Consider the following 248,782-nt stretch of genomic DNA (forward strand, 5'->3'; position numbering starts at 1 on the left):
TTATTGCAAAGACACTGTATCCTTGGTCAACTTAGATGATTGATTGCCAAATCTGATAAATTTCCTTAGAAAAAGCTAAAATGATTTGCTATGCATTTGTCCAAGCCAAATATTTCCATGTGTTTGCTCAAATGAACAATACGGGTGTCACTGTTATTCGTTTGGCCAAAGCTTAGATATTTGCACAAGTGATGTGTGATTCTACACCATCTGCTCATGGTTTCACCTGTTTCGCTTTGAAAGCTTAGTTAAAACTCTAATAAAAATGAGTGCACTTCAGATTCCACCTACTCCTGCGTTGTAACCTTAGAGATTATAACATTTCGGAGCGAATGCCACAACCTCACGGAGGGCCAGCTGATGGCATATCTACTTCATTGGAAGATATGAAACATAACTGTAATCGTATTACACCAAGTTTTTCATAAGGGCAAACTTTCAGCCATAAATTGTCGTGACACCTCAGTAGTACACGGAGCTGAAGCAAATGGCTGAGGATCCCTTATCGTCCAGTTGCACCAGGGAAGGTGCTGCCCTTTACCTCTTTCATTTCTACCAGCATTACTCTAGTCAGGGCGAAACTTCATCTCCTTCTATATGCAGTCTTGCTAGATAGTTATGTTGCCTCCAACAGCAGTGTGCTAACCCCTCTGGTCTGGATAGTTATTGAACATGCGCACACAAGTCTTCCCAGTGCAAGTCCTGGGGAATCAAACCCAGCAGCTTCAGGGGAATTGCTGCCGATTTCCTCTTGCGCAAAAGTGTGTGCAAATCTGGACTAACCCCTTGGATTACTGAGCTTACACGGTCTTTTGTTTTCATGCCAGGAATTCTGCCTTTGGGGAAATGTGATAAAAAGAGCCTGAGGTAGCCGCAAAGCCACACAACGGTGTGGGCGCTCTGAGAGCTCCTGCAGGAACAGAAAGATCTGAGATTTTTCAGCTCCTTCTGGTTCTCTGAGGACTTGCAGTTGGTTCAACTTGTGGCAGCTCAACTGCTAAGCAGCTGCATGAGTACACCACCAAGGCGACCCAAACATACCTGCTACGAGCCAGACAGAGACCCGGTCTTTTTCTTCCAAGGCATCAGCGACTCAACCACGAGTTATCTCAAGGTTTGCTCCTTCCGATGGTTACGACAGTCACTCTTGAGCTTTGATTTTATAAAGCTTACATAAAGCACTTGTCCACAGTCCTCTATGCAAAGCAGATTGGGATGATTTACATTTCCAGCGCAGTCAGAAGTCCCAAACTGCTCCTAATGCCCCTGTTAGCAGTTCAGTAGCTAAGAAAGAATGGAAGAATGATAGGTCATTAGCTCCATTTCTTGACCTGGCAGTGGCTTCTTTAGTAACCTAGGGCAATTTATAGGACAAATATTTATAAGGGAGCCAAGATTTATGTGGTTCTGAAGACCAAATGCTCTAGATTAACACCTTAAAATCAGACCTGAGAACCATAAGGCAGCATGCATAGCCACCGTCCACGCTGAAGGTGGCTGAAAGAGCCAGAGGCACTGCAAGTCCTTGAATTCTCATCTCTGGAAGGCAGGGAGAGATCAGTACTTTTGATGTGGTTTCCAATACCCCTGCTTGCCCTCTGCTGTAGAAGGGAAGGATGCTGACTGTGGGCAATGTCTCTCTCACAGGGGTTGAACACACTGTGTAGGAGTGGTCTTGGCTTGCTTGAATGAACAAGCTGGTTAAGAAACACTTTTATTTGCATGCATTCTCCTACCCGTTTAGGTGCTTGGAGGTGAGAGGGCTTGATAGAAAATATGGAAGGCTGAAGTATTCAGATGATGCACTGATTATATTACATCCTAAAGCACATGAGAACCCCCCGAGGAAGTTTAAGACAACTCTTGCCAGTGGGGTAGCAATGGCTTCGCTGCAGGATGCTCCCCTGGAAATAGCAGTGGGCTCAGCAATGAAGCAGAGTGAAGGACTTAGAAAGAACTGCATGGACATTTGACATCACTTTGACAAACTTACTCACAGATATGAGTGTTTCTGTCTTCTCTGGAGTCTTCTCAGTGCAGATACAATCCAACTTTGCAACTGAAGAGGGGCTCGGTGCTAGAACTGAATGTGGCAGGCCCTGGTGCCAAGGCAGTGCTTAAGTTACATTTTGACTGGTGCTTGAAATCCAGATGTAAACCCAAAATCGCCTCCTCTTCATACTGACAAGGCAGAAGAAAGATTTTTGAGGTAGACTTGGAGCTTTTTAATTGTAGCCGTACCACTGCTGACCCAGTGCTGTCCCAGTGTGGGTGAGATGCTCACCACCAAGTTGCCTGTTTCACGTTTCAATGTTGCATGAACTCGCCTTGTTGCCGCCGCTCTCTGTCTGGGGTGGCTGTGGTCTGTAGAGGGACTGAATTCAATGTACCATACATGAGGGCAGCAGCAGTCTGGGCCTTGCGGGTCCCACTCTTAAGCCCTGCAAGATGCCCACAGCCACATCAGGGCAGATGAGCTTGCTCTCTGGCCCATCATGCTGATGAAGTTCCTGCTGGAGGAGTTTGGATAAGCAGAGTAGAAATGGAAGTTAAAACCTGCAAAAAATAAAAATATCTGTGAAAACCAGCAATTTCTTTAGAAATCATTCAGTATGGTTAAAGAGGCTTGTTATCTTCTTGGCACGCGTTTCAGCAGTGATCATTAACAAGGGTTACTGGAGCACAGGCCATAGCTGCCGGAGGAAATGGAAAGACTCAGTTCAAGGTATGAAGTGTAGGTCTCTGAAGAACAGTTAGGAATAAAACTAAAAGCTGCAAGATAAACTAAATGCAGTTCTGGGACTGGTGAGTCCGGTCGGCTCTCACTGCAGGACCCCGAGCGCTGCTGGTTTCTCAGTTTGTTTCAAAGCATTTTAGTGTCCTTATCACATTTTCCTTGAAGACTGCAAAAGCCCAAATTTGTTGTTTATGCCGAAATCCCAAGAAGGTCTCAGGCAAAACAGGAAATGTTTATTCACACATCTGGCAAGGAGAGCTACAGGCTGAACTGGACCCTGCCTAACCCCCCACTCCCTGCTCAGCGCTGGTCCATGGTGCACTGGAGCTCAGCCTGGGACCCGCACATCTGGGAAGCTGTGGGCAAAACAGAGACCCCAGAGGAGGACAAGGAGAATGACAGTAAGTCCAGAAAGTGTGACATACAATGAAAGAACTGGGGTTGCTCTAGTGTATGCCAGGGATTTCCTGATCATATTTTTCAAATACGCCAAGAGCTGCTGCAAAGAGGGAGCAAAGTGCTCTTTGTGCCCATATAGGACAAGAAATAACATACTTGGGTGCAGTGCAGAGGTTCCAGTAAGACACTAGAAACACTTGGTAACGGTATGGACGGTGAAGGAGTGGAGCTGTGCTAGAGAGGTGTGTGCTGTCCATCACGCGAAATCTTTCAGAACAGCTTGGAGAAACCTCTGTCTGACAGGTAAGGGGGATAGTGTCTTGTGGCAATGGTCTGGACTAAAAGACCGCTCAAAAACCCCTCCAGCTTTATTCCATACTTTGCTTTTTTGTAACCTTTCAGAGTGAATCTACTTTGCTGACTCCTGCTCTCTGGATACTTTTGGGTTGATTATGTAGAGTCACCTTATACCCATGTGTAAGGATGTCTGGACTGATTCATCCCTCTAAAAAGCAAAATCGTGTCAAATGCAGGGCCACAGTATGTGGATACAACTCAGCTAAATATAATAGATTTTCAAATTCTTATCCTAAGTCTGAATTCAGTCTCTGTGAACCTGATAGAAGAAGTGTCAATTAGTAGATTAAGGGAAATAATTCCCAAAAGCTAAATGATTTTAACAGAAGAAAAATCATGCTACAGAACTCTGTAGTTTAGCTTAAAATTCAACAGAAAGTTAATTCATTAGTAAAGTCACTCAAGCCTGACTAATAACAGCCTGAGCCAGAAAATCTAGCAATTTAAAGTAAACCCTTAGTTGCAAGCATATCTTGATGCATATGATGCCAGCTGCAGAAATTGCCATTTCAAACCTCGCTCTGGTTGGCACAATGGGAACAAATAGCTCTCAGCTGCAGGTGAAGCCTACCAGACCTTTCTCCTCAATCTTTGTATAGTGTCAGTTCTTCTTAAAAAACAGCCATTAAATTATCGCCATTGTCTTGGGGGAATGGTGATTGATGCCTCTTCTTTTATGCTAACTCAGCTTGTCTCTCTGCTCTAAATGGCCTTGTCTTTGGCGTGGATGTTGGTAGTACATCATTAGGTTTTGGTACGCTTCGTGCCGCTCGCTCGCTCGCAGCTTGGCAAACAAGGCTGTCAGGCGACGTGGCCGTTCAGCGGTTAATACGACTCTCCTGAACTCCTTAATACAAAAAGCCACGGGCTCCCACCTGTTGGGGCTTTGCAAGGAGCGCCTTCCCCTTGTGAATGCTAAGGTGACATGGTAAAATAACTGGGCTTTGTGCTTCTGCGGCGTCTGTTGGGTTTCATCCCGCAGGCGGCCTGGGAGGATGCGCACGGGGGAGTGGGAGCTGCGGGAACTCCCACGATGGCAGCACAGCCCGAAACGACCATTTCAGGTGCTTATGTTGGCATTCAAGCGCTGTTGCTTTGCTGTTGGGCTGAAAATGTGAGCTACTCCCTCATGTGTTGGTACACCGCAGAGGACGGCCGGTTTTGTACACAGCTGATCGCTGTTTGTAAAAGTGCAACCGTATACCTTTGGAGAGGGACCAAAAAGAGAAGAGAAACCAAGGCGAAAGAGAAAGCTCTAAGGGTCTGTAAAGAGCTACAAGCCTGTTCTGCTAACACCAGTACAAGCCCCCAGCAACCCCAGAGACGCTGCTGGTGCAGTTATCCCTGTGACCATGGCCACTACAGTCCCGTGTGCTGTTTGCCGTGCCAGGTTTCAAAGGTAGTGGTTGAGTGGTTTCAAAGGTTGCGTGGTTTCAAAGGCGACCCTCGCCTTCACGCCTTCACTTCCCTGCCGCACCAGCTTCCATGCTGGCCTGCACTGGGACCACGACTGAGCCCGGGGAGCTGGGATCCAGACCTGGCAGTGCTGTGGTTTTGGATGAAGGGGGTTAGCAGTCCGAGCTACAGTTCTATCCCGAGTAAGTCATTTTGCTGGGTGTTTCTACAAGGCAGGAATAACTGTGGGATACTCTTCAGGTGACTTCAGAGAGCGCATGAGCATTTCTAAAGAGCTATGACATTATTTGACAAGGAGATTAGGGGGGCAGGGAGGGAAAAAGTAGGAATATTTGAAGATACTTTCCTTGGGTGTCAAATCTTTCTTCTCAAGACTACAGACCTGGAAAGAAAAGAGACAGGTTTTACATCTCTCTGGTCCCCCACGTGGCATCACCCTTCATCTCCCTGGTCCTGTTCCCCCTCTTCCTCCCTTGCCCATTTTGGTTGCAAGTTCTTCGAGCAGGGAAAGTTTGCTGCCATGTGTTTGAATCACCATAACATGCCCCTAGCGCTGACTGTGGTTTGTCAGAGTAAAATGAGCCTTAAATGCCTCATTTTTTCCTTTCTACCCTCGAACAGCCACAGTTTGAATTAGCTATAATCTTCACAGCATGTAGACTTCAAACTTCCAAGACAGCAAGTACTAAAATAAACAAGCACATCAAAATTGTTATCTTAAATGGAAAAAAAAGCTTAGCCTATCAGCTATACCTCCTACCTGGGGAGTGTGTGAAGCTTACCCGGGCATCTGTACTTGAGAGATGGGTGACCTAAGCTCAGGGGCTGTTAATCAGGCTCGTATTTTTAAGCAGCCTCTGCCTCGGGAGGCTGTTTATGTGTGCTGCAGCCACCAAAGTAGACTTCACATGGACAAAGTCTCTCCCACTTGGATCCTTGTTTGAACCAAGGCTACTCACAGGACACTACTAGTGAGACTACTGTGGTATAGTTCATGGTATAACATAACCCTCTTTACTTAGTGCATAATGTGGTTTGCATTTAACTCATTTTATATTCTTGTTCATTTTCTTTTTAGAATGAAGAGAGGCTGAAAACCTTATTTCTCCCATACATTGAGTGTTGGGTGCAGTTCAGGTCTTTGCATCTCAAGAAGGATGTAGTGGAGTCAGAAGATATAGAAAAAGGCAATGACAATGACTGCGGGGTGAAGCGGCCACTTTACGTGGAGAGATTAAAAAGAATCCTCAGTTTAGAGGAGAGAAGGCTGGGGGGATATGTACAAAGTTCACAGAACCATGAAGGTGATGGGTAAGGTCAACATGGAACTGCTGTTCACCAAAGCCCTTAAAGCAAGCACCAGAGAGCACTCAGGGATACTCGGGAAGATCAGTTTAAAACAGGCCAGTGCATGGCTGGTAGCAAACATCTGGAAATCACGTCCATGGGAGGCCGCAAAGGTGAATGGTACCAACCGGTTCACAAGGGGATTAGACACATCCATGGACAGCAGGTACTCAGGAGCCTGTGCAGGTCCCTCCCAGTAACATCCCATCACCTCTGGGGGGGCTCCCAGCAGTGCACATGGACCACAGCAAGTGGTAAAACCCCTGTGCTCTCCCTCAAAGCAGCTCCTACTGCAACGGAGACAGAGTATGGGTGCAGGGGACCACTGCTCCGACCCAGCGGGGTGTTTCTCAAGCTCACCTTCTGCAGTTTCTCCCCCCAACAGCTTCTTGCTCTCCCCAGAGCCCAGAGAAAGCTCTCACTGCAAAGGGACCACCATGGGCTGGCAGGAAGGGGGAACGTGCCATGGACTAGATGGTTCCCACATCTCTGAATGTGGTCCTGGAGTTACTTTTATTCTGCTTTGGTGGCCGGGAACAATACCCCTTTAATAGAGACACTGTTTTAGAGTGACTCTGTTTACAGCCAACTCCAAACAGATTTTTGCAAATGTTTTCCCAAATACAAAATAATCAGTCTGCTTTGGTGGCATTCAACTCCTTCGTCATCTCATTCCTTTCCAGAGATGTGAGGGCAACATGGTTTGCTAGGATGTTCATGGACACAGAGCCTCTGGCAAACATGCTCCTCCACGAAGAGTCACAGTAGGAAAGGATCATCTGGTAAATCTTCAAAGCTCCAGGAATTGCCCAATCGGACATCAGAAAAAAAGTGTCTCTAAGTTACCAATTATGGCCCAGTCACAAAACATAAAAAAAAAGCATCTTAGGAATGCACAAAACAATAGACAAGGAGTCTGCAGACAATCCAGAGACTGCCCAACTGCTGAGCAAGTCACTACAGGTGAATAATAAATAAGACAAACACAATCCTCTTACATATAATTTTGCAAACAAGAAAATGTCAAATATACTAGCCTTGGTTAGGAGTCCTGTTCTAGCTTTTAGAATCTTGATTTTGTGCAAAATTGGAATCATAGAAAATAATGGCTCAGGGGGCTATTTTAGATCTGCATTGGGTTTTTTTTGTTAAGTTTGCAATTGCTTCTTTTGAATGAACACTACACCCTTGGAAGATGTCAGGCTGACCTTTCTGGGAAGTACAGAATTCATCCAAAAGCCAAAGAAACCTTTATTTCTCTGTTTTTCCAGCCAGCCTTTCTGTAAGGTGACATCCTGCCACTACCCAACACCAATGGCTTTCCGTGTGTTGTTCCTGCTGCTTCCTTTCCTCTACATCTTTCAGGTGGTGAGATCTGTAGAATCATAATTATGTGAACTTAGAAATAGAAGTAGAACCTACTCTTTTAGAGATCTACTGCTAGATGAGGATTTTACCTGTTCCTGGACTTTCTTTTGAACATTTAAATTCATCAGTGATCCCTGTATGAGCTGCTGTGTTTACTGAGTTCATTTGTTTTATGGATTAAAGCACCCGCTTTGCCCTGGTTCTGCATCAGCTCAGAGCCGGATGCCGTCTGCTGGAAGCACCCGAGAAAGCATTTTAACCACTTCAAAGCTTCTGAGAACATTGCTGCTCCAAGGGGACCAAAAGCAGGTAGCTGTGTTCAGGGAGGAAGAGGAGGAAGGGTGAGATGGCCAAACTTTTGCTGAGCAGGAATCCAAACACGCCACTGGCCCACCCCTCTCCCGTCCGCTGATTCCTTCTGCTGTCTTCCCACCACCGTGTCTCTAGACTCCACACTGCCTTAACATCTCTCAACTTCATAGTCGCTCGTGCCCGACAAACAGCTCTCAAGATTCACGGGGGTGAGATGTGGAAAACGAACGGTCAGGTCTCTGAAAAAGAAAATCAGCTTCTCCAGATCCTGTGAAGATATACCCCAAGAGCCACCCTCTTCAGGCGCCAGCTGATTTCTTCAGCGGTAAGGATGGCCCACATTTTGGAACTGCATTCATCCCGTTGCCCGTCCCGCAAGTCTGCAAGTCGCTCCGTGCGCAGGGCGATGTGCAGGCTGGATGTTCGAACCACCCCAGGTCCCGGCGGTGGAAATGTCGGCGAGGCACCCGACCGGCTGCAGGGAGGAGATTTGCACCCAGCCTTGGGCACAACACTCGGATAGCTACAAGGCTTTATCCAGGTGCCCGACTGAGGTGTCCGGGACTATCGGAGATGCTGCTGCAGTTGGTGGCAGATGGGCCTGCGAGGCTCGCGGCTCTGCCCTGGTCGCTGGTGGTCAGACCTCCACGCACGCCCAGGCACACAGAGCCCCCGTGGCCAGGAAAGTAGCTAGAAATGGAGTTTGATGAGAAGATAGGACAGGCTGCGGTGGTCGGGCACACGGACAGACCAGTAGCTTCGTTACACACGACCAGCCCTTTTTATTCTCTTTCCCCGTTTTCCCACGCCCGTTTCCCCAAAGCACCTCCATCCCTCTCTGTCCTCACCTTTAATCCTTTCCTTACGGGTCCCGCAGCAAGTTTTGTACAATCCTGAAGTGTTCTTCCCCCTCTTCCCATATGGAGTCCCACACCCCCATCGGCACTAACTCCCCCAGTCTGTAAGGTGAGCAGGGAGCCTCTCGGTCGGGGGCTGTTACCCCCAGACCATGTTTGTGACAGCCCTGGGAAGGGCGGGTTTTCTCAATTAGGTTATCTTGGTTTTCTCCAATTAGGTTATGGGGGTTGCTGCCCTGTCATCACTCTTCCTCCGTGCTTCTTTGTGTGCACAGAGATGAGCCTTCAGTCACATAACCTAACGCCTCTAGGCAGCTGAATCCCACTCCTAACACCAGTCATGAAAATAATTGTTTCTGGAAAGCTGCGCCAAATGCTTGGATCATGCACGGTCATTTTTATTGGAATTATAAACTTGCAGATCTTCTCAAGGCAAATTGTTGTTTTGGAAGATCTGTGTGGCCTGTCATTTGGCTAAAGTTTGCTTTCATATTTGTAATTTATTTTTCTTTCACTCCGCTCTTCCTGTTGTAAATAAGCCATGAACCTCAGCTAGGCAAGACAAGGTGACCAGCCCACTCCAGCCTTGCACAAGGGCATCCCAAAGGCAAGCCAGGGCCCTTGGCATCTGCTCTTCTCCACATCCCCACAGGGCAGGACCTGCCTCCCCGGTGAGCCTGGACTGCCCCTGGCAGTTTACAAGCCGTCTCTTCCTTCTCTGACCCGCAACATCAGCTGGGTCACCCACATGCAGAAACACCTCTTGGTCCGAGGCCGTACTCTTTACTAAGGATGAATGAAACCCCCAGGTTTCAAGCTTTTTGATGTCTGTGACCTAGCTGAAAACTAAATTAAGACTTAAACCTATGTTTTTTCTCTAAAGGCTTTGGGTTTGATGCTGTATTCCCAGGAAGAGTAAACGCTAGTTCTGAAATTTGGTCTCCAAACACGGAAGAGGGTTTATTTCTTGACACGTAAAAGCTGATCGCTTCTTTTTCCCCGATAGCGCGGTTGACCATGAGCACATCAAGAATCTAATGTAAAGCAATAAACTTCATCCTTGCCTGTCCATATGCTGAAGAGATTTAAATAATATTTATCTACCCCTGAACTTTGCTATGCCCTGTTGAACAGATGACTCGGAGCAAGAAAAAAACGGTCAGTGGGACTGTCTGCAAGCTTCAACTTTTTTGTCCTCATTTAAGAGAGGGAAAGCTCTGATGAATCCCTTCAATGCTCTTGAAAAAACTGGACAAAACTGCCACTCCAGCTATAGCCCACACTTCAAATGGCCGTGAGATGGCCTTTTCTGAACGTTACATAGTTCAAGGAGGCAGTGAAGTGCTCGGTGGAAGATTTTGTATGGGAACTTTAACTTCCCATTCCATTTGACTTTTGGTCTTTAAAATACAGGTCAAATCAATGAATTTAATGAAGGCCGTGGAACACAAAAGCTTTGCCTTGCATTTTGACCTAGATAAAGGAGAGTCAGTCCAGGTCAAAAGGCTTTAGCAGCACTTTAAGTGGTTAGTACACAAATGTGACAGAGTGTTTAGACTCTCGGGGACTTGCAAGACCCAGTGACAAGCCGTTAAAAGTATTTGAAATAGCTGCTTGAATGAACTTTGATAAGGTACCGCTATTGTCTTCTATTGTCTCTTTCTTTTCATACCAAAACACCCCCAAAAGAACAAGAGTCAATGAATGTATAATGCAGTCCCACTTTTACTGGATTTGGGGCTTCTTTCGGCCCTTTGGACTTTTTTTGTGAACTGTTTATGCCATTTTCATTCATTTCCCCCCATTAAGCCTTTCTCAGACGCTAGTGATTAATGTGACTTGTCAGTAAGAGCTTTTAAAGTGCAATGATACTTTCAGAAGCTATAACGTGTCAATCGAACCTAAGATTAAGAACAAATTAAGAGTAAATTTACTCTTACTGAACCTTCTTGCAAGATGGAGCTACCCTACATGGAGATGGTGGTGGCACTTCCCAGCTCCCACACCACAAATCTGAGACAAAACTAGCCCAGAGCAGCAGACCTGTATATTAAATTCTAGATTCATACCTTTCCTCTCACCGGGATTAAATAGCCCAGTAAGACTGTCAGGCGCTTAACACACATTCACATACTCTACACAAGCATATAAATTAGGTGGTTGAAATCGGCTTGTTGGTAAAGGTAAGTTTCTATTATTAACAATAAATATATTTTAATGGTGGAAAGCGTACTGTCAGAAAGCGCACGATCGTCAGATTGCCAGAAAGCAAATCTCCATTTAAATACGTAATTATTCTCCATTACTAGAAAGCATTTGTCCAAGGAAAACTGGTAAAATGTGTAACAGTTGATTATGCAGGACCAAATTTGTCTAGAAAGACCAAAATCCTAGTTAATTTGTGCAAGGCAGAAAGGTTCGGTTTTGTTGTGCTTTTCAATTTTGTTGTAAAAAGTCTGCTTCTTGAAAGCTTTCCAGGCCAGAGATCAGGTTCCCCCTTTATAATGGGAGCTATTAATGCCTGAAATGGGCCGCTCTAAAGAACCACATGTCTGTTTCACATGGTTTGATAGCTCCAAGATTTTGCTCACTGTGCTTTTGGGACTTTTCTCAGTATTCTCTATAGTGAGATTTTTATTGTATTTTACTCTTTTGTCTGGTTTTTGTGTTCGAAATTTTTCCCTTATTCATTGACCAGCAACTTTCTGTCACCCATCTTTGACTTTTCTTCTTACATCTGCATTAAAGCTGTCATTTACTTCTGCTTTTTCCCCTCTCTCCATATTTGACAGCAAAAGCCTTCATCAGCTTTTATCCCTTTTTGTTCACATTATGACATAACCTGCGCAAAGTGGCACAGCTCCCCAATTCTTGTATATAAAATTTGCAACATTTTTTGAGACGGGTCAATGCCCATTTTTGGGATCCTTTTCTTTATCTGAGTACCGTGTTAAAACTTTTTGCAGATGTGAGCTATTCAGGAGCAGCCTGCGGCTGCATGCAGAGATGGGGAAAAGAAGAAAAGGCCTTCCTATTTTGCGATTGCCATAGTAACTCAAACATTGCCAGGGTGTTTGTCGGTTTGGTAGGGCACAGCCAGGGAATTTTATTTCCTGTGCAATCAAGCCCTCTACTGGAGATCATGGCTTGTATGACACAGGGTTACAGAGAGGACAGTGGGCTTGTTAGGCCTGGGATTAAGCATTTCGCTTTAAAATAATACCCATTTGTAGCCATTTTGTTTGACATAACAACAGCTGCTGGCCTTGGGATGACAGGCTTGCCTTTTTAACCGAAGTCTCGTATGACATTTATGAATGAGGCAGACTCTGGTCATTTTTGCTTTGAATTCACACTGGTTATTTTTGGTTGTTTGATTCTTTTTTTTAAAGCATGTGGTGATTGTCAACATTGTTCCTGCGATTATATTCACCATTTATGATGAGGAAATCCAACTTTATTTGGGGTGTCAAATTATCAATTTCATTTGGGGGCAAACAGGTTAAAAAAGAAAGGAGAAAGAAGCAGAGAAGCATCTTATGTCAGTATAGTGGAAGCTTTTTATTGGACCAATAGATAGAGATGGAGACAGAAACTTTCAGGCGCAGGAGCTTTTCTTCAGACCTGAAACAGGAGCTGCGGACTTCGGGTTGAGAAGGTTCCTGTCTCCTTTCTGGGTCAGAAGAAGGACTTGCCCTTCCAAGATCTTCCCGTATTTCCAGGCTGTGGCAGACACCACCGCTCCCTGCACACTGTGCTTTGCGTGCACCCATCCAGGGCCACCCTTTAACCACGGCTGCTGCTACTCCAAAGCACCCCGGCTTTCACCCGACCGTGCCTTAACGGAGCAGCAGGGGCTCCTTCCCCATCACCAGGGCTGCCCTGAAGTCTCCAAGGAACTCGGGACACAGGCGCAAGTCCCACGTTTCCACCAGATCTTCTCTGGACTTTCTTTCTTTTGCAGCAAGGGTTTTGAAAGACTCCCAGACCTATCTTGATGCAGCTCTCCGACCTAGGATGCTGCATTCACTGAAGACTTCCAGCTCCATTTAAATACCAGCCAAAATACTTAAAATCTTGTACGTTGGGAAGGCTGTAAGGGAAGCCTCCCTTCTCTAAAGCCAGAGGGTGAACTTTGGCTTTTCTTTTCCCTGAAATATTTCCTAGACAGTCACCCTGATCTTTCTCCCCCACTGAAGCTCATATTTATGAGCTGCCCCCACCCAGGACAGCAGCATGAAGCAGTTTGGTGCAGGTGATCTTCTGTAGAGCCTCGCGGCTGCCTGGAGAAGAAGTAAGATGAGGAGGGAGAGTGCTCCTGGTGACACTGGCACACAGCAAAGACCTGGAGCTTGGTATCAGATCCTGCCTGAAGGAGAGAAGCTGCCTCACACAATATAAGGTCGTTAAAAAAGCTGCCTCCTTCCCTCCCCGTGAGGTCCAAACTTTTCATTCCTAAATCATAAGAGAGGTTTCAAGTTAGATAGGACCTGAAATCTTCCTTCAGTGCTAGTGACTGAGGGAACAAAGAGGAGAACCACTTTGATGATACTGGGGGGCTACAATCTGACTTAGACACATGTACTATTCGGAAACATTTAATTCATTGTGCACTCCACCTTGCGAACCTGCCATTTGTGTAAACCAGACCTTCCTCAACCCTGTGTCCTAATACCTCCAGGGTCTAAATCCCGGCTTGCCAGTGAGATGTGGGAGAAGACGATGAAGACTGCAGGTATCTTCCTACCAACTTTGGAAATGAAATAAAATTATTTGCTTTCACATAGAGACTGAAGCAATGGTATAATACTCAAAACCATCATTAACCAAAACTGGTGGTTCAAAGAGGTATTTTTCTTGCAAGGGGTATGTCGTTAATCAATTTGGAACCTGGTTCGATTTGTTTTTCCATACCAGAGTGGATTCACAGCTGTGAGATTGGTGGGCACATCCCATCTTGCCACATGGATTCAGCCTCAACCAGGCTGGAGTGCGACCATAGCCATGACCCATTTGACCTGTTTGACCACAGAGCTGCCTGGACTGAGCTGGTTTTGCCCACCAGCTGCCAGCCCCTCCAGTTACTTACCCAGCCAACCCCCCAAAAAAGCAGCACCCTATGCCGGGGGAGCTCGCCAGGTCACCCCGCATCCCTACCCTTCTCCTCGCAGGCACTTACAAGTCACACCGTTAAGAACCAGAATGGGGATTAGGATCTCTGGCCACACAGACTTCATAGATAAGACACTGGAAAAATCTCTTTGGTCACATTTACTGCAGGATCAGCCTTTTTTTCCCCTCTCAGAAATAAAGGAATTAAGCTGATGTGGAATGAAGAGAAAAGAAAATCATGTACATTAGGATGATGGAGTGGCTGATCTTCTTAAGTATCTATTTTTCATGAAGAACCTGCTTTCAGATTGTAAAGGTTAAGATTAATATTCAGCTATCTCCCTGAAGCAAACAGGATTGCAGCCCATGACTACTTTAAATATGCTCAAGCACCTGGATCCAGACCACTCAGGCCACGATATCTTAGGAGGAGCCCAAACACGCACCTGACTCCTCAACCCACGGAAGATCTTCCTCAAGGCCAGCTCTCCTCTGCACTGCCCCCTCGCTTTTGTGCCCAGAAGTGGCAAAGCTAATGTGGGCACTTCTGAAGGGGTTGTCCAACACGGGCACCTCTTCTACACATGCTACCCACCTGGTGGGTGGCACTGCACGAGGCTGCGTTTCCACTGGATTCCAGCAGCCCTGTATCCCTTGTCCATTGCATGGACTTGCTTGCTCGAGACTCAGATCCGGCAAATGAATGTAGAAACTAAATGCAACACAGAATATGCTTCAGGTGTGAATCACATCCTTCTGCTCCACGTGAGAGGACTTCTGTCATGCACAGGCAGCTGGTTTGGAGTGGGCATGGCTGGTCACTCTGCTCTGGGACTGGATGGAGCTCCTGTCCATGACCTGCCTTCTTAGTGCCCACGGCTGCACAAACCAATACTGTAACCACTTGTACCTAAGAGCATCACAAACCATAAGGCGGGAGCATCTGGAAATACCCCCACGTTCACCACTCTGACTGAGGGCAGGATCTAGCGATCCTAAAATCCCAATTCTGCCCTAAGATAAACCCAGTGATCTCAGAAAGTCTCCTATGCAGCCCATATGAAAGACTTTCCTCAACACAAAGCTGTCTACATCTAGCATTCTTGTGACCTCTCTACTTTGCCAATAAACCCATTTTCCCTTTTCATCTCTCCCTTCCCTTGCCCCAAACACACAACCACCATTTAGAAAATAAACTTCATCACGCTATCATAGTTGACATTACTGTATTCTTTAAATATTTCCCTGTTCCCACTACCAGGAATTCTTCCTCTCCCCTTACAGGAGGTGAAAAACTTTAGGGGCTTGGCATGCTTTTATGATGTCCATTGCCTACGCACAGTGAAATCAGTCCTATTGTTATCAAAAGAAGCTGCACCTATAACAAATCATCACAATATGATAATGTAACGCTAGGATGCTTGGAGATACTCACAACTCCTTGGAGATCTTGAGAAGCCATCTGGACATGGTCCTGGGCAACCAGCTCTAGGTGGCCCTGCTTGAGCAGTGGGGTCGGACTAGGTCACCTCCAGAGATGCTTGCCAACTTCAAACCCTCTGTGATGCTAAGTTGAATGCTGGCTGTTATAATATTGCTAAAAACTCATTATGACACTGGGACACTACTGTAAATAGTCTTCAGAAAGTAAAGATAGCAAGAATTGACAGAGGATGTTGAACTTTAAGGATAACAGAGATTACACAACAGCTTCACTTCTAATTTTCACCAGCATGAATTCACAGTAACTCTTCTGATGTCTCTGGATTTGCACAGATGTAAGAAGGAAATCCTGCCCAAGTCCCATAGCTCTGAAATAAGAAGATGTTTTAAAGGTCAGTCAAGTACAGTGATGCATGAAAAACCATTGTTGTAGAAGACTTCACTTGCAAGCCATATAATATCTTGCCTACTTATATTATTTGCAGAAGAATTTAACTTTTTTTTTTCCAATGGCACTTAATTTATAAGTTTTACAAGCCCAAGCAATTCAAAATGTTGTAGCTGAGTGCAGCTGTTTCCATCACGGTCAGACCTATGAACACAGCTCAGGTTTGGTGGGATCATCGCCTTTTCTGCGAGTGAGTTGTGATTCACTGGGCAGCAATGGATGCTCAGCCCCAGCCTCACCCTTCTTACGGTGTAGGAATTAGCATGGTAGGGTTATAAGTTTGCCCCTAGGTTAGAAATACTAAAATCCAGAGAGCAGTGACCTTTGGAACAGGAAGGTAATATGTCTTTTATATAAATTCCCAAATTTACTCTCCCAGATAAACTCTCAAATTTACTTATACAAAATACCTACTCAGTTCCCAGAACCAAACAAAAGGAAAAACTTATTAGAACAGTGCATCACATGCTGTAATCTCCTTCCAGGGAGAGCACCGATGTGTCCCAGAGCTTGCCTTCAAGGTGTGCACGTCTAAAACGCCGGGGGAACCGCGGTCTTCTCTACAGTTGTCATGTGAAGGTTATGATGTGACACCTGAAATACGCAGCTGCACAGGGAATATCAGTAGACTGCTGTTTTGCCTCACAAATTTTGAGCTTAACAGAGTTTAGAAGCTACTTCCATCATTTTGTCCTTTGCAGAGAGAAGGCTGCAGTGGGACTTAACTAAACCTCAGTACGATTCTTCACTGTGTTATTGTCTCGCCAGATACTTTAACGTGATATAAGCACAAGGAAAGCCAAATAAAACCGGCAGCCAATTCCTCCTCGGTAAGATACATAGTGTACAGCTTCCTTGCCGCCGATGATGAAGAAAGATGCTCAGACCAGATGCCTGACGGCACAGGAGAGAGGAGAAAAGAGCCTGCGCCGGCCATGGCACGTCTGTAGCTGGCTCTGGCCGGGGAAGGGTTAAACGCTTTGTGGTGAGGTGGGACAAACTTCACTTAAACTCAATTCTGTGGCCAGCCTGATTGTTTTGACACCTGCACTATGTGAGGGATGGCATGGTCTCCTTTGTGGCGTATAATGGCACATCTTCATTATTGTTCTAATACTCTGCGAAAAAAAAAAAATCCCTAATCTTTCTGTGGTGCCAGTGACTGTAACAATGCCGGGACGTTTTATTTTCCTCCTTGCTCTCTCTTTCCCTTAACCCGCTATTGTTGCCATAGCCACGATGGTGCAGTACTGCTGGTTCGGGGAAGTTTCTGTACTGTACCGCCCTGAGCTTATTGTTTAAATCTTTATTATTCAACTGTTCTGAAGATTTACATTTTTAATGGCTCATTTATGTAATCCCATAAATAAAGTAGCAGAAAAGCATCCCACACAAATGAGTGAATTGGGGTTTGAAAAAAGCTGCTGAAGCAGGTCACTCAGGGTCTCAGCTGCGGGGCCTTGATTGGTATCAGCGATATAGCCACTGTGGCAATGGACTTAAGACCACCCAGTCAGCCCCAAAATGGTGCATTACCAGGGAATAGTGGAATGGTGCTATAGTTCAATCTCCCCTATTTAGCAGGGAGCAGAGTTCTGCTGCAAAAACCATTTCAGCCTCAGACTCATTTACCTTATTGCTTTGACAGCTGCACCTCTCCCGCAGTAAAGTTTAGATGATTAGCTTTTCCCTTCTAGCAGCTGATGGCAATAGTTTTTTTTTTTTTTTTTTCTTAACCAGCATATTCCTGGGGCTGATAAATTCCCTCTAAAGAGGCTGTGAATTCAAGCACCTGCCTGAAGAATTTGTTTTATAAACTGAGCACCGAGATGGAGATATATTCCAACAATTCACTTTTAAGCTTCTCCCCAGCGCTCGCCTCGCCGGCTCCCTCCCCACACACAAACCCTTCGCGAACTGTAAATCCTTTGAGCAGGGCGAGCGCGTTCGTAGCCATGGCCGTGCTAAAGAAAGACGAGCGAGATATTTGGTTTCCGGTCAGTTCTCACCCTTCAAAGTCAAGTTTTAGCTGTTAACTCAAAAAAGCAACCGTGCAGCCGCTGCACATCCCAGGGACTCTTGTCCTGGGGCAACCACCGCGTCTCCCGAAGCATCCAGCTCTCCAGGACGGGTCGCCGCGGCCAGCCGGGTGCCCCACTCCTCGCACCCGTACCCTGCGGTGGGAGAAACCCACCTAACCCCGACCCTGCCTTTTTGGCACTGCCTTGGGTCGGTGCCACCCCGGCACGGCTTTGGTTCCACCAACTGGTGTCACCCCAGTTGGGTGCCCAGGCTCAGGGTGGGCAGCTTGCTTAAGGGATTGCGGCCAGACAGATGTGAGCCCAAAGCCCCTGGGGATGGAGGTCTGCACAGATGTTAAGTGCGGAAAGCCGGTCCTCGGCACGAGCCCTCGTCGCCTGGACAGTTTGGGGCTCCGCGGGCGCTCGGGTCACGGCAAGACGGGGTAACCGGGGGCAGAGGGACGAGCTGGTGCTGCCTGAGAAAGGGACGTAGGACTGGCCACTCCTCCTTCTCACCCCCAGGAGCTCTTCTGGGGACCCCAGTTGGTGCAGCATGTTTGGGGAACAGTTTGTCCTCCTCTAAAATGGGAGGTGGATGTCCCTGCAGCTGCAGAGGAGGAGCTCGGCGGCGGCACGAGCCGAGACCCCGCCGTGGTGAGCACCTACCCTGGGGGTCAGCAGTGGCTCATCCTTGCCAGTTCCCACCTCCCAGTTTGTTCTGACTGGTAACAACGGGTGCCAGTCTCTCCCCACCACAGGATAGCCGGGCCAGGTGCTGACAGCGCTGCTCCCGTGCATATTCCCTTGTCCCGGAGAGCTGCGGGAGCGTCATCCATCCTCCCCGGCTCTTCCCAAGGCTGCCGGGACAAACGCCAACCAAGGCACTGGCTGCCAGACAGACAACCACCACGGGGTCAGAGCCGAAACGATGCGACCCGGACCCAACACCCAAGCTGCGAGACACGGTCTGCTGTTACCGAGACACATCGATGCCGCCTTCCCCACGCCCAAGTATTTTAAGCGCGAAGGAACAACAGGTTTTTTCCCTAATTAAAAAGCAAAGCAGCTCTTTACAGAGGTATGCCTGCGTGAAGCTCTGCCAGCAGATAAACCGCAGCGGTCCGCAGGCGAGGGGTAGCCGGACAATAACCCTTCCTCAGTTTACCTGCTGGATCTCGTTCTGCCCGGCTGCGTGGAGCAGAGTCAAAGGAAGCTGCTCGGAGGCAGGGAGCAGGCAAGAAAACAAAAGCAGGGAGAATACCAGCCGGCCCAAAGGAACAGTGGGGAAGCTGGTAATTGGGCCGTGTGTGTTTGGCTTTCGCCAGGCTAGCAGGTTTGTTTTTCCCAGGCTGGAGCCTAGGCTGAAAGAGACACAAAATTATTAAAGACCTCAACCTAGAAAAGAGAAAAAAAGGGAAAAAAAAAAAAAATTGGCAGCGGCGGCTGGAGGTGAATCTCGAGTAATGAGAGTGCGGTGGGGGCTCTCTGCTCCCTCCCAACGGCGGAGGTGCCTGGGAAATTATTTTCAATGCGCAAAGAAAAATGAAGTTTAGGTAAAATTCATTCCTGTGGACTTTTATTGCTAGTTTAACTCATTTCTCAGACAGCAGGGAGCCAACTGGGCAGGATGCAATAGGTCCTGCTACGGAAAGGTAGCACCCGTGCCTTCCTGGTCCCTTCCTTGTTGCAAGAAGATTCCCGCAGGGATCCAAGTCCAAATGGGACCCATGGGTGAGGCGGACCCAGAGCCACCCTCGGGAAGGAATTCCCCCATGCGGGGCTGATCTTCGGTCCTTTTGCCAGGCAGACGTCGCAAGGAGCTGCACGTCTACCTGCAGATCTAGAGTGGTTTTTTTGCAGGCAGGGTGCGCGCAGGAGCTGAGGGCAGACCAAAAGCTGAGCTCAGCATCGCTCAGGCTCAGCTGCTCCGTCCTCTCTGGCCTAACGCCCTGCTAATGCCAGGCTTTAGCACGGAGGACTGCGATTCCTTGTATGTATTTGCAAAGCACGCTATAGAAACAAAGTTTTCAAGAAGGTAACCAACCACCCTAAATCTAAGCCTGGTGATAGGGAGGGAAAATACATTTGCAGCCCCTTTTCCTTTTAGTTTAGGGAGAACCTGCCTCGAGCCTCGCGGTTTTCATCCGCAAGAAAAAGGGGACGTGAAATCCTGCTGCTGGACAGGCAGTTGTGAGGGCTGGGGGAAGCAGTGCCCAAATTGTGAGCCTCAGGGAAAAACCGGGGCCGGTCGGAGCTCCTGGTGATCCCACACTGCTCTGCTGGCTTCTCTCCCACCTCAACCTACCTGTCATTGCCTCGATGGAGACGGAGCGAGGCGTTTAGCTCAGCAAACCAGCTCAGCTCTGCTGACGGCAGCACGACTTCACCGATTCGTACCAGGTGAGGATTCACTCATCGACACGGTACCATCCGCTTTCCTAGGAGCCTACGCTTTCTCCCAGAGATTTATTTAACCAGAACGGTCTCAGGTGTTTGACGTGAAGGGGGTTTTTGTGGTAGCCATGCCCCACATGGCGTCTTGCTGGGGACCTTGGGGAGGGAGGTGCAGGGCCAGACCATGGGGAACTTCACCTGCCTCTCCTTGAGCTTAGTAAGTCGAGACCAGGAGAGAAAGGAGGAGATAATACTCAAACTCTTCTAGAAAAAATATATTCCATCCTCCAAGGACTTTGCAAGTGCCGCCTTTGCATGGAGGGGTTCAGAGAGGCATTAACTACCCAGCGCTGGCTGGAGGAGCATTAGAAACTGAACCAGCAATGCCATGAAATCCCAGGAACACCGTCTCTCCGCTGCTTTAGCAACACAGTGGATTTAGGGGTCTGCTTTAGGCAGGGCCATCCAAGTTTAGACATCCAGATTGACAACACCAACTACTTCGCTTACCTTACTTTTGGCTTTTGCTATTACTCTGGTGTCTGCTAACATGGTAGGGAAGAAAACTGTGTTTGAATATAATATACAGAATTAAGACAAAGCAATAGCTCATGTAGAGCCTTGCTTTCCTTCATGTGTTATACTCCTTTCTTAATATTCTTATGACTGAACTTAAACAATGGCTCATTACCAGGAACTGTCTGTCGTCGGTGTTCCTGATGGATTAGATGCTTGCTGGCATTTTTCTCTCTCTGAGACATTTTGGATGACTAGCGGGCAAACTTTCATCCCTCATGGGATGTTTTAAAAGACACAGGCAGCTCCTCTCCAGGAAAAGCTGGAGAATTCAGAAGACACAGAGTCTCAAGCAGAATGCCCACCCACGTTTCCCAAAAGCAGACTTTGGTTGTATTTACACAATTAATATTAAGCTGCATGTAATATTGCTCCTGTAGTACTTTCTGCAGTCTTTCCCCATTCCCGTCCGCGTGCCCCAGGAAAGCACAGACGGCCTGGCTGGGCCATGGGCTTCATGGCGAGCAGAGGACCAGGGAGATGCCTGGCTGGAGGTGAACGTGTGTGCTCCTGCTTGGCAGGAGGGAGAAGTGAGACCGTGCTAAGACTACTCTGGCTGCCGATTGCCCAAGCAAACACCAAGCCACGTCCCTGCATTCTCCGTTTCATACCATGGCCCTACGTTCATGCTCCTCTTTCAGGTCCTCCATGACAAAATTCAGCTCCCCCAAGCTGAACCCGCTGGAGCTGCGACCACGCAGGCACAAACCAAGGAAGGATCTCCACAAAGTGAACTTTACTGAAACTGCTAAACATAGAATTTTAAAGGATCAATGATTAAGTAGCTACAGTATACCTTCATTTTTTTGTTATTATTCTAACTACCGTAGGTTTGTGACAAGCATCAGAATTACTCTAATCGCCGTACTTTTGTGACAAGTATCAGAGTCAACTCTACCAAGTTCCAGGGCTTGCGCCTTCAGCCTTAAAGCTGACAAACGTTAAGGATCTTTGCCATCTCACTGTGCTGCGTCTGTCTCCCAAGGGAACATGAACTGGGTGCAATGGGGTTGCCACGGTTCCTCCCGCACAAAGCCGAACTGGTGCAGGTGGGAGAGTGGCAGAGAGCAGGAGGATTTCCTTTCCACTCGCTAGCAAGTGTTTTTGTCGGCTCTCTGGTAAAGTCCAACTCAATCCTCAGTTACACTGGTTTTCTACTGTGAGACAGCCTCTTCTCCTCCACACCATTAAAGATGCCATCGCCTTCACTTTCTGACAAAGTTTTAATTTCTGCCTTTGTGACTGTAGTGTCACAACCCTGCAACGCTCTTTCTGTGACCATGTCCCAGCCTGCGATGACACGGAGACGGCAGAACACGAGTGTGGGTGTCATGCCATACTCCAGACCGTAACGGTGCTTCACGGGCGATACAGAGCGCCTGAGCTTACTGACATGAGGCTGTGACGCCTTTTTCTCAAACCGTCCCTACGTACCTATGCTGGGTATTCCCACGCCTCGGCGAAGAAACTAAGCCCCAGTTCTGCCTTGCTCACTGCCAAAGCTGCAGTGGCCATGGCTTGTCCACGCCTACGGTCAAGGCTCGTGGCAGTGGTGCCCACCAGGTCTGGAGGCCACAGGGCTGCACAAGCCCATGGGACCTTATCAAACCTTATCAAACACGGCCATGCTGGGAAGCTGATGGCCATCCGCAGAGCAGCCAAGAGGACAGAAGGTGGGCGAGGAACAGAGCCTACTGCGCTTACGGCCACGCAAAACCTAGTCTTTATGGTACAGACATACCCAGAGCAACGAGAAAACCTGCCTAAGATCCTACATGGAAGTTGTACATGGGGAACTTAACTCTCTTCTCCAGAGACCTATACCAACAACACAGGGGGCTATATCCCCTCCCCAGGGCACCACTTCCCACACAACATTTGTGCAGTTAGCCCTATGCGATCACAATATAAAAGACACAGGACGCTCCTGGGAGAACTACGCAAAACTTGCACCATTCCTTAGCCTAAGCTATTTGGCTCAACATTCCAGTCCTAATGCAAGGCTCATCATTTTGGGTAGCGGTGAATATTGTATGAACAGCAATTTTGTGTAAAATAGCATATTCTTCTCGCTTTCCCTTACAATTGTTTATTTTTGTTGCATACAGATGGCAATTCAATGTTTTGAGATTCAGTATAGATGCACTTTGAGAAGCATTTTGTAAGGCGGGGGGTAATGCCCTGAGAGTTACTAAAACCATATTTGGTAAATTTAGAGTCTAAGCAATACCAAACCAATGTAAAATAAATAAGGAGCATGGATACACAGTGTTCATTTGAGACTTTGAGAGGCTGCTAAATATTTGGCATAAAAGTATTTGAGTTTTTTTCTGTCTTAAGATTATCGTATCTGGAAATGAGGGTGTGAATATATATAGATTGCAAAATTTTTAAGGCTTTTTTTTTTTTTTTTTAATTGGAGCTATGCCCTCTATAACATTTACTCTTGATTATTTCCTATTGATAAACACTAAAACAAAGAGTGTGTATTAATGCAGATCAGAGTTTCATTCATAGATGTGAGCTACAACAGGATTATTTGCAAGTGCAAAGATCACTCACATGAATAAAGATTTGGTGGATCAGTGACTCCACTGACAAAATGAATAAAATCCTTCTCCAAACACAATCCAAATATGTTTTCTTGCTACTTACCCAAGCAAGTCTACTTTTGTGTTGTTCCAGTTTAATTAACTGAAAACACATAATTATTAATGAGCACTCCGATAGGGCAGGAGAGGAAACATGCTCCTCGGTGATCAACTTGCAGCCACAACACAAAAACCAGTTCTGTTTGTGCAGAAAAAGCAACCCCCTCCTGCTACATTATTCTATTGATCTACAAACATTTACATCTCCTTTGTTAACTAGTTTTCTGTAGAAATTTCATAATCACTAAGGAACGCTCTTACAACTGCACCTTAAGAAACTTCTGTTTTAGACTGGATCAGTCTGAAAAACAGGGTCTATTTTTGCCTTTAAGTCGTGCTATATGGGAAATCTGTTGGGCTTTTCTTGGACGTCCATGATTCATTGTAAATAATTCAAATTGGATTTACAAAAGAGGCGAGGCTGTACAATGAACCTAAGAACTGCACGTTACTATATCCCTGACAGTCAAAACTTAATAAATGTATTTCATAAAGCCCAATCACAAAATGTTTTCTCCTCCTCTTTCCCATTGTTTTGGGAAACAATCAGCATCAGGTTGATGAAAATGAACATTCTGGAGGATTTCTGTCCAACATAATAATAAAGTCTAATTAACAAGTTCTTGTGGCTATGGCAAGAGAATAGCCTCACCTGAATAAACTCTGTTATCTGTACAATGTGCACTGAAACTAAACAAAAACAACATTAGTGGCTCACAGATAAACAAGAAACACCTTTGAAGTATCAGTGCAGCAACATTAACATAATGTGCATTCCCCTCCCAGGTAAGCAGCCAGGCTGCAACACACTGCTACGGGAAGCTGAGACCAAGAACTTAATATTTATTTATTTATGTATGCATTTATTTATTTTGAGGACTAGGCACTTTTATGAGTAACAAGTGTTCTGAGTTACAGCAGTTAATAACACATTTTGAAAAGTCACGTTCAAGCTTTAAGTTTCAGGCTTTAAATCCTATCTTTAAGATACCTTACAAACGTGATGCTGGTGCTTCACAGTATGAGCAACTGCAGACACAACACAAACCTGGCTTTATGCACCCAATTTTTTATTAAAAAAAGTGATCAGCAGGTAAAGATTTGCCTTAAGAACAGTTAATGAGAAGCAGAGTTTTTTTGGTTTTATTATGTACACTTATGAAAGCACTAAAATATTGAATCGACCAACAAAAGATTAATAATTCATATATGTTCCGTAAGTCAGAAAAGAGTGGAATTAGATCTGAACCTACCACCGCTGATGAAGACAGGCTTTCTTCAGCTATCTAGTTTAGGTCATGTCAGATCCTCTAGTTGAGCATTTCTAGTACAGAAGCGCTCTCTATCAACAATCCAGACTATTTTGAAAGCATACTCTAACCACTTTCCCTACCTGAAAGCCTGGCTTAAATTAATATAGCATCAACAGCAGCACTTATCCTAAAGTGGTGTTTGAAGGCCTGAGCGTGGAAAGCTCTCAGGACACCGTATTATCCCCAGAAGCCAGACCAGCAAGAATACACACGGATTTGTTCTGTGGAACATCTCCAGCCCCAATCCTGACCAACTGCGAGATGAATGCTCTGCTGCAAAGCCACATCCATCCAGCACTGTCACTGCAGCAGAGCCCAGCCAATATTATAGGTGCTGTCCTTTCAAAAAGGATTGTTGAGGAGAACACAACCAGCGTCCAGCAAAATAAGGACTGCCAACAACATCTGTTTATTTAAACCAAAGATAGTCCTACATTCTCCAAAGATACTATTTTTTTGTTCATCCCACTTAAATTGTTGGAAAGTTTCTGAAAGGCTGAGACTTCCATTCCAGTGCTATGGTTTCTGCGGGGAAACAGAGAAGCTATCCTCAGTGGAAATGTAACAGTATCCTACTTTGTTGGATACACTGACCCTGGCAGCCACCCGTGGGCTTAAGGCCTGCTTAACTACCTTCCCATTACTCAGAAGAGTAATTCCCAGCTCATGTATCAAAATTCAGCCACAGCGGATCTCCACTTTGGTCTCCCCATCTGCTAGCTAACATGAAATTTCCAAGAGACAGGTAAGTATACCAAGATGAGGTATAGATAAGCCTATAGGTGGCACTCTTACCCTGACACAACACTGAAGGACCACGAAGCGCTGGTCCTCCCCTTCCCTTACAGGAGAGAGTCCCATGTCAGCGAAGAAACCCATTAGAAGCATTAATTCCACAAAGCACTTTTAATGAACATTTTCGATTTTATTGTCAACACACTTAAAAACGGAAACCTATGTTCAAAACAACTCTTTTTGAGAGTACTGAAATACAAAGTATTTCACACGGAAGTTTGTTATTGTAACGCAAACAGAAGTGACATGTAGAATATGCCGATGCGCATTTTATGTGCTCCAAGTCACAAGTTTAAGAACCGTACTGCTACAGAACTGTCACACGGGCTTGGAAAGTGAGTATTTGACTGTTTTTAAGTATCACCTCTGCATTTCTAGTATTACACATTTACTTGGAAACTTCCTAGCAGTGGACAGAGAACATGATAATTTTCTCTTCAAGGCTTGTTTTGAAAGCACCATGACAACAGACTGTTCAAACTACTTCCTTACAGAGGGAAGTCTAAACAGAGACAATTATTGCAGTTATGGCTTTTTAGGGGTAATGTTTATTATTATCTATGACAGGTTTGTGAATATACAATAACAAGCAAAAATCAGTATTTCCTGGTAGTTCCTCCTGGAAAGCAAAACCAGCACTGCCCATTTTAATTTTTTTCTTTTTATACTAAAGAAAGCAAACTCTTATATTCTATACAAAATGCATGTGCTTGGCCAGGCACTGACCAGCTTTCCCTTCTAGATTCTGTAAAACTAAACTAACGCAAACACACAAAACTTCTTTATTGGTTAGCAGCAAAGAAGTTCTGCAAACTTTACACAATAAATAGATTTCTGCTTAATTTAAATTTATTTCCGAAAGAGTGACATGACTAAATGAGTTGTATTGGACAGTGACACACGTATCACGCTCCATCACCAAGACCCTAAGCTTAGTCAGAAAGGGAGAGGAACGGAGCAAAGGGAAAGGAATGTCTGTTCTAAAACGACGGGAAGATTTATGCTGCACTTTGCTTTTCTCTTAAAGGTCCCAAAGAAAAGTTTTCTAAAGCTACCTCAAGGTTACTTCTCACACAAGCAAGTTGGTTCAAAATTCAATTTTGAACAGCATCTTTTCCTGAAAAACTGAGACATCCCTGCAGTCTGACACTTAATGACATTCCTGGCTTGTAACAACACGTATTCGTCACTCTCTTCTCCTCATCGTTTGCTTGACCGCTTTTCATGCTTATCCTTTGTGTGCTGGTTCCTGTTTCGGTGCCTTGGAGGAGAGCAGCTGACTCTCCTTCTGGACTGAAAGCTGGGTGTATATGGGTGAATTCTGCATTTCTTTGGTTTTTCTTCTTTCCTGCTTTTGTTTGGCTCGGGCTCCTTACTGTCTTCCTTTTGCTCACGTTCTTGGTCTTGTTCTTTTTGAGATGGTAACGTGTTTTTGATGGTATTAATAAGAAATCTTTTATTTGTACCAGCAAGAGGACATTTCAACCTGTAAAGACATTTGAAAGTGATCAAAAGACAAGATAAAAACATCCTGAAACAACTCTGAGATTTTAACTTAAATAATTTTAAGACAGGTTTGTGCTTTTGGCTTTCCTTGCATGCCACCTAGTGTAAACTCTCAGTACAGAAAGATATGCTTAAGGTTATCTCCATTCTGCTTTTATCTTACTCTTTATCGGATGAAAATTATTCTACTCCAACACAGTGAAAATCCACATGATTTTCACAAGGTAGTGCATGCAGGGGGAAGCAGAGGATGACAATATATTTTAAGGTTGACAGTGCTTAACGTGGGTATTCAGGAATCAAATATTTAGTAACATATTCCAAGTCAAATCGGAATGGTTTACAAGATCATAATCTACTCAAGTCAGCATTATCTAACGAACTGAGATATTCAGAAAGTGAAAGATACACTTGCATGAAAAATCAAACAGCTGTAGCGATAAAACATAAACATGAGGCATACCAATTTTAACTTCTATCTGGCAACCACCAAACAAAATGTTTTATTTCTTTTTCTTAAAAAGAAAGGATACTTATCCAACTCTTATCCATTGTTTCTGACTTTCTCCTCTTGCAGCTTAACAATTTTGCACATAATTTATCAGCTAGTTCTAGTGAACAAGTACTGTACATTTCATTTATCTTGTAGATATCAGCTGTACTCTACTTATTCCCAATTTCATCTCTTAAAGAATGGAATGAGAAAAACAAGTTTGAATATATTCCTGCAGTAAGCAGAAATCACTCTGAAGACTTTGTTTATACTGGGAGCCACTGCGGTGTTTGTCTTCACAACATTTTTGAGTCTGCATACTAATAGTTATGGGATTACTCTAAAAAAGCAGAGCTGTTGGAGATCACAGTGCCCCTTACTGAATCAACTATGGAGTGAATGAATCCTAACACCGCAATGTTAAGATCATCTATTCTACTTGAGTATTTTGTGTAGAAACCATACCCTGACCATTTAAAAACCTTTGACAACTCTGAAAATCGGAGGTATCAGAACAACAAGAAAATTGTAGTGAAGATCATGTCTGATTATTTAGCATACTCCATGACTTGTAACTGGACATGGCATATACCATTATGTTTTGCTTCAGATCTGCCTACTAAGCTTTACTGATAATTTTTCTTGTCCTAAATCCTCAAAGAACTTACGAGAGTAATTTTAGAAGTACACATTAAACAGTCACACTGTTTTATTTCCACTAGGTATTTCTTGACACATTTCTACAGCATAGTTATTTTAGAGTTTTCTAAACTTTCTGCATACAAATCTACACTGTTTTGCTCAAATCCTGGTTAAAAAAAAACAACACCAAACTTAAAAAACCCCCAAACCTCTAGAGCTGTTATCTAGTATAGCTGTTTTGTAAATTAGAGAGACAGTATTTATCCACTAACTGTATTATGAAGTAAAAATACAAGGCTAATGTATGTCAGTAGAATAGGGTTTCTACTTCAAGCTGTATCAGCTATGAACATGGTGCTGAACATGGCATAGGTTACGCTCAAGACATAACACAAACCAGCTAACATTTAAGCCCTCTGTATGTCTTATGCCAGCATTAAACTGTTGTACCTCCACATTTCCTACCAAGAAGGGCAGCTTCCTCCAGGCCACATCCAGGCAAAAACTATTTCACATTTGTCTCCTTCCTCTTCCTTTTTCTTAAGAGCTAATGCATTGATTAATATATATTGACTAATATATATAGCACCAGAACGAGACAATCTGCCCTAAATAAGTTCACCTTGCTGGAGTATTTATTTCTTTTGGCACTGAGTGCTGCCTGAGCTATACTAAGAACGCAAACTGATGAGAAATGCAGGGCTTCAGAGTCAGCTAAGAGATGCCATTAGCTCAGCATCATACAGTGATAAAAGAGAGCCACCGGCCTTTCACAGGGCAACCGTAAGTTATGGCACTGAAGAGAAACATTAGTCTTTAGTTTTATTGACCTCAGACTTCAACAAAGCAAATTCTACCTTTAAGTCTTAAAGGAAATGAGATGTATGGCACGTGCTATATTACACATGCACACACACAAGCCCATAATGTTTACATATATCCATTGTATATATGGAACTGTGAAGATTAAAAGTGAACTGTATTAATCCATTGATATCTTTGAGAGCATTTCTAATGGTGAGAAAATTGACCTTCCCAAAAACAAGCCTCTGGCTTGCTGTAGGTCTGATCCTGCAATGCTCAATTCAATGACAGCTTTGCCCTCAATATAAGTTCTGAAGGGCTGGGAGGCAAGCTCAGCATGTGCAAGGTGGAGCACAGTACTGCTGACTAGTAAACAGTGCCACAGAACAGATTTTAAAAGCTTTTCTTAAGAAAAAAAAAAAAAAAAAAAAAAAAAAAGAAGTTAAAAGAACATTAAAGTTCCGAACTGGACGTGCCTGAGGCAGGGCTGCAGGCATGACCAAAGCAAGCACACAACCTGCAATTCTAGAGCAGTCTTGTCTACAAAATGGACTCCAGTTCTGTAACAACATAGTCAGTCAGTGCAAGGGTTCACTTTTTGCTTTGCATGTTCCAGTAAGCTAAATCAAGCTATTCTTACCCACATAACCTTGTTCCCCTCCACAGGTAAGTCCCCCACGCCCCAAAAATCTCTCCACTATGCAATGACAAAGAGTCAAGATTGCATTTTGAGCAAGAAAAAAAATATAAATCTGTCATTGAGAACATAGGTCAAATCTTAACTCTACTTTTGGCATTTTAAGCCAAATTCTGTGCAATGACACAGAATTTCCAGGCAATACCTGTTATCAAGTGTAGCAGTGCAGTTCAACACATAAGTGTACCATGCAAGTTCTTAACAGTAAAACATGCTGACACCATTTAGGACACAAGAGTACAGTCCTATGCACCACAGTCTTTTCTCTGCTGGGTAACTGGACAAATCAAACAGGTTTGGCACCGTCAGCCTCAGCATATAGAGTAAACCACATCTTTCCAGGAAACAAAGTTCATTATGGATGAACTTACAAGTACATTTCTAACACTTCCAAACTGCCATGGAAAATACAGTGCGCTTAGCAGAAGAGTGACTGAAGGCAAAAAAAAAAAAAAAAAAAAAAAAAAAAGGCAGCTAGAGGTTGTTTTGCCAGACTAACTAATCTAGGCTGTTACCCTTTCACAGGGGATCACACAAAACAGGATGCCTGGGAGGACATGGCAAGCTTTTTTGTATGGACTTGGCAGCTAGATACAGCTGGCAGGACTTTGGATGGGAACCGGTGCTCTGATCACAAGATTTCAACATATTTACTTTGCAATCTCTGTCTGTACCCTGTTTCTCCTCCTCTTCACATTCAAATGAAAGAGATGTAGGGGAATCACATTGCAGTGTTTCTGCACAGTCATGCAACACCCATTCAAAGACAAGATGCAATACAGCATTTCACAGTTCCAGTGCCCTCAAATGCCTCGGCCTCATCTTCATTATTTTGTATTCTACAGTACTTCTAACAGATTTGGTATTGAACAGAAAGCTATCTGTAGGAATGAAAGCAATTTTAGGATTGCTTTACAAGAAATCAGGTTAAAAATAATTTAATGCTTCCAAAATTTATCTTCTTTTTGCAATTTCATCTGCTCTTACAATGTAGAGCTGAACAAACCATCCCAAAATATCCTGTTTTCCGTATCTTATTTTAGGTAAGCTTTTCAAGTAAGCAAAGAAGATTACATTCAGTTCAGCCTTAGCACTTGCTACCAGCATCTTTGAAGACCAGACCGATACCTTGGAGAGGGAAAAAAAAAAAAAAAAAAAAAAGCAAGCCTCTAGAACACAGTAGCTTTTGTGGCATTTTAATTGCCTTTCTCAATTAAAGCAGAACCACTTAAAATGGGACCTAACTCTACTGCTATAAAGAAGCTTATGAATTATGTACATAGGACCAACAAAAACACTTAAGAAAAGCTGAGCTTTTAGTTTGATTTTACCTAGACACATGATGGAAAATCCCAAATATCCTATAGCTTTATTTCATCTATGTCCAATACTCTCTGATGAATTAAGGATAAATTTATCTAACCATTTCAAGTGTTCGTACACTATTTGTCCAAAACTGCCCATCCTGGATCCAGCTGGCCCTTCAAACGTTAACTTCCAGACAGCTGCTCTGATGTCTTTTCTCACCTCAGAAGTTCCAGCATCACAGCAGCATCACTGAGATTCAGCCACAGATTCTGCTCTCTTTTGCTCAACATTTCCAGGATTAAGACACCTTCAGAAGAGGATCCTCCTTTTCTTTTCTCTCACAGGTGTTCTTACTTGTGACTAGCTCTACTAATGCTTGAACCAGATACATCATCAGCAGGTATCATAAGGATGTAGGAGACCCCCAACAAGAATCACTATGGCCATAGGGTACATACAAAAGGAACATTGCAGGAACTAGAAACACTGCAGTGCTGAGATCAAAAATCTTGAGGACATCCAAGGAATAAGTCAATACTCAAGAGCCAACAACGTGGTATCTACAGATAAGAATATCCAGTATTTCTTGCATTCATTTGCCATGGACCTAGATACTGCCAACCTGAGCAGTCCTGAGAGCATGGAGGCCAGTGAGCTAAGACTCCTAACCAATTAAGAGCTCATGTAGCCCATCGGCGATACTGACAGTTGCTCTGTGCCCAGGGAGCCTCAGATAATTTCCCTTCACACATAAGCTCCTGCCTGATATCACCACCCAACCTCCCTGTTTGGGACAAGCCTTTCTTCTACTAGCATCTAACCCCTACAGGTTGCAGCACCTACCCACATCATCCACAGCAAACTTGTAAGACAATGTAACACTGGCAAAACATTCCCAAACTGGAAGAAATACTGTCCCATATTTCAAGGCTGAGTCTTTGTACTAGAGACTTGGGTTAAAGGATGACTGCTTGGTACATTTTTTCAGTACCTGTCAGCTATGCTAGCTTGGATGCTTGTAATTTAGGCTCAAACAGCAGCTGACTATCCATCTCGCATGAGAAGGCAGCAAAAAGTTAGGTAGGGGTGCTTGGGAAGCTTCTTCAAACAGCACACTTGAGCTACAGAGAACTAATCACTCTGGACACTAATGGAACAGTGGCTTGAACCTGAAAGCAGTCCCAAAACAGTGTGCAGAGACTGGCTAAGATTTTGCTGCCATCAACACCCACCAGGAGACACTACTCCTTTGTAATGGTATGCACAATATAGTTCCCCGGGAATGCCACCTCCCCACGCACCTCCCTTTAACCAACTCCTGTCAAATGCCACTGACTCCAGAAATGTATTTCCCAGTATTCAACAGCTGCTGGAGAGCAACATAAACTGGAATCAGCAAAGTATGAGCAGTAGCAGCCTCTGCTTCTCCTTACCCAAAGACAGATGGCAGAACAAATCTTTTCTTCATAGGCCGAGTTGCTTCAACTATCCAGTGCCAATGCAGGACTGATGGCCTTACACTAGATGTCTCCAGGGTTTGTGCATCTCTTCTCCAGGACTCCTCTGACAAAGGGCTGAGGAAATCCCAGAAGTCCTCATGAAACACACCTGTAAGCATTTTGAGTTTGGCAAGGAAGGAAGGTTTTGCGTTTCATCTGTTAAGACTGTGCTTTTAGACAAGTTGGTGATGACCTTGTCTCTTCGCTTCTACCAGTTATGCTTTCCTGGATTTGGTCTACTAATATACATTTTCATGATCTAACTTTTCTGCTCATTTCATTTGCTATCCACAGAGCTCAGAGCAGCAGTTACCTTCTCCTCAGTAGTTTACAATTGCAAGGTTACATGTCAGTCTTGGATCTAATCTCTGAAGCCCTTCAGGATTTACTGTAGCATCAGTTACATCTGATCGCATTTTGCTGGAGTGTGATACTCAGCTGAGCATAGTTAAGTTTCCTTCCAAGTATCTTACTAGTTATCTCATCTCCCAGGTAAATATGCAATACCTAGCTGTTGGGCCAGTTCAGAAGGACCAGAACAGCACAATGGAGCACGAAAAATATTAAAGGGAAGAGAGCAGTGGCAGCTTCCAGCTGCTGTTCTCTTCCACTTGCAGAACTAGACACCAAAGGTTATTGGGAGTCTGCCTATGGGGGGCTTTATACCTTCCTTACAGCCACGTACACCACTAGCCTATGCCAAACTCTATGGCAGCAGGTTTGTGACAAATGGGATTACTACCAGTCTCTCTTAAGGATAAATTCAGAGAGGGAAAAATCCCTGGAAAAGCATCATATACAAAAAAAAAATATCATCTGAGTGCAGGATATCCTGAGCTGCAGGCTGCCCGAAGCTGGGATAGTACCTTGAGGAAGTACTGCTACTTTCTTGTACTTTTCTTCCTCCATTTCCTAGGTGCTGGGTATTGGCCACTGATGGAGGCAGGGCACTGCAGAAATGGATCCATTGTTTGGCCCAGTATAGCTATTCTCACGTTCCTCTGCAGCTGAAAGGATCCTTACTTCAACAGTGTCAGTTCAGGATATCACCACGCCAATCCCTACGTCAACAGTCTTCCTCTGCCTGAAGCCTTCTTGACAATCCTCTCCTCCTACACCTTTAACACAACCCTGGCCTAGCCACACACTATTTCACTCTAGTGGAATCTGCAGTTGTTCTGAAGAACAGGTCACCCTTGGCTATCCCCTCCTCTGGCAGGTCTTGGGCACAAGGCTTCAGCAAACTGCATGTTACCCCGAGCTGACCATCACAGCCAGCTGCGCAGGACCACTACTCTTTTACAGAGAAGGAATAAGAAGTAGCCGGAGCCAGGAGCAGAAGCCCATACGCACTCCTGGCAGGTATTGCAGACTGCACAAGCAGCAGCGAAGTTGCACAGGGATACTTGGTTATCTCCTAACAGAAATCTCCATACCTGGAATTAACTTGCAAATTCACAGTAACTGGATGCAACACTTCACAGAGCTAACTAATTAGCTGCACTGGTTTACTGGCCATTTGGCAAGGCTGACAGGGTAAAAGCATGCTGCATCAGTATAGCTATAACCACTCCAGGGGATTAAACCAATCTAACTATGTTAACACAAAGAGTGTAAACTGCATCCCTAGCAGAAATACTGGGTAAAATATACAAAAACCCCAAAACTTGTTTAGAAAACATAAGGATTAAATGTTTTCAGCAAGATGCTATTTTAATCTCTTCAGAGCTACTAAAACAAACACAGCCAAGAAATCAGCTGAGAACTTCATTAACAGCACAGGCTTATCTTCTACTACTGTTGGTGGAGGAAGCCAAACCTTATCTACAAATGAGTTTAATGCAGTCAACTGGTGTACTACTTGTGTGAACATCCCTAGATCCAATAGCTTCTTATCAAAGTCACACACATTATTTTAAGATGAATGACTCTTCTCGGCACGTTATTACTTCTTTAATTACAATTACATGCATTACATTCCATAATAATCTAGCTGTAAACACTGAAATACTGCATTGAGGAATTAATACTGTATTTCTATTAAGATTTAAATACTGTGATTCTTCTCCCACTTGCTACACAAATTAGCCCCTGGGTTTTAGGGGTTTTTTTTAAGTATTAAAAAATACCTCCTTCCAAAATTGGATTATACTTCGAGTTCATTTTTTGGCTGCAATTTACACATGGATTCTCTACTAGAGGATCATTTATTATTTTTATTGTTTTAAGGGTTTAGGTTTCTTTGTCAGGTTATGAATTCTGTTAACTTAAACAGAATCTAAGCCAGTAACATGTGGCCAGTATGTAAGTAAATGCACACTGAAACCACCCAGTATTTTAAAGACTCACGAGGTTCCAATTCAAACTTTGCAATTCCATCTATTATAAGGAAACAGTTTTCCAATTGCTTTGACTTCAACACATTCAGTCACACAATTTCATGCAGGCAGAATTTACTTGAACTTCTTTCTTATCTGGACTCAAATTTTTGCCCAGACAAATTAATACATGGATGAAGACAAATTATTTAAACATGAAGCAAATTAAAAGGTAGAGACTTCTGTCACGCATTAAATGTAGGATTTATTTTGGCATTGGTCACAGAATTAATTTCCTCTTGGCACAACTTACCAACCCATAGCTCCCATTGTTTCAGCTCTGGTTCTCCCACGTTTTGCCTCTTTGAGTAACTCTTCCACAGCCTTCCTAAATATAAGGAAAAGAAAAAAGTTACCACTTGTGGAACACAAGAACTTGCCACTTTATGCACTTATGTAAATAAAGTGGAGAGCTTCTTCACTATAATGAATTCAGCAATAAAGAAGCTACCAAAATCACCTTGACTTTCTTATTAAGAGAATTCAGATTCCTATCCATCAAGATTAAAAGAAACATTTTGACATATTAAAAGCAATTAAAGCTGTTGCAAATACAACAATTGCAATACTAATTGAATATTAGAAATAAAGTGTACAGAATTGGTGTACTACACTGAAAAGCACAGTCCCTATCACTTTGCCTTGGGAATGCTCTTCCCTGCTGTCACTTCACTTCGGTTCTTCCCAAAGTCTTTCAGCCACAGCAGACCTATTTTGAGCACAGCTGAACACCAGCAGTAAAATAGCAAGCAGTCAGACGACAGTAAAATCCCTGCAACTACCAGTCGTCAAACTGCACTAGCTTTGTGTAACAGTGGAAGAAAAGAGCTCATCTTTGTGACTATGATCCACCACCATCCAAAACAACCAACTTTTACATTATCAGCATATTCTAGAACAAACTGGCGAGACTACCACTGAAGCGATTAAATAACTATGCTCACATAAAAAGGTCATCGGAGAGCATAAATTATGCAAATTATAGATAAATCCTGCAATGTCAGTCTTTCAGTTCTCTTTATGAATTAATTTCAATCTCAAATAAAACTGAAGTAACTGCTCTACAGTACATGGTTGAAGTTAATGGGAAAACCAACGAAGGGATAACGTGAGCCGTTTATTATATAAATTGAACACATAAACTAACAATTTAGTTAGTTAACTGTAAGCAACTCCATATGTCAACCAAAAAATAACTGCAAGACAGAAAAGGAAAGCTATGCACCTGGCTGTAATACCCAGTATATGAAGCTAAGCATTAACACCACTGACCCGGGTAAGACTGAAGGCAGGAGGTAACAAAGAGGGTATTTATTGTTTAGGTCTCCCAGCTATGATAGTCCAAATGCCAGCAGCCATTCTGGCACATGTACTATCAAGATGCTTGTGTTGCTCACAAGTGTGCATGTAGACTGTGCAAAACAGGTAACTGCCAACAGACTTCAACTCAAACTTCAAGGAAGCCATGTCCTATCACATTGTTATGGTATTATTAGCATAGCAGAATTTTGCTGCTTTGCAACAGATTGAAAAAAGCCTAAGTATCCATTTTGTTGTCAAGCCAAAACTGAGACTAGAGAAGTCAAGAATCATCATCTAATAGCAGAAGCAGGTCTGAGAAGAAAAGCAAGCAATTTACATGGCAGGTCCATGTCAAGATCTAACAAGTTATTGCTGGGCTCTGAACATCTAACAGAGTGGTTTATTACCATTTAGGTTCTTAAAGTCTACACAGAAAACACAAGAGGTCTTAGCTTTAAATGCATACAGTGCATGTGCATAACACGGAATGAAAATAAGCAGCACAGAATTTCCTTCAGTAGCTAATGAGAAAATGTCATGCAGTTACAGGGCAGCCTACATCTGTCATTCTAGATCTAACCTTCTTCAGTTTGTTATGGTTTTAACATAAGCCTTTACTGGCTCCCTTCACATTTGTGATCGTGGATTTGTTCATTCATTAGGACAGGATGGTGACATTTTATAAACACACACACACTTTTTCTTCTGTCAGTATTGCTTTTGGGCATGCTTTGGTTTTCCCTGGTACCAGAAACAAATTGGTGCTAAATGAGTACAAGTGTAACGTACATCAAGTTGTAGCTACTCTTTCTACAGTTACTCTGCAGCTCTGTTTGGATGTAGTTTTCATATTTTATACTTACAACTAGCTATCACAGAACTACTTCCTCACTTTATAGTAGTTTCCAGCAAGCAGTACTTTAGCTAAAGATTCCTAAACAAGCCTCCAGAGTCTGTCACTAGCTGTTGAAGAACATATAAATAATCCTTGATCAACTTTTTTATATATATATATATATATATAAAAATTCCCCCTTTGTTCCAAGGGGAAACCATTCCATCCAGCAAAAGCCGAGATCTGTGCCAGACAGATGTGCAAATACTCACAGGCTATAACTTTTTCCTTTGGGAGTTTGCATTTGAAGGGCTTTGCAAAGGAAAGTGTCCAAGACTTCCATAGAAACAATAGTAGAGAAACGCACCAAAAATTGTAGTATTGCTTCTCTGTGCATTAGTTTATTAATGGCACATTGGTTTAAGGTTCCTTACAGAAGTGTCTCTCTCATATAAGGTTATTACTCTCAGTAGCAGTTGGGCTTGGGGTACTTTGAATCCTTTTTGAAGCATACATTCAATTGCAAGGAGGTGTTGCATATGCAGTCATAGCATGAGCATTTGTGGGAACGGAGCATCTGCCCAGGTTTTGAGTCGGTAACCTGTCTGAGTTACCTGCACCTAGATGCAAAGTACAGCATCAGCAACCTTATCAGCTACTGCTGCCTTCCCAGGTAGAAGCAGTGGCATATGTGGGACAGCTACTGCCAAGAACAAAAAAAAAAGGGTAAGAAACACAGGCTCTACCACTGGAACGTGGGAGACGTTGCATACAGAGGTCTCCATGAAGTTATGGCAAAAATTATTTTTTCTCCAGACCGAGAATATTCTGCCTGAGCTAGTTTATAGTAATGACAGCAGAAACACATGGCCTTTATAAAATCCTGTCCTGAGCCTTCAAACAGCAATGTCAGACAAAGGGGAGGAAAGAGGAAAAAAAAAGTATCTGACTTTCACTTACCGCAGTTACCAAACTTAGTGATTCTGTTTTGAGAAACCTGACTAGGAGGCAGATGAAAAGCCTGTCACTATTATTATAAAACCTGCCATTATTTTATAATTAAAATCATAAACCAAAGTATCTGAGCTACAAAGCACTAATAAAAGCCACAGACACACACACATTTTTTAAACAGCTATGATTCAGTTTTAGGGGAAACATCACAATAATTTAACATGGTGACACCAATTCTATTAACTTAGGTAGGAATTATAAGCCATTAAGTATTTGAGACTGTTTTTTTTTTCCTCTGGTTGTATCAAAGATCAGACTGACTTGGCATCCATCTTAGTAGCCTTATAAGTCAACACCTTCCTTTCTTATCAAACACTGTTTCCTAATATTGGTCCTTCAACATCAATCTTATTCACTGCACCTACACAAAGCCCTTTCGACTTGCACAGACAAACGAAAAAAATCCTCAAATCCTCTTTGAAATAATGTGTTTCCACTCACTGAACTTACATCCTCTACACAAGTAAGCCAAAAGCTTAAAAGCTATGCAAACAAGGTTTTTACATTTGCTTTTAGAGGCCTCTTGGGACTTCGCATTCCTTGTTCTCTTCATTTTTACAGCTTGGTTACAATACAAGCAGTCCTGTGGCTGCCAGCTTCAACTCCAAGACCAGCAGCATGAGCAAAGGGAACAACACAGCATGCAGCTTTCACAGGAGAACCACCCAAACACTGGGGGACTGACAGGAAGGAAAATTAGGGACAGGGGCACATTTAAGAACACTGTCATCATTCTGGCACCTTTTACAGCAAGCACCACTTAAAACTTCCTGTAGCAATCCTTTTTGAGCAATCAAGCTTAGCTGCAGAATTGCAGTAACATGAAGGTATAAGCAGTGATGTTTTTATCTTCAAGAGTATCACCCAAGACCTATTTACATTTCTGAGGGATTAGACCTTTTCCTCTATATTCCAAGGTTACAGGCAAAGCTCCCGTTGCATAAATCCTAACTTGCATCACAAATGCATGTGCCCAAAGAATGGGAGAACGTTAAAGTTTCCGAAGTCAGGCAAAACCAGAGATATTTTCTATTCCTCACTCAGGGAAAGAGCTTAATCATTTTTCCGAAAGATCATACAGACTGAAAAATGAATAATTGGTAATAAAGAGGTATGTCTGATACAGTTACAGGCAATGAAAACACTGTGTCATTACAGAGACCACCCAATGTTTGTAATTATAGACCACTCTGTTAGGAGAAGACGTATCACGCTGGAGCCGACAGCCGTGAGGCCACACAGCCACAGCTCCATGCCCAAGTCCAACCAGTAGCAATGCTGAAAATCTACTCCCAGCAGGCAGATGCACACACCACACATATACACCACTGGCCACACCGATCACAGACACACAGAGCACCCACACCAACGGCTTCATCCTGCTCTTCTCTCTGGCCGGAGCGCACGAGGCTTCAGCGCAACTCCACTGCTGGTACACACCATCACACAGAGCTGGCTGGGACTCCCTGGTCCCCCAGTACCCGAGCCCACTGAAGTTTTGCCCATAGGGACACACAGGCACACACATGTCTCACCCCCTGGAGACCCTCTGACCTGACAGTCTCTCCAGCAGCTGGCCAGGTCTCCCTGGTGCCTCCAACAGCTAGCTTCTCCCGTGGTCTTGCTCTTAGAGATACACGCTCACCTCCCAGCTCCCACCTTATTCACCCACTCACCCGCTGATCCAGCTTGATCTTTGCTAGCAGCCACATGCTCCCTCACACACCCACACTTGCTCCAGTACTGCAGCACAGATAAATAATAGGTCCCCAATCCCACTCCAGTGGCTGACACTTGGTTTTATTCACTCCATGAAGTGTTCCCGGTTGCTGGCATGCAGCCCTCCAGCCCAGGGTCCCAACCCAACTGCTGGCATCCAGACCTGTACTGGTTCCAGTTGCTGGCACCATGGACACACAGTCCCTCCGACCCATGGTTTGACTCTAGCTGCTAGCAATGAGATGTACACCCACTCCCCTCAAATAGAGTCCCTCACCCAAGAAAGAGTTAGAAAGGAATTTAACAGGAAGACAGGACAGACTGCGCTGATCAGGTGCAGGGCACAGCCAGACAAGGGTACCGACCAGCAGCCTATTCACACACGACCCGACATTTTTACCCCTTATTCCTCTATTTTCCCACTCTTGCTTCTCCCCAAATCACCTGAACCTATCCCTTTCCCCGCCTTTGGTTCCTCCCCTACACACCCCATAATAAGCCTCATGCAATCTCAAAATGCTCTTCTCCTGCATCCCATAATACATCCCACACCCCTAGGCAGCAACACCCTTAAGTCCCAAAGGCGCTCCAGCATTGACTCATCTTCATGGATGTCACACCTGGAGGACGAGGCTGACTCCTGGGACCAGCCCTGGGAGGGGCCCAGAGAAGATGTTTTCATCTATTTCATCTACTATTTGCGCTCTTCCATCCACTACGGTCTCTCTTCAGTCCTCCCGTGGGTGTGCCCAGGAGCTTTTGGCACATAACCTAACAAACTCTGCCATCTCCACCCACGCCATCATCTTATTAAAAGATCCCGATGAGAACTCTAATGAAAATACATCTACTGGAATTGCTTCACAGCACGCAATCGGCTACGTAAGTGCACAGACCTGGAGTAGGAGGGCAGCATTCATATTCAACATCTCCCAGAGTCAGAGAAGGGACATTTTTATCGAACACATTTTCGTGAAAGACATTGACCGCATTAATAACTGCTTGCAGTCTATACCATTACTATTTGAGCTCAAAGGCCAGGCTGCTCGGCTACTGTGATCCCCCAAATCACGCTTAAACGTACCTCCTGAGGTACTCTATGTCCTGACAGCAAGCTGCAAGCCCAGGAAAAAAAATTTAGCAGTTTTACTAAGCAATTTTCTCAAAGTAGTTTTATGCTGACTACACAACTTATTTCTAACCATGTACGGGACTGGAAATAGAAGTGAATGTTGGTATTCTGATTACATCTGAATAATATCAAGACCTTCAGTCAAGTAAAGGACTGAAGATACTGCCTTCAATAAAGGAACGGTCATGAAGGCCAGTGTTATTTATAATTAACTCCTCTGAGCTGGTTTGTCCTATCTGCTCACACTTACTAAGAAAACTGAAGAAAGGAATGTCAAGAATAAAGCCTAAGCCACAACATTAAAAGCAAGAATGAAAAATGCCACAGACTTCCTAGCGTTTGTTCAAAGGCAAAGACGTGCTCTCATTCTTTGTCGATGAGGCTTTGTACTTATTTAAATATTCTATTTGTCAGTCCCATGAGGGCTATTTGCAGCACATTTCTGTGCTGATATTCTCACCGGCTTGAGTAGCAAAAACACCACTCCGTTTCAAACACCAATTTTAGCTTGCAGACTACTTTTTGTGCCATGAACATGGGAAAGAACGGCATGCTGAATCCTGATACTTCGATTTTAACTGTTAAAAATAACAGTAAGAACTAGCAACTAATTTCTGCAAGGCACAAAGCTTACTTGTTAAAAAGTGTAATTGGGATGCCTGTGCAGCAAAAATATGAATTCTCAACTCAACTACAGGCCTCTTGTTACAGAATTATAGCATTCCTTGTGATTCAGAGCAGCAGCTCCTTAGGAAACACTTAATTCCAAGTAAATGATGCTCCAAAGAAGCTTGGTAGGCACTTCTAATAAGGTACGGTATCCAAGGTTGTGAAATATTCATAGCTGTTGAAAGACAGAATGGATTATGGAAGGATTTGGACACACAGCATAACAAAGCCACTTCCTTTATATTCACAGAGAAATGACATATTTTCTGTGCTTCAATCACAAAGAACCACCATGATGACAATTTAGGAAGGAGAAGGGGAAGAAAGATTTTTTTAGATAGGGATGAAAATGGTGACCTCTGTAATATCCCAAAGGATATTTATTTGAAATAAACTAAGAAAATCACATACATGTGCTTGCAAGGGAATCAAACTAAGCTCTTCCTAGTAGCTGATTTGTAACCTTTTTTTTTTTTCCTACTCATTCTTGGGGCATACCTTCACAATACCATTAAATATATATGAACAGAATTAACCTAGAATTTTCTTAGGATCGCACTATATCTCAAGACTCGGTCTTCACTGATGTACCAGCAAGTTTCACAGGATAAAATATCAGTTCACACTTCCAACAAACGTTACCGGGTGAGGTGGAGCAGAGGAAATAATTCAGTAGAATGTAGCAAATACTACTATTTTACACACCTGTGGTATTTACAGCTTTTAGAGTTTTAAAATCCAGAGTATGCAACAGTCATATGGTAACTTGCAAGTTAGTATTCAGCTTTGATAGCGACTATCACTTCCTATTAAAGTGAGGAAAACAGAAAATGCAAGGTCAGGAGAGAGTCAGACACGGTAAAACTGAAAAATAATAGCAGGGAAATGTGGCAGTAAGGATGAAACAGAACAAGCAAGATGAAGAGAGCTCTCCTTAGATAATAACCCCCAAAAATAGGACAACTGACTTGTCTTAACAGATCACTGTTCAGAATGCTGGAACACAAAATTCACTTCAGCCCTGAAAAAACACGCACGAAAGTAGTTATGCTTCTTTTTCTGCCATGGTAAATTAACTAAAAACCACACATACAAAAGCCTTAAGCTGTTATTTAAGATTTATGAATTGCGAGACAAGCCAGAGTTCAGACAGACTACTGAAAATACTCCAAATAAACCCATTTTTAAACATTAAAAATCTACCCAAAATAGTTAACACTGTGGCTACAGAACAGAAAAGCCACTATTTGTATGCTAAAGCCCTGTTATAAGGAGCTGAAAAAGTATAAACCCTAACTACCATTGCTGTGCTCTTTACAGGAGAGTATGCTCAACAGGTCATCGAATATGAAACTAAGGAGTAATATCTGTTAACCAAAGGATAAAGAAAGGTCTGTATTAGACTCTTGAGGACGGTACAGGGAAGCATATTTAGAGTAAGAAATACCCAAGTATGACATCTAAATGCATACAGCATGAACTGAATTCAGGGTGCTACTACCAAAGCGAGCTGTTATGAAAGCTGAGGGCATAAAAAAGTAACTAATGATAGGTGGATCCAGGACAGAAAGTGATAATCATCAAGTATATTGTACTTAAGTTCAGAGACGATTAAGCACACATGCAGGTGAACGGTAGCATGGACTGAAAACACCGCACAGCTAAACCCTACCACGTACCACCTGATAAGTAATACTGAGCTTCATCCTCTTTATCTGCCATGCTGCCACAGAAAAGGAATAGCAAAGCCCAACTCGGATTGAAGCTGTGAGGCAGGATAAAACTTTGAATCTGGTTCCTGGGAAGGAGAGCATCAGAAGGAGACTGTGGAGCCATCAGCTATAGCCGGTAGCGAGCAGCTATGCCCTGAAATGCCTGGAGGTCCCCCAGTCCCCAGCACAGCAATAGCAGCCAGGGCACAGGCAGCATGGAAGAACAGTGACACGGTTTCAACTTGCTATGAATGAAAGAGGTTTAAGTTTGGAATGGCACTAGTAAAAATAACATTCACGCATATATAGAAAGAAGCTGCAATTATTAAACTTATGATCTGGCCCTTCGACCACCCCACTGGTTATCACTTTTATCCCATTTAAAATACTTGCCAGATATAAGCACAAACAAGGTGTTTTCTAAAAGCGCTCTCAGACACAGTTTCTTAAAAGTTAAGTGAGAGATTCACGTGGAGAACAGTTCAGAAAGCTTCTGGTCACCACTTCACTACAACATTTTTTTTAAGCAGCTGTAAGAAAAAGTGCAGTTATACAAGCTTGCAAACCCCCCCCCCCCCAAACCCTAATAACTACAAATAGGATTATTACTATGTGATATAAACATATAAAAATTACTATGTGATATATCACATATAAAAACTTGTGGTATAAACACCTAAAGTCTATTCCTAAAGCAAAAGCAAGAGAGGCCTACTGTGACTGAGTATCCAAATAGAGAAATCTGCATTTTAATTCTCAGCGTTTGCTTGGGAACACTGTAACTCAGTACGGACAGCAAGATGAGTCCTCTCGTCCCAACGAAATGCGAAATAGAAAGCAATTTTATTTTTTGACAAAAGAACGGCCACGCATTTTGTATTACTCCACACAAGGAACAGGGCAATTTTAACAATTAGTCAGCTGGCTCATCTCCAACGCTGAAAATTAAAATTTGTAAGAATAGAAGTTTAATGGGGTTTTTTTTGTTAGCTTTACCAAGAACACCTATTCACCAAATTATAGCTGATGAGAGGTGAGCCACCGAACGCTTGTCAATCTTGTTTCTAGACGGTACCAGCACGCATGACAAGAACGGTTGATCATTATTATTTTTTTTTAAAGTCACGGCTCTTCCCATTACGCAGGAAGACCCCATTTATTTTTCTCCCGCACCTCCCTCACCGAAAGCTCCAAAGTTTTGCCCCCAGGACACGCCGCAACCCAGCTCCAGGCTGCGCAACCCCCCCACCCCCGCAGCCGGCGGGGCTGAGGCGGAGAGCGGGGCCGGGCCGAGCCAGGCCGGGCCCAGGCCCCACGGCCACGGAGGGACCGACTCCCGGCCGCTCAAGGCCTGGCGGTTCGTCCCCCCCCGCCCCAGCTCCTCAGACCCCCGAGGTCCGTCGCAGGCGGCCCCAGACCCAACGCTGCGCCGGTCTATGAGGGGCAGGAAGGCGACGCCGGGCCCCGATCCGGCGGGGAGGAGGCCCCGCCGAGGCCGTGAGCACCCCGGGCCGTTCAGCCGCTGCCGCCCGCCCCTCACCTCTCCAGCTCCGGGTCCTCCTCCATGGCGGCGGCGGCCGCTCTCCCCCGCTGCGGCCCGGCTCCTCAGGCGAAGGCCGGCGCCATGTCCCGCTCGAGGCCCGGCTCAGGGCGGAGCGGAGCGGCGGGGGCAGGCGCAGCCGAGCGGCGAGGACCCCGGCGGGGAGGAGCCGGGGCGGTACGAACCCGGCAGCGGCCGCCGCCGCCACACCCCCGCCGGGCACCTGCGGCCACCGGCGGCCGCGCCCGGGACCCCCCTACCTTCTCCCCCAGGGGAGAACGGGGGCGATAGCCGGCCCGGTGTGGATCCTCCCCGACCCGCTCGCATGCCGGCGGGACCCATCGTAAACCCCCGCCCCGGGCGGCGGGAGCGCTGCGGGGGTTCCACGCCGGGGGGTGGGGGGGGGGGGGGAAAGGAGACGTTGGGGCGGGAACCACTCGCTCGTTCGCCCGCCCGCCGCTCAGCGGGAGCGGGCTCGGCGGCAGCGCCAGGGAGGCGGGACCGTGGCTGCCGCCTTCCATCAGCGGCCGAGCTCCCTCCCTCCCTCCCTCCCTCCCTCCTCCCCCGGGGTTTGCCCCGTAGCAAGGCCACAGGGCTCGGGCGGGCGGGGACGGGTCTACCCGGGCCGGACCGGGCGCCGCACGGAGCATCTCCCCGGCCGGTCCCCTCCTCCGCCCCGTCTCCGCCCGCCCCCACCGCCCCCGGCCCCGCGCGGTGAAGCTGCGATCAGGCGAGTGACGGGGACACCCCGGCCCGGGGCTCCGCCGCGGCCCGCCCCGGCCCCTCTCCCATAGGCTGCATCGCGCCCCCGCCGCCCGGCCCCGCGCCCCGGGGCTGCCGCCGGAGTGGCGGAACGCGGCTGTCACTTTGGGCAGCCGCCTCTGCCCCGGGGCGGGGAGGCGGGTAGTACCGGCCCGGCGGAGCCGCTCTCCGTCAAGTACCGCCCGGAGTTTGCCTCCCGCCAGGCGGGAGCGGGCGCGGCTCGGCTTGAGGAGAGCGCGGCGCGGAGCTCGGCGGTGAGTAACTTCCCTTGCCCCGCCGCGGCGCCGGGCGGCTCAGCCTCCCCCTCAGCCGGCGGGCAGGGCGGCGGCCGCCGCACACACCTCCCCGTCTCCCTCCTCATCCTCCCGGCCGCTGCGGCGGTGGGCAGCGGCGCCCCGGGCTGGGCTGGGCTGGGCTGGGGTGTGTGGGGGGGGTCCCGGTTGGGCCGGGCCTGCTGCCGGGTTGGGGCAACAAGTCCGGGAGAGGCTTCGGGCGCCTGTGAGGCGGACTCCCCCCGCCCCGGAGCCCCGGCGGGAGCGGGCCTGCCCTGGGCCGGGAGGAGCAGGGGGGTTTCCTGCCGGCCTCGGCGGGAGAACGGGCGCCGGCGGTGGGTCAGCCCGCGGCGGGTCTCTGCGAAGCCGGGCTGTGGTGCTGGGGAAAACCCACTCCGAAGGCGGCCGGTTTTGGGGTTTTTTTTTGGGGGGGGGGGGGGGGTGTCCCCCACGTCCACCTGTGCTGCTCTGGCGTGTGTGCTGTTCTGTCGGAGAAAGCTGGCTGGCCGCAGAGGAGTCGGGTTACGGCGTGCGGGGGAGGCAGAAGAACAGCTGCGAGCAAACCCCTGCTGCAGGAGCTGGTTTCAGGTTATGTGTTTTACAGCTGCGCCAGAGGAACGGGGAGCTGTGCCTGAAACGCCTCCGAAGCCCGTGTAGTTCACAGAAAGCTAACGTATTTCCAGTCCTCGGTGCTCTGACCCAGGCTCTCCGATTTCCCCCCCCCCCCCCCCGTTTGTTGGCTCTTGCCACTGAAAATGTGCTTTAAAAACTTAGAACCTTGTGTCTTTTAAGCTTCAACAAGGCATACTTGAAAATTACCGTTGCTCTTGACAGAATGTTAGTAGTCCGTCAGCTAATTGAGGAAACAATTGCTGGAGCTGTGGTAGTGACAAATCTGACAGTCCCTTGTGACTTTTCTTGCCGTGTTCCTGATGCAAACCACTGGTTGTTTACTTCTGTGGAAATCCACTATTAAGTAGTTCTGAGCTTCGTTTAATTCCTTTTTTAATTACATGATATTGTGGGCTTGGTTTTGCCTCTGTGTGCAAAGTAAAAAATGTCTGGTAGGGATTAGCTTTGGGGTACGTTTGATAGGCTCTGGAAATAGATTTCGCATCATAAATGCTTTTGAGCTCCTGTTCAAAAGAGAAACTGTTCTGAGCTAGGCTCTCATTAAATAAACGCTCTGAATTACTGATTTTATTTTTTTTTTTTTTTATTCCTCTACCCAATTCCTTTTGGCTTCGCGATGCTTTATTCTAAGCTGCAATCCAGCAGCAGATCAAGGAGGCTTAGGAGGAAACATCAGATGGTTTCGGTTAGTGTCCCTACCACTTGGAAAATAAACATGTTAGTACCATATGCTGCCCTGACTTTATTAAAACAAATTTCCTCAAAATGGAAGCAAGGTATATCAGTGTACTTGCTAGAACAATAAGACTTAATAGGGTCCTTTATCCTTTATTCTTTTTGGGTTTTTTTTAAACAATCAGCTCACTTAGGGAGGAATCCTCTTTCCTGAACATAATGCAATATAAAATGATTCACTCCAAATTCAGCAGGCTGCAAAGAGCACCATTGTGCCCAATTAGATTTTTTTTTTAATAAAAAAGGTATGCAATGTTATGTGTTGAAGTCCTTGTATTATTACAATCCTAAAATTTCTGGATATTGAAAAAAAAAAAAAAAGCATAATTTCACAATGAGAGTTTTCAGTACTGAATTTCTAACTGTACTGAGCCTTAACTTTGCCTAGTGACTTCAGCAAGAGAGAGCCCAGGGCCTTGGACTCAGGGCTGAGATTTGCAAACACAGTGTGGTTTCCTAACACAGGACTCGAATCTTCTATTTAAAAAAAATAAATAAAAAATTAAGCTACCATTTAGGGATGAAACTTTGCAAGGGGAATGTAAGCTGGTGATTGGGTAGAAAAGTACTGTTGTCTTGAAACAGGTTAGGTTAAAAAATAAGCTTACTTAAAACCTGTTGTGTAATTACAAAAATGTTGGCTTTGACATTGCAAGCTTTGGCATTTGTTTGGAGTCTGCTCTTGTGGAAGCACTGATGACCTTGGTGAAACTTTGTTTTTTGGTAAGGCTCTGCCTGCACTGAACAGCCTGTCAGTCTTGATCTTGGTGTATATATTTATGGGCCTGTATCACTAAAAACCAGACGTTTGTTAGCTACTAGTTAAAACTGTCCACTTGAAAATACTTCAAAATATCCCCCTCTTTTTTTTAATTCCATTTTTCTGTACTCTTAAAAAATGTCTTAAAATAGTTGAAAACGGCCATGAAGAAGTGATACCAACAATATCAAAGTGAAATGTGTAAAGATAACAATGTGTACTAGACGTTGGATTAATATAAATTATTGTCTCAGATCAGCAAGGTGCTGCTTGTTTAGAGAGCTGTTAGACATTAAGAGCTGTAATTAATAAGAAAACAGCATTCATTCAGTGTTAAAATGCTCCCTGGTATAAAAGGCACCAGAGGAGACCAGTTGTCTATTTGATACAGCAGTGGCTTGTGTCTGATATTTGAAAATTCTTTGCTGATCTGGTTGCAGAAGCAATTTTAATGTGACACCATTGAATTGCATGCTGCTTAATTGCTTTATTAGGTCAGTGGAGTTTGTCGTTTAGTGCCTTTCAAACATGAAAATTCTTTTAAATATCAGTATTAAATTATGTAATTGTTGGGTCATGATGTCTATGGAGCAATAAAAAATAATAATATTGTGGAGTGTGCTTTTTGGTTTTTTGGTCCCAATTCTGCAGATGTTTGTGCTTACATATGTTTAATTTTAAACACCCAAGTATTTCTTTTGGAATTAGTGCGTCTTTTCTTAGGCTTAATGTTAAGCCTGCATGTAAATGTTTTCAGGGTCAGGATTTATGTTCGCAAAGTTCATGGGATAAACCTGTCATATGTTTTCATACCGACTGTTCTGCATGAGATAATGTAGGTAGCTGACTTCTGCTTTGGAACTGGGGACTGGTTTATCTACTGACACGTACGGAGATGCTCCCAGCCCTGCTGCTGCCTTACAGGGGGTAGCAGTGCTGTACCTGAGCTGACTTCACCCTTGCAACGTGCTTTGCGATACTGCAGGCGTCTCTTTGATTTCTGAAGTATTTTTGGTGATATGAATTTGCATGATGTCAATCCTGTACACTCTCGTAGATGCTTATTTCAATTGATGTTAGTTTTACAAGTAATTTGGGTGCTGGAAGAGGAAGAGAATCTCTTGCTGAGTCTCTCACACTGAGCTGGGCATTAGATAGTGAAAACAAAAGCTTAACTTATGCAGTTGTTTGATATAAAATCAGGTAACTTGTGAACATGCAAGATTTTAAATTGTTTTGCACTTCTGCAATTTTTCCACCCAATTAGTGGGAACTATTTTTATTTTGAAAATGGAAACATGGGGTAATGTAGCTCAATATTTGCAGCCTCTTTTTTTTTTTTTTTTTTTTTAAGTAAGCAAGTTATGATGTTGCTCTTGGGTTGTGGTATGTTGTTAAGAATGTCTAGAATTTTCTTGCTGTCATCACAGCAAAACAGAGCAAATCAGGTAAAAAAGTAATTGTAAGATTCTAAATGTGTCAGATCAATATTATATTGAGTTAATTTTTGCCTAGGCAGAGTTGGTTTACTTTGGCATGGAGTGATAGATGTTGCATTTTGCCTGGCTGTTTTTCCTTCATTCCACAGAGAAGAATCATAGAATCATAGAGTGGTTTGGAAGGGACCATCTAGTTCCAACCCCCCTGCCGTGGGCAGGGACACCTTCCACTAGACCAGGTTGCTCAAAGCCCCATCCAACCTGGCCTTGAACACTTCCAGGGACGGGGCATCCACAAATTCTCTGGGCAACCTGTTCCAGTGTCTCACTACCCTCACAGTGAAGAACTTCATCCTTTCATCTAATCTAAATCTACCTTCTTTCAGTTTCAAGCCATTACCCATTGTCCTATCACTACATGCCCTTGTAAAAAGTCCCTTTCCAGCTTTTTTGTAGGCCCCCATTAGGTACTAGAAGGCTGCTGTAAGGTCTCCCTGGAGCCTTCTCTTCTCCAGGCTGAACAACCCCAACTCTGTCAGCCTGTCCTCATAGGAGAGGTGCTCCAGACCCCCGATGATCTTCGTCGCCCTCCTCTGGACCTGCTCCAACCAGTCCATGTCCTTCTTGTTGGGGACCCAAGAGCTGAACACAGTACTTAAGGTGGGGTGTCACAAGAGCAGAGTAGAGGGGCAGAATCCTCTCCCTTGACCTGCTGGTCATGCTTCTTTTGATGCAGCTCAGGATAGAGTTGACTTTCTGGGCTGCAAATGCACATTGCCAGGTCATGCTGAGCTTCTCGTCAACCAACACCCCCAAGTCCTTCTCCTCAGGGCTGCTCCTCGATCCATTCTCTGCCCAGCCTGTATTTGTGCTTGGGATTGCCCTGACCCATGTGCAGGACCTTGTGCTTGTCCTTGCTGAACTTCATGAGGTTTGCACAGGCCTGCCTGCTAAGGTCCCTCAGGATGGCATCCCTTCCCTCCAGTGTGTCAACCACAGTACACAGCTTGGTGTCATCGGCAAACTTGCTGAGGGTGCGCTCAATCCCCCTGTCCATGTTGCCAACAAAGATGTTAAACAGTGCCTGTCCCAATACTGACCGCTGAGGAATGCCACTTGTCACTGCTCTCCACTCAGACATCGAGCCATTGACTGCAACTCTTTGAGTGTGACCATCCAACCAATTCCTTATCCACCGAGCGGTCCATCCATCAAATCCATGTCTCTCCAATTTAGAGACAAGGATGTCATGAACAATGGTATCCAATGCTTTGCACAAGTCCCAGTAGATGACATTCGTTGCTCTTCCCTTATCCACCAATGCTGCAACCCCATCATAGAAGGCCACCAAATTAGTCAGGCACAATTTGCCCTTGGTGAAGCCATGTTAGCTGTCACCAATCACCTCCTTATTTTCCATGTGCCTTAGCATAGTTTTTGGGAGGATCTGCTCCATGATCTTGCCAGGCACAGAGGTGAGACTGACTGGCCTGTAGTTCCTCGGGTCTTCCTTTTTTTCCGTTTTTAAAAATGGGGGTTATGTTTCCCCTCTTCCAGTCAATGGGAACTTCCCCAGATTTTGACGACTTCTCAAAAATGATGGATAGGGCTTAGCCACTTCATCCTCCAGTTCCCTCAGGACCCACGGATACATCTCATCAGGTCCCATGGACTTGTGCACCTTCAGGTTACTTAGATGGTCTCAAACCTGACCTTCTCCTACTTTGGGTGGTTCTTCATTCTGCCAGTCCCTGCCTTTGCCTTCTGCGTCTTGGGCGGTGTGGCTGGAGCACTGGCTGGTGAAGACTGAGGCAAAAAAGTCATTGAGTACCTCAGCCTTCTCCATATCCCAGGTAACCAGGTGTCCTGTTTCCTTCTGGAGAGGGCTTACATTTTCCCTAGTCTTCCTTTTATCACCAACATACCTATAGAAGCTTTTCTTGTTGCCCTTGACATCCCTGGCCAGATTCAATTCTATCAGGGCTTTAGCTTTCCTAACCTGACCCCTGGCTGCTCGGACAATTTCTCTGTGTTCCTCCCAAGCTACCTGTCCCTGCTTCCACCCTCTGCAGGCTTCCTTTCTGTGTTTGGGTTTGTCCGGGAGCTCCTTGTTCATCCATGCAGGCCTCCTGGTGTTTTTGCCTGACTTCCTCTCTGTTGGGATGCATCGCTCCTGAGCTTGGAGGAGGTGGTCCTTGAATATTAACCAGCTTTCTTGGGCCCCTCTTCCCTCCAGGGCTTTATCTCATGGTACTCTCCCAAGCAGATCCCTAAAGAGGCCAAAGTCTCCTCTCCTGAAGTCCAGGGCAGTGAGCTTGCTGTGCGCCCTCCTTGCTGCCCTAAAGATTTTGAACTCCACCATTTCATGGTCACTGCAGCCAAGGCTGCCCTTGAGCTTCACATGCCCCACCAGCCCCTCTTTGTTGGTGAGAACAAGGTCCAGCATAGCACCTCTCCTCGTTGGCTCTTCTGTCACTTGGAGAAGGAAGTTTTTTTATATTTCACTGCAGAGATTGTCGTGCTTAACCACTGTTTGATGGGGTGTACAGAATTTTTCTGAAGAACCCTTGTAGCAAAATACAATTTGATCAAGGAGTATATTCAATATATGAACTGATCCAGTTTTAAAATGTTGTAAATGGTAGTAATAAGTAGTTCTAGAAAACTAAAAAGGAGCTATGACTTATTATCCTTTTTCTAGCAATAGAGCACAACAAAGTGGTGTGCGTTAAAGGAGAACCTGTATGTGTCTGGGCAAAGGGAGGAACCCAGTAGTTGCAGAAAGGCAAAGCAGGGCTTTTGGATCAGGTTGCCTGGAGTGGTGTAGTGCTGTCAGATATTATTCAGCACAGTGGGGAAAAATGAGCAACAAGCTACCTACTTGGGGAGACAGTCCTGAAGGGCAAAGGGGTCCAGGAGGGATGGACTTTCTTTAAGAAGGAAATCTTAACGGCTGAGGACCAGGCTATTCCCATGTACCGCATAGATGAACCGCTGAGGAAGACGACCGGCCTGGCTGAACAGGGATCATTTGCCAGGACTCAAGAAAAAAAAAGGAGAGTTTATCATCTCTGGAAGAAAGGGCAGGCAACTCTGGAGGAGTACAGGGATCTTGTTAGGTCATGCAGAGAGGAAATTAGAAAGGCAAAAGCTCAGCTAGAACTCAATCTGGCCACTATTGTAAGAGATGACAAAAAATGTTTTTACAAATATGTTAACAATAAAAAGAGAGCCAAGGAAAATATCTGTCCCTTATTGGAGACAGAGGGGAACATTGCCACCAGAGGTGAGGAAAAGGCTGAGGTACTTAATGCCTTCTTTGCCTCAGTCTGTAATAGTGACACCAGTTATCCTCAGGGTACTCTGCCCCCTGAGCTGGAAGGCAAGGACGGAGAGCAGAATGAACCCCCCATAATCCAGGAGGAAATAGTTAGTGACCTACTACGCCGTCTGGACACTCACAAGTCTTTGGGACCAGATGGGATCCATCCAAGAGTACTGAGGGAGCTGGCGGAGGAGCTTGCCAAGCCACTCTCCATCATTTATCAGCAATCCTGGTCAACAGGGGAGGTCCCAGATGACTGGAGGCTTGCCGATGTGACGCCCATTTACAAGAAGGATCGGAGGGAGGATCTGGGGAACTACGGGCCTGTCAGCCTGACCGCGGTACCGGGGAAGATTATGGAACAGTTTGTCTTGAGAGCACTCACATGGCAAGTCCGGGACAAGCAGAGGATCAGGCCCAGCCAGCATGGGTGTACAAAAGGCAGGTCCTGCTTGACCAACCTGATCTCCTTCTATGACCAGGCGACCCGCCTAGTGGATGAGGGGAAGGCTGTGGATGTTGTGTAGCTGGACTTCAGCAAGGCCTTTGACACTGTCTCTCATGGCATGCTCCTTGAGAAGCTGGCAGCTCATGGCTGGGACAAGTGTACTCTTCGCTGCGTGAAAAACTGGCTGGATGGACAAGCCCAGAGGGTTGTGGTGAATGGGGTGAAATCCAGTTGGTGGCTGGTCACAAGCGGTGTTCCCCAGGGCTCAGTACTGGGGCCAGTTCTGTTTAATATCTTTATCAATGATCTGGACAAGGGGATCGAGTGCTCCCTCAGTAAGTTTGCAGGCAGTGCCAAGTTGGGCAGGAGTGTTCATCTCCTTGAGGGTAGGAATGCTCTACAGAGGGATCTGGACAGGCTGGATCAATGGGCCGAGACCAACTGTGTGAGGTTCAACAAGGCCAAGTGCTGGGTCCTGCACTTGGGTCACAACAACCCCATGCAGCGCTACAGGCTTGGGGAAGGGTGGCTGGAAAGCTGCCCGGTGGAGAAGGACCTGGGGGTGCTGGTTGACAGCCAGCTGGATATGAGCCGGCAGTGTGCCCAGGTGGCCAAGAAGGCCAACGGCATCCTGGCCTGTATCAGAGATAGTGTGGCCAGCAGGAGCAGGGAGGTGATCGTTCCCCAGTACTTGGCACTGGTGAGGCCGCACCTCGAGTCCTGTGTTCAGTTTTGGGCCCCTCACTACAGGAAAGACATGGAGGTGCTGGAGCGTGTCCAGAGAAGGGCAACCGAGTTGGTGAGGGGCCTGGAGCACAAGTCTTATGAGGAGCGGCTGAGGGAGCTGGGGTTGTTTAGTCTGGAGAAAAGGAGGCTGAGGGGAGACCTTATCGCTCTCTTACAACCACCTGAAAGGGGGTTGTAGCAAGGTGGGGGGTCAGTCTCTTCTCCCAAGTACCAAGCGATAGGACGAGAGGAAATGGCCTGAAGTTGCGCCAGGGGAGGTTTAGATTGGATATTAGGAAAAATTTCTTCGCTGAAAGGGTTGCCAGGCATTGGAACAGGCTGCCCAGGGAAGTGGTTGAATCACCGTCCCTGGAGGTGTTCAAAAAGTGTGTAGACAAGGCACTTAAGAACATGGTTTAGTGGGCACGGTTGATGGTTGGACTTGATGATCTTGAAGTTCTTTTCCAACCTAAATGATTCTATGATTCTATGATACTTCTGCATTGGTACATTCTTTGCAGTGGGAGTCATTTTGAAGTGTGCTATAGGCTGTGCTCCTCACCTCAACCCCCGAAATAGCACTGCCACTGTGTATCCCCATGACCTTCTCCAAAGAGGTTGCACAAGCCCAGTGGAAGGTGTCAGGATGCTGGCATCGTCCATTCCTGGGAGGTGGCTCGTTAGAAAACAATTGGTAATAAGCACAGTTTATTATTGGGTTCAAGTCAGTGTTCCCATATGTTGACGCTTTTATCGACTTCTGCAGTTGTACTCATCAGATTTTTTTTTCTTTGCATGCAATTTTTGCTTGAATCCGAGCTACCTTCCACAGACAGCCCTCTTTTAATGCAGTGTCATCTTCAAAATTGTGACCCTGAAACACCAAAGAATACTAGTGATGGAGGATTTTAAGCTCTTACCTTCCTGTGGCTTTGTTCTTCAGATTGGTGCTAATCCTCGTTTCTGAGTTCATGCATAGGAAAAAGAAAGCTGGTCCAGCAGAGGTTTTTGGCACAACAGAAGCAAATGAAATTCAAGCAAAGCTAACGGAGGTAAAATGTCGCTGAATTGTGTACTGAAACCAGTTTGTGGAAAGTGGTTTTCAGTGGTTGCTATATTGTGCTCGAATAAGCTGTCATGTTCTGCCACTGGAATGTTGTGTTTGCTTTGAAAGGACCAACCCATGGGGTTTTTTTCTGACACAAAGCAACATTTCTGAATCTAGGCGTGTCATGATTTTTCCGGCTATCAAGTTTTAGTTGGCATTCCTGAACAAAATCTTCATTTAAAAAAAAAGCTTGGCTGGTATAAGTGAGCCTTCTTTGTTCATGCATTTTACTCTGTCATAACGTGAATGTGCTTTTGTCTGCGTACCTTGTATTAGTCCCCAGATGAAACGAGCTGTATCAGCAACGTACTCTTACGGCAGGCGGTAGAATAGAGCCTATACTGGGGTTTTCTGTGGGTGTGGCGATGCCGTTCAAATCATTCCCCTAATTGACATTGCTGCCTGCTATGCCAGCAAAAACAAAACAACAAGAAAACCCACAAGCCTCACAAGGCTCTGAAGCTAACCACATTTTGACTTCAATACAGTTGGTTCTTCCACTGCCTTCGGTGACAGTTTGTGCAGAACAGTACATTCAAAGTCCATCTTATGGCTGGATAGACTACATGTAGAGCAAGTTGCATTTCAAGGAGGGCACTGGAGGGGTTAATATCTTTGTGTGCCTTGTGGATAGTGCACTGAGATATCTGCAACAGATTAAATACTTAAATATGGACCATATTAAGTTGCTTCTACACATTTGGCAGTTAAAAGTTATAGAAGAAAAAATTGGTAATAGCTATTGCCACTTCATGCGGAGGAGGATGCCTTATTGTTACTTCCAAGTTCATGCATTTATTTACCAATAGCCCACCCTTCCTTGTGTTCTTGCCTCTTTTTATTGCATCTGCTCCCCTGCCACATATTATCATTTTCTCCTTTTTTTTTTTTTTTTTTTAATCAAGTTGTTTAAAATTGGTATGTAACCAGACTGAAATAACTAAGTGAAAGTTGATTGACACATCACAAGACCACATAGATCCTAATGTGTTGTATAAACTTTCTGGTTATGTTCAAAGAGTTTGCTATCGACCCCATTCTGATTGTACAGCTGTAACCTGTACCCTTGGTACAGTATGTATGCACTACAGCTGTCATCCAAACCCCCTCCACTCCCTGTGGCTTCCCTGACTGTTAATTGAAGTAACTTGGTTTTTAAACTTTTAAAAAACCTTTTTCAGTCGAGCTTCTTCCGGAGCAGGTTGATTAGGATTTCCTTCTGTCCGGCCTCTTTTTCCTGTCTTTATGTCTTGTTTGCTCTAGAGGAGTTTTCTCAGGCACTTACTGTTACTGACAGAAGCTAGTGAAGTCTCACCCAGTGAATTAGTAAAATAGTTCTGTGTCTGTGCTGGATCTTGCAATTATGTTAATTAAGAATTAGTGCAAGCCAGTTCCGGGACTGTTTTTACAAGTAGTCCGTTACTAAGCTGTCATTGCTGCTTCTAATGAAGATTGAAGCTTTAAAAATCACAGGGTTTCCTGACTTACACTGAACCAGTATAAAATGCTATTCGCTCAGGATTGAATGCCTTCAGAATTTAGGTTCGCTTCTTAATTACTTTAATTCCTTTTAAACGCTAAAGGTAAAGCTAATCTCATCCAGTTTATATTAGGCTAAAAATACAGATATTTTTATGTACTTGTAGATCTATCATGCATTTCATCCAAATGTCTTAAAAAGGTATGTAAGTTAGATCTTCACATACACATTACAAAGCTTCATAAGAATTCAGTGACAACCACCAAATGTGTTTCTTTTTCAAATCACCAGTAAAAAAAAGTATCTTTCTACTTCGCCTGGCAAAATAACCACTCTTCATTCCTGTTATCTGGGGGATGGCTCAGTGTGTCTGTTCAGCACTGATACTTTTATATTCTATAGCTTCTGATACGTGTCTATAGCTGGAAGTGACACAAGCTGAATTAAGCTTCACCACATGTACAGCAGCAAATATATCTGTCGTGGTGTATTTATACAGCATGGGCATGATCCTGCATAAGTAATACTTGCGGTTTTAGTTTGGGGAGGGTTTTTTTCCCACTTTGAAATCCATTTTGACTGATAGCTGCTGACTTACCTATTGACTGTGGCTCTCCTGCTTTCTGCAGGGAAAATAACTTTCCGGTGAAGCAAAAGTGAAGGTGATTCAGTGGTGGTAAAAAGGAGAATCAGCAGCACAGCTTGTCTGTGCACTTGACCTGAGCTGTCTTGCCATGTAAGCAGAAAAAGAGAATCTATGGGAAAATTAACACCAAAGTGAGCGGTAATACAGAATTTTGGGTTACTGGAGTGTGAAATGAAACTGTTAGTAAGGGATGTGTGCCATCGACTAGAGAAATGCTGTAGAAGTGTAATGCTTTCCTAAGTTGTATTTTGAAAAGTTTGAAAAGCTGTGAAGCCACGAAATGTTCGTTAACTACGTGTCATGCCATTATGAAGTGGAAGATAGTTGAAGAAGAACTTTGGGTACAGCTTGACATGTTACCTGCTACAAATGATCAGAACCATATGGATTTCACAACAGGTATGGTTTGTCTTTAAGTAAGTCTCAAGTTTTGTGAAGGCAATTTATTTCACACAGTAATGTCAGCATTGTACTGTGACTTTTTTGTGTGTCTCAAAGGGTCAAAAAGGAAAGATTTCTCTTTTAGCTGCAATACTGACTTTGAGGATAAAGAAGATGGTTTGTTCTAAAGCGTTGATATAGGTGAGGCCATGTATACCTGAAAACCTGCTAAGCAGTTAAGCTGAAATGCAGGAGAGAAGGGACTTCACTACAATGCATCTACACGTTAGGAGCAGTTGCTGTTCCGTATGTGCTATTTTTCGGATGATGTATCACATGCCGAGTCCTGTTTAGCCATCCCTACAGCTTGACTGTACAATTGAATCTGCAGCGGTGTGGGGTCCTTTGTGGGAATGAGGGTCCTTCTGCCTGATTCTGCTCCTGAGAAAGTCACTGAGTTCGCCACAGCTGTGATGAAGTGGTTATAGCAAAGCATCCCTTATGGGATTTCTTTGCGAGGACTCAATTGCTGCTGGTACAAATCTGGTTAGCATTCTACTTGTCATTGAGCTTACTTTACATGTATGTGTGTATATATATATAAAATTAATTTCTATAAATAAATAAATAAAACAGTATAAAAAGGAAAAAAAGCAAGCCCTGTGCTTACTCTTTTTCTTTCAACAATTTTTTGCTCTCTTTTCTTTCTTTTCAGATCTTATCTTAGAAATCCTTCCAAATTTAGCTTTAAGTATTTTTTTAATGCAAGAATGAAGTTGAGATATAATAGGTAAAGTCATTATAGAAATCTGATCCAATATGTTTTTACCAACTTAATTATTGTTCAATTCTGTAGTTTTTACTTCTTAGTTGTGGAGTAATTTTATTCTTCTGGTGCTGTCAGCAGTTATAGCAGTGAGGAGCTTTGATAATGTGTTGCTTGACTAGAAGATCTGTATAAATATTATCAATTATGAACATTGATTATAGAAAACGCTATGAACCATTTATGGGTTTTATTGGGGGATTTTCACATAAATCCCCACAACAAAAATTTGGAAAACAGTAAATGAGTGATGGAAAAATAATAACATTTGTAAGATGGAAGGAGTTATTTTCTTAATTTTCCAGCTGATGAGTAGGTGCATATAAAAAGCCATCAGATTGCTTTTGCTATCATGATATATTTTTCTGTAGTCCAGAGGTTAAGTTCTATCCTTATTTAATATTAAGCTTACTCAGTTTTCTGACTTTGAAATAAAATGGAAGCAATCAAAAAAAAGGTGGAATAACTGATCATTTAATCAGATATTAAGACTGTATTTAAATATATTTAAATATGTATTTATAAAATTGCATTTAAATAGATTGATAAAACTCTTTATTGGAAAAAATGCTCTGCCTTAACATGAATTGAAGAGGATTAGGATTTCATAAAGTGAATTACTGTTTTCTGTTTGAGGGGGAAAGATATTTTCCCCCGAGGATTTGCTTTTAAAACTACCATCTTTCTTCCCAGATGTTCTCGAATACATTCTGCATTGTTTTAAAACAACTCTAATCTTTAATATGATTATCTGTAAACTTCCTTGTTAACTGAGGATTTTTTCAGATTATCAAATCATTTTATATATACAAATCCTCCTTTTCTTGGTGCATACCGTAAGTCTCCATTGCATGCCCGAGGCAGTGCCCCAAATGAAGCCGACGGACATCAATTATTGATGATTATTCTCTGCACACTGGGAAGTGAAATCGAGTCTCTGGTCTCAATTCGTGGTTTGTTTCAAACACGGATAATGACAGCAGGTGTAGGCGGACATCGGAGCGTGTACGTTGATTTGCAGCATAAGGATGGACAAGTTACTTAAGAGTATATGGGATTCAGAAGAGAAAATGACTGGAGCTGATGTTGTCGTGTGCTTTTAAAGAACTTAGTATGTTTTCCTGGTACCCATACACCAAAATGAGAGGAGCTATTTTCTCTCATCGTGGTGGTGATACACTGGGGCATGGGATAGCGCTTAGCAGGAGGGAAGGGCCCCTCCGTCCCAGTTCTCCATCCCACCTAAGGGTGGCCTGATCTGACTTACTCTGACTACAAGCTAAAATTGTACTCCGTATTTCTCATGCACCAATAACTTTCTTTCAGTGGGGTTTTTAAAGTGTGAAATCAAGCAACCTAACGCTGGTAACGTGCTTGTGCATCCCTCATGCTACTCCCTTTTGTGTCTGTCCTTTGCACAGGACCGGGCTGCGGAGGAAAAAAGCTTTTGAACAGAAACCAGCAGCTGGGTTACAACACAGGTTCAGGAGGGGTGGGGAAAACTGAACGTGGGTAAGCTAAAAAGTGGCATTTCTTAATTTCGTAAGTTAGCCTGCAACCTGAAGCGTCATGTTTTAACATTACTACATCTAATTTTTGACATTGTCTTTTTAAATGACTGCAATGGTTGCAGCAGCTACATCATTAGTAAAATCCTTTCTGCTTATGAGGTTTAGAAGGAGCTGGCAATACTGCCTGAGCTACAGTACAGCTTAGAGACAGGAGAAAACTTTGTTATCCTACAGACAAAAAGTAGTCTTCCTGGGTTTTTTGGTTGGGTTTTGTTTTGTTTTTTTTCTGGAGGACAAAATGATTAGTGAGGATTTGGGTCCAGCCAGGTTTCCCCCGCTGCAAGGTCTTTCCAATGCTGGCAGCCTCTCGTGGGTCCAGCTGCCTGGGTTTCCCTGCAAAGCGTTCACTCTTGGGTATTGTTTTGGCAAGCTGTCTTCAGGCTTTCTAAAGAACAGAGAAAAGAAGGGAAATATAAATTTTTTCAAAACCCAGTGTGGAATTTCTTGGGACAGAGCAAGCTGTGCAGTCACATGAGGATTTTTCACATTTGAAGTCAGAATCTGTTGGAGGGGAGAAAGGTCAGATGTGAATACAGGAGCCTGATGTCTCCCCATCAGGACTGCCCCTCCATCCTCTGGATGCAGGAGTTCAAACGCCAGGTGTAGGAGGGCAAAGTGAGAAGTAAGCAAAAGAGGATCGCCTTCGAAGGACAAATCAGTGCGGTGAGAGCTTCCCTTGCTGGCAAAAGCCTGAGTAAGCAGGTGGGGCTGGCATCGTGCCCTGAAGGTTAATTTAGTCGGTCGCCAAGCTGGAGGGGGAGGCGAAGCCCTCCCTTCTGCCAGGGTTCTCAAGAAAGATGCTCTGAGAAGAGTTCTGGCTGCTGCCTCTCATTTCACCTTGGGTGCTGGGAAAAAGAAAGGGTAGCTAGGACAGAGACAATGCAAAGCTTAAAAAAAAAAATTAAAAAAAAAATCAATGTATATAGTATCGGTGGCATTTAGAATCGTGTTGGGTTCTTTGGTGGGCTATGAGCAGCGGCAGGGCCAGTGTTTCATTTCTTTGGCAGCTCAGCTGCCCCGGCAGGCTCGGAGGCTGCCAAACACCCTCCCAACCACCCGAGCTGCCTGCCGCACTAGCTGAGGTTTTATGGTGCCTCTGAGGCTATTCCTGGATGTCAAGTCTATATTGGAGAAATACTGCCAAATTTTTTTTAGCGCTAATGCAGGAGAGGTCTAGCTGAGCACAGAGACAGTGATATTGTTAATTTTCCAGGCTGTTGCTATCTTACTCTTAGCTGTCCCTAGACATCCTCACCATTTTATGTTTCCTCTCTAATGGCATGAGCCAGGATGTCATAATATCCAAAATCAAATGTACCAGAAAATACAATAAATTAGAGTCGGGCTAGCAGAGTAATTGAAGAATAAACTGAATTTTAAACAACACAAGATTGCGTTATGAACTGATTGCTATGCACAAAATGCACCAGAGGAGTGCGACTTCATGTAGATTTACTATTGATGGCAGCATTTCCTAGATTGCTACTGGTAATAAAGAAATGAAAACGGTTTGAACTTTTGAGTTAGTAGCACGACATAATATTGCAGTGAAGGAGAAGTACCATTCTAGTTACACTGCAAAGTAATTCTGGAAGAAAAATGTTCTCGGGGCTTTATTTATTTATTTAAGAGGTTTACATGTATTTAGCAATTCTGGAGTTTATAAAGGCACAAAGTGAATGCAGGCTTTGGCGTGGAAAGAACTAAATTTGTCCTCAACTCCTAATGTAATTCTTCTATAAGAAATTACTTAGGAAATGTAGCAGTAGAATGGATTCCTCTCAATTCAGAAAATTGACTTTAAGGTCATTTGTTGTCTCTAAGAAACGCTAAGGTTCTCTGCCAGGTCAGTTTTATGGCAGATAGTCTCATATTTTGTTTGAATAATTTTCTTGTATTCTTTATTTCATTGAAAACAGATAATGCACATACAGAAGACATTTTGAAAATAACCCTCTGGCTGTGACACTAGTAGACATATAGGGAGATGGTGTAAGAAGTTCTGGTTTTGTGAGCTACAGGCTCCCTCAGCTGAGCCCTGGAAGCTGAGCATCCGTGTTCTCCTGGAGTGTTGAAATATGGAATGAGAGAGGGCTAGTGAAAGCCACCCTGAAGGTTGCTCTTACAACCAGAAGCTGTGGGAAAGGCTGTGAAATGCAAATAGTCAGTAGCAGGTATTTTGCTAAAAGATAACAAATGTTTGAGCTGCTGGGTTGAAGAATCTGAGTGGGCTGTATGAAAGCGGGTCCTGTGCAGAGGTGTCAGTGTTGAGGTGGTTGAACCGCTGATGTGCAGAGAAAAACACTTTTGACTGTGCTTTTCTGTTCATCCTGATTTTGTAAGGATGAGATTTTTGGTGGCAATAATTCAAGCTCAAGGCAAGGCTCTGCCACTTCCAAAATTACATTCTGTGGTGAAATACCAGCAAATGGAAGGGCTGTTCGGTGGTGGTAGAAATGAAACATAAGCCTTCTTTGGTGGCAGGGAGGGCAGGAAAGCAAAAAAGCAATATTACTGTACTGGAAGAATCTAATTTTGTAGTGATAAGCAGTATGATTTGTTTAAGTGAATACCTTTAAGCTTAAAGGTTTAAGTTGTATTTAAACATGAAATGGTATTGTTTATTTTCATTATTCTTGTAAAATTTAAATAAGATTCTCTACCAGGAATGGTAATGAAAAACATTTGATTCTTAAACTAATTGGTTTTTTGATTTTTAACTAATTTCACTAATAAAACAGTGAAACAAGGTAGCTCTTGTGAGTTAAATACTTGGATATATAAACTAAGCTTTAGCATTATTAAACTAATTCAAAGTGCTGTTAAATCCCTTGATTTAAATTACTTCACTGTGCCGTGACCTAATGGAAGCAGAAATTAATCTAGAAGATGCAATTAATAAACTACTTAAATCCCTCGTGTAATATTTAAAATGAATTATTTTTCTGTGTGTATTTTGATCACTTAATAACTTATCTCCTCCCATCCATGCCGCATACCCGTAGGCTCAGGGATCGTCCGGAGGCAGGAGGGAGGATGCCCGGGGGCTGCCTGCCCCTCTGGGCTGCCTGGGGAGATGGTAAGGGCCAGTTTCATAAACAAGCCGCAGACCACCGTGGCTCTGGCTCTTCAAACTCGCGTAGCAGAAAACTTGGGAGAATGGTGTTGCAAAGGAAAAAATAATCCGCCTATTAATTAGGGAAAATAGGCAGCATTTAACCCATTTAAAAAGAAACAAACTTGAGCAGTACAGGGATTCTTACGGGCAGGTTTTGAGGAAGGTCATCTTCGAGATCTGATATTTCTGCTCTATTCAATGGCAAGTTCTGATATTTTGTGAAAAATTCAGAGCTCTCCTGTGCTACTGAGGACTCCTTGTTCCTTTTCCCATCCTGCATCCCAGGCAACTTTTGGTGAGTTACACAAACACCATTTATCTTTGAGAGCTTTCCCCAGTGGGAGGTGACACTTGCAACAAATAACTGTGTGATGAAGCCTTTCTCTGGCTGCAGTCAGTCTCTTTTCTAATGCTTGTTACCAAGTTAACCTAGCACATGAAATCTGTGTACTATGGATGTGCTCTTACTGCAGGTAAGACCACTCAAGAAAACTCGAGTGCAGTTGTTAGGGAGGAATATGATGGCTAAATGGGAGTTCTTTCAAAGAGTCGTGAAGCATCATTTTCTTTTAAAATATATTAGTGGCATGGAAGAAGGCGAGCATTTCTGATAAAGTTTATTGCAATAGTAAATGTTAGAAACAAGTCAGCAATATTGAGCAGTCCAATTCAGTTTGGAAGCTGCAGGCAGTCAAATGATATATTACAATTTAAGGAATAAATTTTCTATAACATTTAGAAGCAGAAAATCTAAACCATTTTCACAAGGTGAATGCATCCTGGAAACATGCAGCAGTCATCACGATTAACCACTGGAAAGCAGCTCTGTTCAGTCCCGGGGTAAGACGCCTAAGAGTACTTTGAGTAAGGATACGTAAGGGAGTGTTAACAAGGAACCCAAAGGTGCTGTTCCTGGGGTATGGGGCACAGGCGGTACCTGGGACCTGCTGGTTTCTGATGTGAATGCTCTTAAAAAGAGTTAACACGTGAAAGCTGGAAAGGCTTTAAAAAAAATAAAGAGTTACAAAAATTATTAGAGACTGCTTTATGGTATTTATTCAAGAACCTCTCTTGCCTCATCTAACTGGTAAATAAACCATAATGCCTAAAGTAATGGGGGGTTTCATCATTTTAAAGAGATGTTTACATATCTGGAGCATCACTGACAGGCAGCTAATACAGCTGGGTAGGCTTGGTAATGCTTTGCTACAGACTGAGTAAATATCATAAACATTTAAGGATCGGAAACCCTCAGGAACAGTAAACATGACTAGCTAATACCAATAAGTAAAGATTTCACCGTTGGATGCAAAATTGCAGAAATGTGTATTTAATGGGTACACGCAAACTAATCGCTTCAGCTAGATGTATCGTACAGTGACGCTGTTGGGATCAGCGCTTAATGGTACCATTTCTATTAGGGAGTGCTTTTCCTGTAGGAGGTGGGCAGGGAGCCAACGCTACGTAAAGTCACTGATGTCATCCCAGGGCTGCCGCTGGCGGGGACAGGCGGGACCAGGCATCCCGGGACCGACGTACGAGGCAGCCGCATCCGTCCTCGCGTGCCACTGCTGCTGCGGAGCTGGACCGCTGAGGTTCGTTTCGTGGTCCTGTAAGGAAAATCTTTTAGTCTGGCGATCAGCTTGCCAGTGGAGACCGCTGCGCTTGAAGAATCTCTTCAGTCTGTTATGTTAAATTATGTATGCCTCAAAGCAGGTATAAATGAATGCTCCTAGCGCGTCCATTAGATAAGGAGATGGACAGCTCATAAATTCAGATCTTGCTCTGTTTCATGTTCAGGCAGATAGACTTTGATGGTTGTAATGTAGCAGCACAAAGGCATTTTGAGCTTTGTGAATGCAGGAAGGAATATTAATGTAGTTCAGCTTTATCCATGAAAAGACCAATGAAAAAGATGAGGAAGAGCCTTCACGTATTTTGTTACATTGTTTTCCTACCTTGGTAAAAGCTGCTTCTCTTCAGCTTTGGTAAAGGATGTAGTAGCTGAAAGGAAGCTTTTCCCACGTGAAGGAAAAGGGTGAGAAATTGTAAAATAAATTTACAGGATTGTCAACAGAAGTATTTCATGGGGCTTACAGAGGATCCCTCTGTATGAAAGTGGGAAAACTACAGATATAAACTAAGTCCTGCCATGAGGCGGTAGTTTGTTTGAAGTGGCATACCAATAAAATTGTGTTTTTTCCTCCCAGCTTTTCTGCGTTTTTGAAAAGGGCATGGAAAAGGCCCATCAAAAGACTTCAGAAAGGTCAAGACCTTTATGGTTGTCAGTGACTTTGAGGTTCTTGGGTAAAGGCATTAAGTAAGTGGAGTATACAGTGACTATATCATGGGCAGTACGTTGTTCTGTTACACCTTACACGACAGTTAAAAATGTCACGAGTTCAAAACGTGTTTTCTCATATTTATGCACAACATAGAACAGCACAATTGCTCAGCTAAATAAACAGGACATTTTCAATTATAAGGTGCCATTACCTTTGTGTGTTCTTGTCATTTATGAAATCAGCGGGTAGTTAATTAAATTGCTCCTTTGGACTCTTCTGAAGGCTGTGTATTAATTATATTTCAGTGGTGGTGTGCACATTTCTCAACTTTTTACTGAGGGTGGAAGTTGTTTACTTCTTCCTTTGGAAATACTTTTTTTTTTTTTTTTCTTGAGGTTAGTATAGTGTGGGGTTTTGTGGTGGGTTTTTCTTTCTTTCCAATAAAATCTCATTATTCAGGTGCTCATTGCAATCACGTGGCATGCTTAGTTGAAATAAAATCCTAATATCTTAATTTTCCTGCTGCAAAGCACCGCTAAAACTGCGGAGTCCGTGCGTTAAACCCCATATTGATGCAGGGAATAGGCTCATCATTCAGGAGAACATGCTTCCTTCAGCCATGTCTTTTGAAGACACGGCTCCTGAAGGAGATTCTGGGGCTCAAACCCAGAATTTTGCTTCAGCCCGTTGGCTGAGCCAGCAGATCCGGGCCGTCCTCCTCCGCCTTCGTGGGCAGTGAGAGCAGTGCTGGCGTTTGGGGGTTCGGAGGGAACCCTGCGGCGGCTGGGCTGGGGAACAACTTTTTTTTGAGCCTACTTTTGCGCGGCAGCGTGAAGGCTCTGCTTTTACCCCCTTCCTTTGCTGCGTTTCACAGTACAGCTAAGATCCCCCCGTTAAAAATCTTCGTATCTTGGCAAATGCCATTTCTAGCTATGGCTTCCTTTTTATTTTAGTTCATGACACTTGCGTGCTAAAGGAAGCCCACGTAGGTGTAGTATTGGTGTGTTGACAGAGGAACGCTGGAATGGTTTATATTGGTTCTCCAGATGAAATGGTCTATTACAGGCAAATGCTGAAACCGAAGGAAAACGACCCTAGCCTAGCGTAAATATCATTGACATCGTCATTTTAGTGCTGTTGGAAACGTCTCTAGCAGAGGTCAAAAGTTTCATAGCGCTCTCTAGGTCTTTGAAATACCATCGCAGGTTTTATCTCGCAGGAAGGAGCAGAACCGGCCTGGCTTCTGATCAGACAATTTATTTAACGGGTCTGGTGGCCTCGGTGGGGTGCTCTAGGCCACGCAGCTCTCCTGTGAACCAGAAGGACATCAGTCCTCTTCGTTACGCTGTTCATCCAAGCCTGTTTGTTTAAGACCGTGCCAAGCCAAGAAGAGTCAAGGAAAACAGTTTTGGTACTTTTTCAGAGGGGTAATTTACTTTGCAGTCGTGTTTTCTCAAGTGGAGGGTGGTATAAAGACCACCCTGAAGTCTTCTGAAGCATCCACTGAGACCTCAAACTGAACCCTTTGCCACTGGAGCATACCTGTCTACTGGTGATTTATGGTGGTGTTTGTAGGTTTAGGGGTTTTTTTTCATTCACGTCGTGGAACTAAGTAAGGGAAGGGAGAGGACTGTGTCTTGAGGGATATGGCGGTTATCGTATTTAGCTGGCTGTAGCCTCTCGTGCGTGTTATTTGTATTATGTCCAGTATAATGGAAAAGTAGTACTTAAGTATTCAGTTTGAAAGTGGAGTTATTGAAGTCCAATACACTGGACTTTACAAAAGCTGCCATGGAAGACAGTAGTTTGTAGCTTGTAAGTCTGCAAATATGCAGTGTATCTAGTATTCAAAAAGCCAGGAAGTTAGTTAATTTGAAAAAAACCTAGAATACTCTTCCCCTCTCCCTCCCCCCAGCCCCTTCTTTGTTTAATTGACAAAAGCAGGGTAATTTGGGGATGTAAAACTGACTTTTTGCTCTGAATACCCCTCTAGTATTGAGATACTGAATTAAAAAACTATACAGAAATTGAAACTTTTCCAGAAAGTACGCACAGTTTTGAGACAGTTCCAACATTTCATTTTAATTTTCTTTTTTAAAAAGCAGAATTTGCTTAAATAGAGGAGGGGAGGAAAGAAAAATAATGTTATGTAATCAAACTTGTTGTTTTTCTTGCAAACACTGTGTTGCTTTTCATAATATTCATAGCACATAGCGAGCATGACAGAGACTTGAAATGTCCTGTATGTGTCGTCAAGCCACTATATACTTGGAGTTATTGTAAGCATTCCTGCGTGTGAGATACCTGCACACGCTCACCGGGTGTGCTTACAAAACGGTGGTTTTGCTACTAGATGTAGTAGCACCATTTCATTATGCATTCGTAAGAAATTGCTGGCGACATGTTAGCCTGCGGTTAATTTTAATGTTGGGTTTAGTGTTTGAAAAGGACACAGCGTAAGAGAGCGCCTGCCCGTCTTTTAGGCTGGCTTCTGCTCCGGTTAGTATTTGCTGAGCCACAGCTATTAGGGCTTCACTCGTATTCGTGTGAGGTTAGGTGAGGAGGTGAATTTACTGCTTCAAGTAAATCAAACCCCGAGAGCTGCTTCGTGGTTATAGGAGGGGCTGGTCCTCTTTTAATTACCCACCAGTGAATTAATTTGTGTATACCGGCATGCTGACAACCTTTTTCCTTGAAGTTCCCTGTTGTCATGTGATATCCCCTCCTCCAGGAGAACAACAGTATATTCTTCTTTTCCTTTATGTTGGGCAGGTACGCTGTGCTCCCTGCTCGCCTCTGCTGGGATGGAAGGGTAAGAAATGTAGGCTAAAAAGGTGACAAGGGGAAGGGGCTGTCGTGCTCTCCGTTGCGGGTTTTGTAACAGATCCTCGGTGCCGGCTGCCGAGGAATTGTACCTGGGTGTTTCCGGGGCTCCACTCAGCATTTCAAAGATGCTCTCCTTCAGAGGCTGGGCACCGAGGGCTTAATTGCAGGTTAGACCTTGTGATGAGAATGACAAACAAGAAACGAAGGGAGTCCTTTCAATTTGGCTTTTTTCAAATGCATAGGCTATTCTACCCCGAAGTGTAAAGTGAGTCTCTCTTGAATTAGCTGGTTTGTGCTTTTCGTTTTGTGGGGGTTTTTTTCTTTTTTTTTTTTTTCATTTCTCTTTCTGTGGGTTTTTCCTAAATCATATGGTTCTCTGATATGTTGTATTTAACAGGTTGATGCTTTGGAAAATGTTGCGGTCAGAAATCTACATTTCACTTGCATGAATACAAAGGCTCTTTGGTGATTTGCATGTATGGATATGAATTTTTAAAGATTGAAAAATTTTAGCTTTGCTCATTTGTAAAATTCAAGTTTAGAAACACATTTCATGAATTACTTGAGATTTCTGACATCTTAGTAGTCAGAAGGTGAGAATGAAGAAGTGAAATAAAATGAAACATTTTTGCTGATATAAGCAGAGGTTAATGTACATTCTGGCTGAAATTAAGCCAATGTCCTCCTTTCTCATGGCTATTGGTATTATTTATAAATGCATGAGATGTGTATCGAGATGGTGACTGGGAAATAAGCTCTTAAATATGAAAGCTCTTTGGTCTCCTAGGATACGTATGTAGTAATACTTGTACAGTTATCCATAAGGTTTTCCGATAGGCATCCTAGAAACACTGGTAAACTTCCAGGTAGCCTTTATAACCACCTTGTAAAAAAAGGCTTCTCATTTCGTCAGGCGTTGTGCAGTGCATGCAAACTTTAAGTAACACAAGTTCTCTGGTTAAGATTTTTTCAAGACAGAAAGGGATGATACACTGCTGAAAAACAGAACGAGAAACAGAAGATCATTCATGTATTTGTTCCTTCTTTTTATTAAATCTGTTTGCTTTCAGGACTTCTTGGTAGAAGAAAATAAAAGTTAAGAGCTCTAGTGTGTAGGTATTTTGAAATAACTCTACTTAATGTTTTCAAATGGAAATGTTTGTCCCAGAAGAATGATTCTTGTTTCACTGTTTATCCAGGATTTGGGGAGTGGAAGGAGGGAAAGAGAAAAACTGGAAAGCAAGTGAGGTGTCAGGTCTGGCTGTTAGGAGGTTTTTTTTAATAGAAGATTTGAAATTGTTGGTGAGGTTCAGCGGTTTTGTTTGTGTATTTTCTTACCCTAAGCATGCTGTATACCAATGTTTACAATAATTATTTGGGACAAGGTTTTATAGCTAGTTCGTTGCATGCTTTGACCCCCAGTTTGCAGCTAAATAGGAATCTATGAGCCAAAGCATCCCATCAGTTACATTCACAAGTCTGAAGGGAGTCAAGAGGGCTGTGGAGAACGTGGGTCTCCAGCCAGCCGGAGCCCCAACAGATGTGCTGTTCTCCAAATCCAGCATCCCCCCCAAAAAAAACCCAAATCCATCTTCTATTGCATATGGGAAAGGTGCAGTGATTTATTTGCATTTACTTAGTGAAAAAACCCAAGACTCTTTGTAAACACTTTTAGCTTTGTATTTACTTCCATTTAGTAGTAGGGATTGGCTGAAGCTAAAGCAACACAACATGCTTTAACAACAAAATAAGTATCAGTTCAGAATTTGACCTTATTGAAACTTCATGGTCAGTTAAACCGGTTTGTATGGACAAGCAGTGAATCTGAGTTAGTATGTTTCCAGTTCTGAAGTTTATAAAGGGAAATGTAATGCAGATTACTCCTTTTAGCCAAAGTATTCTATATTATTACAGTAGCTTTCTAGTGTAACTTCTTGGTTCTGTGAAAGGTTTTACCTTTTCCGTCTTAAAATTGTTAAGCTAGGATGGCCTTTTCAGGACTCTTTCCTTTTCGCTATGTGTTTTCTTTATCTTCACTCAATATATGGAGGCAGACCAGCTGCCTGGGATTTTATTTTTTGTTTCTGTGTTCTCATCCCATATGACTGATAATAAGACACAGTGTTGCTTGTAGTTGAGTCTGCTGCTTTTAAAGAAAGATGTCTCCTTTGAAGGAAAATCGCATCATGTTCTTGACTGCACTTCGGTTTTCAGATCACACACAGAAAGGACAGGATGTAGGCTTTCAATTACCCTGTTTGCCCATCTCTTGATTCATTAAATTGGAATTATTAGCTTTTTGACTCTCAAACCCGGTGAAAATCAAGGCTGGCTTTTATTGCAGTATTAAACAGTTCTTTACAGAAATGTGAAAAGTTGGTTTTCTGACCCAAATGTCTGTGTCTAGCTGGAAACTAATAACTATAGAGCAGACTATTTTTTTTTTTTTGTGCGGGTTCCCTCATACTTTGCTATATTACAAACTTGATGCAGAAGGGATCCTTCTCGGGATAAAGTGTGCACTCATTTTCTAGGTTTTCCTTAGCTTTTTAGCGACTGCCAGGTGAAGATGACTTGTGGCGTAGTCTCTTTGACCCGCTAGACCCTGTTCCTGTGAGCATCTGGACTGTTCTGAAATTGGTAGTAAGTTTGAGTCATTTACAATTTTATGAACTGGCAGTTTGCGGGTGAACTTCTGACTAATTCCTTGAATCCCTGTTGTTGGTGATAAGAACAGAGAAGCTTGGAAGTACGTTATTTCCCAATACTCCATCGCATGCTAGTGCCATTGCGTTAAGCTAGCCTGGCCTTACCAGCAGAGCTGCCACTGCTGCTGCTGCTGTACGAAGGGTAGCGGGTGTCTACAGCAGCGCTGGACCTTGTGTAGCATTTCTGGGGTCTCATCGTCTTGGTGCGCAGCACTGCTCCCTTTTTATGAAAAAGTGTCGTGGTTTAACCCCAGCCGGCAACTAAGCCCCACGCAGCCGCTCGCTCGCTCGCTCGCTCCCCCACAGTGGGATGGGGGAGAGAATCAGGAGGGTAAAAGTGAGAAAACTCGTGAGTTGAGATAAAGACAGTTTAATAGGGAAAGCAAAAGCCGTGCATGCAAGAAAAGCAAAACAAGGACTCCGTTCCCCACTTCCCATGGGCAGGAGTTCAGCCATCTCCAGGACAGCAGGGCTCCATCACGCCTAACGGGGACTGGGGAAGACAAACGCCATCACTCCCAACATCCCCCCCTTCCTCCTTCTTCCCCCAGTTTCATATACTGTGCATGACATCCTATGGTCTGGAATATCCCTTGGGTCAGTTGGGGTCAGCTGTCCCGGCTGTGTCCCCTCCCAATTTCTTGTGCCCCCCCCAGCCTGCTCGCTGGCGGGGTGAGAAGCAGCAAAGCCCTTGGCTCTGTGTGAGCCCTGCTCAGCAGGAACCACAACACCCTCTGTCACCAACACTGTTTCCAGCACAAATCCAAAACACAGCCCCGGACTAGCTACTGTGAAGAAATGTAACTCTGTCCCAGCTGAAAACAGCACAAAAAGAGATGTATCCCATGGGAATGTGAGTCTTTATCTCAGAGACAGCATCATCTTTTGGGTTCATTTGCACGGCTCCCAGTGCAGTAGGAGCATGTCTGTGATGGTTTCTGGCTCTTGGACAATATGGCAATTAAAAAAAAAAAAAGGCTTATAAAGTTTAAAAAATGTTTCATCTAAGTATCTGGCATAAAACATGTGAAAGTGTTTAGCATGAGTTAGCAGTAAAAAAAAAAGTATGGAAATAAATGAGAGTTTGCATTTTTGATGTCTGTGAACCTAACCTAACTTGTTGAGAAGTGCTTGGTTTGGGAAAATGAGCCTTGTGGTTAGCGAGTGCAAAGAAGATGGGTACTCTGGAAGCTGAATCGTCTGCCTCTTAAAGACCTTTTTCTAAAAGCAATGCTAATGAAGTAATATCCTTCAAAGCAAGACTGGTATTTTAAGAGCTAGCTCTTAAGGGTTGAATACATAGAATAAATGAGGAAGTGAAAATTGTATCATCCCCCACAGAATCTCAAATGCAAAATTTCAGCACGCTGAGAAGAGATTGGACAGGGAGGAGGAGGAGGAGAAGGTTGGCTCCTTCCCACTGTAGCATGTTTCTGTCAGCCTCTATTGCTGGAACCATTTTGACCACGGATACAGAAAAGTGGTGCCTGAAGTTAGGAATGTGAATGTCCTACTTGGTGGGGCTCTTTAGCGCATCGCTTCTTTCCAGCTCTCTTCCCAAAATGTGGTGAACCAGAATTCCCTATTGACGTGAGTAAAAGTCTTCTATGTGTTTTGCAAATTCATGATTGAGTATCTGAGAACTGAAAGGCATTTTTCTTTCATCATTCTAGGCCTTTGGTTTTTTAACAACTCAGCTTTTCTTTGCTAGAGGAGCGTAGCAGTTGGAGCCCTGGTGATTCTCCAACCCAGCAAACTTCTCCTGACCATTCTCGCTGTTCGCTTGTAGGACAAGTAGCCTTCTCTGAGCATTTAACTGTCTTGTACTTTTATTGGACAATTTTATTCTAGTTTATTTCTTTATTTATAGTTATCATAATATATCTGTTATATATAATTTCTGCATACGACTACCAGTTTGGTGTTTTACATAGGTGGTACCATTTACGTGTCCTTAGTGTCATTTTTTTTCTTTGATTTTATTTTAATTTGTACTACTCACTTAGAAGGTAATGATTTTCATTTGTCTGCCTTTGTTTAGGAATCTCATTTTTTTTTTAAACAAAGAGAACGAGACTACTGAGGAAAGCAGCCAGAAATGCTGTAACAGCAGCTCAGCGCTCACTCCTCCACATTATTCATTCTGCAAGGGGGAGGTAGAAGATGGCCACTTAATGTTTAGCCCATCAGTCATTTGAGAATACATACCAGGACCTGTTGGCCTACTGCGTGTTACTATGTGTCTTTGCTAACATTTTCACTTGAATCTTAAAGGCCTGTTTTTCAACAGGGCTCCTGCTGAAGTAGTTTCTTTCTGAGAGCACTAACAGGATTCAGGGGACACACTGCAGCAGCCAAACTTTGCACTTCGGGCAGATAAACTGTGCTCTAAAAGCCTCCCTATCTAATAGGTGCTGAACTTCTATTTTTTTTTTAATATACATATATATATGTATGTGTATATATATATTTAATGTGCAGTCAGCCAAGCTAATAGCAAAAGTAATTGAAATAAACAGCTCACAAACGTGGTTAGGGGAGAGAGAAATGTTTTAGGAAAATTTTTTTTTGGGGGGGGGGGTGGTTGTTGGGGTTTTTTTTTTCATTCAACAAATGTTGTGTCCACTCTTTCTTGGTGGCGGTGGAATTACAAGGGCTGAAGCGGAGAATATATGATTCCTACAGTTAGATTAAAAATAAATGCAGTGCTGCCTTTGCTTCCATATTCTTTGTCTCTGTCAAATCTGTATAACCAGACTTGACTTTACATACTCAACTCAACGTCCACTTCCCTCTCTGAATCCAGTCTGGAGGCCCTGGATCAAGTACTTGTCTGCTGGGTATGTAAAGACCTGCTTAGATCCAAAATATTTACATGTTTTTTATTTAAGGTACTACTTGTATATTTAAGATGACAGCTTCTAGATCTAACAGGTTCTTGTTATATAAATTCTGATGATGTGTGGCTGCATTTATTTTCAGTATCTGTGTATAGAGTACATCTATCTGAAGCGTGGTACGTGTCCATATAGAGAGTGTAATCAGAAGATCTCAATGTAAAGTTTTTATTTTCTGACAAGCGTCCTACAAAATAACATGGGGTTATTTTGTATAACTGTAAGAGAGCGTGAGGACAGGTCACGCTCTGCCTTTCCTGTGTGCTCAAAGCTGGGTCGGGCAGCTGGCTCTGAAAATAACCTTTTTACGCGGGTCAGACTGAAAGCTCTCCCTGGAAATTAGGTGGAAGTTGAGTAATGTACAGCAGCAAAGCGAAATGTCTTCAGCAGAGTTAGCAGGGAGAGGCACAGCGTTAAGAATCAAAGAACTCGCCTTTATTGTGGATTTAATTCCAGTGACAGCTAGCGGGTGGCATCCTAACGTCCTTCGCAGGCACAGGTAGGGACTGCTCAGCCGTGGCGGTGATTTCGGGAGTCACCTGAAACTTGGCAAGTCCTGCTTGCCAAGGGCTGGCCGGAGCCAGCCCAGCTTTCCCTGCTCCCTGGTCACACTGGGCTGCAGACCAAATTGGGGTGGTTTCGCAGGTGAACTCGTCGCTCCGCATGCCGTACCCCTGCTCCCGAGCAAGTCATGTCTCCTGGTTAATTTGGCCCGGGTGTAGGTAGCCCGAGTTAAAACGCTCCATTTTGACTGTAGGCTTAAGGCGGAGGTTTTTTTCTTCTTTTTTTTTTTGGAGAGTCCTGATGTGGTGAGATTTGCTTTCTTTCATTAGGGAGAAAATAAGCAGTCCTTAGGCAGGGCAGACCGGTTTAGGAGATTGCCTTAGCTCTTCAAGTGATGCTCCTGAGCTGCCGGGGTGCTGTTTGGCAGGTCGAGGCCGGAGGCTGAAGCCGCAAACTTTCCGTCTGGACCATCCTCTGCACCCTTTCTCCCATACCTGCAGGTTTCTTCCTCTGGCCACAGGCTGTCGCGGGTTCCTCGCAGCCGATGGGCGCTCGCTCCTGCGGAGGACCCTGCCTGCTTTCCTGCCGAGGAAGGACGGCGTGTGGCTTATTCATCTGAGCCATCTCTAGAGCGTGTCCTCTTGGCTCTGGCTCACACAGATCTCAGAAATCCTTGTTTTGAGAGAGACTGGGGTTTTTTTTTGTTAGCTTAGTAGGGGGTAGCTTCAATTTTTCATGATGTGGCTGAGCTGAAGAACTGCTTGGTAACAGCATAGTTTACCTGTTAAAATAGCTTTCCACCATCACTCGGGTTGTGGTTGGTGGGGGAAACCAGCTGTAACATGTTAGGCAAGGTGGCATACGCCCAAAGGAAGAGATGGGGCTGGTGTTTCTCCCTGAAAATAGTTAGTCCTGCAGTTTAACTACGCAGAAAGTTCTTTTATCCTTCTTTCCACCCTTCCACCCCCAGCTTCTCTCTGTCATCAAAGCCGGTTTGTGATTAATCCAAGTGTTGTCTCCCTGAATTTTCTCCACGCACACCCATAGGGATGGGCCTGGTTATACAGAAGAGCAGAAGAAGGGAACACAGCTCGCCGCTTTCTTCTTTATTTTCTTTGAATCTCTTCAGCTCCTTAAAATTTGAATTAATCAAATCAAATTGTCTCTGTGCATATCCAGGAACCAGCTACGTTTAATCTAGTTAAGTGTTTTCTGTTCATCCACGAAAGTCCCCGTTTCAGGGCAAAGTGTGCAGGGGAGGGCTTTCCAGAAGGTTTAGCATCTTGATGGACAGCTTTCTGCTGCCTTCATCTCTCCAAACAGAAAGGGTGGCACATATGGCAAGGGCTGGTGGACAGATTGCACTGCAGAAAATAACCATGGCGGCTAAGCAAATGTTTTACTCTTTCTTGCCTTTCTCCTCTGCTCCATCAGTGAGAAGAAAGCGTCGCTAATTGTCTCCTTGTCGTGGATTTTGGACTGCTGGGGTACTTTTTTTTTTGCTCCCACTGGATAAAAAAGCCCACCTGTTACAACAGCAATAATGAGATACTGCTTTCGTTATCTTCTTTGCGCTAGGAAGGAAATTTGTCTTTGGCTCGACCGGCAGGTAAGTGGTTATTTTCACTTTCATTTCATTTTGCTGCTTTTTATCTATTTTTTTGACTGCTGCAAAAATCCGAAAAGGGATTTAGAAGCTTGAAGGAGGTTTCGTGCAAATTTTTTTTGGTGTACGCTCAGGTCTAAAAGTATCGCCAACCTGCTCAGTTGTTGAGAGACCTGGAAGCATCTTGAGCCCCCGGGCGCTTGTCCCGTGTTTGGGGGTTCCTGCGGTGGGGTGGCTTCTGACGCCAAGCAGGGTCACCCCCCAGAAACGGGCCCTTCTCTTTCCACTTAGCAGAAAATTGAATGCACCCACAGAAAATGGTTCTTCTTGCAAATTCTAAAGGTGGCCACCACCTGGGCTGGCGAAGAAGGGCAAATACTCGTGAGCGAGACTTCGAGTAGGGTGGGCAGCAGCGGCTGCCGTGCCTGCAGAAGAGGGGGTGCAAATTCAAGTCCTTTTTCCTCCGGGGTGGGGGGGGGGGGGTCAGGCTTGCTGCAGGCCAGGAGAGCAGTCCGGCCATCCGAAATGGGCGACTCTCGTCTAGCTCGACTTGTGCACTTTAACTCTTCCTTTTTCAGTGCTCCTCTTGTTCGGTAGGAATATGTGAAGTTTGATCTGTAGATGCATCTTCATTAAAGATTCATACTCTTGTCTCCTTTTCTTCTATTCTTAGATGATTTATTGGATGTAGCTCTGTGTTTGCTATAAAGAATGGATATTTTGTTGCAGAGACCTCCGTAGGGTCACAATCCTCATCTTCCCTGTCTCGTTCGAGACCGATTTGACTAAAGTAAAGCTATTTTAATCTCCTGGTCCCAAAATAGAAGCCGTTCCATTTGTGCCGTAGAAAACGGCTGCAGGATGATCTTGGCGTGTTTGAGCAAAACCTTCTGGCCGCTTGTTTTCTCTCTGGGTACCGCGTCCTTCTCTTTCCTCTCGTCATCCCCTGGTGTCGAGCATCCCTGGGTTTGAGGTGTTAGTTTTGGGAGGCGGGGGTCATCCATCTCCTGAGGTTGGATGGCTTAACACTTCCCCTTGGTTTCCCTTTTCTTTACATCTCTTCATGTGTCTCACACGTGTACGGTGGGGGCCCTTAACGTCACGGCGATTAATTAAAGCCCGTAGCCCCCCCGTTGCCAGGGAAACGCAGCACTCCACAAATACCGAACACAACTTACGGTCCTGTTCGTTTTCCCAAACGCTCCTTGTTCGCCAGATTGAAGCAGGGTTTCATTTCGCAGCCTGGAAAAACGCTGTACTTAAGAAATACCCAGCAAGGGGAGCACGCGTGCGCATCTTTCTGAGGCTATTGCTCGTAAAAACCCACACGCCCGAGGCGGGGAAGGAAAACCATCGCCTGCGACCCGTTGCCTTTGCAGCAGTGATGCCACATCAACATCTGGCACAGGGCTGACACCTTGGCTGTGTGGGCATTGCTTTGATGGAGCAAAAAGATGAGCACAGAGGCAAAAAAATAATCTGCGGAGAGACGGTTTTACTGCAAGCTCAGCCTTGCCTGGTTGTTGTTTAGTGGCACCGTTCAGGCACAATTTTATTTAGTTTGAATATAAAAATTCCAGTCATTCTGCTGAATGACTTAAAAAAAAAAACGTGGAAGAGGGTTGCTCGTTGGTACAAAAAATAGGTGTATTGGATAATTGGCATGCGGTGACAGTGTGGCTGCAGCATTAGCAGAAATCTGTCCCAGTCTAATTGCTGTGCTCTGCCCATCTCTCATAGGTTTTTTCCTGACTTTGAGCTGCCAGATGCTGCCTTTTGACAACACTTTCAGCTGTTTGCGTTTTTAAAGGAGGAAGTCTAACAGGATTACTTTCTCATAAACCTGGACTAAAATCGAATCGGGGTTTGGTATTTGAAGACAGTGCAGCCCTCGGATATCAGTATAATTAACAGGGATATTGTAAAGTCAATACAAGTTGCTAGTTCTGCTTCATTTGTTTGCTGTGTGGCTTTAATATTAAAGCAGAGATTGTATCTAATGAGCTAGGTCATGCTTATTGGAAGATGTGGAATAACACTTTTCCCCTCTAGTGCTGTGCGCTAGCTATTTATTCTCATCATGTTTTTTATTACAGTTTCTGCTATATTTTATTCTTCCACTCAGGCTAGGGTCTGCTTTGAAAACAAGTTATGAATCATCAGCCTGATGCTGTAATTCCTGTGAAGGATACTGGACTGGGAATTAAGAACTGATTTTTAATCGGTTATGATGTGTTCTTTTAAGCGATGGATGTAACCACTCTCTCGTTTCCCTCTCCTGGGGCTTGTGTTGATCCACTCCTGGCTGCTAAGAGATCCAGATCACAGCCCTGGCGTTTGGACAAGGCAGGGGAATTTGGGTACCCTGACATTCTTCCTAGCTAGCTCGGGTGCTCGGGTGCCATGGCCATGGAGAACAGACTTCAGAAATCCTGTGATATTTTGAAATTAAGCCAACCTTTCTCGAAATCCAGGGTGATGACCGTACTGTTGCTCAGAGTTACTGATCGATGTATGTTACGTGTTGCCTTGCAAGTACAAATCTGACCGACCGGGAAAGGTCTGCCTGAGTTTAGGGTCACACGAAACCTTTCACCGTAGCTGTTACAAGTTTTTTCCATCTCCCCTCCCTTTCCCCACTGCGAAGGGGTAAGGCAGCCTTGAATTGAGAGGAAATACAGGTAGACATTTTCTCACCTGCAGTCACTTTAAGCTACACAGTATAAATTAAACAATAGTTCAGTGGTTAGATAAGTCTCAGTGAGAAGATGTCCGTTCTGGCGTAGTAATTACTATTACATCGTTAGCCACAGAACTGAGAGATCTGCATCCCGGCTGTTTTGGGATACAGGGGCACCGGTGTCCAGCAAAGAAACAGGGGTGTCATTCATCAAAGGGTGTTCTTTTGACCTTTGCTTTTGCTTGAGGAAATCGCATAGGGTACTAAACAAAAGAGGAAATTATGGTATATTAAAGATAATTTTTAGAGAGATTAGTTGGTAAGATGGCTGTTTTCCTTAGCTGTTTGCTTCTGGGTTATATCAGATTTTTTCTGTAAAATTTTGAACAGTCAGTTAATGGGCTCTAAATCTCCAGGATTTTAATAAGACAATTTAGAAATAGGTTACTCAAATCTCTGAGAGCATTCATTGCAAAATACATATTTCCATTAACTTCAAACTGAAACTGGTATTAATTATTTCTGACTTATGTAAAAAAAGACAACCATAGTAAAAAGGCTAAGCTATTGCTCCAATTCCAGTTTGCTTGTGGTTTGTTTGGGTTTTGTTTGTAATGCCCATTCAGACAGAAGGAATAAACATCGTGAAATCTGATGTAGGTATAAAGCCTGACATCTTATGCTTTTGTAAAAATGTGTCAAGCTTCTCCAAAGAATGTTAGTTGACTCGGTAAGTCAGAACTAGAGGAGGCCTAAGGATAAGGCTGTCTTTTTCAGTCTAAAATCACTCTCACGCACACTCCACTTAAAAAAATAAAATAAAAATTTGCACAGTTGGATGTCCAGTCTCACCCAGTTCCCAAGTGGATTGTGATTTAAAACTGAAAGCAGGGCACCACATGCACTGTTTGGCATGAATGTCGTGTTTGTAATGAAGTCCCAGGAGAATTATTTCCTAGGGAATTATACGACTTGAATAACAGGCCTGGCTGGCTCTTTTACCCTCTTTATATTTTTTTATAATTCTGACTGTTTTTCCTGTTTGCAGCTTTCCTGAGCTCATACGATCCTGTGGAGCTGGTGATCTGCAGTGATAAGAGATACAGCAAATAATATAAGGCATGCATAATGAGGGTTGAAGTAGGGTATTATAAATGGCAGTGCTCCTGTATTGTGGATTTCAGGGGTATAGTGCTTTACATCGGTGAAATTTAGACTCTGCCTGCCATCCCAGTTGCTGGTCAGACCACAAGTACTGTGTCTGTGGACTTTGTAAATTAGTTGATATCTTTTGCACTGGGAATAGCCTGTAAAAAGTCTTGGAATTGATAATTAGGCAGCTGTGGTATATAATCAATACAAATCCTGGTGACTGATTCCTCGGTCATGGAATAGGCTTGCCCCCAAATGCAGCACGGCAGTGAAGGAAGCAGACAGCAGCGTGAAAGGGAAGAAATCTCAATGTTTTGGGGTTTTTTTGGGAGGGGAGGGGGGTTGCATGGTGGTAGCGGGGTGTGGTGGGTTTTGTTTGGGTTTGTGTTTTTTTTTTAGTCTTCATGTTGCAATCCACTATCTAGTCCTCCTGCAGCTCTGCCGGCAGAGAGGCGGTGGAAGGGTGGTCACGTCAGCTGTTAGAAAAGGTGGCGGGGTTAGCTTATATGCCATTTATCGATGGTTTAAGCGACCAGGGCACTGGCAGCGCTGGGAAGTGGCTAGAGGCAATGTCAGACGGCAGCAGAAACAGCCTGCCCGTGGCCTGAAACGGCAGCTCGGCTGCAAAGCGCAGCCCAGGGCACTTGGTCCTGCACCAGCAGCATTAAACCCCTGGGATGGGGCGCTCTGTCAGCTCGCCCCCTTTAGTGGTGGGCGATCGAGAGTGACTGCCTGCGTTCCACTGAGGACAACCTTGTGATTTCAGTAAATAGAGCTTGTCTCTGGAGAAAGCTTTCCGAAGAAAGAAGGCTTGTCTTGATCATTTAAAACGTGGCAGTGAAAGCCCGATCGCTCAATAACTTTTCTTTGTTCAAAACTTATAGTAAGCTATTTCAAAAAGTTTTTAACACGCAAAAGGATTTAAGCGCAGCCTTCTAAAAGAGGGGCGCAGGTATCTTTGGCCATAGCCAGTATATGGTCAGAGTATCTCCTGGGTATATTTACTGTATGACGCTGCCTGGTGCTCTGTAGCAGACTGCCATGGGAGTCACGTAGACTCCAAAGGATAAAAATGCTGGAAGCCTTCAGGAAGGTGAATTCAGGATGCTCGCTGTCAGGGGTCCGTAGCCAGAGCTCCGTAACTGCAGTGCACGGGATAGTCCCTGGGTTTTTCCATAGCCTTGCTGATGTAGGACTTGCTCTTTCTCGGGACCTTGCTTACTTGGAGAAGGAGGAAGAGTCCTGGTCGTAGTCAATAGTGGGTCTAGTATTTGGGCAACGCGCTCATAAAATGGCTTTTTCTGCCCCTTCTCCGTGTCCCTTTCCTCTGCCCCGCCTGTTGGTGTTGCAGGTACCCTCCAGTACGACACGACACGCACCACGTGTTCCTCTCCTCGTGCCCTAAGCGGCAAAATCATTTGGTAAAGTCGCAAATCAATGCAATGTTTTTTCTGGAACATCTATCTGGTTTATTTTGCATTACATAAAGAACAGCCATGAGATGGGTCTCATCCCTTCTGCGTTAATCCAGTAGCATGAACACAGAGCGCGAGAGCTGTGGTTGGAGCACGAGGACCCTGCGCGCTGCTCTCCTTATCTGCTCTCCAATCTTTAAACTCTTACGTAATACGTTTAAGACTGGTTTTGAGTAATCTCTTTTGGGGTCTCATTTTGCATTCTTAGCCTCCAGTAACAAAGAACCGCTATGCTCTTCCCTCGTGAAATCCTTTCCAGAAGGTGCACATTATCTACTACGAGGCAGGGCAATGATGAGCATCAATTTCCACGGCAGAATAGAAGCCTGGATTACAAATTACTATTTAATCCTTTTTGCGTCAAAGGACATAATAATCCTTGTAAAATGTGCTCTAAGTCTTGTGCTTGGCTATGTGAGGTTAAGGAGCAAAAACCAAAACAGGGGTTCTCTTAAAAAGTAAGACATGGTGAAGTGCACGTGTTCCACATGAATTTCAGAATATATTTAAGATCACATTTCAGCAGCTAAAAATAAAGATGATGGGCTGGTACGTAGACTAGCAGTTTTCACTTCTCCGTATGCTTGCTACTACTCTGCTAGAATACAGTGTCTGTCACTCTGTCATGAGAGTTGCTTGCTGAATTGCAATAAAGAATTTGGGCACAAGGTAAGCACTGCTCAAATTTGATTCCCCCCCACCCGATGAGAACACTTACCAAAACTAACGAATGAGGAGGTCTCTTAAGAATGTGAGAAAATTTGTTTTATTTTCTAAATCATCCTGTTATGAGCGTCAAGCCATGTGATTTTGTAAGGGAGAGAAGGGTAAATAAGGTTGGGAGGGGTAAGGATTTAGTGTTTGAAATTACAGACCGATGGCTGCACGGTTTCCTGACCAGGCAGGAAAGAGGGGCAAAGTTTAATAACTTATAAAGTTTAGAAAACAAATTCCGGAGTGACAGACCTACAGACCTTTGACTGACATGATTATCGTCACATTGAGTATGCTGTCATTTTGTTAGATAAAAAGCAAAACAGGTTAGTTGTTTGGAGCCAATAGCTTCATACGATTAGCTTATTCCATATTTTTATTACTGGCCTCTGAACTGAATTAAATGTGGCCTATTGGATCGAATCAGTCCCTCTTACTGTGTAGCAACCCCCAGAGAAAACCTGAAGGTAAGTGGTGACATATATGCAATATTACTAATGGAAAGAACAGGGTAAGCAGTTTGTTGCTGTTGTTTTTAATGCAATGTATTTAGATGTTTAATGTGTAACATTCTGCATTAATAGTCAAAATCCAAAAATGAGAGTAGGACCAGATTGAAATCGTAATCTCATATTAAAGAACACATTTAATTACTCAGTCATATAACCATTATTCCACAATAGGGTATTTTTGTGCTAGATGCTAATTGCACGCTTCTAGTGTGACATTGCGTAATGCGGTGTCCTTGCTGTCACAAACTGGTCATCTTGCAGGTGAAAGCTGTGCAGTGCAGCAGCTGTTATGAAGCCGTGAAACGTTTATGTTGTAAAAGGAATTGTACTAGCAGATTTTGTTGCTCTCTTCTGTGATAACTTTACAGAAGACAGGAATATTCTCTTTATCTAGCCGTTGTGTTTTGGTAAACACAGAAGTAGTCAGAAGTTCTGACGAGAGTTTTCATAACGCGTGCAAAATGAATGATTTTCATGTCTTTATTTCTTGCAGAAAATGACGCTTGACTGAAGCGCCTAAGTCACCCCGGAGTGAGCTGCTTCCCTCTGAGCTTTATGTGAGCAACCCCATCCCACGAGGAGGAGGATCCGTCGGCCGCCTTCGCTCTACGATGGGGACTACAGGTGACGACATGGCTTCGGTGGAGCAGAATGCCTCCTTGAACCCTCTGTGCTTCGAGTGCGGCCAGCAGCACTGGACGAGGGAGAACCACCTCTACAACTACCAGAACGAGGTGGACGATGACTTGGTCTGCCACATTTGCCTTCAGCCCTTGTTGCAGCCATTGGACACTCCCTGCGGACACACTTTCTGCTACAAGTGCCTAAGGAACTTTCTGCAGGAGAAGGATTTCTGCCCACTGGATCGAAAAAGACTCCACTTTAAACTCTGCAAAAAATCCAGCATTCTCGTTCATAAACTGTTAGACAAGCTACTCGTTTTGTGCCCCTTCTCTTCCGTGTGTCAGGAGGTCATGCAGCGATGCGACCTGGCGGCACATCTCAAAAACAGGTGAGCGGTGCAGATGTTTGCATTGCACGTGCCTTAACACGCTTGGTAGGTAGCCGTCGAAATTGGGGGCAAGAGCGGGGAGAGGGTTGGTGATGGGTTTTAAATTCACAGTACAAAGCGGTAGGAAATGGTCAGTCTGTAACTGCGCAGAGCTAGAGCACTGGATCCCGTTCTGGGCGTTGCACCAGAAATAGTGAAGAAGACTCGGAGAGAGTCATGCGGAGAACGACATGATTCATGAGAGGTCTCAAAAACATGATTTAGCAGAAAAAGTTAAAGAAAATGGGGGTTGTTTCTGGTAGGGGAAAAAAGGCTGAGGGAGGGGGAAAATGAGAGAGGTGAAAACTGCCTGCAAAGAGGAAGGAAAGACTGGAAGAGGAACAAAGGAGATTTAGTTCAGATTTTAGGGAAAAAAGCTGTATAATGGTCTAGCACTGGCATAGGTTGCTTGGGTGGTGGTTGTGTAATCCCCACTTTCAGAATTGTTTATGAACATGTTAAACCAACCTTTACCAGGAACAGTAATGGCAGAATTCATTCTGCTTTGACTAGGCAGATGGACAGGGTATCTCTCGAGACTCCTGTAAGACCTATTTTTCTGTTTTAAAAAAAATAATATCTTTTTACTGAACAGGTTGATGGTATGTCACGTGAACATAATGTAGTTTCTAGGATTTGTTTGTTTGTTTTGATTGCTTATAGAACACTGGCAACAGCCTGTTGATTTGGTAGAAACTCATCACTTCACATCAGTGGGTGAAGCTTTAGTGAGTGCAGCTTTAGTGAGTGATTTTGTGCGAGAGGGATACATTCCAATATTACCTGCACCTAAATGTTTAGGACCTTATTTTGAACTGTTCATTAATTTTATAGTTCTTCTGCTTTATGCCATCCTAACCTAAATATTTAAATATTGAAAGGAGGCCATGATAGAAAGAGGGAAATAACATTATTATAAGGTTGGACCAGATGATCCTTGCAGTCTCTTCCAACCTGGTATTCTGTGATTATCAAATTCAGGTGGAATGATACTTCATATTGTGCAGACTAGTGCACTTTGTTCTTCTAGCAAAGGAATTGCTTCCGTACCATGTGTGTGGTACTCTGCTACGTGAACATGTTTCATTCTTCTCTGTAAGGCAGTGCCATTTTTCTAATGGAAAAATGTTAAACTTGTTTTGAGGGGTACATTTGACTTCTTTCGTTTCAGTAAATTAACAGATAGGGTTTTTTAATCATTAGCTATTTCATTACATGAGTCATGAACAAAAACTTGGACATACCATTTATGTTAAAGCTAAAAGATGGTGGAACTAATGAGTCGGGGCTAAAAAAATATTATGCATAGCTATACCAACTAACTTTAAACTGTTTAGAGATTTACGAAATTATAAGAGGAGTACAGTGAAGAATTTGTGTAGAGAAGGAAATTACATATTCAAAAGAAGTGCATCTGACTTCAAAGGACCCAGCTCAGGTGAATTGCATCTGCTGCCAGAAAATATTCCCTGTGTACAACTCCATGCTATTTGAAAACCTGTGTTCATTTTGCAGAGAGAGGTTTCAGAAAAGTATGTAACTGTCCCTGCAAAAAAGCATCAACCCCAGAAAAATAAGCATTGCGCATATCCATTGTACCTAGACACAAGGCACTAGGGAAATACAGTTCAACACGCGAGCGTTTCTGTCAGCAGCATTCGTAAAAACAAGCATATTGCATGGTGACTCTTAACGAAAATGGGTGGTACGAGTCCTAACTCTTCTGTCACCAGTCGAGATGAGATCTTTTCATTTCCATGACTTCATCATGGGCTTTTTTCTTACCTGCTTTGCTTTCTTTCAATTTGATACTCTTCCCCCCCCCCCCCCCCCCCTGCCCCTTATTTTTTAAACCAACCTGCGTAAACTTCAGCAGTTGCCCATTTCATGAGGGTTGTTTCATGGTTTGGTGCTCTTATCTGTGCCGGCTCTTTGGGCAAAAAGCCCTCCACGTGGGGATTGAAAACCCAACGGGCAGCATTAGCCATGTGCCTCCTCCGCCTGCCTCCAGGTTTCGTTGAGAGGCGCGTGGATCTACCCCGTGAACGTCTTTCCACGCGTCGGTCTTTGGCCATTTGGAGAGTCTTGGAGACCACCTTCGGGTGAAGGGTGACGTTGCGGAGGAGATCGTCGGGGAGTTACGGGCACGGTGCTCTGCAGAGAAGGGCAAGAGAGCAGCCACCGCCTGGCCTTGGAAACCGTTTGTTCACGTGTGTGTTTCCATTTTGCCCTCTTCCTTCATCCCCACGTCCTGAAGGCTTCCTGGGGATTCAGAGCCTGGGGGGACCTTGGGCATCCAGGACATGCAGCAACCTTGTGGTTTCCATGTTAGCTTAGGCTCTTGCTTGTTTCTTCCAGGCAACTATTTTCTGATCTATATGATGACTTGGGAGTGGTGAGGAAGCCTGCTTGATTTATAAGCCTAATATTAAACTGATTTGATTTTAATAAAAGGCAAAATGCTAGCAAGACTCCTGCTACGTACTTGGTTTATCTTCTGGTTTCCCACTGCCATGCCCCTCACCTCTTCAGTCCATTTTCCTTGGTTGACATCTCTTTGAATTGTATTAGGGCTGTTTACAACAGGGCCACATAATTTATTTGTACGTGGAACACTATGTATGCTCTCTTTAGGTATATATGAAATATTCATTTACTTAATGCACAAGGTTATTACAAAATCTGAGTGAGCTGAGTCACTAGCTTTTCCTGTCTGTCGGCTGGAGAAAAGCTTTCAGTTGCAGAAGGCTGCTCATTTTCAATTCCTTCTGTTGTCTTGGGATGCTGATACGCATTTTGAGTATATGGTGATTTACAGTTTTCGATTAAGTTTATTTGCAAACATCTGAACACCTGTAAATTATCATTGCTGACATAAACGATGGCAGCAATTGGGTAGTTATTTGATTTTATATGGATTAGTGAATCCAGTAAAATTCTACTACTGATCATTAAATGTAGGAAAGAAATATAAAATTCATTATTATTATAATTTTCAGCATAGATTAATATAAACAAGTCTCAACAAGCCCTTACATGAGCTAGTTTGTATTTCTAAGAAATGCGATATGATTGGTTAGTTTTCACTGTCTAAAAACATTCACACTCAGGTTTTCCAGTGTTGTTTTAATCAGCTCAATTTGAGCATAAAAGCTGGAAGAAACTGTCATCGTATCTACCCGGCATCTCGGAGTGTAAGGTTACTGCAAGCTGCTCCAGCAAGGAGATGAGAGGCACGAGACATAAACTTGATTACTGCATGGTCACTAATTGCACTCCATGATACCTCCTTGCATCAAGAAAATATTCTTGATTTGTCAGTCTTTCAGTTTCATCACATTCACTTGGGAACTGTGGTTTTAAAAGTTAAACACAATGCACATAATCTGATTTAAAGGAAAAAAATACGTGAGTAATGCTGAGTTGTACTGTTTTCCCCAGTCACTTGGTATAGAAAATTTGTTGATGTTTAGTAAAGTAGGTGCCAATTCCACTTCTAAATATCAAAGGTAAATCTATCAGAAGGAAATCTGACAAGAAAATGATTGAGCTTTTCTGTGAATGATTTTAGTTCGGTTAGTTCTTATGGATTATTCAGACCTGAAGAAGCTCCATTGTACAAAAACATACTCTGAAATTCATCCGACTTGTTAATGAGAGGGTTAGGTATTGTGTTTATGTAGTGCTTTTGAGTTGGGCTTCAGTTTTCCCCTCTTATATTCTGCTATGGTAGTTTAAGTTATTGTTTTGGATGGAGCCATTTTTCCAAATCTTTTAATGTTGAGGCCAACATTCAAGCCAATTTTATGTCAAGTTAAGTTTGAACTTTATATAGGATCGCATTTTCTGGAATTGGAGAAATTATTGAGCTCTTCACTGTGTGTCAGTCGGCACGCTTAATATATGGATTTAGATTAACAGGATCCATGGGAAAATGAGTTGTATAGATACAGAATTTTATCATTCAAAATCTTGGCAATCCCAGTTATTTTGGTGTTTATGATCGTGCTGCTGAGTCCTGTTCTTCTCACCCGGTCCCATGTTAGCTGTAAGCACTGTCCCTACCCTGCTCTTCGTAGCACCAGGAGAAATGAAGAGGATCTGTAGGATTTAACCCTCTTTTGGCAGGTCTTTTCTTACACCTGAGTAAGTGGATAGGCAACAGATTCGGAGTTTCTCCATGCCCTATGGACTCTTTCCATTGCTAGAAAAGTGAAGGATCTTTCTGTGGCTGTTCTCTGTTCTGAAGCCACCTGGCTCCTTTTAGGTTCCTCAAATCGTGGGGTGTGAGAGAGAAATGCGCAACAAAACCATTCTTTTTTTCTTTTTCTGAGTCCTCTCTGATTCCCAAACCTAGATAACTCCTAGTGCTTGCCTTTTTTTTTTCCTTTTTTTTTCCTGGCAAAATTAAAACCAAGACCCAAACACTTAGCTTTCCAAAGCAGCACCGTGTTTACTCTGAATTGCAGCTGTAAATCTTGCCAGAATTACTGCTTAAGGTCACTTTGCTGGCAAAGTTTTATGAGCAATAGCAAAGGCATTTGGGCTGCTTCTCTGCAGTCTTTGCTTAAATTCAGCTCCTGCTTGGAAAACGATTTAGTGCAACTGGTTTGAGGCTATTTGGTGTGTTTGCTTTTATCGAACCTCTAGACTGGGCAGAAGCTGATGGTATAAGTTACAATGAAATCTTTCTTTTCAGCAGCCAGTGAGCAAATGTGTTTTTCGAGTCCCTACTGTTATTCCATGGAATACCCTGTAAACTATATCTTAATTTTATATGAAAGCTCTTTTTATCTGCAGAGAGAGATTGCTAGTAGTGTTCCAAGAAGTTGGCTTTTAAATAAGAAATCCAGGAGACTTGGCTGTAAAAAAAACCAAAACAAAAAAACAAAAAAACCCAACCAGAAAAACCTTTTCTTCTCTGATATCCATTTTCTGGATTAAGAGAAGTTGAAGGTAAAAGCCACGCTTTGTCACCGTCCAGAATTGAGCAAAAGCTGGTGCTGAAGGGAGGAGAGGAGGGAGTCGATGAATATAAGCAGAAGCTCATTTTACATCCCAAGAACAACTGCCCTTCCGAGTTCCTGATAAATGACATCGCTCAGTTGCTTTAGCGGGTTGTTTCTGTATCTCTACTCTTGAGCATCTTGATTCATGAAAGAAATTACATAATTACTGGAAATTCTAAAACACATACCTGCCTTTCTTCTTGCTCCGAGCCAAGATATTCTGGCTTTGTAGGTAGATATGAAATGCTGTTCCTGTAAGACACATTTCAGTCTCATTTCAGCCCTTATTTATGCAATTTGTTGTGTGAGAATGGATTCCTGTACCCATAAAAACCATCTTCAATGCTCGTTTTGATCCCAAGATGCCCATCTGTGTACATAGCTTGTTACAAGATTTAGTCCAAAATGCTCTTTATCTCAGATATTTGGCAAAAACAGTATTAGTGAAGGTGTGCACCTCTAGAGATTTATTGGCGCTTGTTAACTGTTAAAACTGTTGTATGGTTTTGCTGTTTGTGAATAATACATTCCTACTGCCAATAAAAATCTTTTTATGTTGCGAGTGGAAATGAAAAATCTCCTTTTATAGATGTGCTTGAATACCAATACTGGTCTTTGCTGCTTGGTAGGTGGCATATCGTGTTTAAAGACCTAGGAATTGGCATCCCATGAATTAATGTCTCCACCAGACAACTGCTTTCCTGGCAATGCAGTTGCACTATAAAAGGCTGAAGTTGTAGTCTGTTACAATTAACTGGTTAATTTGGGGAAGAGTCTGGGTTTTTTTCTTTTTCGCCTTGTAGAGTGCTGCACAAAAGGGATTCCTCTGAGCTGAGTAGGTATGCTCAGGGGTTGTTTACATTTCTTGATATTAGCCTTTAAAATGATAATTAAATATCATTGGCAAAAATAAACCTCAAATCTATTTATATTTCGCGCGACAACTTTCATCAGCTGCCAGGTAACGATGGGGGAATCTGCCTTGTGGAGGAGGGTGGAGGAGGACCTGGCTGTGGTTTGGAAGGCTTTGACAGAAATAGGACACTTCCACAGGTGATTTTTGTTCTGTTCTGCTTTGATACAGTTTAAAAGAAAAATAAAATAATAATTCCAAGGCATGCTTTGCCATCTACACCAGGTCCTTTGAGCTGGCTGAATGAGAGTCGACAGCACCATGTTTTGGTAGAAGATACCTAAGGAAGTATCAAAGTAGTCCAGTAAGGCTGGACTCTGCCGTTCAAGCTCAGTGGGGTTGAAGTTTTCTCCTCTGACAGCATCAGTTTTGAGCTATTCTTTCACCTCTTTGCTGAAAAATCGCCACTCCTATAGCAGAGCTGTTCAGGGACAGCAAGGACTGGCGAGATTTCTTAGCTGATCAGTCCCACTATGCCAATGATTTTATGTAGTAAATACTACCTGGGCAAAACCAAGAAGCAGGGTTGCGTTCCATCATTAAAATTAGAGAAAGTTTTTCACAAAGCAAAACCTTTCAAGTCACTTTCCTCTTTTGTGCTTGCACTTTCTTAACTTTGAAGAACAAGGTGACCAGCAGTCACCTTGGGGAAAGCCCTGAGAAGTTATTTCTTAAATGTGTCATTTCATAATGTGAACTGTCTCCAATTTATGTATTTATGCATATTTCACAGCACGTTCGGGTTACCTTACGCTATTCTTCTAAACATGTAGATCATGACTTACATATATAATGGTTGAGATGTATCACTTTATGTATGTATAACACTGCTGAGGGTCACAAAATCTATACAGGTGTCTTTATCAACATTCTTCAGAGCTGAATGACTTTGTTAACATTTCTTCAAAATCCCTCACGCCGGAACAGTCTAACCATGGAATTACCAAATCCCCTTCACAGAATTTCTCAAGGCATTCTGGTTTAACAAGTTAGGACGTCGTTAGACTTCTGTCTTTTATTCTGTTAACACATTTCTTCTCCTGTTGCAAAAAGAAATCATTTCTTCTTTTGTTATAACAATCTGTCAAGTTCCCAAACAGGGAGTCCTTTCAAGAACACTGTTCCTTTTTTCTGACACTGCTACAGTACGAGCAGCTTTAGGTGGTCAGCAGCTCCAGAAGCAGGAACTTTTAAGAAGGACATCAAATTCTGCAAGAAGTGACATGTCAGACACTGGCAAAACTGTCACACAGGCAGATGTAAGATTGATGTCCACATCCAATTACCTACACGTAAATGTAAGACCATTCGATAAATGAAGGCTTTCCGTGAATTTGCAAAATTGCAGCCCTTCTTTGCAATAAACTGTTGTAGGACTTTAAACATAAGCAAAAAAAATTACTGCATTAAGAATAATGGGAACTCACAAAAATAAGTTTATAGTAAAAAGCGCCAAATGCTGATGGAGCGTTGTTACATGAAGGAAAGCAAAAAATTTCACTTCCTTTGTGAAGTCAGGAAGAAAAAAGGGGAGATGGGAAGAGGATGAAACACCTTCTACTGATTCAAGAGGAGATGATGAGCAGAGCTGTTACTTTTGCTAAACTTTTTATACAACCTCCTAGACAAGCATATTTTTTTTGGTATTTTAACACTTAGACTGCAATATAGGTAAAATATTCATCTCTTTCTTCCCCCAAATGACCCCAGGAAAATATGGTGCTTCCTTCTCTTGGCTTACTAAGGAGAGATTGCTTCAGTGGGTCTTCAAACGTGTCTTTGAACGGGGCTTCTTCTCTGTGGAATTTTTTACCAGACCTGTTTAATCTTTTCAGCAAGGTTATCTTCCAGAAACTGGAATGTATGTAACAGAGTAAGTCCACATTCAGAAGCTGTTACAGCACATTTAGTTCGTGGCCAAAAACTACGTAGTAGAAGTTTTGTGAAGAAGGCAGTATTCTCTTGGGGTTCTGTCCTCTAAAACGTATTTTGCCCTTAAAATCCAATGTGTTTAATAATTTTTATTATTAGTTTAAAGCTGTGGTTTTGAAGAAGGCTGATTTCATTTGATGGAGCACTTGGGCATTTTCTGCTACAGACATGGCTGCAGGCTTGAAGCATGGTATAAATGTTGTCTTCACAGGTGTCCTGGGGCTTCTCACCGAAGGGTGGCTCTGGAGAGAAGGAAAACGAGCAAGCTGCAAGCAGAAGCGGAGGGCGAGAGCGGTCCCGGTGGGACGGAGCATCCCAGCAGTTTATCCACGGACGCAGATCAGGGAATAGTGCCAGCCGAGCAGAGCTTCACGTCGCCCGCCCTACCTGCGTGGACGGATGAGCCCGGCATCGACAATCCGCCTTTTGAGGAGAGCACAGTAGCAGACAGTATGTCATCGCTTATCTTCTCAAGTGTCTTTTATCAGATGTGGAAACATTTGTGGTGTCAGTTCTTGTCTCTTGCCAACCGTGAATGCACGTCTTCGTTTTCTGCTCTTTTCTCTTGTGATTCCTGGAGAAATATTAGTGGGTTTGGGTTACATGCAGGTATACAACGGGGATAAAGGTCACAGGTAAGAAGGAAAGAAATATCTCGGAGTGTGTGCTAGGTGTCGTGGTGCTGTACCATCACGTATCGTATCGTGGTGCAGTAGTTCATGTTAACCTACTGGTAGCGCTGGCCTGGCAGCGAGACGGAAGGAGTGCGTCTTCTGTAAAATTACAAAAGTTGTTTTCTAAGATGAGATTTCTTTTCCCCTCTTCCCCCTTCCTCCCTACCCCGATCAGCAGCCTTCTCACACACGGAGTGCTGTCCTGCTCGAGCGAAAAGGCAGCTGAGTAACTCCTGCATCCATCTGCACCGAACGAGCAGTAATGTCTCTAGCATCTGGGATTTTAGAGAGGAAGCGCTGAGCCTTACCACAGAGGAAGGTGGTCCTGTCCGCTTCCTTCTCCTCTGTATTTGCCATCCTTTAGCATCCCCCTTTTGCCTCTTTAGTTGTCTCCGTGCTTGCTTCAGAAATGGGTTCGTTTTCTTGACCCGGTCGCTCAATGGCAGCTCCTAGTGCAGTTGTGAGACCAGCCGACGAAGAGCCGTGTCCAAGTCGTGCGCTGTGGGGTAACCCCTAAAACACATTTTTGTCGTCATCACCAAATCTGAATACACAGGTGACCCAACTGGAACTGAATTGTATGAAATTTATTACAAAGGACAGGATAAAGGGTTCAGAGTATCCTTTTCCTACCCAAATGACCCCATTTCAGGAAGCATGGATGCTACTAAGTCATTAGAGAGCTGTTTCTAATGAGCTAGACTTGTTCCAACAAGTAGTGGAACTAATCCAATTGCACTTGGTTAGTTTGCTGTTAAACCGTTGTCGTGTGGCCTGTCTACATTGTCCTTTGGTGATTTGCTTTACTGAAAGTGAACGAGGTATAAAGGATATTAATCATCTTTCTTTTTAAAAATAATTGGCAGCAAATCAACAGCCACCTACCTTGCCTGAAGGAGAGATCACTACTATTGAAATTCATCGATCCAATCCTTATATCGAATTAGGAATTAGCATAGTGGGTGGCAATGAAACGCCTTTGATCAACATTGTCATTCAAGAGGTTTATCGAGATGGGATCATTGCCAGAGATGGAAGACTTCTTGCTGGAGACCAAATACTGCAAGTATGGAACCTAATCACGTATTCTGGCTGCTTGCTTTCCATTCACTCCTTGCAGAACTGCCTGTTAAATGAGATGGGAAATTTGCCTTGTCGGACTATGTTGTGTAAATGTTAGCTTTGCAATTATCAGTTGGAAGGCAAATTAATATTCAGAGCAGAGCCTATTGTTCTAGCGCTTTTGGCTATGATGCTTTCTGTTGTTTATCGGACCAGTCCCTGGAATTATTTCTCCTCCTTAGCATCTCTTATCAATGTTTAAAATAAACCCATATTTTTCTGTTTTTAAATGTTGAGGGACTTGGTCTTTATTTCAAATTTATGCATACTTTCCAAAGAAACACGAGGTTATTTCTGGCTAACAAGTTGGCATAATTTGTCCTTTGTAAACAGCAATTTGTGGATTGTAAGGCTGACTTCATCTAAACTGTTATTTTAATCTGGCTTCGCTGCTACCTTCCAATAGCCTAGGCAGTTAACCTGCATTTTTCAGTATGTGTAAAAGAGTCAGTGATATTCTTCACTGGCATGATTTGAAGCAAGGTGCTCTAAATATTTTTCAAAAAAAGTAAAGAAGCAATTAAAATTTAAGTTGTTTATGATCAAGTGTGTATTTTTGTTACGGTTTTAAGTAATTAGCCACAGACAGTGTAAAAAAGATCAAATTCTATTAATTTTGGACTTTTAATTTTATATTAAGGGAAGGCGTTGTTTATAGGACTCTTAAGAATGGCACTGAGTTCTACATAAACAAGACAGTCCTCCCAGCTTTTTTCTATTTTTAATCATTCCACCTGAAACAAATATATTACCATCATTTCAGAATTACTTCAGTAACAGTGTTTGCTTTTGATCTGATAGCCTGAGATCAGTGAGCCTTTTTCATTTCACTTTTTTGAAATCAAGCCAATAGAAGTAGCTTAAATACTGCAGTTACTCTTGGAATGAAAGAAGTTTGCACTTCAGAAAATAAAGTCCCTTTTGAGAAACATGCCTTTTTCCTCTCTTGGAGTCTTAGCATAGCGGCTGGCCAATAAAGCAACCCAAGAGGTTTCTAAAATGTTGCCTTTTTAACAAGCAGTTGCAGACACTGATTGAATGCTGCCTAATTTGTTTCGATACTCAAAGGCTTTCCTTGGTTGCCAGAATAGGGAGCTTGAGCAGATGTTATAGGGGTGTCCATCGGAGTCCTGTCACACCAAGGGAGAGGGACAGGAGGTAAAAGCCAAAGTTTTTGGAAGATACGATATCTTTATTGCTTTGAATTTACCTGTGCGAGTGGAGAGCTGTTGTATTAAAATGACCAGGCTCAGTCTCTGCCGGCTGTGATTAAGCGCAGAGTTAGATGCAGTTCAGCGTGCACGCTTCAGTTGGATATTTCTGAAAATGTCTTCAAAGGCTTTTATGAGCAGTAAAGGACTAAAAGAAAGCCAGAAAGGACTGCAAGGTGAAACTCAGCATTTTCTTGCCCAGTCAAACAAGAAGTATTACCCTTTTAAGATTTGAGGGAACAGCATTTAGTAACAGCTACATAAAAGCGTATGTTGTCTTCAAGGCATAGATAGGTGCCTAACATTTCCAAAGTGCTCTACAAACTGTCCCTTTTTTGTGCTGGACTGTGACTGTAATTCACGTAAAACATGTCCTAATGAGAATCTCTTTCCCCGAGAAATGTTAAGGCTGTTTTATTCTGAAATTGTGAACTGCCTTGTAGAAAGAAGAATTACATTTTATTGCATATATTCCTCTGTGCCCTTTGAATGCTTCCATATTTTATGTATTTACTTCAGCTAGCGACAGCTAAAAATAAAACTAGATTTAATTTAGGGGGTCTGATGGATGAGCCCTAGCGGGTTTTGCTGGTGGCAGGTCTAAATGTTATTTCTCCTAGCTATGCCTCCTTTCTCTCTGCCGAGGTTGCAGCCCGTGTCAGGGCAGCAGCAGACTGGGACATGGCCGTGATTTGGCGTCTGAGCTCATGGTGCTGCTGGGAGCAGTGGCTTTGTACTGGGTGTCAGTCTGGAGGTGGAGGTGGCCGAAACCACCATGGCCAAATCGTTTGGTGTTGACCTCTCGGAGCCCTTCAGCTCAGATGTGTGATGTAAATGTGGCAGCCGTCATACGTAGAATTCTGGGTCCTTTCTCTTCCTATTTTTTTAAGTGATAATATTGCTATTAGATGGTGGGAAGGTGCAAGTTTATATTTTTACTTACTTAGGTTGCAATGGGGAGCATTAAAAGGCTTAGCTAAGGCAGGTCAGTATAGTCCATTTGGTGTTAGTTTCTATCTGCTGGAATCATGGGGCAGGGGTTCCTCCATCAAGGCACAATAGTACACGCTAAGGATGAAGTTTTAGTGTCAACTTTGAACCCCTTCTTACAGAACAAGGTAAATAGAGCTTTTGTGCTGGGTTTTGTGGTGCTCCTGTTACCTGCCGGATCTCACTGCACTGTCAATTTTTATCTTAACTTTATAGTGCAAGAAATGACTGAAGGTGACTGATCTTTGTATCAGTGGGCCACATATTATAGGGAGGGAAAGTTTAATCTGTTTTTCATTTACAACCGAATTTTGAGTGTTACAAGTTATAAGTCTGAAACTCTGATCTAGGTCTTTTCCAGCCTAAAAATAGGCTTGTAGATTGAGCAGGCAAAGTGGGTTTGCAGGAGAGGGTGGAAGGACAAAAGAGGAAGCCTGGTAGGTCCAGATACGTAGGTTGGTCCAAGGCTGGTTTTGCAGTGAGCCCTGAATTTAGTTTGGGAAGGACTTTATTTCCATAACCAACTAAACGCGTGAAAATATAATTCCCTTTTTTTTGGTGATTTGTTGTTTTGCAGGTCAACAGCTTCGACATAAGCAACGTGTCCCACAACCACGCTCGAGCTGTGCTTTCCCAGCCGTGCTCGGTGCTGCACCTCACCGTGCTGAGAGAGAGGAGGTTCGGCAGCCGCACGCACAACCACGCCGACGGCACCGGCTCCCTGCGGGAAGACAGCTTCCAAGTGACGCTCCATAAACGCGACTCCAGCGAGCAGCTTGGCATTAAACTTGTACGCAGAACGGATGAGCCAGGAGTTTTTATTCTTGACCTTTTGGAAGGGGGGTTGGCTGCTCAAGACGGCAGGCTCTGCAGCAACGACCGTGTACTTGCAATTAATGGACATGACTTGAAGCATGGGACACCTGAGCTTGCTGCTCAGGTTATACAGGTAATTTCCATTCCCTACCTGAGTCCTTAGCTCAGCTTTGTTTCTTGGGCAAAGTCTTGGGTAGAGTCTGTCCCGGACAGAACAGCTTGTGTAACACCTAAAAGCCTGCAGCGATGCAATTTGCTGTGATTTATGTTCTGGAAATCATAGTGCAAAACAGGGTCTGCTTTGGCACCTAGCAGATGAGCTTCACCTCTCTCAGAAGTGAAAAGTGCGTTAGTCTTCCCTGGCATACAGCCTGAAGGTTAGAAAACTGCTCATGTGAGCAAGGAGAGTACCGCGTAGCTATCACTTAGCAGCAAAAAAAAAGAGGATTATTATTATTATTATATTTATGCACGTACTGTAGTTTTAATCTCTCAGTAAGCTCTATAAAAGTGGGCTTTGTTTTGTGTTGATTTGCTTATGCATGGAATTGGGGTTAAAACAGGAAAGTGACTTTTTTCAGACTTCGTAGAGGCAACAGGTAGCTGCTGGGAAGGGAAAAAATAGGTCTTCCATGAGTCCCATGCAGTAAAACTCATTTTCCGAGCGTTCAAGAAAGAGCTATTCGCAATGCCTGGCTCTGCTCTGGACACAAATATTACCCAAAGCTTGATGCAGTGTGACATACGACCCTTCCCTGTTCCTACAGGAAAACCTTTACTCTGTGCCTTTCTCCCGGTCTGTAAGGAAACAGCTGCAGCACATTGCTGCTTCCTGCTGATGGGATGTTGATGAAAATTGCTTTGGTTTTAGGAAAGTTGGAATAGACCAGTAGTAGGTTCTTGCAGTCTAGTGCAGTCATCTTTGCTTAACCCAGCACCACGCAGAGAACTCCGATAAAAAGGAGTAGTAAATATTTGTTTCAGGAATCATTTCAAGAGCTTCCCTTGCAGTTAAAGGAAAATAACAACGAGCATGGGAATTGTAATTCCAGTTTCCCAGGTTTTGGATACAGTGAAGTGGTCAGAATTTTACAATTTTACCTCTATCTATTGAGGTGTGGTTTTGCAGCAGTTGATGTTTTATTTAACATCTGGTAACGGAGTCTCCTGATACTCCCCAAACTCCAGAATTTGATGGTCTGCTCATATGTAACATCTTTCTTGGAAGTCTCTTTGGGAAGCACCAGCAGTGTTCAGATCTGCAGACCCTAGAGCCATCACATGGGCATTTCTTCTTTTTTATTGCTACACGTTGCAGAAGTTCACAGAGGCTGCAAATGGAATTGGGTGATTTTTAGTGTTTGAAGCTTCATAACACAAAGTGAGAAACGGTCCTTTCGGCAAAGGATTTCCACCAGATGTAAATGTAATATCAGAAGCAAAGGAGGAGTGTTAATAACCCCTCCGTTCTGGGGGGAATTACAGCAAGAAGCAAGTAAGGGACAGTGCAGTCCAGACAGTTTGTGGCACCCCCAGGAACTGGAAAACAAGTTCTGCTCTTGTCTTGCTTCATATTTCATCATACATTTTTTCCTCCCTCTCTGCTAATAATATCCTAACAACTTTGTTCCTGTGTTTTATATATTCAACAGGCTAGTGGGGAGAGAGTGAATTTGATCATCTCTAGACCCCTGAAGTCACAGACAGTCAGTATTATCCGAGACACCGGGACTCACAACAGCAACCCCCACCAACACCAGTCCCAGCAGCTGTTTCACAGCAGACCTAACTCACATAAGGTTGGTGTTTCTCCTTCCAAGAGGTATAAATACCATTTTACTCATGTGATGGTCTAAGTGTGGGGGAGGGCAAGACTGGAAGAAAGGGTTATACCTTCTTTTTTACCTACTTAAAAAAAAAAATAATGGTGCCGACTTCCAAGACTTCCAAGTACTCAAGTCCTGCATCATGTCTGGAGTGGGAACAAAAGATATGCAACAGCTTTTCAGTATTTTCCTGGATTTGCTGACTGCAATAAAAGAGGCAAGTTCTCTGATCTCATACAGCTGTAGTTGTTAGACCTTGTCTAAGACACATGTGACTCATGTGTTACTGCTGCGTAGGAGAGCTGTCTTTCAAGCACGTTATTTTTTTGTTGCCGCTGTGCTGGCTGCAACCAGCAAGGACAGGAGATGTGGTGCACACCATCCAGCATATAAAGAGCATGTTGGAAGGATGTGTCATCTCCTCCGTGAGCCAGCGGCGCTGGCTGCAAGACTGCTGAGTTCTGCAGCGTCAAGCAGGGAGGGAAAGGCAGAATGAAGAGACTTTCATGAAGCTAGTGTCAAATTACCTGGAAGACCTGCAGAAATAAAGCCTTTGCTTGAGATGTTCTTGTAGTTAGAAAAATATGACTTCTCACTGTGGAGAAGTTGATTTTGTGAAATAATTGTCATGCCGACCGTGTCAACCGAGCCACCTTGCCTCCTGTCCACTCTGTTGGCATCGCTGTTTAACGTCATACTTCTGTTGGGAGGATTTACATGTGTTGATAGTATTTTCTTTTAAAAGTTTGGGTAATTTCAGAAAAGAACAAGTGAGGCTTTAGGAAGCTTGTTTGCCTCCTGAGGGACAAAGGTGAGGTTCCTGAATACAGTTAGTGACTGTTAGTACTTGCCACAGTTTTAGGCCCTATCAACACAATGATAATTAGAGCTTGAACCCACTTTCCATCTCCTAGCATGGGTTGTGTTCATATCACAGTTCCAAAGTTGATCCACTGGCTGAGCTGATTTCTCTTACATATCAATGCCATCCCTGGGCTCTTTCAGAGTGGGAAGCCCCACGTAACCACGAGTGGACATTGCCCGTGTTTCATACCATTTATCTTTGCCTCTCTCTCATTAACCTGCAGTTGGCTTAGAAGTCTTGTGGCTTAAAAAATGTTTATATAATTGCATGGCACCAGCCAGTTAGTCCTAAAGCCTGAAGACTTAAGAAGGAGCTGTCTTTATAAACTATGGTATGTATACATATAGCTACATAAGTTATTAAGATGTATATGCGAGGAACAGAGTCAGTCAGAGGGAGCATATGGCATTGGAAGTCGAAGAAAGCAGTGTAGCCATTTCCAAGAGAAGGCAGGGGAATAAATAAGTATTTGTAGTTGGAAGAATCTCCCAGGCTATTTCTTCTGTTATTTTGGATTCCTTGCAAATATTCTGTTGATTTAAGATGCTACTACAGGCGTATGTGCTATGGTTTGAATGTGTCACTAAATATCCTGAAGAGATAGGGCTTCAGCAAATAAAATATGCTTTGATTCAGGTTTAGATCCTTTTGATGGGGCAAAACTAACTACAGGCTAAACTTTGTAATTCAGGTGTTAGAAAATGAAATACAGGATCTCTTCTTGCTTCAAGTTTGGGTCTTTGTTGTAATCATTAGGGAGTCTGCACAAGGCACCCGTTACCAGCACGTCGCATTGATTGGCCTTAGTTACTTGGTGCTCAGGGAGATTCTACATACTAGCTGGGAAAGAAAACATGATGTAGAAGGGCTTTAAATGGTCTTTCTTTGTCATCATGAAAACACACGTGTTTTCATTTCTTAGGAGCATCTTTATAGTTCTGGGCCATATTCTCCTGACAAATGAGCTAATGCTGATGTTCACCAAGACAGCAAAAGATTTGTTTCTGGTTTGTGTCCACTCTTTTGACCATATGGTTTTGTAGTGCAGTCCTAAAATTTAGCCTATTCCAGTGTAGGATGATAAGAACAACTGGGGTGAGATTTTCAACATGGGCTTTCATAAACTTTCTGTCTGTCTGTGTTTAAGTATCTACATGAGTGGGTTTTTTTGGGTTGGGTTGGGTTGTGTGGGGTTTTTTTTCCTGACCTGGAGGAAATCCAGCTGAAGCTGATTTGCACTACTAAGTCCTTTTAAGCCATTCTGTTAAAGTGCCAAAGTATACCTTTGGGGTGTATTTAGTTGTGTTTTGTTGGTGTTTTTTTTTTAAGTTTTAACAATGTTATTTATCCTTGTCAAACAGGATCTCTCCCAATGTGTTACATGCCAAGAAAAGCACATTACTGTGAAAAAAGAGCCACATGAATCTCTGGGAATGACAGTGGCAGGAGGCAGAGGCAGCAAAAGTGGCGAACTGCCCATCTTCGTGACAAGTGTACAGCCTCACGGGTGTCTGGCAAGAGACGGCAGGATTAAACGAGGTGGGGCTTGGCTTTCCTGGTGGCACGGGTGGCCTTTGATTGCTGTTTGACGATGTGCTGGTTTTGGCTGGGACAGAGTTAATTTTCTTCGCAGTAGCTAGTCCGGGGCTGTGTTTTGGATTTGTGCTGGAAACAGTGTTGATGACAGAGGGATGTTGTGGTTCCTGCTGAGCAGGGCTCACACAGAGCCAAGGGCTTTGCTGCTTCTCACCCCGTCAGCGAGCAGGCTGGGGGGGCACAAGAAATTGGGAGGGGACACAGCCAGGACAGCTGACCCCAACTGACCCAAGGGATATTCCAGACCATACGACATCATGCTCAGTATATGAAACTGGAGGAAGAAGGAGGAAGGGGGATGTTGGGAGTGATGGCGTTTGTCTTCCCCAGTCCCCGTTAGGCGTGATGGAGCCCTGCTGTCCTGGAGATGGCTGAACTCCTGCCCATGGGAAGTGGGGAACGGAGTCCTTGTTTTGCTTTTCTTGCGTGCGCAGCTTTTGCCTTCCCTATTAAACCGTCTCTATCTCAACTCACGAATTTTCTCACTTTTACTCTCCTGATTCTCTCCCCCATCCCACTGTGGGGGAGCGAGCGAGCGAGCGAGCGAGCGGCTGCGTGGGGCTTGGTTGCCAGCTGGGGTTAAACCACGACAGTCGAGTACGTGCTCTGGAGTCAGGTGGTGTCAAAAGTCTTTTCACAGATGTAGGGAAGCGCTGGTGGATACTTTCCTTCGTGTTTCAATAATGGAAATAGAGTATTTGGTATCACACTTCCACCTTTTTGAGGAAAGGGATGTTTAGAGAGCGATAGCAGGGGAAGCGGATAAGACCAGGGAATGTCTGGCTAAATTCTTTAAAGCTGACGGTAATCCCCTGAGCTGAGGCTCTGGTGTGACGCTTTGCCCTGTAGGGCACGCATCCTGTTTTTGCGTTTGGTTTGGTGGGCTGGGCCCCGTCTCTCCCTCCGAGGAATCTCTGCTCCTCAGTATAATCTCCAAACAGCAGGGGTTCTCCGATGACAGGCCACAGCTCACCCCTGCTAATTTTACCCCCAAAGCAACGTCATTGCTGACCCTGGTTCCTGAATGCTTTCTTACCCTTCGGGACGGCTTGGGTTTGCCAGTCTTCAGGGGTGCCACAGCACCCACCCGTGTTCCTCAGCTTTGCAGAAGGGAACCGGGAGGTGGAGGTTAGCCCCGGTGTAGGTGAAGGCAGTCCTGCCTGATCGATAGCTAAGCATTTGATGATTAAAACATGTTGTGCCGTATGTGCGAAACAAAGGCTGCCTATGGGATCTCTGCGATTCAGAGTTCGCAGAATTACGGATTGTTTTAGGAAAGAAATTCAGGAAAAACAACTTCACAGATTGCAAATTTAAAAAGAACAGTGTGGGAGCATCCTTATAGGCTTCTGAGAGAGGGAGATTTACACCCACATGCCAACGGGTACGCTTTCTTTTTCTGTACTACTGTGAAAAACACACTTGATGGAAGAATCACAATTGCTTTTTCATTGTGTACCATTAAAGTAGGCACAGCAGCAACAAAAGTGATTTCAAGTTAAGCTGCACCTCAACTTCAGGTTTCTCTGGGAGGAAAAAGCTTTTAAAAAATGAGTCTCATTCCAAATGTGACCCAGGTGTTCACACTTTTGCTTTGGTTCTTCTGGTTTTCAGCAGTAAGTGAGACATTGTGTGGAAGAGGAGATTGTCACTGCTTGGACAGTAAATAACATTATTGTTTTCACCTTGAGGCTTTTAAAAAATATTCTGACATAAAATAACATAAAAATCATGGCAATTTTTTTTAGTGGCTTTGACTCTTTCCAGATTATCTATGTAGACATGCTCGCCCTTTCTTCTAATGGACCGGGTTTCGTAGCAACCTTTCCAGTAGTTTTTAATTGCATTTTGTTCTCCCAAGTAACAAGTTAGAAAAAGCAGATGACCTAAAACACTCTGTGGAGACTCACTTATCTACAAGAGTTGGTTATTTTTTGGTGCCTGTATTGTTCCTTCCATCATCCTTCCCTCCCTTTTAAAGTTAGAGTGGACCTATGATCCACCCCTGGAAACAATTATGTAGTGGCATCAGCAATAGCAGTTGCGGATGAGATGATGAGGTGCTTAGGTAATTTCTATCTCAAATTTTCAGGGCGATATACCATAGAAGCCGCAGCATTTGATGTGTTATGCGGAAATAAATGATACTGATCCAGCTTAATAGTTCAATACGTTAATGTTTCAAACTGACGGTATAAGGCTTCAGAGCTATTCACGTTCCCAGGCTGTTAGTTCAGACTGTCTCAGCTCCAAAAAATACAGTATTAAATGAAACCCTGGCGTGGGAGGTGCTGTCGGTAGAAAGGACTCTGACGGACTGATGTGTTCTCACTTGCGCCTTCGTACAGGTGATGTGCTGCTGAACATCAACGGCATCGATTTGACTAACCTAAGTCACAGCGAGGCCGTGGCCATGCTGAAAGCAAGTGCTGCCTCTTCGGTAGTTGCCCTGAAAGCCCTGGAAGTCCAGATTGTAGAAGAACAGCCCCAGGCTAACGAAGAGCAATTGAGTACCATCAGTGAAAATGAATACGACGCCAGCTGGTCACCATCGTGGGTGATGTGGCTGGGACTTCCAAGGTATGGAATTAATTGATAAAGTAATTAGTTACCTGTTTTAAGCTAAGTCCGAGAGAGAGAGAAAAGCAGAGACCTTATTAGTTGCAGCACATCTGCCCTTATTTCTGCCTGCCTGACCATCTCGGCTATATTCGGTCGGCAGTGTGCTTACACAGCGGACTGCGAACGGGAGCAATGTCTCCTTAGGAAACTGGAAGATGAATAGACTTGGTTTCTCTCTTCACAAACCGTAGTAATCACCCATGTGGATTCTTCTCATTGAACACAAGTCATCTTTTCTATCGTTTAACCTTATCGTATCTTTCTGAATATCTAAAACCAGAGAGATTATTAATAAAAACACAAAGTATATACCCACATGTCTCTTTGCTAATCTGCTACCTAAATTTACGAGGCCAAATACATAAGTTTAGAATATTGAACCAGACTTGCCATTCTGACTGACTCTTGACATGGGTCTCTTGCACAGGGAGGAGCCTGTAGTTACAAATCCCCCTGTGGTTTTTTTCAAGAACCCACTACCATCTCTGCCAAACACAAAAACCCTTCACGATTTGCAGCGAGTTCCCTCCTCTTGACTAATCTGCAGTCTGCTAGACATCATTGTGTTTCATTTTTACTCTTCCATTTTTCACTCTCTTGTGGCTACAGCTGTAAGCTCATTCCCGCGTTGCTCACTATCAAGAAGAGCTCCCGCCACAGCAAATAGTGTTGTTAACTTCAGTCAGGGCACGCAGGTTAATTCCTCTCCCTCTGATAGAGTTACCAGGCTCAGGTCTGTAGTTTAAGCATAAAACAACAACAAGAACCAGGCGTACCGGTAGCAGAATTGCAGCTGAAGATAACAGAAACATGTATTGGCCCTCCAAAGATTTCACGCTTCTTCTGAGTTTTACTGTCAATTAATTTCTCTTCTATTCAAGTATTAATGAGTTACCTAATTTCAACAAACAGCTCTCAGTTTTGGTAAATGTACTTCCTTTCCATGCTTCAGCAGTGGTTTATTGCTTAGATACTACAGCTGCCCATGCGTGGCTCCTAAAGTTATGCTGTGTGTTGTGCTGCTATTCATTAAAGGAGTGTTGTACCTCAGTAAAGAACTTGGCATCTTTTTTACCCAAAAGTTCATTTCTGTGGTGTTGGGTTTTTTTAATTACAGTCATTGCCAACTTCATTGGCAACAGTTAATTTTCAATGGGGGAGGTAACATACACCAGTACAGTTAGTGAAGCATGATCTGAATTATTTACGATCTGTGTAATAAAATGGTTAATCGTTTACATTTTCATTACTGGTGATGCATCAGTTCAGAGATAGTGAAGATGATGCATGGATTTTTAGACCTTTACTTAAAGACTGGGGCTGGAAGAAAAAGGCACTGCATTTTTGACTTGCAAACTAAACGCATCAGGTATCCATTTTCCACCCACGTTCTTGCCACCTGTGAAATCCCTAAAATGCCATGCTATTACTGTCAGTTTACAGAGTTAACTGCGTTTAAGTAATTATTCTAGCACTGCGTTATTTCTTTCATGACACTTTTCTGTCTCAAGATTGTGGGGTTTTTTGGTAATGGGTTTGAATATTGCAAAATTACTCTGGGAACAGAAGTCTAATCAACATCCCTCCCCGTCTCTTCCACGCTTAGCACAGTGGTAATGAGGAGGCAGCAGGTGTTGTTCGTACAATAAAAATATCTATATGTGGTATACATGGCTTTTTCTCTCGCTGTCCTGTGCTTCCATTCCACAGCTGCCTACATAGCTGCCATGACGTAGTACTGCGGCGGAGCAATTTAGGGAGCTGGGGTTTCAGCATCGTCGGTGGCTACGAGGAGAACCACACGAACCAGCCTTTCTTCATTAAAACGATTGTTCTTGGAACTCCTGCGTACTTCGATGGAAGATTAAAGTAAGCTAAAATAATACTACTAATAATCAACACTTTTAAATAATTAGGTGCTGGCGCAACTAACCGCTTAAGGAAATATACTGTAGCGTCTTGCGCTGGGGGGATCGCGCAGCCCGGTAGTGCTTTGCCTCCCAGTGAGTGTGATGCTGGGAAGCACGGGGTGTTTCTGCTGGGGAAGGGGTGTCTGTCAGAGGTGATGCTTGTGCTGGCACCGCTGCCATCTCCCGTCTTCCTCCCCAGCTGCAGTGCTCATGTCACCTGCTGTCTCCGTCTGCCTGTTGAACGCTTCTTTAGGCCAAGAGACATTGCAAAATGTTTACGTGCAGATCTGGCTAGTTCGTAACATTTTTGTCTTCCTAGAGGACAGCTGAAAAATTAGAACTTATTTCTGTAAAGTGGGGAAAACTGCTTTATCCTTTCATATAGCCTTCTGAAGCCACTGGTGGAAACTCTGGTACTGAAGATGGGTGCTGCTGCTTTAATGGAAAAGCAAGAAAGTAGATGAAAAAGTCAGCACCTCCAAAAAGATCATGTCCCCATGTCAGTGCCCCGAGAGTCATTAGTTGGCAGGAAAAACACTGATAAATGAGGCAAGTTCAGGGGCCCCCAAGATGGGGAGAGCTGGAACATTTGCCCTACAAGGAGAGGCTGGGGGAGCTGGGCTCGCTCAGCCTGGAGCAGAGATATCTTCGGGGTCACCGAACAGCCCCTTCGAGTTACTTGCAGAGCAAGAGGAAGGGGGGAAACGGGCACAAGTTGAACAAAAGGGTGGGACTGGTTATAAGGAGAAAGTGTTGACCCATGGGGACGGTCAGGCAGCGGCACAGGTTGCCCAGTCTCTGTCCTTGGAGGTTTCTGGATAAATCCCTGAGCAACCGGGTCGGATCTCACAGCTGACCTTGCTTTGAGCGGGAGGTGGGACTAGGGACCTCCTGAGGACCCCTCTGACCTTAAAGATTAATATGATTCTACTTGCGTGTTATGTTTAGATGCAACCCTGAGGTCTAAGAGGCGTATATGCATCTTAGCCTTGTGTGGGATTAGTTCAGAACTTACAGTTCCTATTAAAGGTTCTCTTGTTCATAAACTGATCTTTTGTGAAGGTGGAAGTAAAGAATATGCAACTTGAAGTTTTATAGCATCATTTGTACATGTAGATTTACTTACAAAGTAACTTAAGAAAAAATGTGCTTATGCCTAGAGCCTTGCCAGTAATTGATTTTTCAGTTCAATGACTAAATAAATAAATGAAAAAATAGCTTGGCTGAACACAAAATTAGATATTTTTTTTTTTTTTTTTTTTGGCCAACTGTTGGGATTAAATGAAAGATTTCAGTTCAACCCAAAGTAAATAACTTCAGATTGGGAAATTAATAACTAGAAGTCTTCACACAAGTGGAAATTCAAGCATCATTCCTAAGAAGAAGGGAAAGGTGGTTGTGGTCACACTTACCCCTTGTAAGGAATGGAAAACATGCTCTTGTGTGATATTGTGTTGTAGTACCCTCGGTTCAAATATACTGTCTCACTGAAAATATGGACTTAAAAACGGGCCATCGACAAGAGAGAGCTCCTTAGAACCTGCACCATGAGTTACCCTGGGGCAGGGCTTTTTGAAGCTGTTCTGTTGGGTTTGTTAAGTTATCTAAATGTTTTGTTCAGCTAGAGAGGAAGGAAGAAAGCAACTTCACAGTTCAATAGTTAAGATGGTTTTCTGCCGACATTCATTGTCTGGTGTGATTTTATAGAAGGTGAAATGACTTCAGCAGAAAGGCTGGGTGAGTGAGACCCCGCTCGGTGAACTGGAGCGTCGTGGTTTGGGTGGTGGGGTACCTTGGTTCAGGCAGGGAAGTGCTTTTGAACGCGCATTTGACTGCTGTGGCTCCAGTAGTTGGGGGGATCAGTTTTAGGAAAAGTCCTGTTTGATCTCCCGAGTCACGTCTGACTGCTTTGGGGGCTGCCAAACACACACTCAAGTTGCAGAGAAGAGATGCCTGGAGACGGAGCACGCTTGATGTAGGCAGAACTGAGGTGCTTTTTTGAAGTTTCTCTTGAGCTTGTAAAAAATGAAACTTAACACTTTGAGGTCAATTTTCTCAAGGCCGGCAAACGGCGCCCTCCCAAATTTCTGTTGCCTGCTTCAAAACACAGAGATGCTACAGCTTCTCAGTTGAACCATCTGCTGAGGGAGATTTCAAGCCAAATGGTTACATTTGACAAAATCGTAAGCCGTTGAAAACAAGGTTCGCGGTTGGAATGCGGTTGGTAACCATAAGTATCTTTACTTACACCTCCTACGGTAAAGGCGTGTTTGGTGTAAATGTGTTATAATCCACACAAACAAACAGAAATGCTTCTGTCATGCACATGCTATCTCATTATCTTCTCTTGACTCCATTAGATGTTTCTAGCTCTCTTTTCACGTTTCCCAACAGGTCAGCTCTTAATGCAGAACTATCTTTGTATTAGAATTGAAATCTAGTGATTTGGGAATTTCCCAGATGAGTTCTAGTAGTAAAACAGACTTAAAATTGAACCCCTTTGGTTTTTTTAGCTACACTTCCAACCTGATGCAAACCTGTCACCCCAGCAATGAAGTGCTCTTTGTTGGTGTGTACTAGTTACTGCAGAACAGTTGTCATCGTTTGCTTTTTTTCTTCTTGTGTTTTTTAGGTGTGGTGATATGATTGTTGCTGTAAACGGACTGTCCACGGTTGGAATGAGCCATTCTGCACTCGTTCCCATGCTGAAGGAGCAGAGGAACAAAGTAACTTTAACCGTGATTTGCTGGCCTGGAAGCCTCATATAGATTTGCGAATCACTTCGGTTCAAGCAGCGTCTTTTTCTAGATAGCTGGCACAAAAATCTCCTCTATCTTTTTTTTCCCCTATTGATACAGCTGGTTATAAGCAGGGCCAAAACTGCTGTATTTTCTGTTTTTTACAGGCCTCTCAGACTTACTCTATATATCTTTCCATCCTGAAATAGCCATTTCTGTTTGCTATATCCATTGCTGACGCAAATGCAAATATACACGAGCTCACAGAGAAACTCCCTCTCTGATATGGCTGTCATTGAGCTTTCCCCGTCAGGCTTGTAGAGTCAGCAGAAGAACTTAGTGGTTCTTTGGGTTTCTCTGCACATTCCTCAAGTTAGGTGTGATATATAAACATAATAGCCATGTGCCCATCCTCCCCGGTGAAGAGAACGTGTGTCAGTACAGCAATGACACATCTGTCTGCTGCTATGAATCAAAATCCGTTTCCAAAGGTACGTCTCTTCATTTCGTAAGCCTTTCCATTTTTGATTCAGTATTTCGGACTAATTCAAGTAATCCATCTTATTCATCAGAAATTACTTGGTCCCCCAGATTTTTCTTGCAGGGCATCAGTGTTCATAGAAAAGGAGGACAAAAGCCTGATATTACTGGAATTTTTATAAAGTGCAATAATTGGACTCTTTGTTAGGAAACTTTAATATATTACAGAGTTTGTATCCTATAAAGACAAGTAATATGGAAGTAATTACTGTTGCAACGCTGGCAAGAATACACATGCCCGAGGTCGCCTTTGAGTGAATGGCTTGCAGTATTAGACTTTACTTTACAAATGAATGTTTTGCTATGTCAGAGAATTTTGATGAACATTTTTACAACGATCATTTTTACCGTTTCTATTGTAGTTGTCAGCTCTCTTTATTCACGTGTGGCAACAATACTTTGACTTGTACTTTCTAAATGAGAGAATTATTTCCAGGAAAAAAGCAAGCTATTAAGAAACCATATGTTAGGGTTTACAGGTGAGCAGGCTAGAAGGAAGGCTCTTTGAATTCAAGTCCAACTACAAAGTAAGCTGCAAAGTTCACTCTGATTCTGTCATCTCCTGACAAATGTGCAAATGCCTTGATATCAAATGCTGAAACGATCTCTCTTGCATTTCAGGATATCATTTTTTTTTCTCCTTTAGAGAGCACCTGTTATTAAGTTGTCAGTAAGAGTAATACTGTTTATCTTGGATTGTATTTAGTATTTTCACAAACCAACCTGTAACTTCTAGACTTTGCCTTTCCATGGTATTTGCAGGCTAAGCACCCATTAGTTTAAGAAAAGAGGGGTGGAGCGCAGAAAGAAATGTGCTGACCTGGAGCTAACCCTGTGTGTTGTCAGTGTTCTGCATATTTGAAAAAGCTTCATTTGTAAACCAGGTTCCCAACCTGAACTGATTTTATGAATGACCTCTGTATTGTATTAATAATTACCAGAGAATGTATTTGAGAATCACAGCATATTTCAATTGTGAAGCATGAACTTTATTTTCAAACTTAGCCGGTATAATATCGGGGCATATTATCGCATGTCATTAATTCCAGTAGCTTTGTTTTCAAAAGAAATAAAGTTACTCTTTTGCAAAAAAATTGTAAACATCTCACATGAATGAAGTGGTTTTATTCCTCTCTGTAACGTATGCTATCGGTTTAATTTCATAATATTCAAATACAAAAGAATGTCCTCTACAGTATATTACTGTACTGAGAATCTTTGTTTCTGAAGCAAACACCAAACTTATTTGATACTCTAACTGATTTGAGAACAAGTTTCCTTCCATCCTCAGAAGCTGTTTAACTGTATGCTTTGCTCTTAATGCAGATTTTTCTGTAAAGTACATCTCAGTGTAGACTTTAGGGAAGATTTTGACCTACATACTAGATTTAACGGGTTTTATTTTTAAAATTACACTTTTCATTCAAAACCCTGCAAAAAATCACATTTTTAGATTTTTTTTTTTCTTTTATATGTATATGTAACAAAAGCATGGGTTAGCTTAAACTGTGCAGTTTTGTTTCTGTGTGCTGTAGCTTTTGATCAGAATGTCTAGCGATAAAACCTTTCTGAATTAATTCCTTTCCTGAATCATTTTTCCCCCATCTCTTGTAGCTGCATAGTTGGGTTTGGTTTTCTGTGCCTTCTGGTTTAAATTATTTCAAGATTTTTTTTTTTCCAGACATTGCTATCTAATTGTATGGTATTAATGAAGGATGAATGAAAATAAAAGTTCATTCTACTCATTGTAATAACTCAAAGTATTGTCTCACTCTTTGCAAAAGATATGGGTAGCTCAATGCAGACTCAGTTTAAAGATATTTTTTTCTGCTGTGATTTATCATAAATTACAGTTAGTGAATGTACCAAAAGAGTCTGAGGGCATGCACATCCCACCGGGGGAACATACCAGCTGTTTAACCCAAAATTCCAGCACTGAGAAGTGTTTCTAAAGCGGAGGTAAGATCTGTGTCTTGTAGTACTTTGCTGCAAGCAGCATTTCCTCTCTCCCCTTGATGCCAGCTGGTACCGATCAGCTGGAGGATGTTTTCACAGCATAGATTTGATGCAAGGAGACAGCCTTGCTGGAAACATCGGTTTTACAGCTGAAACTTGAGCCTCCTGGTCATCAATTCCCATCTCCTGCAGGCAAGTATGCTCTGTCTTTAGACGTCTGCGAAGCTGGAATGAGTCTAAAAGCAATTTCTTAATGATTTGCAGTAAAGTTGCCCAGAACCTGGTTTCTTATTTCTTGCAGTTGTTAGTGGGTTACGACTGTCGTGGTTTAACCCCAGCCGGCAACTAAGCCCCACGCAGCCGCTCGCTCGCTCGCTCGCTCCCCCACAGTGGGATGGGGGAGAGAATCAGGAGGGTAAAAGTGAGAAAATTCGTGAGTTGAGATAGAGACGGTTTAATAGGGAAGGCAAAAGCTGCGCACGCAAGAAAAGCAAAACAAGGACTCCGTTCCCCACTTCCCATGGGCAGGAGTTCAGCCATCTCCAGGACAGCAGGGCTCCATCACGCCTAACGGGGACTGGGGAAGACAAACGCCATCACTCCCAACATCCCCCCCTTCCTCCTTCTTCCTCCAGTTTCATATACTGTGCATGACATCCTATGGTCTGGAATATCCCCTGGGCCAGTTGGGGTCAGCTGTCCCGGCTGTGTCCCCTCCCAATTTCTTGTGCCCCCCCCAGCCTGCTCGCTGGCGGGGTGAGAAGCAGCAAAGCCCTTGGCTCTGTGTGAGCCCTGCTCAGCAATAACCACAACATCCCTCTGTCATCAACACTGTTTCCAGCACAAATCCAAAACACAGCCCCGGACTAGCTACTGCGAAGAAATGTAACTCTGTCCCAGCCGAAACCAGCACAGATGAGTTCCTTTAAAGCCAAACCAAGCCTATGTACAGAAATGCAGAAGAAACCACGTCTGCCAGTAGGTTATTGGCTCTTGTGTTTCTTGTGAGGTAAGAGCCAGACCGTGAGAGTTTTGGTTTACAGACAGATGAATGAATTCATTGCTGCAGCTGAAGGTGCACAGAGCTATTATGTGAGGTGGTGGACCTAGTCGTGAACACCTTCCCCAAACAACCCGGGGGATCTCACCGAAGAATGTAAAAGAGTTTATTCTGCTTCTCAGCACGCCAATGAAGCAAAATCTGAAGATATTTGCTGCTCTAAACTTCCTATTTAGAGTCAGGAACAACTGAGAGGAAAATTCAACATCAGAAAAGAATTAAGAATTCATTTATTTGCAGATTCCCTAATAGATCTGGGACCGGTATAATGAAAATCTAAGCCTGGTTCTCAGATGTAGTGTGACCCAGATAATATCAGAAGCAAGGCAAGTTCCTTTTAGTTAAGAAACTTGACCGTTTACTTCTGAGGCGATTTTAATGGATCATAAAAATTTGTTAACAAACTAAGGTAGGAGATCCTGATGAGTTAAAAGAATGAGTATGCCAGGCAGGGCAGCAATGATGGCAAACACAGGGTTAAGGCCACGCGTGTCTGATGCCACATGGCCCAAGAAGATGTTTTAACACTGAGGAAGGTCAGTGAACACCCTCATCCCAGTTGTCTCAGGCAAGCTTACTTACCTAAAAAAGTGGATTTCCCCTGACACATAGGAAAAGGAGAAAATGATTGGCAGTGAAACTCATCACACCTGACAAATGTATCCAGCTAGTGAAGAACAATTCTTAGATTACTTGTTGCCCAGAGGTTGGAGAAGGCTTTAGACTTTATGCTTCTGGGACAATTCAGATAATATTATAAGGGTAAGAAAGCTTAATTCCGGCTAAACGTTGATATTGTCCTTCTGTTGCCATATCACGTGGATGGGTCCCCTGAGTATTAGCGGTGCGATACGGATGCAGTGCCCACGTCAATGATGCACTGCAATCATAGATGGTGACGAGCTCCCTTCCGTAGAGCGATGCAGAAAACTTCAGACAAGTCAGAAATCAGAGAGGCCTGAGAGTCCGGTCAAAGGTGCGCAGCCCGCTCAGCATCAGCCGTGGCATTCCCCGTGCCTGAAGCTGTTTTCGAAGGAGAAGGGAACGCGTTTGGGTTTGGGGGTTGTTTTTATTGTCAAACTATGCTGGTGAAGGCTGGCTGGAGGAATCTGCGGGTTGCAAGCACAGCCAAGCAGAAACAGCACGCTCCTCCGCAGGGAAACCCAAGTTTGTTTTGCCGAAGGAAGAACCGCTCCCATCGATGCAACTGCGAGGGTTCATGTAAACACGTAACAGAAGCGTTCTCTAACTCCGGTCTCGGAGTTAGGCTCGCCTAACTCTACGGACCCATCGCATACCCGATAACCTCTGCTGCGTAGGGGGTTCATCTAGAAGCTCCGTTTTGCTCCAAAGCATAGTGTGTGGTGGTGCAAAACCAGCACTATTTCAGCAGCTGTGGTTGCTCTTACACAGCTCTTCTGCCATCCCAGCATTGGTAATCATTAGAGGACCAGTTGAAGGAGAGGAGGTAAGTTTTAGCAAAACAGAGCTCTTTCTTCATGCTTTTACCTGTTCATGGACTAATCACGTTCTCTGCAATGCATTTTCTGTACTGTGCCTTCAGATTTGTGATAAATTGTGGCATGTGAGCACTAAATGGCAATGGAGAGTAGAGGTGGATGCGTTCTGTTGCATTAACTAGTTTACCACTAGGCTCGACAAGATACATCACGTAAGAGAGATGGAATCATAAGCAGTGAGAGAATTTAATTACAATGATGAATGTAATGCTATGATGGGGTTTAGATGTAGCCACGACATTAGCTGCTTCTAGTGACTTCATTGCTTAGCAACCTCGGCACCAGGCAGCAAGACCCAAAATGCCTTTTTCTGCCCCTAAAGCAGACAGGTATTGAACCTTAACCAGCTGCAGGGTGAGCCCAGGCATCCCACCGGTTCCACAACCCCTTTCCCAGGGAGCAGCTCCACTAAAGCCAAACGAGCCGGGTTTGCAGTTTGGACCCAGCTTTGTATGGTAATGAATGAAGTATGCAATTAAGGAACCCATTTGGTATTTCTTTCCTTCTGGGACAAACCAAAGCGCTGGTGGCTTTGCTCCCAGGTTTTGCTATAAAGCGATTGCAGAAAGCTACTGAAGAGAAGCATTTTAATCAGATTAGAACAGATAAAGAGTATAACCCCTTGGTTATACAATTGAGCTTTCTAATCATATTAGACTTTAATACTGGCATCAGTGCCATATTGGAACAACAATCGCAAAAAGCTACAAGCATAAAATATTACAGATCCTTAAACATATTAGAAAATGTCATCCACAGAAGTTAAAAAAATGTTACCGTGTTTGGGGAAATGTGCCAGCTAAAAAAACCCACAACTCAGGAGCCTGAAGTCCTGTGTACACGTGCAGATTAAATGCAGCACAGCAGAGGCAACTTGACCTTTTTGTTTCTTACTTTTTCATTAATTAAATAGCTTCCCAAACAGCTACTTCTGCCACCACTAATACCCACCGCAGTCCTCATCCACCGAGGTGCAAAGTGCACTTCTTGGCTCTTTTTGCAATCAATTAAAGGGTCCCTCGTTGTGGGACGCGGCAAGAGGTGGCTCCTCTTTCTTTACAGCTCGGGCAGCCCTGGAAAGAAAGAGCTTCAGCTCTGTCACACCTCTGCCATTGCAGCCACTGCTCAGCATCCATCGGTGCTTAAAGCGGGAGAGGACCGGAGCCAAGAGCTGAAGGAAAGGAAAGGGGCTGTGAATGCACATCAAACGCTTGATTTAAGTGGCTCTGTCTTCTGGCATCTATGTGTTTCCACCGACTTGAGTTTCCTCTGTGATTCAGGTTTGTGAGTACAAAGGACCCCGCTCGGGAACGGTGGACTTGTTCTGAAATTCTGCCCGCGGCTGCAAGTCCTGCCCGTACGCCTCCGGGCTGCAGCAGCCTTGAATCACAGCAGGCGATCACGGCTGTCCCTCCTTGAGCGAAACGGCCAAGCAATAATTCAAAACCAAAGGTTTTCCTTTCTTCTTCCCTCCAGCTGGAGTCTCCTCTTCCCACAGGCAGGCTGGAGGAGCTACGCGATTTGTTTCGATTGAATAGAGTCAAGGGAGCAAAGACCTCGAATTTAAACCGCACGGTCCTTTCTGGCCGCGGTGCGAGCGCGGCTGGCAGCTTGGCACGGGGTGACATCCACCAACCCAGCTGGGATGGGAGCCACCACACCGCTGCAGCCCTCATCCAGGGAGTCCAGGTCAGCCGTCCAGCTGGGATGGGTTCTCCGGTGCCCCAGGGCTGAAATTTTATTCTACTGAATAGTCTGCACCCCACAGGGTCTTTCTCATCCTTAGACTAAATAGCGTTCGCCCCCAGATTTTTCTTCTCAAGCTTTCCATCATTTTTTCCGACCTTTTTGCATGTTCCCTGTCCCCCTGCCACGATGCTCGGCTGCTCCCCTACGACCCTTTAAGTGCTGTTTTTTCCAAGGCATTTTCCAGCCCACTAATGCTTCCTCCAGGCTCAGGGTCTCTCTGCATCATCCTCTGACATGTAGCACATGGTCCGCGGGGAGGCCTAAGGGGTATTTTGGGCTCTCCATCGCTGCCGACACCATTGGCGGCGCTGGGGATGCAGCCCGGCACCGGGACAGCTGCTGGGTTTGCTGCTCCCCACCATGGGGGGAAAAAATCACAGCGGGGTCCCGGCGAGGGCCCCCACCTCCAGCACCCACCCCAGCACCCCACAGACCGGTGGTCCCAGGGCGGTGGGAGGAGACCGGTCTCTAACAGCCCGAGAAGTTTGGCTCTTTGTGTTTCTTTGTGATTGACGTCCTGGTAATTATGCACCTTATGAAGATATGCAATGTAATCATACCCTTCTAAAAATGCCTTGGATTAAAAGCTTTTCCTGGGTCTTTAGGTGATGGGCCTGCAATTACAGAAAATGAACTGCATTTTAGCTTTCCATTGAAATTAATAACAGTGGTTCTCCAGTTGACTCCGTGAGTAGTTAATGGAACAAACTGGATGCTTCACTACGATATGGGTTTTAAAGCTATTTGAGAGAAATTCTGTGTTTCAAATAGGAAAATAATTCACACGATGCAAAACCATTTTGTTCGCCTCTTTGTGAAATAATGGCTCTGTGTAGCTTCAAGACGTAACTGTTTATCGATAATGATTTCAATGTGCTCTTCCATCCCTCGCTGCACTTGGGGGGAATGACCTGCAGAGAACTTTGGAAAAAGAAAAACAAGCCAAGGAATTAATGATGCAGAAAAGCGTTCCAGCCTGGCCTGAGCAGCACGACTGGGTTTTACCATAAACCTTGAAAAACAGTTTCGCGTGAGTTCACGCAGGAGCAGAACAGCAAATATTTCGAGACTTGTTGAATTTCAGTTACCCCATCTCCAACTCGGCTCAGTTCAACTGCCGTAAGCGGCAAATTTGGGAGTGCTGCTGGTGGGCTGCAACTGATCTCGGGGTGAGAGCAGCCAGCCCCTCTCCTCCATCCCAGTTAACCTGCCCCGTAGGCAGGGACACAAAGAGCTGACGTGTCTTCTGCTGCATCTGCCTCCTGTCACAGCTCCTCGCCCGCCGCGCAGAGGTGCGTCTAGGGCATCACCCTCCGGCGGAGCAAAAAAGCGAGTGGTCCCTCTTTCCCCAGTGCCTTTTGCAGATGAACTGGGCTGAGGCTGGACCAGGATCCAACTCTGCACCTCCCACGGTGAAACCAGTCCCTCTGCTCCCCTGCACTGGCCACAGTGGTTTTGGACCCTCTGCCTTATTCCTCTATGGACGCCGTTTCGGTGCCCACGTTTTAATCTCCCATCCAGTGAAAACCTTGGCACTGTGAAGCTAAAGCAGAGCGGGCACCGAGTGCCGCCAGCAGCCTGGCACCAGGGCTGGCTCCCGGGTCCCGGTTCATTTAGCAAGGCAGAAAAGACCCCGAGAACACCCCCCTCCTGCCCAAAAAGTCCTCGCCCCGGGCCGTGCCCGTGGGTGCAGGGTCAATCCTCGCTCCCCCACGCTGTGTCCTGCCGTGGGCTGCTCGTGTGTCAGCGGTGCCAGTTTTACTGCCTTTCCCCTGGATGACAGCGTCATCTAAGCTAGTTTCGGTACTTTCTCTGACATCAAAAATAGTTGTATTTTCAGAGCGTCTCTCTCAGCCGGCCAGAGTAACCTGAACTGCAATCTAAAGAAACTGTAAACTGTATTTTGCAAGGAACTTCTTGAATGAAACACTTGCTCCTTTTTTTTTTTTGTCCTCTCTGAAAGCATCTGCCAGAAATCTAGTGAGACCTCAACCATAGAAAAATATTTTTCATCAGCTGAGTCTCCTGGGACTCATCCACTCACAGGAAAATATTCCCTCAGTCAACAGCCACGTACGTGAACCTGTATGGCAGTGACCACCCCAGGACCCCTCTCGGAGGTCGGGTGGCACCGATTTCCAAAAACACGCTCCGAAACCCTAGGCCTGGGCCCAGAGCCACTTGCACCAGCAGCGCTTGCACAAGGACGGGTTTCATCCTGCTTCCCCGCCCGATTGGATGTGGTCAGGAATGAGGGTGCGTAATCAATCAAAACCTCAGGACAGGGAAATTGTAGGTGACTTTCTAGCATATTTTATAGATAATATATTTTTATGACCTATCTATTATGTTTTACCCATATAATTACCCATCTCACTCACTATAAACTACCTGTATGGTATAGGTAACAAATTATAGATAATTACCTCAAAGTTTGCAGCCTTTTGGGTGGCCCAGCATGGGCAAGACTGAATTTCACTTGTTTGTTCTCCTTCCAGACTCGCAGCTCCTCGAGGCACGGCTCTGCTTCCTTACACAGCTGTAAATCAGTCTCAGCTAGGTTAAAAAAAAATAACGCTCATTTTTCCTTTGCTTCTTTCACTCCTAATTCGCCTTCCCCTCACTTTTTAAATAATCTATACTTTTCCCAAACTACCAAGACCTGGGAAGGACTGATCTTGCCACCCTGGACCAGAATTGCTGCTGCAAGCTACAGCCAGGACCGGTGGTTCAACCCCAGGGCAGGCTTTGAGGGCACCCATCAGCTATGCTTCTGTCTACATGTATTTCATTTTATTTCTGTGTCTCGTTATTTTTGTTGGCAAGGAAGGTACGGGGAGGGATTTTTTTTTGATCAGGAGCGGAGTCAATTGAGAAGCATCGCAGAAACATCTTTCAGCAGATGGCTGCTGCTGCACACCCATATTTCATGAGGCAGAAGAAAACTAGCCCCAATTTAACGAAGTCTAATGCATTTGTCTGCTTTTAGAAAACCCTTCGTTTATTGCTCGAATCAGTTAATTCTCTCAGCAAATAGATCGACATCAACTAAGATGTGAGGCTCGCGGCTCATTCTTTGGTTATTATTTAAAAAATGAACAGTCAGATGGACATCGTCCTTGGTTTAGGGTAAATATTTTATCAGCCGCATCCTTCAGACACTGCTCTCCCATTCACAGAAAAGAATAAGGAGCTGCTCACCTGGGCTTGCAAATGTTTTTTTATCAATTGTATGGGTTGCGATGCTGAAATGAAAAACCTGTCGACTTTGCACGAGGGTGGAAGGCTGAGCACAGAGATGCATCTTTGCGATGCAAATTTCCCCTTCATTTAGCGTGATTTTTTGTTATCAAAGAGATAAAAGCTAAGCAGGGAGCAAGGAGCAAAGCTGGCATGTTGTGACAGACACTTGCGAAAAACAGATAAAACGTGCTGTTTCCAGCCTCAGCCGGGTATGTCTGACTGTCACTCGCTGAGTCTCTGGGAGCCTTGAGTATCAGATATTTTAATTATAAATGCTCAATCAAGTCAATATATTTCTCAGTACAGGAGCAGCAGCAGATAAAAAGGATTGTCTTAAAATTCAGCATGCGCAGTGACACCCCCAGAATTGAAAAATAAGACAAGCACACCTTTAAAAAAATAAAAAAATATTTAAAACTCATATATACAAAACAGGAACGGCAAAATAGACCTTCGGAGAGACTGCAGGTAAGCTTCAGCCCAAACTTGGAAAGAAACATAAGCTGGGGAAGTCTGGAAAGACTCAGCTATGTGTAACTACGTTGTACTTTCATACCTTGAAGTAAAACAGGGCTGTAGCTGTGCAAACATGGAGCTACCCGGGACCTTCACGAAGGAGGAGAATTTCACCGGACGGGCGTCTCTCCCGCCGACGGTCTGGATGTGAGGCATGAGGATAGAGATGCTCTGCCCAGGCACAGATTATCTGTCATGTTGATACCTGATGTTTATACCAGGGAGCCTGGGCTCCCTTTCTCCTTAATGGAGAGAAATTGGCACTTTTAGGTGCTGTTCATCTCATCCTAATGTAGTTGTCTGAAATAAATCAGATGACTCACACTGTGGGCATAGCTTTTTTTTTTTTTTTTTTTTTTTTCCCCCTGTCTTGAAAGGGAGCGGGGATGAGCAGGCGAGGTACCGACTTTTGCACAATAGTGTCTGAAGGGAGGTGAGATCAATCCTACCGTAGACAGGAGGAGGACTTTTCCAAATAAATCAGATGTAAAGCCCCTGGGAGAGGCCGAGTCAAGAAAAATTAAGCAACGAAGCTTTCAGCTCCGCTCCTGGGACGCAGGCGGCATCAGGCAACGTTAAGCACATATGGTAAAACATAAAGACGGGGCACCCAAGGGAGTCCCAAGGGTTGGGGTACTCGGGGAGGTCCACGCCGGGGGGGCCATCGCCTCAAGCCATCTCCTGTAAAGTGTTCCTGGGTCGGAAACGATGCGTCTCAGACAAAACCCAGCTTAAAGCTTGTGGTCTGGGGGCTGTCAGGGAAACGCGACCTCTTTAGGGGTAACATCAGGTAACTCGGGAATGAGCCACCCCCCCCACAAAAGCCTGCACCCTTGCTGGCTGTTGGCTGCAGGGAGCTGGGCGGCGATGCCAGCTGGTTTTAGGGCCCCCCCGCCTCGGGGTCCCCAATTTTGCAGAGGGAATACATCCATCCAGCTCATTGTGGGGAGGGCCCATCTCAGCCAACTTCACCCACCCAGAGGCTGAGCATCTCCTCTTACCGTGCCTCCACGAGCAGCAGGGAGGCCGGGAAGGTGATTCCTCTGCCTAATTAGATATTTGCCAGCCCTGGAGGCTTTCGTGCCCCCTAACCCACGAGGGGGTTAGCTGAGGGCCCCCCCTGCGTGGCTAAACCTGCGTGAGGGGGTCCCACCGTCACACCCGAGCGGCAGCGCCGGGACGCGGACTTAAAGGGTGGACGTTTACATCAGGCGTAAGCAGTGGCTGATTTTAATGACGAGTTTAAAATAATGCATTGTTTTGATGATCGTGTTAACTCGTGGTCTCTCAAAGGCGCGTGTTGCCCGATACACCTAAACTGAAGAAATATCAGCTCCTACCTTGGAGATATCCAAAAGCCGTCTGGACATGGTCCTGGGCAACCAGGTAGGTTAAGGTGGCCCCACTTACGCGGGGGGTTGGACCAAATGACCTCCAGAGGTGCCTTCCCACCACAACCCCTTTGTGATTCCGTGAAATCTAGAACTAATGTAAAAATAATACAGAAATTAAGAATGTTCTCAGCGCTTCCCAGCAGAAAGGGGGTGCCCGCAGGGTCATCCACCTCCTACCTGGCTGAACAGGAGCTCCTCACCACCACCACCACTGTTCACCAGCAAGACCAGTACAAAGCCCCTCTCCCCTCCCAGTCTGCCCCTGCTCCCCCGCCACACGATGGGGACGTGGCCACGGTGCTGGGCATCCCTCCATAGCCACCCCACGGCAGCCAGCCTCCCGTCTTACTGCTTCTGCTTGGGTTTTCGTATACGCTACGTACACGCTGGAGAGATATGGACAGTGAAACCTCATCCCTTTCCTTCCCTTCCATTGCTCCGCGTCTCCGCACCTGGCGGGGAAGAGGATGCCGACGTTGGTTAGATACAAAAGTAAAAAGAAAGAAAAGGAGAGGAAGGCAAAGTAATTCTTCCCTGATGGAAAGCTCTCCTGTTTGTTCAGATCATTACCGTATCAGCAAACCCACATAAAAGTACCATTAATGTTAATACTTTCCCAAGACTAATTAGGTTTAAATTGGGTAGAAAATATTGTGCAAATAACTAGTCGTGCATAAAATCCTCGGTGAAGTTTAAACAGGAGTGGCAGAAAACAGGGAAAATAGTTTTTATTAATGCATTTACACCTTCTTAGAATTTCCCTGAATTGTGTTTTACCTTGGCTATAAAAATGAAAACATTTAAATTTCTTTAAAATTACATTTGACTTAATTACAGCCAATCCCTAATACCAGCAAACAACCCATTTTGCCTACTTCCCAGCATAAATAGCCACCAGCCTCATCATTTCATAAAGAGTTGTTTTTCTACATGATGTTCTCTATGTGCAGAATGTTAATAGCTACTATAGCTGAATATGAATAGGCTTTGTAGCTCCACTTGAAATATAGAAAAATGGCCCAGACATTAAAAAAGATAAAAGGGAAAAGGGCAGTAATGAATTTAGAGGAAAATGAACATTAATGGTACTAGCATTACCTCATGTTCCACATAACAAATTATTGGAAATCTGTCAAGCACACCAAATTATCTACTCATCTGCTGTTGTGGGGCCCTTTGGAGCCATCCAAAACCAGCAAAAGCAAGACAATTTAAGCTAATTTTACTATTTATAACAATAGAACAGACCATTAAGATAAATTAATGTCATTATCAAGTTTCTATGAAAATGACAAATACCGCTATTTCAAGCAGCTTTAGAAGCTGTTGACTATAATGAAATCTGCTGTACAGGTACTAAAAAGAAACACTCCAAGTAATTATTTTCTAGTAGCTTGTTTGTTTCCTTCACATTCATTTACTTTCACCACAATTAGTTCTGTACACAATATATGGTAACTAAACAGTCAACACTACGCAGCATTAGGACTAATTGGGCAATTACGATGCAGTTTTCAGCCTTTTAGGTCCTAAAGAGAGCCAGGAGTAAACATTTTAGAGGCAACAATAGTGGCACCGCATCGATTTGCGGGGTTGGAGTTTGAAGGAATACAAAGCAATGCGGGAAATAAAGCCAGGTAAAATGCTTTACACAAAACAGCCCGAAATGAGATGGTTTATTAAATGATCTAATTGCTGAGACTGGACACGGCCGACAGAAGCCAGCCGGGGTTAGGATTTTGGAGCAGGCGGGCTCCCGGGTCGGCAGCGATGGGTGCATCCATCTAACCAACAGCCACTGTGACACCAGGCAGGGCTGGGAAAACGTGCGTGCTGGGAAGATTTATGCATGTTCTTTCATAGCTTCCTCGGCGCCGTACTCCAGGGGTTTCACAGGCACCGTCCCATCCCCTCCCGACTCCCAGCACTGCTGTGCCAGAGAACAAATTATGCAAAAAAAAAGTAATCTTTTCTTACTGCCAGTCTTGACTTTTTGCTTTGGAGGATAAAGAAAATGGAAGTTTCTCATCCCTCCTTCTCTCTACCGCTCATGATTTAGTAGACGAGGCCGGGAAAAATACACACGTACTGCAAACGCGGCAGGGATGCGGCTCGATACGTGAGTAAATTCCAGCCAAAGCGCCGATGTTCAGCTGCATTAACCAAGCACGATGGAGGTGGCCGTGGAAAGCTAGGTGGAGATGTCACGCTTCCCCAGGCCAGCCTGGAGGCTTTTTTCTCCCTGCAGCCCGCTCGCTTGGAGGGCAAGAGGAGGACGAGGGAGCTTAGCATCACTCTTTGAACTCCTTTTCGCCTTCCCCATTTCTGTAGCTGCCAAGCTTTTATCCGCTCCATGTATGCCATTTCGTGCCAGCGACATAATGAAATAATTTGCATATTTGCACATAATTTCCACGCAACCATCTCCAACTTTAAAGCTCTACGGCTGGGGCGCGGGGGTGAGCGTGGGATGGAGGGGGAGCAGCAAAAGTCCTGCATCCCTGCCCGGGGACACGCGAGTTGGGCCGGGAGCCTCCTCCTTGCCTGGAACACAGCTGAGGGCTCCCCAGATTACTGGGATGGAAGCCACAATCCTCCCACCCAGCTCCCTGCCGTGAGGGTAATGCTCTGCAGAGCGAAGGATAGACCGCGTATAGGGATGCCCCACGTCGGTGAAGTCCCAAGGACCTGGGGACGGGGCAAGGTGGTCTCCAGCCCAGGGACTGGTGAGGAAGGTACCAAACCCAGCTGCTGACACAAAGACCCCTCCTCCCGGCCAGGCCCTGTCCTGCACCCGGTGATGCCACCACGGCACGGCGGTATCTTAGACTGGGTGCTGATCGGTTCTGTGCTAACGATAATGAAAGGCAGTTAGTCTCTAAAAGCATTATCACAACATTCATTGCATTTCTGACATTTTATTAGTACTATCAGTCAGGGATTTTATGAAGCGGAGATTTGCTTTTTCCTTAATTAGACATTTATGAGAGAATATCAAACCTGACAATCCATTTAGGAATTTATTACAGAATAAAGAGACTCCAGCTGAAATTCAGCTTTGGTTTATACGCCTGGTTTCGCACTGAATTTAACAGGAGCTGCATCTATTTGCGCCAGCGCATATTTGGCTCAACGTCCTTGCGACAGACTATGCATCCATCAATTTAGGGAAGGCTGAACCATCCACCCGGCTCCCAGCAGCTGGAGATGCTCAGGCTGCGTGGGGATGCACAGGCAAGAGCAAAGGTCCCGTAAGCTCTTGCACCAGAAAGATTTGTTAATGGGTTTTTACAGCAACCTCCTAAGTGAGCCGTACACCCTAAGCTGGACTTCTCAGTCTGCCAAGCCCTACAAAGAAAAGGCTTTTGAATCCCGGAGCCAGATGTGGAGCAGTAGTGAAGGGAGCAGGGCAGCGGGGCTGTGTCCAAGGAGGGATGAGGAATTCAGGAGAAAAGTGGGAAAACATGTCCCTTGGGTGCCTAAAAGGTTCTTGTGGTCCCTGAATATCCAACCAGGGCTGAAAGGGCTATTTTAACCACGCACATTGATGACCCTAACACTGTATCCACTTCTGGCCTCTGCAGTTTTGGAAGGTGCTCAGTATTTAAGAAGTTACCAAAAAAACCCCAGATCAAGACTTGGAGAAAACGCCGCTGTGAAAAACCTGACGAGCTTACGAAGGATGTTTAGAGCTGACCTTGCTACAGTTTGTATGAATTTGTTGAGAGAAAAAACAGGGGTTGCAAAGGGACTGTGTGATATAGAGGAGAAAGTCATAGCAAGAACTAAGGAATGAAGCTGCAGCCACCCAAATTCAGCTTGGAAGCGGAGCAGACCTCCACCGGCTGCTTAACCATTAACTCTCAGTGCCAAAGGCAATAGCCATGGCCAGCTGAAGGCCGGATGCCTGTATTCCCACACAAGTAATTGGGCTCCAGACAGAGGTAAGCAAATTAAATGTAATAGCCTGTGATAGGCAGGCAGTCTGCCCAGGCGATTTGAGGCTCCCTTCTGACCTTAAATACTATGAATTTATGAGAAGGATCTGCAGGCTGAAGAGCTAGCTCAGCGGGGAGCTCACCTGGGCAGGCACGCAAGAGACACGCCAAAAAGGACTGTGATGGAGAAAACGCTTAAAAAACACAACAATGGTGGCTTTGCTGATTTTTTCCAGACTTGTAGCTCTGTAAATAAAATATACCCTGGGAAACTTCTGAGAAACTGGGATTTTTTGCGAGGTCCTCTGCCTGCACAGGAGCGTGGTGCGAGCAGGAAGGGAAAGATTTATCACAGGAGCCAGTTACATCCTTAAATACCAACCTTTCTCATTCCACTACGAACAGATGAAACCCCACGGATATCCACACTCGTCTTTGATAAAGACAGCTCGAGGTCGGCTCCAGCTTCGGCAGCCATGGATGCTGCGCCCACCCTGGGTGCAGAACAGCAGACCCAGCCAGAAAGCGTCAGCCGCTCGCCGGGCGACCAGCCCCACGTCTAGCACCTCCGCTGTTCTGCCGCGGGCCTGGCTGCTTGTGTTTCCTCAATGGATGCTGTTTAGTATCTACTTTGTGTAATAGCAATAAAAATTAACGCTATTTTTGCAAGAAGAGAGCCAAGTAGGGAAAGAAACGTGCTTTTTACATCCTTCATCCTGCCTCTTGCTAAAACTGCTTTTTTTTTTCTGTGTATGTGTGTTAAGGAAAGAGATAAACACACACACAGACAGAGGAAAAGCTGCAGGGATGCTGGTGAGGATACAGAGAAAGGGAGAACTGAGCTTTTTCCCCATTTCTTCACGGTTTAGGCAAGCCCTCCTGCCCCTGCCTGTGCAACCCCAAAAAAGCCCCAGTTCGCCCGGCGGGTCCCTCCGACATGGCATACAGCACAAAAAAATCACGATCAGATTTCCTGTCAATCAAGCTGATGCTTTACAACAGATCTCAGCCTAACTAACCCAGAAAACAACATAGTCACTGGTTTAGGTCGTTCCGGACTTTTCAGAGTTTGGGTTTAAGTTTTCCTTCTACACCCCAGAAGCACAACCTGGGTAGTGATGAAGAAATCCCCTCCTGTCACCCCCGTGAGTATTTTTCCTTTCCCCCTGCTTACAGAGAGAGAGCGCTAAGCCCTGATGTAAGCGTGCTAAGATCAGAGCAATGAGACTGTCTTAAAAGTCTGCGAGCAGCCTGGCACAAAGCACTCCGAGGCGTGGGCTAGCACGGTAATTTAAGCAGCAACAAACCAGAATCCAAAGCGATCAACGCACAGCTTACTGAAAATGGAAGTTTGTAAGCACAGAGACAATACGTTAGTGTACTAGCAAACCAAACACCACCAAACCGATCCCGTTACGTAGTTATTGTCAGACGAATTTCATCAGATCTCTCCATTTTAAGAAACAGATGGATTTCAAGGACTTTTCCACTCAAAGAGGGCAGACGGCAGGAACCTGGTTCAGAGCTGACAAGCAGCTCGCTGCAGTGCTCAGCAACCCGCAGACACGCTGCTAATAGCTGCTTATTACATCTTTCTCCAGGCTGGATGCAGAGACACAGCCTCTTTCACAGGAAAACGATCCAGAGCACAGGGTGTGCCAGGTTGTACCAATGGAAGAGCTGTAGCCTCCTTAATTCTCTCTGAGCATCTCTCCCCCAGGAGAAATCCACCACCATTCCCTTCTGAAGGCAGACAAAAGTGCGTTCCCTTCTATAGCATAGAGTCTATATGAGGGACACGACTACACGTACGCGGGAGAGTCTCAGACATCAGGAGCGGCCGTTGACCCTTCTGTCCCCATCCGCAGCCACATGAAACACTTCTGCAATACCTCGGTGACACCGCCGTGGTACTGAGGCACGTTTCTTGGTATTGCACCGTTGCAACGTCAACGCCGACACCGAGGGTGTTACCACGGGGCAGGAGATCACGGATACCTGCCAACGCGTGGGCATCATCAGAGCGACGGTGGGGTAGTGCTGCGTGAGGGATCCTGGTGTCTGGATGTGGGATATGTGGTAGGACCGTGGGGGACACGGAAGGCATAGCATCTGGTTCTTGGGCTGTAAGCATTTCAAATGTATTTGTATCGTATACATTTCCACGTTGCCACTAACAAGACAGTCAATCCGTATTTCCTCCCAACTCCATCTTCAGCATTTGCTTCTGCTTCTAGTCTGTCCACCAGTTGTGCCAGCAGTCATTTGTGCAACACAGGGTGACCAGGACCACTGTACTTATTCGGATGAAAAATAACTCACCTTTTTGCCAAGTCATTTTTCAACTGTTTGACTCGGCAGTCGCAAAACTGCTCATGCCAGTCCAGCACAGGTGGTAGCATGGTGGGTGGGAATGAAAGGACAGGGAAAGGAGAGGAGAGCGGTGACTGTCTCCCCGTGAGGCCGTGGCTTTGTGGTGAGCAGCAGAGCATCTCTGCCCCTCGCTCCTGCGGCGCATTCCTTTGCCCACCTGGTACCGTGTTACATCTTGGCTCTGGAGCAACCATTTCGCAGCCACGTTGTGAAATGAGTCAAGGCTCTTGGCCTCACCTCTAAAAAAAACCTGCAGAATACTTATTTTTAAACCAGATCAGTTTTTCAGTCACAACTCACAGCACGGACGTAGTTCCTGCACGTTTCAATGGGTGGTATGATACAGCATGGGCTGGAATAAGAGAAATGCAATTTACAGCAGCTGCTGAGACTGCTTCATACAGTAACACCAGTGAGCAGCATAAGTCGGGGCCAAAGTGGGATGTCTGTGTCCACAAAAGACTTAATTTGTCTTAAAGCTCCTCCCTTTTAAGCTCGGCTAGCGCAATCTGTTGAACAGCTAATGATGCAAGCCTTCTTAAAGGAGTATAGGTTTCTTTTAAGATTGATATGATAAAGACAGAGGAAGTATGCAACGTACTTTGTCACACTTTCCTCTGTGATGAAAACTGAAGAGATAAACATGGAATATAAACTGTTTTGTGATGTTGTGGTCCATGACCTTTGTCTCCAAAATTAAGCTCTATAAATAAATAATAAACCAAGTGCCATCAATTAAATTCTGAGAACGAACACTTTATTTGAAGAACACAAGGAATACTTAAATAGATATTTTTAAGCCCTGAGACTACAGGTCTTCGAAGCCTAAGCAAGGCTTTGAGTTCTGAGGAAAGCAGTGGCCCCCCAGGGAAGAGCAGGATGGGGGCGAACACAGCGAACAGCTGCTCAAGTCTGGCTCAGGACCTTGCACTGAGCCCCGCGGAATTATTCCCAAGGTGGGTGTACAGGGAGCAGTGAGAGAATCAGAGAACTGACACACTTTCCCCAGCGGGCCTACCTGCTCACACTGCTGTGCCCTTTCAGGTGAGAAATAAATCACTTTCTCCATTACCAGGTGTACCAGGGTGATGAACTGCACCCCAGAGCCCCAGGTCCACCTGGGGAGCTCACTGCACTCTCCAGCCAGAGCAGTTCATACATCACCTCCGCTGCTGGCCTGAAGGACACAGGCAAGTCTTGACTAAATCATGAAATGGCAGCTTGAATTAAACAGCGATTCACTTTTTTACAGCCCATTAATAGCAAACCATCTCTAATTACAATAATCTGTGGTAATAAATGCCAATTAATATCAGATTTGTCTGGGAGAAAGATAATTTGCTATCTAAAATGAGGGACATGAAATGATTTCGTACACAGGTGCTGCTCAAAGACAGGATTTGGGTTGCACATGGGGACCACCGCAGAAGGTTAGACCAACGCTATCTTTGGCCAGCACAGTTACAGGAGAACGTGACAAATAAAATATCCAGAGTTGCAGCTGCTGTGGATGGAGGTTTGGGACTTTGCGCTGACTACTGGAAAACATGATTTAAAAGCTGGGGCATGTTTCTTAGGGCCTTCTCCAGTCAGGGGCTGAAGCTCTGCAAGTACTGAGATTCCCTGGCTGCCTGGGGGAAAACCCTGGCTCTGTGGAGCATCTTTTCACCCAAAGAATTGCCTCAGATATTTCATTTCTCACTTGCTTGCATCTTACCTCCAGGTACAATGAGGTCAGTAGGAGCTTTGTTTCACCCACTTTCATAAGTACTTTTTCCACTGTGCACAAGGGACTTCGTGCTGTTACTTTTTTTTTTTCCTCCTTCCTCTTTTTTTCCAGAAAGCTTTCACTCGGGTCCCTCATGAAGGCTTTTACAGAAATGGAGCTGTCACAAAAGATCTTCCTATGAGGATTAATAACTAATCTAATCTAAAGTGGTTAAAAGATGTGAAACAAAAGGTGGAAAAGATGAGGCAGTTTTTCACAATGAAGGAAATAACCACTGGGGAGCTGTGCCGGCCAACATTTTCATAAGTTATTTGGACAAGGGGTGAATAGCAAGGTGACAAAGTTTGCTGATGTTGCAAAATTGTCAGGGAGTAACGATGACAACTGGCTACGAAGAGCTGCAGATGGATTTTATGCTGTGGAGTGACTTTGAGGATAAAATGGAAGATGAAATCCAACATTGACAAATGCCAAGTAATGTGCATGGAGGGGAAAACAATCCTAAATATGTATGCTCAGTGAAGGGCTTTAAATTAGCTATTATCACCAGGGAAGAGATCTTTGAATAGCTCTCTGAAATGCCAGCTCATTACTCAGAGGTGGTCAAGAAGGTAAATATGATGTCAGGAGTTATTAGGAAAAGAACAGAGAGCAAAATAGAAAACATTATTATGCCATCGTATGGATGTTATGTATGCATACTGTATACAGTTCTGGTCTCCCTACCTTAAAAGCATGTGTTAGAGCTGATAAACAATGAGATAAGGATACTAATGGTATGGAATGACTTGTGTGGGAAGTGACCGCAGATATGAGGACAATGAAGTTTACCAAAAGAATGAAGATGGTGATATGTTATGAATGACATTGAGAAAACAAAAGAGAATGGCTATTTACTATTTCTCAAAGAATAGTAAGTTTTAAAAGAAACAGAAAAGCCCTATTTTACTTAAATTTTGAAAATTGTTGTCACAAGAGATGAGCTACATAAAGGCACAGATGAGTTATAAAAAGGACTAGACACAAATGGCATAAGAAAAAAACAAGTGCAATTACAAAGATGGCAATGCAACCTCTGTCTCAAGAAAAGGGAAATGCGTTTCCCCAAGTATCTAGGCAGGAATGGCTATGGAATTATAAACATGTACATGAATGCACACAAACGCAACTACTCCTAAGCCAGAAGGGTACACCACCAAGGAAGAATCTCTACTTACTCTGCCTGTACATCCGTCTGTAAGCATCCATCACCAGTCACTGTCAGGGGCCTGTCTCTCCCTTCCTTTTAAGATCACCGTCGCAGATGTCAAGCGCTGTTCTCTGCCCTCAGGTCTCTGACTGGTGTCAATTCTTCACATCCAACTGGTACCTGGCACTGGGACACTGGCAGCTGGCTTGAGCGTTCAGAAAAAGAAGGTGCATTTGTACGTGACCATCTCTGTTCGAAGAGCAGCATCTGCATGTAAATAAGAAAGGCACAGGAAAAAAGTAATCCACAGTTTACACTGCCGATTACTCTGCCAGAAGGAAACTAAATTGTAAAATCCTGAAATCTACTGGGACCCAACAGGTAAGAACATTGTTTTTCTGTCCTCGTATTAAGATTGGGAATGTTGTGTGACAAAATTAAGTTAATAAATACCATGCTTACGGAGGTGCTTGGACCATAAGAACTAGCAAACATCAGGAGGATCCAAGTTTCCGTGGACCTGCGAGGGCAGGATTGGTGCTTGCAATCAAATGTTTTAATGTATGTCACACTCCTTAGCCTGTGTTATAACCAAAGTGAGGGTCCTGTTGCTATCTTTTCCTTTTATGATGCAAAATAAACCTTGTGACTGACAGCAGGTGCAGGCTGGCAGGAAAAACACGTGAGGCTGCTCTAATGACACTGCACGTTCATTCCTTTCTCGTGATTTAATGGACAGGTCTGGAAAATGTGAACATATAAAGGACATCACATTTCCAAATTGTGGAGAAACAAACAATACATTGGGAAGCAAACATAAGCGTTATTTCTCTTCTAATCAATATCTTTGGCAGGTTGACCCTGGCTGGATGCCAGGTGTCCACCAAAGCTGCTCCATCACTCCCCTCCTCAGCTGGACAGGGGAGAGAAAATACAACAGAAGGCTCATGGATCAAGACAAGGACAGGGAGAGATCACTCAGCAATTACTGCCACAAGCAAAACAGACTCAACTTGGGGAAAAATTAATTTAATTTACTACCAGTCAAATTAGAGTAGGATAATGAGAAATAAACCCAAATCTTAAGATACCTTCTCCCCACCCCTCCCTCCTTCCTGGCTCAACTCCAATCCTAATTTTCTCCACCTCCTTCTCCTGGCAGCGCAGGGGGACGGGGAATGGGCGTTGAGGTCAGTTCATCACACGTTGTCTCTGCCGCTCCTTCCTCCTCAGGGGGAGGACTCCTCACTCTTCCCCTGCTCCAGCACGGGGTCCCTTCCCCGGGCTGCAGTCCTTCAGGCACAGACTGCTCCAGCGTGGGCTCCTCTCTCCACAGATCCACAGGTCCTGCCAGGAGCCTGCTCCAGCGCGGGCTTCCCACAGGGTCCCAGCCTCCTTCGGGCATCCCCCTGCTCCGGCGTGGGGTCCTCCCCGGGCTGCAGGGGGACAGCCTGCCTCACCATGGTCTTCCCCACGGGCTGCAGGGGAATCTCTGCTCCGGCACCTGGAGCATCTCCTCCTCCTCCTTCTGCACTGACCTGGGGGTCTGCAGGGTTGTTTTTCTCACACGCCACTCCTTTCTCCGGCTGAAATTGCACATTTTTTTCCCCCTTCTTAAACATGTTGTCCCAGAGGCGCTACCACTCTGGCTGACGGACTCAGCCTTGACCAGCAGTGGGTCCGTTTTGGAGCCGGCTGGCATTGGCTCTGTCGGACACAGGGGACGCTTCCAGCAGCTTCTCACAAGAAGCCACCCCTGTAGCCCCCCCACTACCAAAACCTGGCCACGGAAACCCAATACAGTATCCTGAAGCATATTACAAATTAACCACTTTCCCCAGATATTTACTGTATTAAGTAGCTCTAGGCTGAGCCCCTATCAGGGTGGACAGTGCCATCTGCATTTAGAAAATTGCCTATACATTTATTAAAGTGAGATTCATCCATTAATTAATCCTGTCAGCATTTTCCCTAGAAACTCTCATTAGCACATTGAGCTAATTATGACAACTAGCAGCACCAGGGGGGGTATGTGCAGGGTGGGAAGGAGGGAAGGTTATTCTAATTTAATAATGGAAAGGATACCTCATTCTTACATTTACATTAAAATCAAATTGACAAAGTCAGAATAACTTTGGAATGAGATAAACCTGCCATTTTATTTTCATTCCATATTGGAATCTCCACTGCAGGAAGAAAAATATATTCCAAACATGACAGAAATCTTCTGACGCTAATAAACCAGAAGGAACGAGATATTCTTCTAATTACCCATTCCTACATAACTCCAATGTTAAGTGTATTTTGACCTAGGAAAAGGAAACCGCATTTGTGTAACAGTACTACTCAGTTCCTTTTCTACAGCTCTCCTTGCTCAGGATTTTTTCCTACGTGCTTGTATCACAGCAGTACCTGGACACCCTGGCTGGACAGGACTTGGATGCACCACAAAGTTGTCTTGACCTGCCCAGTTTCTGCAGTGAGGTGAGCCAGAGGTGAACGTGCTAAGCTCTTGGTGTGCCAAACCCAATCAACTACATTAACTTGAATCTTTTTTGTTGAGGTTTACGTTAAAAGATTTTCCTCATGTGTCCCACAGGTGCGTAGTCAGGGACTATGACTCAGTTGATGGACACTCCTTTTTCATGCCATGGTAGCCCTATCCCCATGACGAACGTCACTGTATGAACATCAAGTGAAATGCAGTGAAAACTCCTCAGGGAGCCTGCTGGCTAACCTGACAAGATAACAGGTGGGAGGGAAAAATGGCAGCATAGAGAAGTGAAATGACTTTTAAAGGTCTTAGGGTAGAAGGAGGCAAATACTAAATCCAGAAGTCTTAACTCCTTATTGAGTCACCTTGCCAGCATACAGAGTTGCATACAGTAAGCATCTTACAAACTTTTCCTTTCTTTATAAGTTCACCATATGTTGCACATTGATACAAAGGAAAAAAGTATTATTTTAACGTCTCTCTTCCTTCATCACACACTTGTAGCATAACTGCAAATACAGCCGTTGCTGCCAACACTGCCCACTTTTCCACATGGGCAGTCCTCCACCCGAAAAATGGGAGCAGTCAGGGAGGGGAATGGCGATAGTTAGGTCACACCCAGCAACACACAGCTGGCAGACGAGCACATTATCCAGCTGACAACACCAGGACACACATGGTGCGAATACCACAGCAACACCAACACACGTAGGCTTACCAGAGTCCCGTAGCAAAGAGGGTGGGATCTAAAGACACATGGTGAAAGTGAATACTGGGAACATCTTAGAGACCCAGCTGCAAGGATTGATGTGCGTGCTGAAAACTAGGTCAAGCTCCACAGGCCTGCATCCTCCAGGTAGGGGAATCAACTGCTGCTGGTCGTACTGCTCCTACATATCTTACACAAGCATCAAAATGGAGCATCTTCTCTTCTCGAGATACTGCAGAGCACAGGACACATTTGTAAGCGAGAAGCTTTACATAAGGTCATCATAAAAAACATTCCACCCCAATTAAATGTGATTTTACTGTAGTACAATTCTTGTAACTATAATTATCTAAAGCTCTAAGCAAAGATACGCAGAGGTACTTACCAATGAGCCCATCAGCAGTCCCAGTTCTAAAGCACTCTCCTGCATACATAACTTTTCTCAAACCTTTTATCCCTTCAAAGTCAGTAGAAGAGTCCCTATGGGTAAAGCAGCTCTTACACATACCCCTTCAGAATCAGACCTTAAGTAATGCTTTATAACCCCAAACGCATTTTCTGTTTAATAAAGAATAGCAAAAAGTGTTTCTTTTCCAAAAAGACAAAAAAAAAAAAAATACTTCTAATGAAATTAGAACCCTGACCCCAAACAGAGAACTGAATTATTTCAATGTGGTAGGGTTTTTACTCAGCCTTTTTATGATCTCCTTCTTTGCCTTCTAATCCTGATAGATTTCAGCTGTATTCCTCTAGCAACAAATGGATTCTCCTGTGGCTAAAATAATTGTATAAATAGGGATGCTAATGTACTCCCTTCAGCTGATTAGTATCAAGTTGTAGAGACAGTGAGTTCAGCTTGTACTTGTATTATAATTTCTATTAACTTCTGCCCCCAATCTCTATGTAAAGATACTCTAGCAGAGAAGTAACGTGAAATAAGTATAAGGTGCAAAACAGTTCTGGTGTTGAAAAATGAAAAGAAGAAAAATTTAAGGAAGAACTTCATCTGTGTCATCATGCCAGATGGCTGCTTATTTAAGTAATCAAGTTAAGCAAGATGCATTTAGGACTATCTTGTTTAATTTGATTATTGAAATGAATAAACTGCCTGTATGGCAGTGGGTTTTTGCACGTATAATCAGGTCGTATCTAACTCTGGTTCATATCTGCTGATTTTGATATGGTTAGATCCAAAATTAATTAGTTCATCATTTCTCTGTAGCTAAACTGTTTTGCTTACATGAGGGATGTTTTGGATCAGATGAGAGTTACCCTGATGAACCAACTGATATTATGTTAATGCCTAGCCGATTAATGCTCTAGCAAATTTGCATATAATGAACATGGACCAAACCCCTTTGTTGAAGTGCACATCCCTGTGTGCCTGCCCCAGATAATGGGCCCTATCCCTGTTGACAGGGAATCGAGAAGGGAGCAGAAGCAGGTTCTGTAATTTCTTTCTTATGCATTCAACAAAACTACCACCGTAACTGCGGAGGTATCGACTAGTTACCGGTACGGGAGTGATTATGCAAATGACATTTTGCAATTCTAGCGACTGAACTAACACCACCCTAAGACTCCACATTTGTTTGGTCTACGGTAGACATTTCCAACCCATTTAGCCTTCAACAATGGTAAGTGTTTACATGGTCAATAAACAACGTTGTTCTGCCCTTTTTCCTGGCAAACTTTAGGAGTGGTTATTATTTAGGGCTTGTCCAAAAATTTTCCACTGAAACTGTTTTTATGGAAAACTTCAATTTAAAACTGAACAGCTTTTCATTTTTACTGAAAGGATGTCTTCTGGCTGTGCAATATTCTGCCCCTTCTGTCCCAGTGAGCTGTGTTCCGAACAAAGAACATTTTGATGGGGACATGCCACTCTGAACACTCAGAGGAACTCAACGTGGGGATCCCTTGGGTTGAGTGCGTTGACCCACCATATGGTGGTCAAACATTGGAACAGGCTTCCTAGCGAGGTGGTCGATGCCCCAAACCTGTCAGTGTTTAAGAGGTATCTGGACAACGCCCTTAATAACATGCTTTAACTTTTGGTCAGCCCTGAAGAGGTCAGGCACTTGGACTAGAAGACCGTTGTAGGTCCCTTCCAACTGAAATTATGCTATTCTATCCTAGGCTCAGCCTAACTGCTGAGGCACAATTTAATAAAATCAGTAATTGGTGTACTTCGTGAAATTTAGTCCAGCTAGAAAACCCAGCCTGGAGAGGGCAATGAAGGTACGGAGCACCTCAGGGCATTTCCATATCAAAGCATTTGGGTCTATAATTTGACAAAATCTTTTTTAAAAGCCAAGCAAAAAATCAGTAGCTTTGTTCAATGTGCAAAAATATCGTGACTGCCAACCAAAAGCTAATAATTGAATTTCAGTGAAAATATCCAAGTTTGGAAATTTTGTATGCTTTTTCTGTTTGACCTGCAGTCAGTTTGTAAATGGCTGGGGAGGACTGCATGGAATGTTGAAAACTAGGTTCACATATCTAGCCTGGAGTGATGGGAGATGATAAATTTTGCTATGAAGCTGATGCAGTGAAAACTTGAACCTGCCTTTCCCTCCTCTTGAGGCAGGATCCCAGAGCAAAGCCTTTGGCTTCAATGAAATGCTACATTTTTTCCAAAATGTAATTTTATTGAAAACATTCCAAAGGATCTACGACTAATAGATTTTAAAATAACAGAAGGAAACAGAGGGATAGCCTCTATATATTTACTCAGGCATTTGTTAGAGTTACTCTATATAAATCACATTGCTCAGCTCATGAATGGTTTTTAGATATAATTAGAAGAAACCATTTACCTTTTAGAGCATCAGTTAATTATATTTCAAGCTCCCAAAGTACAGTTGTTTTTCATTACCCACATATGTAACTGTAAAAGCAAAGCAAATGTTACTGTTATAACACGGCATTCCTCTCCAAAGTTTACAAAAGCAGGGTGAGCTAATGGAAAAAGAACCACTAAACAAAGCAGCAACTGGCTTGGTTTCTAGACTTGCTTTTAACTTTTTTCCCTTTTTTGGCCATTTAAGAAAAGATACTATGAATTTTCCCACTTTATTTTTACCCAGACATGAAATAGCTAACAATAACTCTTATCTTTTTTCAGCGGCATGCTGAAACATGTTGGTTCAGATGAATAAGTATGAGATTTGGGTGTTAAAAAAAATAACTCCATTTCTGTTGCTCTATTTCCTTGTAAACAAGCAGACAAACAAGAAACTTCAGTTTCTCTACGTATGCTAATTCCCTTACTTGTTAGGACCAGGCACAAATTTTATACTACCTTCAACATGGGGAAACACTATAAAGCTGCAGATTAGTAAACTAAGATTTTTTAAAGATCTGGTTATGGCCAATAATACTTACAGAACTTCTCATTAGTACATTTTGCAGAATGATTTTCCTTTGACAAATTTAAATAGAATGCATGCATGTGGGCCTTTACAGCATGAATAAATTCTGCTCAGTCCTTCTAACACCATCCATGCTTGTGAGTTACTTGATCTTAGGTGAATACGGGAATAATTCATTTGATTTCTGAGTACAATTCTACATGTTAATGTAGAGCTGGCTTCTGAATTTCTTATTGAAACAATTACCTCCCACAGCTCTTCATAGAAAAAAAATATGACTCATTCCTTGTGGCTCCATCATCCATGTTTAATTTATGTAAATAACCTATGGTAAATATTATTTATGTAAATAACTTACCATGTAAGTATCACTGGTGTATGAATCCAAATAAATACATAAATTGCTTGGAATGTAAAGATGTCTCAGCACAATTAAAGTGATTTAAAATTATTAACAAATAAATTCTCAACCTTCTACTCAAATACAGATTAGTTCCTCATATTTCAAATGGACTGAACTTGTAGGACTGTAATCACTTCTAAGAAAATGTACACATAAGGGTCCCAACCCTTCATTAGAATGTAAAAGGGCAGAAACTGAAAATCACTTAGGTCCTGCTGATGCCCAAACTGATTCACCAATAAATAAGGGTTATTTTCACCCAAGTTGAGGTCTTAGTCCAAAATTCTTGGTATGCCATTGGGGTAGATGACCGCCCCCCTCCCCCCCCCCCCCCCCCCCCCCCCCGAAGTCCCTTCCAACCTGAATTATTCTTCAGTTCTACACTTCTATCACAAAGTAGTAAATTGTCTTTGACAGCCATTCCTCCCGGAGCCCAAAACTTCTTCCTATAACCCTACAGCATGTGGAGGGAGGGCAGAAGAGAAAGAGGAGGGAGACTATTGGAATTAAACATGAGGTAGGTGACGCACTGTGGGGTCTGAAGTCACCAACGTACAAAGTCTGGGATCAGACAATTTACATGGGACACTGAAAGCTGGCCTAGCTGTGAGAGGTTTGTTGTAGATGCTCTCTTGAGAGCACATCTGAAATAAAGAAAAAAGACAGAGCGTTGTAGGAAAGGGTGAAATGCAAAGTTCCAGATGATGAGTTTTCCATATGTATCTCCTGGAAGAATCCAGTCCAAATTCTGGTTGGAACAGAAGGAGCTGCCAGGGCAGGTATGGATTGGTGTGAATACTTTGTTGCTGAAGGATGTAGATTTTTTTTCCGAGGGTGCGGTAATATTTTTTTAAGATGTTGATATCTTGGACCAGGTAGAGGAGCACATACAGGGAAAGCTGATCTTAGAGAACATATCCAATTTTTCTGAGCTCATACTGCAAAGCCAGTAATCCTGACAGTCGTCCCCATCCTTATGGGGATAGAATAGAGTAGATTTCAGAGGTACCATGTAATGAATTCTGGAGAAGGCTTTGTCCCTAGCCTCAGACACATGAACTGCACCTACACAAAAGAGAAAAGTTAAGGAAACCCTATCAAAATGAATAAGCTGTATAGCAGCATGTCGTTTTATAATTCACTTTGACAAAAATTAGGCACAGTGAGGTACTGAGGCTACCGCTGAGATTTCAGGGGGAAAAAAAAATGTTACCAATAATTCAGGAAGGATGAAACGCTGTAAGTCATTATTTTCTGACAACCCAGGGATCATAACTGATGTTTTTTCATGTTCAAAATGCTACACAAAAAGCAAGCCATTGGGCAGTAGGCAGGAATGCTGTCTTTTGAAGGACTTTTTTTTAAATTAAGGTTATCGGTGAAGCCCTGAGATAACAGGAGAGTCCTAGCAAAGTGCGAAGTGCAGTATTTCTTTATTGTTCGTTCTGATTATAGCATTACCTAACCTGAGAGCACAGCTCCATAGTGCTAGGCACAGTCCAGATGTATAATTAGGGAAAGACCCTGCAAGGAAAAAGGGAGAGAGATTCTGTCTAAGCGGGCAAAAAGATGAGAGGAGAAGCACGGAGATGAAGTGACTTATCCAAGGTCACAGGGCACGTCAGTGGCAGCACTGCAGTCAAAACTCGCATCTCCTGATTCCCGTGCCAAGAATCACCCAGCCAGCGCCAGCACGAGGCAAAAGATGTAGCTGAAATTTAGGCTATATGAATCCAGGGCTCTAACTCTTCTCCTCTGCCGCTCCGTCATTAAAAGCAAGCCATGATCACTGACTTGTAACGAACAAATAACCTTGCTTTGGTGTGTCTGCAGCCATCACTCACACAACTTACTTTGCAATTCTCCTCCCCGAGTTTCCACTCAGCCTGGACCGTTTGATGCCTGCTGCCTTTGTGAAGCTTTTGAAATTAATGCTTTAAAGCCTGTAAGAGCAGCTCAGAAGGAAAAAAAAAAAAAATGTCAGTTTTACATTTTTAAAAAGATGCTCTTATTCTCCTCACAGCTGAGTTTTGGCAGCAGCTTGTGAGCAGAATAGCAAGTGGGAGTTTTTGTTGTGTTTTTCCAGGCCAGTTTGTCTGGCCTGTGGAGAGCCATACTTCTTCTCATTTGTTTTTCGCTGCAGTTAGGCCATGGGAAGTCACCTCCTCAGCAGAGGCTCCCCCTGTGCCTGTGCGGACCGGAGAGAGGACACACAGCGCTCAGCTATTCCAGCCGGATCGTGCCATTTTCCCCATCTTTGGGGACAGAGAAGGCCCCGTATTTCTCCCGCTCCCTGCTCCCCTTCTCTTGCCCTTTGGCAGTCAAGGGTCTATATACGTGTCTGTACACCATGCCAGTACAAATACTGCTCTCTGTGAGCTGAACAGACTTTCTCTAGCTGTCCCTTAGAGAAGAATTTATTCTACACCAACAAGAAAGTTCATACGGACTCCATTTCAAACAAAACCCTCCCAGAAGTGTCAAAGCGATCAAATCTCAAAGGGCTAATCCAGCCCTCTGGAGAGCAAAATCAGCTCTCAGTCACACAGCCCAGCGCTAGTCTGAGTTAACACAACAGCAAGTGAATTTGAAGTTTCAAGCCTCGGTCACGCAGACTGCAATGACACCACGAATCAGATGAAATTTCTCCTGTAAGCAAACAAAAGTTGTCCCACGAGCACCGAAATAACTGACACTTGAATTGTCAAAGTTTGCGTTGCCGCCCAGTTCCCACTGTAGTCATTCCAACTGTTCTTCCTATCTTCTACAACAGACCCACAATATCAAGTACCAAAATTAAAGATATCAATATCCCCCCAGCATGTCCTCTGTGCCTCTCTGTTGCCCTAAAAATGTCCTAGCTCCTTCTCCCATCTCTAAATCCCCCACCGCAGCACTCCCTCAGCCTTCCCCATCCCCTTCGAAGCCCCCCCAGGCAGCTGGCAACTGTAGTTGATCTGATAATTCCAGCATACGCTGTCTGGTCAACTGGATGAACTCTTTTGCCGGAACAAGATATTGATTTGAGGGTGTCTCCACTGTTCATGCCCTGATTTTCGCAAAACTTGTTAGAAATATATAAATATTTGTAGTTATTATAAATGTACAATATCTTTGAGGCACGTATCTCTATGCCAAACTGGACTAAAGTGTCCAAGAGATTAAAACTGCCCCGAGAGAACCTGCAGAAAGACAGATGGATAGGAAGACAGGATGATCACATTAGCTTTTTTTCCCCCCTTAGGAAAACACGTTAAAAAGAAAAAAACCCAAACCATCAAAAGGCTAGTTTGTACTTATGAATTCTTATCAGACTTAATTAAATTCTGATTTCAGCTCTTTACTTTGTACCAGGATAAAACAACAAAAAAGTAGTAATTTTATGAATTAATTTTGAAGAAAAGATTGATTAGCAGAAGATGAGCTGTTGTGTATAAACATGTGGAAAATCCTACTGAACTTTTTTTTTTTTAAATTATTTTTCTTCAACAATTTTCAGAAAGATTTAAACTTTCCTCATCTTTGCATTCCAAGAAGCTGAATGAGAACTTCGCGGTGGAGCTACCCACCGCGTGCGTTTTGTAGTTTTTGCTTCTTTACTGAATTGTAAGAAAAAACCCTCAAAAAACTAGCATCGTGCATCATACGCTAAAAAATCATGAAGGGAGATGATGAAGACTGTTGTTAAGGGCATTTGACTTGGGTCATCTTTAGAGGGAGATAAAAAAATGAAAATAAGATTACCTTGGGAAAAAATACATACAAAACCAGTCAGATTGTAAAGCCTCCGATAAAACCCTACTCTCGGCAAGTTACGTTGCGGGGGCAGGAGGAAAGCAGCTTCTCTGTCCGTAATGTGTATTTTTTTTAACATTTACAAATTATTTTTGACTTAGCCACGCAGGGAGCCTACTTTCAACCCTCAATTTGAAAATCATGGAGGCTTTATAAAGTCTTCCACCTGCATCTCTTTTTTGCATCACAGTTCTTTATCCTCTAAAGGATGAAAACCCTGGCATATAAAAACTTTGTTAAGCTGTCACTATCAATAGAGTAAAAAAAAATAATGGTTGACAAAGAAGAAACAAATTGCATCTTCGAATAAGTTTCCTTCATGCTCTTGTTAAAAGCTATAACCTCTGATGTTAACTAAATTTAACCCATTCTGACCCTTGCAGTGGCCCTTAACCTTTTCTTTATTCTGCTTCCTGTGGTTGCTGAAGAAAACTGGCCCAGTCATTGGAAAAGCGCTCTCTGTTGCACACAAAGCCCCAGCCTCGCTGCTAGGCTGTCAGGAGGGAGAGAATAGACGGGGAGGTCAGCACCTGTGCTGAGAAGCAGGTGACAGGGAACTGCTTGGACCATTCTAGGGCAAGTTGTAATAGTTTCTACCCTTTAAATATCGCACTGTAGTTTCGGGTATTCAAGGCAGCGAAGTTCACGTTTTCTTTGTGAATGCAGACTTTAAACAAATTAATCTATTGCTGTTCAACTGACTGTAAAATTAGTAGATTTACTGTTGCAAAAAAAAAAAAAAAAAAAAAAAAAGGGAGAGCTTTCACTTCCACTTTAATAAGGTCACGGATGTGTCCTAGGCTGCCAACAAAAGCAGCTTTTAAAATCTTCGCAGCTGAACCCAGCAACTTGCAAAGGCGGCAGAACAATGTCTTAGATGTACAGTGGAAACTCCTCTCCCTACAGTCAAGATGTAAAACTAGGCAGTTAAAACACTTTCTACACTGGGAAGTTTTAGCTTTAATTGTGTCTCGCCCCAGGAACAGGCTTGCTTTTATGATTAACGATTTAATAAATTCAGTCGGCCTTGCTTTTCAGGGAGCAAAATCAGTTCTTTGCCTGGATTCAGTAAATCAGCACAAGCAATTTAACGGCAGAGCGTGCATCTTCAAAAGATTTGTCTGAATTCCTGTAACAGGGGCAGATCTCAGAAACCAAACAAAGCTTTAGCTGTTTCAACTGTATTCGCATATTCTGTGCAGGGCATCAGTTAGCAGTGACTGTTCACCGCTCACCAGAATTTTGGGGTCTGCCTTAATTTTTTGCTGTCTCTTGCCAGAATAAAAACAGAGAAGTGCGTGTAGGAAGAAACTTTCAAAAGCTGGCGATGGAAAAGGAGTAAATGAGCTACTGCAGAATCCCGGAGTCCGGACCTACTACATCCCCAGCATTCCTCTGTCTTTTAAATACATGTTTACTCGGACGTGTTCTCTGCCATGTGGCAACGCTCAGCTCAGCACAAGGGAGTTTTTCATCTGAGTTATGTGCAAAAGTCTTTTATAAACACGAAGGGGAAAAGGAATACTAAGGAGTGCATAGGGGAGGTTACGGCCCCTCTCCGAACCCGGGGACTGCAGAACCACAGAGCCGTGTCTGTAACGGGCTGGAAGGTGGAGGTGAGCCACCCCAGCTGCTGCTAAAGAGCAGGGATGGGGAGGAGAGACACTCTCTCCAACTCTTCCCCAAAGCTTCCGTGCCGAAACGCCCTGTGAAGGAGGGAATTACACAGGAAAACGGAGGTGCACAGGGTAAGCAGCCCCCCGGACGCTCGGTACTTTTGCAAGCACAAGCTTTAGCAGTAAGACCGAAAACAACCGCTGTCCCACCGGCTGCTACTGGTTCACGACCAGGAGCCCCAGGCATTGCATAAACCCAACAATATCAGTAATCAATTCCTGATGATCTTGTTTGGCACTTGAAGTTTTTTGGATCCGATATCGAGAGCTACAGCTCCAGTTCAGAAAGCGGCAAAGATGTTCACCGTGGACCAAATGTCCTCCACCCCGAGCCACCTCCTTGCAGGCGCAGGGCACTTCAGCAGCTTGCCTCCTCCTTCCACCAAATGAATGATGGAGCGTGAATGCAAGCAAACTATAGCCTTGGGTCTCCAGGTAAGCACTTTGTCATCCAGCTAAGGACACTCTCGCTCTCTGCTGGGCATTACAAGCAGCTTACTGTACCCAGAGCGAAGAGCTTCAGGGGGGAGACAGACCCCAAACCACAGAAGGACTGGAACCGGTTTCCAATATCCGCAAGGGACGATCAAACTGTCCCCCCCAGATCGGTTGTGAATGTGGAGGAAGCTTCCCAATAGCATCTTGAGTCTCGCATTAATTAATAACATCAGGAACATCCACGCTGGCGGATCGCTACACTGTTCATGTATGAGAGCAGGAAATCTCTCCATCCACCATCCTTTCTCCTTCTCATGTATTTGCATTTTAAATTATCTAAGGCATGAATTATCTACGGTTTGGCACGAGGTCTAGCAGAACAGGCCTCGATTTGGCACAAAAAATAATAAAGTGAAAACAACAACTTTGCTAACCAGCTTGGGAAACTAAATGTCAAATGGGAAAAAAGACAGCTGCAGATTGAGGAATTAAAAAAACCCACCAAATAAATGACTGAGAGTATTGTCAGGCGTGGGCAGAGGATGATGTGCGTCAGGCAAAATAGAAGGCAGAAAGTTATTATTAACTGCATTTATTACGACAGTGTCTTTCAAATAATTAAGACTGCAGTCCCACTGTGACGGGCACATATAAAAACACGGCCCCTGGACAACTACAGTGTAAACAGACATGAGACAAAGGACAAGGAGAAAGAGTGCAACGAACGCCCAGAAAGATCAAGTTAATTGAGGACAAACAGCACGAGAAGGCTGCACCATTTCTTGGCACACTAATTAGAAAGGCATGAAGTAAAACAAACATCAGGTTTAAACTTAATGGAATTAAATAAAGGGAAGAGAGATGGAATGCAAGTTGTATGCTCCAGAGTACCTTGTTTTCATGCAGGTAGTTTTTATCACAGTGAAGAGGATTATTAGCTTTATTGCTCCTACTAACATTGCTGAAAATTATCTGTCTTGTGGGGATGGTTCTCAGAGAGGCAATAGTAGCTAACTGCAAGCTGGGCCATCGACAAGCTCTCCTCTAATGCATATTGCAGAGCTGAGGATGAAAAAAAAAATAGAATAATCTCTCCCTGAGCTTCAGCTCTGCCAAAACTTCCCTTCACAGTTATTCAAATTCCACACTTGATTTCCAGACCATGAAAAGAGCAGCAAGAAACATTTTTGCCTCGCCTTTTTTCATTGTGGAGTATTTCACTCTCCACGACTGGATACTGTAGAATTTCAATAATTTATGTTTCTAGAGCATCACAGCGAGATCCAGTTTTCTTAGGCACTCTACTGATGTAAGCGATGGCAATCCCTGTTCCCAAAGAACTTACAGCTGTAAGGGCATAAAGCCCGAGCAAAATCAAGAAATGAACAAACGAGCAGGATGGAAAAAACAGGCGCTATTTGCATAGCTGCAGTTGTCAGCCAGGCTGTTAACACAACTCACCATCTACTTAGCTAATTCTGTTAATGGCATTTTTCCATATTCATTCCTGCAGGCAAGGAGTTTTAATGAGAATACGGTGATATGAATGAATTCCAGATTGTGAGCTGATTTAGTAAAGTTTTCGGGTTCTGCACACAATTACCATTCCACGTCTTCTGTGACGATGGAGAGCACAAAGCATTGACAGGCGCTTTTTTTTTTTTTGCACGCGCGTACCAAAACGACTGCACCAAAACAACGGCACGTGGAATTCAACTATTCTAAGACCCCGGTTAAGAAGAGAAAGCTTTCAAACCGAGAAGATGAAGCTCAGATTTATATTGTGTTTCTTCTTTCTGGGCAGGAAGGGGGGAAGAGGAAAGAAGGGTCGCTTAGTTGTGGCCCAAAGCAAATAAGCTCAAAAATCCGGATTTTTTTTTTTTTTTTTTTTTTAAGCGGGAAGGCCAGCAGGCAAAGACTCTCGCCCCACTCGGCGTTTTCGTGTCGTTTGCAGCTGGGGGACCTAAGGCTTCGCGCGTGAATTTCACCCCCCCATTTCACACCCACCCAACGTCGTCCACCTCCGAACCGGGAGAAGGAGACCGCCAACCCGAGGCGGGGCGGAACACCGAAGGTCCCACCAAACCCACCAAAAGTGGGCACCCGAGGGCGACGCACGGGTGGGAGGGGACCCTTGCCACGCAGGGCCGCCACGGGGCGGGGAGAAGAGGAAGAGGAAGAGGAAGAAGAGGAAGAGGAAGAGGCAGGGCAGTCTCCACCCTCCCCCGGTTGCTGCAGGGGGCCGGCGGCTCGGCTCGGCCCGGCAGGTAAGAGCAGCCCGGCATGGGGGAAGCGGGGGGGGGGGGGGGGGGGGGGGGACCGGGGACCGGCCCACGGGAGTCCCCGTGGGCTCCGGGTGCCGCCCGCAGCGGGGGACGGAGTGTCCCGGAGGGACGGACGGACGGACGGACGGACGGAACCTGGGCACGCAGGGTGAGGCGGCGGCGCCCGGCAGAAATCCATGCGTGAAATTCAAAGAGCGGCTCGCTCGCTGTCCTCGCTAGTGCGTGGTCTGAGTGGGGGAAACGCACAAAGCAGAATACGCTTAACGTGGGCCCGTAAAGGGGGCCGGTTCCTCTCCGCGACAGTTAAGGCAGGATTTATTAGACTTAAAATAGCAACAGAAAATGAAGGCGGATAAAGGCCAACCCGTGTATTTAGCACAGCAAGATTCACATCTCTCCAAAATAAGCTATTACCCGAGACCACTACTTAGCTTCATAAGTCAGTAACTGACAAAGGCAAGCCAGGCTCCTCTGAATGCAAGATAAATTTAATTACAGTGTTTTACAACCCACCCAAGCGATTCCCAGGTTACGCTCTGTAAGTCTGCAGTGCGCGATCCACAGCTGGTGCATGAAACCGTTTTAAAAATAAAGGACTTCTCAGCTTTTGCGTGGCCGCGCTGACGACACGCAAAGATACTTGTGTATCCCAAGAAAAAGCTGTGTTTTCCAGGGGCCGTGGTTCTGGTGCAGCCTCGGCGGAGGCAGAGCCCGGGGTAGGAAGGGACGGTAGCTCTACCAGCTGCTTTTGGACTCTGCTGTCAATATCCAGGTATTTATCTCCTGCGCCCTGAGCTCAGGGTCCTGCTATAGCACACAGCCGCGTCAGGCTGCCCTGTTTATGAACTGATCCGGTACCGTCTTCGGGCCGTTTACATCGGCTTCGTCCCTACTGCGAAAACCTGAAGTCTGTCCCAGGCTCCAAACCGTCCCCATTTTCAGACGAAGTTTATTCGCAGGCAGGTCGTTGTACTTGTTCCCGGGCCAACACTGCTTAGAGTTATAAATAGTTCCTTATCCTTGCTGATTGCTCGCACCTTCTCCGTGTATATGTACACGCATGGACACATGTCTACACAATGTCATACATATATACATGTATGCGTGTATATAATTACAGAGTAGAGTCACGTTCCTTCCTAGGCAAAAGAAGTCACGCTCTTGCCAACACCTCTGGTATGACCCGACCTACTTTTGTTTTCCTGTATCATCTTTGGCTTTTCCTGTACTTGCTGCCTTTTTAAACGTGGAATACCAAAACTGCAGATAATACTGCACAGTTTGCTCTTTATTTCTAAAGTTTTTGCAGCTGTTAAAAACCGGCTGATTTCTGAAGCTTTGAACAAAATGCAAGTAATGGTCAGGTGCACCGAAACTGCCGGGGGGGGGGGGGTGGGTGGGGTGGTGTTCCATGAACCAGGGAGAAATGGGGAAAAAAATATAATGGAAGAAACGTCTCAAAGATCAGTTTCACTAGTCTTCAAATTTCAAGCATTGGTGTATTTTGAGGCTTGTTTTGAAAGTTTATAGCTTCATGAGTACCATGCCAGAATAGAGGCCTGATTTAAATCACAATCTGTAAGCAGGGATCTTAGGTATATGAATCTGTTGCTTATTTGGCAGTCGAGGTATAGCAGGCAAGTCTTATCTGTGTCTCTGTTTTTCTCTTTTTTCATCATTGAAAAAGAAGAATACCATTATCGGTGTTTTTATTGCATGGTTCTGGTGAAATGGTACTTAGGTACATGCTTTCTGTATGTATGACATCTAAATAGTTTTGATAACTGGAAAAAATCAGCTCACTATGAATAGGAACTTGCCACCCTAAATTTAATGTTTGTGAAAAACTGCGAAAGTCAGTCGATACTTTAAATGTCTGATACAATAGGTTTAAAATTAAGGTACTGTTTTCACTTTGAAGCATGGTTGAATCAGTAGGACTTGAGCTTAAAAGACAGTGAAGATTTTTTTTTTTTTTTTTTTAAGGTTACTGAAATAATATCAGTGCTTAATCCACATAAGACCAAGTAACTAGCTGGATTACTTCCACAAAATGACATTTGGAAAACTCAGAAAAATACACAATCTGGGGTCAGTGCTGTGAGAAGCAAGTTGCACGCTAGCTATGGAAGAGTTTTCAACCCTGTGACAAACCATATTTTCAAGTATAGTACCTGTTACTTCGTTGTGTTTTAATGGCAAGGTGAAGATTTTGCATGGCAGTCTTACTCTGTATGGTCAAGGCTTTGAAATTCCCAAACCTTACAAAACACAGAAGAGTCAGACTGCAGATGTTGGGATGGCTGCTGACGGATGTTGCACAAATCGCCACTTCATTCACTATGTGGTTGGGGTGGTTCTGAATTAATGTGGCTTAAATGAAACACTTTCCAAAGAAGAGTATCACAACCAGGAAAAAAGTCCTAGTGTTAGATACTTCATGAAGACAATGTGGACTGAAAATCTTAAAAGTGTGACATGCCTGTTTATTTGACAGCAAATTCTCCCTCTTAACCGTTGGCTCATCTCTGTATACACAAAAAAGCTGTGTAAGAGTAGATACTCTTGTGAGGAGAAATGAACTAGGAAGCATTGGATTCCTTAAAGGAGTTCAGGCTCAAATTTTAAAATACTGAAGATAACTTAATAAATTTGTTCCTTTGTCGGATTTTCTCTCCGGGTTAAAGCCCTCTGTTACTGTAGAATTACTGTTGATTGCTCATTCTGTATAGCAACACCATGCACCTTTTCCAAAGAGTAGTTTTAAGGACTAGGGTTTACTGAACTGGAGTCACGTCTTTCTAATATAACTAGAAGAGTCTGACTGATGGGGGTAACTTGTTTTTTCCTCTTCCCTGCTTCCTCAGAATGACTGCCTTTTGTGTGATGAAACTTTTATGTCAAGCAACCAGAAATGAGAATAGATATGCAAAAAGATTCTTTGGTGCTCTTCTGACACAAACACCACAAAAGAGGGTCTTTTCTCCATTCTGGATGGTGGTACCTGACCCTGACCCTAGAAAGTCAACTGTGTTTGGACTTACTCAACCATTTTGTACAGCTGAAAAATCTCACACAGAACCAAAAAGGAAAGCAGCATTTGGAAGTGTTGGGCGAAGAATTCCCTATCGGATTTTGCACGTAATCAACCAGGATGGAGAGAGCTTAGGAAATATGCACCGAGCAGAGGCACTCAAACTTATGGATCAACATGGCCTGAAACTAGTTCTCCTTCGTGAGAACGCAGAACCTCCTGTATACAGACTAATGACTGGGCAGCAGATTCACGAAGAACAGCTTAAACGTGCAGAGAAGAAAAAGGCAAGTCCAAAACCAGGTATGTACATTGTTGACACTGCAACACTGAGCACTTTGGAAAATGCTGCATTAAAAGTGGTGTCAGCAGATTAAATCCTCTTACTTCCATCTGTGTAAATCCAAAGCAATGTCACTGCAGTCCACGCTATTAAGGATTTGCAGTGGTGAAAATAAAATTTTGGATTAGTCTTCCACAGAGACGCCTTCTATTGCCTTCTCAGGATTTACTATTTTGGCATCTGCTGGCTTTTTTAAAAAATCTATTTTTACTTAAGTCAATATAACTAGACTGGTTCCACAAGACTCACTGAATTCCTGTTCTTTTACTAAGGCATAAGGTGACAGGCAGTTTTTACAAACTGAGCACCAGATACACCAATATAATTACATAATTTTGTCACCGGTAGTCATGAAATATTCTCTTCCTAGCTTGCTGCTAGGAAGACAAAGTCTGGAGCCTTTTCTTGTACAGAGTCAAGAGAACAACTTGCTCAATATTGAACACTTTTCAGTGTTTTTTAAGTCAGCCTGCTCCAGCAGTTTAACAAACTGAGTTTGGCAAAGAGGTTTTAGAAAAGGTGTCTGACCTTGTATCCTCTTTTCTTATCCTCAGGCTAACGAAGGTATCTGTGCTTGGGGTAGAGGTCTGATTTTAGAGGAGAGCACTATCGTAGTAGCGAGTTTTTCTGTTCAAGAAACTACAAAAAGATTATTCAAATGGTAACTACTTTAGAGAATCTTTAAGGAGGAAGAGACCACAGGTTGTTCAAATACGTTACAAGGCATCATACTTCCAGTTGAATATTGCACTTTGCTATTCAAGAAGATGGGCTCGAGATGAAGAGCTATCCAACTTCAAAGCTTTTACATTCAGCTATACTATGTGCAGGATGTAGGAATTTGCGCAGCAAGTCTTTAATTCCACATCCAATGCTTACCTGTTTATCTTTGTTAGACCTGCATTGTGGGTAGTATGAACAAAACTAATTAAAATAAAAATACTTGAAGCCTTCTGACCCTGAAGAAGAGACTTCCCTGTGTGGGTCAAACATGCACTCAGTCTCCCAATTATGGCAGTGAGTGCGAGATACCAAATAGCCACCTTCTAAGGTGAGAGTGGTGCATGCTAAGACAATGAGACTGAGATGCTCTGTGTATGAGAAAGCAGCATGGGGGAAGGGAGTTAAGCAGACAAAAGACAGCAAGTAACACAGGCTTGTCAGATGTTAAGCCAACACAGTTTTAGTTCTGTTTTAAACAGGGATGGTTCAGAAGGAGTTATCCTTTTCTTCAGCTATTGCCAAGAACGACTTAGAGACCAAGACTAAGCAGATAGCACAGTGGATTGAAAAGAAACACCATGTTAAGGTTACCATCCGGCAAGCAAAAGATAGCAATACAGACATGGTAAGTGGACTCCTGAAAGTTGGAGCAATCAATTTCATTAAATAGCTGTACTTGTATTAACTTTCCCTTATTCAGTACTGCCATGTTTTTTTTTTTAATACATCATGTACTGCAAAAATAAGTGAAGGTCTAGGTCTAGGTTCTGTGAAAGTAACAGTTGCCCCACCTTAAGCTGCATCTCTTCAAACCCTGCAGTTCTAGAATAGTCCCACAGAGACAATTCAAATACCATGCTTTCCTAAGAATGCAGTTATAATACTGGCTTTGACAGCAGGCTCTAAGCAGTTCCTACTCCTCTGCAGCACCACCTTATGAACTGGGCTGGTGAAATTTTCCTGTCTGTGCCTTAAGCCAGCTCCCTCACTGAAAAGTTTAACAGTAAATGAAAAAAAAAAATAAAAAATCTGCTTATTTCAATAACCTAACTGTTCTTCTGAACATGCGTTTTTGCAACTGTGCTAAGATTAATTGTCCACCGTTGTTGTGAAAAACTATTGGAATGGTGTTCCAAGACTGGCAAAGTAAACGTCTATAAAAATGTTAGAGAGCTGGTGGCAACTCACTAGTATAATTGCAGGGCCTTGAGACTTGTCTTCATTGTCATTTGCACAAATGGCTTTTTTATAAAGATTCCATATAAGATTTTATTTTTTTCCTTTTAATGTGAATTTCCTTTTAATAGTGAATTAGGTTTCCTTCATGATTCTGTCTACTAAATTGCTGGAGAAAATTGTGATATCACTTCATCTAAAAGGAACAAAACTTTTTATAGGAAGTTGAATTCACAGCAAAAGGGCAGCAGGAGAAAGAACTGGATAGGGGCGGGAGCAGAACATTTCATGACACAGTCCAGATTTAGGCTGTCCTTAAATTTAAGAGCTTAATTATGAGCTTGAGAGTTCAGCTTGTTATATGAACACCACTGTATCACTCAGTTCAATACCACCACGTTCTGCTAACCTTAGAACAACACTGCCTCTTAAAAGGAAAGCCCTGTTAATATGCCTGAATCTAGTGGAAGAAGAGGGTGGGGAGGAGTCAGATGCAGTCCACGTTCACAGACACCTTTAAACAGCAAAATGGGATGAATCAGGAATTCAGCCTAAGTGTTAGGAAATGGTTTAATCTCTCTGGTAACTTTCCTAAACCTGCTTGTGAGTAAAGAACAAATGGTTAGGAAAGAAGCAGCTGAAATGCTCAAACCAGGACTAGCAACTAGCTCATTTCAGCTAATAGCTAAACCATGAGCAGTAGATCGTGTCATTACAGAACAGCCTGAAATATTCTTCTACCTGTGTTTGTGTATTTAGTCCTATTTTTCTCCTTTTCAGTTCATGCTTTTTGATCAGATTTTGGATACTGTGTCCGAGAAAGCCACTTATCTTTCCAAGCCAAAAGTTACTAGAGAAGGGGTGAGTACCTGTATTTTGAGACACATGTCTGACAAAGAGTTGAAAGCATACCAGAAGATGGAAAAAGAGAAAAACAGTATAGTAAAAAAAGATGAAAATGAAGATCTGAAGTCACATGAGTTGCATCAGTGACTTTATGAAGACGTGTAAACAATATTGATTTTTTTATTTAAAAAAAAAACCCACAAACTCTAAACTTTTAATAAAGTTATTGTTGAGCTTTGCACGGGTCATTCCATAAAGAATGTTGTCTCAGTTAATCTTTACTGCAGAGTCAGAATTTCAACAGTTGGTATTTCATTTTCAATGGGCTTATCCACTGCCTTGCTTTCTGTCACAACAGCATCCTTTCCTGGCTGCGTTTTAGGAGGAATGTAGCCGCTCAGACGAGAGGCTAAGCTCCTCTTAGGACGAGAACGCTTTGCCTGGCAGAAATAAATCCAGAATTAGCAACTTAATATTTATCTATGGAACAAACACTACTAATGTGGTGGCGAAACAAGAAATCAATGAATAGGCCCTCACTGCATTATTTAAAGGAGCTTCAGAAATAAAGAATCTCCCAAATTAAGCAGATAGCTGGCCTGTTTTCCTGCTTGCGGTCACATTATAAAACATGTAATGTTTGTTTACCCTCCTCTGAAGTGACAGGGTATGGTTGAGAGGACTTTTTCAAGAGTATAACTTACTTTCAAGTTCATCTTCCTCTTTTCAGGATCATGTACAACTGCGTGCCTTGCTAGGCTCTGCTACGGTTACAAAGGACAGAGGAAAAAAAAAAACAAAAAAAAACCAACAAAAACAAACAAAAGGATTTAGGTTTATCATTTCAGATTATGTGATTCAGATTAGAACAATGTAAAAAATACATACCTTCATTGCAAAGACTCTTCCACAGCCTGGATAATCACAAGAGAATGGTTTTTTCTCCTCATGAAAAGAGAGGATATGGCTTTGAAGGTTAAATATGGTTGTGTAAGTTCTCCCACATCCTTCTCTCGGGCATTGGCAGACTTCCCTCTCCACAGCATGTGTTTTTTGATGCTGCTTGAGGTAGTCTTTCCGTTTAAAAGTTTTGTAACACTCACTGCAAACTATCGGCTCTGAGTGGGAGAGACAGGCAGAGTATAAATTAACAGCTTCTTACAGGTGCTCAGAATCAAACCCTAGCAGTCCTCTAACAATGCTAAAATACACAAGAGATGCAAAGAACTCTGAGACTGGAAGAGAATAATACAGTATGAATTATCCAGATCTGAAATTGTACATTATACAGTTTCTTGTTAACTAGATCACAAAGCAAAGTTAGTATACTGGAGTAGCATTTTCATCAGTTTAAGCTCTAGCCAGAATGGCAACCATTTTACTGATAAAGTGTTAGTAAACAAGTTTGTCTAGACACAATGACAAGTTGATGAAATGAATTCAGCAAGGACTCCTCATCAAATTAGCAGTTTGTTTCCCATTCATATCAAAAGTTAAGTTCTATTTACTAAAGCATTTGGAGTTTACCTGTATGACTGACTTTATTATGTTTCAGAAGCTCTGTCCAAGTTTTTCCAGTATATGAGCAGTTTTCTTTCTTGCATGCATAGCCTGTGGACAGGTCAGATGTTTACAATCACAAAGGTTCTGGCAAACACAGTCCAGTTTCACAAGGGGGAGTTCCACTTCTAGTGCTTGAAAATTAAAAGGCCAGTATTCCTCCTCTCCTACCATACTGCACGGTGATGGGACAAGAGGCAACAAACACAAATTAGAACGTGAGAAAATCCCAACAGGTTTAAGGAAGAAACCTTATATCACTGACATGAGTTGTCCAGAGAGGCTGTAGAATCCCTACACCTGAAAACCTTCAAAACTTGACTGGCCGCAGTCCTCAGCAACCTGGTCTGACCCTGTCTTGAGCAGGGAGTTGGACCAGATGACCTCCAGAGGTCCTTTCCAACCTAAATGATTTTATGAAACTCTCTCTCTCTCTCTCTCCTTGCTTCAGTAAAGCTACTTCCTCACCAGCTATACACTTTCACTCAAATAGATGAAAATAACTGTAGTAATACGTATTATTTCTATATAAATTTTAAAATAAGAAGATCTTGACCATACAGTAATATTCCAGAGTCTAAGGGGACTACATCATTCTGTCAAGAAGACAGGCTGGTTTTTAAATGAACCACAAAAAGTCAACACCATTTAAATCCCAGGACTGGAAAGGTCAAACAACTATGAACAAGTCCCTGTCTTAAGAAAGGTATGCAGTACGAATCGCAGTTTTTTGGATACTCTTCCTAGTCTCTTGGGTTTTGGGATTTTTCCTAGCACTAGAAAGTGGGTTAGCTGTCAGTAGTACTGAAAGAATGGGCAGGAGTGTAGCAGGATTAGCTCAAACATACATAACTGCCTCCTAACAATTCCACTTAAATACCTTTCACGTAGGTACATTAACAACTTAAAAAATGCAAGCCTGCATGGTTTTGCCAAGCTTCTGTTGGGAATTTGTGGCAGAACTGGCAACTGATCCTAACCTCTGGAGGTCTAGGCTAGTGCCTTAACCATTAGCCCATCTCCAGAAGATGGACTATTGACAAGGAAGCACATTAGGAGAAGAAACGGCTGAAGAAATCCTGAGCTCTGTTCAGCCTACCACAAGTACTTTGTAACCGAACACTGCAATGTCTTGCAATTGTATCCCATTTGACTACTCAAAACAGGTGTTTTGTTCACCTGGATCACTAGGCCCAGAATGCTTTCATGTCTGTCACACATCCCTGCATACTCTCTACTGGAAGAAGTCCCTTTTCCTTTGATAAAACGTAACTGAAGCAAGAAGAAAAACTGTATTACCTTCATGTATCTTCTCATGCCGCTTTAGTCGACTTGGAGTAGAAAAGTGCTTTCCACATCCTTCATTATTACATCTAGGTATAAAATAACACTGGTTTAATTTCTTTCACTGCATCCACATATTTTTTGTTCTTTTAAGTCAAGAACAATTAAAGTGGACAAAATAATCCAAGTTTCCCGTCGCCTAGAGATCTGTTCTGTCGCCCCTCCCCCCCCACCCCGCCTTGTAAAAGTAAATTCCATAATATGTTTCTAATAGAGGACTTTGATCCCCTCGGGAGTTAAAACTATAGTATGATTTCCACGTATACAGCAAGTTAAGCTTTAGCTAAAGAATCAAGCTTCCCATCATCCCTACGCAGTAGGCTCTTCAACCATAAAAGAGACAGAAAGTGGAGGGTTTAAGTGGCTTGTACAGATCTAGCAGTCAGAGCAGCAGCAGAGCACTGACAGTATTTTTGTGCCTGTCACCCAGACATACTAGTGCACTTAAGCAGAACACTCCTATTAAGTGTGTTCCACCTTTAAGAAATACAAGACTAAACTTTCATCAGATCTATACTGATGTGTCACGTAAATAGTGGAGTTGCAATGCACATCTTTTCAGATCGGTGTCCAAGCCTTTCACCGTGTTTAAGCTACTACTCACTTCAGTGTTAGCCAGCCATGTCACTGCTTTTTACTAGAAAACAGAGGTAGCTGCATTTTTCATTACCATGCAAGCTTTTATGCTTGTATTTCAGACTGTGTGAAGTAAAAAAAAAGGGGGTTTTCTGTCTGTTTTTCCTGTGAACCTGTAATAAACCCTAAGAACAAGTCTGGAATGCTGAAGTTACAGAGCACCAAGACTGTTGCTCAAAACAGACTACTGAGCAAAGGGCTAGTATGAGAAATGTACTTGTGGCCATGACTACAAATTCATTCCAGTTTTTTTTAAAATGCCATGTCAATGAAAAGGTTGAAAAAAGGCACCTGTTTTCATCTACAGTGTTTAAATGGAATTGTTAAAAGTTCATTATTAAAATTATCCACCTACTTGAAGGGAGGTTCGTTGGTGTGGTGACATTGATGAACTTTAAGTTGTTGATGTTTCCTGAAAGACTTGTTACAGCCTTCAAAGTCGCACTATTTAGGAAATTAAGTTATCATTAGAGGCCAAAATAATGACAGCCCAGCCCACATGTTTTTGCTGAAATCCCAATCCTGGTATTTGAAGTCACACAAGTACCGCATAATAACAAGTTGAAGTATTTCACCAGATACATAAAAAGGAGCTTGTTTAGCCTCCACTTTACAGCACCAAAGGTAATTACTCACCACATATTGCTTTTGCCGATTTTGATGCTTGCGCTCAACGTGCTTCTTTAAGTTTGATTTTGTTCCAAATTTCTGATCGCATCCATCAGCTGTGCACCTGCAAATGGACTGCATTTTTTAATTATCCCTCTCAAACAGCGCTTTGTTTCCTAGGCTGATACAGAAATCACTGGACAAGAGGAATACACGAAGAATAACCAAAACTCGCAACCCAAATATAAAAATTAAAGACATGAAAAGCCAGAGGCTAAGTTATAGTCGAAAGCCACAGGAGAACATATCAAAGATATTTCTAATAAAACACGTAGGAATTCCTAGCTCCTAATCCAAGACGTGCAGCTATTAAGGTTTTAGTACTAAGAGATAACTGCCCTTCCTTCTTTTAATTCTGTGTTCCAGGGAGAGATCCGCCCACTCCGTTAAGTATCCATTATGGATCCCTGCCAGATAGGAGGTTTTAGGCCAAGGAGATTCCCCACCTCTCACCCTGTGTGCACGCTGTCAAGGCAGTATTGATGATACCAAAGCTAGCCATGCGTGCTCTGTAGCCCCCAGCCCCGTTTTAGCTCCCCTTCGCTGCCCTAAGGACAAGCCTAATCCACCTGAAGAAGTAAAAAAATTCGGGCCTTACTCGAACGGCTTTTCCCCGGTGTGCGTCAGGAGGTGACGAGCGCGGTGGAAATCTCTCGTGAAACCTTTACCGCAGCCCTCGTAATGGCAGACGTACGGCCTCTGGAAGAGAGAGGGGGCAATTTGGGAGACCACAGACCCACACCTCGGGGGTTGCGGGGGGACGCTCGGCCGTTTCCAGGAGGATTCCATCGGCGGGATTGCTGACAGGGCCCACGCAGCCCACCCTGACCCGCGGACCCCCGAGGTGTGTGTGTGTGTGGGGGGGGCAAAGGCCAGCAGGGGCCCCTCGGCCCCTCACCTCAGTCACACGAACCGCCCCCCCCCCCCCCGCCGACGGGGAGGCCCGAACGGGACCCCCCCCCCCCCCCGCGTCGCTGTTCCCTCAGGTCACGGCTCGGCCCGGCCCGGCTCACCTCACCCGTGTGCCGGCAGAGGTGGGCGTCCAGCCTCCAGGCCTTGTTGAAAGTGGCGTCGCAACCGGGGAAGGAGCAGATGAAAGGGCGGGGGGGGAGCGCGCTCCCGCCGCGCGCGCTCCCGCCGCCGCTCCCTCCACCGGGCGCGGGCGCGCACCCCGCCGCCCGCTCCCCGGCCATGCGGCAGGGCACGTGACCACACCTCCCCCCCCCCACCCCCCACCCCCTCCCCTCCGCCCCGAGCGGGGATTGTCCCCTCCCGCCTCCCGTCCTCGCGCCGGGCGCTAGGCGCCGGGCGGGGCGCATGCGCAGTCCGGCGGGAGTCTGAGGCGATGGCGGCGGCTTGTGGGGGCCGAGGGTTTGGTTGCCCCCGGTGTGGCCGCGGCTGCGATTTGCCCAGCGTGGCGCGGCGGTCGTGAGCCCGCCTTGAGCCCGCCGTCCGCTGTCGGGGCTGTGAGAGGTCCCACGTTCTCCTCAGCGTGAGAGGTTGATCCCCAAAGCAGCCCGGGTCCGCCGTCCCTTCTCCATCACCTCATGCGTCAGACGCTGACCCCCTTGTGCTGTCTGGTACGGAGCCATCTCATACGCCAGAGGAGATCCGATTAGGAAGAGATGAAAAAAAGCTAATTCTGGGTCCTTCCACAGAGCAGCCCTTCAGGGGTTTTAGGGACATGCAAGCTCTGCTGCCTCCCTCAAGCACTGCATGGAGTCCTGGGCCAAGGTCTTTCCAAGCTGGCTTGGTTTGAGTCCTTGCCTTGCCAGGGGAGAGGATGGGTCTGCATGATGCTGGTTAGACCCAGACATCAGCCTCCACTGCACGGTCCCTACTGCCTGCCCTGCTGTTCAGGCATTTGCAGCCCAGGCTGAGGAGTTTGCTGTCCGGGATCCCATGGCAGAGGGAGTCTGTCACCCTGGCCTGTGGTCACGCTGTGTCCCCAAGCTGCCTGAGGTCTCAGCTAGGGGAAGAGGACATGGGACTGTACTGAGCTGAGGGGCTCCGATACCTCCCTGGTACCTGGCTTGCCATGCCAAGGTATCGCATCATCGGCCCTGCTTTGCATTGTTTGAGTTGTCACCAGACCCTGTCTGCTGCAATTCTTCCCACGGACTGAGGGACAGGGGGAGAAAGCTGGAACAGGACTGTGACAAGGGAAATACCCCCGGGTGAAGAACTCCTATTCCTCCTTCTCCGTATGTGTCCTGAGAGCTGAGAAAGGCTGGGCAGATGCTGGTGCTTGGGGCAGGCTAGGGAAATGGGGGGGGAAAGTGGGAGGATAAGGAGCAGGAATCAAGCCTATGAGGGCTGGAGGAGAGAGGTGGGGACATGTGAAGTGAGATGACAGGAGTGCTGGATGAGGTACCCCCGCTGGGCAGAGTGAGGAGTTCATGCCGGGCCAGAAGCAGATCCTCGTGGCCCTGAGGAATGTCTCTTATCTCACGCATCTGTAGCAGGAGTAAGGGGAGGGCTGAATCAATCAGACCCTCACAGAGCAATGGCAGGATACCACCTTATTTTTGGAAGGGAAGTCAGTCTGAAACTCAGCTTTTAACAAATACTAACCAAAACACTTAGAAGAAAAAAATCACTGTGTTTTTTTTGTCTCAGAACTGCAATAAAAAACAACCTGAAATTTTAAAAAGTTCTAAATCTTCCTTTTTGAGACTTTGCCTGTGAAAACTTGGTATTGCCTCGGGCCTCTCTAACACGGGTGAGGAAATAGCATGTGAGGGAGAAAACTACTGGCTACACAGAGAGCAAATACTCATCACATAGGGTTTTGCTCTATGCAATGACAAGTAGAGATTTCAGCAGAGTCCTCTGGGAATTTGAATCCAATTTTGGAAATATAAAAATAGAGGAAGACTCCAGGCCTGAGGGATTCTCATTGTGTTGTACTGTTGATGTCTTCTGAGGTGACTACTGAGGGAGGATTTTGAAGAGTCCTCCAGTAGAGCTGGAAAGAGCAGTGGGTTCCCTTTCAGATTTGATCTTACCGTTTTCCACTGTGGGAGGTGGAAGGTAAACCTTTTGAGAGGTAAACATATGCAGTGGAGAAGAATAAGTCTGAAGATGTACATTCCAACACAAGGTCCACACTTCTACTCATAAATTTTAATACTCTGTAAGCTGAAAGGAAACAAAAAAAACCAGAAAACTGAGGTAGTTCATTCCCTCAAGAAAAAAACAACAACATGCAACTATACACACGCACACACAAAAACCCACTGGGTAGTAAATCCCTCAGATTCTGATTAAAACTATTCCTTTAAGCCGGCAGGATCTACGCAGAATTAAGTATCAATTCAGGAAAGACTGCACATAGTGCTGTGAATACTCATTTCCCTCTGAAGAACTGCTGAGTGAACGGGCCGTGCATCTTTGTCTACCAAAGGCTGTTTCATTCTCCCATCCCATCATTCTGCTGTAGGCAAAGTCGTATTTACTTTGTCTCCAAGAAAAGTAGTTCCTTTTTATGCAGCACAGTTGAAGTCCAAAGATCTCATGTTTATGAACATTACACAGAAATTATTTCCATGTGTACTAAAATGCAGATAAATACATTTAAATGTGCTTACAGAGTAGCTGTGGAGTTGCAGAAATTATTCCCCCACATGAGAAAGTTTTCAAACTGAAAGATTACTTTTTCCCACAGACTTGTTGCAAGCTAAATACTGGCTGTTTGAGGCACCATATCTAAGGTCTCTTGGCCTGGACCAGTGGAAATGGGATGCAGTGACTCTGACTTAAGAATAACACTAATTACTATTCATGTGGTTTTAGCTGGTCCCTGCAAGTTTTGTGACTGTAACTGCAATTGCATTGTCAACAATCCTGCAACAAGTCCAGACACGTATCAAAAAAAAAAAAAAAAAAAAAGGCTTTCTGCTTTCCAGGGTGAGTGGAGAAATGGTGTTGAGTAGCTCCATAAAGTTGGCAATAGTTGTCAGGAAACTTCCTGAAGTTTGTGGAGAAGTTCCTTGGTTAGGCATAGTGAACTGTCACATCACATAGGATGGTAGTGGAAAAAAGCAAAGAAGTAATTCTAGCATTTCTTATAAAGGTGAAGCTTTGAGCTTTTTATTAGTAGAAATGTGAAAGTACTGCTGTGGCAGATGTGCTGGAAACCTATGGTAGTATGATCCATAATCACTCCTATGGATCACTTGATTGTGAAAGCAATAGTGTAGTTTTCTAACTACAGGTAAGAAAATTCATCTTTCTAGGAAGAGAGCTATGTGTTGCCAGCAATATTTTAGATCCTCTCTCACAGAGAAAGCAAACATTTAGCTGAAAAGGGCCTTTTTCTTCTCTGGGCAATAGATACCTCAAAGCATAAAAACAGCAAAGTATTTTTGGTAGTTGTTCATTTTTACACAGTAGGAAAGGGAGTAGACCATTGTCTGATTATTTCCAAGATCATAAGGAAGCTGCAGTAGCAATATTTGAAAAAGTAAAAATAATGTACTGCAGTCAAATGTTTTGACTTTGACACTGTATCAGTATTTGCAGTGGATGATGCTTAATGTTAACTTGAGACATCAGTCTGTCTAGAAGTTCATGAGAAATCAGAACAAGTATTCCTCCTAGGTGTTTGCTCAGCCCATGTGCTGCAGGAAACGGCGTTGCAGGTAATTCATTATTTGGCTGTAAAAGCAGTGAAAGAAGTTCTCAATCATACTTCCTCATCAGCTACAAGGTTTCAGGATTGCAGATGATAGTCCATTTTGGCAATACTGAATATGTAGGAATGTTGGGGCATGTCCCCGTGGGGTGATTATTTCCATAGTTTTCAGCTGTAAGGATGTCAAAATACTACCCAGGTGCTGGCACTTGTGGAAGACGTTTAGCACGAATGCCTTCTTGGAACTGCTCTGTCCTTCAAGGCTGACAAAGGGGGAGATGACAGACACGTCCAATGAAGGAATTCTTACATCTTTCAGCCTGCTGACAATGTCTGAACACAAGAGCAATCTGATTTTGCATCTCCTCAATTTTATGTCAATGCATTAGTTGAAAGGTAGCTTACAGTGTATGTAGTCGTTCTTGAAGGTTTCAGACGTGATGAAAGGCAGCATATGGATTATTAGAAGGAGGAATACTGTATGGCGAGTGATCAGTAAAGCTGATGCTTCAGGAGCCTGGCATTAGGAAATTATCTACATCACAACTTAAATTCTAGTTCTTGAAATTTCTTTAAAATTCTGGAATTAACTACTTGTATCTGTCCAAAATGCAGCAGTGAAAATAAAGTTTCTTTGGGTAAACAAGTATGGGAAGTCTGAAGAAAGACATTAAATGCTACGTTAACCTGAACTCTCAATTGAAGTTATTTTCAATTGTACAAATGTTTTTAAAAAATTATTTTATTAAAATGCATTGAAAGGCATCCAGGTTGCTTAGTAACTTTTAAATTGTTCTGAGTTATATATTTGTGTACTCCAGAAATGTACCAGTGAGGGGAAAAAAAGAATGCTACTTGATGGGAAATGTGTGTTTTCCTAACACAATTCTTAAAATGACATGGTTGCCAAATAGTCATCCCTTATTCCTACCAAGAAGACAGTCTTCCTCACACTGTCTATCATGTCAGAGACAAAGTTGTCACTTGATACCAGACTTGAAGTCCTAGAACATGGAACAGCTCAGGTTGGAAGGGACTCAGAAGATCATCTGGTCCAAACTTTTGTGGAAAAGGGAGCCTAGATGAGATTATCTACCACCTTGTCCTGTTGCGACTTTACAAAAGTCGATGCAGAGGAGGGGTTAGAAAAGGCTATTCCTCTTAAGCATTTTCATCCCATGGGATTACTATAAGCAGAAATGAAAGAAGACCAAAATGTGAAACGCAATCAAGAGGAAGCCCCAGAAAGCCGGCCTCTTTCCTTGTTAGGACAAATGTGGATGGGAAAAGTGAGGGGTGGGAGAAGGGCTCTGGTATCGAGGAGGTCCAGCCCAGCCACACTGGAAGTGCTTCCTGCATCTACTCTGTTACTGCTGTAATCTTCCCTACCATTTTCCCCAGCTCCAGCCTACTGGCAATATTATATGCCCCCCCCCCCCCCAGTCCTCCTCACAACAATGGCTTTATTCTCTCCTTCATCAGAGCATGGGCTCTTCCTCCTTCCCTAAATCACAAGCTTGTCCCATGGCTAAGGGAGAGCAGGTGAAGCACATGTAAATTATGCAAACTGGATGCCAGAGGTGAACTGCAGTTATGATAATCATTCCTTGATCTCCGTGTTTACAGAATTACAGCTGGCTTGTAATGGTGCCAGTGTCCTCAGGAGCCCTTTCTAGGGATTTCTGGGAACCACAAAAAACATGTTAGGAAGAGGATGGAGTTAATCAGTTGGGCTTTCCTGCTGCTATATTCAGCCTAGCAAGCTGCCTCCGACAGATGTTTCTGCTTTTAGGCCACAAGGAACTTTGTTGACTGGCTATCCCTGTGTTCAAGAAGCATGTAAAGCTACCAAAGACTTGTTTTCCATAAGAGCATTTTCTTGTCAGGCGATATTTTTCTATCTCTGGCGTAGTGGTTTTTAATAAATCTCTCAATAGACTGATCCCCCAAGAAAAGAAATAGAGGAAATCCATGTTACCTGATTTTCTTTCCTGCCTGCAGGTGTCACAGGCTCTAAGTGGCAGCGAAGTTGCAGAGCAGAGCTGTACAGAGCAGTGCCCAGAACCTTCTGCGCCACATCAACCCTCCCGTCTGCTATCCTGACCTGCCTGTCTTGTGGTGAGGAGTCAGACCTTGAATAAAATCCCCTCCATGTCATACAGACCAAATTAGGGCCAGGTCCCGGGTGTTCCTTGCGTGGTTTGAGGCCAGTCAGTTAATATCACTGCCTGGGTCTTCTATCTACCTATCTCCCACGGCTTGTGTGACAAGAAGGTAAACCTGACTGTGTGAGCACCTGTGTGAGCTGGCTCCCTGCAAGCCCTCTCTGGATGGGATGGGGGAAAGGAGGCCCTGAGTGCAGCTCCTGCATGGGCTGTGGGGTGATGGAGGACCCCCCTCCTGGAAAATACCTCCTCCCCCCATTCCTGCCCCTGCCTTGCTGTGTTAGCCCTGAAGGTTTTACCTACTCGAGCACTCGGCTCACCCAGCTGTTAGACAGGATCAGACAAGACCAGGTGAAAGCAAAATGTCTCCGATTCTCCATTTCACCATCGTAGTCCCTTGAAGTGACCAAAATTACACTTCAGACCCTGGCACAACTCCAGGAAGGTGCTGCCTGCCCAAAGGATGTTGATGGGGTTATCGGTCCTCCCTGGCTCATGGCACAGCCGATTTTCAGAAGGGACGTAACACCCAGCATCGTGTCTGCCCTGCAAATGGTGCCTTTCCTAATCAGTCACAACTGTTGGTGCTCGCAGCACTGGCCTCTCAAGGCATCACATTACAGGGGTCAATAAGGACAGCAGTTATCTATCTGACCAAAATCGCAGGTGCAAAATTATGCCTGCAGCTATCTGGGGCCATAAAAACAAGGCATCCTCTGAAGGCCGGTTGCAACAGAAGCTGCTGCACAGTGGCTGTACGAGTCCTTCCTCTCCCAGCCGAGCCCTGCGGGATGCTTCTCCGGCACGTAGTCTGTTCACTTGGAAGAAGGAGAAATGCAATTTCACCCATCCTCTCCTGGCAGTGGTAAACTAGGAGAGACGGTTATTTTAGTGGACCATAACATTACTATAATAATTGCTGCTTTGTCAAACAGAATTATTAGTCTGTCAGAAATGCATTAGACAGCAATAGTTGTCTCAAATGCCTGTTAATTATCTAAATAAGCAAATTTGCTTCCTTTCCCACCATGGTCACTAGTGTCTTGTATCATTCGTGCAGACAAAGCTGTGATCTTGCAAATACCCCTGCAAATAGTTACTATTACAAGGCTTGTGTCCTGAAAGCACAGAGGCTGCCTATGCGAGGAAGAGATGCCAGACTAGTTCCCCAGGGCCTGATTCAAATCCGTTTGAAATCAGTAGAGATACTTCTAGTCTTTCATGGCTTTGGATTACATTCTCAGATAGTAACTTTTTCCGGGCAGGAATTTTGCTTCAAACATCTCTTGAATACACCTGGGAGATCTGGCACCCGATAAAATACTCAGCCTTAAGCCAATATAGCCAGTGGAGCCCCTGAATATATTGTATTTTTTTCAACATACAGTGTCTCTCCTGGGGAAAGCAACAACCTGATACACTTTCTTGTCCAGAGTCAGACCTGCAGTAGCTTTTTAGTTACTCGGAGACAACCAGAACCTGAAAATGTGGCTTTCAGTGTAAGGGTTTGAGGCTGCAGACACCCACAGAGCTTCAGTGCGTGGTCTCAAGGGTTTGTCCTCCTGCCCACCTCCCTTGCACTCCTCCTGTGCCTGCTTGTGTACCAGCATCCCCTCCTTTAAATGCCAACGCTCGCAGAGCCACGAACTCTGCTCCATCAAGCAGGGCTGCCTGCCTGCTCCACCTCCCAGAAGCCAAAATCCCAGGAGAATGTCCCCACTGCCATCATGAGCCCAACCACGGGATGTTTCCCTACAAACCCCCTGTCCCCTGCCGTCCCCATCGCCCCAGACCTTCCCCTGGGGCTGCTGTGCACAGGCTGTGGCAGTAAGCTCCCCGTCCCTGAAGAAAAGCATCTCCAGAAGGTAAATTTGTGCCTCGAAGCTGCAGCACAGAAGGAGGTCCCACGGGGCGAGCGTAGGACGGGGTGCCAGCTGCTGGCGTGGGTGCAGCGTCCCTTGAGCAGGGGCCAGGTGACCCCACGGGTGGGTGGTGGTGCACCCACCAATCTGAGTCATCTCAGGGGTGTGTGTGGAGCCAGCCCCTCTTTGCCTCCCACCTAAGGAAGGACAAAGAAAAAGAAGTTCCCGGCTCTTCACCAGCCTGGACCTGAGTTAAACACCCAGCAGCCACCCAAATTTCTCCCTTTTTGGTTCCAATCTGCATAGAGGCTGGAGTGCAACGGCTGCTGGAGGAGTCTGAGATGAGCAAACCCCAGAACTTGTACTAGAGGGGACCATTTCATCCAAATCTCAAACCGTGAGGGTTCTCACAACAGTGTTTATTTTATTCAGAGATGTTAGCAAGAATATAATAAAAACCATCAGCAAAACCCGGGGGGATTTTTCCACCTCCTGGAGATTTACCTTTCTGGCTGTGGCTGGTGATCCTACAAGCATACAGCTGTAGGGCTGCTGCTCATTTGAGGCCATAAAAAGAAAACCGTGTGCTTTTAGTGAAAGCAGATAGAGCCATCTAGTGACAAGAGAAATGCATTCTTCATTTCATGCTGTGAAAGACCTTCACAAGCCCCCAAAAGCCTGTGTTGGTCACCAGCACGAGTGGATCTGCAAGGCATGGGCAGCCCCTCTCCCAGGGCTGGGCATGGCTGAGCCTCATGAGGTTCACATCGCCGGAGCTTCGTGTGGTCCTCAGCAAAGCTTTCGGGAGCAAGGATGGCAGTGCCAAGCAAAAAGGCTGCTTGGGTCATCGACAAAGTTTGGGTTTGGGAAGAGCCTGTGGTGACTTGTAGGCAGTGGAGGGGGGGGGGCAGGCGCAGGCAGAGCTTGGCCCCATCTGCACAGCGGGCAGATGGTGCTCTCATGTCTGCTGGGAGAAGGAGTTTCCCCAAGCTGTTTTTGAGCTGCTTTAGCCAAACGAGGAGAAAATCAGGACAGGCGAGATGGTTCTTAGAAAAGAAAAAAAAAAATCAAAATACTTTGTTTCACAACGTGCATTAATTTTATTTTAAAAAAATAATTAAAGGATTCTAGAAATTGTGTCCTTTTTAAACAGGGAAATATTTGAGAATGGCATTACCTCTGACCAAAACAAAACTCTTCCATAATTTTATATCACTAACATTTTGAAAAAAATAAAAAAAGATTTCTTGGCAGGGGAAGCATTATTATTTTCTTCTTCCTTTCCCTTCTCTCTTTGTCTAGCACATTCCTCCCCTCCTCTGAAGAATTCACACAGCTCAACTCCTTATCAGTGTAGCTAATTACATTACTGCACTTCCCAGCAAATTAAGATCCAAAGCCTGCCGTTTTACAGTAAACTCCCCAAAGAAAGGGATAATGAGGTTACTTAGCAGGTTTTGTTCCTCGGGTAATTTCCATACACTTCTTAGTTTATAAAGTGGGAGATAAGGTAGCCACCGTAGGTTTTACGGTAGCCTTCCCAAGCATTGTCCAGGTCTCCTAGCACTTCTGGGAAGGAAGGGATTCTCCTGATGGAGGCCCAGAGGTGAGACCATTTGCCCCAGGTTAGAGAGAGAGCAAAGCCAGCTCTGGCCCTATCTGTGCTGCCAGCAAAGCCAAGACACCGAGACACGGACCATTTGGGTGCCTTAGGCTGCACCCACACAGCTCAGTGATGGACCCCCAGGGCAAAGTGGTTGTGTCCCAACCGCAGAGCCCTCAAGCCTAGGTCTTCTCCTTACCCTGTGAGGTTTCCCCATGGCCAAAAGACAGGATTTTCACCATGTGCCAGGAGCAGGAACCACTTCAAAGCACCTGAAATGGGTGTTGGGCTGCACAGCAGCCCATCGGAGCGGTGCTTTCATGGCACGACGGTGGAGATACCTGTGGGAGTGTGGCGTGAGGCTGTCGGAAGATGCGGGGCTGGGACCACCACGTCAGCTCTGCAATGAGTGGGCTGATCGCTGCCAGCATCACCCTAGCTCAGGGCAGGCGGAGGCAGACTGAACCATACCGAGTTGTGCTGGGAAAGGGAAGAACTCGAATTCCAGTTTTGCAGAGAAATTCCAGCTGCAAAGTTTGCTTTGGCTCAGAATGGAAACAAACCCAGCACTGTCTGCACCACAAAACACCCCAAAGCAAAACAATTTGTTTGAGGTCAACCTACATGTTTGGATTAGCCTCCAATTTCTGCTTTTCTTTTGCAAATAAGAGGCCAAAATTTTCCCTCCATTATTCCCACAGAAAGGTTTTCTTTCTATCAGATGACAGAGGTCTTTAGACATTTTCTACTTAATGATTTGTTTGTACCTGCAGTCCCAACCAGGAACCCAGTGCTAGCATCCTGGTTGTTTTGCACATCCCCAATTAAGCCAAGGTGAAATGAGTGGATGTAACGAGCTACCACAATGAAGGGCGTGGAAAGAGAACAAGGACAATGCAGTCATCAAAGGAACAAAAATGCTTTTGTCTAGGCTTATAATTTAAAACAAGTATTCCCTACAACTATTACCTGATTGCGGTCGATCTCTGCTACACTTAAATTTGTTCATTTTGTTATGTGTTCCTCTTCCCAGATCCTCTCAGCTCCCCTTGGCCATTTGTGGGTGACAAATTCCTCCACATTTTGTGCCTATTCATAAATCTGCGTACTAAAATCTTGGGCTCTGATACATGCTTGTCCAGCAATTGGCACAGTAGGGTTTCCAGTCTTTCACTGGGCTGTTATAAATACAGTGCAAGTGCCTTAATGGTGCATGGTTCTCCCTTACCCTCTCATCGGAAGGTGTTACTCTGGTCATGGTTAATCAAGTATGAGTCTGGGAGCGATGAGTTAGTTCACTCAAGTCACTTTAATCACTTTAGAGTCGGGTCCAAAGCCTGTAGCTGGCTCACAGTGCTGGCTGTGACACATAGCGAGGGTCAACCTTTAATTTAAAGGCCTAATTCTGAACATATTTAAACAGAAGGCTTTCTGTGAAGACCTATTCCACCAGACCCTCCAAGTGCTGGCAGCTGGACAAACATACTCTGTGCTGTCTGCAAAGAGCTCCAAGCAAAACAGCTTTCTGTTTTATTTGAAAAGTTTCCATCGCTCCAGCACAGTAAAGAGAAAAAATTAAGCCCTTCCTCAACTCTGCATCAAGCCAACTGTTTTTCACAATTCTACCTCATATCTATTAATAAGTCCGTGACTACAACCGACTTGGATAATAAGTCATCAGCCAGATTTACTCATCGGGCTCTCTGGCTCTCTCCTCTCTGCTCCATCTTCCCTGCCCACCTGCAAGCTGTTGCTCTGCCCTGCGGGGAGCAGTTGCCACCCCTCCGATCTCCGATGGGTGTTGTGCCGGCGCGCTCTTAAATACACCCTCAGTGGGACATGGCTTTTCCCTGCTGTAACAGATTTTGGGGGCCTATAGGGCTGAGTCATTCAACTCAGGCTCTTAGGAGAAGTCTCCTTTCCTCCTTAAGAGAACCAACTTTCTTTATAGCTTTTAATTGTAATTAGCGCATCTGGACCACATCCTTTCTCTCTGGCACCTCTTCTTTTGGCCATGCTGCCCCTAGGTCCTGCCTACTGCCATTGCTTGTGCCATCCGAAAACGCACATCTCTGTGCCACATGGGTGCCCATCAGAATGGACCAACGCTCTCTGCAGCTCCGATGTAAAATGTCAAACACCCGTCGAGCCACGTGCTGCCCGGGAGCGGCAGGGAGGGATGGCATTCGGACAGGGGTGTTAGCGTGGGGAGCTGCGATCGGCTGGGGGTGGTTTGCAGGCAGGACAGATTGCATCAGTTAGCTAATGATACGCAGGGGGGTCAGGTGAATCATTAAGCATTCATTTAGAGGCACATTTACATATTCGCCGTACTCTGAAGGCGCCGTGCCGCTGTACGTGTGCACAGAGATGTGTTGCAACTGTTTGCAATCACCCTTGTAAAACTGCCTGTCAGCTGAGTTCATGGGGCGGGGGGGGTGTTCTGTATTTCGGTTTGTTGGCTGGCCAGCAGCTCACAGCTCTACCTCGCGCTGGGAACAGTCCTGCTAAATAGACAACTGGTCCCCAATTAGAGGGATGAAAGAGCAAGGTTTCAGAGCTCAGCACAAACACTTTTATTCAAAATTCTCTTAGTTGAGTCATCTGTTTTCAAGGAAGAAAATGATGATTAATTGATTCCTGGGATCTGACCCGCTGACTGTCCCACTGAGCCCAGCAAAGTCGTACCAGTACAAGCCAGTTTAAGCAGAAAAGGCTCTATAGGCTCTAACAATGGATTCTCAACGTATACCCCCTCCCCCACACAACTTCTGAAGCTTGTAGGTGGTTTCACTGGAGTTTTATGACAACAACTAGGGAAAACAACTTTGGGAACTAACATTGCCCAGCAAGACGCAGCCTGCAGCATGTTTTTTATGGCCAAGAACTCGCGGCGTTCCTGGCTTCATTTCCTCAGCGCTCGCAGCAGTCCTCTTTTATGGCAGGGCTGTGCCCCCCCCCGGCCCCCGCGACGTGCAAGGCGGCATCATGGGGCTCAGACGTGGCGAAGTGAATGACTTCTCTAGCAGAGAGATGAAATTTGAAAACCTACATGAATTAAAACAAGGATAAGCTGGGGTAGGTAACTCTTACAGCCAGCATCGTTGAGGCCCATCCCCATTGCCTGGGCAGGGCACCAGTGACTTTGGGTGGTGGGAAGTGCTCCATCAGTGTGGGGCTGGGACCATGGACAAACGCAGAGAAATACCCCAGTCTTACGGCTTCTAGTGCTTGAGCTAACGTGCTCCAGACCAGCTTGGTTATGTCTGCCCGGCACTGCCCTGTGTGGTCGTCTCCTTGGGGCCATTGCAAAAGTCACAGTCTGCAGATGCATGAGAAGCTGCTGTCACTGATGTCACTAATGTGAGGTTTCCTGGGCTGGCAACCAGGGGTTTTTCCTTATCAGCAGGTAATTTATAATGTAACACTCCTGCTCACATCAAAAGGAAGGAAATATATGAATACATTCTCAAAGAAAGGCATTTGTTCCTAAAAAGTCAGTGAGATTGGTACAGGACCTAATGGCAGGATCTGGTCTGCAAAGCACACGGTGAGAGAGATTGGGAATGAAAATGCAGCATTTTGGAGGACAAGGTAAGACCCTACAGTTCTGGAAACAATGCAGGAACCTCGGAAAACAGAAACACACATCAGAGCTTATTTTCTCCCAAGGAGGTTGAACATTAACAAAGCCTACATTAGTGGCTGTGTTGCTGGCAGGGGGGGTCTGAAGCTCACTGCAGTGGTCCTTCCCCTTCTTCCAGGCTTCACTGGTGTCTCACTTCAGCTCGACATGACAGATGGACTGCAAACCTCTGCTCTTGCCCTCACTACTCGGGATGGTTAGGTAAATCCCAGGCCAGCATGGATGCCCACCATCCATGTCAGAAGAAATCTGGATGGAGCACACCTGAGCTCTCCTGAGAGAGGAGATTGCTGTGGCTGAGCTCTGCTTCTCCTGAGCAGGGATTTCTGTGAGTCATAACATTTTTTTGACTCCAGCCTTTACTGAACTTGGCTGTTCCCCAGTCATTTTAGCCAAGATTTTTCTAGCAAGTGAGGTTTGGCTTTTGCAGACATGCTGTCTATCCCATGAGGTTTTTACCTTGCTCATTCGCAGGCAAAGAAAGTACCATTTGTTGTATGACTGTACGAGACAAGCAGCAGCTTGTAGTTTCATTATTAATTATTTACCAGAGAAAGAAAACTTCCCCGTCTGGGAACATTTTATTTTCTTTGTGGACAGGAGATGATAGGGTAATGAATGGCCACTCATGACATGAGAATGCAGGAGTGACACTGGTATCCCTGATGGTTAGTCAAAGATGCACCCATTGATACAAAATCATTAAAAATCACTTGTCCGTGCAGGGAACCCAGCCCCAACCCTTTTTATGATGTTCCTGTGCAGAATCACACACTGCAGGAAGACAGGCTAGCAGCTACAGCCACCCTGATGGCACTGCCCAAGTAATGGCAGTTCAGCTCTTAATTATAACAAGCTTGGCTCAGTCTGGGCATTTGAAAATTATCCATCCGCTCCCAACTTGAGCCTGCCATGCCTGGGTTTTAAGTTCAGAGATGACTTGTTAACAGCATGAGCCAGTCCCGACGAAACCCTCCTTAGGTCTGTTATGCTGCAAAACCCCAGGCCAAGCTGGAAATATTTGTGTTTGAGCACAAAGGGAGGTGCACAAACTCCTTGATGATCTCATGCTGCCCATCTATCCCCTTTCTTCTGTGTGTGTCAAGACAGGAGGACTTTGTCCTCAGTCAGTGTTAGTTTTGATCCCTTGGATGACAGAGGGAGGATGGTGGGTGCAGCTGGAACAAGCTGCATTTCTCTGCAGGCATCTCATTGCACAGCCACTTTTTGCACAACATTTTTTGGCATAAGAACTCTTGGGACGTGGCTTTGCTTCTGTCACGGGAGCATGGAGGAAACGCAGTCAGCGGCTTCAGCCAGATCTTCCACTGCTGTAAATAGTCATAAAGTCATTTCACCACCTGAGATATATATTTCCTTCTGTACACTCACCTTAAACCTCTCATCACACTGTGGGAGCTCACATCAGAGAGTAAAACCAGCCAGCCCCGGGCAGAAGCATCATGTAACCAAACATCCTCTGGCTGCTGTTAGGATAACATAGCAATTTGCCATCTTCCTTCTCTTCTCTTACCTGTAATTATGCTTTAGTCACTGGTCATCTGTTTTCTTCAGACCTATAATCCAGCAACCTTTCCGGTCCTGTCACCTACAAGTACTTATTTGTTTGCACACTTAGGAAGATTTAAACATCTTTTTCTGTTCTTTTGGGAAGACACAAACTGCAGGCACTTTAGCTGGTGACGTAACACTGATAATGTGCCTCGCTTGGAAAAAAAATCCATAGGTGCTTTAAGTGTTAACCGTATGGGCATGACAGTTAAACATGCTCTGAAAGCCTCAGGAAATGTTAAATGAATACGGAGCTGGAGTGGGGAAGGCAGCAAGGCAGCCATGAGGCGGTGCAGGCAGAGATTCCGCTTCAAGTTGTACATGTAGCGACGTCCATCTCCGACATATTTAACAAGATATAAAGTTGTAGTGTCCTGTATGGTCACTAAATTGTCTTCTGTAAGCAACTATGCGTATTTGACTTTGGCACCTTTCTAGCAGTGTGGAAAGCGTTTGTAAGGAACCATAAAAAGTCATTACATATGCAGAACAATTGAACCTCCTCAGCATCTGTGGTAGGAAACACATCTGTCTTCTGTCCCTTTCTTTCCTAAATGTCTCCCTAAATCAACTTTTATGGGAGGGTCGTAAATATCCCTTTCTATTTGAATCCAGGAGTTAACAATACCCCCTGTGACCATAAACACAAGATGTTTCATTGAGGAAAGAGGTGCACTCAAGTAAGCAGAGATCTTTGTGACAGTTGCTGCCAGTATGGTCCCCATGCACCGCTAATCACATTAGTGGGAGAGCACGGAGGTGGCCGGCAGACAGCAAAAGAAAGAGAGAGAGAAAAGCAAGACTAATCTTGTTAAAAGGGAAGCAAAGATAGACGCTACTTTTACACAGAAGCTTATAACGTCCCCATTTTCCCAGGGCTGGAATCACCTGGATGCTCTATGAGCAGCGCAGTCGCTGCCGTTGTGCAAGCGAGCAGCCCTGCATCTCCCTTGTGTTTACCAAGGGCTGTTTTTTCTTACGGCTCTTTGTCATCCGTGTTCTCCCGGTTTCTGCACAGGCAACCTCGAATCCTTCCTGAAGGAGAGGTTTACTTGCCTCCAGATGACTTTAAAAGCAGTAGGACTGTTTTCAATCCCCTGCATGTAATCCTTTTCCAACAGAGGAAGACCCACAAATTTTAACAGACGAAACAAGCGCCTGATCTAAAATAGCCTTGTGTTTCATGATTCTCGCCTGGGGAGGCAATGTCAGATGTTTGAAGGCACCTCCTCCCCGAATGAAGTCCTTCGCTCTCCAGCTGCGCGAGGACGATGCGCAGATCCCAGCTGTGCGGCTGCGGCACGCTTCTCTTTCTCGGGGAGTCCCAAAGCACCCCCCAAGCCAGGAGCTAAGGATTAGCCAAGCAGTCGCTATGCGGCCTCTGACAGTCCCCACGGAAGGGTTTCATCCCCTGGTCAGGGTGCACAACCTCGCCACGCTGTCAGCCACGCTGCAGAGGTGTTGCCCCAGGGCTGAGGTTCCCTCTGCCCACTCCCTCCTCCCACATTTGGTGGAGATGGGGCGAGGGAAGGGGGTGCAGGAGGAGAGGGGTTCCTCACCAGACACTCGCTGAAGCGTGGGCACCAGCACGTGCACTAACCCACCCCCGCAGTTCTGTGTGCGGGATGCTGCGACGCAGCGCTGAGGTTCTCCAGCCAGCTGGGAGCCTGGCGCAAGCGGTACCCAAACCAGTTCAACTAGGCAAGATGTGCTTTTGGGGAAAATCTTTCCCCTTTGGGGAACCAGAGCCTGGAGAGGCAGCACCATGTGCCCAGGGCTGACCCTCCAAGCCAGCACTGGAGAGCTGATGGACACAACCTTTCCAAGTTCTTCTCCAGCACCTTGAGAGCAAGATGGTCCCTCCTCCCACCACCCATCGCCGTGAACCTCCCAGAGCTGTGTTAGTGGGCCCCCTCCCACGGGGTTTAATGTTGGAAGGGAAAACAGTGTCTTGTTATCTGAAAGGAGCCTTAACCTGGTTTTATACCCATGACTGTTTAATCAGTATCATGCTACAGCGCTGAGGATGGAAAAACAAAGCGCTTGCGTCAGTAGCTGGGGTGTCTGCCGCTGCGTGCGCCAGTGCCTCGCCAATTAATCAAATGGGGCAGGGGAGGGAGGACCTGACGGATGGGCAGGAGAAATCCCTGACGGAAAATCTTACTTCTTGTCGCATGGGGTGGCGGGGCCAGGAGGGGCAGAAAATGAAGAAGCAGCTGGAAATCTGGGAGCAAGGACAGTGGTGATGGCTTCATAGCTCAGAGTCCGTGCCCGGCCAGATGGGGAGGAGATCAGCCATTTGTTGCCTTGACATTTCATCAAGCTCTTAAATACAAAATGTAAAACCCAGACCCTCTTGGCATTAAAACGATGATTTCGGTAGGGATTGGTGGTGGCTAAATGAGCTGGGAAGTGGCCACTGTCAGTGTGCCGGGGCACTTGTGCTTCCCTTGCCATCAGGGCTGGGGAAGGGGTGGCAGCGCCGGGCAGGAGCAGAGCCCCGGGGGAGCCAAGGGATTGGCTGCAGAAAGAGGAGAGGCTATGAAGGAAAAGCTCTAGGGATGCTTTCAACAATGTTTGGGCTGAGGACACCACCTGGGGAGCAGACCCCATGCAAGGCAGAGACCCCTGCGATGATGAGTAGCCCAGGTAGAGGCAACATTTCCGAGCACCGGAGAGCAGAGCTGCTTGGTGGCCGGCTAACCGAGAGCAAAACCTGAAATTCATGTCATGCTCTCCCAAGCGATGGATGTTTTGTTTTCTAGTCCCAGGAGTTGATGAGTGAGACCAGGATCCTCGAACCCTGCTGCTCCATTCTTCTTTCTACCCCCTTCCCTCCCTGCAGGGACAACCCTCCACTCCAAACTGGGTGGCATCAGGGGTACCTTCCCTGGCCCTCACAGCCTCTCCCACTTCAGATGATATTGGCATTGACCATTTAATCACAGATGAGTTTAGCGGCTGTTGGGGGAGGGCCTGGGAGCTGGGACCTGCAAGGGGAAGGAAAGGCAGCAAAGGGAATAAAAGGGAGGGAGCTACAGATGCTGGGGAACAGGGCAAAGGGGGATCTGAAAGGAGGAGGAAGAAAAGCCAGAAACAGCTGACGGTGGAGCCTCTTTTCTCACCGATGATGCCTCTGATGAGAAGGAAACAGATGAAGGAATGAGGAAATTGGGTACTGCAGAAAGTCAGCATTTGTGTCCGTGCAAGCCCTTTGCAGGCTGTAGGGGACATCCCCAGGGCGCGGGTCCCCATCCGTACGCTGCATTTCAACTCCAGAGGCGACAGGCAGCCCGAGTCTTCGCCTCGCTCGCCTCTTCTCTAGGTGCACAGTCTGGATTACTGTTATTACCATTATTGTTATTATTACCACCATTATTGCTAGTTGTAGTAGTAGTACTGCTACTAATATTATTATTTCCTGATTTTCCCAGGAATCTGGACCTTTGTTTCACACAGGCAAAAAAATTATCTGTGATTTCTCTTAAAGACAGAAAACACCTTGCTTTTCCTCTTGAGGATGTCTATGTGGCCCTCAGATACAATTCGTTCATCTCCTCAGCTAAGCCAACATATTGATCCTTCCCTGGGGCTCTGACCCTTCCATGCCTTCTCTGTTTACAAAGTTATCTTTAGCATTCCTGCCTCCTCACCACTGCTCAGGGGCAGCATACAGTTCAGATAAAATTGATCCGGCGGATATAAGGAAAGACGTCACGAAGAAACCGAGGGCACGAGCCCATTCGCAGTCTCTCTGCCGTCACGTAAGCTGGCTGAGCATCGGTTTGGCATTACCTGGCTCCTGAGGTGGGTTCTCATAATGAGCAATGGTGAGCGGCTCTGAGCATGACTCACCGAGTGCAAACTGGGGTGTTATTATAGTTATCACTGTCATTGATTTTATGCAATGAATTGGCCAAACCCTAATTCCACCTTTCTCCTTAGACACACTCACAGAATTTGAAGACCAGACAAATTATGCAGACCACCCTGCCTGACCCGCACGGTACAGCCCAGAGCCCCTAAACCTTAGTTTCAGCTTCAGTCCCATGGTTTTGCACAAGTGCACAAGTGTCTGAAAGTGCAACAGGAGTCTTCGCAGTGTTTGCCAAGTCCTCCATCAAGGCTGCCTCCAGCTTTGTAAGGGCTACTCAGAACAAATGACCTCTTTTTGGGAACATGCTGTATCCTCTCCATTTTTTAACCAAAGACAGAGTACACAAAGGTGATATTAAAGTAACTGCTTGCAGGCCCAGTCCCTCTTCCTTGTTCCCCAGTCCTACAGACCATGTTCACAGGATTACGGATCCACACAAGTCATACCAGATACCCTCCACTTCTCTCAGGGATATGACTTCTGGGCTACAAGATCAGGCTCCTACACAGGCACTCTGCTTGTCCTCCTCAAATGTCACTTTTTTCTTCTGCAGAGTGGCCTAAACTCAACCACAGGGGTGAGGTGGTGGTGCATGACTTCCCTCTGCAAAGGAAGGAGAGTATTTAACCTCCAGGCATCGCCGTGCTTAGCATGGCAGTGCCCGATTCCTGGTATGACTCCTTTGCCTGCCCTTCTCCAGGGTGTGTGGGATCATAACCCCAGCCGTGCTGTGCTCAGAGGAGGCAGTGGGGAGCGTGGAAGGGGGAAGAACCCACAGAGCACCCCACAGATCACAGGCAACGACCTTGATCCCCTTGCAGACAGCTGAACCTGCCAGAATAGTATAAATCTGTAAGGTGGCAAACACTAAGTAAAAAAAAAAACCTAACCCCTCCAAAACTCATTTTTTGGCCACTCTAGGTGAGGGTAGCTTCAAGCATCATTAAGGACTCCATTTCCAGCAGGTGTGGACAACTATTTACTCTCCAGGTCTTAATCAGTGCAGGCACTCGGGCGGCACGCAGCGGGTGCAGGTAGGCTGGCAGGGCTGACAGCAAAGCTGGTTTATGTACAGTAATGACTGTATTTTCTATTTTCTCTTTTCTAAGGTGTAGCCCTGAGTGGGAAAGTCTGCAAACGGTGGTTATGACTTCTCCCAAGGAAAGGCCAGAGCAGCTTAAAAAGTGGCTTAGAGGGGCCAAGCTGACTTGATGTACTCCACAGCAACCTCCAGCCTTTGAGTATCTTTGGAGCTTTGATATTGAAAAGTACAGGAGCATTGTTACTGGAGGGAGTGGGGACCGGTAAGTGTGATGGTCTGGCTGATATGGGGACCCATTCAGATCAGTATGAGTGGAGATATAAGTGATTGGGTATTATTTAATCAACATATCAAACCGAGGTACACTGTATCATGGGTTGGCTCAAAAGCTTGATGTTTCCTAATAATGTGATGTCCCTGAGCATACGGTTAGCTTGTCCATGACCTCTCAGGCGAGCACATCAAATGCAGCTTGAAACAGGCTGGTGCTCATGCTGCCACATCGACCAGCTTCAACAAGTCTCCATTTTATCCTGCCTTACTGGGCAGACCAGTATACTCCAAGTGCCCCACAATAAACTCCAAGTGTGCCATTCTGGTCTGAAGCACGGCTGCTGGCCTTTTGACTTGAACAGCTCTGTGAGGTTTGGGACTAATATGAAAACAAATTGAGAAGGGCTGGGTGCTTCTTTGAGGCAACTGTATTTACTCCTGTGCTGCTGTAACCTGTTCTAGGATAATGATGTGTGTCTGCACGGTCTGCTCCACGGCTAGAGAGGGCGGTGGCATTGGCCTGCGATGTGCTGGATTCAGTAAGAGCTCTCCTGGGCTCTGCTGAGGTCCCCAGAAGTCTGACATTGCAGAAGTTTGCTGAATTTACTGCTAAATTGTTTCAGTTACTGTACTGCAAGGAAATAGCTTTATGTTTATAGAGTCCTTAAAGCCAAGACCGATGAGAGCTAGGGCAGTTTGGCTGGGCCAGTGGGGCTGGTGGGTTGGACACCGTGAGGCACCAGATGTGCCCAGCTGTATCCCAGCACAGATAACAGGCTTGACCCTTCATCTCTTGCAGTCAGTGGGAGAGGACAGGATACAGTAAATGTCTTTAACCTCCAGGCCTGTGAGTGCAATCGCCTTGCAATATAAAGGCTTCACCCTGTGTTGCTGCAGCCCAGGAAACTTTTGGGAACTAACTCCCAGGGCTGCGGGCTAGGACCCAGGTTCCTGCAGCGGTAGAGCCTCTGCTCGCAGCCAGGAGGTGGGTGCGCGGGAACAACAGAACAAACCACAAAGCTGTTTGCTGTGTTATTTTCAACCGGGAGACTCAGCACGCACCAAAGAGCAGAGCTCATGTAACTTACCACTGTAGCCTTCAGATGAAGCGTCTATATTATCCCCGTGGGTCACTCGCTACATTACCCCAGAGTGATGCTGGCATTACTCTGCGAAAGCAATACTGCAGGGAAAAGAAGCAGTGAGCCAAGCAGGCTGTGCTTATTTTCTTCTTTGCATGATACATGATGAGCTGCTTTTGGAGTTGCTACAACAATGCATTTGAGAGGAAGAAAAAGGAAGGATCAATACATTTCAAGAGAGCCTTCCACACTGAATCATCTGGCACTTCCCAAACTGTCCGTGGCACATTAGCTGGTGAACGATTCGGACTGTGATCTTCCTGCAGTCTTACAGTAGTTGAACATTTAAAGTTTAATTCATGATATTTAGTTTATTGCTCTCTTGGAGCCAATATTTACCAATGTTTATTAGTTGTCTGAAATAAAATTAATTGCATGAAAGTCATGCTACATTTCAGACCCTAATGTGCCTTGGGCAAGTGAATTACCTCTTTTATCATCCCCCAATAGATCAAGCATCTGACACAGTCAACTGGGAAGAAAGACATCACATTTCAGAGGCAAAGCTCACCATGGACCCAGCTGCTTGGGCTGCCACGTGCCTTCACTTCCCAGAGAAGATGTTTGATGCTCTGTGAAAGTAACTCAAACCATGTCTGGAGGTCCCATTTCTGCAGTATCTAGAATTAAGAGCCTAATTTCAAATTTAAATGTAAATCCGTGGGCTGATATGTACTTAACTAGCTGGGAAAGATTTGAAAAACCTGAGCACATCACTTCCAGGGCTCAAGTAAAAATGAGAAAAACTAGAATAAGAAAAAGGAGAAAACTAAAGAGATATTTGAAGTGTTTTGAATCACAAGAAAAGGCACAATGAGGAAAAAGGAATCTTTTCTATCTTTCCAGTCCCACTTAACTCAGTGATCTGTGTGCGTCATTACGCAGTGTGCACATGAGACCGTAACAGTCCTCAGTCCAGGAGAGGAGGGTTGTTCTCTCCAGCACCTCCCGTGCAGCGTAGTCCTTTCTCTGCATTGCCCCTGGTTGTCATCTGTACCTATACCAGGGAAAAGCCAACAGCCCTGGAACTGTTCGTGGATATGTGGAAGGATGCCATACCCGAGACATCAGCTGTGTGGAGACCTACTCCTGTGCTTTCTGTGGATGGTGGAAGAAGCATCTGAGTTACCTTTCATGCATGTGATGGAGACCAGCAGCCCTATTGTGGTGTTCCACTCTCTCTGTGTCACCCGTGGACTGTCAAAGGAGCTCAGATGAGCTGAGGTGCCCATGCTGTAATGTTCAATGTCAGTCCTTGGCACTGTGGTCAGCTTCACCCTGTTCTCCTCTCATACCTCGTGCATGCAGCGATTGCCCCTGGAGAAGGGTGCCTGTGCAAGCCCTTCTGGTGCTGGGTCTTCCCAGGGTGGCAGCCTGCCTTTGTCATCCTTCTAGCTAGTGCAATATATATATTTGAATGAAAAGACTTGTCCCTTCCCTCCTCCTGCCTCCCACCGCAGTCGCCCGAGGTCCTTCCCGGTGAGTTTGGGGGTTATTCCTTGACCTGAAGCTGAGGGCGTCTCCTGTGAAAATCACAGAGCGTACGACCTCTTCTTTGTGCTTTGGGGCAGGCTTCGACTGCCACCCACCGTGTGTCAAAGCCCCCTTTCCCGTGTGGTGGGGTTGGTTGTACACGGGAGATGTCCCAACCGTCAGGACCAAAGGTGGGTTCCCAGCGCACCCCGACTTGCTCTCGGAGGAAACCCAGGCACGCGAGCAGGGAGGAAAGTCACATCGGTGGCTGTCCCCTGTGCATCTCATGGCTTGGGTGAAGCAGCTCTGCTTGTGCCACCAGATGAACCCTCCTCTGCTCCGCGGGGGACACGGGGCCGGGGAGAGGGCTTTCCCTGCAGCTCCCTTGTGCAGACAGATTGCCTGGGAACAGGTACACAGACACTGCTAAATGCCTAGCGTATCATCTGAGCTGGATCTTTAAATGGTACAGGAAGGCGCTGTGTTTGATTCCAGGGTGTCTAATGGATCTCCGTGGAGGGAAATCAATGCCATTAATATGGGAGCACTGGTCTGTTTTCTTGCTGCCTTTCAGCACCGATCAATCACTGCAGGCTGCCACCCTCTCATTCACGGTCCGGATGGCAATATCCAGCACCTACATTTTTTAAGCTTTTGTATAAAAGAAAGCAGGCTCTTCCCAGCTGTAAACAGCATATCTATATCTGCTTCGTAGCAACCACACACAAACAACCTGGTCTTCCATCATCTAACTCACTCTCTTACGAAGCATCTTCCTAGACTGTCTTCGGAGGATCACCCAAGCACCACTTTATTTCTTCTGTTATGCAGGAAAACGAAAAGACGCAGTCCTGTACTTTTTATGCGTCTTCTTGCATTCAGATTGGTGTTTTTCTCTTTAAAGCAGCAGATCTGAGAATGATGCCGTTTGTTATGCGGATATGTCAGATTTTGGAAGGAGGGGGGTGTTAAATATTAAGTTTCTTGATTTTTAACCTTAGTTAGTCCTAAAGACTCAAAGCCCTCAGTTGTGTCTTTGTCTCATTTTGGTACCAGCCATAAGTTTTCAGGTGAAGATGCTTGAAAACTCAGTCACAAACAGTGAGATTGGACAAATCTATGCATAGCAACTACAATTCTTCACCTACTGAAAACCCAGGAAAGCTTTTCACTGTTTCAGAAAGCTACAGAATAAAAATGTAACCACACTTGTTCACTGCTACAGATCAACAGATGAGCTTATGTATTGTCCTTGTGATGTTTCTGAAACATCCTTTGATAGCCATTGTCTTTAAATGACATTACTTGTACAAAACCAAAAAGTAATAAAAAATAGTAGTATTTCTGATACTTTCTGTCTTTACACTAATGTGATAAAGATTAGCTGGCATTTCTGTAGTCATCAAAGTGCTTTACTGGGCTTAAATTATTCTGTGTTAACTTTCACAATCCAGAACAACCAAACTTCCATTTATTAGAAAAGAAGAAATCTTCCTTTCTTTTTCAAAAATCAATGAAAAAGATTACTTTCCCTTTTAGAGGTGGGTCCTACTATTTTTTAAACTGAAAGCCTCTGGTACATGTTTTAAGTTTTTTTGCAGTTATGCTGTAAGTTAACACCAATGTTGTACAGCTTCCATATGTTCTTTTGAACGCTGTCTACATCCTTGCGGACAACAAGCTTAAAACTTTGCCGGTTGCTGTTGTGAAGGCACGAAGACATCATCTTCCATTGCTTTTATGCTTGTGGTTATTAATATAAAATTATCACCAGTGATATTTATGTGTCATTTTGCCAGCTGCTGTTCAGACACATAATAAGAGACGTGCCCTGCTCATGTACATTAGATAACCAAGATTACTCAGTAAATATAATTCTCCTAAAGACTATGCAAACAGTTCATATTCCACGCTGCACTTCCCTAGTTCTTCATTCTCCTTTTCTGGATTCATTGGTTCATTTTAACGCCTTTCTAGGCTAATGTGACTGTCCTCACGTTCCCCCACCTTTCTTCACCATTGACTATTGTGATGAACTGAGTTGTTCCAAATCCCAGTCTGATAAGAAGCGATAACATGCTGAGCAGGTTTTGTGCCTCTTTCATAAATTGCTTGATTCAGCTGATATAGCCTTAAATTATGATTGGCTTAGTTTCCCTGGCGTGGTTATTTGGGTATAATGTCTCTTTGGTGCTCTCTCAGTTTAACAGGCCTGAATAGTCAGAAGGCAGTGATAACAAAGATGGACAGCGATCTCTCTTAGCACCACATTCAAACTTCCTTAAAAAGGCACCAACGTGTGTAGCAAATAAGCCTACATCTAGTGGAATGTTATATCCGTTGCACAAAAATATATGCATTGGAAATGCATCAAGTCAGAGCTTTCCAGCTGAGATAACCTTTCAGCAGAGCAAGAGATGCCGCATGACCTTTATGCAATCTCACTGTGCTGCTTCTAAAACATCCTTTGTTGACAGATTTAGATATGTGAACCAGAATAAAAAAGCTCCAGCCCTGAGGGGGCCCCAGGTAAGCTTGAGCTACAAGCTGCGTGCCTCTACAAGTAATTGACCTGTGCTGAGAGCCAGCTGGATCACCTGCAGATGTTAGCTGTGGTGGTAGACACTTGCCCAAAGGGAACTGGATTGAAGTTACTCAGCTTTCATCAGATAGCAAAAATTATCCCTCTCTATTGACCCCAGTTGCTTTGAACTGTGAGGATCCAGTGAGAAATGGCTCTGGATTCCAGCTCCAGCTCCATCTGACCCACCTAGCTCAACCACTCCATTTAATAGGGGCAAAATCTCTGCGGTTTCTTCCTGGCATTGGACGATTGGTGCAGAAAACAGCCTTTATCTTTCTGTCCTCCGCACTCATATTCTTGGGCTCAGCCCGACTCTTAACGTAGCACCACAGCCCACAGCCCTTACCTGAGAACCCCCTGCATCCAGGTCTGTAATAAATGCTACGTCCTCATCTCTTAATGGATCATGGTCAGAGGAGGCTCTAAGATAACCTTGGCCAGTTCAAAACAGTCCCGATTAATAAATACTCTTGGACCTGGAAATGACTGTGGAATTGGCTGAGGGTATGAATCACTAAAGTAACTGTTTTGTGCCTGACTGCTATCAAGGAGATGGGAATGCGTCTCCTCACCAGGATAGTCCAGGGACAACAGCTCAAGCCGTTGGAGAGAAAGTCAACTACCATTACTGCACTGTCTTTCAGTGTGTGGTTGATGTATAACATTCTTTACTCATGCAATGTCTGCTTAAATGACTTCAGATAGTATCAAGCCAACTCACAGGGTGGGGTTGCTGCAGGCACTTTCCGGGAAGAGAACCATATCTTGCCTTCGTCCCCCCTGAAGTTTAAAGGCAGCTATGGCCAGCCCTCTCCAGCTAAAAGGTAGTGGAGATCTGCCGTGACTAGGAGCTCCGAGCAAGGAAAATAATGTCTTCTGGGAAGGTTCACTGGGTACTGACTGTAAGGGATGACGGACCTCCTACATCTCCCTGGAAGCTGGACCTGCCCTTGAAGATCTCCCCAGAGCACTCATCTGCCAGGACATCTGCTTTTGCCTCTGAGGAACCTGGGGCCAGCTGAATTAGTTGCAATAGGCATGAAACCGTGGATGCTGTAATAGACTGCATTCTTACTTTAGGCAACAACTTGACTTCGATGAAGAGTAGGTTTTTAAATACATTTCAGGGAAACATTGTGAGCTGGCCTGAGCATCTGGCAGCTCTGGCTGGGGTCAGAAGAGCACAGGTGTGTGTGTTTGTAGGTGTATCTGCCCCTGAGAGCAGAAGAAGCAGTAAGCGTGGACCTCCTCAGGACGAGGAAGAGGAGAGCCAGCTCCCCAGCTGTGGCCAGGTGTCCCACATCAGTACTGTCAAACCAGGGTCCGTCATGAGCAGCACGCTGTGATGGAACCTCCAGTTAAACCAGGCAGGCAGTCCCAGAACACACACCTCAGGCACCTGAGTCCCTCAGCCCCCAGTACAGCGCTTCAGGGAAACTGGAACGGGGCTGTGTTAGTCTGGTGTCAGTCAGCGCCTCATCGCTAAGTCATCAGACACAACTATGTGTGAGGAATGACGGTCTTCAGGTTAAGGCATGGAGTGGGGACTTAAGAGATCAAAGTGCAGTCGCTGGCTCTACTCCAGATTCTCTCTGGCACTTTGGGCAGGTCCTTTACAGCTGCGTTTGCCACTTACTCTCACGTGCAAATACACAAGAGTGGTAGGTGAGCCAGACCACCCACTCTGCAGAGCTTCAAGGCTCCCTGCAATGAGAAAGATGTCATGGCACCTTTAGTAAGCAGTCTGAAGAAACCTTAACTTCTTTCCATGGATGGCGATTAATGCTCTGATTAACCCCTCTGAAAGCCACCTATTCCCCAGGCTTTGTAGGAAAGAGGTTCCAACAGATGCTCTGAACTTCAGCTTAACAGGATGCCCGCAGTAGATGGCATGAAGGCCCATTTGGTGTTCGCTCTTTGTTCACCTCAAAACCAAAATATTCTGTGGCAGAATTGAGAAGCAGATTGAGAAATGGAGGAAACCAGTGGCTGGAGTCTCTACTTGTATCCAAACTCAGGGTGGCTCTTCCCACAGGTCTCTAGAACAGCAGTTCTTAAACGTGAGGTTGGAGGGAGAAGAAGGCCTTCTCTAGAGCCCCATCTTGTATCTTCAGGGACGTATGTCAGGTGGTAAAAGATGGAGGTGAAAAGCCCCTGATGGTTATCTTTGCCCTCTTGACTCTTCTGTATCTTCCCCCACACACACATATACCCATGAAATGTGCTTCTCTTCAGGATCTGTATCAAGACAATGCTTCTTTGGAGCCAGTGACACCCTTTGGCAGCTCATTACTTCTTTTGCCACCAGATCCAAGTGATCGATACATTCCTCAAAGGTTGAATCTCAGGCTGAAGTCCTGGCAGGCATGAATGAGCCTGGAAAGGCAGAGTTTTGGAGCCAGGAGTGCAGGCTCCTGAGTGCGCAGCAAGAAGCGTGGGGGCATTGAGGCCCCCAGCACACACCACCATGTCAGCATTTCCATACCTCCCACGGCGACACTGATACCTCCGTATGGAGGATCCGTGCTCAAGGTGGTTTCTCTGACTCCCCCAGAGCCTGGGCTCCATCTTGCAGCTCTGCAACAGGCGTCTACAAACCCTGAGAGCCACCAAGTCCTGAGGACCACCAAGTCCCAGGAGCCACCAAGTCCCCAGTCTGCCGCAGCCAGCCTTGGCTCAGCAGAGCCCAGGAGTCCGGGCTGCCTCACTGCCTGCAAGACAAGCTGGCAGCATCTCACGGTCACATCTGACGGACACGTGCCCATTGAAATGAGTGTATTTTTCAGAATATTCTGACTCCTGCAGATTGATGTTCAAGCCTGGAAAGCTCTATCTTTACAAGGTTCCCAGCCAGCCCTTGCTCTGCCCTCAGCCCAGCACACCGGGGATCAGGGCAGCCCCCGGCACAGCCTCCACCATCCCAGCAGACACCACTGCCTTGGCGTTTTCCACAGACCAGGATTGCACCTGAGAGGCAGTAAATGCTGTCATCCACGTGGGAAGGCGTGGGGGAGACATTTTCTGTTGGGTACTGACTTGGGAGCTGGCAGCCTTGGTGTTTGTGCTGGTGGGGAGACATAACGAGCGTCAGCATGGTGTGATCGAAGAGCTTTCACCGAAGGAAGAATTAATAACCTCTGCTTCTTCCTTTCACACTTCTGCAAGACTCGATCAACCCTAGCGTCATGATTGATGGCATGAGCAAAGCCTTGTTGGCGCCGTATCGAAGGCAGGTGCCTATTAATGAAACAAAAAGACAAGGATGAAGGTGTCTTGCAGGGCTCACAACCCCCCTATCAGTGCTGGAAAGTCAAAGTGAGTGGCTTGTTCGGCGGGGGCGTGTTTGCTGACAAAAGTCTGTGCAAACAAGGACCTTGCGAGAACGTACAGCGAACAGCTGCTCTGTATCTGGGAAAGGTAAATGCAGTTTGCAGAGCAAACTCACTCTAATTCAGGCAAATACTGTCACAAGCAGTGTACCTGAAAAGAAAACACGTTTACTGGGATGTTAACACGAGTTGTATCAAGTGCAGGGAAATGGGGAAAATGCCCGCATCTGTGAGCCTGCCGCCTGAAGCAAATCATTCCTGCTAAGAAAACCCATTTGCGTGAAGCATCTCGCCTTGACCAAACATCCTTGGTACCTGGGGTGGAAAAGTGCTCAGTACATGGCAGGATTTGGCCTCCACAGGCCCAGCCCAAGCACCAGCTCAGTGCTTTTATTTGCAAAAAGTGCTTTGGACTTTGGGTGCTGATTTGAGCTGCCCCCCAGGGCTGCGCTGTGGAGACGGGGGGTGCTGAGCACTTGCAGGGAATCAGCGCCTTTCAGGAGGCTGACACTGAGCATCCTCACACTGAGCATCCCGAATCACCCGCCTGTCAAAATTTCATCCTATGTTTTCCCCTTCCCACCTCCAGCCCCACTGCCATCCGCCCCCCTCAGCACCCAAGAGGGAGAAGCTGGAGATGCCTTCAGGAGAGCTGCAAAATTTGGGGACAGAGCCCCACCTCGTGGAAGGGACGTCAGGCCCTGCTGTGGGGTGGCTTGTGACCCCCAGCACGATCTTGTGCCCCACATCGGACCTGCTGCCACACCGATTAGTCTAATAAGAGGTTTTATCTCAGTGTCAGCCACAGCACAACCAGCACAGGCGGGGGGGGGGGGGGGGGTGCGTGGGTCTTCCTCCCCATAGCTCAAAATAATCTGTGTAGCACATGTGAATGGTAGTAATATTTGGGTCACTACCGAAAAGAAAAAAGGTTACAGCAGGTTTCTGCTTTACAGTCGGAGAGCTGGTTGAAGGCTAGGCCAAGCATCTTTCACTGAAGCAAAGAGGAATTAAATGGTCTTTGATGTGATCAGATCGGCGATAGGAAGGCGTCAGACAGAGGAGACCTGAGGACCAAGGGATTCCCCCCACACAGCTGGGTCAGCCGTCACCACAGAGCTGTTCAACAAGCAAGAAGGATATGGCCCAGGAGATGCTGCAAGTCAGCAGCTCATTGAACCCAGGTATTTGCTGGGTTTCTGTATGTAGAAATGGCCCTCTCCTCTTTTCCCCACATGTACTTGGGGAAGGTGGTTTCTACCCACTTAGTTCAAACATAAAGCAGGATGGTAGCGACAGACTATTCTCCTCCTGGAAACCCCCAGGGAAGGTCCTTTGGCACTGCTTGGCACCGAACCAAACCGGGCAACACCTGGGCAGAAGGGTAAGGAGCTCTGAAATCATTATCCAGTGGCTCCCACGGAAAGCACCACCCGTCAGGAGCTCCTGTGCCCGTGCAAGGAGCTGCAGGACTGAATCTGCTCTGTCGGGTTCATTTGATTTTTGTTGACAGTTTCTTGTTCCTGTCAGGAAAACAAAGTGAACTCCTACCCTCCCAAAGCTTCTGATTTGGGAAATGAAGTCTAGGTCTGCTGTATGGGTCAGAAAAGCAATGCTTCGTTTTTTCCAAACCCTGTTATCCTGTCTAGAAAAAATTATATTTAGCAATCTGTTGCAGCCAACATGTAACTGTGGCTGCTACCCTCGATATGTGTGATCAGGGATCCTGGAGGGATTATTTAGCTGGAGTCAATGTGGTAGAAAATCTTCTTTCCGTTTGGTTGATATGCAAAAAAAAACCCCTAAAAACATCAGTGATGTTCTTTGATCCATTTGATATACTCAGGGATGATCACATCTCACACTGCTTGACTAATTTGTTTTTTTTAAATTCAGACTTGTCCGTCCTATATTTCAATGCCTAAATTCCTGTAAACCACAGAGGTAGCTCGAAAAGCCCATGATTTTGCACACCAGAGCACAGAGGTCCACAGGGACTCCAGGGAGCTCCTGCTCCCCAGGCTCCTGCTCAACACTCAAGAGCTAAAGCAACAGCCAAAGCCACCGGTATATCCAACTGACATTGTTTCCATTTCTTCAGGCTGGAAGTTCCCAATGTTTTGCTCAGGAATCACCATTAGTCTGTAAAACACGAGGGTTGGTTAGACGGCAAAGTTCATCTCTGGCACTGGTGAGAGACAGGAGGTGCTCAGCCAAAGCAGTTGCCTTCTGCCAGACCAGAACAGCAGCAAAACCCTGGGCCAAGCCCAAATGACCTTGTGATAAGCAGAACATGGCATAAGCTTGGCTATTTCTAAATCTCTTGCAGTAAAAATGCAGGGGCTGAACGGTGTGTTTATGTCTGGGATTAATGAGGCTCTTGGGGACAGGCTTTGGGGGGGATTGCGGGGTTTTGGTTTTAAATGTTTTATGGAAACACTGAACAAACACCATTAGCCAGCTCAGCACTTATTAATAATTAAGCTGGATAGCACTGAGCTGCTTTCTATCGATTTTTAGAGGGGAAAAAACAAGCTGGAAGTTTCATTTCCATGAAACGTGTGCAAAGAGTGACAGGGCTAGTAGTCTCGAGCAGGGCTCAGGGCTGCAGAGGGTGATGCTCTGCCAGGGACATCCCTAACCCTGTCCTTGCCACCTCCATCGGTGGCAGGGACAGAAGATGGGGTGATGGTGGAGACCAGCTCCCCTGGGTGCCAGCACCCTGCTTGGGGCTGGTCTCCCTGTGCTCAGCAGAGCTGACAGCAACGCTTCTCCCTTTTGGGCTCAGCCCTTGCACAGATGCCAGCAGTGGAGGCAGAAGTTTGGGTGCTCTCCCCATGTCCAACATGGGTCACGGGGGGTTTTCCCTCTCAAGAAGCCCACGGCTCGCCCGGTCAGAGGATGAACAGAAGCTGCCAGGGCCACCGTGCATGGAAATACACCACGGCTAGTTGCCCTCTGAACGTCCCCGGACCCTCCATGGGCTGGTTTTTGAAATAAACTTTCCTCTCAAGCCTCCCTGCCTGGCCTTGGCTCCTGCCTGCAGCAGGAAAGTGCTATTTTGGGTGGCTGTGGGCTGAGGTTTGCATGGTTGGTGCTTGATGCGTGGGTGACATCTACCGACCGTCTCTTCAGTTTCATTTTATGCTTTTACGACTCTAAATTAAACCATGCAGATAAAGTGATCCTTGAGGTCGTGTGCTGTGGTAACTGCTCGTTTACCTGTCCCAGGGTAAAAGCCATTAAATGATTTTTATAACTGCATGAAGGCTGTGTGCCCCACATCAGGGCCCTTCTCTAGATTTTGACCAAAGGCCAAGACTTGATTTTTCAAGTTCAGCCGTGCAAAGCTGTGGGAAATCTTTAAACATGAACGGAGGTTATACCCCTGTAATTTATTCCCCTGAGATTTATTCCCCTGTAATTTAGATTAGATTTTTGGATCTTTAATTTCTTTCTTTACGTGAAAATTCACAACCAGTCCAGAGCAAAACTCAACATGGGCAGTAAAAACCAGTGAAGTTTTCTTTACAGAAAAACGCTGCGCCTGGTCCTAGGATTTGTTTAAAAATGGCAAACTAATGGTCATTTCTCTAATGTTTTTTACCCTTTGAAGAGTAGAAGGTAATATTAACAAAAAGAAAATGCCTAACTTCCTCCAAAACCCAGAATAATAATTAATCCAACAAGTAGTTGCAAAAAGGAAATACAGGGGTCCTTTTTAAAAAAGTAGTTCCGAGCTGGTGGCTTCTGGTGTGATGCAATATTGTAGTCAAGCTTCAGGTAATAACTCTTGGATCCATCCTCAACAAATTGCCCTGGCTGGACACAACTCGCCAAGGGCCCAGCTGCAGGCATAGACCGGCCAGAAGGCTGTAGCTGGAGCACTATTTCTTCGTGTCTTGGTTCTTGCATGAGACTCTGAAACTTGCTTTGCTTACTTGCAAGTTCTTAACCCATGCAGCTGCAAAGAAAGAAATTGTAAATACAGTACTTAAGGGCTCAAATTCAAAGGCGGATAGAAAATAAACAACACTTGTTCTTTCAAATATTCTGATTTTTAAGTCCTTTATTATTTTGGCACCTGGCATATAACTTGTGTTTAGGCAAGGTGAGGCTGCTGTAGAGACTGTACAAGCAGTACTTTGGCATTCACACAGTATAATACCACTTGCAGCCACTGCAATATCTGCAATACCAGAAATGTTAATCCACCTCGTCCTCTTTTCCTATGTTACCTCTTCACACTTATTTTCAGCTCCTAAAGTGTAAGATTGGGCAGGAGGAGTTCTGCTGGAGGACCAGCAAGAGTAAAGTGCCAAGCTGTGATATGGATTAAAAAGTGAGCTGAGGATGGGAGAGCTGGTTCAGGCTGGGGGTAGGCAGCTTCGAGAGCAGTCCTAAAAATGGGTGTAGACAGATTCTGCGATACCACCTCTTTTTCACTGTTGGCCATTCCTGAAAGATGAGCACTCATCAATTACTCTCAATTTCTTAGCGTCTCTTCCCGACAGTGTGACTTTCCATTTGATACAGTTGACCCCACCTCACCGCTGCTGTTCCAGTCTCCAAGGCCACCAGTTCTTCCCCGACAATGCCCCAGTCCTCCTATGTCCTGACCGAGCATCTCCAGATACCGTCCCAGGGTCCTGTTATCCGCCTGGACCGCCAAGGAAATTCTGTCCAAGACCAGTCCTTGAAGAATGCTGCAAGTTTGCTGCTGCCCCAAAGCCTGGCCTTATTTATGTGCTGTGCTGGATCCCATTTTCTACAAGCTGCCTAATAATTTCTCCTAGGGCATTGGGTAATACACTTTTCAGGTACCTACAGAGATCAAATACTGCTTTTCCCCTACCAAAAAAGATAGCAGGTTGATCTGGTGTGACCTATTTTTTGTAGATCCGTGTGCTTTTTTCTTCTTCTTTTACATCCACTTCCTTGGCTTTCATTATTTACCCCGTCATAATTTCGGCTGTGGTTTTGCACGCTGGTGAGTGCAACCTAATGGGCCCATAGTTTCTCCAGTCCACCATACTCCTTCTGAGTATCCTCAGCTCAAACCTCCTTGATTATATCTTCTGCAGATTTATACGTCTCAACTACTGTTGCTAAGCCCAGTTAAACTGCCTTTATTACTTCTTTTATATTTTTTGGAATCTAAATATCTCCAGATTACTTCCATCTGATCCCCAAGCAAGCTTCCCTATGCTCCAAAGCAGAGTGTTAGTTCATCTATTAATCACTACTCCCCCATAGTTAACAGTCAGTGCTAAAAATTGGGACACTATAAGCAAGCACAGTATATTTTACATGCGAGACAAATAAGTAATGTTAAGCTTCGTCTTGTGAATTATAAAATAAACTCCTCCTGGAGATATAAGAATGGAAATCATGCAGAAAATTATTTGTTCACATTGTCAACCATGTGGAAGAAGAGTGTTTAGTGGCTTTAATGTCTGATTTCAAATGCTAGACTGGCTGAAATTTAATGCAGCTTGTTTTGTGGTGCTCTTTTGGATAAGATCTTGTAAAGAAAGCTCCCAAAAGGAAAGCTCCTGCATTTTAAGGTCCTGTACAGGGTTTTCTTGGTTTGGGGAGGTGGTGGTGGTGGGTTTTTTTTACAATGTGATTTAGTTCAGATACCCTTTGGCAAAATTCTCACTTTTCCCATTAGATGTTCTGCTCACCTACCCCCAGCTGACATCTTCCAGCCCAGAGAGAATTTAATGGTGCCTTATAATTATTGCTTTTAAAGTCTTTTTGGAATTTACAGCTGTATAAATGTCAGTGGTATTCTGTAAAATACCACTTATGTGAGAATCTTGGAAATCTGCCCAGCTATGATATTGCCAGGAATTTGGATATAAATGCGAAGTGACTGTTTTGGATAAGAAAGCAATTAGGGCAAGTTGCTTTGATTGATAGTTCCTAATAATCATGCTCTGAGAGCCGGAATAGAGTTTGCTCTGGTTTTGATTTATCCATTCCCTTGAAGCATTTTCCATTCCTGCAGAGGAAGGAATTGCTGGGCTCTGGCAGCCCTCTTCTCCGCCTGCAGCCCTCCCTGCTTCTCAATAAATAGTATTATTTTGGGTGCCACGAGATGGTGCCAGCAGGCAGGGGAAACAAGGGCAGGACGGAGCCAGGGAAATCGGCCTGATTTGAGGTTGTCAGGATCAGTTAAACACGGCTCCCGGGACCTCTTCTCTCTGTTTCTAGTCGAGGACTTCAGTTCCCATCTCTTCCAAAGGCTCTTAAAATATTTTTCATGTTTCTGCACTGCACTTCAATAGCCTATTTTAGGTTTCAGCTCAGGATGCTGTAGGGCAGTTGGCATTCCCTCAAAAATTTTGTTTTTATAGAAAGACGAGCACTTCTGTTGTTTCCCCTTGTTCCTAACAACTGTTTAAAATCAAGTGACGTGGAAAATCTAGTGATCTCTATGTCTTGATCCTTCATGTCTCATTTCTTTTGGATTAATGTTTGGCTGTGACTATTTTTGTTACCTCGCCATTGCAAAATCAAACCAAATTCCAGTGTTCCTTTTAAGAACGCAATTATTCATTATCACGATGGGGTTCTCGAGGGAAAATGTTGGGACCCTGATGACAAGGTGGGCCAGAATCTTTCTGCTGAGCAGGTATTTGCTCACATCCTAGTAAACTGCTGTCCAGGTATTTCCCATCTTTGAGACTGGATGTAAAATTAAGTCCTGCTTGAACTTAAACATTAAAACTCATCTGCGCTTTTGTGGGGAAGCCTGGAGGTCCATGTAGAGCGGAGCTGTAGTGTTGCTTTTGCCACGGGTTGGAAACAGGGCCAGGGAAATACTTTATAGTCCCATCACTTCGTACGAGCTGGGCAAAAGGATGAGGCACACAGACCGTTTCCTCAGCCTTTGCTCATACGGGCTGAAATAACGGGAGCACTGCAGTGGATCAGGGGAAGGCATTATCCCCTCTAATCGACTCTTGCTAGACCACATCTACATACTGCATCCAGTTTTGGATTCCCCAGTACAGGAAAGACATGAGCCAGCCAGGGTGACTTCAGCAGAGGCCACCAAGATGTATGTGTTCCTGGAGGTGAGGCGGATGAATTATCTCTGAAGTGCCTTTCTCTCTCCACTGACTACAGAGGGAGCCTAAATATATAAAGTTAGGTGATACGAAACTAGTATGAGGTGAATCGCTGAAGGTCATAGGGGGATCTGGAAAACCAGAACTGAAAGTCTAAGTTTCTTGACCGTTTAGCAGCTACGCTAACAAATAACTTGGAATTGGTTTTAAGCTTGCCTCTGCGAGTGACCAGTTTGCCAGGACTTTTTCATTGGTTTCCACACATGCAAAAGTTAATCTTTACCCACGCTTTCATCATAGGTTATTCACTCAAAGCATGTAACACCCCCGTATCTACACCATCTTCTTTCCAGTCATCCAGTCATCATTTCAACAGTAACTTTTGCATTGACCCTAGAAGAATAAGTTAATGTCCTCAGCTGGGTCAGCTTTTACGGGAACAGACTCCATAGACCAGTAGCATCCTATAGACTTATATGTAGCACTGAAAAAGAAACGGGTGTGATCGGCAGTTCCTGCTCTGTGGTTTGCATTTGCCGATTGATGCCGTGATGCTGAGGCAGCCGTGGAATTCCGTATTTTCTGCTTCCGGTGTTCAGCCCCCTAATCCACACTCATTTTCAAAGGTGGGAGCTGAAGATGCTTGGCAGTGCAGGAAATTAGTCTGTAAAAAAAGCTATAGATGCCAAGCTGAAATAAAGAAGAAAACAGATACAGGTGTCTCTAACGTAGCTGCTGTCTTATAGACTCCTGAAAGTACCATTACACACAGGTCTTGTCAGCCATGACTTAAATGGTAACAGTTGTAGAAGCAAATAACCACCCTAGCATCTTCCTCACTGTATCTGCAAGCCACAGGAAGAGAGAATAAAGATTTAAAGTATTATTTTTATCTCAGAGACACAAAATATGCAGTGAGACTTTTGTTTTCCTCTAAGCAAGCCAGGATTCTTGGAATTTCAAATGGTTAAAAAGCTGTTTGCATTATATAGTCAACTCAAGATGATTTCAAAAATTTTAAATAATATAAAGAAATTATATTTTTTTTCTTTTCTTCTGCTTAGTTTACTGTCCCCGCAGTAGCTCTGTACTAACAGAGCATGCAGTCTCCTCCCAGAACAGTGACATTTAGGCACAGCTATTTAAGAACTCGGTGTATGAGGCTCTGCTACAGGTTATATTTGATAACAGAAGAGGTGCCTGGGAGTCTGTGACCTTTAGTGCAATAAGACAGTGGGATAACAAGGATCAGAATTTAAATCCTGAGGACCCACAACCAGCATGGCTTGTACGGGGCCCTGGGAGGAAAGGCATCTCTGGAGCTGTCTGTCATAGCTTGCTTGATACGCCGCATTAACATCTTTTCCACGCTGACCCCACTGAAATGTCACAGCCCATTTCTTTCAGTCCAAGCAGCCAGTGCCAGTGGCACACGGTTGCGTTAGCTCTGAAAGATTTCCCATGCATTGGCCTGAAGGCACAAGACAAATAGGGTTGCTCTCTGCTCCAGCTCAAGGCAGACAGATTGCCCTTTCAGAGCAGCCTCACATGGATTTAGTCTAGACTTTCAACACCATGATCCAGGGCAAGTTTTGCTCTTGTGTTACAGAGAAGCAGGGTCTCCTCCGAGGTGGCTGGTAGCAACCTGTGTGTGAAGCAACCCCGGCTCATCCCTGCAGGAGTGCTTTTCCTTAGGGACAAGGAGAACGGGGATGCTTGTAGCTGTGAAGGGAGCTCCGGGAAATACCATCACCTTCTTCACAGCGTGTAGGACTTGTTTCTTACATCTTGCCTCTAGCATAAACATTTGTGTGAGTACTTGCATGTGTCAGTGTTTATCTGAAACAGGGCTTCCCAACACGCTCACCCCCAGAGGAGATGAGAGAAGAGACGTGCCCCAGAAGACAGATACACAGCTGAACACACTCCTCGCTGGTGGTCAATGCTACTGCGTGAGCGTGGAGTAAGAACCTACACAGAGCAGAGTAAAACTTTTCCAACTCTTACATTAACCTCATTTTTCTGGAGAAAAAAAAAAAAGAATAACAATTTTTAAAAGGGTTCTTTAGAAGCAGTTAAGATGTGCATAAACCAATGGCCAGATTATCTCTGTAAACCTTGGTCTACAGCTTTCAATACAGGGCAATAAAACCTCCTGGGAAACGGGAGCTCAGTGTCCTTCAGCAAAAACCAAACAAAACCTCCCTGACTTATTTTAGAAACCTGAATAGCACTGCATAAATATATTTTCCTCCTCCAAAAGGCAGGTCACAGCAGCCTTAATTATCAGAGGCCAGAATGGAAACAACATAAAAATAAATCCTTTCAAAGTTTGCTCTCATTACCACATTTGGCATATTTAAACATAAACACCATCTGTGTTTATCATGAAACGCAGCGATAACTGCCGTCCGATCTCGCACTGACACCAGTGTTTATGGAGTGTTACAGTAAGGGGCACATGCAATGCTTCCTCGGAGACTGAGCTCCCCTGAAATCATTTGCTCAGCCACCAGCTGCTTATGTAGGCAGGAGGTCCTTTTGCCAAGAAGAGGATTACCATGGAAGAAAAACAAAGCCTCAAACCTTGCTCTCACCGCAACTTCTTCTAGCAACCCCAGGAGGCAAATAGCAGAGAAAGGTACTCGCAGCAACGAATCGAGCCATAAAACACACTTTGTGCTTGTAACGTTTTAACTCCCACTGGGGGAGGAGGAGCGGCTGCAAGCTCTGGGGTATCCCGGCTGGGGATACTGGGGGGGAACGGCACGCGTGGGCTGAGCTGGGCTCTCTCCTCGCCCTGGCACACCGGTTCCCAGGTAAGGACAGCGTGGGCTGTGACCGGACCGGGCACTATGTCCTTGCAGCAGTCCCTCTCACCCAAATCTGGTGCAACATCCCCAAGAGATCCTGGGGGGGTTGTAGGCAAAGAGGAGCTGGTGGTGCCAGTGGGAACCATTCCTCTGGGAGCTTGCTTTGCCGGCCACGTACGCCCACCGGTCTGGGCCCTGGATGATGTTTATTTGGGCTCCCCGTGATCCTACGGCACGGGCTACTTCTGTGCAGAAACAAAAGCAGAATTAAAAGACAAGGGTGGGAGCAGAAGCAGGGTATGCCCTCCGTAAAGCTGGGACGCAACACTGCCAAGGGGTGATGGCTTCATCACAAATTCTTTTAGACACCACTGTCTAGCTCAACACAGGCATTTGGAGTCCTCCAGTCCTCCCACTGGGACCAAATTGTCCCATGGATCTGGATCCAGGGACCTATCAACCAGCAACCCGTCCTCTGTGAAAGCAAAGCCATCAGCTGTCTGAAGGACAAAGCCACAGGTAATGGCAGACCTGCCTTCGCTGCAGGCTGTGGCATCAGGACCAGTCTTTGGTTCTCCTTTGATGACACATAAGATTTAGGCAGACGGCTTACATTAAAATCCCAGTGTGTGGTTTGCTTCACCACGCGAAACAGCTGTGTGAATGATTTTGTAAAACTTGACTATTTTTAGATGATAGAAGTAATTATGTGAAGATACAACAAGCTCTTTGACACTAAAAGATTTAAAAAAAAAAGTAGACGTCCAAAATGTGTTACATCACCTAAACCTGAACAGCCTGGAACAGCATCTGATCTCCATTGCTCTAACATCACTTGCCCAAAACCAGTGAAGGTGAAGAAGAATTATACTGGTATCATTCACAGCATAATTTGGCTCATTATCTCCCTTCTTGTAAAGGCAGTATCAAGTGGTCTGATGTGTAACAGAAATACATTGAACCATGTAAGGAAATTTCAATTAAAACTAAACCAAATTAAAAATCCACCGTATTAATGTTAATTTGTTCAATTCCAGCCTGATGACTTTATGAGAAGCAGAACTGCAGAATTTAGCAAAACTGCAGACAGCAGTATAAACTCTCTCATCAGTAATGTTCATAGTGTTTAATCTGAGTTTTCCTCTTCTTAATTTCCTCTCATTTACCCTAATTACACTGCCAGTGTGTTTGCCTAAGCAATTTTTCTCTATCAACGGTGTTTACTCTCCTCAGATATCTACAGACTATTTTCACATCTGCCCACACACAGTGTTATGTTTTAGACAAACCCTATTTAGCTTTATGAATTTTCCCTTAGAAGTTGATCACTCTGCTCTTCTCCTGAGATTGTGGCTTTACTCCGGACTCTGTCACCCCACCGACACGGTGGTCTCGGGACCCCTAGAAGCTGTGAAGGCAGCAAGGATGACCCGCATGGTAAGCACCCTGGCCCACAGCCAGAGACGCAGTTTTCAACCTGTGCTTTACTTTAAGCACACGAGTAATCCTACTTGCTTTACTGAGATTACACATGCCCTTAAAATAAAACCTTGCTCAGCTGCTGTGCTGGAGTGGGACCGGAGGGTTCTGTTTATTCTGCATCATGCCCAGTAAAAAAGGACTTTTCACCCATTTTTCCATGACAAAATGCATGTGTGTGAATAGAGTTTGGGGTGTGTTCTCTTGCAAGTATTTGTCTGATTTGCTGCCCACTATCACTTCAGTGTCTCCAGACAGACTCTTGTGTCTGTGCTTCTCCTCCCTCTAAACATTTGGGGCTTATGTAACTTTCCAGAACAAACTCATGCTCCTCCAAGCCAAGTCACATTCTTGTTATCTTCTGTCCAGCTTAAAAAGAGCACTTACTTGGAGAAAATATGACTTGCATGTTCCATGACAGTGGGAACGTAGGTGAAGTGGCTAGCAGGCAGTGTAGGACTGGTTTCCTGGGGTGCTTCTGCTGGGTCACTGGATTATTTTGTGCCAACTTCAAGACTTTTTCAGGTGACTGAGGTAGCCCTAATGTACGTCTCCCATAGAGCTTCCCTGGTATCTGCGAAGACATTGGTCCTTCTCTTCTGCTTCCCCACAGAGACACTCACAGGGTCTCCTTTTCTCCTGGACTTAGCCATTTATTTTTGTGAAACTTGTAAAAACTGAGCTCTGGGACACATTGGCTCATGTCAATCACACTTTGATAGCACAGTAATAAAGAGGAACACCTGCACACAGGCTCTTCTGCCTAAACCATGGTATTGCAGAGCTTTACTAGCAAACTAGGCTAAAAGGAGACTTGCTTGAGGAAACAAGGAGTTATCCCAGATAAGTTATGAGTTGTACTGTGCTAATTACATTCTCATTCCTTTTAAGTGAACAACTGACAAAATCAGGGAGATCTGCAATGCTGAGTGCCTTTAAAGACTGATCTACTTTATTTAGATGTCCAAGTATGGACTGAGGAGTGTAACGCTAGTTCTACAGATCTGTAGCTTGGGCCATGTTTTCTGATGACACGTGGCCTACAAGAAAGAGCTGAGGCTCTTCATGTCTGGCTGTACAGCACTGGTAAGGCAGACAGATGTTGGTGACTGCTTCAAATAGCACAACCTTGAAGACATAACATCTGTGGTGTGAGGGAAAAAAGGTCTCAGTACGTTTGAACTCCAGGAGACCGCGCAAGCAGTTGCAACACTCACCAGAGGCTTCATCTGCACTAGTCAGTAAAGTGGCCACAAGCACAGCTTAGAGAGTGGGAAGATGCGTGGGGAAAAGTGAAGGACACCCAGCGGTCCCGAGGTGAAAAATGGTGTGTGCCGATGGAGCTGCCGTCCTGCCCCAGCTGCAGATGGCAGGTGGACTCACTGAACCAGAGCAGCCGTGGCTCTACTCACGGTGAGGAGACCCAGGCTTGCTGCTGGAAGCACTGGTGGAGGAATTTACTGGAATCCTTGAAACACCCACACACAGCACAAGGGCACCTCCAAGGTGATGGTAGATCTGGGCTCTTCCCTATGTTAGGCTTATTTTGCCATGAGTTCAGATTTCAAAAGTCTTGTGTTACTGAGCCCAACAGGCCAAAGAAGTTTTCTTCTGAGATGCCTGTTTGCTCCTTTTGACTCTGTTGTACCAGAACAGATTGTCTCTGCTTGTCTTAAGAGCAACCAAGTGTGAAGGGAGTGCAGAAGGATAGACTCCGTTGACTGCAACTGTACGTGTGAACATGTCCACAGCCTCTTCTCCAGCCTGTGAGCGCAAGTGGCACAGCACAGCTTGCATTTTCTTGGCTAACCTGACTTCACCTACAGCTAAGGTGTAGATCCATACAGTCCGTTGGGTCTATCTGTACATTGGGTCTACTGGGAGCTGAGCTGTGTCCAGGCGTTTGCTGCATAGAGGGGTAGCTGCCAGGGCCCAAAACCATGCCAGGGAGTGTGCTGCTAAGTATGCCACCAGGACAGCTGCAGGCCAGCGGTGAAAGCCCATGTCCTGTCCCTTTCTAGTTTGCTTGTGTAAGTGTAGCCAGAGATCAAAAGGAGGTCCAGGAGAAGATGGGCTGTGCTGGAAAGTGGCTGATGAAGAGCAGGGCGAGGACAGTCTCAGGCAGAGGTGATAACGTTAGAGCTAAGCCGTAGCCAAGACACCGTCCCGTCCATTTCAGTTGAGCTGCCAAGAGAGGTGAGCCTGGCCCCTTGCAGAGCGAGCAGGAGGTGTCAGGGTGGAAGGAGCAGGCAGGGCAGAGGGGCAACGACCATGCACACCAGGCTGGATGGACCCACCATGCACTTTGGGGCTGGATGGACCCTTTCTTTAAGAAAAATCATCCTCTGGCTCGGAGCCCAGATCAAATCTGCTCAAATCTGCTGTGAAGCAAGCTGCCCTCTTTCAGCACTGCACATACCTTTCATACTCCTTTCCCTCAAGGAAGTGTTTTGTGATGATTAATGAATTATGAAGGTCACCTTCTGGGTCTTCAGCTCTCACTGAATTCCAAAGAAAACAAAATCCGGAAAAGTTCCAGCTAACAATGTCATAGCAAATGCATCCAGTTTATTTATGATCATGTTCACAATGGACTTACTAAGTACATTTTTTAAATAAACAGAACTTAAGACTGTTTGTGAAATACTGGGGTTTTCTGTTTTAAAACATCTGCTGCCTATTTCTTAAGGACCATTTAGGTAATGCTAGAGCACGTCCAGATACGCATCTATTTCCTGGAAATTGCTTAAACATTCTTCAAAAATGTAGAAATCTGCGCCTTTACCACTCAAGGAAAACCTAAGACCAAAACAAATGAGGCTGGGTAGCCGATAGCTGAGAGAAATTCAATAAATTTACCCTGCACATGAACTGTGTTGGTACGTGAGACTGGAGAGCTTGCTGGCAGGAGACAGAGAAGTTGACTGTAAGTCTGTATAATTTAGACTAATAATGCATAATGTGGCATAAAGCAACCTGGCTATTTCAGCAGTTTGCTTTTTCTAATGACATGCCCATTGAATAAACAACTGGACTCGCATCTTCCTCCACAACCAAAGATGCTCTGGATGGGAATTTCCTTTTGAGTGTCTGTCCCACTGGATGGTTAATAATTGATATCCTTGGGGAATCTTCTACATGCCAAGTGTGAACATCTGCAGGTTAACTTTTCCATGAGATGTGATCCTTGTCAAATATCTCCATGATGTTTGATGTCTCATCCCCTCTCTGGCAATAAGAGTCCAACTGCACTCTGACATCCAGTGGTCCTATGGACAGTGTGTCGTGGTTTAATCCCAGCCAGCAACCAAGCACCACACAGCCACTCACTCCCCCCCACCCAGTGGGATGGGGGAGAGAATTAGGAAAAGAAGTAAAACTCGTGGGTTAAGATAAGAACAGTTTAATAGAACAGAAAAGAAGAAACTAATAACGATAATGATAACACTAATAAAATGACAATAGTAACAACAAAAGGATTGGAATATACAAGTGATGCACAACGCAACTGCTCACCACCCACTGACCAATGCCCAGTTAGTCCCTGAGTGGCTATCCCCCAGCCCAACTCCCCCAGTTTATATACTGGGCATGACATCACATGGTATGGAATACCGCTTTGGCCAATTTGGGTCAGCTGTCCTGGCTGTGTCCTGTGCCAACTTCTTGTGCCCCTCCAGCCTTCTCGCTGGCTGGGCAGGAGAAGCTGGAAAATTCTTGACTTTAGACTAAACACTACTTAGCAACAACTGGAAACATCAGTGTGTTATCAGCATGCTTCTCATACCAAACTCAAAACATGGCACTGTACCAGCTACTAGGAAGACAATTAACTCTATCCCAGCTGAAACCAGGACAAAGTGTTACACCTCTTCCAGTCTGGCTTCTTTTTGGCTTTCATTTTCATAGCCATCTTCTCCCCACTTGAAAGGAATTCAAGGAATAAAGTCAGATTCAGTCTTCAAGGTTCAGCTGTTGAAGAGTGCTCCTGAAGAGTGCTCCATACCTTTTATCACCGCTTCCTTCCTTCCCTGTTCCTCAGCCCATCACAGCCTGGATGTCCCTCTGAATAATGGCATACCCTGCCTCAGGTTGCTTGAGCCACACTGAACTGACTTGAAGGATCCAGCTGAGATTGTAAGAAGCCCCTTTGAACCTTTTCTAAGCTGCTGTCATGCGGGATGTAGATATCCCATCCCATTCATTTGTAGTGCCTATTACTGTTCTTTTCTAGAAGGAAACAGAAGTCCAGTGGCTCCAAGTGCACGCTGGAAACATGGCTAGACTTCACAAGTACCTGCCTGTTGTAGACAGCCTGATAAAACTCATTGCCTGTGTCTGTTTTGCTGATTTTTGGTCTCTCCAACAGATGAACAGAGACCACGTAAGCTTGTGAGTTTTGGATTAAGGCTGTCCTAGACTACTATTTTCCTTCTGCAGAACTACCACACCTCATCAAAGACTAATCTTGTTCCAGACCTGGGGAAAAGAGGAGAAGAAACAAGCACAAGTGCTGTAACATAAGATGATGTCTGGCTTGCAAGAGAGGCTTGAGAAACACACATAAGGGGAAATAAAAATCACTATCCCAACCCCTCACGCATCATCTTAATTATTTACAAATGCACAAATTCAAAGCACCTGGAATCTAAACTGTCTCTTTGTACTTAGTGGTTTTGATCTCAGATCCATTGCTGCCATCGCCTTATCCTGCACTTAACCAATTAATTGAGACACATCAGACTTCTTCCTTGCCATGTCAAAAGAAAGAGCTGTATGCCAAACTCTCTTATTCCTGCAGATGAAGGATTTGTCACTTGATCAGCCAGCTAGCCACAAATGTAAGCTCATAACATCTGGTTTTACACCGGTGATTGACAGCACATCTATTTCTTCCTAACTAGCATTGTCTCCATAGTCATCATACCAGCTGTATCTGCCAAGACGGTGCACGTTGCACGGCCTCACTGCTGCTGAGCTGCGTCAGACCGTAGGCACCTTGATCTTCTGGGCATCACTCCAAACACTTCATATCCTGGGAACAGCTGCAGTGACTTGCACATGCCTCTTGAAAGAGCATCAGTCTGGGTCCTGCGTCGTCTGGATTTGTTGTCAATGAAAATGCACTGATCCTACTGAAGTTTCTTTTCTCTAGGTCTTGTGTGGCTGACAGGGAGGCTAAATCTGGGCATGACAGCGTGCTTGACTGTTAGTACTAAATATGATGCCTCCAGGCCCTGGAGTTCCTTGTGCTATTCAGGAAGGTTATTAAATTCTCCACCAAAACATCTAAGGAGTATTCTTAATTCTAGGAAAAGAAAGGGGTCAGCCTTATGCAGGCAAGAATTAGCCATTCCTGTTTCCTTACTACAGAAGGCATGGCAGAAGGAAGGAGAAACCTGGCAGGAGAACTGCCTGCCTTGGCTCGCTGAGACCAAAAAGATGGTGTGATCCAGAATATGTCACCTGGAGAAAGTCCTCCTGGTCAGAGCCTTGGAAGGAGAAGCAAGAAGAGTCCTTCCTCAGATTAATCTCGTCTTAGCACACATTAGAGGGACCCTAAAGCAATTATCATATAAACCGCAGGCTAGCAGGTAAGAGGGGTTGCTGTGTCATCCAGGAGGCATTAGAAGAGAGAAAATTTCGTTGTTTGAGGAACTTCAGCAGCCTCCCAGACTCATGTTTTCCTGGCAGCAGCAACTGCCTGCTAATATGCCTTCTGTCTCATCTGTGAAGAGAAAATATTAGCCCTCTCTTGGGCGTGTGTTTGTGATGGAGGTTGTGGTTAAGAACAGAACCAAAGCTGGGATGTCTGAGTCTTGGCATCTCTCAGCTGCAGAGCAATGGGTCTTCCACTGCTGCGTGCACCAGCAGTGGGGTGGGCAATGGTCCCCTTTCCCTGGGCTGACATTGCCAAAACGACAGCTCTGCGGCACATCTCCATGACAAAGTGCACAGTGTTGGGGATAGCTCAACAGGCGAGAAAGCAGGCTCGGCACAACAGCTGGCCTTGCCAAAAAGGACCCTCAACCAAATCCTCAAATGAAGGGTAAATATAATCTCTTGATAATAAAATCTCCCAAGAATTAAGCAGGTTCATCTGGATTTATGGGGTAGGAAACATTTGCTCTGCTCTGATTCAGTTAAATAATGATCTGTACCAGCTGCTGTGAACTGGGTGAGTTCACTTCTTCCAGTTATGCCTACGCACTTTGGAATCAGCATCCTTGTCCTGCGCAGAGCTATCTTCAGAAAGTTTCTCACTCTCATGGGGCTGGGGGACCTTGCCCACCGTTTACATGGATAAAGCACAAATACCCAGACGCAGCACCCATCGTTTGCAATGAAGTCGCCCTTAAAACCTTGTCTTTGCTCCGATGGCTTCAAAACTCTGGGCAATATTTCAGCTGCTGATGTGCTGCATCACCACCTCGCATGTGTTCGAAGTTGTCCCACTGTCTCCCTCAGCTCCTCACCTTGCCAAGAGATCTGCCATCACCCACCATGTCCTGGGGCATCGAGCACCTTGAGGAAAGGGACTGTGTCTCTGTACCACCAGTGAGACGGGGGCCATGGCAAGAGCTCACAGCCGGGCGGCTGGGGCTTGTGTTAGGCTGTGTTCGTTCTTGTATCACCACTGCATTAACCCATTGACTAGTAATCGATCGCTGTCTGCACTATCAGGCTGGGGGCAGAGGGGTTGGTTGGTTTTAGCCTATCTCACCAAAATATCTCTTTTCAAGATTTCATTCTGTTCCATTTTTTCTAGTCACTTAGCTGCGGTCTCAGTCCTCCTCTAGTCTGTGGGGCTGACGGATAGTCACTTCTTTCAAGAGTGACACGTACTTTCCTGAGGCATCTTTCACCTTTGGAGATATTCCCTTTACAGGCAGACAACTCTCCTTCTTGCTTCTAGAGAAAGAACCCCTTAGAGGAAGGTCTGTATTAATAGAAATTGCACACCCCGGACGCAGAGGAGACAGAACAGCCATAGACAGAGGTCATGTCAATTCGCTAGGTAGGCTCGACCATCAAGGCAGGACAATGAAGTTATTGCTGTCAAGACCTGTCTATTTTGGGTCTTTATGCTTAGGTCCTTGTGACATGTACCACGAGTAAATGTTGCACTTCACAGACATTTCTGCCAAGTTTACTGACATCGCAGCAGTTAGAAGGGGCACTGATGATTTTTGTTGTGCTTTCCAGTTAGGACATCTTTCATAAACCTTCAAGAAGGAGAAACGTAGCAGTAAATAGCTTCAGGTTCTGGCCTTCTTTTGTTCTTGACTTTAACAGCTCCTGGCCTAATAATAATCACTTGTCATGTGATTTTAAAGCAATTATGAATTGACTGTAATACATGCAGACTACTGATCTCTTTGTCATGCACAAAATTCATTCACCCTGCCAGCAATTTCAGACACTGAACTTCAGCTTGTGACTCACAGCTTTGCGTAAATGATTCTACAGTAAAACCTGTGAAATAGTAAACCTTCAATAAACATTTTTCTTTAACAGATTCTTCAGTGTTATTACTCCTTATATGGACTCTTTGCCAGCGGAAAAGAAAACACTCCCACACAAACATGGGCAATTTAACTAGAGACCTTTTATGAGGTAGGTGATTGTTTTATACCTGAGCAGACATTTATTGCAATTACACTTAGGTACAGCAAAAAAAATCACGTGGGCAGAGATGCACCAGGGAAGCTGAGAACAAAACCTTGCCGGATTCCCTGTCCAAAAGTCACTGGGTCATTTCCTTAGGTGCTGCGTGCAAACTGGTGTGGGTCTAGTAACAGTGGCTGGAGGACGCAGCTCAGGCACAGAAGCTGTGAAACACAGAGCATTCCTTAAAAACTAGAGGCCTCTCCAAAACCACATGCTGTTCATGAACGAGACCGAATCAGTCAAAACAATGAACAGGCTTGCTTTGCAATCAGTAAAGTAAACTTAAGTCTGATGAAATAATTGCAAACTTCATGGAAATCCAGATGTCCTTCCCAAAATTTTGTCAGCTTTACTAAATTATTCAAAACAATTGTAGTCAAGACTGATGAGGTCTGCTCTCAGATCATTCAATGTACCAACACAGGCACAATTGCTCTCCAATGTCAAAGAAGCAGCAGATCCACTATATATCCACAAAGGCCATTCATCTGGAATTTATGGACATTGAGGACCCTGGGAAGCCAGCCTGGAAACTTAGGAGATCACTGCACAAAGCAGTGGCCAACCATCCGAATCAACAGGGATTGATAGCTTGGCATAGGAACATTACAGCTGGTGACGCTGTCAGAAGAGGGAACCCACCCCAAAACCATCAGTTGCAGTGAGAGTTATGCCATGCACTTTGGGTTGCGGAATTAGACCAGACAATTCCTCTGGCTTTGTCATTGTCTGCCTGATACTCCTTTCAGCAGAGTTGTGATGATAAATTTACTAGTTTCATAAAACATCAGGTACAATTGCTTGCCCGTGAACTGCATTATGGCTCTTCTACAGCGGAGACTGGCTTCTGGCAGGCAAAACATGTGCTAATTAACAGCATCGCTTCTGGGAGGGCAGCCCATGGCTGTGAACATCAAGATCAGCCCCGCTGACCAGAATGCCCAATATCCAGCTCTGAAGCAACTGTGCTTCTGTCTATCCTATACAATACTTCTGAAAGCTGGGCTTGTTCTTTTTGTACGTACTGATATCAGTCTCAGCATCTGAGGCTTAATTCATATCAAAACAAAATCCTACTGGCTCCAGAGAGGGCCAAGCCAGGCCCACAATGATGGGAATTCTTTATTTTATGGAGAGTAAGTGTGCAGCTGCCTCGCAAACACTGGAGTTGTTAGCAAACAATGAATTAGCTCTATTTTAGCTCCTCATAATAAAGATCTTGCAGCAGTGCAATAAGGGAGAGGAAACATAAGAGCCACTTGGAAGCGAACAACAGCACTACAGAGTGAATGAAGCCTTTATCACACAGCGATCCAACAAAAACAGGATTCCACGACTGTGGCAGAGGAGCAGCAGCTCGGTAGCGTGCAGCCCTATGGCTATACCTATACAGCTATAAGCTAAGATGTCACAGGATCCAGTGCAGTTAATTGAAGGGGACAAAGAGTAGGACGACTCTCTGTTCCACAGATTTGCAAATACTTCACATCAGCAAACAGGTCAAAAGATCCTGGCCTCTTCTTATTTTTGTGTCCCAAGTGTGTGCCCTGGCTGTCAGGGAGCAGCAAAAGAAAAGGCTCAGCAGGGGACATGGCCAGGCACAGGCATGTCTGCAACGGGGCTCGGGCAGGGACCACGGGCAAGGGCCTCAACTTAAATACAGTCCTTCAGCAAAGGTGAGGTGATACCCAAGGTCTTGATGCTTACCCCACAAATGTCCCCAGAACGAAGCAGGTACTGTGTTAGGGTTTTCTGGGCTGAAAGCAAACCTATTGCTCTTTAAGGAGATGTGTGCAGTGTTTCCCATCCCTGACCCCAAATATATTTTTATCCAGTCAAAGGCAACTTGAGTTTGTCCCTTCTCCATTGGGAACAAAAAGGGAGGTGAGAATCTGTTGGTGGCAACTCTTTCTCTAAAATCACTGGATGGATTTTAAGTAGTCCTCATATAACATTTCCTTCTGTTTAGGAGAGATTTTTCAGCAGCTGGCCGATTTGGTCATTCTTCACTGCCCAAAATGTGGGCAGTGTCCTTATGCCTTGCTTATGGAGAGAGGGTGTCAGGGAAAGAGAGGGGAGCAAGTGTGCAATGCAGGTGTATTACAGGGAAATACCTGCGGAATTACTGGTAGCTAAACGGTGGATGCATGAGATACTGCCCTGGAAGTATGAGATAGTGCCATGGAGAGCAATTACAAATTTTATGGAGTCAAATGGACTTTGGTGGGTCTTGCCCACAAGACAGAAAGTCCTGGAGACTAGATCCAGGCATTCCTGTATCATACCATCTATTTGGCGGTATCCCTTTCAACCTCAAAGGCAACCGTGACCAACGTGACCATGACTTGACATTATCTTAGCCCTTCCCATTTTCTATCATGTTTCTGACAGTTCTAGCTCAGTTTTTCCGCTGCTCTATTCTAAAGATTTGCTAAGAAGGAAAAAAAGTAACCCAGGGAACAGAGCAGTTCAGGCAATTAACACATCAAACAGATTGTCTGTCTGTCTATCTATCCGTCCGTCCATCCATCCATCCATCCATCCATCCATCTATCCTTTCCTTCTCAAGTATAGCCTACAGAGAAAGGGCATGGTTGAATAGGGTCAATCAGGAGATGGGACAGGTGATAATCTGGGACTTCCCTTGTCCTCTGACTTCCATCCTTTTCCTTTGCATACCACACAGAAGTTGAACCCCAGTGGTACTTTCTCTCAAGCACAAGTGACTCCTACAAGGCTACACTTAGCCCAGGCTGTCTGCATCCATCACCCTGTACAAGGGAGCTTACAAGAAGTTCTTACAAGTAAGAACTTGCTACCTTTGTCTAAGAAACAGGTGTCTTTGCTGGCCAAGGCCCACCTTTGGTTTTGTGAAAAACCCGTAAACAAGTGGACTAAAAGTATAAGAACTTAAAGGTTAAAGTGTAAAGTCTTAAAAGGTTGTACATACACTGCTGAGTAAAAGAGAGCCAGGGAGAGACCTCGAGCGCTGGATCATCCGCACAGTTGTCCACGCTCTGAGCTCACTCCCTGGCTCCATTTGGATCTCTTCAACACGTTCTTTCCAAGAGAAATCTCCTACAGAAGGACTAGCCCTGAGCAGGGTGAAGACCCAGGGCAGCATGGCTGGGGGTCTGTCTCCGGCAGTATTTAGTCTCCAGAAATACTAGTCTAGTCTCCACTGCATTTAGCAGTACGGACAAAGCCATGCAGACTTTGGGTATTCAGTACATGGACATATCCTTAGACTTCCAGATCCAAAAAGGGGTTCGTGATCACGTGAAGTAGGATATGAAGCTGCTCATGATCCTGGAACTAGAATAGGGTTGAAAGCCCGCAAGTGAATAAAAAAGTACAAACAGAGGTGAGGTTATGTGCATAAAAGTTTGAGAAGCAGTGATTCAGTCCTAAATAGGACTTACCAGGTTTTCTGGGCTGAAAGCAAACGTATTGCTCTTTAAGGAGATGTGTGCAGTGTTTCCCATCCCTGACCCCAAATATATTTTTATCCAGTCAAAGGCACCTTGAGTTTGTCCCTTCTCCATTGGGAACAAAAAGGGAGGTGAGAATCTGTTGGTGGCAACTCTTTCTCTAAAATCACTGGATGGATTTTAAGTAGTCCTCATATAACATTTCCTTCTGTTTAGGAGAGATTTTTCAGCAGCTGGCCGATTTGGTCATTCTTCACTGCCCAAAATGTGAAGCTGGAAATAGAAAACCCCAATTCAAACCCTGATTTCCTCTTTGGTGCCTCAGGCAGTAACTTGAGTGTGTTCCCCAGGAATTGGGAGTTAGAGGATTTTGGAAAGTTCAGCTGCCGGCAGCCAGTAAAACGCAGAGGAGCATCTCTTCTGCATGGAAGAGCCTTCCTCCTTCTTCTTTGTATCTGCTTAGGGTTTTTGCTCTCCACCCTTTTAGTAGTTTCCCTGTAAAAAGGAACATAGGATGCTTTGCTCACCTCTGTGCCATCCTTTGGATGACTAAGAAGCACTGTGTGTAATTCTATGACTTAAAAGGTAAAGAGGGAAGGGCAAGCTCTACCACTTGCTACTCTACTTAAAGCTGTAATTGTGTTTAAGTACTCGCAAATATCAAGGCCACCTTTGGGAACAACGATGTGTAATGCCTCTTCTTGCTATATTCCATTTGTCCAGTAGAACATAATGGCTAAATCAATGTAAAGTGTCATCCATTTCTTTTTTCTGCTCTCCCTGGGGCTATTCTTTCCAGTTACATATGCTCAGCTTTGATCTACAGAAAAAATCAATGAAGATTTAGTTGTTCACAAAAAACCCCAAACAAACCCAAGCTAAACATTTAAAGCATTTTCTGTCATCTTGGTGTGGAATATGTAATCCCTCTCCCCCTCAGGTTGCCAGAAAGAGCACCCGACTCAGCAAGCTTTTGTGAAATGAGCAGTAACACAAAAACAGGTTTATACTTAAAGGTTGTTTTTCTCGGGTCTTATTCTTAACTATAATCAGTGAAATTGTTTTTACTTGTACTCTTATAAAAGAAACAGTACCACTTTGCTGTTCCTGAAAAATAAAGGCAGTTTTCACAAAAAAAAAAAAGAAAGAGTTGACCTATGTATCCATCCTCTGACATTCTCTTTGTGTCAAACTCTGACTTTTCAGTTCCTTTCTACGCATGGCTGTGAACACAACAGAGATGCTCATGATGCAGTCAGCCAGTGACTGCAAGAAGACACGGCATAGCTATCAGACTGTATGTGGGAGTAATCTGAAAATAATAAAAAATGAGAAAGCACATTAAGTTCAAGCTGAAATTTACCTATGTCTATACAAAAATAAATCTTTACAGAAGATGTAGGTACACATTTGTAATAAAACCTTCATTTTGTCACATAGGTCTTCACAGTGGCTTTTGCCTCCAGTACAACCTTGTGCGCTTTCTGAAGGTCAGATACCACAGTCAGTAAAATAATGCCTTACCTTTCAAGCTGTCTTGAGGAGTGGTAAGATTTCGTGCTCTAAGATATAATTCTGCCCTTATTACAGAGAACAATTTTCAGGAATGAGGCAACACCATCAGAACATCTCTCTGCAAAGCGTAGCGGGGCCCTTGGGGATTAAAGGCATTGCACCCAGAAAGGTTTGGCATCCCAGCTCACGGGCCGGCTGCTCAGCAAAGCAGGCTGGGAAGCTGAGCAATCCAGGGCAACCAAAGCAGTTCACTACCATTTTGGAAAGTACTTGGCGCTGATTTTAGCAGCTTAAATACCAAAGTTGCCTGGATGTTGGAAAGGCAAAACATCCGCTTAGGAGCATCGGAGTTTCAACAGGTGGAAGGTAAAAGCTGTGAAAAGTACCTTCCCGGGGCCCCTTGACCCATTCCTCTCACTTAATTATTCTTCCCGTGGGTTGTGTGGAGGTTTGGGAGGTTTTGCTTTGCAAACAAAAGCAGACTGAGGCAGGTTTGACCGTCCAGTTCGACCAGTTGCTTGCACCTCTTACAAGGAGGAAGGAAAGCCGAATCCTCCTGCAACGTGTGGGTGTATCGGCATGCCAGCCGTGTTATTACCGATATTACCAACCAGGCGAGATACACGGCATAGCCATTACGGTGCTGATCACACCCTCTGTGCCCCAAGCACCCTCGGCTTCCCTGGCACTGAACGCAGTGTCAGCGTGCGGTATGCTTGGGTAGGAGGAAAACAACCTGTAGCCCCATTCTGGGGGAAAAGAAAAAAAAGAAAAAAAAAAAAAAAAGAGGAAAAAAAAGAAAAAAAGAAAAAAGAAAAAAGAAAAAAAGAATCTGCAGCTGCTTGGCAAATGATGTCATCAAGACTCTGTTTCATTGTGTTAAGTGGAAAATGTTTGTGTCAAACATCTTCCCCAATGCTTGTGTAAGGACAGAGGGTGGAGAGCGCTGGCAACCGACACACACATACCTCCCTACATCTGCGGTCACCGGTCCCATCATCAGCGCTTGCTCTTGGCATCAGCTCAGTCAGCGGAGGATGGCAGAGGGGAGCATGACAACTGAAAAAGTTTCTCCCACTGCCACTCATCAAACGTGATGTCCTCGCAGGGCATTTGCAGCGGGCAGACGAGCTAGGAAATGAGGTCGGAGGGTGTGTGGTGTTTGCCTCTGCAAGGCAGCGATGGTGAAATACCACGGCAGCATTTCCCAGTTTATCTCACCCTCTTTCCCAGCTTCCCCGGCTCAGCTGAGCATCAGCAGCCACGCAGCAGAAATGTCCTAGCACTTTTCTTAAAAGCTGCAAGCTGGCTGCAACTTGACCGGTGTCTTCAGAGTAATCTGTGGGAAATTAAATCAGCAAATTACATTCTGTCCTCATCTGACTGGCGGAAATTTCTGGCGGGCAAACTGAAGCAGCCCAGACATATGGGCCACCGTGTCCTACTGACAGAAGGAGGCAAGTCTGGGCTCCACAGGCATTAAGCCCAGCCCTGCCAAAACCAGGCAGCAGCTACGTATCAGCTGTGGCTCTGGAGGAGGACTCAAGCACACAGGAGTTGGAAACACGGCGTTTGAGATTGCCTAACGCAACTGAGGCTTCTGAAGGAAAAAATGAATGTCAGCCAGCACGTTGAGGATGTACTGGGAGGCACGCAGGGCCAGAGCACGAAGGTCCAAGTAAACCTGGAACTTCCCAAGCCTTGGTGTCTGGACTTGAGCGGGTGCGGAGGATGTCCCCATGGATGTGTGCAAACAATTCTCCCTTCCAGAAGGTTCCCAGAGGCTGCCCTCTTGAGAGCCCTTCCCTCAGAGGGAGTGCGGGATGACAGCACATCCTTCCTGCCTGGCTGGACCATCCATCACCCGTTTAGGCTACTGCAGCAGAAACAAAACCCAATTAACCGCTGACCCATCAGCTCCATCATTCACCTCCTTCTCCAGGAAGAAAAAAACCCCACACCAACCTACGCAGCCAACACCACCACCCCGATAGCTCATGTTTGGGGATGATGGGACGATGGGGCACCTAATCCTGCCCGGGCTGGAGGGGTGCTGCCCCCCTTCCCAGCACAAAGAGGGGACCCAGCACCCCGGTGAGGGGTGCAGCGACAGGGACAGGCAGGGACGGCTGTCTGCTTTGGCTTTCCCTCTGCCCGGTGTTGATTGATAGCAACAAGGGCCTGGCTCAAATTAGAGCTGTTGCTAATAACAACTTGCTCAAGCCTCCAAGCAGAGCCCCGGGAAGATTAAACAAAGCTGTCCGAGTCCTCAATGAGCAATATTTTCTCTGAGCATAAGGGATTAATCAAGGGGCTCGACAAACCCGGAGGAAGAAAAGGGTAACAGGAAAGCAAGCGGATGATGTACAGTAACCAGCAATTCCTTTCCAAAATCACAGCCGGCCCCTGTCTGAAGCTCCCAGGAGGGTCCTCTCAAGAGCTCCCAGGTTTCCATGAATTCTGCTGACACCGCTTTCCCCAGCTCACTCCCATGGCCATTCTCTTAAAGTACAGAAAAGGTGGAGGAGGGAGAAAAATCACCGCAAGCCATCCTCCCTCCTTCCTCCTTCTGTCTCCGCATCAGTAGATTGATTTAAAAATCATACAATTTGAAAAAAAGCTTTGTTGCTGAGGATGCCCTCTCATTTTCTGAGCCTTTGGGTCACATTAGATCATAGCCCATCACTTTTCTTTTCACATGTGAAGGGTAGAAATTTGTCTTGAATGACAGGAGAGATTCATCTCCATGAGCCATGTTTTTTTAAGTAAAAGCCACACCATGGGACTCGTACTCTGAACACAAAAGTATACGACATTAGAAATAATTTAGAAAAATGAATAAGAAAAGAAGTTTGGCTTGCTTTTGATTTCTGGTGAGGAACTCTGCATTTTCTTGAGACCAGCAGCAATGGCTATGCCAATCTGTCTTTATTATTCAGGCAGGAGAAACACTGTCAGTGTTTGTCAGTAATAAAATCTTCTCTCAGTCTACCTGCTTGTGGATATGTTATACAGAGTTTACGATCAGGAGCAGAAAGGAAATATAAGAAACATAATTTTTCAGAGTTTCCATTTGCTTTGGGAAACCTTTCATTAAGAAGTTTGCTGTTCTAAAGTGTCCTTAGGACAAAAATTGGTATTGACAAACTGCAGGAGGCCTCTGGAGGTTTCCCCATTTTAAATGTTGTTTAAATGCTATAAACTATTAGCGCGGTTGTGTTGTAGGGTCCATAATTTCCTTTCTTGAGTGCATGCTGTCATATGTACAATATTTGCCCCCCCCCCCCAAATCATCTTCTTTTTCCTCACCCTTTGCAATGTGCAAAATACCATCCCAAAACTAGATCCCACCTTGCTTCCAGTTTTGCAGCAAATCCTGAGCGTTCACTGGGAACTAAAGCAAAGCAGTGAACACCCATGAGTTAATATTTTTATAAACCACTTTTGAAGACCTGTGGAACGGCAGATTGCACAAGCTCACCAAGGAATAGGTTGATTTCATTAGGAAATGTGGAGATTTGGGGTTGGTTTTGCTTTTATCACATCTGGCTTTAGCTAACTGGGGCAGAGATGGTGATTTGTGACTTGGGATGGCAGCAAGTCTCCTTAACTGTGGCCCCCGTGGGGTAAACCTGACCTACAGGAGGGCTGGGAAAGGGTCAACGTGATTAGATGCTACTTTTTCCCAGAGATGCGCTCGCTGAAGTGAAGAGCTTCAGCCCAGGCTCGGCTGAAGATTTTGGGGAAGAGGATGGTGGGCAGCCCTTGGAGCCTCCCCTGGGGAGCTGAGCTGCACCCTGAGCCCCAGGGCTTTCCTCTCCAGCGAGCACAAAGCCCCGCATCCCGCATTTGGTAACGATTGATGAGGCGGTTCGATGTTTCCATGGTACGCTGCTGAAGTGGAGATGGAGAAAGTGTCCCGACCACAGGACCACAGCTCTGTTGCTTTTCAACATTGGGGACCAAAAAGGAGTTACTATCAAGAGTGGAAATTATGACAATTATACCAGATTTCTGCTGGGATTTGCTGAGTGATTCTCTAAATTAAGTCATTTAAAAATGTCCCTTGGCAGTGTCCAAGTCACAGCTGATGGTCATACGTGAGGGTTTGGGTTCCCCCCTAGATGGGAGCAGCTCCAGCTGCCAGAAGGAGGGTGCCACATCCATCCCCCCCCAGTAATAATCCCAGTGCCGGGGGGGAGCAGCCATGCTGGGAGGAGACTTTTTGTGGTTTATTTTTCCAGATCCCTTTCATACTCAGCAGCACACCCTCCCTGCATCTTGCTGGGTGCTCCGGGAAGGCCAGCTGATGGATTGGCGGGCAACCTTCAGCCCCCCGGGGAGGATAACAGGCCATTTCTCCAAGGAGCTCGTGCTCTCACAGGCACCCACTAATGTGGCTCCAGCGTGTTTCAAGCCATGAAGAGATGGAGCTCCTGATAGTGAAGGAATGAAACACATTTCTCTAGCCCAGAAAATGTGAGGGTCGGGGTGGGGGGGCCCTTGAGGACCAGGTGATGTGGAGGAAGGAGCTGAAATGGGCAGAGACTCGCAGCTGAACACAGCAGATGGTACATCGAAGAGATGACAGAAAGCTGGGGCTGAGTAGGGCTCAGGAACGAGTCCAGTTTTGCCAGGCCCAGAGCAGGAACACCCAGCCCCACTGCCCTCTTCTTTCTTCTTTTTATATATATCTCTCTAGGCTGTTCTTAAAAATTCTGAAGGGTGAGATTTTATGGGATTGCTGTGCTCCTTTTCCAGAGTTAACTGTCCAGACCCTTAGAAATTATTTCCAAATTTCTGGCCTAAATCCCCATGCTGCAGCTTAAATCCATGATTTGCTTTCTCCTTTACAGCTGACATGGAGGAGAGAAGACAAGCCCTGCAGAGAGGGACCTGAGCTGTGGAAATGCCTGAGGGCAGGAGGGCTCCTCACCACTAAGCCCACGTTCTCAGAAATGAGGTGAGATCTGAGCTGGTGCCATGGGCCCAAAGCGCAAACGGCTGGGGAATTGCAGTCTGGAGGTGGGATCCCAAAGAGGAATGCTTTTGACCTGCTGCCCTAAGCCCAGCTGAAGGCCTGGGAGGTCAGAGAAGAGTAACTGTGGCCCACAGGGTATGAAAACGACAGCTCAGGAGCAAACCATCCCCTTGTGCAGAAAGACCAGGAGTTTGTCTACGCAAGTATCTTCTCAATTAACTGACATGCAGAATAAGAGATAACGACAATTGGAAACGTGGGCAAGCAACCAAAAGGAGCATGCAAGCATTGTTCATTCACTCTGGGATGAAATCAGAAAGGACGAAGCCCAGCTGGAGCTTAGACTGGCTAGGGGCAAAGAGAAACATGAAGGGATGCTACACATACGTTAGCAGCAAAAGGAAATGTGGAGAAATTGTGGGTCTACCAGTGAATGGGGGAGACAACCCACTGACAGATAATAGGCAAAAACCCAAAGCATTTAATGCCTTTTTTGCATATGTTTTCACTGGCAAAGCTTACTCCCACACCTTCACATGTCCAGCACGATTTGGGAAGGAAAGGAACGACCAATGGGAGGAGCAAGAAATGAAGGTCTACCTACAGAAACTGTAAGTATTCAGATCCAGGTGAGCAGATGGGATTCACCTGAGGGTGCCAATGTGACTTCATGGCTGCTGTCCACCATCAGAAATTCATGGTGATCAGGGACAGCTCTGACAACTGGAAAGTCTCCCGCAGCATTTTCATGCAAAACCTGAGCAAACATGAGTTGGATGAACAAACTGTTAGATGGACTGAAAATTAGCTGCACCATTAGGTCAAAGAATAGTAAGCAATGTTGTGATGGGCCATCTGGCAACCAGTAATGAACAGAGGACCCCAGGGAATGACACAGGAGCTGATATTGTTCAATATTTTCATCAGTCACCAGGCTGATGACACAGAGGGCACTTTCAGCACATTTACAGATGGTAATAGATTAGAAGCAATGACATCCAGCTCCATTTGGCAGAGCTGGTAGAGCTTCAGTCCAGAGGGACCTTGAGAAACTTGGGACTTGTGTCAATAGAAATTCCTCAGAGTTCAACAGGAGCAGTGTAAAGCCAATGCGCTGGTGTAGGATGGCATCCTACTGCCTACGTAATAGCCATGCAGGAAAGGGTCTGGGCTTTACTATGAGACTTCAGTGAGAATTTAACGTGAGTCAGGCAAACCATATACTGGAGATGTGTTAGGAGCAATGTGACTGGTAGTCGGAGGGTAGTTATTATTCCCTTTCTACTCAATGTTGGTGAGGCTGCCCCAGAAATGTTGTCCCACTTTGGGACCCCCAGTTCAAGAGGTCATTGAGAAACTGGAGCAGGTCCACCGGAGTGTTGCCAAGATGGTCGGTAGCCTAGAGCGTATGATCTGCAAGGAGATGCTGAGGGACATGGGTTTGGGTAGTCTGGCAAAGAGGTGGCTTAGGAGAGTTCTAAAGCCAGCCTGCACTTACATGAAGGGGAATGACAAAGAAATGGAGCCAAACTCTCCATGTTAGTGGCAAGCTATACAGAAGAAGCCTGGTCTTCACTGGAGTGAACAGGTTTGTCTCTTTGGGGGCCTGAAGGAGGGTCACGGAGCGGACCTCTGTGGTGGACCTCCGACCACCCACTCCAGCCGACAGCTCACTGCCTTGTTCTGCCTTGGGTGGCCCCAGCCAGCTCCCTCCAAGCCAGTGCCCAGGCACTGCTCTGGGAACAACTCATTCCCCAAGTTGTCCCCAAAAGACAGCGTGGACAGGGTGGTGCGAGGGTTCTCCCCCATGACCTTTAATAGGACCCTGTCATGCATTGCACCCTAAAATGCCTCCACGAGCCCCGTGCAAGACAACACAAAGCCTGGTTTGCATTATAAAAATACCGCTCTCATGGGCTCAAACACAGCTTTCAAATAATTTTGGATATTTTGAACTGCAGGAGGAAAAAAAAGGGAAAAAATTGTCATTAGGGACCTGAGTATCCCGAAGGTCCCAGAAGAGACCCAAGACTGAATGCTATTGTATGTAGACCTACATAAACTAGGGACAATTAGCTTTAAGCAGAGTGGATATGAGCCAGTCCACTGGGCCCTGGGACTGGGATTTAGTCACCAGCCCTCTTTCAGCTGGCAGCATAGGCACAAGCGAGGAGACTTACAGTCGATTGCCAGGGGAAGCCTCCCCATGGCTGTAAGTCACGTCCCCCAGCTCAGCTCCCTTCTAGGAGGATGTTGAAGACCAAGGAGGGCACAAGCAGCGAAAGGTGGAGCCCACCGTGTTACCTCCACGTAAGTAAGAAGCTTTTACAATTACCAGCTCCCTTTGTACAGCTTGGAAGCACGTGTCTGCGCAGCGTGGCGGGGAGGAGAAGCGACCTCTCCTTACCTCTCCTTCTCTGCTGTGTCCACGTGAAGGTGGACCCACGAAAGTGCCAGATTCCTCCTGTGTTTTCCCCTTACTGTGCAAGAGGATGATGCAGGCAGCAGATTAAAATAACTCGGTTCTGCTTCAGATCTTGCTTGTATTTTATCAGCCTCGTATCTGAACATCTGATTAACAAAGGCAAATGGACTATAACATCTTCTAAGCAATCTTGCTCAGAAATCCCTCAAACAATCCAAAGCCAGGGAAAACAATTCATTGCATCTGATGCATCAGTTCTTGGAATTTTAGCTATATTAGGTAATACCTCTTTGTGCACTCAAATTAGCCTAATTGCATGCATATTTATTGTGCTCTGTTCTTTAGTATCTAGGCAAAATCAAAGTAGGCTGTTTCACTACTGAGATGGCAATTTTGCATAAGAAATATGCACAGTTTTACATCAGACCAATAACGCTATTCCATTATTCAAAACCAGAGCTAAAATTAGCAGTCACCTCAACAATCAAATGCATATTTTATCTTCAAGGTATGAGCCCGAATTAGCACAGACCTCTGCCTCCTATCAATAGCCCTTAATTCTAGATAGGCTCTTCTACGCCAAGATCATTGGCATGAGATAGGCACGTGAGATTCAGATTACCTCTTACGCTTGCATCTTCCTATTTAAATACTAAAGGGACTCCAGAAGTCACATTCAATCTGCATCCATTTGCTATGTGCCAGAAAACTACATAAAACTCCAGATCTGACATTTTAGATATCTTTTTAATAGCGAATCACTTACTGGTACCTGTTGAAAGGAAAATGGAGTCAAACCCACCTTCAGAATTGCACCTGCTTATGCTCACTCCAGAAGCACCAGTGCTTTCTTAATATTATATGGTATCTTTCCCCACATTGGGTGGCCGAGGGATGGGGAGCCCCCAGCACAGAGCAGGTGCTGTAGCTCATCTGCACATTCTAAATAACAGCCAAAGCCTTGTTGTGCAACAGCCACAAAATGGTCCATTAGGAGGTCTTTTAATAGGCCATACGTGAGCAGCACTTGGACAGATGGAAAAATTCCCTCTTGACCAATGCTGTGTTTTAAGCACCCTTAATCTGCAGGGACATTGCCACTTGAATGGGATGCTGGACACCTTGAAGAATGCAATAAACCCAAACAAAGCTCTCTGGTTTAGCCTCTATATGCTGTCTGAGACATGAAGGGGTGAGAGAAAGGGTAAAAAAAATCGTAGTTCTGATATAAAATCCTCAAATGTCCCTCCTGCCTGTGCTGACAGAGTGGTTACTTCATGTCTAAAGCCCAGGCCAGCTTTTTCCCAACTCAGTTCAGAGGTGGGTGGAGGAAATGTGCCTGTTCAGAGATGGTGAAGAATGACAAAACACTGTAAATCTGGACCACGGGCTTGTCTCCTTATTGCTGGGGTGCACAGACTAAGGGGGGGCTGCCCAAGATGGGGGCTTCACATAGGGTGATTCCTCCCTGTGAAGGAGCAAAATGGTCAGATGTGCCTCCTTCTCTTCATGGGCCGTAGAGGATGCTTTGCTCAGAAGCTGCTGAGATGTCTCAGTTCGGCTGAGGGCAGGACTCAGGGCTAATTCCTGGGGGCTGGGGGGGGCAGCTGCCCCCACCACTGGTGCTAGGCACTGTAAGGTGACAGCCAGGCTTTTTCCTTCCCAGCAGCTGAATGCAACTCACCTATTTTCACCCAAATCAGCCTAATCGCATCCATATTTATCGCCTGCTGTTGCGTTACTGGTAGGCAACACCTCCTTAGCTGCTTTAGACCCTATGGGGCTGCCAACAGCACGCTGCTGTCGCTGTGGTTTCTCCGTGATCTCTGCACTCCTCGGGCTTCTGCCAGTTCTGTCTCCTAGGGTTAAAGAGAACTTCGACTTTTTAATATCGAAAGAAATGGTATCAGTGGGAAGTCTGCTTGCTGAGCATGGTTCGGATCAAACCATGTTCTTGAAGGCTCCTGGAAGGTTTCAGGGCTGTGAGCCCCAGACAAGCAGCACATTGCTTTGCCTGCACTGGGATTTGTTCGCAGGAGGGGAAGGAAGGATCAGCTGTAGGACCGGAGTTTGTAATTCACCTCGCTGCCCCAGCCAGGGGAGAGTTTAGTCCCCTCTTCTCAGAGCTGGTCCCAGAAACAGTATTTGCTGATATTGGATTACCATCCCAACGGGGGCGGGCGGGGGGGGGGGGGGGGGGAAATTACTATGAAATGTTTACAATGACCATTTGAAACCTGAGAAGAGGATGTTTTTAGTAACGGGGAAAGAGCCAAATACCTTAGAAGAGAAATATTCCAGCTTCAAGAATTAATTACTGCTTCCCAGTAATGCAGGTTGACAAATAACCTTGCGCAATTTCCTGGACAGATATATTTTAACGGCAATATTCTGCACGGATCAAGAGCAAAATAGAGTTTGCTGAACCATGACCCCACAAGCCTGGGCAGATGCCTGTGGCCAAGCACTTACCCAGCAAAGCCCAAAGGATGAGGTGTGGGGCTAAAGCAGCCACCTATACACAGCACCTTACACCATAAGGGCCTCTGGGTGAGGACTTCTCCTATGGATGGTTGTGTTCAGTCAAGAAAGGAAAACATGGCTAGCGACCAACTAAGTGCATTTTTAAAAACGGCAGCTGTAACATCTATGGAGCCCTAAAATCATTACGCAAACTTTACTACATAGTTTTTGAATTGTAAATCAAGTATCATAGGCCAATGAAATGGATGCTTAGTTTCTGTATCTTAATTTTTCTTTTGGTACTGTGGGAAGATAGTACATAACTGGTTATGCTCCACAATATACATTGGCATAATAAGTCACAATATGTATTTATACTTCTTTCAGTCAAAAGCATCAAGCAATGAATGTAGTAAGAAAACTTCATAAACCAATTATCTTAAAACCATTTTCAATAAAAAGGCATTGCTTTCTCCTTTCTTTAGACAGGTGGAAAGAGGAGAGCGGTAGAAGAGCGAGTGTGAGAATCAACAGGGTTTTCTGGAAGTCTGAATTGTCAATAATTACCCCAAATCCAAGCTGAGCTGCCGTTTTGTGAGCCATGTTCTAACTCATAATAAGCTTTTCAGGGATGTCACTTGAAGGTACCTCGGGAAGACAGCTCTTTGTAGGATTGCATGTACCTCAGTGCAGTGATGCAACAACAGCATCACCCCAGGAGATATTGCTCCTAGAAGGACAACTGGCTTTGGATCCTGGCTTTAGGAGCAACTGAAGAGATCATGCCGTCTTACCAGTGTAAATCACCAGCAGTCACACGCCAAGTGCAACAACTGCTGCAAAAGGTCAACTTTCCCTAAAGGACTTTATCCTGAACCTATTCAGACCTTCCTAAATAAACAGCAGCTTCACCAAAAGCTATGAAAGTCCCCCCGGACTAAAATTGTTTTCTAGGACGCCCAAGCATGGGATGCAGATTTATTTCCAGTCGTCCGTCCATCCAAACCTCGACCGCTTTTGCTCCCTGTCTGAAGCTGGAACCCAGCTCTTGCCCACGGTGTGAACATGGTCCTTCTTGTCCATGGTCCATCTCATCCACGGTCCTTCATCAGAACAAACCACAGAAATACAGCATGGACCTGCGGCACTGACCATCCCGTGTGCTGATAGCCAAGACCCTGGCAAGAGGCAGTGAGGAAGCAGCCTGGGTCCCAGCTGCTTGAGCAGGGCAGAAAACAAGGGGACATCCATAAAGCCTTCTGAAGAAAACATCCCTATCTCTGTCTAGGGATCTGCGGCTCCTGAACTGAAGCGCATGGAACAGGTTGATGGCAGCAGCTATTTTAAAATTCATGAAGTCTTAAAGCATTACTGGATGATTTCAGTGCTGGGAGATAACTAGACAAAATAGCCCAACAGGGGGGAGATGCTGATGTAGTAGCAGCCATAATAGGGCGTGATGCCGCACACATCCCTGCTTCTGAAAACCCACTCATCCGTCTTGTCAGGGGAAATTGCTGTGATTCTGTTTGATAGTGGAGGTGGTGGGAGGAAGGAGGCAGACGCATATTTTCTTCTGATCAAGGAGAAAGGCCAGGCTACGCCCCACTTACCCTCCTGAAGCTGCCCTGGCCTCTGGGTGAAGGGCTTAGAGACTGGTGATGGCAAGTATCCAGTAGGAAAGGAGTGGTCATGGCCCAAGAGAAACAAGGCTTTGGAGCTCCTCTGCTAGCACTTGAGAGACGCTTTTCCCTCCCTGCCCCGCTGTGCCCCTCTTTGCCTGCTCGCCCAGGACTGAAGAAAACGCCGGGGCAAAACGAGCTGGGAGCCAGCGGGCTCCTCCTGCACCTCGCCTGTCAGCTCAGGATTGCCCAGGTTGAAAACTTCTGGAGAAAGTAAATCTGTGCCAGCCAGGGCAAATCCTGACAAACAGCTTAAGTGCCTAATTTATGTACTTGTACCCAAAAGCTTTATCCAGAATGCCCCAGCTCAGCTGCTGCCTTAGACTGGAGGCAGGTCAGAGCAGCCCTCCCTCCCTGCCGTGGAAATGCTTTAGCCAGCGAGGTTCCCCATTACATCCCCGAGGGGCCTCATCCTGCTCCCAACACGGGGCCAAACCAGCCCAACAGCATGGGAAGCATGGGGAGGGGACAGGAGGTCTCCTGAACGTGGGTGCCTACATAACGAGGGGCATCTCTTTAGGTTCTCCCCATCGCAGAGACGGGGCAAATGACTGTATTTACCCTCCTGCTCCTGCCCAAATTCTCCCCCTGTCCCACAGCAGGGCCCTGAGCTCCTGCTTTGCCAGGGGCAGTGGGAGGCGCTGGAGGTTGGTGCCTAATGCTCTTCTTCACCTCGTCTTTGAGGACCATGGTGAGATGCAGACAGGTCCAGTACATGTTACCTGCCCTTTTAGCATATTTTGTGTTCATGTATAAGCTGGATACCTTTAGCAACTTGCTTGGTGAAACTGTCTTGGATACGTGAGTAGGAAATCAAGCTTCCTGATTACCAAAACCAAAAGCTACAGTTTAAAAACCCACAAAAACTGTATCACAGCGGTAATTTCTCTTGGGAACAATCTGTTACCCCTGATTTCAGGATGGTAAAATGCTGCATAAATACCCCACTCGTGATTTTTCAACTGCCCTTCAAATTTCCCCATGAACGTGTGGCCCGTGTGGTGAGTCTGAGTCTGCCAGGGATGTGATTGTTCTCATCCACCCCATCCCCCTGCTCCCCTCGAGCCCCCAGCCCAGAGTCCTGGGCCTGGCAGAGCAATTCTCGCAGCAAAGAAATATTTAAAATGTGTTCTAAACAGTACTTTGATTTGTCCAGGCTGGCACCATGCTTTTGCACTTCCATGAATTCACTCAAGAGTTTCGGACCCAGTTTGCAGTCCCAGTTTCAGTCCGTTCCTGCAGGTCTGGAGCTGGCTCCCTTTGGTTCTCCCATTCCCTTTGGCAGGGCCTTCAGAAAGGAGATCTACAGACAACGTGCCTGGATGGGGAATACTGCTGCTGGCATCCCACACCCCTACCCAGTGCTAACACGGGGCTCTGATGCTTAAGCATCATCCTTAACTTGCTCGGTCACCCCTCCCTCGATTACCACCTTCAGGAAGACTTTCATCTGCAGATCAAGAGTGGAGGTGTCCCAGAAAGCTTCACGTCCCAGGGGTCAGAAACAACCGAGACTGCCCACTAACTGCAAGGCACAGCAGCGTCCCTGCAGCACAGGGACTTAAAGAGCAGCTACCCACTTTTCCTAACAAAAGGAAAGAAGAAAACGGTCTTTGGAGTTAATCTATGAGATTGGAAAAAACCAAAACAAACAACCCAAAACAAAAAACCAAAACACCAAGAAAATCTTACTGGAGTTGTGCTTAAGTGGGGACACCAAGTTTCCTCCTGTACAGGTTACTCTGCTTCCACACCTCCTACTCAGCATGGACCAGAGCTTTATTTTTTACCAATACCATGCACGTACTTGGGAGGCATATTTGAAGTGCAAACCCCACATTCCATGTTCAGACATCCAGTAAGCAGTTAATAAAAACCATTCTAGTACGGTACAGAGCTTATGTGAAATAAGAGTAAGAAGTCTGACCTGTTTCCAATGACTACAAAATTGCCCTGGGAAAGATAAAGATGTGATTCCTTTTAAATGTAGCTATTTTATTAAGGGAACCTACGCATCAGTCCTTCCTATCACACATCTCCAGAGAAAGCAACAGCCATCCTACACACTCCCCTGCTGCGGATTGCTCAGCACTACAGTAATCTGTAGGAGAAACTCAACCCTCCTGTCAAATGCTTTCGGCTCAAAAGATTAATTCTGTGGGATAGATCTCTGCAGCACATCAGAAATTGGAACTCATTCCTAACAGCTTATCATCATTCAGGCGATTACAGGTGCAAGTAAAACAGCAGTTGTTGAGGGAAAACAGAGATCCTGTTACAATCAGAATTCTTACAGGCTAATAAAGCTTTTTTTTTTTTTTTTTTTTTTCTCTCCATATAAAGCTTTCCATCAAAGGCTTTCCAAGCATTTTATAATGTTACATCGTCATCATTCCCATTTTACAAACAGGAAACTGAGGCCCAAGAAAGTCATCTGAGGAGGGTAAACCAGCAAATCCCAGCCCAAAACAGAAATGGAATCAAAACCTCCTGGCAAAAACCCCCTTCTCCAACTACCTCTATTTAGTTGCTATGCAGCTTTTTTTTTTTTTTTTTTTTTGTAAAAATAACCCAAGCAGTCAAACAAGAGGGAGTGGCAAGGAAATTGCAAGCTTCAACATACTTACTTCCATACTGCTGGCATTAGTACAAAAATAAAGATTTTCATTAACTAGTTTACAAAAATAAAGTCTATGGAGTCACACAGGATCTCATCGGGGGGGTTTATTTGACTTTGGAAGATAAAGCCTGTTTGAAACGTCTCTTTAGATCTTGCATGTTGGGAGACTTGGGCCGAGGGATGATGGACGACCGCCTCCTGTCCGTGCTGCCAGCGTGCTGTAGTTTGCTGACCTCCTTGCAAAGATACTGGAAAACATCGCAGACGCCTTGGGAGTCATCGCTCGTGGAGATTTCCAAGAACAGGCTGCCCAGTTCGTTTGCCAGCTGTAGTCCCTCTTTCGCCTGTACTTGCCTGGCGTGGAGGAGGTCCGCTTTGTTCCCCACGATAATGACGGGAGTCCTGGCATCTGGGTGGACCTTGCGTACGTGCTGGTAGAGAGGTCGGACTGACTGGTAGCTGCTGTAGTCCGTGATGGAGTAGACCAGGAGGAAGCCCTCTGCCCACTTCACGCAGCGGGACAGGGAGTCCAGCACCTGCACGCAGTCCTCCTGCACCTGCGGGATAAAAGGGAGCACAAATTGGGCATCAGGTCGCAAAAGTACGAAGCCTGTATCATAGACAGCGCCGTTAAACAGGTCCAAACGGAAGCCCGAGCGCCGCCTTGGGAGACTAAGCCCGGCCTTGTAGGAGCCTGGGGCTCAAAACCTGGGAAGAACCGAAGTGTCTCCGTACCTGGACGCTCCCCGGCGTGTCTTGGATCTGCACGGCAACGTGGTCCCCCTCCAGCCGGACCAGCCGGGAGTAGAGGTTACCTGGGGAGGCAGAGAGCCGTCAGGCACCAAGCAGCAGCCCCGGGGTGGTGGGGGTCCCCGCCGCTCCCCACCGCCCCCCACCGCCTCACCTGTGTTGGGCTCGTAGTCCCCGATGAACCGCTTCGTCAAGAACCGCACGATCATCGCTGAAAACACAGAGGGGCCGCGTTAGGGCGGGACGGACAGAGGCAAGGGGGGACAAACAGACACCCCCGCGCCCCCCCAAGCCCCACTCACCGCTCTTGCCGACACCGCGGGCGCCCATCACCGCCAGTCGGACCTGGGCGCCCGGCGGCCCCGGGGCGCACTCGGCGATGGGCGCCAGCAAGAAGGGCTGAGACATGCTCGGCAGGCGCATGGGAGGCTCGGCTCGGCTCGGCTCGGCTCGGCTCGGCTCGGCTCGGCTCGGCTCGGCTCGGCTCGGCTCGGCTCCTCTCGGCAGCAGCCGGCCGCCAGCGGCTTTTAAAGGCTCCGGCAGCAGCGCGGTGCCGCCTCCCACCCCCCCACTGTACCGCCCCCAGCCCGGCCGCTCCGCCCAGCAGTTCCCCCCCCGCAAAAATTTCTTCCACCCCCCCAACTCGGCCCTCAGTTGGACCCCTGCTCCTTTCCTCTCCACCACCTTCCCCGTTCCCGGAGGGTAGCCCCCTCCGCTCCGTGGGTGCAGGCACTGGGGAGGCCGAGGGACACACACACCAGCCCGGGGAAGGCCATGCAAACCGCTGCCCAGGTTTGGGAGCGGGCACGGCAGCACCCTGACCTGCGTCGCCCTCGGACAGCAGCACAAGCCCCGCTGGGTTTGGGAGGGTGCACCTCCACACCCCACGCCAGCCCCAACCACCAGCAAGAGGCTCCTGCCGTCCGCACCCTCCCCGCAGCGAGGGACTCGCAGGGAAATGATTTATTCTTTTACCTCGGGCGATTTTGTTCCCCACACCCGGACGCGTCCCTCCACAGTCAGTGTGGAAATCCCAGCTTGTGGATCAAGCAACGGCCGGCCCTGAAACCAAAGTGGTCCACGGGGCCTTGAGGTCTGGATGAGGCCCTTTGGGTTTTTAAAGCAGAGGAAAGTTTCAAAGAAAGGCGCTCCACCACCGGCTGCTGCTAAACGAGCCTCAAACCTGTGAACAGCTTTGTGGATGTTTCAGTCTCTCTGCAAACCGTTTCCCTGGCTCCTGCGAAACCGCTTCCGCAGCGCACAGCTTTGCAAGCATGTAAGTGTTTACAAGATAAATAAACCATTCAGGGGCTGCTTTATTTTTATCAGGGAGATAACACAAGCCAGCAGGAAACAACATGGAAGCAGCCAGCAGGTTGGTACTCGAAAGAAGCAGGATGGGTCTGGGGTCTCGCAGCGGTGCTGTGGGGGGGGACGGAGCTGCCATGGGAGCTGCTGGGCCCCGGCTGAGGGGCTGATGCCCTGGACACCCCCGGGCAGGCAGCTGAGCCGAACCTTGGCAGCAGCGGGGCTGTGCAGTGGTGCTACACTCCGTCACCTTCCCCCTCCATACAGCTCTCAGAAGATGCACGCAACGACAACAGGTCATGTTTTTCCTTGTTTTCCTCTTGTCTTCCCCCTTACTTTCACCCTACACCCACGCAACAGCCCAGGTACCCAATCTGCTGTGCACCTCTTTGGACATCCACAGCCCCAGTCCCTCCAGTGATGAAAACTCAGAACAAGGGCACCAGCGTAACATCGCCAGCTCTGTTCTACCAGAGCCCAGGTGTTTCTGAGGACAGTGAACCCTCGGCACCGTGGGGACAAGGATGGGGAGGAACTGCTCCCCCCTTCCCATGGGTGCAGAGTTCATGCAGGGAGAGGATGCACAGCTCAGGCTCTGCACCCCACCAGTGGCCAGAGGACCTGCCGTCCCCCAGAGCAATGTTCTGCCCTGTTTGAAGATTCTCCCCTGGTGCCCCAGAAATGTTCTACCTAATGACAATTACACACTGCTCTTTGCTGAAGGGTTACACACACTTCACAGTAAAGACCATACTAATTAATATCAATTAAAGTAGTGCCTGCAGAAAAGCACAGTGGAGGAAGTGCTGTTGATCATTTGTGTTACTCTAATGCCCAAGAACCCTTACGGTAACATCAAGGCCACTTTTAACCTCAAAAACTGACTGTCTTTAAAATTTCTAGTTCACTTCCCATCATGCCAGTGAGCCCTTTTCTTCTTGTAACAAGATTTCTCTTGTACCACTAAAAGCTTTTGGTTTCCAGAGGTTCATGCTATTGTCATCTGCTCCCATTGTCATGCAGCACCACTTGTCTTTGGCCTTGCTCACAGTGCCAACACAGGCTATTTTTATGCATTTCTTTACAAAAGAGCTATCAGAGTACATCCAGCATGCCCTTGGAAGAACGCTACCAAAAGGAGTCCGCTCCAGGCAGATGATTCCCAGGTGCTGAGCGGTGAAAGCAGTAGTATTAAACCACCACTGCTCCCAAAACTCAAGGAGCTCCCCCTTTCCGCGCAGCTGTGGAGCTCATGCTGCCTCACCTGCTGCTGAGAGCACCAAAGGGCAAACAGTGATGGTCGAGCAGAGATGACAGTGCGCAAACCCAGGCAGGAAACCCTGTGAAGGAATTAATTTCCAGGGAGCGACAAGCTGTCTCTCCATCAACATCCACTCCGGTGCAACAGGAGCAGCTCAGTAGGTTGAAGCAGTTGGGGCTCAAATTCCTCACACATTGGGACTCAGATTAGCTGTCCCCGTTCTGCAGACTAAGTGATTGCTGGGATATATGGGCCTCAAAGCTATTCCAAGGAGCCTTTCCTTTCTTGGCTGGAGGTCCTACTTGGAAGCACCAGGCTGTACTTTCACCCACCCTGTGCAGACGGACCATGCCACCATCCCTGGGGTCTATCACTATCCCCTTTCCCACAGCACCACCACTCAGTCCCACTCACACGGAGTGCCAGGGACACCACAGGGCTGCCTGACCCACCTCCCGATTCCAAGTTCTGGTAACATTCAACAGCAGGTACTCTTGGGGGAGGTGGCTTACTCCTGTGGCTGCAGCAAGGAGGACATCCCAAGAGCCTCTGGAGCCACCTTATCCTCTAAGAAACAAAATGCCCAGTGTTCTCCTGGGATTTTTTGCTGATGTTGTGGAGTCAGCTAGAAGTTCCGGATTTAAGGCTGGCAGGACCATGTGAGGTAACGAGCAGCAGGCACAAAACTTTTCCATGTGGAGGAGCAGTGGTGAGAACCTTTGCTGTGAGCTGGCATGGCTTCACCACTCTCCTATGAACTTTCAGGAGCACAAGCCCAAGTTCAAGACTGCAGCATTCCTTAGACTCCACAATTCCTGCTGATCAATGGCTAAAGACTTTGAAGTGGGCATGGACAAAAAGGTGATTGAGGGCCCAGGGGCCATCACCCAGAGACTCTTCCTCCAAATAGTGGAAAATGAAATCAGCAACCTTAACCAGACCTTTGCATTTTTTTTGGTTCCTGAGCTATATGGGTGCTGCTGATGGGAGCAATGTCCCTACCCAACACTTGAGCAAGGATGGTTACAACTACGCAAATCCCAGCAGCTACAACTTGATTCTTACGCAGACCTTGGTAGCACATCCACTGAAGTAGGTGCATGGACATGAAATGCTCATGATCCGCATCTTCCATACCACCACCCTCAGAATCACAGGGGTTGCCAGTACCTTGATCCCATGCAAGGAAGCCGTTTGCAGCAGTAGGATGCCCTCTGCACTGTGGGAGACTACCCACACCCCTGAGTCATGAGGTGCTACCCAGACAATGATAAGCCCAGTTTAACCATGTCTTTTCACCACACACCCTGAATTATGGAAGCCACTGCACCTCACAAGGACAGCGGGAGCCTGTCTGCCTCAGCTGGGATAGGGCAGATCACTTTCTCTGGCAGGTGTATGCACAGCTCTTGGCATCCTCTGGACCAGTCAGGACACCCCAGCACAGCATCGGTGTCTGGGATGCCAGCTGTCCTTTTGATCACAAGGACCATGAACATTCTGAGTCCAGGACTGCACCGAGAATGACAAGGGAGTGAACATCAGGACTGTTTCCCCCATCTGATACATACAACGGGAAGAATAAAAAAGCATGAACTGTTTGTACATCCTCATGGCAGCTGCTCACCTGCCTCCCCCCCCAGGAATGGGGCTGGAGGTGTCTGCACATCCCTCACCCCCCTCAGGCATGCATGCTTCACCTTCTCCATCCTGGGGTCCTCAGCCTGCAGCCCCTTTGCATGGGCATGGTTCCTCCTCCCCCGTCCTTTCTGCCTTTTCAGTGACCTTCCTGGCCACAGACAGTATTAGCACTAACACTTGCCTACACAGCCCTGGGGAAATCTCAGGCCTCGGTGCCACTGATACGCTAAAAAGAGACAAAAGCCGACAGCTCGGGATAGGGCTTCCTTGCTTCTTCTCCAAGAGAAGACAGGAAGATTTTGGTAGGGCCTTCGGCAGGGAACCAGCTGCAATGGTTTGAGGCAGTAAAACCTGGAATGGAGGAGGCAGCGCAGTCCCCACCTCCTAATTAGGCTGAGTGGAACTGAGACAAAGCACTACACTGAAGTGTAACGGCTTGTGCTAATCCATAAGCACTTCACTCTCCACATGTTGTACAGGGACAGCCTGTCCACCAGCTCTGGGATAACAAAGTCTCTACACTAGAAGGGGACTGGAAGACAGGAAACACATAATACTGAACTTCAGTGAAACTGGCTTTTAAATGAGGGTTTCCTGAATTCTGCTAGCTCAAGGTGTGTCCAATTTTATGGGAAACCGATAGCTTTGCAGATTTCACAAGGGTTCTTCACAATTCAAAGTATCATGGAATGAAACAAAATTCAACTGCCACAGTGTGGAGCGGACACACCTAACCTGTAGCTGGCACGCACGCTGCAAGCTTTTGCTCGGTAGGCACAGCCTCAGAACAGGAGTGCAGAGAAGCAGTTACAGCTTATGGGCCTAGTGTGTAAAACCCCTTCCAGGGAGAGCTGAAGGGGAGAGGAACTTGCAACTCCAAACACCATAGGAAACGTGTATCCCCCGCCCAGAAGGGCAGAAAGGCTGAACTGCCCAAAATCACTCTCCTTCCCTCCCAAATCTTCTGCCAAGTTCTGCATACACCTAGAACTACTCTCTTCTATATAGAAGGATGCATTTCAATTTAGACAGTAGTTTCATGACTGAAGATGTCCTGACAGGCAGTTTCTTCAGCAACTTCTCAATTCACAGATCTCCCTCTTTTGTCAGGACTGTGCAAAAACAGCGCAGCTGAACACATGGGAAGCAAACTTCAACAGATACAGAGATCTGCAAATATCTGGGCTGTGCTTCTGCAAACCTGAGATTACAAGGAAAACCACTACTGCACTGAGAGCAACTAACAGGTAGCGTCTATAAACACAAGACAGGTTAAACCTTAGTTAATTTGTCCTGTTTTCAAAAAAAAAAAAAAAACAACCAACAAACCAACCCCAAAAGGCTGTTCTCTTCCTGTACAAACCCAGTTCAGTCATTTCTGGGAATCCTGACCAAGGAAAGCATTCCCTCCTTCTCCTCCCAGCCCACACACAGCTTCCAAATATGCATTTATGAGCATTTACTGTTGGCATAGTGACCTTAAAAACACCAAGACTAAATAAATTGAAAATTGTTGCAATGCACAGCACCTCTGGAAGCACAGCTCTTAAATGAGACTCACTGCGTGCTGTTTAGTCTTATTATTCTAAATTGTTGAAAATAAATTCAAAAGGTTAGAACTACCCACCACTTATAGTTACTGTTAACCATTTCATCACAATGCTACAGCTAATTCACTTCAATCTTGGCAGATAAGTACAAGACATAGAACCAAAATAACTTACACAAGCATGCCTACGAAAATTTAAAATACCATCACCAAAGACTGTACCCAGTAAAACCTCCCATGTAACTCCTTCAGATGCAAAGCCCAATGGAAAACAACACTTATCTCATGAGTCAAATACCCATTTATCCTTTAATTTATAAGCAATCTGTACACAGTTTCAACACTTCTGCTTAAGGCACTTCAGAATTAAGGGAAAAAGCAAACATCATCTCTCCATTTCTTAGTCCCAAGCCTACTAGCTGTCCTACAACTGACTACACAATAATTTTCAACAGTCAATACCTACAAATTGCTTGAGATCACTGCCTTCCCTAGTATTTTACTCTCTCTAAACACAGACATTATGTTTAGACACTTGAGGTAGCTAAGCAATGCCTTATATCACACTTAGAAAGGCAGATTATTTATCTGTATCTATAACACAGTTAAGCTTAAGTTTATGCATGTTCAAAGCTAACTAAGCAGGTTACCTTCAGCAGTTTCTTTAGCAAGCTTCACACCATTTCAAACAAAGCTTACAAAACCAGCACTGATCAGCTGAAGATGTTCTTCCATTCAAGAAACCCTGGGCAGGTAGCAGTGGGCTTTTGTGAAGTATCAATAAAATCAATGGGATGAGAGGAATGCATTACAACATTCAGGTAGATGCTTAGATTCAAAAGACACACAACAAACATACAAAATGCAAGTGTTCAGCTATGCTAGCCAATTCAAATGATGAAAATCAAATTACAAAGGCTGGCAGTTTTGGAATTAAAATTTTGTTTCTAAACTACTACTACTTCCTAAAAATGGTTACTGGCCTGGGGATGTTCCAAAAATCCTTTTGCAGGTTACAATGATGACAGATCAAAATCTGCCCACAGCCATTTCTCAAGAGGTTGCTTTCAAAAACTGTTTCCACAATTCTTTGGTATTAATCTGAGGCCCCTTAGCCAAAAGCTTGTATCAATGAGATCTGAACCCCATTATCTCTTTTCCTACACAAAAATTAAACCTGCAAGTGACACTGAACAATTCTTGGTACATGCTCGTAGTTTGCTGGTGAAATATTCCATGTCCTCTCATATTACCTCATGATCATCACTAAGCATTAGCAAACTTCAGTGTTCCCAGGATTTATGGTCTATATAAAATGACTGAACTGATCAACAAAAGCTGCAGATTATTTAAATGACCAAACACCATGCAAGGCAAGTTAAATAAATTTCAATAAAAGTTTTATAAAGCATCTGTTCCGAAAAAACAAAGTAATCGGCCACAATCACATACACTTGTCCAAAAGCAGATCTTTAATTTATTTTTTTTAAACATGCATTATGCCATGAATTCATAGGGAATTGGCTCCAGCAGCTCTGGATCCTTTCCATTAGTTCTCACAAAGTGTGCTTCTCTGGGTGGAGCAGGCTGTAAACAGGAAAAAGGAAAAAAAAAAAAGAAAACTCATGGCACTAAAACTCAAAAGCAACCTTACAGAAAACTCATTTTGGCAACCATTTTTAACACCATTTTTAACAATTATATAAACATTACAGTAATTTTACCATTCCTAGTCTCTTCAAAATGTGATTCAAAGAATAGCAGTAAGACAACGATCTGCTAGAAAGTGTGCTTGACTTTCATTGCTGAATGAAAAAAACAACACTTTACACTCTGCAATTTACTAATCCAAATCATCATGAAGTTACATACCCTAGGGTTCCAGAAGCAGCAGCCATTATCTCCTCTCTAAAGTCTATTTATCAATTCTTTTCTTAAAGGTTTACAACAGAAACTGTCACAGCTAAATTCAACTAAACCAAAGACAACACTGATCCTAGAAATCAGCCAGAGCTGCTGCTGCAGATCAGCAACAGAACAGGAAGCATCTGTCCCTTTGTTCACAGCCAAGGTACCAACTTCCATTCAGGAACAGTGCAGTTCTGTTCGAGCACCAAACGTATCAGACAGCTCAGGTGCAGGCACACTGATGCTGCCACGCAACTCAAAAAAAAAAAGCAGCAACCTGCCACAAAAGGATTGCGAACCCAAGTGAGGGTGGTGGCGTCAGACACCTCCAACACAATCTGGCAAAGACCTGGATTTTTCAGAATGCTGTAAACAGCTTCATTCATGTGGGGTGGGATTTTTTGGTTTTGTTTTTCAAAGACAGACAGAAAGAGCTCGGTTTACAGCATAACACTGTTGTTTTGGAAGAAAACATTTTACTGACCTGGTTTGGTTCTAGCTGGTTTTTTTGGTGAACTGAATCAACAATGTGTAAACTACAATAAAAATATTACCTGACGTTTCAGTTGAACCCAAATGCCTTTTTCTTTTGCTTCCTTTTTCTTCTTTTCATTCTCCTTCACACGCTGCAGAAAGCTGTCTCTGCTCTTGGAATGTTTAATATGCTCAATACGCACATTAATTCTCTTGGCAAGAATCTTGCCCCTAAGAAAGAAAATCAGTATTTAATCTACTGCCCTTGAAAAAAAGGCTACTTCAAAGCTAGTTTTATGACCCTTACATGAGTAACTCCATAAGCTCAATCACAGATAAGTTTTCTTTAAGGGGCAGTCAGTCAAAATACACTGCTGCAGATGCAAATCAGATATAACTTATATAACTGAAATCTTATTAATATATAACAATGTGCTGACAATTTCAGATTAAGATTGTGGAGAACACATTATTTTAACCTTGTAACATACAAGCAAAGAATTGTATTACCACTGTACTCCAGTCCAGTTCCTGGAAAAAAGCCCAACTTGTCCTTTTCTGACTGAACTGTATAAAATCCAGCTGGGTACAGCTACAAATTAATATTTAAAAAGGGCTTCAGTACCAACATAAAAGTTGGCTGAAAATCCCCATTAGGTAATGTCACTTTAAGTGCTGCTCAGGAAAATAAAAACTGTTTCCTCTGACAGGATCCAAGTCAAATGACCATCATTTGCTTGGGTTATAAAAAGGATATACACTTTACCCACCTTGAATGACCAATCAAGACAATAACTGTCTAACTGGCAAAGTGAAAGGAGGGTGCAATTACACAGATCAACTTTCCCAAATACAAAGTTTCAATACATGGAATTTCATTACTTACTTAACCTGCTTGTTAACAATAATGCCCACTGCGTGCTGAGTAACATTATATACCCTTCCAGTCTTGCCATGGTAACACTTGTGGGGCATACCTTTTTGAACAGTACCCATACCCTGTTAAGAGGTAAAACAAGAATAAAGTGTAAACTTTAACTTGGGGGAAGGGGAAGCAACATCAAGGTCTTCTCTTTCAGAAGCTGTTTAAAGTACACATTTCAAATTACTTGAGATTGATTTAAAAATACTCCTATTTTACTCATACATTAGAATTTATAACCACGCATTTTGTATCTGGACGCTACCAAATTTGCTATGACAATTCTGGTTGCTTTCAGTGTCGGTGAAATGATCGATCACTTTGCTTTCAGCAAGCAATCACAGAGACAATCATCATCAAGCTCCAGTGTGTCAAGTGTTAATTCTGAACAGTGTAGTTCTCAGAGTCAAACAACAAACAAGCAAATTACACACCATCTTCTGTGTGATTGTTACAAAACCCCTGCATTTCAAGTGAAACTAAAGGATTCAATGAAGTAGGAACTTAATTTTGAAAGTAGTTGATTTTAAAGGACAAGTTCTAGAAAATATCAAGTGATGGGAAATGCTGCTTCACTTTTCCCCCCCTGTACAATATATATAATGTATCCTTACATTTAATTCTTGGTTTTAATGTGGCTTCGCAATCACCATCCCTGTACACATTTATTTTAAGTATAGTCCTACCATGATACAGAGACAGAGACATAACTATCAGCTACACCACCATAAACTACAGCTCTTCTGAATAGCAGATGCAAGTCAGGCAAAACAGAACATCTACTAAAATGACAGCTGGGATTCCTATGAAAGTAGTGCTAGCAGGCACCATACAGCAACCCAAGTATTAAGATCTGGCATCTTTCACTCACTTTTTTCAGCTGAACACACAGGAACAAAGCACAGTTAAATATATTATTTTTGTACATATATGTAAAAACCCATCTAAAACAGCATGTGACACTGAAGCATGACTATTGGCTCAGTAGCATTGCCATTCCAGTATTGCTTCAAAAGTGAGCAGTGGATATTTGCGCTGACACACACAACCCAAGTAACAAAAAAAAGACTACCTCAAGAAACTGGATACCGAAAAGGATTACACTGCTTTAGCTTTTAATTATGTAGCATCATAGAAAGTACCTTGATATCAACTATATCACCCTTCTTGTAGATGCGCATATAGGTAGCCAGAGGGACAACTCCTGTTAAGAAATACAAATTTGGATATTTATGAAGCCCACAATTTCACACACAAAATGGGGTGGGGACACAGATTATGCATTTGATAAAGTTTTTTTACATACCTCAAATTTGATTTCAATTTCAAAACCACAAAACTGAGAATCAAACTATCTTTTTTTTAAAGCTGTAATTACCTCTTCACACACTCCCAGTTTTAAGAAAATCCAGCTAACTCAGGAAAAATTAGCTTTAATCTCATTCCTAATGCAAAAGTTGAAAAGGCATTAAACTATTTACTACTTCATCATGAACACAGCCGTCACCACTGCTTGTTGCTAAGAGGCAAACAGCTACATTTTAAGTGACTGTAACTGTTGAAATACTTTCTTCACCTTCAAATTAATTTTCAAGCACTGACAGAATTAGCATTGTTACTACTGTCAAGCAATCAGAATACCAATGCATAAGCTGTATGAACTGAGAGTTTACCTGCACATCATTCTACAGTTTTTAGCCCAAGCTGTCAGAAATCCTTTGACAGAAACCACTGTTTTACAGATGATACTTAGGGACTGTTGACATCCAACAGCTCAGTAACTTAACAAAGTGTTCTTACTGTAAGGTACACTCACCATGCTTGCGGAACGGCCTTGAGAACATATAACGGGTCCCCCTCCTCTTTCCCTTTGTGTTCGTCATTTTGGCGGATTACTGTAAAAATGAATGCAAATTATTCAGAGCTACTAGTTCAATCACTAGAAGTTTGACTGATGGCATTTTCAGACACTTTAGAAAAATCAAGCCTTTGCGCTCATTTAGAATGACACCGCTTCCAAATTGCTGGGTCAATTTGAGCACGTTATTAGCTTAGACATTCACAGAAAACAGTATTTATAGGACCACAGGGTAACTGAGATTAGAATGGATGCTATCAAGTCACCTAGCTCAAACTCCTGCTTAAAACAAGGTCTACTATGAGATCAGACCAGGTTGCTCAGGGCTTTCTCCAGTCAGGTCTTGAAACCCTTCAAGGATGGAGTCAGACTACTGCACAGCCTCCCTGGGCAGCCTGTTTGGAGGCCTAGCTGTTCCCAGGACAAAAAACTGGGATTTTCCCCTGCTCCTTACGTGCAGTCTGAGCTTCTCATTTTTACTGAAGTAGCTGTCTAGTGCTCATTCCGCGTGTCCCTGTCAAGCCCCAAAATCCGTCTTCTTCATCATGGCGCTGTTAGGTGCCCCCCAAAAACACCTCTGCTCCAGGTCGACTATGCCCAGTTCCCTCAACCCCTCCTCACAAGGCACCCAAAAGACAAGATCTCCACTACCAGATTTATCGCCCGCTACCGCACCTCACACAAGGCGCACACACCCCGCAGGCCGACGGGGCACGCCAGCCACCGGGCCCGTTAGCGAAGCCGGAGCCCCCGCCGTCCTCGGCGGTCCCCATCCCCGGGCCTACCCCGGGGAGCTGCCCCAGCCGCCCGGCCTGCGCGGGGCCGCTCCCCAACCCTCAACATCCCGCCGGCGACCGCGGGGCTGACCGGGCCCGCCGACTCGGCGGAGACCCACTCCTCCGCACCTGCACCCGCCGCTGACCCCGGCGGCCCCCCCATCCTTCCTCCCCTCTATCCCTCAGCAGCATCCCGGCCCGGCGCCACGCACCGCGGCCTGCAGGCCGCGGCCTCCTCACTCCCTCACAGTCTCCCGCCCCTAAGCCGGAGCCGGCGGCCGTCCCTAAGCCGGAGCCGGCGGCCGCCCGCCTCCCCCGACCGCCTATCCCGCCGCCACCCGGCGCCGTGGAAGCACCTGAGGCCGGCGAACGGGACTGGGCGAGCCACCCCGTGCGTGCCTACAAAATGGCGGCCGGGGACGAAAAGAGAGAGGCGGGGCCGCGGCCGCACTTAACAGCGGGGCCTTGGCGGGGCTGCCCGAGCCGCGCCTGAGAGAAAGTCCCGGGGAGGCGCCTGCCCGCCCGTCTGCGTGAGGTAAATCTCCGGAAGGAAGCCCTTGTACGCCCATTCTGATAAATAACGACGGAACTACGCTGGCAGAAGTCTGAGCTTTTCGCTACAGGAGGGACAAATACTGTGGGTTTTTTTCATGGCTGTGCTGTGAGGGGGGGGGGGGGGGGGGGTAGGAGAGGTTTGACAGCGGGGGTGGCGGGGAAGCGGGAAAACGAGGCAGGTGTCCGTCAGGGATCCTGAGGAGGGAGTTCTGTGGTGGAGTGGCTGGCCCGCCGTCCATAAGGAATTATGTTCGCTGATGTAAAATATAAGTAGCCAAGAAGTTGTCTTACGACATCAAGGAACTGCACCGAAATTTAAATTTGCGGTAATGTGGGCCTTCCGATACTGTGTGTCAGTCACGGCTGCCTGACTGGAGATCCAGGTAATCCTGGGCAGGAAGGCATGGTGGGAGAAGCAAACCAACAGCAGACGCAAAGAGGCTGTTCAGGTTTGGGGTTTCTTAGTATTGTAATGGGGTTTCTTCTTATTACAATGCCATAATTTCCAATTTCTGTGGCAGATGTTTCCACAAAGATAAATAACGCACGGATTCTCAACAAAGAGCCTTTATGTGACCACAGGTTGCATCAGCTGTGTGGTGCCTGAAAATGAAGCAGACTGGTGAGCCGCTTCCAGAGCTGACGGCGTGATTCATTGTGTTTGTGCACCGTCAGTATTAGAGCAGACAGGAATCATCATGGGAAGCTGATTGCAGGCAGGAGTGAGTCAAAAGAGGGCCTCCTTCCCCTGAGCTAAACGTGCAGGGACAGTCCAAAACTTGTCTCAGCGAGAAGTTGCCCTACTGCAGGAATTTTTGTTTTGAATAAGAAGCACTTATTTAATTTAGGGGAGGCATGATTACTTAAAGCGGCATATAAAAACATATTTGATCCTCTGACTAACTTCACAGTTATTCTAATGTTGTCTTGCAAAACTTAAGCCCTTTCTGTCATCACTTTAAAGCTAGTTTAATATTTGTGGATCATAAGAATGGATATGGAGGATTAAATACACTATCAGGTTCTGCCTGCGAAGCTAGCTGACGGGGCATGTTATGACAGACAGAGGCCCTGTCTCCACATGAAATCTCTTGGAGTAAAGTGTTATATTTAGAAAAAACGTGTCTGTATTCCAGCTCTGCACCATGAAAAATTTAGAGTTTAGAGCACCCGGTATCTACACAGAGAAAATCTGTATATTTTAATATGCATTCAGCCTAGCTACCATGAAACTTTTCCAAGCGTAAAGATAGTTATGAGCCTGAACAGCTCTTAGGTGAGGAAGCATATTGGCAACAGATAGATTTCAGGGAGGGTATCAAGCAAAGTAAAGGTGGGCAGCCAAATCCTAAAAGGCATTATTGAATAAAGGAAGATAGGCATTTTCAGTGAGCTGAACACCTTACTCTTGCCAGTGATTTACATAGAGGGCAAATCTCAACATCGAGCAGGAAGGAATGGGGAGGAAACTCCACATGTTGAAACTCATGTCCACATACAGAGCATGTAAGTGTAATCCATAAGGGAGCAGTAACTGTGAACTTAATTGAACTCTGCTTTATTTGGAGCCAAGTAAGACATCAGGATTTGCTACATTTTTTTCTCCTGAATAAATTGCATGAGAGTTTTATTTGAAATTTCAGTAATGTTTTTATTCATAAAATTTACCTTGATTAGCACATTCCCAGGATCCTTCTTTAGCTCCACATTTCAAAGAAACAATCATGTTTCACAGCTTGCCTCCATTGAATCATTCACTGCGCATGCTGTCTGGGTCTGATCCAGAAGTCCATCAGTCCATCCTATCTACCAACATCTGATACACAGTTTCCCAAAATTGTGGCCTACCGAGCACTTACAAGACTGCAGAGCCTTTTTATGTTGCTCACAGAAGGATTTCTTGATAATGGCTGTCTCCAGCAGGCAAAGGTGCGCAGGTTGTGGGGTGAGTTCTGGCCTGGAAACAAGCTAGCAGCCAAACAGCTGTGGGGGAGACCTGCAGCCTTACATTTCAGACTGCAGGTGCTCCCCTTACTGCCCTGCCTCCTGCCCTCAGAAACCCAGCCTAAACTGCTCTTCCTTGATCAAACTGCAGTTGTAGCATCCAGATTCCAACTTCTCCTAGGCTATAAAGCAAACACCACATATGGTTCTGCTTCAGAAACTACATCCCCAAGAGTGGGGTGAGCGCAAGTGGCAACGCCCAGCTTAACGTGAAGATCTAAACCCCTATGAAGGTCCCAGGCTGGTGCTCCACCCATTAATGTACTCTGAAAATCTCACTACACCATGGTAGACTGTTTCCCTTCTACTCTCCCTGCTTGGAGGTAGAGCAAGACAGGGAAAGCAGCTTCAATGGGAGCCAATTCAAAAGTTGCTGGGGAAAGGAGCTTGAAAGGGAGAGCTCATTAGAAGTCAGAGGAGTGGGGACTAGATAAACATCACTTTGTTTTCCAGAGTGGAATGTACTATGCCAAAAAAACCTGATTTCCAGTCCCCAAGCTCCCATCGTCAGGATTCTGATATCTTCTCTGGGAGAGCCCCATTTTGTTTCTGACGCTTCTCTGCAGCATCTGTCTGGATAACAGCTCTCTCTAAAGAATAAATGTGCTATGACGATTCTGCACATGGGGTTGTCAGGAATCCTTCACTGAAATTTTAATGCACAGTGGGATCTGGCTCACTCCTATGCTCAGAGGACCAAGTGATACACACAGAGATCTCAAGTGTGACATTCCATTTGTGTTAGGTTATTCAGCAGGGCTGTGGAAGGAATTTAAATTAATGAGAGTCTGTAAAGGGCTTTGAGGTGAAAAATGAAAAATATTCCCCTTCAATAGGGTCTAGGTCTGTGTCTCACATAATGCATTCATTACTTGAAAAAAAAGATAGCTGATTATGGCTGGAGCAAGATTTTAACAGAAATAACTGAGAATAGGTGTTAAACAAAGCGGATTGAAACCTGCAGTTCCTCTTGTGATGATGCTGCAAAACCAAGAGTCTAAATTGAAAATTAAAATGGTGAAGTTAATTGGTTACCCCATGGCAGGCTCCCATCCATAGAAATGCAGGATCTACCCCGCGCTTCTGATCAAAAAGTTACTGACCAGTCATCTGTGTCACCTCTTAAGTTTACCCTGTTGTTCCATTGTTCACTCTTTCCAAAAGGATCATGTTATGTGGTATCTCAGAATCATGTTTCTGTCCCCTTTCATGGTCTCTTTAGCTCCCCAATGATTCTAGCTCTAACAACCTTTTTATTTCTGGTATTCAGTTCAACTCCTCATCCACAAAACCCATGCTGTAAATCTAAGCCTGAGCCTAGTTTCATGGGAGTTAAAATCAATAAAATTTGGGTCTGAGCAACCAATCACCTTCCAAAAATGACTGTACAACCTCCTTGAATGGGCTCACTGTGGAATCACAGAAGTGCCAGTACAGGTGGCTGTACTGAGCTGCATTGCCAGTGAGGCGTTCCATGGAGGGAGGAGTGGAAAATAATGACAGCGTGCCCTTGAGAGAAATGAAAAGGCAAAAACTGTACAGACCAAGAATTGTGATGGGGCCCAGCATGTCACACACATGGGTGAAAGTTTTTATTACGCTAATGTTACTTACACATTAATTGCTAAACTAGATGCAGATGGATTGATACTGAACCTAAACAAATGGCCTTTTTTCCATCATTATCTTGACTGCCACATAAAATCTGAAATACTGAACAAGTTCTGTCATTCAACTGCTTATTTGAGTAACATGGCATTCTACTTGTATATGTGCATCAGTGAATACTGCATTACTGAGCATACAGAAATCATCAGGAACTTCCACGGAAGCTGTTGTGTAACTGTGACCAGCTTCTCACCAGGACCAAATAATATAATCCATTTATCAAACTTCATTTCAAAGGCAATTAATGTCCTCCTTTACTAATGGAGTGGCTTCTCAGGAAACTGGTTTCATTAATGCAGCATTTTCTCAAACTCCTTGTGTTACTACTTTTTTGAGGTCACCTGTCTGTACATAACCTCCCCCGAGTCCAACCCATCTAGCCAGGAACAAGCAACTCCTCATATTGTCAGCATCAGCCTCACTGTATATTTAGTTGTTTTGACTAAAGGTGATTAGCCACTCGTTGGCTGACGCAGCTGGTAATTACAGATACTTTTTTCTCCTCTGTCATGAGGGAACTGAGCTGCTGCCAGCAGTAAATCTGCATAATGTGGAGATTTTTGCGGGGCTTTTCTTTTGATAATGTATTGAACATAAGTATAGAATTAATATTAAAATATATTTTAAAAAATCTGATCTTTCACAATCTCCCTTAAGCCCTTTGCTAACCCTCTTGGGAGCTATTAACTACAGTTTAAGAAGTAACTGGCTTAATGATTACGAACATACTATTTTCATTTGTTTATGTCTGATCTTATATGTACTTCTAGCTGGAAGAACAACAATGCTTGCCCTTTTTCTGTAATTATTTACACAGAAGAATATGCCCTCTACACCTTCATTTTACTAAGCTAAATAATCCAGGCTCCTGGAGCCTCCAGGCACATAGCAGGCTCTGTGCATTTGCTCCCATTCCCACACATCTCTCTTGAGCATCAGTGATCAGATTTGTACACAACAGTCCCAGTTAGCTTACTTACCATGCACCAATTATTTCTGAGATACTTCTGTTATTACTGGAGATGATCACAATCCACGAAACATGAAGCTGAATTTTTTTCTAGCTGTAAATGTTTCAGTGCTTGTCCTTAACCTGCTAGCTGGGAACTAGGAGACAATTTTTTAATCTAACACGCAACAGTCTCTCAGTGATTTCAGTAGCACAAAGTCAGTTCATGTATACTGATGATTTTGCTCAGGCAAAACTTTCCGGGTCTTCAAAGAATCTTTGTCTGTAAGGAATAAACAGGACAGAATTGGCCTTTAATCACCTTAAAATAGATTGGCCAGAACAAAACAAATATACTGTAGGAAAAACTGCAGACGGGTGAGGGCCAGACTTAGTTGACCTTCTTCTTATCTGATTTCTAGCATGTGACCATTTTATTCACTATAAAGTATAATTTTAACAGAAGCCCAACCTCTGCCGATTGTTTTTTCAAGACAGGCTTAACTTTGGAGGGCAAAGAGATTTAGCTTTAAGTAGATCTGAATATGAGCTTTGCTGCTGAAATGTAATACCTGATGTAAAGCATATATAAGAACAGTTTATTGTAATGGCACACTGAGTTTGAACTGATGAAATCTCACTGAAACTATATTACAAAACAATTTTTTTTTGGTGCTAATTCTCAGGTGAGTTTGAGCCTAATTGTTGGGAGCGGTCAAATCACTGGAGGGCAGGGCTGCTGTTGAGAGGGACTGAGACAGGCTGGAGAAATGGGCTGACAGGAACCTTGAAGTTCAGGACAGGCAAACACAAAGTCCTGTGCTTGGGTTGGAATAACTCCATGCAACAGGACAGGCTGAGGGCTGGCTGTAATGAAAGGGGCTTTGCTGAAAAGGACCTGGGGGTCCTGGTGGACGACAGCGATATGCCCTTGCCACAAAGTCAACTATATCCAGGACTGTATTAGGAAGAGGTTAGCCAGCAGGACAAGGAATTCTTCCTCTCCATTTGGCATTTGCAAGACCACATCTGGAGTATGCATCCTGTTCTGGGCTCCCCAGGACACAAAAGACATGGACATACTGAAGCAAGCCCAGTGGAGGGCCACCAAGACGGTCATGGGGCTGAAGCCCAGGGACGACTTCTAGGAGAAGCAGCTGAAAGAGCTGGGTTTGCTCAACTGGCAGAGGAGAAGGAAATCTTATATCTCTCTTCTGCTCTCTCGTGGGAGCATGCAGAGAAGATGGAGACAGACACCTCTAAAGGGTGCATAGTAGAAGGACAAGAGGCAATGGACAGAAGTTAGAACATGGGAAATTTCTGACTCAAGATAATGAAAACATTTTTAATGTAAAGGTGGTCAAAAACTCAACCAGGTTGCTCAGAGAGATGGTAGAGTTCACATCCTTGGAGCTATTTAGAACTCAACACAGCACTGAGCAACCTGATCTAGCTGGACCTGCTTTGAGCAGGGGATTGGACCAAAGACCTCCATAGGTGCCAGAGATTGTTTTGAGTCTACGGTGATTCAAACTTCTCAACATCAGGTGCTGTAGTTTAAAAAGGCAGCATGCCTGATGGATACAACAGCATAAAGTAAAAATGTGGGTGGAATCATTCCCTATTCTATAAATACTTTATGGCATTGTATTAGCATATTGGCATCTGAGGTAGCCATTTGCATTTCTCGTTAATTGTTCTAATCAGAGCCATTAACATAATTGTTTTTAATTGCTTATGAAATAGCAAAGAACCTTGCTGGAAGGAAAGGGCTATATAAAATACTGCTAGTTTTATTTCAAGTAAAGGAATGTTTTCTACCTAGTGTTAGCTGAATTCCAGTAAGCACAAATTTAAATTTATCTTCTAACTATGCCAAATTAAATTTGTTTTTCTGTATAAATACATAAAGACAAAGTAGAATGTTTATGATTTTAATAGTGCTATAAAATGCTCTTTTTCATAATACATGAAGTAACCAGAGTTATTGCAACCTCAAGCACTGAGCAGATTGTAACAATCTTTCAGTGAACATTATTGTCTTACTCTAGTTCTGCATATCTTCTGGATGCTAAAAGAAAATCCGATCCTGCCTTCATAGCCTCCTCTTGAAGGAGGGAAAAGGCAGGCAGAATCAAATACAGAAACTACAGGAGTAAAAAGCACACTGTTCTCTGCATTAAAGCACTTCTCATGTGATTATAATTCCAATTATATATTCTCTCCTAGGTGCTTTAGCAGAGTTTGAATTTGTGGTCAGAAAATGTCAGCCTTCAGTGAGTGATTTGCTTTTTGCAGGCCAGCTTCCTTTCCAGCTTTTGCAGTCTTACACATGCCAGTATCTTAAATGATGAACCTGAGACAGAACCCATGCAATCACAAGGTACAGATGCTTTAAAATAGTTGTATTTTTAAAAAATACATGTGCTTTTATTTTCACCCTGTTTCGAACATTTTCAGTCCTGCCATCACATTTTTCAGTTTTCTAGCCTATTGAGCTGTAAACTTGTTGTAATAAACAAAAGGTGAACTTCTGAAGTAATCCTCATCACCTGAACCCAGGAACTGTGGTTACAAGGGAACTATCATATATCACAAGGCTTGCGATAAAATAATGAGAGTTGGCAACACTCTGACAACCCCTGTCAATGAGACACCAACAGCTGCTCTGAACAAACACTACAGCCAGAAAAGAACAAATTTAATGGTCAGTCAAGGAGAAGTGAAACGGAGAATTAACAAAAGATAAAACTTGACCGAAGATAAACTAGATGAACTTTCCATACATATAGTAGGAATAATAGTGCATGTTTATGGAGCAGGGTCATTATTAAGGATCAATTCATTAATATTTGTGAAATGCTGCAGAGTCCTTCATGGAATATGCAAAACAGTAATGTGAGCTAATTAGCATATGTGCTACTCCATGGCAGCCGCAGCTTATCCAAGGGAGAGAGGCAGTGCAGATGAAGGGGCAAAACAGGGCAAAACAAACACAGGGCAAATGGCAAGAAGAAGTGCTGCAGGAGGAGAAGAGGAAATTAAATCACAGGGGAAATGAAAGGAGGAAATGAGGCCGTATGGGACAAAGAGGTGATGCCTGGGTTACTGCAGTATAAAGACACAGGGCACAAATCCATATGAAATGGAGCTTTATTAGTTCTGCTGCTCATGCAATAACTTGTGGTTGGTTGGTTGTTTTGGGTTGTTGGGTTTGGGGTTTTTTTTGGTTTGGGTTTTGGGGGTTTTTCTTTTTCAGAAAAAACTAAGTATAACCAGAGAAAAACAAGTATAACCAGATGGAAGTATTTAACTGACCATCTGCAAGTACAGAGGTGAACTGTGGGTCTTCCAAGAGAAGAAATAAAAATCATTCTACTTCTGTATTGCTGACAGAGAGCATTGTTTGAGAACTGATTGCAACAAGCATTTGAACAATAGCTTTAGATCAGCGGAAGCACAAAATATTGCTCACTGTGACATATGTTTCAATTAAAACAAAAATAATTAACCATCCATTAGTGTCATGAAAAACACAGGCTATTAACAGTAAATGCTATTTAGCAATTTTATTATCTCCACAAAGCTCTTTCCAGTATTTTTTTCTATCCCTTATTGATACTTTTTTCCACTGTGTAGCTATCCGCATGGCGTTTTACATATTCCTCCTCAGCTTCCTTTATATCTTGGTACTGTAGAGAACTGATTAGTGGGGGGGACTGTAATGATACAAAGACTCTTCACCTGGAGGCTGCCTGTTGTCGTATTGTGCATCACTGCTGTTATTACATGACAGCTAATCCTGCTTCTGGAGAACTGCTGCGAAGATCACAAAAATACTATCTTGCTGACTGCAGCAGGAAGCTTTGCTTGGTATTCTGGTAGAGAACACTGAGAATGAAGAAGCGTCTTGCACTTCTCACCTCTAGTAATGGATTTTCCATTTTTCCAGTGTTAGAGCACTGTCACTGACTCCTGAGGTTTTCATCTAAGGAGAAACTGAAGTTACTGAGACACTGGTTTCCCTAGTGCCTGTGTCAAAGATCAAAGCCATTAATTTTTAAGAAAAGTTTCTATTATTGAAAGTATTTCATTACAATATTAAACCCCCTTATTTCTAAATATACTTATGGCCCTATTTCTCCAAAAGATTCTGTTCAGAATGTCAAAAAGCACACAGTTATTGTTTTTGTGCCTGGTTCACGTCCTTTCATATCGAGATCACCAAGACCCAAACTATACACATTTTTCTTGCAGAATACAATGACATCTTTCAAAAGAGTTACCATTTTATAAATGGACTCTTTTTCTAAGAACTGTAACTGTATTTTTAGTTAGAATTCCATCTTCTTTTAGGAGTCTAAAGACTTAAACAGTGGTAACAGTTTAGAAATGTCCTGTTATTTTCAACACAACTAAATTATTATATTTTACAGTCTTATTGGACCTTTCTCTTAACTGATGTATATTTTAAGTGCTGTTGGTAGAAATTCAGTTTAGTAGCTGAAAATTCAGTTTAGTAGCATAAATTTTTTTATTTTCTCTTTTAACTTTTCAGATGCTGGTAATCCTTTGTGTAATAACAGGTTAACTGTTTGCCAGCTATATATATATGGCAAGATGCCCAGTATCAGCTGAGCCATGAAAATGGAAGTATCAAAATATCCCCATGTGTGAATACTGCAAGAAACAAATATTACTCTCTGCTTAAAACAAAAACAAAAACCACAAACCAACAAAACCCAACACCCTTACTGAGGAAAGCTTTGGTCTTCTGAAATGAGTGCACAAGAAAAATCATAATCAACAAATTTTACCCTGTTAGAGAACTCTCACCTAATTTATTCTGTTTACAGATTTGGTCTAATAATATTATTTCTCACACCTCTTTGTAAAATATTCTGAGATTTACTGATGAAAAGTTCTAAGGAATAAAATAATATTTATCTATTGTACAATTGTAATATCATGATTTTTATAATTTGTATAGTTTTCTGTGATAATAATTTATTAATGTCTTGCTTATGATTACAACTGATTTTTTTTCTTTGGAACCTACAAATAAAATGTATCACTTGTTTAACAACTTGCTCAGATCCTCCCATATCCAGTTAGTCTACCACCCCCCCCCGCCCCCCCCCCCCCCCCCCGTCATGGCTCCCAGAGAGCATGTACAACTGTTATGAAAATAGCTGTATTTTCTGGAAATGTATCCTCAACATAATTTACAAAGATTAATCTACTAATATAGATGTTTAACTACCTGTCAGTCAGTACAAGATGGTTTGATATAACATGACTTTCCAAATATATTTCCTGTTTGTCTCTTCTGTTCCCAAGAAGGATCCAATTTCACTCACATAGTGCGTTAAGATTCCACTTCTATATAATCTGATGCAGCTTCAGGTTTTCTTGGAATTACGAAATACAAGTTGGGGAAAATTTCTTTTATGTCTTACTCTCTATTACCTCATAGCATGAATCCTGCAACACCCACTGCCCACAAAGGTGCATTTCCATAGCAAGGCTGGTTAATATATCATGAGAATGGTGGATGACCTTCACTAGGCTATGTGTCAATAAAAATACAGATGGTGAACTCAGATGGTTTTCTTGCAAGTAACACCCCCCCCCCCCCCCCCATTATGTCTGGATCCAAATTTAAGAGTTTTCAGAACAAGTAAAGAGGTATATATACGCAAAGCAACCTTTCTGACCTCAGATCTGACTCTGCCATGAGCAGAAGGTTGGACTAGAGACCTCCAGAGGTCCCATCCAACCGGAATTATCCTATGGTCCTATTATGCTATGATCTTGTAGCCTTACTGTATACTAGTCCAACAACAGATGTGATATGTCTGCATTCAGATACTGCAGCAATAGTCTGACTAGTTGGTGGTTTGACTGGTTAGCAGAGGGGTAAATAGATTCATGGGACCAATTCTCTTGTCAAGCAACATTAATAAAAACCTGACATGCCCCAGACTCAGCAAACCCATCTGTAGTCACAGATAGATGATACAGGCACAAACATACCTGTACCATGCCTACTCCTCAATTTCTAAAGCCAACCTACCCACACACCCCAGAGTAAGCTGGGCGCCTGCCAAACCACAAGATTATGAAACAAGGAGAGGCACAAGATGAGCAGCAGCAGTTCACACTTGTTATATTTTCTCTTTGCTCCTGTGTGTCTCTTGGTGCCTCTGCACATTTGGAGTATAAGTTCTTCAGAAGATAGAATGGGGTTTTCTCTTAATGTTTTACGTAGTGACTAAGGAGGCAAAGCGCTCTGGCCTCTGACTTGTGTTTCTAGGTGTTATGGTAATTCAAATACTATGTAATAACAACAACTACATGGTCTGAGGGACTTTCAGGGCAGGGAATTAATTCTATCTGTTCAACTACTGTAGTTCTGTAAGAAAAGCATCTATTCTTTAGCCGAAGCCCTTAGGAGATACTGGATGTGCCATGTCTCTTGGCAGCATATCCAACCATTAATGTCCTCCACTGTTAAAAAATGTGCATAATTTCTGATTTGAATTTGTTTGATTTACGTTTCTAGGTATTTTTCTTGTTACACCTCTCACTGTGCAAGATTAAAGATCACTGTAGCCACCTTCCAGTCTTTTTTTTGATAAGCCAAACGGATTGTGCTCTTTAAGTCTCTCCATGCAAAGAATTTCCTCCAGCCTCAAATAATTTCTCAGCATTCTTTTGACAACAAGGACACCAGAGGCTAACACAGTATTACCAAAAAAATCCCACCAATGCCATCTGTGGAAGGAAAACAATGTCTCTTCCTACTTGCCACATCCTTGGTTATATACTCAAGGATTCCATTATTTGCTTATATCATAGCATTAGACTGGAAATTAATTTTTGCTGTCCCGGCCACTGTCAACTCCTAATTTCTTTTCAGTCACTGTTCTCCACAACACAGTCCCTCATCTCTGCAGACGTGACCTGCTCACTGTATTTTCAAGTAACTCTACTTATGCCTATACTGAAACACAATGTATCTGAATGGGATGAATTTACCAAACAATACAGATTGTATGATAATCCCAGCCTGAATTTAATTTCCCATTTAGCCACTCTTTTTTATTTCACAGCACATCAGTTTTGCTTTCTCACTGCTGAAAATACTAATACATCTATTTGTTTTTCTCCATAGTAGGATCCTTGTGCCCTCCTGCCAGCTTTCCTGAGCAACTTTACCCATCAGAGCTGCTGTTCAGTGGATCCCACCTACCAGTTTCCTGAATAAACTGGTCTGTTCCCCTAAAGCCAGGGGCTGTAGTCTGCTGCTCTCCTTCCTCAGGCCCCACAGGATCACAAACTCCTTAGTCCCTACAGCCCAGGCTTTGATAACCAAGCCACTGATTACCACATCCCCCAGTTCTTCCCTGTTAGTGAAGAACAGACCCAGCTGCAAATCACCCCTGGTTGGTCCAGCCAGTATCAAGAAATTATCCTCGATGCCCTTCAGAACTCTCCTCAACTGCTTGCATTCTGAGGTGTTGTGCTTGTAGCAGATGTCAGGCAGGCTGAAATTCCCCCCAAACCCAGGGCCTGTGATCAAGAGACTTCCTTGTTCCTAGTTAAAGTTCTCCTCAGCAGGTTGGCTGGCCAGTTGGCAAAGATGTTCTTGTCACATTTTGTCAGGTGGATCTTGTCTCTCCCCAGTGATACAAGATATGACTGATATCTTTTCTCAGGCAGGGTTAGTTACCATACTGATCTATATGCATTGCAGTGACTCTAATTGCTTTCAAAGCTCTGTCTCCTCAAGCGTACACAAACACATGCACAATCTTGGTCTACCCACTCTGTTTTTCCTTAGCTGGTCAAATATCTGGCATACTTAATTTTTGAATAATTCCCATCACCTCAAGGGGCTTACTTGCGATAATTTCCAATTCTCTTACTCGTTTCCTCATATTTTACCTCATTTTAATGGTCAATAGCACAGAAAGTCTTTCTGTATTTCCCCTCATTCTATGCAGCATGAGTTCAGTTTGCTCATACCACAGCACCTCAGTTAACATGGCATTTTAGAAAAAAATCAGTCTCTCTGTATGTTACTAATTTAGCATCTTCCCAGCTCCCGTGCTTAGTCTCCAGCCACGATTAGCCCACACCTGTCAGATGCAGGCCAGCATAGCCATACATCCCCCACTCTTTCTGAAACACGGTCCAATACTCCACAGTATCTAAATTTTCCCTTGGAACTACAGACAGAAAGAGCACTTCACGCCAAGTATATTTTGCCTTCTTTCTCTAATTTATGGGTAGGAAGAAACTTCGAGGCAATCTCTGACTTTCCATTTGAGTGCCTTTCAAGATTCCTGCAGTTTTCTATGGCCTGTACAGTTCCACTTGATGCCACATAACTGGTTCCAAATTGAGTTATCTCCCAGATAACCTTATAAGCTTCAGCAGTAGTGAAATTGCCTTTTGTGGTTTTGCTTCAGGGAGACAGCACCCTGTCATATTTTCCTCATGTCATTTTTTGAACACTGTCCACTCTGGATTATACAGGGGTATCTCTTGTAGCAGATTAATACTGTAAGGAATCGTATTGCAGATGTATCTTGCAGCTTTGCATTTCAGTAGATGAACTGTTGGATATCTGAAGGTTTGACACTTCTAGCCGGCCAAATACCCGTTCTTGCTTTTCTGCACATAAATGGCCAATCCACTTCTTTTGTTTCTATTCTTTCTCATTCCCCTGATGCTGTCCTCCCCCATGGTTTCTGTGGCAACAGTTTCTGAATGTAGTCATCCAAGAGGCATTCATTTTCTCAAATACTATACTTTTGAAATACATACTTCTAGACCACAGATATTATATAAAAGATTTGCTTGAGGATATTTCACATTGCAATAAAGAGTTTGGTAATAAAACTTTCTAAAGTCATATTCTTTATGTTTTAGCTAAAGGAAAATTTACTATTGCCATTAATTTAATTGCTAAAGAGTAGTTACTTCTGAAGATCATAGAAAGTATCATGATTTAATGTTATAGATACTACAGTATCTTTTTTACAGTGAAAGGATGCATTTATGATCTAGGCCTTACGTGTGTAGATGTTATTCTTAATAATAATGCATCTCAATCCGCTAGATGTTTCCCATATTTGGGAAAAAAAAAAAGAAAAAGAAAGGGCGGGTCATATCTTAGCTAGCTTTAGGCTTCTTTAATGCAGACATCAACATCTTGAACGAGTCACCCAGACTTCTGTTATAATCTGCAGACGAACAGGCATATCGAGGTGATTCATCTCATTCCCAAGCAGACACCTCAAGTAGTTGATATACATGACTACTCTACAGATCAGCTTTATTTTCCAAGATGTCTGAGGCTGGGGCATGCAAATCCCAGACTCACAGAAACCAAAGCGCTGGTCATCTAGACACG

At 44.8% G+C, this 248,782-nt stretch overlaps 6 protein-coding genes and 2 non-coding genes across 16 annotated transcripts; 2 read left to right on the top strand and 6 right to left on the bottom strand.

Moving 5' to 3' along the window:
• Positions 1–25,642: 25,642 nt before the first annotated feature.
• Positions 25,643–45,008, bottom strand: POLR1D (RNA polymerase I and III subunit D). Of its 2 annotated transcripts, XM_049823260.1 has the most exons (4): positions 44,797–45,008; positions 35,127–35,201; positions 32,430–32,570; positions 25,643–27,032 (listed from the first exon to the last, which is right to left on the bottom strand). In XM_049823260.1, the coding sequence occupies exons 1-4, from the start codon at positions 44,820–44,822 to the stop codon at positions 26,747–26,749; spliced, it is 528 nt and encodes a 175-aa protein (XP_049679217.1). In that variant the 5' UTR covers positions 44,823–45,008; the 3' UTR covers positions 25,643–26,746. The 2 variants fall into 2 exon arrangements, with proteins under 2 accessions (XP_049679217.1, XP_049679218.1); XM_049823261.1 differs by lacking the exon at positions 32,430–32,570 and having other exon boundaries at positions 44,797–44,996.
• Positions 45,009–45,538: 530 nt separating this feature from the next.
• On the top strand, positions 45,539–109,398 carry LNX2 (ligand of numb-protein X 2). 4 transcript variants are annotated; one of them, XM_049823221.1, is made up of 12 exons: positions 45,539–45,812; positions 75,681–75,855; positions 82,879–83,397; positions 91,502–91,740; positions 92,140–92,283; positions 92,831–93,030; positions 95,865–96,236; positions 97,756–97,902; positions 100,156–100,333; positions 102,739–102,970; positions 104,723–104,881; positions 107,555–109,398. In XM_049823221.1, exons 3-12 carry the CDS (start codon positions 82,997–82,999, stop codon positions 107,688–107,690), a joined length of 2,208 nt encoding a protein of 735 aa, XP_049679178.1. In that variant the 5' UTR covers positions 45,539–45,812; positions 75,681–75,855; positions 82,879–82,996; the 3' UTR covers positions 107,691–109,398. The 4 variants fall into 4 exon arrangements, with proteins under 4 accessions (XP_049679178.1, XP_049679177.1, XP_049679179.1 ...); XM_049823220.1 differs by lacking the exon at positions 75,681–75,855; XM_049823222.1 differs by lacking the exon at positions 75,681–75,855 and having other exon boundaries at positions 92,143–92,283.
• Positions 109,399–143,967: 34,569 nt separating this feature from the next.
• MTIF3 (mitochondrial translational initiation factor 3) lies at positions 143,968–150,310 on the top strand. 3 transcript variants are annotated; one of them, XM_049823270.1, is made up of 5 exons: positions 144,724–144,813; positions 146,028–146,132; positions 146,909–147,378; positions 148,621–148,766; positions 150,098–150,310. In XM_049823270.1, exons 2-5 carry the CDS (start codon positions 146,095–146,097, stop codon positions 150,308–150,310), a joined length of 867 nt encoding a protein of 288 aa, XP_049679227.1. In that variant the 5' UTR covers positions 144,724–144,813; positions 146,028–146,094. The 3 variants fall into 3 exon arrangements, with proteins under 3 accessions (XP_049679230.1, XP_049679229.1, XP_049679227.1); XM_049823273.1 differs by lacking the exons at positions 144,724–144,813; positions 146,028–146,132 and adding an exon at positions 143,968–144,023; XM_049823272.1 differs by lacking the exon at positions 146,028–146,132 and having other exon boundaries at positions 144,715–144,813.
• Positions 150,311–150,319: 9 nt separating this feature from the next.
• GTF3A (general transcription factor IIIA) lies at positions 150,320–155,565 on the bottom strand. Its single transcript, XM_049823269.1, has 9 exons — positions 155,386–155,565; positions 154,971–155,071; positions 154,340–154,436; positions 154,059–154,147; positions 153,023–153,096; positions 151,691–151,774; positions 151,052–151,281; positions 150,868–150,927; positions 150,320–150,603 (listed from the first exon to the last, which is right to left on the bottom strand). The coding sequence occupies exons 1-9, from the start codon at positions 155,563–155,565 to the stop codon at positions 150,442–150,444; spliced, it is 1,077 nt and encodes a 358-aa protein (XP_049679226.1). The 3' UTR covers positions 150,320–150,441.
• Positions 155,566–220,915: 65,350 nt separating this feature from the next.
• Positions 220,916–225,068, bottom strand: RASL11A (RAS like family 11 member A). 2 transcript variants are annotated; one of them, XM_049823510.1, is made up of 4 exons: positions 223,461–225,068; positions 222,640–222,696; positions 222,471–222,550; positions 220,916–222,292 (listed from the first exon to the last, which is right to left on the bottom strand). In XM_049823510.1, exons 2-4 carry the CDS (start codon positions 222,692–222,694, stop codon positions 221,840–221,842), a joined length of 588 nt encoding a protein of 195 aa, XP_049679467.1. In that variant the 5' UTR covers positions 222,695–222,696; positions 223,461–225,068; the 3' UTR covers positions 220,916–221,839. The 2 variants fall into 2 exon arrangements, with proteins under 2 accessions (XP_049679467.1, XP_049679466.1); XM_049823509.1 differs by lacking the exon at positions 223,461–225,068 and adding an exon at positions 222,788–222,966.
• A 4,559-nt stretch (positions 225,069–229,627) lies between these two features.
• On the bottom strand, positions 229,628–234,675 carry RPL21 (ribosomal protein L21). Of its 2 annotated transcripts, none has more exons than XM_049823262.1 (6): positions 234,539–234,675; positions 233,365–233,443; positions 232,691–232,752; positions 231,513–231,625; positions 230,707–230,857; positions 229,628–229,831 (listed from the first exon to the last, which is right to left on the bottom strand). In XM_049823262.1, exons 2-6 carry the CDS (start codon positions 233,429–233,431, stop codon positions 229,742–229,744), a joined length of 483 nt encoding a protein of 160 aa, XP_049679219.1. In that variant the 5' UTR covers positions 233,432–233,443; positions 234,539–234,675; the 3' UTR covers positions 229,628–229,741. The 2 variants fall into 2 exon arrangements, with proteins under 2 accessions (XP_049679219.1, XP_049679221.1); XM_049823264.1 differs by having other exon boundaries at positions 234,582–234,638.
• On the bottom strand, positions 231,319–231,451 carry LOC126048529 (small nucleolar RNA SNORA27). The gene has a single exon (XR_007508884.1). It is a non-coding gene; the product is annotated as a small nucleolar RNA SNORA27 (small nucleolar RNA).
• Positions 231,838–231,911, bottom strand: LOC126048535 (small nucleolar RNA SNORD102). Its single transcript, XR_007508890.1, has one exon. It is a non-coding gene; the product is annotated as a small nucleolar RNA SNORD102 (small nucleolar RNA).
• Positions 234,676–248,782: the final 14,107 nt, after the last annotated feature.

This window comes from Accipiter gentilis, chromosome 19 (genome assembly GCF_929443795.1).
Source record: "Accipiter gentilis chromosome 19, bAccGen1.1, whole genome shotgun sequence".
NCBI classification, from domain to species: Eukaryota; Metazoa; Chordata; class Aves; order Accipitriformes; family Accipitridae; genus Astur; species Astur gentilis.

Coding starts and splice junctions, on each gene's coding strand:
- MTIF3 (XM_049823270.1), top strand. CDS start 146,095: ATGACATTTGGAAAACTCAGAAAAATACACAATCTGGG. Junction 146,133..146,908: donor AGAAAAATACACAATCTGGG/GTCAGTGCTGTG, acceptor CTGCTTCCTCAG/AATGACTGCCTTTTGTGTGA. Junction 148,767..150,097: donor AAGATAGCAATACAGACATG/GTAAGTGGACTC, acceptor TCTCCTTTTCAG/TTCATGCTTTTTGATCAGAT.
- RPL21 (XM_049823262.1), bottom strand. CDS start 233,431: ATGACGAACACAAAGGGAAAGAGGAGGGGGACCCGTTATATGTTCTCA. Junction 232,753..233,364: donor AAGGCCGTTCCGCAAGCATG/GTGAGTGTACCT, acceptor ATTTCTTAACAG/GAGTTGTCCCTCTGGCTACC. Junction 230,858..231,512: donor ATTGTTAACAAGCAGGTTAA/GTAAGTAATGAA, acceptor TTTCTTTCTTAG/GGGCAAGATTCTTGCCAAGA.
- LNX2 (XM_049823221.1), top strand. CDS start 82,997: ATGGGGACTACAGGTGACGACATGGCTTCGGTGGAGCAGAATGCCTCC. Junction 93,031..95,864: donor CTGGAGACCAAATACTGCAA/GTATGGAACCTA, acceptor GTTGTTTTGCAG/GTCAACAGCTTCGACATAAG. Junction 96,237..97,755: donor TTGCTGCTCAGGTTATACAG/GTAATTTCCATT, acceptor TATATTCAACAG/GCTAGTGGGGAGAGAGTGAA.
- POLR1D (XM_049823260.1), bottom strand. CDS start 44,822: ATGGAGGAGGACCCGGAGCTGGAGAG. Junction 35,202..44,796: donor GAGGACCCGGAGCTGGAGAG/GTGAGGGGCGGG, acceptor CCTTATATTTAG/GAAGGCTGTGGAAGAGTTAC. Junction 27,033..32,429: donor GTTCTGCCATCTGTCTTTGG/GTAAGGAGAAGC, acceptor ATGTCTTTACAG/GTTGAAATGTCCTCTTGCTG.
- RASL11A (XM_049823509.1), bottom strand. CDS start 222,908: ATGCGCCTGCCGAGCATGTCTCAGCCCTTCTTGCTGGCGCCCATCGCC. Junction 222,697..222,787: donor CCGCGGTGTCGGCAAGAGCG/GTGAGTGGGGCT, acceptor CTGTGTTTTCAG/CGATGATCGTGCGGTTCTTG. Junction 222,551..222,639: donor GGACTACGAGCCCAACACAG/GTGAGGCGGTGG, acceptor CTGCCTCCCCAG/GTAACCTCTACTCCCGGCTG.
- GTF3A (XM_049823269.1), bottom strand. CDS start 155,565: ATGGCCGGGGAGCGGGCGGCGGGGTGCGCGCCCGCGCCCGGTGGAGGG. Junction 151,775..153,022: donor GCATGAGAAGATACATGAAG/GTAATACAGTTT, acceptor ACCTGTCCACAG/GCTATGCATGCAAGAAAGAA. Junction 150,928..151,051: donor GAAGAGTCTTTGCAATGAAG/GTATGTATTTTT, acceptor TTGTAACCGTAG/CAGAGCCTAGCAAGGCACGC.